This window comes from Pseudophryne corroboree, chromosome 9, assembly GCF_028390025.1.
Source record: "Pseudophryne corroboree isolate aPseCor3 chromosome 9, aPseCor3.hap2, whole genome shotgun sequence".
NCBI lineage: Eukaryota > Metazoa > Chordata > Amphibia > Anura > Myobatrachidae > Pseudophryne > Pseudophryne corroboree.
Window position 1 is genome coordinate 466,904,645 of NC_086452.1, and position 288,358 is coordinate 467,193,002.

General features: G+C 48.8%; 4 protein-coding genes across 7 annotated transcripts; 2 read left to right on the forward strand and 2 right to left on the reverse strand.

Moving 5' to 3' along the window:
* The first annotated feature begins 54,179 nt into the window (after positions 1-54,179).
* LOC134958607 (fibulin-2-like) lies at positions 54,180-129,029 on the forward strand. Of its 3 annotated transcripts, none has more exons than XM_063941314.1 (13): positions 54,180-54,270; positions 61,226-62,533; positions 86,763-86,868; positions 106,600-106,729; positions 113,855-114,041; positions 116,040-116,174; positions 118,108-118,251; positions 118,720-118,848; positions 121,283-121,408; positions 121,725-121,841; positions 122,347-122,475; positions 123,664-123,787; positions 126,761-129,029. In XM_063941314.1, the coding sequence occupies exons 2-13, from the start codon at positions 61,285-61,287 to the stop codon at positions 127,119-127,121; spliced, it is 2,937 nt and encodes a 978-aa protein (XP_063797384.1). In that variant the 5' UTR covers positions 54,180-54,270; positions 61,226-61,284; the 3' UTR covers positions 127,122-129,029. The 3 variants fall into 3 exon arrangements, with proteins under 3 accessions (XP_063797384.1, XP_063797386.1, XP_063797385.1); XM_063941315.1 differs by lacking the exon at positions 54,180-54,270 and adding an exon at positions 54,328-54,436; XM_063941316.1 differs by lacking the exon at positions 121,283-121,408.
* Positions 129,030-132,368: 3,339 nt separating this feature from the next.
* BORCS6 (BLOC-1 related complex subunit 6) lies at positions 132,369-160,094 on the forward strand. Its single transcript, XM_063941317.1, has 4 exons — positions 132,369-132,547; positions 148,271-148,425; positions 149,155-149,238; positions 159,916-160,094. Exons 1-4 carry the CDS (start codon positions 132,514-132,516, stop codon positions 160,039-160,041), a joined length of 399 nt encoding a protein of 132 aa, XP_063797387.1. The 5' UTR covers positions 132,369-132,513; the 3' UTR covers positions 160,042-160,094.
* A 701-nt stretch (positions 160,095-160,795) lies between these two features.
* BRK1 (BRICK1 subunit of SCAR/WAVE actin nucleating complex) lies at positions 160,796-169,638 on the reverse strand. Its single transcript, XM_063941318.1, has 3 exons — positions 169,381-169,638; positions 167,519-167,601; positions 160,796-161,118 (listed from the first exon to the last, which is right to left on the reverse strand). The coding sequence occupies exons 1-3, from the start codon at positions 169,496-169,498 to the stop codon at positions 161,092-161,094; spliced, it is 228 nt and encodes a 75-aa protein (XP_063797388.1). The 5' UTR covers positions 169,499-169,638; the 3' UTR covers positions 160,796-161,091.
* Positions 169,639-222,560: 52,922 nt separating this feature from the next.
* Positions 222,561-244,238, reverse strand: ALAS1 (5'-aminolevulinate synthase 1). Of its 2 annotated transcripts, none has more exons than XM_063941320.1 (11): positions 244,113-244,238; positions 243,607-243,802; positions 236,846-237,052; positions 235,390-235,524; positions 234,449-234,668; positions 231,178-231,362; positions 228,361-228,540; positions 227,531-227,695; positions 225,000-225,268; positions 223,870-224,032; positions 222,561-222,857 (listed from the first exon to the last, which is right to left on the reverse strand). In XM_063941320.1, exons 2-11 carry the CDS (start codon positions 243,785-243,787, stop codon positions 222,697-222,699), a joined length of 1,866 nt encoding a protein of 621 aa, XP_063797390.1. In that variant the 5' UTR covers positions 243,788-243,802; positions 244,113-244,238; the 3' UTR covers positions 222,561-222,696. The 2 variants fall into 2 exon arrangements, with proteins under 2 accessions (XP_063797390.1, XP_063797389.1); XM_063941319.1 differs by having other exon boundaries at positions 234,449-234,671; positions 244,113-244,237.
* Positions 244,239-288,358: the final 44,120 nt, after the last annotated feature.

Here is a 288,358-nt window from a genome sequence, read left to right on the forward strand (position 1 = left end):
ATATGCACATCAGGATAACAGATGGGATCCGGTCCTGGAGCGCTGAGCCAGCCTTAGGAGGCATCTGATGGGTAAGAAATGGCGTCCAGATACCCGGATCGTGACAGCACCCCCCCCCCCCCTTTAGGAGTGGCCCCAGGACAATTCTTTGGCTTTTGAGGAAACTTGGAATGGAATCTCCGGACCAAGGCAGGAGCATGGACATCAGAAGCATTGGTCCATGAACGTTCCTCAGGGCCATAACCCTTCCAGTCAATAAGATACTGAAGTCGACCGTAACGGTGACGTGAGTCCAGGATCTTGGCCACTTCATACTCAACGCTTCGTTGAGTTTGGACTTTCGGAGTTGGAGGAAGTGAGGAATGAAACCGATTCAAGATTAACGGTTTCAACAGGGAAACATGGAATGTCCTGGGTATTTTTAAGAAAGGAGGTAACTGGAGTCTGTAAGCAACAGGATTGATGACTTGATCAATTTTAAAAGGACCGATGAAGCGAGGTGCAAACTTCATACTGGGAACTCTCAACCTCAAATTCTTCGTGGATAACCATACCCGATCACCCACCTTGAGAGCAGGAACTGCTCGACGCTTCTTATCCGCAAACTTCTTGTACCTGAACGATGCCTTGAGCAGAGCTGATCGTACGCTCTTCCAGATATTGGCAAACTGATGCAAGGTGATATCCACTGCGGGAACAGAAGTTGCTGGAAGCGGTTGGAACTCAGGGACTTTAGGGTGGAATCCAAAGTTGGTGAAGAATGGTGTTGAAGAAGATGAAAAATGATACTGGTTGTTATGACAGAACTCGGCCCAGGGAAGTAATTGAACCCAGTCATCTTGAGAGGAGAACACATAGATGCGGAGGAAGGACTCCAAGTCCTGATTCACCCTCTCAGTCTGACCATTGGTCTGAGGATGGTAAGCCGTGGAAAACTTTAGCTTGACTTGGAGGACTTGACATAAACTTCGCCAGAATTTGGCTGTGAATTGAACTCCTCGATCTGAGATAATTTCTTCTGGAAGACCGTGGAGTCGGAAGATCTCTTGTATGAATACTTGAGCCAACTTAGAAGCTGACGGAAGACCGGTGAGAGGAATGAAGTGTGCCATCTTGGTGAACCGGTCAACTACCACCCAGATGGTATTGAACTTGTTGCACATGGGCAAATCTGTAATAAAATCCATCGACAAATGGGTCCGTGGTCGACGGGGAACAGATAGTGGAACCAGTTGCCCCGCAGGCGACTGGCGGGATACTTTATGTTGAGCACACTTTGGGCAAGATGCAATAAACTCCAAAACGTCCTTTTTCAGAGTTGGCCACCAATAGGACCTAGAGATAAACTCCAGGGTTTTTTGGATACCTGTATGTCCGGCAAAGCGGGAAGCATGGGCCCAATGCATGAGCTTCTTCCTTAGTGTCGGCTTCACAAAACTTTTCCCTGATGGGGGCGTAGAGTCCATCCCTACCGTGGAGAATGCCAACGGATTTATAATAGGATGCTTGTCTGAAGACTCTGACTCATTTTCTTGCTCCCATGAGCGGGAAAGGGCATCGGCCTTGCGATTCTGAGAGCCCGGACAGAACTGGAGTTTAAAGTCGAACCTGGAAAAGAAAAGTGCCCATCTGGCCTGACGAGGATTGAGACATTGTGCGCCTTTCAGATATAGAAGGTTCTTGTGGTCTGTAAGGATGGTGATTGAATGAGAAGCTCCCTCCAACAGATATCTCCACTCCTCTAGAGCGAGCTTGATGGCTAGCAACTCCTGGTTGCCAATGGCATAGTTGCGTTCCGCTGGGGAGAACTTCCGTGAGAAGAAACTGCAAGGATGTAAATGGCCATCTTTAGCCCTCTGAGATAACACCGCTCCTACTCCAACGGAGGAGGCATCCACCTCTAAGATGAAAGGAGAGTCGATGTCAGGCTGTTTCAGGACAGGCGCAGAGATGAACCTCTGTTTTAAAAGATGAAAAGCTTGCATGGCTTCTTCAGACCACTTGGACGGGTTAGCACCTTTCTTGGTGAAAGCAGTAATAGGCGCCACAATGGTGGAAAAGTCTCGTATAAACTTTCGGTAATAATTGGCGAACCCTAAGAACCTCTGGACCCCTTTGAGGGTTAAGGGTACCGGCCAATTCTGGATTGCTTGTAGTTTCTCAGGATCCATCTCTAGTCCGGAACCGGACACAATGTACCCTAGAAACGGAATGGACTTGACTTCAAAGACGCATTTCTCTAATTTGCAATAGAGATGATTGACACGGAGACGGGACAGAACCTCCTTTACCCAAAAACGATGTTCCTCTAAATTGTTGGCAAAAATGAGGATATCATCTAGATAGACCACGACATGACGGTATAGAATGTCTCTGAAGATCTCATTGACGAAATGCTGGAAGACAGCTGGAGCATTGCTCAATCCGAAGGGCATGACGAGGTACTCATAATGTCCGTCACGGGTGTTAAATGCGGTCTTCCACTCGTCACCCTCACGGATCCGGATGAGATTGTATGCACCTCTCAAGTCCAGCTTTGTAAAGATGGTAGCTCCGCTAACTCTGTCAAAGAGCTCAGTAATCAGGGGTAAAGGATAGCGGTTCTTGATGGTAATGTCGTTCAAACCTCTGTAGTCGATGCACGGCCGCAGACCACCATCTTTCTTTTTTACAAAAAAGAAGCCTGCGCCGGCTGGAGAAGAAGAAGGTCGAATGAACCCCTTTGCTAGGTTCTCTTTAATGTATTCCTCCATAGAATGCGTCTCGGGCAGAGACAACGGATAAGTTCGGCCTCGAGGTGGAACCTTCCCTGGAACGAGATCAATCGGGCAGTCCCATTCTCTATGAGGAGGAAGGATATCAGCAGAAGCCTTACTGAACACATCCGTGAAATCTTGATATGGAGGAGGTGGAACATCAGACGACCTGGGGGAGGAAGAACAGACAGGCAACACTTTAAACAAACATGTCTCAGCACAGGAGGGACCCCATGCCAGGATTTGCGTAGTCGTCCAATCAATTGTAGGATTGTGAAGACGGAGCCATGGAAGGCCCAGGACCACAGGATGTGTGGCTCTTGGAATCACTAAAAGTGAAATAAGTTCGGATTGAAGAACTCCCACTCTCAGACGAACTGGTAGAGTCCTTAGAGCAATAACTGTATCAAAAATTTTACTGCCATCCACGGCAGTTAAGGAAAAGGAGGAAGGAAGTCTCTCGGTGGGTAGGGACCACCGTTTAACATAGGCTTCGGTAATAAAGTTCCCAGCTGCTCCGGAATCAAGGAGGGCAATGACGTTCTGATAACGTTGAGCAACTTGAAGCGAGACTGGGAGATTACAATCTTGAGGGGATGGAGAGGAGATCATTACTCCTAGCCGGCCCTCTCCTTGGCGAGCTAGGGTTTGGAGTCCCGGACGTTTGGGACAAGCATTAATGGTGTGAGACGGAGCTGCACAATAAAGACAGAGAGACTCGGAGAGACGTCTTCGGCGCTCAGCAGGAGTTAAACGAGAACAGCCAATTTGCATGGGCTCATCTTTAGTTGGTGACAGTTGGCGAGGAGGAGGAGCAGAAGATTTTGGAGCAGATGATCTTCCACGCTCAGTTGCTCTCTCTCTGAAACGTAAGTCAACTTTTGTACAAAGTGAGATTAGCTCATCTAACTTGGAGGGTAAGTCTCTGGTAGCTAACTCGTCTTTAATACACTCAGATAAACCATGCCAGAATACAGCATACAGGGCCTCGTCGTTCCATGCCAGTTCGGATGCCAGGATCTGGAACTGTATAAGATATTGTCCTACAGTATGTGATCCCTGGCGTAAACGGAGAATCTCAGACGAAGCTGAAGTTACCCGGCCTGGCTCGTCGAAGATGCGCCTGAATGTTGACACGAATGCAGTGTAAGAAGATAGCAGGGTGTCGGACCTCTCCCATAACGGTGATGCCCAGTCAAGGGCTGAGCCACTGAGAAGAGAGATGATGTAGGCAATTTTTGTACGGTCACTGGGAAAATTGCCAGGTTGTAGCTCAAACTGAATCTCACACTGGTTGAGAAATCCCCTGCAGAATCTTGGAGATCCGTCAAATTTTGCTGGCGTTGGAAGATGAAGACGTGGAGCAGAAACGGGTAAGGTGGGTGGGGTTATAGTTGGAGTCACTGTGGTTGACGCCCCAGATGCGCCTGATCCATGGAGAGTTGTCTGAATCCCATCCAGCCGAGTAGAGAGATCCTGGAGACAGCGGATGATGTGGCCCTGTGCAGCCTCCTGATGTTCAAGTCGGGCTGCCAGTTCTTGCATCGGCCTGGCCGCTTGATCCTGGTCTCCGGCTGGATTCATTTGGTCGGTGCTTACTGTCACAACTGAGGGCCTGAGCTGACGGAAGGCAGCCTCAGTTGTAGGGGCTGAGATGTACCGGAACCTGGGAGGTTGTATCAGACCCCTGGACATGTAAGTAACATGAAGAGAAACCGCCCGAAGGCGTGACCACGACAACTTGAGTAAAAGTCAATGATATTTATTTATGACAAACTCCATGCATCACAGTAGCAGTAAAAGTAACATAAAAATCAGCAGAGAAATAATAATACAGTTCCTGGGTACTACAGGGTGGCAGGGGCCACAGAGCTCTGGTGGTATGAGACAGTTCTTATTATCTGCAAGTTGGAAAGTCCTTACCAGGCTCAACTGTAGCAATGAGGAAAGCCCAGGGTCGTACCAGCTGGTGTTCCAGGGAAAGCTGGACTGCTGTAGATAAAATGCTGCTGTGGGTACTGGTTAGAACCAGACAGGTGTTGGCACAGAGTGGATACTGGCTGGAACCAGTTAAATAATAAATAAAGCTTGAGAGCGATGCAATGTAGATGAAATGTAGAATTTGAGAGCGGAGAAATAATAATACCGGTGGAGAGTGGTAAACTGCAGAAAGGACACCGGCCCTTTAAGAGAAGCTGTACACTGCTGGAAGCTGAGCTGGAAGCAGGTGATGTTGTAGCTGGAAACAGGTGAGTCCAGTATGGATCGGAGTGTCAGGCTACACTGCAGATGGAATGCTGGTGCGGGTCTCTATAGCAGAAGTCTGGAGACAGGAGCTGGAACCTGGAAGACATTCACAGAAGAGAGACAAACTGGAACTAGGTTTGACAACCAAAGCACTGACGCCTTCCTTGCTCAGGCACAACCTATTTATACCTGCAGCAAGGAAGGCATTGGCTAGGCAATTATGCAAATTAATAATACAGACAGCAGATTGGTGAATATGATCAGATGACAGAATCCAAGATGGCTGCGCCCATGCAGACACTTGGAGGGAAGTTTGGTTTGTAATCCATGTGGTCTGGAAAACAGTAATGGCGGCGCCGGCCACCGGAGACAGGAGACGCCAGGCTGACAGGTGCACATCCAACCACGCGGACACAGCGGAGGCCGCGGCTGACGTAATCGCCACTCTGAATGCAGAAGCTCAGGAACGGCGGCGGAGGCCGCGGGAGACGCCATGCCAGATGTATAAGGCGTTACTGTGACAGCGTCCAGAGAGACAGGAGAGGATGCGGGAATATGCACATCAGGATAACAGATGGGATCCGGTCCTGGAGCGCTGAGCCAGCCTTAGGAGGCATCTGATGGGTAAGAAATGGCGTCCAGATACCCGGATCGTGACACACGTTATGAGCCGAAATTCACATTATAGCACCCAGAATAGCCAAAATTCACATTATAGCACACAGAATGAGCCAAAATTCACATTATAGCACACAGAATAGCCAAAATTCACATTATAGCACACAGAATGAGCCGAAATTCACATTATACCACAGAGAGACTGACAGAGGGACAGGTAGAGTGACAGCAGGGACATAGGGACAGGGAGAATGACAGAGGGACAGGGAAAGTGACAGCAGGGACATAGGGACAGGGAGAGCGACAGAGGGAACTGGGGGGGAGTGGGGCTCCTGGGTAAGTTAGCTCTCTGTCTGGATGTGTTTTAGCAGTAGCCTTTACTGTGACAAATTACATGGCCCTATGTGGGCACTGCTATTATGTAGTGTTAGGACAGCTGATATCGGAGAAGCCGTGAAGTGGCTCAGCAGCTAAACATGCATTTGCAAGCATCTGTGACTAATTCTCTGAATTTCTATTACCAGATAGTTCAGGTATGGTTACAGGTAATTTTTAGTGTGCTGGGAGAAATTTAGGGTGGGGATTTGCACCCCCCCCCCCTTTCTGTCTGTTGTTTGTTTGTGACTCCTCCCCCTTTCCAGCACCTGATACATAATTATATCCAGGAATGACCGAGCAACTGCCATTGTTTGTCTGCAATAGTGACAGAGGGACAGGCAAAGTGACAGCAGGGACATAGGGACAGACAACAGAGAGAGGGACAGCAAGGGCATACAGTAGGGACTAGGGAGAGAAAAAGGCAGCAGGGTAAGATTACCTGGTGTATAAGATGAGTGTTTAATACACCTTTGTGAATTGCTTCAAAATCTGTGCCACCTTGTCTCTTTTCAATTGTTACTGCCAATTTGAAGGGCATCGGAGCATGTGTTTTACATACAGGGGAGTGCTGACCAGCCTTTCCAGTATGTATTTATATATATACTAGGTGCTTCATCGCGCCCTATGGGCGCTCTTCACACCGTCGCAAGGGGCTACGCACCCTTAACCCTTACATGCCTATCTGAGGTTCAATATTTGTATTATATGGAGTCTTACCTGCATTCCTTTGTTAGTGGTTAAATATTGCACAATGAAAGGGCGTGTGATGGTGAAGGAGGCGCAGCCCCTTGCGACGGCGTGAACAGCACCTGCAGGGCACGATGTACAGAATGTAGCGGGTGCGGGGGGTACTGCGGATGGGGGAGGGTGTCTGTAGATGCTGCGGGTGGAGGAGGGGGCCCGGATGGGGAAGGGTCGGGAGGTTCTGCGGGTGGGGGAGGGGCAGAGGAGTGGGGGCTGCAGATGGGGGAGGGGTCCGGAGGCACTGCAGGTGGTGAAGGGGCAGGGGTGCCACGGGTGGGGAAAGAGCAGGTGCAGGGATGTTGCGGATGGGTGAAGGGTTCCGGAGGTGCTGTGGGATAGGAAGGGGCGGGGGTGCCGGGGGTGGGGTAGGGGGTCAGGAGGTGCCGCGGGTGGGGGAGGGGCAGGTGCGGGTGGTGCGGCGGATGGGGAAGGGGGTCCGGAGGCGCTGCAGGTGGTGGAGGGGTAGGTGCGGGGGTGCCGTGGGTGGGGGAAGGGTGGGTGAGGGGGGGACCGCGGATGGAGGAGGGTGTCTGCAGATGCTGCGGGTGGAGGGGGGGCAGGTGTGGGAGGAAACATATATAAGGGGTGGATGGTGGAGGGGGTCTGGAGGTGCTGTGGGTGGTGGAGGGGCGGGGGAGTGGGAGCCGCGGGTAGTGTAGGGGGTCTGGAGGCACAGCGGGTGGGGGAGGGGTGGAGTGCCGCATGTGGTGGAGGGGAAGGTGCAGAGGTGTGGTGCATTGGGGAGGGGTCTGGAGGCGCTGCGGGTACTGTACCTGCCAAAAGAGGTAGTTGGAGGGGATGCAGTAACAGGGCCAGGACAGGGGTGACAGTGTCAGAACAGGGGTGACGGGGCCAGGACAGGGGTGACAGGGTCAGAACAGGGGTGACGAGGCCAGGACAGGGGTGACGGTGCCAGGACAGGGGTGATGATGCCAGGACAGGGGCGATGGGGCCAGGACAGAAATGACAGGGACAGGATAGGGGTGACAGGGCCAGGGTAGGGGCGGCAGGACCAGGACAGAGGTAACAGGGCCAGGTTAGGGTTGACAGGGCAAGCACAGGGGTGACAGGGCCAGGATAGGGGTAACAGGGCCAGGGTAGGGGTAACAGGGCCAGGATAAGGGTGACAGGGCCAGGATAAGGGTGACAGGGCCAGGATAAGGGTGACAGGGCAAGGCCAGGGGTGACAGGGACATAACAAAACACAGGGCACGGGAGAGATTGGTATTAGGGACAGAACACTAGTGACAGACAGATGTGTCTTACCGGAGTCACTGCTGCTGGCTGCTGCTGTTCCACTCCAACCTGTTGGGATCTGCTGCTGGTGGAGACTTGGCATGGCTGACTCTCTCAGGCTGGAGTCCTGCTTCCTCTGCCCATCCGCATCCCTCCCCCTCCCCCCCAAACTCCTCAGTCACACACCGCGGACCTCGCGCGGCTGCTGGGCACTGTGGTAAGGGGAGACTGGGAGTGACTGGTTAGCCCCCAGGAGATGCTGCGGCTGGAGGGAGGAGGGGGTCATAGCGTGCACGCGGCGCGGACCTCGCGCGGCTGCCAGGCACTGTTGTAAGGGGAGACTGTGAGTGACTGGTTAGCCCCCAGGAGACGCTGTGGCTAGAGGGAAGAGGGGGCGGAGCCTGCAAGCAGCGCGGACTTCTGCAGCGCTGCCCACTGGTTAAAGTGTGTGAAGGAGCTGGGCGCACCTCACTGCGGGTGGCAGCGCTGCAGCTAGCGGTGGGGTTGCCGGGGCTGGAGATAACAGAGGCAGTACGGAACCTGCACAGCGGCAGGTGCCCCACAAAACTGCAGCTAAGAAGCGTGGAGTGTGCCAGAAAGTGACGCTCCTCCGTGCCAGAGAGACCCTGCTGAGTATGCTGATGTGGGGGGTCAAGCACACAGTGAGCCGGTGCCCATCTGTCTGTACGGCATACCCCTCACACACCCACATACCTCCCAACTGTCCCGATTTTCGCGGGACAGTCCCGTTTTGTTGGGTCTGTCCCGCTGTCCCACCCGCGGGTCGCAGTGTCCCGCGGTGGGGGGGTGGGGGGGGGGCAGTTGGGAAGCCCCTGAACTCGCTGTTCTGCTTAGGAGAGCAGCGGTGAATAGACTATTTAGTGGAGGGAGAGGGAGAAGGGGCATCAGGGGGTACGGATTAAGGGGGGGTGGCGACAGCAGAACCGGATTAAGGGGGCCCAGGGGGTACGTACCCCGGGCCCCACAGTTTTAAGGGGGCCCCCCAGCTGAAGAAGCTCTGTCCCAGCTCTTAAGCTCCCCCGTCCTGCCAGCAACAGCATTGTGCTACAGTCAGCACACGCTGCTGCGTGTTGGCGGGTCTGTGGTCTTCTGCCTGTGCCGATGTGTAGGGAGGAGCGACCACCCCCTCTGGATTTATCCCTAGCTGAGGGGTTAAAATCCCATTTTAAAAAAAACAGCAATTTCCGGAATTTGCATAAGTGGGCGTGGCCACGTGTCCCACGGTTAGGCCACGCCCCCAACCCCACAGCATGCACAGCAATGAGATAGGCCCCCCTGTCTCAAGTGCCCTGGGCCCCCCGGACTCATAATCCGCCCCTGGGGGCATGCCAGCAGCTCACAGAGCACTGGACATGGCCCCTCACTGCCGAAAATGGGGCGTGGGTCGCGGGTGCTCCTGTGATGCCACGCCCCTTTTCGTTGGCCACGCCCCCTTTTCGCCGCGCATGTGTCCCTCCTTCTGCCTGTAGAAAGCTAGGAGATATGCACCCCTGTCTGCCTGAAGAAAGCTGGGAGGTATGCACCCCTGTCTGCCTGAAGAAAGCTGGGAGGTATGCACCCCTGTCTGCCTGAAGAAAGCTGGGAGGTATGCACCCCTGTCTGCCTGAAGAAAGCTGGGAGGTATGCACCCCTGTCTGCCTGAAGAAAGCTGGGAGGTATGCACCCCTGTCTGCCTGAAGAAAGCTGGGAGGTATGCACCTGTCTGCCTGGGGGGCCCAGGGCACTTGAGACAGGGGGGCCTATCTCATTGCTGTGCCTGCTGTGGGTTTGGGGGTGTGGCCTAATCGTGGCCTGCGTGGCCACGCCCCCTTATGCAAATTCCGGGAATTGCTGGGGGGAGGGGTTAAATGGGATTTTAGCCCCTCAGCTAGGGGTAAATCCAGAGGGGGTGCTCGCTTCTCCCTACACACCCACACAGGCAGAAGAAAGCAGGGAGGCTGATGCCTTCCTGCAACACCACAGACCTGCCAACACGCAGAAGCGTGTGCTGACTGTAGCACAATGCTGTTGCTGTTGCTGGCAGGACGGGGGAGCTTCAGAGCTGGGACAGAGCTACTCCAGCTGGGCGGCCCCATAAAACTGTGGGGCCCGGGGTACGTACCCCCTGGGCCCCCATTAATCCGGCTCTGCTGCCGCCCCCCCCCCCCTTAATTCGTACCCCCTGATGCCCCCTCTCCCTCCACTAAATAGTCTATTCACCGCTGCTCTACTAAGCAGAACAGCGAGTTCAGGAGCTTCCCAACTGCCCTCCCCCCACCCCCCCACCGCGGGACACTGCGGCCCGTGGGTGGGACAGCGGGACAGACCCCAAAAAACGGGACTGTCCCGCGAAAATCGGGACAGTTGGGAGGTATGGGGGTGTGTGAGGGGTATGTCATACAGACAGACGGGCACCGGCTCACTGTGTGCTTGACCCCCCACATCGGCATACTCAGCAGGGTCTCTCTGGCGCGGAGGAGCGTCACTTTCTGGCACACTCCTCGCTTCTTAGCTGCAGATTAGTGGAGCACCTGCCGCTGTGCAGGTTCCATACTGCCTCTGTTATCTCCAGCCCCGGCAACCCCACCGCTAGCTGCAGCGCTGCCACCCGCAGTGGAGTGCGCCCAGCTCATTCACACACTTTAGCTGGCGGGTAGCGCTGCAGAAATCCGAGCTGCTTGCAGGCTCTGACCCACTCCTCCCTCCAGTCGCAGCATCTCCTGGGGGCTTACCAGTCTCTCCCAGTCTCCCCTTACAACAGTGCCTGGCAGCCGCAAGGTCCGCGCCGCGTGAATGCTTTGACCCCCTCCTCCCTCCAGCCGCATCATCTCCTGGGGGCTAACCAGTCACTCCCAGTCTCCCCTTACCACAGTGCCCGGCAGCCACGCGAGGTCCGCGGTGTGTGACTGAGGAGTGGGGGGGGGTGCGGACGGGCAGAGGAAGCAGGACTCCAGCCTGAGAGAGTCAACCATGCCAAGTCTCCACCAGCAGCAGATCCCAACAGGTTGGAGTGGAACAGCAGCAGCCAGCAGCAGTGACTCCGGTAAGACACATCTGTCTGTCACCACTGTTCTGTCCCTAATACCAATCTCTCCCGTGCCCTGTGTTCTGTCATGTCCCTGTCACCCCTGGCCTTGCCCTTTCACCCTTATCCTGGCCCTGTCACCCTTATCCTGGCCCTGTCACCCCTATCCTGGCCCTGTCACCCCTGTGCTTGCCCTGTCAACCCTATCCTGGCCCTGTCACCTCTGTCCTGGTCCTGCCGCCCCTACCCTGGCCTTGTCACCCCTATCCTGTCCCTGTCATTTCGGTCCTGGCCCGATCGCCCCTGCCCTGGCCCCATCACCCCTGTCCTGGCCCCGTCACCCCTGTCCTGGCCCCGTCACCCCTGTTCTGACCCCATCACCCCTGTTCTGACCCTGTCACCCCTGTCCTGGCCCCATCACCCCTGTTCTGATCCTGTCACCCCTGTCCTGGCCCTGTTACTGCATAACCTCCAACTACCTCTTTTGGCAGGTACAGTACCCGCAGCGCCTCCAGACCCCTCCTCAATGCACCACGCCTCTGCACCTTCCCCTCCACCACATGCGGCACTCCACCCCTCCCCCACACGCTGTGCCTCCAGACCCCCTACACCACCCGCGGCTCCCACTCCCCCGCCCCTCCACCACCCACAGCACCTCCAGACCCCCTCCACCATCCACCCCTTATATATGTCTCCCCCCACACCTGCCGCCCCCTCCACCCGCAGCATCTGCAGACACCCCTCACCCACCCCTCCCCCACCCACGGCTCCCCCGCACCTGCCCCTCCACCACCTGCAGCGCCTCCGGACCCCCTTCCCCATCTGCCGCACAACCCGCACCTGCCTCTCCCCCACCCGTGGCACCTCCTGACCCCCTACCCCACCCCCGGCACCCCCACCCCTTCCTATCCCACAGCACCTCCGGAACCCTTCACCCATCCGCAACATCCCGGCACCTGCCCCTCGCCCACCCGTGGCATCCCTGCCCCTTCCCCACCTGCAGTGCCTCCGGACCCCTCCCCCATCTGCAGCCCCCACTCCTCTGCCCCTCCCCCACCCGCAGCACCTCCCGACCCTTCCCCATCCGGGCCCCCCCCCTCCACCCGCAGCATCTACAGACACCCTCCCCCATCCGCAGTACCCCCCGCACCCGCTACATTCTGTACATCGTGCCCTGCAGGTGCTGTTCATGCCGTCGCAAGGGGCTGCGCCTCCTTCACCATCACACGCCCTTTCATTGTGCAATATTTAACCACTAACAAAGGAATGCAGGTAATACTCCATATAATACAAATATTGAACCCCAGAAAGGCATGCAAGGGTTAAGGGGGCGTAGCCCCTTGCGACGGTGTGAAGAGCGCCTGTAGGGCGCGATGAAGCACCTAGTATGTATATATATATATATTTATATATATATACACATATATATAGCAATGTAGGCACTGCGCTCGTTCAACTTTACTTGCCTAATTAAAACAATCAAATACACATATGTTGCCACATGATTCACAATAAAAAGTCACTAAAATCCACTTGTAGTTTTCCGGACTGCTGCTCCCCTCGTTAGGTGACCCCGGAGTTCCTCAGGTTGAAGAATCTAGCAAAAAAGTATGAAGAGGGGGCGCTTCATAGTGTAAAACGTTTCATTATAAAGACATGACATTCATGAGCAGACAGCACAATTGATACGTTAATGCTCGTACCGCACAGTGGGGGTAATTCTGAGTTGATCGCAGCAGCAAGTTTGTTAGAAATTGGGCAAAACCATGTGCACTGCAGGGGAGGCAGATATAACATGTGCAGAGAGAGTTAGATTTGGGTGGGTTATTTTGTTTCTGTGCAGGGTAAATACTGGCTGCTTTATTTTTACACTGCAAATTAGATTGCAGATTGAACACACCCCACCCAAATCTAACTCTCTTTGCACATGTTATATCTGCCTCCCCTGCAGTGCACATGGTTTTGCCCAACTGCTAACAAAATTCCTGCTGCGATCAACTCAGAATTACCCCCAGTAACCAGTGTGGGCTGGTTACCTCATGGTTTTAGTAAGATCCTCCCGCCATATACACGAACCCCGTCTCGTAGGACCTCGGACTCCTGACTCCTGTGACTGGCCGTTATCAACGGTCGCCACGGGTCGGATCACTGGACCACTCGACTCGGGACGGAGAACACCGAAGGCAGATGGCGTCAAACGGCTCCAGTGTTCTCCGTCCCGGATAACCCAGAACCTAATACAGCTAGCCTTATTTTTTTTTTACTCTGATGTTGGTAGGTGTAATGTATAGGGGTGCTGGCTAGGCGCAGGCTGGCTCCACACACCATTCTCCATGTTCCTTGCAGCCTGCGCACCCAGCCAATGGCTGAGCCACAGGCTGCAGCTTCACAGATTATTGGACAGCTGAGCCGTCACTCAGCTGTCTTTCCTGTACACAGTACACACTCCCTGCATGTGGCGCAGCACCCCAGATGGGACCAGAAATGCGATCTGTGGTGGTAGGGGGCCTTTTAAAAAGGGGGGCCCGGGGTACTTACCCTCGGGGGCCCCCTCTTAATCCGGCTCTGATGACACCCTAAAATTAAAAATAAAACAGTGTTGACCTTTTTGTGTCGACCATTTACATGTCCACCTTTTTACTGTGTCAACCTCTTCAACCTGTCGACCTTTTCAGGTGTCCACCTTTTCACTGTCGACCTATTGACCCTGTGGACCATATAGGGTCGACCTACGGTAATGATCCACACTCACACGAATATACGTTATAAAACTAAATACTTTCTGTTCTTAAAAAAGGCAAATAAGTTTCGCTAATACACATAAAGTAGTTACTGTGCTGAACCTGATGGTGTAAATACCCTGGGTTATAAGGGGTTAAGGGCAACTGTGAACAGTGATCACACTAGACTGCCCCATGACCTCAGCATATCTGTGTTATGTAGAACTCTGTACAACTGACACAATGTATCTGGACAAAGGGGCTCATTCAGACCTGATCACTCGCTAGCTACTTTTTGCAGCGCAGCGATCAGATAGTCGCCGCCAATAGGGGAGTGTATTTTTGCTTTGCAAGTGTGCGATCACATGTGCAGCCGAGCGGTACAAAAAAGTTTTGTGCAGTTTCTGAGTAGTCCAGAACTTACTCAGCCGCTGCGATAACTTCAGCCTGTCCGGGACCGGAATTGACGTCAGACATCCGCCCTGCAAACGCTTGGACACGCCTGCGTTTTTCCAAACACTCCCAGAAAACGGTCAGTTGACACCCACAAACGCCTTCTTCCTGTCAATCTCCTTGCGATCGGCTGTGCGAATGGATTCTTCGTAAAACCCATCGCACAGCAACGATCCACTTTGTACCTGTACGACGCGCCTGCGCATTGAGTTGCAAAAAAACCTAGCATATGATCAGGTCTGAATGACCCCCAATGACTCCTGTCCTCACCTTATGTAACAGCAGAATGTAATCAGCCAATCACAGTCGCACTTATTGCCTCATCCTGGCAGACCTCCTTACGCTGCGCAGACACGTATGAGCTGTGCTGGATCTCACAGGGATCAGTGTTCCCTGGGGCACAAGTATCTCTCCGTCATATAACAGGAGAACAGTCTTGCAGAGTTTCTGATACTTTTAAGCTGCACTAATTGTGGAGAGATCTCACCCGCCGGTCATTCCGCAGCTTCATAGACTGTACTACTGTAAAGGCCTCTGAGTAGTAACACGTCTGGGTGTGAGCAGAATAAAACAATCAGGACCTGGTCCAGCATCAATAATTTCCAGCTCACTCGTCTTGTGCAGATTGCCGGATATTTCCTATGAGCCAACACAATATTAATGCAGAGATTTCCTCACTCTTCGGGGACATCACATCATCGCAGCTGTCCCTGTGTCTGCACATGTTCCGCATCATGGCTTCTATAACAGGAATTCACCATCATCATCATCATCATCATCATAAAAGTTTATTTATAAGGCGCCATAAATTCCGCAGGACCGTACGGAGTGTTACAGATGTGACGGAAACGGTGACTGCAAAATAAAAGGTGCAGTGATGCAATTAATGACCAGATCACAAGGAATACAGACGAGATCTGCACAGTGACGTATATGAATATAACATGAGATGTTGTCAGTCACTGCGCGTTTTGCACCTATTTCTGCAGTCTAGGATGTAGTTTGTTCTCTGCGCATTTCGCACCTATCTCTGCAGTCTAGGATGCAGTTTGTTCTCAGCACGTTTCACACCTATTTCTGCAGTCTAGGATGTAGTTTGTCCTCAGCGCATTTCGCACCTATCTCTGCAGTCTAGAATGTAGTTTGTCCTCAGCGCATTTCGTACCTATCTCCGCAGTCTAGGATGTAATTTGTCCTCAGCGCGTTTCACACCTATCTCTGCAGTCTAGGATGTAGTTTGTCCTCAGCGCATTTCGTACCTATCTCCGCAGTCTAGGATATAGTTTGTTCTCAGCACGTTTCGCACCTATCTCTGCAGTCTAGGATGTAGTTTGTCCTCAGCGCATTTCGCACCTATTTCTGCAGTCTAGGATGTAGTTTGTTCTCAGCGTGTTTCACACCTATCCCTGCAGTCTGGGATGCAGTTTGTTCTCAGCATGTTTCGCACCTATCTCTGCAGTCTAGGATGCAGTTTGTTCTCAGCACGTTTCGCACCTATCTCTGCAGTCTAGGATGTAGTTTGTTCTCAGCGTGTTTCGCACCTATCTCTGCAGTCTAGGATGCAGTTTGTTCTCAGCACGTTCGCACCTATCTCTGCAGTCTAGGATGTAGTTTGTTCTCAGCGCGTTTCGCATCTATCTCTGCAGTCTAGGATGTAGTTTGTTCTCAGCATGTTTCACACCTATCCCTGCAGTCTGGGATGCAGTTTGTTCTCAGCATGTTTCGCACCTATCGCTGCAGTCTAGGATGCAGTTTGTTCTCAGCGCGTTTCACACCTATTTCTGCAGTCTAGGATGGAGTTTGTTCTCAGTGCATTTCGCACCTATCTCTGCAGTCTAGGATGTAGTTTGTTCTCAGCGCGTTTCGCATCTATCTCTGCAGTCTAGGATGTAGTTTGTCCTCAGCGCATTTCGCACCTATCTCTGCAGTCTAGAATGTAGTTTGTCCTCAGCGCATTTCGTACCTATCTCCGCAGTCTAGGATGTAATTTGTCCTCAGCGCGTTTCACACCTATCTCTGCAGTCTAGGATGTAGTTTGTCCTCAGCACATTTCGTACCTATCTCCGCAGTCTAGGATATAGTTTGTTCTCAGCACGTTTCGCACCTATCTCTGCAGTCTAGGATGTAGTTTGTCCTCAGCGCATTTCGCACCTATTTCTGCAGTCTAGGATGTAGTTTGTTCTCAGCGTGTTTCACACCTATCCCTGCAGTCTGGGATGCAGTTTGTTCTCAGCATGTTTCGCACCTATCTCTGCAGTCTAGGATGCAGTTTGTTCTCAGCACGTTTCGCACCTATCTCTGCAGTCTAGGATGTAGTTTGTTCTCAGCGTGTTTCGCACCTATCTCTGCAGTCTAGGATGCAGTTTGTTCTCAGCACGTTCGCACCTATCTCTGCAGTCTAGGATGTAGTTTGTTCTCAGCGCGTTTCGCATCTATCTCTGCAGTCTAGGATGTAGTTTGTTCTCAGCATGTTTCACACCTATCCCTGCAGTCTGGGATGCAGTTTGTTCTCAGCATGTTTCGCACCTATCGCTGCAGTCTAGGATGCAGTTTGTTCTCAGCGCGTTTCACACCTATTTCTGCAGTCTAGGATGGAGTTTGTTCTCAGTGCATTTCGCACCTATCTCTGCAGTCTAGGATGTAGTTTGTTCTCAGCGCGTTTCGCATCTATCTCTGCAGTCTAGGATGTAGTTTGTTCTCAGCGTGTTTCGCACCTATCTCTGCAGTCTAGGATGTAATTTGTTCTCGGCACGTTTCGCAATTATCTCTGCAGTCTAGGATGTAGTTTGATCTCAACGCGTTTCACACCTATCTCTGCAGTCTAGGATGTAGTTTGTTTTTTGCACCTATCTCTGCAGTCTGAGCTACAACTAGGACGTAGTTTGTTTTTGGTTCATTCCTATGAATGTCAAAGCTTTCTCAAAGACTGCATAGCTGGGAAATTGCTGGTTAATTAGACCAATTCACTTCACAGTCAGAGACGTTTTTACTACTGTATGTCCCATCAAGGATATTTATGGAAAATGGTTTAGAAACTATGTAGCATTGGTTACACAAGTACAGGTTCATTTATGATGTATAGACCAAGGAAAATACAGTATGTCCAACCTGTCAATGAAAACAGCGGGACCAATTTAATTGTTGCGCCCAACTCCCACTGGGCAGCTAAATAAATGGGCATCTATTGGAGCTATTCAATTGTTGCTCTGGTCAGATGCCCATTAGCAGTGATCGGCAACCCGTTGCTCGCAAGCTGCCGGTAGCTCGTCGTAGTATTTTTGGTAGCTTGCAGAGCACACGGGCTTGAAGAGTCACTGGCACTCCTCCTCCCTTCATTTTTAATATGGTGTCGGGCGTCAGCTTGATTGGCTGCCGGACTGTGAACTTTGATTGGCTCACTTACTGGTGCCATATTTCAAATGCCAGCCAGAGACTCTGTCACCCTCACCACAGCCACTCTCCGGACTTCCCAGGAGAGGTGCTCTTCTCCCCTTCCATCCCTCATACAGGAGGAGCAGCACCGGCGGCGGTAGAAGAAGCCAGCAGCGGTGAGCACTGTGTGGGGCACTGTATCTGACACTGCAGGGGGCATTGTATCTTACACTGTGGAAGGCATTGTATCTGACACTGCGGCGGGCATTGTACCTGACACTGCTGGGGGCATTGTATCTGGCACTGCAGGGGGCATTGGATCTGACACTGCGGGGGACAATGTATCTGGCACTGCAGGGGGCATTGGATCTGACACTGCGGGGGACAATGTATCTGGCACTGCAGGGGGCATTGTATCTGACACTGCGGGGGGCATTGTATCTGGCACTGTGGGGGGCATTGTATCTGGCACTGCGGGGGGCTTTGTATCTGGTACTGTGGTGAGCATTGTATCTGACACTGTGGGGGGGCATTGTATCTGGCACTGCGGGGGCATTGTATCTGACACTGCGGGGGCATTGTATCTGGCACAGGTGGGTGCATTGTATCTGCCACTGCATGGGAAATTGTATCTGACACAGGTGGGTGCATTGTATCTGGCACTGCGGGGGGCATTGTATATGGCACTGCAGGGGGGAATTGTATCTGGCACTGCGGGGGGCATTGTATCTGACACTGCGGGAGGCATTGTATCTGGCACAGGTGGGTGCATTGTATCTGCCACTGCATGGGAAATTGTATCTGACACAGGTGGGTGCATTGTATCTGGCACTGCGGGGGGCATTGTATATGGCACTGCAGGGGGGAATTGTATCTGGCACTGCAGGGGGCATTGTATCTGACACTGCGGGAGGCATTGTATCTGGCACAGGTGGGTGCATTGTATCTGGCACTGCAGGGGGCATTGTATATGGCACTGCAGGGGGGAATTGTATCTGGCACTGCGGGGGGCATTGTATCTGGCACTGCGGGGGGCAGTGTATCTGACACTGCGGGGAGGCATTGTATCTGGTACTGGTGGGGGGCATTGTATCTGACACTGCTGGGGGGCATTGTATCTGACACTGCGGAGGGGCATTGTATCTGACACTGCGGGGGGCAGTGTATCTGACACTGCAGGGAGGCATTGTATCTGGTACTGGTGGGGGGAATTGTATCTGACACTGCTGGGGGGCATTGTATCTGGTACTGGTGGGGGCATTGTAAATGACACTGCGGGGGGCATTGTATCTGACACTGCGGAGGACATTGTATCTGACACTGGTGGGGGCATTTTATCTGGCACTGCGGAGGGCACTGTATCTAGCACTGCAGGGAGCATTGTATCTGGCACTGTGGGGGGCCCTGTATCTGGCACTGCGGGGGGCATTGTTTCTGGCACTGGTGGGGGCACTGTATCTGGCACTGGTGGAGGCATTTTACTGTATCTGGCACTGGTGGGGGGCATTGTTTCTGGCACTGCTGGAGGAATTACGTGTATCTGGCACTATACTGGGGGCATTACTTGTACGGAGCACTACTGTGGGCATTATGTGTAACTAATATATAGATGCGAGGCCACACTCACTTTCACTGGAGCGCACATTGGGGGGTAGGGTGGGCACTAGAGATGAGCGCCTGAAATTTTTCGGGTTTTGTGTTTTGGTTTTGGGTTCGGTTCCGCGGCCGTGTTTTGGGTTCGAACGCGTTTTGGCAAAACCTCACCGAATTTTTTTTGTCGGATTCGGGTGTGTTTTGGATTCGGGTGTTTTTTTCAAAAAACACTAAAAAACAGCTTAAATCATAGAATTTGGGGGTCATTTTGATCCCAAAGTATTATTAACCTCAAAAACCATAATTTACACTCATTTTCAGTCTATTCTGAATACCTCACACCTCACAATATTATTTTTAGTCCTAAAATTTGCACCGAGGTCGCTGTGTGAGTAAGATAAGCAACCCTAGTGGCCGACACAAACACCGGGCCCATCTAGGAGTGGCACTGCAGTGTCACGCAGGATGTCCCTTCCAAAAAACCCTCCCCAAACAGCACATGACGCAAAGAAAAAAAGAGGCGCAATGAGGTAGCTGTGTGAGTAAGATTAGCGACCCTAGTGGCCGACACAAACACCGGGCCCATCTAGGAGTGGCACTGCAGTGTCACGCAGGATGGCCCTTCCAAAAAACCCTCCCCAAACAGCACATGACGCAAAGAAAAACAGAGGCGCAATGAGGTAGCTGTGTGAGTAAGATTAGCGACCCTAGTGGCCGACACAAACACCGGGCCCATCTAGGAGTGGCACTGCAGTGTCACGCAGGATGTCCCTTCCAAAAAACCCTCCCCAAACAGCACATGACGCAAAGAAAAAAAGAGGCGCAATGAGGTAGCTGTGTGAGTAAGATTAGCGACCCTAGTGGCCGACACAAACACCGGGCCCATCTAGGAGTGGCACTGCAGTGTCACGCAGGATGTCCCTTCCAAAAAACCCTCCCCAAACAGCACATGACGCAAAGAAAAAAAGAGGCGCAATGAGGTAGCTGACTGTGTGAGTAAGATTAGCGACCCTAGTGGCCGACACAAACACTGGGCCCATTTAGGAGTGGCACTGCAGTGTCACGCAGGATGTCCCTTCCAAAAAACCCTCCCCAATCAGCACATGATGCAAAGAAAAAGAAAAGAAAAAAGAGGTGCAAGATGGAATTGTCCTTGGGCCCTCCCACCCACCCTTATGTTGTATAAACAAAACAGGACATGCACACTTTAACCAACCCATCATTTCAGTGACAGGGTCTGCCACACGACTGTGACTGATATGACGGGTTGGTTTGGACCCCCCCCAAAAAAGAAGCAATTAATCTCTCCTTGCACAAACTGGCTCTACAGAGGCAAGATGTCCACCTCATCATCACCCTCCGATATATCACCGTGTACATCCCCCTCCTCACAGATTATCAATTCGTCCCCACTGGAATCCACCATCTCAGCTCCCTGTGTACTTTGTGGAGGCAATTGCTGCTGGTCAATGTCTCCGCGGAGGAATTGATTATAATTCATTTTAATGAACATCATCTTCTCCACATTTTCTGGATGTAACCTCGTACGCCGATTGCTGACAAGGTGAGCGGCGGCACTAAACACTCTTTCGGAGTACACACTTGTGGGAGGGCAACTTAGGTAGAATAAAGCCAGTTTCTGCAAGGGCCTCCAAATTGCCTCTTTTTCCTGCCAGTATAAGTACGGACTGTGTGACGTGCCTACTTGGATGCGGTCACTCATATAATCCTCCACCATTCTATCAATGTTGAGAGAATCATATGCAGTGACAGTAGACGACATGTCCGTAATCGTTGTCAGGTCCTTCAGTCCGGACCAGATGTCAGCATCAGCAGTCGCTCCAGACTGCCCTGCATCACCGCCAGCGGGTGGGCTCGGAATTCTGAGCCTTTTCCTCGCACCCCCAGTTGCGGGAGAATGTGAAGGAGGAGATGTTGACAGGTCGCGTTCCGCTTGACTTGACAATTTTGTCACCAGCAGGTCTTTCAACCCCAGCAGACTTGTGTCTGCCGGAAAGAGAGATCCAAGGTAGGCTTTAAATCTAGGATCGAGCACGGTGGCCAAAATGTAGTGCTCTGATTTCAACAGATTGACCACCCGTGAATCCTTGTTAAGCGAATTAAGGGCTCCATCCACAAGTCCCACATGCCTAGCGAAATCGCTCCGTGTTAGCTCCTCCTTCAATGTCTCCAGCTTCTTCTGCAAAAGCCTGATGAGGGGAATGACCTGACTCAGGCTGGCAGTGTCTGAACTGACTTCACGTGTGGCAAGTTCAAAGGGCATCAGAACCTTGCACAACGTTGAAATCATTCTCCACTGCGCTTGAGACAGGTGCATTCCACCTACTATATCGTGCTCAATTGTATAGGCTTGAATGGCCTTTTGCTGCTCCTCCAACCTCTGAAGCATATAGAGGGTTGAATTCCACCTCGTTACCACTTCTTGCTTCAGATGATGGCAGGGCAGGTTCAGTAGTTTTTGGTGGTGCTCCAGTCTTCTGTACGTGGTGCCTGTACGCCGAAAGTGTCCCGCAATTCTTCTGGCCACCGACAGCATCTCTTGCACGCCCCTGTCGTTTTTTAAAAAATTCTGCACCACCAAATTCAAGGTATGTGCAAAACATGGGACGTGCTGGAATTTGCCCATATTTAATGCACACACAATATTGCTGGCGTTGTCCGATGCCACAAATCCACAGGAGAGTCCAATTGGGGTAAGCCATTCCGCGATGATCTTCCTCAGTTGCCGTAAGAGGTTTTCAGCTGTGTGCGTATTCTGGAAAGCGGTGATACAAAGCGTAGCCTGCCTAGGAAAGAGTTGGCGTTTGCGAGATGCTGCTACTGGTGCCGCCGCTGCTGTTCTTGCGGCGGGAGTCCATACATCTACCCAGTGGGCTGTCACAGTCATATAGTCCTGACCCTGCCCTGCTCCACTTGTCCACATGTCCGTGGTTAAGTGGACATTGGGTACAACTGCATTTTTTAGGACACTGGTGAGTCTTTTTCTGACGTCCGTGTACATTCTCGGTATCGCCTGCCTAGAGAAGTGGAACCTAGATGGTATTTGGTAACAGGGGCACACTGCCTCAATAAATTGTCTAGTTCCCTGTGAACTAACGGCGGATACCGGACGCACGTCTAACACCAACATAGTTGTCAAGGCCTCAGTTATCCGCTTTGCAGCAGGATGACTGCTGTGATATTTCATCTTCCTCGCAAAGGACTGTTGAACAGTCAATTGCTTACTGGAAGTAGTACAAGTGGGCTTACGACTTCCCCTCTGGGATGACCATCGACTCCCAGCAGCAACAACAGCAGCGCCAGCAGCAGTAGGCGTTACACGCAAGGATGCATCGGAGGAATCCCAGGCAGGAGAGGAATCGTCAGAATTGCCAGTGACATGGCCTGCAGGACTATTGGCATTCCTGGGGAAGGAGGAAATTGACACTGAGGGAGTTGGTGGGGTGGTTTGCGTGAGCTTGGTTACAAGAGGAAGGGATTTACTGGTCAGTGGACTGCTTCCGCTGTCACCCAAAGTTTTTGAACTTGTCACTGACTTATTATGAATGCGCTGCAGGTGACGTATAAGGGAGGATGTTCCGAGGTGGTTAACGTCCTTACCCCTACTTATTACAGCTTGACAAAGGGAACACACGGCTTGACACCTGTTGTCCGCATTTCTGGTGAAATACCTCCACACCGAAGAGCTGATTTTTTTGGTATTTTCACCTGGCATGTCAACGGCCATATTCCTCCCACGGACAACAGGTGTCTCCCCGGGTGCCTGACTTAAACAAACCACCTCACCATCAGAATCCTCCTGGTCAATTTCCTCCCCAGCGCCAGCAACACCCATATCCTCCTCATCCTGGTGTACTTCAACACTGACATCTTCAATCTGACTATCAGGAACTGGACTGCGGGTGCTCCTTCCAGCACTTGCAGGGGGCGTGCAAATGGTGGAAGGCGCATGCTCTTCACGTCCAGTGTTGGGAAGGTCAGGCATCGCAACCGACACAATTGGACTCTCCTTGTGGATTTGGGATTTCGAAGAATGCACAGTTCTTTGCTGTGCTGCTTTTGCCAGCTTGAGTCTTTTCATTTTTCTAGCGAGAGGCTGAGTGCTTCCATCCTCATGTGAAGCTGAACCACTAGCCATGAACATAGGCCAGGGCCTCAGCCGTTCCTTGCCACTCCGTGTCGTAAATGGCATATTGGCAAGTTTACGCTTCTCCTCCGACAATTTTATTTTAGGTTTTGGAGTCCTTTTTTTTCTGATATTTGGTGTTTTGGATTTGACATGCTCTGTACTATGACATTGGGCATCGGCCTTGGCAGACGACGTTGCTGGCATTTCATCGTTTCGGCCATGACTAGTGGCAGCAGCTTCAGCACGAGGTGGAAGTGGATCTTGATCTTTCCCTAATTTTGGAACCTCAACATTTTTGTTCTCCATATTTTAATAGGCACAACTAAAAGGCACCTCAGGTAAACAATGGAGATGGATACTAGTATACAATTATGGACTGCCTGCCGAGTGCAGACACAGAGGTAGCCACAGCCGTGAACTACCGTACTGTACTGTGTCTGCTGCTAATATAGACTGGTTGATAAAGAGATGTCTATGTAACTATGTATGTATAAAGAAGAAAGAAAAAAAAACCACGGTTAGGTGGTATACAATTATGGACGGACTGCCTGCCGAGTGCAGACACAGAGGTAGCCACAGCCGTGAACTACCGTACTGTACTGTGTCTGCTGCTAATAATATAGACTGGTTGATAAAGAGATGTCGTAGTAGTATGTATGTATAAAGAAGAAAGAAAAAAAAACCACGGTTAGGTGGTATACAATTATGGACGGACTGCCTGCCGAGTGCAGACACAGAGGTAGCCACAGCCGTGAACTACCGTACTGTACTGTGTCTGCTGCTAATATAGACTGGTTGATAAAGAGATGTCTATGTAACTATGTATGTATAAAGAAGAAAGAAAAAAAAACCACGGTTAGGTGGTATACAATTATGGACGGACTGCCTGCCGAGTGCAGACACAGAGGTAGCCACAGCCGTGAACTACCGTACTGTACTGTGTCTGCTGCTAATATAGACTGGTTGATAAAGAGATGTCTATGTAACTATGTATGTATAAAGAAGAAAGAAAAAAAAACCACGGTTAGGTGGTATACAATTATGGACGGACTGCCTGCCGAGTGCAGACACAGAGGTAGCCACAGCCGTGAACTACCGTACTGTACTGTGTCTGCTGCTAATATAGACTGGTTGATAAAGAGATGTCTATGTAACTATGTATGTATAAAGAAGAAAGAAAAAAAAAACACGGTTAGGTGGTATACAATTATGGACGGACTGCCTGCCGAGTGCAGACACAGAGGTAGCCACAGCCGTGAACTACCGTACTGTACTGTGTCTGCTGCTAATATAGACTGGTTGATAAAGAGATGTCTATGTAACTATGTATGTATAAAGAAGAAAGAAAAAAAAACCACGGTTAGGTGGTATACAATTATGGACGGACTGCCTGCCGAGTGCAGACACAGAGGTAGCCACAGCCGTGAACTACCGTACTGTACTGTGTCTGCTGCTAATATAGACTGGTTGATAAAGAGATGTCGTAGTAGTATGTATGTATAAAGAAGAAAAAAAAACCACGGTTAGGTGGTATACAATTATGGACGGACTGCCTGCCGAGTGCAGACACAGAGGTAGCCACAGCCGTGAACTACCGTACTGTGTCTGCTGCGACTGGATGATAAATGATATAAAAAAAATATATATATCACTACTGCAGCCGGACAGGTATATATTATATATTATATAATGACGGACCTGCTGGACACTGTCTGTCAGCAGAATGAGTTTTATTTTTATAGAATAAAAAAAAAAACAACACACAAGTGAAGTCACACGACGAGTGTTTAACTTTTTCAGGCAATCACAATATAAGTATACTACTAACTATACTGGTGGTCAGTGTGGTCAGGTCACTGGTCAGTCACACTGGCAGTGGCACTCCTGCAGCAAAAGTGTGCACTGTTTAATTTTAATATAATATTATGTACTCCTGGCTCCTGCTATAACCTATAACTGGCACTGCAGTGCTCCCCAGTCTCCCCCACAATTATAAGCTGTGTGAGCTGAGCAGTCAGACAGATATATAATATATATAGATGATGCAGCACACTGGGCTGAGCCTGAGCAGTGCACACAGATATGGTATGTGACTGAGTCACTGTGTGTATCGCTTTTTTCAGGCAGAGAACGGATATATTAAATAAACTGCACTGTCTGGTGGTCACTCACTATATAATATTATGTACTCCTGGCTCCTGCTATAACCTATAACTGGCACTGCAGTGCTCCCCAGTCTCCCCCACAATTATAAGCTGTGTGAGCTGAGCAGTCAGACAGATATATAATATATATAGATGATGCAGCACACTGGGCTGAGCCTGAGCAGTGCACACAGATATGGTATGTGACTGAGTCACTGTGTGTATCGCTTTTTTCAGGCAGAGAACGGATATATTAAATAAACTGCACTGTCTGGTGGTCACTCACTAGTAAACTCTCTGCACTCTCTACACTTCTACAGTACTCCTCCTAGTCCTAAGCTCCAGTAAATCTCTCTCTCTTATAATCTAAATGGAGAGGACGCCAGCCACGTCCTCTCACTATCAATCTCAATGCACGTGTGAAAATGGCGGCGACGCGCGGCTCCTTATATAGAATCCGAGTCTCGCGAGAATCCGACAGCGTCATGATGACGTTCGGGCGCGCTCGGGTTAACCGAGCAAGGCGGGAGGATCCGAGTCTGCTCGGACCCGTGAAAAAAACCATGAAGTTCGGGCGGGTTCGGATTCAGAGAAACCGAACCCGCTCATCTCTAGTGGGCACGTCATGAAATCTCAATCAGGGTACAAGTAGGCTTGGAGTCGGCCCTGGGCATTATGTGTGGCACTACTGTGGGCATTATGTACTACTGTAGCCGTTCTATACACACCTTCCACACATAGGGATTACCTGCCCTATGCAACAAGCAAGCAGCAGAAGGAACAATTATGTTATTATCCTGTTTTTATTTTTCAAAAATGTTAGTAGCTCTTTCAGAGGTTTCATTTTTCTCAAGTAGCTCACACCCCAATTAAGGTTGGAGACCACTGCGCATTAGCATTTTATGCGGCTGACCGCTCCGGGTTTTGCCGTGCAAAGCGGCTAAATCCATCTAAAATTGCCATTGGGGCATCTGAAAGTCTGGGTTTGAGGATTTTGGGAGCCCAAACTACGGCCTTTAAATACATCCCCCCCCTCCCCGGAGGCTGCAAGTAAAAACGTGTGTGCAGCGGGTAACGGGCGTCTATTCGAGAAACAATTGTATAGCTTCAATAGACGCCTGTTCCTTTAGATGGCCAGCAATTGAATTGGCCCCAGTGTGGAGGGGGAGAAGGGTTCTATAGCACCAAAAAATCTGGACTTTCAGATGCCGAAATGTCATCATTAGACAGGTTTAGCTGATTTGCCAATGGCCATCTGATTAGAGCAACAATTGAACAGCTCCGACAGATTAGTATAGATGCCCAGTGGGAGGGGGGGAGGGGGGCGCAACAATTGAATCTGCCCCAATGCAAGGGGATTTGCTGCACTCAATAACCCCCCCCCCCCCCTCTCCCCCCTCCTACCCTGGCATTCTAATTCCCGGGATACCCACGTCGGTATAGTGACCGGCTGGATCCCAAGTGCCGGTCACCCATACCCAACCCTAAAAATGTATAATCTACTCACCAGCTGCAGGGGAGGTTTCAGCTTTTAAGAGGCTACTTTCTGGTATCTCTCCTCCATCTTTGCGCAGTTTAGATGTTGCTATCAAATTCCCCCACTTCAGACGCAGCTCGGGATTCTTTCGACAGCGCTCGTAAACATTAGGGATGTGCACTTGAAATTTTTCGGGTTTTGTGTTTTGGTTTTGGGTTTGGTTCCGCGGCCGTGTTTTGGGTTCGACCGCGTTTTGGCAAAACCTCACCGAATTTTTTTTGTCGGATTCGGGTGTGTTTTGGATTCGGGTGTTTTTTTCAAAAAACCCTAAAAAACAGCTTAAATCATAGAATTTGGGGGTCATTTTGATCCCAAAGTATTATTAACCTCAAAAACCATAATTTCCACTAATTTTCAGTCTATTCTGAATACCTCACACCTCACAATATTATTTTTAGTCCTAAAATTTGCACCGAGGTCGCTGGATGACTAAGCTAAGCGACCCTAGTGGCCGACACAAACACCTGGCCCATCTAGGAGTGGCACTGCAGTGTCACGCAGGATGGCCCTTCCAAAAAACACTCCCCAAACAGCACATGACGCAAAGAAGAAAAAAAGAGGCGCAATGAGGTAGCTGTGTGAGTAAGCTAAGCGACCCTAGTGGCCGACACAAACACCTGGCCCATCTAGGAGTGGCACTGCAGTGTCACGCAGGATGGCCCTTCCAAAAAACACTCCCCAAACAGCACATGACGCAAAGAAGAAAAAAAGAGGCGCAATGAGGTAGCTGTGTGAGTAAGCTAAGCGACCCTAGTGGCCGACACAAACACCTGGCCCATCTAGGAGTGGCACTGCACTGTCACGCAGGATGGCCCTTCCAAAAAACACTCCCCAAACAGCACATGACGCAAAGAAGAAAAAAAGAGGCGCAATGAGGTAGCTGTGTGAGTAAGCTAAGCGACCCTAGTGGCCGACACAAACACCTGGCCCATCTAGGAGTGGCACTGCAGTGTCACGCAGGATGGCCCTTCCAAAAAACATGTAATGACTGATGACGGACCTGCTGGACACTGTCAGCTCAGCAGCACCGCAGACTGCTACAGTAAGCTACTATAGTAGTATGTATAAAGAAGAAAGAAAAAAAAAAACCACGGGTAGGTGGTATACAATTATGGATGGACGAGCGACTGCCGACACAGAGGTAGCTACAGCCGCGGACTACCGTACTGTGTCTGCTGCTAATATAGACTGGATGATAAGGAGATGAAATTAATATATATATATATATATATATATAATATCACTAGTACTGCAGCCGGACAGGTATATATATTTATTATGTAATGACTGATGACGGACCTGCTGGACACTGTCAGCTCAGCAGCACCGCAGACTGCTACAGTAAGCTACTATAGTAGTATGTATAAAGAAGAAAGAAAAAAAAAAAAACACGGGTAGGTGGTATACAATTATGGATGGACGAGCGACTGCCGACACAGAGGTAGCTACAGCCGTGGACTACCGTACTGTGTCTGCTGCTAATATAGACTGGATGATAATGAGATGAAATCAATATATATATATATAATATCACTAGTACTGCAGCCGGACAGGTATATATATTTATTATGTAATGACTGATGACGGACCTGCTGGACACAGTCAGCTCAGCAGCACCGCAGACTGCTACAGTAAGCTACTATAGTAGTATGTATAAAGAAGAAAGAAAAAAAAAAAACCACGGGTAGGTGGTATACAATTATGGATGGACGAGCGACTGCCGACACAGAGGTAGCTACAGCCGTGGACTACCGTACTGTGTCTGCTGCTAATATAGACTGGATGATAAGGAGATGAAATTAATATATATATATATATATATATATATATATAATATCACTAGTACTGCAGCCGGACAGGTATATATATTTATTATGTAATGACTGATGACGGACCTGCTGGACACTGTCAGCTCAGCAGCACCGCAGACTGCTACAGTAAGCTACTATAGTAGTATGTATAAAGAAGAAAGAAAAAAAAAAAACCACGGGTAGGTGGTATACAATTATGGATGGACGAGCGACTGCCGACACAGAGGTAGCTACAGCCGTGGACTACCGTACTGTGTCTGCTGCTAATATAGACTGGATGATAATGAGATGAAATCAATAATAAGAATTTACTTACCGATAATTCTATTTCTCGTAGTCCGTAGTGGATGCTGGGGACTCCGTCAGGACCATGGGGAATAGCGGCTCCGCAGGAGACAGGGCACAAAATTAAAAGTTTGACCACTAGGTGGTGTGCACTGGCTCCTCCCCCTATGACCCTCCTCCAAGCCTCAGTTAGGATACTGTGCCCGGACGAGCGTACACAATAAGGAAGGATTTTGAATCCCGGGTAAGACTCATACCAGCCACACCAATCACACTGTACAACTTGAGATCTGAACCCAGTTAACAGCATGATAACAGAGGAGCCTCTGAAAAGATGGCTTCCAACAATAATAACCCGATTTTTGTAACAATAACTATGTACAAGTATTGCAGACAATCCGCACTTGGGATGGGCGCCCAGCATCCACTACGGACTACGAGAAATAGAATTATCGGTAAGTAAATTCTTATTTTCTCTGACGTCCTAAGTGGATGCTGGGGACTCCGTCAGGACCATGGGGATTATACCAAAGCTCCCAAACGGGCGGGAGAGTGCGGATGACTCTGCAGCACCGAATGAGAGAACTCCAGGTCCTCCTTAGCCAGGGTATCAAATTTGTAGAATTTTACAAACGTGTTCTCCCCTGACCACGTAACTGCTCGGCAGTGTTGTAATGTAGATTTTGGCTGTGGCAGGCCCTGCCACAGAATGCGCAAGTTGAATTGTGCTACAAATCCAACGAGCAATCATCTGCTTAGACGCAGGAACACCCAGCTTGTTGGGTGCATACAGTATAAACAGCGAGTCAGACTTTCTGACTCCAGCCGTCCTTGAAATATATATATATATATATATATATATATTTAAGGCTCTGACAACGTCGAACAACTTGGAGTCCTCCAAGTCGCTAGAAGCCGCAGGCACTACAATAGGTTGGTTCAGGTGAAACGCTGATACCACCTTAGGGAGAAACTGAGGACGCGTCCGCAGTTCTGCCCTGTCCCAATGGAAAATCAGATATGGCTTTTGTACGAAAAAGCCGCCAATTCTGACACTCTCCTGGCCGAAGCCAGGGCCAGTAGCATGGTCACTTTCCATGTAAGATATTTCAAATCCACCGATTTGAGTGGCTCAACCAATGGGATTTGAGGAATCCCAAAACTACATTGAGATCCCACGGTGCCACTGGAGGCACAACCGGGGCTGTATATGTAGTACTCCTTTGACAAAAGCTTGGACTTCAGGAACTGAAGCCAATTCTTTCTGGAAGAAAATCGACAGGGCCGAAATTTGAACCTTAATGGACCCCAATTTGAGGCCCATAGACAATCCTGTTTGCAGGAAATGTAGGAATCGACCCAGTTGAAATTCCTCCGTCGGAGCCCTCTCCTTCAGGATCCGGCGTTCAACCGCCATGCCGTCAAACGCAGCCGCGGTAAGTCTAGAGGTAGAGTGCACGGATCCTCCGTGCGCATCTCTTGAAGTTCCGGGTACCAAGTCTTTCTTGGCATATCCGGAACCACGAGTATCGTTCTTACTCCCCTTCGTCTTATAATTCTCAGTACCTTGGGTATGAGAGGCAGAGGGAGGAACACATACATTGACTGGTACACCCATGGTGTTACCAACGCGTCCACAGCTATTGCCTGAGGGTCTCTTGACCTGGCGCAATACCTGTCCAGTTTTTTGTTGAGGCGGGACGCCATCCTGTCCACCTTTGGTTTTTCCCAACGGTTCACAATCATGTGGAAGACTTCTGGATGAAGTCCCCACTCTCCCGGGTGGTGATCGTGTCTGCTGAGGAAGTCTGCTTCCCAGTTGTCCACTCCCGGAATGAACACTGCAGACAGTGTTATCACATGATTTTCTGCCCAGTGAAAAATCCTTGCAGCTTCTGCCATTGCCCTCCTGCTTCTTGTGTCGCCCTGTCTGTTTACGTGGGCGACTGCCGTGGTGTTGCCCTACTGGTTCAACACCGGCTGACCCTGAAGCAGAGGTCTTGCCAGGCTTAGAGCATTGTAAATTGCCCTTAGCTCCAGTATATTTATGTGAAGTGAAGTCTCCAGGCTTGACCACACTCCCTGGAAATTTCTTCCCTGTGTGACTGCTCCCCAGCCTCTCAGGCTGGCATTCGTGGTCACCAGGACCCAGTCCTGAATGCCGAATCTGCGGCCCTCCAAAAAGGTGAGCACTCTGCAACCACCACAGAAGAGACCCCCTTGTCCTTGGAGACGGGGCTATCCGCTGATGCATCTGAAGATGCGATCCGGACCATTCGTCCAGCAGATTCCACTGAAAGGTTCTTGCGTGGAATCTGCCGAATGGAATCGCTTCGTAAGAAGCCATCATTTACCCAGGACTCTTGTGCATTGATGCACTGACACTTTTCCTGGTTTTAGGAGGTTCCTGACTAGCTCGGATAACTCCCTGGCTTTCTCCTCCGGGAGAAAAACCTTTTTCTGAACTGTGTCCAGAATCATCCCTAGGAACAGCAGACGTGTCGTCGGGCTCAGCTGGGATTTTGGAAAATTTAGAATCCACCCGTGCTGTTGCAGCACTACTTGGGTTAGTGCTACACCGGCCTCTAACTGTTCTCTGGATCTTGCCCTTATCAGGAGATCGTCCAAGTAAGGGATAATTAATACGCCTTTTCTTCGAAGAAGAATCATCATTTCGGCCATTACCTTGGTAAAGACCCGGGGTGCCGTGGACAATCCAAACGGCAACGTCTGAAACTGATAGTGACAGTTTTGTACCACGAACCTGAGGTACCCTTGTTTGAAGGGCAAATTGGGACATGGAGGTAAGCATCCTTGATGTCCAAGGACACCATAAAGTCCCCTTCTTCCAGATTCGCTATCACTGCTCTGAGTGATTTCATCTTGAACTTGAACCTTTGTATGTAAGTGTTCAAAAGATTTCAGACTTAGAATAGGTCTCACCGAGCCGTCCGGCTTCGGTACCACAAACAGCGTGGAATAATACCCCTTTCCTTGTTGTATTAGGGGTACCTTGACTATTACTTGCTGGGAATACAGCTTGTGAATATCTTCCAACACCGTCTCCCTGTCGGAGGGAGATGTTGGTAAAGCAGACTTCAGGAATCTGCGAGGAAGAGACGTCTCGAATTCCAATCTGTACCCCTGTGATACTACCTGCAGGATCCAGGGGTCGACTTGCGAGTGAGCCCACTGCGCGATGAAATTCTTGAGACGACCCCCCCACCGGACCTGAGTCCGCTTGTAAGACCCCAGCGACATGCTGAGGACTTTTCAGAAGCGGGGGAGTGCTTCTGCTCCTGGGAAGGAGCTGCTTGCTGCAGTCTCTTACCCTTTCCTTTGCCTCGGGCAGATATGAATGGCCTTTTGCCCGCTTGTTCTTATGAGAACGAAAGGACTGAGGCTGAAAAGACGGTGTCTTTTTCTGTTGGGAGGTGACCTGAGGTAAAAAAGGTGGATTTTCCGGCTGTTGCCGTGGCCACCAAGTCCGATAGACCGACCCCAAATAATTCCTCCCCTTTATACGGCAAACTTCCATATGCCGCTTGGAATCCGCATCACCTGACCACTGTCGCGTCCATAAAACTTCTTCTGGCAGAAATGGACAGCGCACTTACCCTTGATGCCAGAGTGCAAATATCCCTCTGTGCATCTCGCATATAAAGAAAATGCATCCTTTAAATGCTCTATAGTCAATAAAATATTGTCGCTATTCAGGGTATCAATATTTCCAGTCAGAGATTCCGACCAAACCCCCCCAGCACTGCACATCCATGCTGGGGCGATGGCTGGTCGCAGTATAACACCAGTATGTGTGTATATACTTTTTAGAGTATTTTCCAGCCTCCTATCAGCTGGATTTTGAGGGCGGCCGTATCAGGAGACGGTAACGCCACTTGTTTTGATAAGCGTGTGAGCGCCTTATCTATCCTAGAGGGTGTTTCCCAGCGCGCCCTAACCTCTGGCGGGAAAGGGTATAATGCCAATAACTTCTCTGAAATTAGCAACTTCCTATCGGGGGTAACCCACGCTTCATCACACACTTCAATCAATTCATCTGATTTCAGGAAAAACTACAGGTAGTTTTTTCACACCCCACATAATACCCATTTTTGTGGTACTTGTAGTATCAGAAATATGTAACGCCTCCTTCATTGCCGTGATTATGTAATGTGTGGCCCTACTGGAAAATACGTTTGTTTCTTCACCGTCGACACTGGAGTCAGTGTCCGTGTCTGTGTCTGTCGACCGACTGAGGTAATGGGCGTTTTAAAGCCCCTGACGGTGTTTGAGACGCCTGGACAGGTACTAATTGGTTTGCCGGCCGTCTCATATCGTCAACCGACCTTGTAGCGTGTTGACAGTTGACACTATCACGTAATTCCATAAATAAAGCCATCCATTCCGGTGTTGACTCCCTAGGGGGTGACATCCCATTACAGGCAATTGCTCCGCCTCCACACCAACATCGTCCTCATACCTGTCGACACACACGTACCGACACACAGCACACACACAGGGAATGCTCTGATAGAGGACAGGACCCCACTAGCCCTTTGGGGAGACAGAGGGAGAGTTTGCCAGCACACACCAAAGCGCTATAATTATACAGGGACCACCTTATAGTAAGTGTTTTCCCTTATAGCAGCTTAATATATAATAATCTCGCCAAAAAATGCCCCCCCTCTCTGTTTTAACCCTGTTTCTGTAGTGCAGTGCAGGGGAGAGCCTGGGAGCCTTCCCACCAGCGGATCTGTGTGGGAAAAATGGCGCTGTGTGCTGAGGAGATAGGCCCCGCCCCCTTCACGGCGGGCTCTTCTCCCGGTTTTTTCTGTAATCCTGGCAGGGGTTAAATACATCCATATAGCCCAGGGGCTATATGTGATGTATTTTTAGCCAGTAAAGGTAATTACATTGATGCCCAGGGCGCCCCCCCCCCAGCGCCCTGCACCCTCAGTGACCGCGGTGTGAAGTGTGCTGAGAGCAATGGCGCACAGCTGCAGTGCTGTGCGCTACCTTAAGAAGACTGGGAAGTCTTCAGCCGACGATTTCTGGACCTCTTCTCTCTTCAGCATCAGTAAGGGGGCCGGCGGCGCGGCTCCGGTGACCCATCCAGGCTGTACCTGCGATCGTCCCTCTGGAGCTAGTGTCCAGTAGCCTAAGAAGCCAATCCATCCTGCACGCAGGTGAGTTCGCTTCTTCTCCCCTAAGTCCCTCGTTGCAGTGAGCCTGTTGCCAGCAGGACTCACTGAAAATAAAAAACCTAACAAACTTTTATTCTAAGCAGCTCTTTAGGAGAGCCACCTAGATTGCACCCTTCTCGGCCGGGCACAAAAACCTAACTGAGGCTTGGAGGAGGGTCATAGGGGGAGGAGCCAGTGCACACCACCTAGTGGTCAAACTTTTAATTTTGTGCCCTGTCTCCTGCGGAGCCGCTATTCCCCATGGTCCTGACGGAGTCCCCAGCATCCACTTAGGACGTCAGAGAAATATATATATATATAATATCACTAGTACTGCAGCCGGACAGGTATATATATTTATTATGTAATGACTGATGACGGACCTGCTGGACACAGTCAGCTCAGCAGCACCGCAGACTGCTACAGTAAGCTACTATAGTAGTATGTATAAAGAAGAAAGAAAGAAAAAAAAACCACGGGTAGGTGGTATACAATATTATATATATATTATATACAATTATATATATATATATATATATATATATTAAACTGGTGGTGACTGGTGGTCAGGTCACTGGTCACACTATCAGCAACTTGCAAGTAGTACTCCTAAGCAGACAATCACAATATATATTATACTGGTGGTCAGTGTGGTCACGGGTTCACTACGGCTGGCCGGCGGTCGGGCTCCCGGCGACCAGCATCCCGGCGCCGGGAGCCCGACCGCCGGCTTACCGACAGCTTGGCGAGCGCAAATGAGCCCCTTGCGGGCTCGCTGCGCTCGCCACGCTACGGGCACGATGGCGCGCTACACACTATTTTATTCTCCCTCTATGGGGGTCGTGGACCCCCACGAGGGAAAATAATTGTCGGTATTCCGGCTGTCGGGCTCCCGGCGCCGGTATACTGAGCGCCGGGAGCCCGACCGCCGGCAAACAGAAGACCACCCGTGGTCACAATGGCAGTGTGGCACTCTGGCAGCAAAAGTGTGCACTGTACGTTATATGTACTCCTGAGTCCTGCTCTCAGACTCTAACTGCTCCCCACTGTCAGTGTCTCCCCCACAAGTCAGATAATATACAGTCACACTATCTATCACTTCAGCAAGTAACTAGTACTCCTCCTAATGCTCCCCAAAATTACTACTGTGTCTCTCTCTACTGTCTCACTCTCTTCTCTATAAACGGAGAGGACGCCAGCCACGTCCTCTCCCTATGAATCTCAATGCACGTGTGAAAATGGCGGCGACGCGCGGCTCCTTATATAGAATCCGAGTCTCGCGATAGAATCCGAGCCTCGCGAGAATCCGACAGCGGGATGATGACGTTCGGGCGCGCTCGGGTTAACCGAGCAAGGCGGGAAGATCCGAGTCGCTCGGCCCCGTGTAAAAAAACATGAAGTTCGGGCGGGTTCGGATTCCGAGGAACCGAACCCGCTCATCCCTAGTAAACATACGCATAAAAAACGATCTGTATCTGGTGAAGTACGTTATTTGGCATTAAACTGTTACAAACTGTTCTGTTCACAAAGCAATAAAAGAAGAGAGTATTGACTGCATAGGAGAGGAAAGGGTTAAACATCTGGGGAGGGGTGGACATAGCTGTAAGGAAAGTACAGCCTTCTTTAAGGGGGAGGGCTTGATATATATAGGGAAGGTGAAGCCATTTTAAGTCTCTTGGTGACTCGGTTTGGTGAGTGCTGCAGTGCCAGCAAAAAATCTATTTGTTTTATTTGCCTGCTGATATCGGTGACACTCCTGCCTCTTTAGTTGCTCCTATACAATAGCCCAGGGTGTCCCTTGCTTATATCAAGGGTTACAAAATGTCCTCTCGCCCCCAGCGCTTGTTAAGGGCCCCGGCTCGGTTCCAACGAGCGGGCCCTGACGCTGCAGTGAGTGGTGGGGGGGACGGGGCTCCGTCCCCTAGGGCATCATCAAATACCCCCCCTGGCATTGATGGCGGGGCCCGGGCGGACTCGTCGCCGGGTGCTGAGACGGTCACCCCAGCCAGACGAGGGCGGCGTGGGGGACCAGGGGTCCCTACAGGCCGCTCGAGCGTTGGCGGGCGGCGGCCTTCCCCGCCGGGAGCCGCCGAGACCGGCGGCATGGCGGGCGCCCGCGGGCGCGCGCGGGCGCGCGGGGGGGGGCACCAGGGTGCAGTGGCGGTTGTCTCTCCTTCCCCGCCCCGGACGGCTGTTCAGGTCGGGCGGGAGGTGGAGAGGCCACTGGGAGCTGGCGGTCGCCGCGCGGGGTCTAGTCAAGCACCTCGCGCGGCGGGCAGACAGGACGAGCAGGCCGGGAGGCAGCTGGCGGTTGTGCGTGGGGCGCGCGCTCGTGGCGCGCGCGCACCCACGCTCGCTCCGGGCGCCGCTAGCCGCGCACGTGTGCGCGCAGCGGCGCCAGCTGAGAACACAGCAGCCTCTTCTTCTCCCCGGCTGATGGACGTCGGCAGGGGGAGAGATAGGTTGAGGGGGGTGCAGCGCGTGCCTCGAGGAGGCAGCGCTGGGGGCACTGTCAGTTCAAATAATAAAGGGGACACAGCAGGACCGGCAGGGGGTGGCCGTCAACAACAGGCGGGTCCACCCTCTGCTGGTCTGACGACGCGCAGGAGAGCACGCGCGGAGGGGCTGCAGGTCCCTGCCACTGTCGCCGGACGCGGCGGGGCCCGCGGCGGCAGGGGTGACAGGGAATGGGTCAGCGGCCGCAGGGCCGCGGCCCAGGCAGCTGTACCAGTCAGCGGGTCCTCCTCCGGATCAGGAGATTCCTCTCTTTCCCTGGATAGGGACGAGGAGGGATCGGAGAGGGAGAGCCTCGGGGCCGGCAGGGGGGCTCTTGCCTTTGGGTCAGAGCAGGAGGAGTGGGGCCCCCGGGACGTATCAGGCGGTCAAAGGGCGCGGGCTCGCGCCCAAGCAAGGACCGGTCGCCCTTCGGGCGGCGTGTTCGGGGGGCGTGCCGCACGGGATTCCCCTGGGGCCATAGCGTCGGCACTGGCCACGGTGGCGCAGGCGCTTATGCCATTAGCGAGAGTGGCCTCCCCCAGGAAAACGGCGGACCCCGGCCGAGCTGCAGGGCGCAAGAGGTCGGACAAGGTCAAGTCATCTGCGGTGCAGCGAGTGGCAAGAGCCTGCCGAGAGCTGGGGGCGGCGGCAGCGGAGCTGGAGCTAGGGCCAGACTGCGAGCGACAGGGAGGCTCGCGCCCTGCGCATTCCACACGGGGTGCCCGGCGTGCGCCACACGCGCGGGCCGGTCCCTCTTTTGTTTTGTCTTCCACAGAGGACCAAGGTGAAGGGGACTCGGCAGACTTCGCAGTGGACGAAGATTGGAATGAAGACGACGAGCAATCCGAGTCGGAGAGGTCGACGGCATCCGGTGAGTTGGTGCAGTCTGTTTCAAATTCCACCGCAAGCTCGAGTTCGCGTAGTTCTTCATCCTCCTCCTCATCCTCCTCTTTGGCGTCGCAAGCGTCCGACGCGGATAGTACCGCTAGGGCAAGGAGGGAGGCCGAGAAACTTGCCAAAAGGGCGGCGAAGCAGCAGAAGAGGCGCAAGCGACGCAGGCGAATGAGTGTAGAGGAGCGTAGGGCAAAGAAGCGGCGCGATCTGCCGGGGGTAGTGCGCTGCGAGTACACCGCAGTTATGAGAGGGCTGCGTGATAGCTGCCGCAAGAAGATACGTAGGGGTGACCTCGTAGACCTGTTCGTCTTGACTAGGGCCATGAAAAGGGACTACAAAGCGGCGGCCGCTAAGACGGGCATGGGGACAGAAGCTTTCCGGTCTTTTGATAATTGGCTGGCCGGTTTTTGGGTGTTTGCGGCATGCTATTTGGAGGATAGACCGGAAGAACACATGAATATCATCCGGTACCTGCATCTAGTGCATGACATGCAGCGCACGTCCGCGGGCTCGGAATGGCGGCAGTATGACCAAGAGTTTCGGGAGAAACAGGACGGGCTGCGGGTCATGGATTTTGGTTTCAAAGATGTGGAGGTCTGGCTCAAAGTGACCCGGGCATCACAACAAGAAGTGGAGCCCCAGAAACAGGGAACAGGTATGCGTCGCGCGGGGTCATCAGCCCAGGGGGCGGCAACGGACGTAGGAATGGCCAGGACAGGCGGATCGGCCGCTCGCGGGGGCGGGCGGTCTGCTACTCGGGGAAAATGCTTCGCGTTTAATAGCGGAGCATGTTCCTATGGCAAGCAATGTCGGTTTCGTCACTCCTGCCATCATTGTGGGGGAGCCCACCCAGCCTCCTCTTGTTTTAAAGGGGGCGACAGGGAAGCAAGGGAAAACAGGCGTACTCGAAGCAGGCCGCGAGCGGGACCGCTCAGCAGAGCCCCAACGCCAGTTAAGTTGCAAACGATGGGAAAGTGGTTGTATATGTATCCAAATAGGGCGGATGCAAAGTTTTTGTTAGACGGTTTTAAGTTTGGTTTCCGCTTGCCTGTTGCAAGCGAGGTATCAGTGCGGGCGCAGAGAAACCTCCAGTCTGCACGGGCATTGCCGACCGTCCTGCGGGAGAAAGTAGATAAGGAGGTCAGGTTGGGCAGGATGGGGGGGCCTTTTAGATCACCCCCGGTGGATGACTTAGTCATCTCCCCGGTCGGGGTGGTTCCAAAGAAGACCCCGGGCGCTTTTCGGCTTATACAGCATCTGTCTTACCCGCCGGGGGCTTCGGTCAACGACGCAATCCCACCGGCTTTTTGCTCGGTGGTGTATCAGTCATTTGACGAGGCGCTAGAGATGGTCCGCAGCTACGGGAGCGGGGCCCTCATGGCTAAGATCGATGTTGAGTCAGCCTTTAGATTATTGCCATTGCATCCTGACTCATTCCGTTTCATGGGTTTCCGGATTGGGACGGAGTATTTCATCGACAAATGTTTGCCGATGGGATGTTCCGTTTCATGCTCATTTTTCGAGCGCTTTAGCACTTTTCTTCATTGGTGTGTGGAGTCGACGTCAGGCGGCCACGGGGTTGCACATTACCTCGACGATTTCCTATGCGCGGGTCCGGCGAACGACGCGAGGTGCGCCGATTTGTTGTTTAGCACCCAGGCTCTCTTTCACCACTTCGGTGTTCCTGTAGCCGAGGACAAAACGGAAGGCCCTGACTCCTGTTTATCGTTCTTGGGGATTGAAATCGACACAGTGGCGGGGGAGTGTCGCTTGCCTCAGGACAAAGTGTCGAGGCTCCGCGAAACCATTTGCCGGTTCAAAGGCTCGCGTAAGGTCACGCTGCGGCAGGCGCAGTCCTTACTAGGCATGCTTAACTTTGCTTGTCGGGTAATCCCGATGGGCAGGGTTTTCTGCCGGAAGCTCGAAAGGGCAACGGCGGGGTGTGCCAGGCCTCATCATTTCGTTCGTTTGTCCTCTGAATTAAAAAGGGATCTGGCCGTATGGGCTTCGTTCCTGGAGGATTTCAACGGTGTGAGCATATGGCAAGCGCCAGCCGTAGACAGCGACCGGTTGCAGCTGTTTACCGATGCCGTAGGTGCCTATGGATTTGGTTGTTTTTTGGAGGGATCGTGGTGTGTGGCATCTTGGCCGGAAAGCTGGCATAGCGAGGGTCTTACAAGGGATCTGTTGCTACTGGAGCTTTTTCCCATTATGGTAGCCCTGGAAGTTTGGGGAGACCGGTTGGCTAATCGCAGCATAGTGTTTAGATGCGACAATCTGGGCGTAGTGCATGCGATTAATAACCAGAGGGCGAAATCGCTAGTGGTTCTGAGGGTGCTCGGGCACTTGCTTTTGACATGCTTGCGTAGGAATCTATGGTTCCGGGCGCAGCATGTTCCCGGCTTGGAAAACGAAATCGCAGACGCATTGTCGTGGGGACAGTGGGAGAGGTTTTGGGTTTTGGCACCCGAGGCCGAAAAGCGGGGTTTTCACTGTCCTGATTATGTTTGGCAGGTGATCGGGCCGGATTGGAAGGTCTAGCGTTGCGGTCGGTAGCGCCAGCCACGCTCAAGGCGTACGGACAAGCGTGGAGCGAGTGGGAGGCATTTGTTCAGAGTCGTCAACATCAAGGTAAGAGCAAGCATCGGCTGATGCTCTCTTTTATGTGGCAGCTCTACGTTTCTGGTAGGTCGCGAGCGGTGGTGGCCCGGTACTTGGCTGGCGTCTCATTCTTCTGCAAGCTGCGAGGCGTCCCGGATGTAACAAAAAGCGAGGTTCTACGGAAGGCTATGAAAGGGTGGGCGCGAGTTGCGCCGACGCCGCCGGATAGGAGGCGGCCCATCGATGCGGCTTTGTTGCCGGCCGTCATCGAGGCGGTGGGGCGAGTAGCGTCGTCCAGGTTTGAGGCGCTTTTGTTCCGTTTAGCCTTCTCGATGGCTTACCACGGGGCTTTTCGAGTTTCTGAGTTGGTAGCGCCTTCCAAGAGGTCGGAATCGCGCATGCTGGTCGGGGACGTAGTAGTGGGTGAGAGGTCCTTGCTGTGCAGATTGCGGCGATCCAAGACGGATCAAGTGGGGAGAGGGCGCTGGGTTACGATGGTTCCAGCGCTTGAAGTAAGCGTTTGCCCAGTGGGTCTGGCAATGCAATATCTGGGAGTACGACCCGCTAAGGAGGGGTCATGGCTATTGCACTATGACGGGCTGCCAGTCACAAAATACCAGTTCCGATGGATGCTAGGTCGCTGTCTGACGGGCTTGGGCCTCTCGCCTGCTGCTTTCGGTACCCATTCCTTTCGGATAGGCGCAGCGACGTCGGCAGCTGCGGCGGGTTTCTCCAGAACTGAGATCCAGGCGGTGGGGCGATGGAAGTCGTCCAGTTATAAGCGATATATTCGCCCTGTCACTTGAGAGGGCGCCCGGCGCTGGGGGCATTGTTAATTGCTATTCGTTATGCTGTTTCAGTTCTGTGTTTTCATGAAGTTGTGCGTTTGTTAATGTTTGTTCCCCCGTTTTTTATCCTACTCAGGGATTAGCTACTCGCCGTTGCCGGCATGAGTCGGCAGCGGGGGTCTGGAGTTATTTGCGATTTTTTGCCTGACTTGACGGACTGAATTCTAATCTCTAATTCGGCTAATTTGGTCTAATCAGAGTCCCTCAGCAGGTCTTTACGTTCACCTCCAGCTGAGTTATTACATGTGTTTCCCATTTTATACCCCCCCTCCCCTCTCCCCCCCCCCCCCTTTTTATTTCGTTTGTTTTACTTGATTTTCCCCTTTGTGTCTTTAATTGCGTTTTTAAATTGGCAACGAAACATGGTGCAGTCGGCTAGGCCGGGACTGCTGCAATGGCGAGATCTAAAGTTTTTCTTTTTTGGCAGATCCTTCAGTATAAACATTAAATAAGCCTCTTAGTAATCAATTCTACCCCTCTTTTTCCCTTCAGGATGGTTCGAAGACTGTTTGCCCATTTGGGTGGTTGGCCACTCTTACATTTACTGGGCGGCCAGGTTTGTGGCCTCGGAAGGGTCTCAGGCATTGTTTGGAACTCAGGGTGTCAGATGGCTCGGCTGGCGAGGAATGATGTGGGGTGAGCTGAGGAGTAGGTTAGTGAGTCAGGCCAGAGAGCATGGAGTCCCTAGGGTTTTGGTTGTCCATCTAGGTGGCAACGACTTGGGGAAGAGGACATCCTTGGAGCTGCGGTGGGCCATGATACAGGATCTGGCAAGTGTGACCGCGCAATGGACCAATTGTGTGTTGGTTTTTTCCATGATGGTGCCGAGATTGTGTTGGAGGGGTGTGGCGGATGGTCGCCGGATTGATGAGGCCCGGAAAAAGGTGAACGGAGCTGTGGCAAAGTGGGTGCTGTCCCACGGTGGGAGGGTGGTTCGCCACCCGAGGATACGGTTCAGAGACAGCCACCTTTTCCGGCGCGATGGAGTACATCTATCCGATGAGGGGATGATGTTTTTTCTGGAGGATCTAGGTTTCGCTTTGCAGGAGTTAGGGTAGGTTTTATGGTGGCGGTGCGAAAGACTTTGGGGAGGAGTCTTTCGCTGTTGGCGGAAAAGAACGGCAGTTTCGTATGGTAGAGAAAACTGTAGTGTTTTACAGTTGGTTGTGGTTTAGGTGCACTCACCTCCATCGACTTATGGCCGCTTGACCACCCGTCCGGGAAGGCAGCGGCAGGGCACCCAGGAGCGGTGGGTAGTCACTGTGGGGGTTGAGTTGTCACCTATTACCGGTTTATGGTAAGCTTTTAGTAAATTTATAGGATATAGTTATTTAAGTTAATTTAGACTAAGGAGCCGTTCTTTTGGGCCGCCACCATATGCCAGCTGGAGCGGCATATTAAATTAATCTCTTTTATTACAGGTTTCCCAATGGTTAGGGACAAATAAATAGCTAGCAATTTTCTGCCAAATTCAAGTCTCAGTGTCATTATTTCTGGTTATGGTTATGAATGCTTTACTTTCAAAGAAAGGGGTCCACCAATTATCACTAAGATGTTTAGAAGAGAGTATTGACTGCATAGGAGAGGAAAGGGTTAAACATCTGGGGAGGGGTGGACATAGCTGTAAGGAAAGTACAGCCTTCTTTAAGGGGGAGGGCTTGATATATATAGGGAAGGTGAAGCCATTTTAAGTCTCTTGGTGACTCGGTTTCCCACCCACCCGCCCTGGTAGTTGGAAATAGTGGCACGTGGTGCTGTGGCTCTAAGTTGTTGGCTGTTTTATCGTTGGCTATTTATTGGCGGAAAAGAACGGCAGTTTCGTATGGTAGAGAAAACTGTAGTGTTTTACAGTTGGTTGTGGTTTAGGTGCACTCACCTCCATCGACTTATGGCCGCTTGACCACCCGTCCGGGAAGGCAGCGGCAGGGCACCCAGGAGCGGTGGGTAGTCACTGTGGGGGTTGAGTTGTCACCTATTACCGGTTTATGGTAAGCTTTTAGTAAATTTATAGGATATAGTTATTTAAGTTAATTTAGACTAAGGAGCCGTTCTTTTGGGCCGCCACCATATGCCAGCTGGAGCGGCATATTAAATTAATCTCTTTTATTACAGGTTTCCCAATGGTTAGGGACAAATAAATAGCTAGCAATTTTCTGCCAAATTCAAGTCTCAGTGTCATTATTTCTGGTTATGGTTATGAATGCTTTACTTTCAAAGAAAGGGGTCCACCAATTATCACTAAGATGTTTAAGGATTACTGTGAAGATTCAACACTCAGGCAAGTCATTAAAACATACAACGAGCAGTATATACACCCGCGCTGGAAGGATGTGTAGAAGCGGGGAATGTAATGGCAGAAAAGAACCACTTGGCCCATCTAGGGGGTCACTCCGAGTTGATCGCTCGCTAGCAGTTTTTAGCAGTCGTGCAAACGCTATGCCGCCTCCCACTGGGAGTGTATTTTAGCTTAGCAGAAGTGCGAACGAAAGGATCGCAGAGCGGCGGCATATTTTTTTTGTGCAGTTTTAGAGTAGCTCAATACCTACTCAGCGCTTGCGATGACTTCAGACTGTACAGTTCCTGTTTTGACATCACAAACACGCCCTGCGTTCGCCCAGCCACGCCTGCGTTTTTCCTGGCATGTCTGCATTTTTCCGAACACTCCCTGAAAACGGTCAGTTGACACCCAGAAACGCCCCCTTCCTGTCAATCACTCTGCGGCCAGCAGTGCGACTGAAAAGCTTCACTAGACCTTGTGTGAAACTACATCGTCCGTTGTAATAGTACGACGCGCGGGAGCAATGCGCCGCATACGCATGCGCAGAAGTGCCATTTTTTTGCATCATCGCTGCACAGCGAACGAATGCAGCTAGCGATGAACTCGGAATGACCACCCATGTGCACTGCAGGGGGGGGGGGGGGGGGCAGATGTAACATTTGCAGAGACAGTTAGATTTGGGTGGGTTATATTGTTTCTGTGCAGGGTAAATACTGGCTGCTTTATTTTTACACTGCAATTTAGATTTCAGTTTGAACACACCCCACCCAAATCTAACTCTCTCTGCACATGATATATCTGTCCCACCTGCAGTGCTCATGGGGGGTAATTCTGAGTTGATCGCAGCAGGAATTTTGTTAGCAGTTGGGCAAAACCATGGGGGTCATTCCGATTTGTTCGCTCGTTAGTTTTTTTCGCTACGGAGCGATTCGTCGCAAACTGCGTATGCGCAATGTTCACAGTGCGCCTGCGCCAAGTAAATTAGCACAAAAGTTTGGTATTTTACTCACGGCCTAATGAAGATTTTTCATTGTTCTGGTGATCGTAGTGTGATTGACAGGAAGTGGGTGTTTCTGGGCGGAAACTGGACGTTTTATGGGAGTGTGCGGGAAAACGTTGACGTTTCTGGGAAAAACGCGGGAGTGGCTGGAGAAATGGGGGAGTGGCTGGGCGAACGCTGGGTGTGTTTGTGACGTCAAACCAAGAACGAAACTGACTGAACTGATCGCAGTGTAGGAGTAAGTCTCGAGATAGTCAGAAACTGCTAAGAAATTTCTATTCGCAATTCTGCTAATCTTTCGTTCGCAATTCTGCTAAGCTAAGATTCACTCCCAGTAGGCGGCGGCTTAGCGTGTGCAATGCTGCTAAAAGCAGCTAGCGAGCGAACAACTCGGAATGAGGGCCCATATGCACTGCAGGAAGGGCAGATATAACATGTGCAGAGAGAGTTAGATTTGTGTGTGGTGTGTTCAATCTGCAATCTAAATTAAAAATAAAGCAGCCAGTATTTACCCTGCACAGAAACAAAATAACCCACCCAAATCTAACTCTCTATGCACATGTTATATCTGACTCCTCTGCAGTGCACATGGTTTTGCCCAACTGCTAACAAATTTGCTGCTACGATCAGGGTCTGAATTACCCCCCATGTATACACACACTTACACAATTTTTTGCCAGGAGCCTATTAACCTACCAGTATATTTTTGGATTGTGGTTGGAAACGGGAGCACCTGGAGGAAACCCAGGTAGGAACGGGGAGAATATACAAACTCCACACAGGTTCCAGGTAGCTTATTGAATGGATGTGTCAAATCCGGTTGGCAAGACAGCGTAGGGAGTGGTTTGGGGGCAAAGCAGAAAAGGCCAACCTATTAATTGCTCTACAAAATGAGTGGGCACACATTCCCACTCCAGAATCTTGTGCAAAGCATTCCAGGAAGAGTGGAAGCTTTTATTACTGCAAAAGGGGGACCAGCTCCATCTCCTATATAATAGCCCTATTCTGTGACCTTGTGATTCATTTGCTAACGCTGGGCGGAGTCACAACAGTGGGCGGAGTTATTCAAATGAGTCACAGAGATCTGGCCAAATCTACAGGAGACAAGGAGCAGAAGCAGATAGCATGGGCATTGGGCATGTCACAGGCAGGGGTGCATACCTCCCAGCTTTCTGCAGGAGCTTTCTCCAGGCAGAAGGAGGGAAACACACTCGGCGAAAAGGGGGCGTGGCTTCACGGGAGGGCCCCCGTTTTCGTCAGTGAGGGGGCTTGCCCAGCGCTCTGTGAGCTGCTGGCATGCCCCCAGGGGCTGATTATGAGTCCGGGGGGCACAGGGCACTTGAGACAGGGGAGCCCTATCTCATTGCTGTGCCTGCTGTGGGTTGGGGGCGTGGACTAATCGCGGCCCGCGCGGCCACGCCCCCTTATGCAAATTCCGATTTTTATTTTTATTTTTTTTATGGGATTTTGGCCCCTCAGCTAGGGCTAAATCCAGAGGAGGTGGTCGCTCCCCCTACACACCCGCACAGGGAGAAGAAAGCAGGGAGACTGCTGCCTCCCTGCAACACCACAGACCTGCCAATATGCAGCAGCGTGTGCTGACTGTAGCACAATGCTGCCGCTGTTGCTGGCAGGACGGGGGGAGCTTCTGAGCTGGGACAGAGCTACTCCAGCCGGGGGGCCCCCTAAAAGTGTGGGGCCAACGGTACGTATCCCCTGGCCCCCCCCCCTTAATCCGGCTCTGCTGCTGGAACCCCCCCCCCCGTAATCCGTACCCCCTGATGCCCCCTCTCCCTCTGTCTCCACTATTCACCGCTGCTCTGCTAAGCAGAACAGCGAGTACAGGAGCTTTCCAACTGCCCCCCCCACCGCCGGACACTGCGACCCGCGGGTGGGACAGCGGGACAGACCCCAAAAAATGGGACTGTCCCGCGAAAATCGGGACATTTGGGAGGTATGGGGGTGTGTGAGGGGTATGTCATACAGACAGACGGGCACCGGCTCACTGTGTGACTCAGCAGGGTCTCTCTGGTGCGGAGGAGCGTCACTTTCTGACACACTCCACGCTTCTTAGCTGCAGTTTAGTGGGGCACCTGCCGCTGTGCAGGTTCCATACTGCCTCTGTTATCTCCAGCCCCGGCAACCCCACCGCTAGCTGCAGCGCTGCCACCCGCAGTGGAGTGCGCCCAGCTCATTCACACACTTTAGCTGGCGGGTAGCGCTGCAGAAATCCGAGTTGCTTGCAGGCTCTGACCCACTCCTCCCTCCAGCCGCAGCGTCTCCTGGGAGCTAACCAGTCACTCCCAGTCTCCCCTTACCACAGTGCCCGGAAGCCGTGAGGTCCGCGCCACGTGCATGCTATGACCCCCTCCTCCCTCCAGCCGCAGCATCTCCTGGGGGCTAACCAGTCATTTCCAGTCTCACCTTACCACAGTGCCCGGCAGCTGCGCGAGGTCTGCGGTGTGTGACTGAGGAGGGGGGGAGGGATGCGGACTGGCAGAGAAAGCAGGACTCCAGCCTGAGAGAGTCAGCTATGCCAAGTCTCCAGCAGCAGCAGATCCCAACAGGTTGGAATGGAACAGCAGCAGCCAGCAGCAGTGACTCCGGTAAGACACATCTGTCTGTCACCACTGTTTTGTCCCTAATACCAATCTCTCCCGTGCCCTGTGTTCTGTCATGTCCCTGTCACCCCTGGCCTTGCCCTGCCACCCTTATCCTGGCCCTTTCACCCTTATCCTGGCCCTGTCACCCCTATCCTGGCCCTGTCACCCCTATCCTGGCCCTGTCACCCCTGTGCTTGCCCTGTCAACCCTATACTGGCCCCGTCACCCCTATCCTGGTCCTGCCGCCCCTACCCTGGCCCTGTCACCCCTATCCTGTCCCTATCATTTCTGTCCTGGCCCTGTCACCCCTGTCCTGGCCCCGTCACCCCTGTCCTGGCCCCGTCACCCCTGTCCTGGCCCCGTCACCCCTGTCCTGGCACCGTCACCCCTGTCCTGGCCCCGTCAACCCTGTACTGACCCTGTCACCCCTGTCCTGGCCCTGTTACTGCATACCCTCCAACTACCTTTTATGGCATGTACAGTACCCGCAGCGCCTCCAGACCTCTCCCCAATGCACTACACCTCCGCACCTTCCCCTCCACCACATGCGGCACTCCACCCCTCCCCCACATGCTGTGCCTCCAGACCCCCTACACCACCCGTGGCTCCCACTCCTCCACCCCTTCACCACCCACAGCACCTCCAGGCCCCTTCCACCATTCACCCCCCTTATACGTCTCCCCCCACACCTGCCCCCCTCCACCCGCAGCATCTGCAGACACCCTCCTCCATCAGCGGTCCCCCCCTCCCCCACCCCTCCCCCACCAATGGCAGCCCCGCACCTGCCCCTCCACCACCTGCAGCACCTCCGGACCTCCTTTCCCATCCGCCGCAACACCCGTACCTGCCCCTACCCTACCCATGGTGCCTGCGGTCCCCTACCCAACCCCCGGCACACCCATCCCACAGCACCTCCGGAACCCTTCACCCATCCACAACATCCCCACACCTGCCCCTCTCCCACCCGTGGCACCCCTGCCCCTCCCCCATCTGCATCCCCCACTCCTCTGCCCCTCCCCCACGCGCAGCACCTCCCGAACCTTCCCCATCCGGGCCCCACCCCCACTTCTGCCTCCCCTCCACCCGCAGCATCTACAGACACCATCCGCAGTCCCCCCCGCACCCGCTACATTCTGTACATTGTGCCCTGCAGGTGCTGTTCACGCCGCCGCAAGGGGCTGCGCCTCCTTCACCATCGCACGCCCTTTCATTGTGCAATATTTAACCACTAACAAAGGAATGCAGGTAATACTCCATATAATACAAATATTAAACCCCAGAAAGGCATGCAAGGGTTAAGGGGGCGTAGCCCCTTGCGACGGTGTGAAGAGCGCCCGTAGGGCGCGATGAAGCACCTAGTATTATAGTATATGTATTTTTGAATACAATGTCATTACATTCCGTGTTGGTGTAACGGGCAGGCGTCCCAATACTTTTGTCCATATAGTGTATCTATCTTTCTATATCATATTCCGCATAGAGGAATGATTGGGTCAGTATATAATATCTATGGAGAGCTAAATAGAAAATTCATTGTAAGCGGAGCAGTTGATAATGTATTTTGCAGTTGTATCCCTTAGGTTGGTATCGCAGTTATTTTTCGGAGCAGGATGTCAGTAGCTGACAGTGCACAGGCACAGCTGTACTTTGAGGTTTCCTGCACCAACTTCCCAAATGCATGTGAAAAACATCACTGAGCCACAGGCTCTCCGAGCTAAATGTGAATTCCTCGCTTGGCGAGCATTACTAGGCTGCGATGCAGAAGTATGCAGATTAGAGGCAAGATATTCATATCGGGTCCTGGCGGCTTCTCACGGGACAGCGGAAGTTGGCAGCTGGTGGAAGTGTTACTTTAACATGACATATCAGTGATTACATCTCACCGCTGCATCAGCGTCTTTGTGTCAAGGGTTTGGGGGGTTATTCAGAGTTGTTAGCATACCAAAAAAGTTAGCAATTGGGCAAAAACATGTGCACTGCAGGTGGGGCAGATGTAACACGTGCAGAGAGAGTTAGATTTGGGTGGGTTATATTGTTTCTGTGCAGGGTAAATACTGGCTGCTTTATTTTTACACTGCAATTTAGATGTCAGGGCCTAATTCAGATCTGTTCGCTCGCTAGCTATTTTTTGCAGTGCTGCAAGCAGATAGTCACCGCCTATAGGGAAGTGTATTTTAGCTTTGCAAGTGGGCGAACGCATGTGCAGCCGCCCTGTACAAAAACAGTTTGTGCAGTTTCTGAGTAGCTCTGACCTTACTCAGCCGCTGCGATCACTTCAACCTGTTCGAGCCTGTAATTGATATCAGACACCCGCCCTGCAAACACTTTGACACGCCTGCATTTTTCCAAACACTCCCAGAAAACGGTCAGTTGCCACCCACAAACGCCCTCTTCCTGTCAATCTCCTTGCGAACAGCTGTGCGAATGGTTTCTTCACTAGAACCAGTGCACAACAACGATCTGCTTTGTAACCGTACGGCGCGCCTGCGCATTGTGGTGCATACGCATGTGCAGTAGTTACCTGATTGCTGTGCAGCGAAAAACACTAGATCTGAATTAGGCCCTCAGTTTGGACACACCCCACACAAATCTAAAGGGCCCTACACATTGGCCGATCCGCCGCCGAGCTGCCCGACGGCGGATACGGCCGACGGGCGACCTGGCGGCGGGGGGGCAGTGATGGGGGGAGTGAAGTTTCTTCACTCCCCCCGTCACCCGGCTGCATTGAAGTGCAGGCAAATATGGACGAGATCGTCCATATTGGCCTGCATGTACAGCCGACGGGGGACCAGCTATGAACGAGCACGGGGCTGCGCATCGTTCATCGCTAGAGCTCCACACTGCACGATATGAACGGTATCTCGTTCATTAATGAACGAGATCGTTCATATTGTGCAGTCATGTCGGCCAGTGTGTAGGGCCCTTAACTCTCTCTGCACATGTTACATCTGCCCCACCCGCAGTGCAGTGTGGTTTTGCCCAACTGCTAACTTTTTGAGTTTGCCAGTAACTCTGAATAACCCCCTTGTTGCAGTGTTTATTTGCATACTCACATTTTGAAACATTATGAATGTAACACAAATACAATTTTGAAACAAATGGACAAATTACTGTAAACAAATAATGACAAAGCCAAATACATCTCAGAGTTGCTGTAAGTCGCTCACTAGACATTGCGCTACGTTCAGAATAAACTGCGCCATATTGGTAGACGTGGGGAAATGCAGAGATGGCGCACATTTGGTTAGTTTGGGGTAGATGTGAGTGCTGCTGTTATTACTGGTGGTTGCAGCTTATCGGAGGATGCAGCGATACAGGCGACGCCATACGGATACTCCCATTAGCATAATGCAGTAGATGTATCCGCTGCCGCCATCCACATCTAACTCACAATCAGGCCCCGTAACCATTTCATTCAAGAAATAGTGCAGATTTTATTATGGAAATCTCTGTGTGGAATCTGTGCCATGGCGCAGTTTTCTTTCTGTGTTGTGTCTTTGCCGTGTCAGGACGCGCAGGCCAACTAATGGTATTTTCTGAGGATGAAAGTTCTTCTGAAACAATACTGAGTATAATGTGTGTGATTACTGCATAAACATATGACTGACATTGATGTTGGAATGTGACCGGCTCATGAAGGGCGTGATACGGAGGTGCATGCAGATCATGCGCCGCTGCGATTTCTCATGGATTCACAAGTGCAAAAATATGCAAATGACAGTGTAAGCCCCTCCCTTTGTGCAAATCCTGCAAATCCCACTTTGTGTATATGAGCAATGCTCAAGTGCGCTGGGGAATCCGATTACTCCGCTATCGATGCACCATCGGTTGCATATCAATTCCTCGGGAGGCTATTGCCTGGTACAGAGTCTCCCAGATAATTGGACATCATGGGACACAGCACCAGAGAATAAATAGAATACTTCAATGACAGCTATGAAACACTGTATGTAATTGCACTTTGGGGGTCATTCAGACTCGATCGCACGCTAGCTGATTTGTTGTGCGATCGGGTCTGAACTGCACATGCGTATGCACCGCAATGCGCAGACGCGTCGCCCACCGGCGTCAGGGATCGCTGGACAGTGACGGATTTCATGAACAAAGCGATCGCACCGGCGACCACAAGAAGATTGACAGGAAGAGGCCGTTTGCGGGTGGCAACTGACCATTTTCAGGGAGTGTCCGGAACAGGCGTACCCAGGCACTCGGAAAGGGAAGGAGGGTTTCTGATGTCAGCACCGGCTCGGATCACCGCAGAGGCTTAGTAAGTCCTGGGCTGTGCAGAGACTGCACATCCGTTCGCACCCCTGCACACCGATTACCCCCTCCCCCTGTAGGCGGCGATTACCTGGTCACAGCAGTGGAAAAAAATCGCCTGCGTGCGACCAGGTCTGAATTAGGCCCATAGTTCCACTAGGTGGTAAGCTCATGTTATAATTGTGAAAGGCAAGTGGATGAGTACTCAAATACCAGAGGACACCAGCAATGATATACTGTCCAGCATTAAAGACCCAAGATTGGGGTAAGAACTGTAGCCAGCGACATGAAACATGGAAAACTGACCACAGAATGTTTGGCTGCCAAATTTGGAAGGTTAGCGTGAAGCAGATGAGAAAGCTAAATATTCTGCAGAAAGCCAAAAGTGCTATGAAATGGGATGGCAAAGCTTCAGGTATGTAACAGCAGTGCATGGATATTAGCAAAGCATAAAGTATTGACTCTGGATCCTCACGCCATGATACTAACTATAAGATATTTCTCTGATAAAGAACATAAATGTTTTCAAGACAACCATACAGCCATTCATACAACCCCTTATAGGGCCTAATTCAGATCTGATTGCTGCAGTGCCCCGGCGCATGCTAGTCAGCAGACGGACATCTCAGCCCTGCGATCGCTTCTGCCTGATTGACAGACAGAGGCGGTCGCTGGGCAGGAAGGGGCGGGCTGGTGGTGTTTGGCCGCCATTTTAGGGGCACGCTCCGGGCGACGCAGGCGTGCCCAGACCGCATTGGGGTGGGCCGCAGCGGCTGCGTGACGTCACATGCAGCCACTGCGACCCGGATTGCGACGAGTTGCTCCCTGCCAGTGCGCAGGAGCTGCGCTGGCAGAGAGCTACTAGTCAAGTACAAAAGCATCGCCGCTGTGTGATGCTTTTGTACTTGTGTGGCGGGGGGGGAGGGCTAGACATGCGGGGCGGACTAGCCCTGTGCTGGGCGTCCACCCGCATGTCAGGGTTACTGATTGTAGATGTGCTAAATTTGGCACATCTACAGTCAGGTCAGAATTGAATTAGGCCCATAGCTTGGTACAATAGAGACAAAAAAACATACTTTGTGAATGGAGGAGAACATTGCTCTTTGACATAGATATGACATATTGGGGTCAAGTAATCATGATGGCCTGCTATCCAGCAAAACTGTTTACCCAGTAAGACAACATAATCCTCCAAATGAACAAAGTAATAGAAAAAAATCTGTGCTGCAGCATATTAGGAAATTCAGAAGCAAGGCCTATGTACATGTTCCAAAAGTAAAGCATACAAAGTGGGGGGATCATGCATGGCTGGAATTCTGGTAGGCTAAAGAGAAGCTAAAAAATATACAGATATTTTTACATAAGACACCAGCAGGATAACAAGCAGCAGAAGCATGCAGACATTTCACGAGTGGCTCAGGCTAAACTACAACTACACACGTGGACAGGGAGAAAAGAGAAAATGAAATAACATTTTCCAATCTATCTGGCAAGGAGGAGCCTGAGCAATATCACTATACTTTCACCTAGAAAATCCACAAGATGGAACAAGCAAAATTCCAAACCCAAACGCAAAAATAGGTAAAAAAAATCTTTAGTGATGGATACAACACATGTAATTATTATTTATAAGTTCTGAAATAATAATTACTTCTAATTAATGGCTGATTCTGTCAAAACCCAAAAATTTTGTCAAAAAGTAATTACGATATAAAATGGTTATTAAAATAGTTCCTCTGGGAACTTCTCATTGCATTGTGGGGAAGATTCACACAGTCATGGGGTTTCAACAAACCTAGTGAGGGAACCTGCTCAAGAAGGAGAGACTATACCAGGGCTGGACCATGACATCCATCAGGAAGGTTAAGAGCTGGACTATCATAGTCAACGGGGAGGTCAAGAGCATGACTAATACAACCATCAGCGATGTCAACAGATGGACTATTACAGCCAACAGGGAGGTCAAGAACTGGACTATCACAACCAATGGGGAGGTCAAGAACTGGACTATCACAGCCAATGGGGAGGTCAAGAACTGGACTATCACAGCCAATGGGGAGGTCAAGAACTGGACTATCATAGCCAACAGGGAGGTCAAGAACTGGACTATCACAGCTAACAGGGAGGTCAAGAGCTGGACCATCACAGCCAACCGGGAGGTCAAAAGCTGAACCATCACAGCCATCAGGGAGGTCAAGACCTAGACTATCACAACTATCAATGAGGTCCCTAATTGGAGAATCACAGCCATATTGGAGTCCAGGTGTTTGACCATTACAGGCATCAAGGAGGTCCAGAGCTGGACCTTTACAGCCATTGGGGACATTGCAAATTAGAGGATTAGAGTAGATAATATATATAGAGCTGGACTTTTATAGTCATTAAAGACCTAGCATATCCAGTTGTAGGAGCACAGGTAAGTACTGCTTTGTACTTTAATGCATCACATGTAATTGTATCTTCAAACTAAAGAGTAACTATCCATTAAATAGAGTTACCGTAGCCTTTAATTCACTATAACAGTAAAAGTAACTCAGCTTTCAGCATTTGTCTGGAATGAGTGTTCCAAGTCACATTACTCGCAGACAAATTGCTTCGCCTGTAGCTCAGCAGTTCTGATATTTTCTTAGGAACCCCAGAGAGCAGCTGTATAATACACAGGGCAGGAATTGCATTACAGCCTCCTCTCTGCATAACAGTTATTTTCTGGAGTAAAAAAAGTGGAAAAACCAGCAACATCCGCTATTTGCACATAATGTCATAATTTTGAATATTAGTCCTAAAATCCCCTCTTCAAGCCCTGAATATCACAAAAATGTCTGAAAATCTCAGCTATTTACTTTCAGATCCTGGGGTAAGGGGGGGGGGGGGGGGGGTAACATAAATTGGCTTTATCATACACATATGGTCCTGTTGGTCTCATGTTACAGCTCAGTCCCCTCTTTCCTCTGGAATAGAAAAGACTCAATGCTCTGACTGCACACAGACCTAGAGGAGTCGCCTTTGAGGAGGAGAGTTTGGGCTGAAGAGGACTTTAGGTTAGTGAGAACTCACATGGACACAAATCACTTTACAATGTTTGTAGTTGTGTAATAGTATTGTTCTCTGTGGCTGGAGGACAGCAGGTATATGTTACCTTTCTGTATCCCTTCACAATGTATCACTGCACTGGATGAGAATTGCAGGGCTGTGTGGCAGTAGGAGGTACAGAATTGTTTGCTTTATTATTTCATACTGTATTGGCATTACAATGTGTTTTTGTAGCATGCGGAATATGCCCTATAGGCAGCAGGGAGGTTCATTAGATGTGCTATATGCTGTATTATTATTATATGAGGACTTGTGATGGAATGTACTATACAGCAACTATTACACAGACTTTTACTTATATTATCCTATGTGCTGCCTTTGTGCTGGGAAACTGTTCTGTTGGGTCTCTGTCTTGCAGTAACAGAGGGCTGATGGCTGGGGAATAGGATGTCTGTTACACTGCAGATACGCTGAAGTGTCATTGTAGTCTGTCTGGGTTGTTGGCCTTTTGTGAAGTAGATTCACGTGTTGCAGAATTGCAGGGCGCTCCGTTACTGAGAGATTGTTATACTGTATGTATTTATTACTTTTATTTTATTACACACGGTCGAGTCACATTATTATGACCACCTCCTGCATTTGACGTCGGCAGCGCGTAGCCCATGAAGTACGTCACGTGCCGTGCGCTGGCTTGGTGGGTATATAAGGTGTGCGCTGGCTTGGTGGGTATATAAGGTGGGTGATAGGCCGTCTGCAGACACATCACGCGTTGCTGTCATGGGTAAAAGGGGCGATTTATCCGAGTTGCAGAAAGGGATGATTATCGGCTTTCGGGACAAGGGCGGCGGTATTTCTGACACAGCGCAGTGTGTGAACTGTTCGCGTGCTGCTGCGGTGAAGGTGTATCGTGACTGGACAAATGGCACCATTGTGAATAACTGATGTGGAAACTATGGCGCACCACGTGCCACTGATGTGAGAGGTGAACGTCAGCTACGAAGGTGCGTGAGGGCCGACCGACACGCTATAGTGGAGCAGCTCACCATCACAATGATCCTGTGGACTGCCAGATGTGTCGCTATAATGACAGTTCAGCCCGTCTCACTGCTGTCCGTGCCGCACACGGGGGTTACTCTGGCTATAATACTGTGACTCAGCCATGTACATACCTCCCAACATTTGTATCGTTCAAGTCGGAACACCTTGGCACAGCGAAGCCGCGCAGCACTGAAAAGCGTGCATGGCCTGCTGAAAAGGGGTGTGGTCTCACGTGAATGACGCAATCGCGGACCACGCCTCCAATTCCCATCACAATGGGGGCAGAGCTGCGAGTGCTAGGGAGCCTCCCAACTGCCCCCCCACATACACACACACACACACTGCTGCCCGTGGGAGGGACAGTGGGACAGACCCAAAAAAACGGGACTGTCCCGTGAAAATCGGGACAGTTGGGAGGTATGCGTGTATGACCAACTTAAATGACTTTATATGTCTACACTTTAAAAAAGAATAGTATAGCTCCTTTTTGCGGGGCTTACACCCAAGTACGCTTTGTGGGCAGATCTGGCGATTTTTAGCACTTTTTGCATGTGTCGGAGCTGAACGCACGCATCTACGAGCAAGCTATACGCGTCTCAGTCCAATCCCACTTGCGGCTTATTGGGTGTAACTGGGCGGCAGCAAGGCATTCGTGTGTAGGGTAAGTGTTCTGAGGGTGACGTGGGCGTGTTGGCAGAATTGGGGGCTATTCAGAGGTGAGCGTACGCAGAGATCTTACACTTAGGATAGGGCTGGTGCAAGTCTGCGCTGACAGCAATGGCAGCTACTTCTACAAGCGGATGGGTGGGGGAGGTGTAGAGGCTGCAGAGATGCAGCTGTCTCTGGATACATGCAAGGATCCATATATATCTCTGAGCGCGCAATGCAGCCGCGCCTGAGAATGACTTGTGTGCATCTCTGAATCAGCTCCATAGTCGGTGCCTGGGGTGGACAAAGCCGTCAGGTCTAGGAGACGGCAGGGTCTGTGAAGCAGCGAGCCGGTATGTGCAGTAGAGTTGCTAGTAAACACTGATCAGGACTATGGCTGCCTGACTCCTGGGAATTGTCCACCTCTGGCTTATGTATGTAGGCATCTATAAATATACATGTGCAGTGTTTAGGAGCTTCACAGACAGCACGGAACTCATGCAGACTACTTATGGCAATGGTGGTCATTCCGAGTTGATTGCTAGCTGCTTTCGTTCGCTGTGCAGCGATGAGGCTAAAAAATGGCACTTCTGCGCATGTGAATGCGGCTCAATGTGCACATGCGAAGTAATATTACAACGAACAATGCAGTTTCACGCATGGTCTAGCGAAGCTTTTCTGTCGCACTGCTGGCCGCAGAGTGATTGACAGGAAATGGGCGTTTCTGGGTGTCAACTGACCGTTTTCAGGGTGTGTTCGTAAAAACGCAGGCGTGCCAGGAAAAATGCAGGCGTGGCTGGGAGAACGCTGGACGTGTTTGTGACGTCAAAACAGGAAATGAACAGTGTGAAGTCATCGCAAGCGCTGAGTAGGTTTCGAGCTACTCTAAAACTGCACAAAAAAATGATGCCGCCGCTCTGCGATCCTTTTGTTTGCCTTCTGCTAAGCTAAAATACACTCCCAGTGGGCGGCGGCATAGCTGCTAAAAACTGCTAGCGAGCGAACAACTCGGAATGACCACCAATGTGTATAAGAGTGGCAGCACACATATGCCTGGATGGGACGGGCAGGACAGGGAAAAACGGTGGAGCTCTGACATAGGCTAGATACGCTAAGGGTGTGTTTGTGCAATTGTCTGAACTCTACGTCAACACCAATAGCCGCAATGAGGCCGTCACACACACGGGGTGCAGGTGCACAACGCAGATATTGTGTAAGGGTTTGGTATATTTTGTTGATGGTTAATACTTTTCATGAGGGTCAATGACTGATGAAATGGTGACATGAGAACGACGTTGGCAATCGGCGGTGGGGCAACTTGGCTGTAACGACGGTAAGTATCCTAAGTCTGAGCCTCGCCCGGTGGCTGCGGGTAATGTTACGGCAGTTGTGGTGTTAGGTTGCTACTAAAGTCTGTCGCTAACCATAATCCTAACACTACAGCCTGGATGTATCAAACCTTCTAAAGCAGACAGGTGGAGAAGTTGCAGATATCGCCCAATCAGCATCTGCCTAACATTTCATAGAAATCACTTGATACATACATGATAGCTGAAAGCTGATTAGTTGCTATGGCCAACTTCTCCGCTCTAAAAGATTTGATTCACCTCCTCCTTAAATTCATTGGGACCATCCCATTTATTAATGAGAACTTTTAATCTCCGGCAACTAATTCGTGTACACAGCCTGATATTTTATTATTTATTTATTAACAGTTATATATATATAGCGCACACATATTCTGCAGCGCAGAACCACTGCAGTCCCTGCCCCACTGGAGCTTACAATCTATGGGGGGGTCATTCCGAGTTGATCTCTAACTGCATTTGTTCGCAGCGCAGCGATCAGGCATGCGTATGCGGCGCAATGCGCACGTGCGACGTACGAGTACAACGAACGATGCAGTTTTGCACAGGGTCTAACGATGCATTTCAGTCGCACTGCTTGCTGCAGAGTGATTGACATGAAGTGGGCGTTTCTGGGTAGCAACTGACCGTTTTCAGGGAGAGTGTGGAAAAACGCAGGCGTGGCTGGGCGATTGCTGGGCGGGTTTGTGACATCAAATACGGAACTGGATACTCTGAAGTGATCGCAAGCGCTGAGTAGGTTTTGAGCTACTCTGAAACTACACAAAAAAAATTTGTAGCCGCTGTGCGATACAACCATTCGCACTTCTGCTAAGCTAAAATACACTCCCCAGTGGGCGGCGGCATAGCGTTTGCACAGCTGCTAAAAACTGCTAGTGAGCGATCAACTCGGCATGACCCCTTATGTTCCCTGCCACATGTACATACACACAAACATATAAACTAAGTTAAAAAATTTTAAACGTGTACCAGAAAACAATTCCTGCCATGCAAACACACACACACACGTAAACTAGACACAAATTGTTCCTTGATGGGAATTGAACTTAAGACCTCAGTGCTGTGAGGCAGGAAGCTGATTATTGCACCACTTTGCTGTCCATCCAGCAAGTGGCATTCCTAATCTGGCAGTAAGGCAGCGTTAATTTTGTCAGAGAAAATTTGAACTAAAAGTATTCGAGTTTAATTCAGGACTAAAATTAGACTAAAATAAAAATTGAGATTCACTGACTAAATATTAACTAAAACAAGCGACTAAGGGGGTAATTCAGACTGCATCGCTGCAGCGGCAGCGATCGCAGTCTGAATCACTTTGTGGAGTGCGCTTGCGCACCCCGGGAGTCCAGTGAGATGCTAACAGCGGGAGGGGGCATGCCAACGTCGTGGTCCAGACAACGGAGGCATGTCCAGACTGTTGGGGGGGGGGGCAGGCGGCGGCGGCGGCTGCTTGACGTCACACGCTGCGACCCAGGACGCGGCAAATAGCGGCCTGCCAGCGCGCAGGAGTTGCGCTGGCAGGGAGCTACTCACCAGGTACAAAAGCATTGCCGCCGTGCGATGCTTTTGTACCTGTGCGGGAGGGGAGGTAGGGCCTGACATGCGGGGCGGACTAGCCCCGTGCTGGGCGCCCCCCCGCATATCAGAGTAAATGATCGTAGATGTGCTAAATTTAGCACATCTAGGATCAGTTCTGAATGACCCCCTAAAACTAATACGAAATTTAAAATCCTTGTCAAAATTAACACTGGAGGTGGGGTTTTCATTTTTAAAAGAACAATTACAGTATGTGTACCAGATATTTGCATAAAATAAATATGACCTGCTGTGAAGGAAATAGGATTGTGTACTGCACTTGTTTGTACTAACAAACTTAAGGCATTCATTTGTATTTGATATATGGGAGTACTATGGTAAGTCAGACTCAGTATGTCACACACTCTCAGCCTACTGAGCCTAGATTACTAATGATATATGGGAGCACTACTGTAAGTCAGACTCAGTATGTAACACATTCTCAGCCTTCTGAGCCTAGATTACTAATGATATATGGGAGTACTATGGTAAATCAGACTCAGTATGTAACACACTCTCAGCTTCCTGAGCCTAGATTACTAATGATATATGGGAGCACTACTGTAAGTCAGACTCAGTATGTAACACATTCTCAGCCTTCTGAGCCTAGATTACTAATGATATATGGGAGAACTACTGTAAGTCAGACTCAGTATGTAACACATTCTCAGCCTACTGAGCCTAGATTACTAATGATATATGGGAGCACTACGGTAAATCAGACTCAGTATGTAACACACTCTCAGCTTCCTGAGCCTAGATTACTAATGATATATGGGAGCACTACGGTAAATCAGACTCAGTATGTAACACATTCTCAGCCTACTGAGCCTAGATAACTAATGATATATGGGAGCACTACGGTAAGTCAGACTCAGTATGTAACACATTCTCAGCCTACTGAGCCTAGATTACTAATGATATATGGGAGCACTACGGTAAGTCAGACTTAGTATGTAACACACTCTCAGATTCCTGAGCCTAGAACACTAATGATATTTTGGAGCACTACGGTAAATCAGACTCAGTATGTAACACATTCTCAGCCTACTGAGCCTAGATAACTAATGATATATGGGAGCACTACGGTAAATCAGACTCAGTATGTAACACACTCTCAGATTCCTGAGCCTAGAACACTAATGATATATGGGAGCACTACAGTAAGTCAGACTCAGTATGTAACACACTCTCAGCTTCCTGAGCCTAGATTACTAATGATATTTTGGAGCACTACGGTAAATCAGACTCAGTATGTAACACATTCTCAGCCTACTGAGCCTAGATAACTAATGATATATGGGAGCACTACGGTAAATCAGACTCATTATGTAACACATTCTCAGCCTACTGAGCCTAGATTACTAATGATATATGGGAGTACTATGGTAAGTCAGACTCAGTATGTAACACGTTCTCAGCCTACTGAGCCTAGATTACTAATGATATATGGGAGTACTATGGTAAGTCAGACTCAGTATGTAACATAATCTCAGCTTTCTGAGCCTAGATTACTAATGATATATGGGAGCACTACGGTAAGTCAGATTCAGTATGTAACACACTCTTTGCCTATTGAGCCTAGATTACTAATGATATATGGGAGTACTACAGTAAGTCAGACTCAGTATGTAAAACATTCTCAGCCTACTGAGCCTAGATTACTAATGATATATGGGAGCACTACGGTAACTCAGATTCAGTATGTAACACATTCTCAGCCTACTGAGCCTAGATTACTAATGATATATGGGAGTACAATGGTAAATCAGACTCAGTATGTAACACACTCTCAGATTTCTGAGCCTAGAACACTAATGATATATGGGAGCACTACGGTAAGTCAGACTCAGTATGTAACACATTCTCAGCCTACTGAGCCTAGATTACTAAACATATAGTTAGAGGTATGCAAATTTCTCAAGGGAATTTTAGAGAAATGTTTTTCAGAAAATCCATTACAGTATTATTAAACTGTTTGCAAAAGTTATGACTAAAACATTGTCTAAAATTACTTAAATTAGACTAAATTGAAAACTGAGATCCACTGACTAAATCGTGACTTAAACAAAGTAAAAGAAAAAAGATGAAAATGTGACTTTAGTTTAAACCAACTACAATTTTAAGTAAGCGACAAAGACTAAAACTAAATTGAAAATCCTTGTCAAAAATAACACTGCAGTAAAGTGATAGCGGAGTTGGCGACATGTACTTGAGATTAAAGCAAAATAAGTTATGTTTAGAATGCATTACCCTTTAGATGGGTTATTGCACATTTGTCTATTACAGCTTACTGGAAGGTTGTCTCATACAAGCCATTATTTTTGTTTCCCCGCAGGCACCTCCCAGTTCAATCCATCAATAATCTGATGCTCGTGTCTGACTACGGCCCCTGAGATGCTGGGATTTCCGATCTATGTTGTCCTACTTCTGTCCTACATGAAACCGTCCTTCTGTCAGACCGACTGCTCCGACGTTGTGTGCGAGCCGACGGTGAACTGTATTGATGAGGTGTTGGAGGAGGGCTCCTGTTGCCCGGTGTGCGCCCAGCTCGGATGCACCTGCGAAGGGTACCAGTACTACGACTGCGTGAATGTTGGATTTAAAGACGGGAAAGTTCCCGAAGGCGAATCCTACTTTGTCGACTTCGGTAGTACAGAGTGCTCATGTGCTATGGGGGGAGGAAGGATCAGCTGCGACTTTATCCCATGTCCCGAATTACCGCCCAACTGCATTGACGTCATCCAGCCCGCGGACGCCTGCATCCAGTGCGGGAGGATCGGCTGCGTCCATGGGAGTGAGAAGTACGAAGCGGGGCACACCTTTCACATGTCACAATGCAAGTTCTGCCACTGCCCCAATACCGGGGGTGACTTAATGTGCTACGCTGTACCTCAATGCGACACGGATGCCAACAGTACCACTCATCTTATGGACACGACCGAGAGTGACCCAGAGAGACAATATGACTATCCCTATAGCCACGAGCAGGACCCCCTGGACTCCACAAGCCATGAAGTTTATGAAAAAAATAACAATTTCAAAAGGAACGCCATGCAGGACCATTCCATGTTGGATTATAATGATAAGGTAGATGATGACTCTTTGTCTACAACCATGCACCCAACCAAGTTGGTTCAATCGACAAATTCCCATTCTACAATGCCCTTCACCTCCCAACCACCTACACTTGGGGTATCTACAGATAATACCTACATCACCGAGAACAGTAGCACTATGTCACTAGCAACATCCAAGAAAGCTCATGCTGATGACTTCATGGAGACCACAACACAACCAACTCAACAAGACCTTGTCGAGCAGAACAGTCCAACTCCACCAACACCGTCAAAGCCAACTGATCCAAACAAGGTCTCAACTATGGGAAAGGGCCTTGAGAAGGAAGAGACTCCAAAATTTGGTCTACAAGTAGCTAACGCTGAGTACACCTTTCCAACAGTCCATAGAGCTGGTCTCCCAGAAGAGGAAAAGGAAGCAAGTACCTTCTCACAGGCAGTAAAGGCGACCACAGCAGCTGGTCATTTCAGCCCGAGTCCCTCCGCAGAGCCTCAAGTTCTGTTCCCTGTTCTGCTGGCAGAGGGCAGAGTTCCACAGAACAATTTAAATCATTCAAGGTCACATGATGGTAAGAGAAGTTTTGTTTTTGTTTTTTGAGCTACACAGAGGCTACGGACACATTTAGTTGCTTATATAGGCCCTGTAGTGGGCAACAGGGCCATCTTAACACATAGGCAAACTGGGCAGTTGCCCAGGACCAATTCTAGGGGCCTTTGAGCAGGGGCGGGTGGTGGCAGACAGTGTATGGCTGTCAGCTTGCTGATTGGTGGATGGATGGAGCTATACACCAATCAGAGTGCAGCACTCTCTACCTGCCTCCCAGCCTGCAGTCAGACAGTGAATGGCTGTCAGCATGCTGATTGGTGGATGCCTGGAGCTATACACCAATCAGAGTACAGCACTCTCTACCTGCCTCCCAGCCTGCAGTCAGACAGTGAATGGCTGTCAGCATGCTGATTGGTGGATGCCTGGAGCTATCCACCAATCAGAGTGCTGACAGCTTTTCACTGTATGGAAGCATGTAGAGAGATGATGCAGAACTGCAGGAGGAACTTATTATGGATTTTTTTAATTGGTTCCCATGAATGGGTGTGTAGGGGCACCAGAGCATTGCTTTGACCGGGGCCTACTATGCTGTTTAAGTGGTCCTGGTGGGCACCTGTGCTCTTTATACTGCAGGACAAACAAACCTGATAGGCTTCACTGTGGGTTTGGTTGGTACCCCTCTCCTTGTAATGTTATGTATCATCGCACCCATGCCTAGCTCTGTCAGCCCTGAGAATGATACCAGTGCGTAGTCATAACAGTATATTCATGGGCTTTCAGGCAATGTTGTCTTATGTGACTCTAAAAGAATTCTACTAATTTACAAATCACAGCGTCGGATCTCACCCCGGGGTAAACATTCATGCAAAGGGCTTTTGTTCCTGTGTAAATGGTGTGGAAGGCGCTCACAGCCATATCTATCACAATACACGTTATCTGCCTATGTAGATAAGCATTTCTCCTGGGTGTAGAAGTGTCTGTGCTGGTTGGATGATGTTATCTGTGGGAACGGGGAGGAAGAGGGGCCACCGGCGGAATGTCAGCTCATTTCCACAGAGAAACTGTCGGAAGACTTGTATTGTGTATCCATTCTCTCCATGCAGTGTGTGTAAGATACTGGTTCCTATTTCTGACATATAACGCCTGTCCTACTGTGAGATCTGTGCGTGGAGACAAGTCATCATTATTTCCCAATGTACAGTACTGTCATAGAGTAACAAGGCCTCATCTCTATATAATGACCCAATTGGGGAGATAGAAATAAGTCACATTCCAACAAGAGATGGTCAGTAAAGCTACGTACATATTGCTGGGCAGGAAACGAGAGCCCCATTTGGTTTTTAAAGGTGAAACAAATATTGTATTAACTATAGCATTGTTACTAGTCACACTGCCCCGCTGGATTGCTGCGCTCCTGCAGGTATAACAGACACTTGTTCCCTCTGATGTACTTCTGGCTCCTGGATGCTTGAGATGCGTTGCACTAAACATAAGCAGGTAGATGTGTTTTTATTTGCGCCTTAGGTATGTGCAGAGCACAAATGTATCCTACTCTGGGCCTAATTCACACCTGATCGCTGCTAGGTAGAGGGCAGGTACAGCTGCGGGGAGGGCAGGTACAGCTGCAGGGAGGGCTGTTAGAGCTGCAGGGAGGGCAGATAGAGTTGCAGGGAGGGCAGGTACAGCTTAGAGATGTGCACCGGAAATTTTTCGGGTTTTGTGTTTTGGTTTTGGGTTCGGTTCCGTGGCAGTGTTTTGGGTTCGAACGCGTTTTGGCAAAACCTCACCGAATTTTTTTTGTCAGATTCGGGTGTGTTTTGGATTTGGGTGTTTTTTTTCAAAAAACCCTAAAAAACAGCTTAAATCATAGAATTTGGGGGTCATTTTGATCCCAAAGTATTATTAACCTCAATAACCATAATTTCCACTCATTTTCAGTCTATTCTGAACACCTCACACCTCACAATATTATTTTTAGTCCTAAAATTTGCACCGAGGTCGCTGGATGACTAAGCTCAGCGACCCAAGTGGCCGACACAAACACCTGGCCCATCTAGGAGTGGCACTGCAGTGTCACGCAGGATGGCCCTTCCAAAAAACACTCCCCAAACAGCACATGACGCAAAGAAAAAAAGAGGCGCAATGAGGTAGCTGTGTGACTAAGCTCAGCGACCCTAGTGGCCGACACAAACACCTGGCCCATCTAGGAGTGGCACTGCAGTGTCACGCAGGATGTCCCTTCCAAAGAACACTCCCCAAACAGCACATGACGCAAAGAAAAAAAGAGGCGCAATGAGGTAGCTGTGTGAGTAAGCTAAGCGACCCTAGTGGCCGACACAAACACCTGGCCCATCTAGGAGTGGCACTGCAGTGTCAGGCCGGATGGCCCTTCCAAAAAATACTCCCCAAACAGCACATGACGCAAAGAAGAAAAAAAAGAGGCGCAATGAGGTAGCTGTGTGACTAAGATAAGTGACCCTAGTGGCCGACACAAACACCTGGCCCATCTAGGAGTGGCACTGCAGTGTCACGCAGGATGGCCCTTCCAAAAAACACTCCCCAAACAGCACATGACGCAAAGAAAAAAAGAGGCGCAATGAGGTAGCTGTGTGAGTAAGCTAAGCGACCCTAGTGGCCGACACAAACACCTGGCCCATCTAGGAGTGGCACTGCAGTGTCAGGCCGGATGGCCCTTCCAAAAAATACTCCCCAAACAGCACATGACGCAAAGAAGAAAAAAATGAGGCGCAATGAGGTAGCTGTGTGACTAAGATAAGTGACCCTAGTGGCCGACACAAACACCTGGCCCATCTAGGAGTGGCACTGCAGTGTCACGCAGGATGGCCCTTCCAAAAAATACTCCCCAAACAGCACATGACGCAAAGAATAAAAAAAAGAGGCGCAATGAGGTAGCTGTGTGACTAAGATAAGCGACCCTAGTGGCCGACACAAACACCTGGCCCATCTAGGAGTGGCACTGCAGTGTCACGCAGGATGGCCCTTCCAAAAAACACTCCCCAAACAGCACATGACGCAAAGAAAAATGAAAGAAAAAAGAGGTGCAAGATGGAATTGTCCTTGGGCCCTCCCACCCACCCTTATGTTGTATAAACAGGACATGCACACTTTAACCAACCCATCATTTCAGTGACAGGGTCTGCCACACGACTGTGACTGAAATGACGGGTTGGTTTGGACCCCCACCAAAAAAGAAGCAATTAATCTCTCCTTGCACAAACTGGCTCTACAGAGGCAAGATGTCCACCTCATTATCATCCTCCAATTCATCACCGTGTACATCCCCCTCCTCACAGATTATCAATTCGTCCCCACTGGAATCCACCATCACAGCTCCCTGTGTACTTTGTGGAGGCAATTGCTGCTGGTGAATGTCTCCATGGAGGAATTGATTATAATTCATTTTAATGAACATCATCTTCTCCACATTTTCTGGAAGTAACCTCGTACGCCGATTGCTGACAAGGTGAGCGGCGGCACTAAACACTCTTTCGGAGTACACACTTGTGGGAGGGCAACTTAGGTAGAATAAAGCCAGTTTGTGCAAGGGCCTCCAAATTGCCTCTTTTTCCTGCCAGTATACGTACGGACTGTCTGACGTACCTACTTGGATGCGGTCACTCATATAATCCTCCACCATTCTTTCAATGGTGAGAGAATCATATGCAGTGACAGTAGACGACATGTCCGTAATCGTTGTCAGGTCCTTCAGTCCGGACCAGATGTCAGCATCAGCAGTCGCTCCAGACTGCCCTGCATCACCGCCAGCGGGTGGGCTCGGAATTCTGAGCCTTTTCCTCGCACCCCCAGTTGCGGGAGAATGTGAAGGAGGAGATGTTGACAGGTCGCGTTCCGCTTGACTTGACAATTTTCTCACCAGCAGTTCTTTGAACCCCTGCAGACTTGTGTCTGCCGGAAAGAGAGATACAACGTAGGTTTTAAATCTGGGATCGAGCACGGTGGCAAAAATGTAGTGCTCTGATTTTAACAGATTGACCACCCGTGAATCCTTGTTAAGCGAATTAAGGGCTCCATCCACAAGTCCCACATGCCTAGCGGAATCGCTCAGTGTTAGCTCCTCCTTCAATGTCTCCAGCTTCTTCTGCAAAAGCCTGATGAGGGGAATGACCTGACTCAGGCTGGCAGTGTCTGAACTGACTTCACGTGTGGCAAGTTCAAAAGGTTGCAGAACCTTGCACAACGTTGAAATCATTCTCCACTGCGCTTGAGACAGGTGCATTCCACCTCCTATATCGTGGTCAGTTGTATAGGCTTGAATGGCCTTTTGCTGCTCCTCCAACCTCTGAAGCATATAGAGGGTTGAATTCCACCTCGTTACCACTTCTTGCTTCAGATGATGGCAGGGCAGGTTCAGGCGTTTTTGGTGTTGCTCCAGTCTTCTGTACGTGGTGCCTGTACGCCGAAAGTGTCCCGCAATTCTTCTGGCCACCGACAGCATCTCTTGCACGCCCCTCTCGTTTTTTAAATAATTCTGCACCACCAAATTCAAGGTATGTGCAAAACATGGGACGTGCTGGAATTTGCCCATATTTAATGCACACACAATATTGCTGGCGTTGTCCGATGCCACAAATCCACAGGAGAGTCCAATTGGGGTAAGCCATTCTGCGATGATCTTCCTCAGTTGCCGTAAGAGGTTTTTAGCTGTGTGCGTATTCTGGAAAGCGGTGATACAAAGCGTAGCCTGCCTAGGAAAGAGTTGGCGTTTGCGAGATGCTGTTACTGGTGCCTCCGCTGCTGTTCTTGCGGCGGGAGTCAATACATCTACCCAGTGGGCTGTCACAGTCATATAGTCCTGAGTCTGCCCTGCTCCACTTGTCCACATGTCCGTGGTTAAGTGGACATTGGGTACAACTGCATTTTTTAGGACACTGGTGAGTCTTTTTCTGAGGTCTGTGTACATTTTCGGTATCGCCTGCCTAGAGAAATGGAACCTAGATGGTATTTGGTACCGGGGACACAGTACCTCAATCAAGTCTATAGTTGGCTCTGCAGTAATGATGGATACCGGAACCACGTTTCTCACCGCCCAGGATGCCAAGGCCTCAGTTATCCGCTTTGCAGCAGGATGACTGCTGTGATATTTCATCTTCCTCGCAAAGGACTGTTGGACAGTCAATTGCTTGGTGGAAGTAGTAAAAGTGGTCTTACGACTTCCCCTCTGGGATGACCATCGACTCCCAGCAGCAACAACAGCAGCGCCAGCAGCAGTAGGCGTTACACTCAAGGATGCATCGGAGGAATCCCAGGCAGGAGAGGACTTGTCAGAATTGCCAGTGACATGGCCTGCAGGACTATTGGCATTCCTGGGGAAGGAGGAAATTGACACTGAGGGAGTTGGTGGGGTGGTTTGCGTGAGCTTGGTTACAAGAGGAAGGGATTTACTGGTCAGTGGACTGCTTCCGCTGTCGCCCAAAGTTTTTGAACTTGTCACTGACTTATGATGAATGCGCTGCAGGTGACGTATAAGGGAGGATGTTCCGAGGTGGTTAACGTCCTTACCCCTACTTATTACAGCTTGACAAAGGCAACACACGGCTTTACACCTGTTGTCCGCATTTCTGTTGAAATACTTCCACACCGAAGAGCTGATTTTTTTGGTATTTTCACCAGGCATGTCAATGGCCATATTCCTCCCATGGACAACAGGTGTCTCCCCGGGTGCCTGACTTAAACAAACCACCTCACCATCAGAATCCTCCTTGTCAATTTCCTCCCCAGCGCCAGCAACACCCATATCCTCCTCATCCTGGTGTACTTCAACACTGACATCTTCAATCTGACTATCAGGAACTGGACTGCGGTTGCTCCTTCCAGCACTTGCAGGGGGCGTGTAAATGGTGGAAGGCGCATGCTCTTCACGTCCAGTGTTGGGAAGGTCAGGCATCGCAACCGACACAATTGGACTCTCCTTGTGGATTTGTGATTTCGAAGAACGCACAGTTCTTTGCTGTGCTTTTGCCAGCTTAAGTCTTTTCATTTTTCTAGCGAGAGGCTGAGTGCTTCCATCCTCATGTGAAGCTGAACCACTAGCCATGAACATAGGCCAGGGCCTCAGCCGTTCCTTGCCACTCCGTGTGGTAAATGGCATATTGGCAAGTTTACGCTTCTCCTCCGACGATTTTATTTTAGATTTTTGAGTCCTTTTTTTACTGATATTTTGTGTTTTGGATTTTACACGCTCTGTACTATGACATTGGGCATCGGCCTTGGCAGACGACGTTGATGGAATTTCATCGTCTCGGCCATGACTGGTGGCAGCATCTTCAGCACGAGGTGGAAGTGGATCTTGATCTTTCCCTATTTTTGGAACCTCAACATTTTTGTTCTCCATATTTTAATAGGCACAACTAAAAGGCACCTCAGGTAAACAATGGAGATGGATGGATACTAGTATACTTATGGATGACGAGTGACTGACGACACAGAGGTAGCTACAGCCGTGGACTACCGTACTGCGTCTGCTAGTATAGAGACGATAATGATATAAAAAATATATATATATCACTACTGCAGGTATATATAATATAATGACGGACCTGCTGGACACTGTCAGCAGACTCCTAAACTACTAGTATGAAGAAGATAGAAAAAAAAACCCCACCACAGGTAGGTATACAATTATGGACGAGCACTGACGACACAGAGGTAGCCACAGCCGTGGACTACCGTACTGCGTCTGCTAGTATAGAGATGATAATGATATAAAAAATATATATATATCACTACTGCAGGTATATATAATATAATGACGGACCTGCTGGACACTGTCAGCAGACTCCTAAACTACTAGTATGAAGAAGATAGAAAAAAAAACCCCACCACAGGTAGGTATACAATTATGGACGAGCACTGACGACACAGAGGTAGCCACAGCCGTGGACTACCGTACTGCGTCTGCTAGTATAGAGATGATAATGATATAAAATATATATATATATCACTACTGCAGGTATATATAATATAATGACGGACCTGCTGGACACTGTCAGCAGACTCCTAAACTACTAGTATGAAGAAGATAGAAAAAAAAAAACCACCACAGGTAGGTATACAATTATGGACGAGCACTGACGACACAGAGGTAGCCACAGCCGTGGACTACCGTACTGCGTCTGCTAATATAGAGATGATAATGATATAAAAATATATATATATATCACTACTGCAGGTATATATAATATAATGACGGACCTGCTGGACACTGTCAGCAGACTCCTAAACTACTAGTATGAAGAAGATAGAAAAAAAAAACCCACCACAGGTAGGTATACAATTATGGACGAGCACTGACGACACAGAGGTAGCTACAGCCGTGGACTACCGTACTGCGTCTGCTAATATAGAGATGATAATGATATAAAAAATATATATATATCACTACTGCAGGTATATATAATATAATGACGGACCTGCTGGACACTGTCAGCAGACTCCTAAACTACTAGTATGAAGAAGATAGAAAAAAAAACCCCACCACAGGTTGGTATACAATTATGGACGAGCACTGATGACACAGAGGTAGCCACAGCCGTGGACTACCGTACTGCGTCTGCTAATATAGAGATGATAAAGATGATAGAGATGAACAAAAAAAATATAACACTACTGCAGGTAAATATTTATATAATATAATGAATGACGGACCTGCTGGACACTGTCAGCAGAATGCGTTTATAGAATTTAAAAAAAAAACACCACAGGAGTGTTTAACTTTTTCAGGCAGACAATATACTGGTGGTCACTGGTCAGTCACACTGGCAGCAAAAGTGTGCACTGTACTCCTGCTATAACTGCACCCCAGTCTCCCCCACAATTCAGCTGTGTGAGCAGTGAGCACTCAGCACAGTCAGATATACATAGATGATATTATCATGCAGCACACTGAGGCTGAGCACAGATATGGTATGTGACTGTGTATCATTTTTTTTCAGGCAGAAAACGGATTATATTAAATAATAAATAAAACTGGTGGTGGTCAGTCACTAGTAACTATCAGCAAAACTCTGCACTCTGAGTACTCCTAATGCTCCCCAAAATTACTAAGTAATCAACTCAAGTGTCTCTATCTATTCTAACGGAGAGGACGCCAGCCACGTCCTCTCCCTATCAATCTCAATGCACGTGTGAAAATGGCGGCGACGCGCGGCTCCTTATATAGAATCCGAGTCTCGCGATAGAATACGAGCCTCGCGAGAATCCGACAGCGGGATGATGACGTTCGGGCGCGCTCGGGTTAGCCGAGCAAGGCGGGAAGATCCGAGTCTGCCTCGGACCCGTGTAAAAAGGCTGAAGTTCGGGGGGGTTCGGATTCCGAGGAACCGAACCCGCTCATCTCTAGTACAGCTGCAGGGAGGGCAGGTACAGCTGTAGGGAGAGCAGGTACAGCTGCGGGGAGGGCAGGTACAGCTGCAGGGAGGGCAGGTACAGCGGCAGGGAGGACCGGTACAGCTGCAGAGAGGGCCGGCACAGCTGCAGGGAGGGCAGTTACAGCTGCAGGGAGGGCAGATACAGCTGCAGGGAGGGCAGATAGAGTTGCAGGGAGTGCAGGTACAGCTGCAGGGAGGGCAGTTACAGCTGCAGGGAGGGCCGGTACAGCTGCAGGGAGGGCAGGTACAGCTGCAGGGAGAGCAGGTACAGCTGCAGGAAAGACAGGTACAGCTGCAGGAAGGGCAGTTACAGCTGCAGGGTTGGCAGGTAGAGCTGCAGGGAGGGCAGGTACAGCTGCAGGGAGGGCCGGTACAGCTGCACCTGCCCTCCCTGCAGCTGTAACTGCCCTCCCTGCAGCTGTACCTGTCTTTCCTGCAGCTGTACCTGCCCTCCCTGCAGCTGTACCTGCCCTCCCTGCAGCTGTACCTGCCCTCCCTGAAGCTGTAACTGCCCTCCCTGCAGCTGTACCGGCCCTCCCTACAGCTGTACCTGCCCTCCCTGCAGCTGTACCTGCTCTCCTTGCAGCTGTACCTGCCAAACCTGCAGCTCTAACTGCCCTCCCTGCTTCTGTAACTGCCCTCCCTGCAGCTGTACCTGCCTTTCCTGCAGCTGTACCTGCCCTCCCTGCAGCTGAACCTGCTCTCCCTGCAGCTGTACAGGGAGGGCAGGTACAGCTGCAGGGAGGGCAGGTACAGCTGCAGGGAGGGCAGGTACAGGGAGTGCAGGTACAGCTGCGGGGAGGGCAGGTACAGCTGCAGGGAGGGCAGGTACAGCTGTGGGGAGGGCAGGTACAGCTGCAGGGAGGGCAGGTACAGCTGCAGGGAGAGCAGGTACAGCTGCAGGGAGGGCAGGTACAGGGAGTGCAGGTACAAACCATTTAATTAAATGTATCTGAAGGTTGATGAAAACATACAGTGGAAAGAACACTGATCGGCTGGCACCCATAGTAACCAATCAAACATCAGCTTTTAGCAGCCTTATACAGTCAGGTTAGTGGCAGAGAGCATCTGATTGGCCGATTCCCTGCAGCTGCAGGGAGGGCAGGTACAGCTGCAGGGAGGGCCGGTACAGCTGCAGGGAGGGCAGTTACAGCTTCAGGGAGGGCAGTTACAGCTGCAGGGAGGGCAGGTACAGTTGCAGGGAGGGCAGTTACAGCTGCAGGGAGGGCAGGTACAGTTGCAGGGAGGGCAGGTACAGTTGCAGGGAGGGCAGTTACAGCTTCAGGGAGGGCAGTTACAGCTGCAGGGAGGGCAGGTACATTTGCAGGGAGGGCAGTTATAGTTGCGGAGAGGGCAGTTATAGTTGCGGCGAGGGCAGGTACAGCTGCAGGGAGAGCAGGTACAGCTGCAGGGAGGGCAGGTACAGCTGCAGGGAGGGCAGGTACAGTTGCAGGGAGGGCAGTTATAGTTGCGGAGAGGGCAGTTATAGTTGCAGCGAGGGCAGGTACAGCTGCAGGGAGAGCAGTTACAGCTGCAGGGAAGGCAGGTACAGCTGCAGGGAGGGCATGTACAGTTGTAGGGAGGGCAGTTATAGTTGCGGGGAGGGCAGTTACAGCTGCGGGGAGGGCAGGTACAGTTGCGCGGAGGGCAGGTACAGCTGCGGTGAGGGCAGGTACAGCTGCGGTGAGGGCAGGTACAGTTGCGCGGAGGGCAGGTACAGCTGCGGTGAGGGCGGGTACAGCTGCGCGGAGGGCAGGTACAGCTGCGGTGAGGGCAGGTACAGCTGCGGGGAGGGCAGGTACAGTTGCAGGGAGGGCCGGTACAGCTGCAGGGAGAGCAGGTACAGCTGCAGGGAGGGCAGTTACAGCTGCAGGGAGGGCAGGTACAGCTGCAGGAAAGACAGGTACAGCTGCAGGGAGGGCAGTTACAGAAGCAGGGAGGGCAGTTACAGCTGCAGGGTTGGCAGGTACAGCTGCAGGGAGGGCCGGTACAGCTGCAGGGAGGGCCGGTACAGCTGCAGGGAGAGCAGGTACAGCTGCAAGGAGGGCAGGTACAGCTGCAAGGAGGGCAGGTACAGCTGCAGGAAAGGCAGGTACAGCTGCAGGGAGGGCAGTTACAGAAGCAGGGAGGGCAGTTAGAGCTGCAGGTTTGGCAGGTACAGCTGCAAGGAGAGCAGGTACAGCTGCAGGGAGGGCAGGTACAGCTGCAGGGAGGGCCGGTACAGCTGCAGGGAGGGCAGTTACAGCTTCAGGGAGGGCAGTTACAGCTGCAGGGAGGGCAGGTACAGTTGCAGGGAGGGCAGTTATAGTTGCGGAGAGGGCAGTTATAGTTGCGGCGAGGGCAGGTACAGCTGCAGGGAGAGCAGTTACAGCTGCAGGGAGGGCAGGTACAGCTGCAGGGAGGGCATGTACAGTTGTAGGGAGGGCAGTTATAGTTGCGGGGAGGGCAGTTACAGCTGCGGGGAGGGCAGGTACAGTTGCGCGGAGGGCAGGTACAGCTGCAGTGAGGGCAGGTACAGCTGCGGGGTGGGCAGGTACAGTTGCAGGGAGGGCAGGTACAGCTGCAGGGAGAGTAGGTACAGCTGCAGGGAGGGCAGGTACAGTTGCAGGGAGGGCAGGTACAGCTGCAGGGAGAGTAGTTACAGCTGCAGGGAGGGCAGATACAGCTGCGGGGAGGGCAGGTACAGCTGCGGGGAGGGCAGGTACAGTTGCGGGGAGGGCCTGTACAGCTGCAGGGAGGGCAGTTACAGCTGCAGGGAGGGCCGGTACAGCTGCAGGGAGGGCCGGTACAGCTGCAGGGAGAGCAGGTACATCTGCAGGGAGGACAGGTACAGCTGCAGGGAGGGCAGGTACAGCTGCAGGGAGGGCAAGTACAGTTGCAGGGAGGGTAGCTGCGGGGAGGGCAGGTACAGCTGCAGGGAGGGCAGGTACAGCTGCAGGGAGGGCCGGTACAGCTGCAGGGAGGGCCGGTACAGCTGCAGGGAGAGCAGGTACATCTGCAGGAAGGACAGGTACAGCTGCAGGGAGGGCAGGTACAGCTGCAGGGAGGGCAAGTACAGTTGCAGGGAGGGTAGTTGCGGGGAGGGCAGGTACAGCTGCGGGAAGGCAGGTACAGTTGCGGGGTTGGCAGCTACAGCTGCAGGGAGGTCAGGTACAGTTGCAGGGAGGGCAGGTACAGCTGCAGGGAGGGCAGGTACAGTTGCAGGGAAGGCAGATACAGGGAGGGCAGGTACAGCTGCAGGGAGGGCAGGTACAGGGAGTGCAGGTACAGCTGCGGGGAGGGCAGGTACAGCTGCAGGGAGGGCAGGTACAGCTGCAGGGAGAGCAGGTACAGCTGCAGGGAGGGCAGTTACAGCTGTGGGGAGGGCAGGTACAGCTGCAGGGAGGGCAGGTACAGCTGCAGGGAGAGCAGGTACAGCTGCAGGGAGGGCAGGTACAGGGAGTGCAGGTACAAACCATTTAATTAAATGTATCTGAAGGTTGATGAAAACATACAGTGGAAAGAACACTGATCGGCTGGCACCCATAGTAACCAATCAAACATCAGCTTTTAGCAGCCTTATACAGTCAGGTTAGTGGCAGAGAGCATCTGATTGGCCGATTCCCTGCAGCTGCAGGGAGGGCAGGTACAGCTGCAGGGAGGGCCGGTACAGCTGCAGGGAGGGCAGTTACAGCTTCAGGGAGGGCAGTTACAGCTGCAGGGAGGGCAGGTACAGTTGCAGGGAGGGCAGTTACAGCTGCAGGGAGGGCAGGTACAGTTGCAGGGAGGGCAGGTACAGTTGCAGGGAGGGCAGTTACAGCTTCAGGGAGGGCAGTTACAGCTGCAGGGAGGGCAGGTACATTTGCAGGGAGGGCAGTTATAGTTGCGGAGAGGGCAGTTATAGTTGCAGCGAGGGCAGGTACAGCTGCAGGGAGAGCAGGTACAGCTGCAGGGAGGGCAGGTACAGCTGCAGGGAGGGCAGGTACAGCTGCAGGGAGGGCAGGTACAGTTGCAGGGAGGGCAGTTATAGTTGCGGAGAGGGCAGTTATAGTTGCAGCGAGGGCAGGTACAGCTGCAGGGAGAGCAGTTACAGCTGCAGGGAAGGCAGGTACAGCTGCAGGGAGGGCATGTACAGTTGTAGGGAGGGCAGTTATAGTTGCGGGGAGGGCAGTTACAGCTGCGGGGAGGGCAGGTACAGTTGCGCGGAGGGCAGGTACAGCTGCGGTGAGGGCAGGTACAGCTGCGGTGAGGGCAGGTACAGTTGCGCGGAGGGCAGGTACAGCTGCGGTGAGGGCGGGTACAGCTGCGCGGAGGGCAGGTACAGCTGCGGTGAGGGCAGGTACAGCTGCGGGGAGGGCAGGTACAGTTGCAGGGAGGGCAGGTACAGCTGCAGGGAGAGTAGTTACAGCTGCAGGGAGGGCAGGTACAGCTGCAGGGAGGGCCGGTACAGCTGCAGGGAGAGCAGGTACAGCTGCAGGGAGGGCAGTTACAGCTGCAGGGAGGGCAGGTACAGCTGCAGGAAAGACAGGTACAGCTGCAGGGAGGGCAGTTACAGAAGCAGGGAGGGCAGTTACAGCTGCAGGGTTGGCAGGTACAGCTGCAGGGAGGGCCGGTACAGCTGCAGGGAGGGCCGGTACAGCTGCAGGGAGGGCCGGTACAGCTGCAGGGAGAGCAGGTACAGCTGCAAGGAGGGCAGGTACAGCTGCAAGGAGGGCAGGTACAGCTGCAGGAAAGGCAGGTACAGCTGCAGGGAGGGCAGTTACAGAAGCAGGGAGGGCAGTTAGAGCTGCAGGTTTGGCAGGTACAGCTGCAAGGAGAGCAGGTACAGCTGCAGGGAGGGCAGGTACAGCTGCAGGGAGGGCCGGTACAGCTGCAGGGAGGGCAGTTACAGCTTCAGGGAGGGCAGTTACAGCTGCAGGGAGGGCAGGTACAGTTGCAGGGAGGGCAGTTATAGTTGCGGAGAGGGCAGTTATAGTTGCGGCGAGGGCAGGTACAGCTGCAGGGAGAGCAGTTACAGCTGCAGGGAGGGCAGGTACAGCTGCAGGGAGGGCATGTACAGTTGTAGGGAGGGCAGTTATAGTTGCGGGGAGGGCAGTTACAGCTGCGGGGAGGGCAGGTACAGTTGCGCGGAGGGCAGGTACAGCTGCAGTGAGGGCAGGTACAGCTGCGGGGTGGGCAGGTACAGTTGCAGGGAGGGCAGGTACAGCTGCAGGGAGAGTAGGTACAGCTGCAGGGAGGGCAGGTACAGTTGCAGGGAGGGCAGGTACAGCTGCAGGGAGAGTAGTTACAGCTGCAGGGAGGGCAGATACAGCTGCGGGGAGGGCAGGTACAGCTGCGGGGAGGGCAGGTACAGTTGCGGGGAGGGCCTGTACAGCTGCAGGGAGGGCAGTTACAGCTGCAGGGAGGGCCGGTACAGCTGCAGGGAGGGCCGGTACAGCTGCAGGGAGAGCAGGTACATCTGCAGGGAGGACAGGTACAGCTGCAGGGAGGGCAGGTACAGCTGCAGGGAGGGCAAGTACAGTTGCAGGGAGGGTAGCTGCGGGGAGGGCAGGTACAGCTGCAGGGAGGGCAGGTACAGCTGCAGGGAGGGCCGGTACAGCTGCAGGGAGAGCAGGTACATCTGCAGGAAGGACAGGTACAGCTGCAGGGAGGGCAGGTACAGCTGCAGGGAGGGCAAGTACAGTTGCAGGGAGGGTAGTTGCGGGGAGGGCAGGTACAGCTGCGGGAAGGCAGGTACAGTTGCGGGGTTGGCAGCTACAGCTGCAGGGAGGTCAGGTACAGTTGCAGGGAGGGCAGGTACAGCTGCAGGGAGGGCAGGTACAGTTGCAGGGAAGGCAGATACAGGGAGGGCAGGTACAGCTGCAGGGAGGGCAGGTACAGGGAGTGCAGGTACAGCTGCGGGGAGGGCAGGTACAGCTGCAGGGAGGGCAGGTACAGCTGCAGGGAGAGCAGGTACAGCTGCAGGGAGGGCAGGTACAGCTGCAGGGAGAGCAGGTACAGCTGCAGGGAGGGCAGGTACAGCTGCAGGGAGGGCAGGTACAGCTGCAGGGAGGGCAGGTTCAGGGAGTGCAGGTACAAACCATTTAATTAAATGTATCTGAAGGTTGATGAAAACATACAGTGGAAAGAACACTGATCGGCTGGCACCCATAGTAACCAATCAAACATCAGCTTTTAGCAGTCTTATACAGTCAGGTTAGTGGCAGAGAGCATCTTATTGGCCGCTACCTCCCAGCACGTGTTACGCAGCCCCCATATGTAGTGGTATATATGATACAGCTATACACAATGCAGAGGAGGTAGAGGGTTTCTCCCATGTGAGAATACAACAGGCCAACAACAAGTTCTTCCCTCACTTGGATAACAAAGCAGATCCTTCATGAATGTTCCAAAACATTCAGTGGAAATAGCGGGATAATGACAGGGATAATGACTTCCATCCGTAAATCATTATTCATTTGCTCCGCGACCAAGTGTGAGACACGAATAGTCTCCTAAATACAATATTGTGTGCGCTGCGGAGATATCTGACCCGGCGGGAATGAGTCAGATCCCCCAACCACTGTCTAAGCTGCTCCAGGTCCCTCCAGTCCATGCGATACTCCGGCACATTTAGCAGGATAGATGGCATGGCGCCATAACTGTGTGTGCTTGGGCAGAGTTTGCGCACTTGTTTTGTGTTGCTGGGTTCTGTATTATGGGCCTAATTCAGACCTGATCGCTGCTCTGTGAATTTGCAGAGGTCTGCAATCAGATAGTCGCCACCCAGACAGAGTGAAGACCCGCGCCGTGCAAATCTGCGTACGCCATGTGAAAAGCTTTGCAAACGCCGGTCAGCTGCAAATCCGTTCACAACTCACTCACCATCTAATGATTTTTCCAGTCTGTGCGTATCCCAGGACCTACTCCTACAGTGCGATACAAACAGCCTGATCGAGCCAGAGCTGACGTCACACACCCACCCTGAAAACGCTTTGGAATGCCTGCGGTCAGTTTCCACCCCCCAAACGCCCAATTCCTATCAATTAACTTGCATACGCCTAGCGATCAAAAAAAGACGCTGGATTTTTTCGCAGTTTGGTCTCGCCCCAACGCATTACGATCCGTACCACAGTCGATTGATAATCGTCCGCCTTGCGAAACCGCACAACAGCGACCAGGTCTGAATCGGGCCCTATGTCATGAGATCTTATAGCAGTAGGTGCTTTGTGTCCATCCTTTGGGGCTGACGGTCTGTGTTTTGGATTCTGTTGGTAATATGCTGCCCCCACCACAGCGCAGAGCACACCTGCACTCCTGTATTTTATAAGTGTGGAATACGTCTTCTGTAGAGGTATTTCCAGGTAATTTCTCTGAAGCACACGTGAAAGAGGAGCTGGCTAGTTGCGGCAGCCGTGCTCCGGCCTAAGTGCCGGCGGAGGGTGTGTGTGCGAGGTGACTGAGTACCTGCTTCTTACATCACACTCCCAGTCACAGCCAATTCCATCCTCTAATAGAAATCACAGACTTTTATTTTCCTCGTCTTCTGACTCATTCTTTCCCAACTTGTAGGTCTTATTATTACTCACATCTAAGTGCCTATGTTGGCACGGCTATACGTGTATTCCAGCCGTCTGATGCCAGGTTTACATATTAAACAGGTCATGCTGGATTCAGCAAAGTAATAAGTGAGACTGTATTCGGTGATATTTCAGTAAATCACATTTATTCTGAGTATTTTATGCCCTAGACCTCAGTGGAACCAGTCTGGCTGCAAGTCGCTGTGCATTATTACACTTACTGTGCTGCTAGGATAAGCAATGGTTTACTACTGGGATCCGGTCTGAAGATCGACAGTGTCTAGGTCGACAATATTTAGGTCAACCACTATAGGTTGACAGTCACTAGGTCGACATGGATGGAAGGTCGACAGGGTTTCTAGGTCGACATGTGCTAGGTCAACAGGTCTAAAGGTCGACATGAGTTTTTCACATTTTTTTCTTTTTTTGAATTTTTTCATATTTAACGATCCACGTGGACTACGATTGGAACGGTAAAGTGTGCCGAGCAAAGCGGTAGCGGAGCGAAGGCACCATGCCCGAAGCATGGCGAGCGAAGCGAGCCATGCGAGGGGACACGGTGCACTAATTTGGGATCCCGGTCACTCTACGAAGAAAACGACACCAAAAAAAAAAAAAATCCTCATGTCGACCTTTAGACCTGTCGACCTAGCACATGACCTAGAAACCCTGTCGACCTTCCATCCATGTCGACCTAGTGACTGTCGACCTATAGTGGTCGACCTAAACATTGTCGACCTAGACACTGTCGATTTGATGAATCACACCCTTACTACTAGAGTAAATGAAGTAAAGATGAGAACTTGAACAGTGAGATAATGTCCCGGACGCACTACTCGAGGCAAAGGACTTTATTCAGCTAATTTAGCAAAACTGCAACTGGCTAGAATCGCAAACTGGGAGCCGCCTGCGATGTGATCAATTGCGATTGCATCGCAGACCCCGCAAAATAAGGGTAGCCCCCTGCCTGCGCAGCCTGGCGCAGCGCTGGCATATTTTGCTTTGCAGCGCCGGCGTGTGACGTCACGTGGCTGCCCTGAAAATAGCCCGGGCCCGCACGCGTTTGCGACGCCACACCCCCACAACGCCGCGTCGCCACCCCTGACCACGCCATGAACACCTCCGTCTGTCAATCAGGCAGAGGCATTCTCATAAATGCGATTGCATTTTCAGTCACGCACAGCCGCAGAATGTGCACTGCTCGTGCACAGTGGCACAAAACTTGGGAGGATGCGATCGCATCAATGATGCTTACCGAATGAGGCCTAAAGTCAGCAATTCAGTATGTCTGTGATATGGGAATGTCCCTTCATACAGCACCTGCTACATAATCGTTTACAGTCTTTTCATATCATTAGACACCAACCAATCACAAGCGTTTTGCTATGCAGATTGGTTGTGATTGGCTGAGTGAAGCGGTCACACTTGGTCACAGTCATTTAACGACAAGGCTCAGGACCTGTGAGGATTAATCTGAGATAACTGCGCCCTCTGCGGGTTAACGCTTGTTAGTTGCGGGTTTACTGTGTGGAGAAATTGGCAAGTAATTAAACAGCTCTCTTGGCATTAAATCCGGAGCTACAGCCGCGCAGTGTGGGATATAAATGGTGTCAGTGGCATAACTGTGTGTGGCATAATATGTAATAGGCATTACGGTGTGTGGCATAATGTGTAATGGACATTACGGTGTGTGGCATAATGTGTAATGGGTGTTATGGTGTGTGGCATAATGTGTAAGGGGCATTACGGTGTGTGGCATAATGTGTAATGGGTATTATGGTGTGTGGCATAATGTGTAAGGGGCATTACGGTGTGTGGCATAATGTGTAATGGGCATTATGGTGTGTGGCATAATGTGTAATGGGCATTATGGTGTGTGGCATAATGTGTAATGGGCATTACGGTGTGTGGCATAATGTGTAATGGGCATTACGGTGTGTGGCATAATGTGTAAGGGGCATTACGGTGTGTGGCATAATGTGTAAGGGACATTACAGTGTGTGGCATAATGCGTAATGGGCATTACGGTGTGTGGCATAATGTGTAAGGGTCATTACGGTGTGTGGCATAATGTGTAAGGGGCATTATGGTGTGTGGCATAATGTGTAAGGGTCATTACGGTGTGTGGCATAATGTGTAATGGGTGTTATAGTGTGTGGCATAATGTGTAATGGTCATTACGGTGTGTGGCATAATGTGTAATGGGTGTTATGGTGTGTGGCATAATGTGGCCATGCCCCTATTTTCATGTAGCCACTCCTCTAGTTTCATGTGACCACGCCTGCTCATGACACATGACCAAGTCCATTTTTACTATCAGTACCACTAAGAAAAAATGTCTACTTGCACCCCTGCTCTAGATTCTCCTACAGAACTAACATAATCTTTATATACGTGTATTATATCCCCCGCCTGAGACATTCCCATTTTCCCATTTTCCATTCGGCACCAATTGTCTCATATAAAAAAATGAAACATATTGTTTTAAACATTTGTTGTACCTTGGATGCTTCGACGCTCGGCGCAGTGTTGACATTGGCTTATTCGTCTCATTTCATTTTTTTTTACTATTTACATACCACGATAACTCGGTTGGTTTGGCGCTCCGTGCTCTCGCCTTCATGCACACGGGTTCTTGACTTCCATCAAATTACCGTTTTGTTCCTCCAGCTAAATTTCTCCTCAATAGAACATTTATTTTGTAGCAGCTCTATATAAACAATAGCAAAACCCACAGCTGGAGTTTAAAATACCCCTTCAGGTAACATAAGATGCTAAAACGGTTCCAGAAGTCTCAGCTTGGCGTAGAGAAAGAGAGAAAGATGAGGAGGAGGAGGAAATGTAACTGACTGGAAAAGTTACAAAATAAAACAAGTGAAGTGGAAGGAAAGCTGAAAATGAGTGACTTGAGGGAGACGCACTTTCTTAAAGGAGAACGCCGCCTCAACTTCTCCACCAGCGTAATATGGGCTGTGTTCACTATGTGAAAGTCAAATATATTTCTAATAAATATTTATATTGCCAGCGATAATATATGTTGCAAACGCAAGGCGCATCTTATTACCATATACGATAAAAGTGCGCTGTACGTCGCAAACACTACATCTCGTAAGAGAAAACAAGTACACGCACATATTGTCTGAGTTCCAACGCTCATTGATATATATATATATATATATGTATATATGTGATATTAAAAGGATATGTATACAATATGTCACATGTACAGTATATATCATTCAGTTATAATGTTACAATTACACAAGAAGCAGATAGTTACAAAAGAATCCATTACAGCTACAACCAGCATACAATTACCATTTACCTCGATGCACACTTTTCTCCATCTTTGGATGCCTCAACAGCAGCTACACAGAACAGCAAAAAAAAGCATCTTGAACAGCAACCAGCAAACAGAACTTCTTGTGTCTGGGATCAGCTATACACTGTGTATATTGGGGGAGTACAGGTCTGGGACTGAGTCTTCTGTTATTTGTCCAGGGGAGGGAACTCTCTCATTCATGATGTGTTATTGGTCAGTTCATATGCAAGCAACGTCCAATTTGATGGTGTAATTACAGGGGTTAGCCACTGGATCCTTTCTGCACGCATGCTGTCTTCCAGGAAGTTCTTTGTTGTCACTAGAATTGTGGCTTCATATTCCTACATTCAATCATAACTACTCATTGCAATGTGCTACAATCTAATCACAGGTATCAAACCAACACACTCATTTCTCTGATTATTTTGACACCGAGCATGACATGTTTATCTTGTTCTATTCCATTGATACCTATACATGATGTTATACTCCATTATATAATTTAAAACATTATAATGTCTGGTGTTTGACATGTTTAATTTATGTGTGGTATGAAATATGTGTTGAAAATATCTTTGTGGCTTGTCTGTGTGAATGCGTGTGTTAACATATATCGCTGTGCACGCTGCATGTATTTGCACGCACAGCGACTCATCCGTGTGGAGTTTGTATGTTTTCTGTATGTAATTATTATTTTTTTGACTTTGACAACTAATATCACTGGATGCCCTCGGCGCAATGCGTTTGCCATGTACCAGTGCATCCAAATTGGTCCATCCAGCGCACGTCAAGGTCTCCATTCTTGGAAGTGATCTGAATAGTACATAAAGATGCAAAGTTCATAGATGAAAGCCCAACCTCCGCTCGCTTTGTTAGCGTTCCTTTCTTTATATAAGACTTTTCCTAAAACACTGCATTAATTGCGGCTTAAATGAATCACACGAGTGAAGGAACATGTTCTATTTTTTCTCCTTATTACAGGAAGATGCGCACCTCTGCCGAAATACAGCATAAAGGTGCACATTGGGCCTGATTGTTGCACATATCCGATCTGAGAGCACGCAATTGACGGCGATGCAGATTTATACTATAGGCATTTCACTGGTTACCCACCTGAGACTGAAGTGGCGGAACAAGGCTGTAAATATGATGCATGGGGCTGTAGCATTGGCAAAACTCAGTGAGGGTGCGTCGATGGAACTGCGGCTGTGCAAAGTTGGACATACAGAAGGGTCCATGTTTATCTTGACCTTTAATAGGACTAACTGAGACTGGGCAGTCGGACTTAATCCCCTGCTGTAATGACTTAATCCCCTGCTGTATTGTTCTCTGTATTGTATTGCAGCTGAGAACAATAGATGAAGGGTTTATGTTAATAAGTCATGTTGTGCCTAGGCGCAGCAAACTAGCCAAGATAACTGTGGACCCATCTGTAGGCATCAATATGCCAGTTTCCAGGCTGGGTATTATTTGCCCACAGGATAGGGCTGGTGGAAGGGGTGTGGTATGGAAGGTCGACAGTGTCTAGGTCGACCACTATTGGTCGACAGTAACTAGGTCGACATGGTCTAGGTCGACAGGTCGAAAGGTTGACATGGTGTTTATATATTCTTTTGGTGCCGGTTTCTCCGTACAGTGACCGGGAACCCCAATTAGTGCACCGTGTCCCCTCGCATGGCTCAGCTTCAGGCAAGATGACTTGCTACGCTACCACTGTGCATATATAGGTATTTATTTCTGCACGTAATCTGGGCACATCTTTGATGACTGGCGTCCGTCTCTGCACCAGGCCATTCTACTCTGCAACAGGTCCAATACGGCTGCTTTGCCAGACATGCTGGGCCCTTATCCAGTGATGACAAAGATGTTTGCGGTTGGCACTCTGGTATTTATCACTGCACCCACCATGAAGTGGATGATTGTGTCTGCACAGGAAGCGCTGTGACTTGTTGTACTTGGGATCTTATACCGGTTGAGGGATCCGTTATAGCTATTATCAGTAGGTGACCCACTTGAGAATTCCAATCTTCCTGCTGATTAAGAGGCAGCTGACGTGAGATCCGGCAACACAGTGTGATTCCAGCTTCCCCTCAGGGACCACATCTCAGGGAGGACAGCGGATTGGGAGTCTATGCAGCATGGGTGGAATGAAGTAGCAGACGGGCTGCCGGGAATACCGGTGTAGAGGATAAAAGGACCACAGTAAAGAAAGTGCGTCAGAGAGACGAAGGCCGTAATAAAACATGGTTCTCATCTTGAAGAACCTCCAGAATGGTAAAGTCCTCCTGCTGATAGTATCAACCAACAAGGGATGGGACGTGATGTGACTGGTGCTGGGATCTCCACAAGAGGATCCTTTAATCCATAAACACCGGTATTTGTTCCGCAGTCCCAGGGTGGCCTAAGTAATCAGGAAGGCCAGAGCTTTCATACCCCAGATCATCATCCAGGCTCACAGTCACCGATATATAGCAGGAATTAGTTCAGGGGGCCGAGTTCCAAAGATGGCTGGGGATCAGGAGGCGGGGGCATGTTTTATTTATTTATTGTGTTACTTATTTTATTTTAAAGAGTATGCGGAGAGAGATAAGGTACCAGCCAACCAGCTCCTACCTGCATTATATATATATATATATATATATATATATATATATATATACGTATATAAAATATACACTGCTCAAAAAAATAAAGGGAACACTAAAATAACACATCCTAGATCTGAATGAATGAAATATTCTTGTTAAATACTTTGTTCTTTACATAGGTGAATGTGCTGACAACAAAATCACACAAAAATTATCAATGGAAAGGGAGGTCATACAGGCACGTGGAGGCCACACACACTACTGAGCCTCATTTTGACTTGTTTTAAGGACATTACATCAAAGGTGGATCAGCCTGTAGTGTGTTTTTCCACTTTAATTTTGAGGGTGACTCCAAATCCAGACCTCCATGGGTTAATAAATTTGATTTCCATTGATAATTTTTGTGTGATTTTGTTGTCAGCACATTCAACTATGTAAAGAACAAAGTATTTAATAAGAATATTTCATTCATTCAGATCTAGGATGTGTTATTTTAGTGTTCCCTTTATTTTTTTGAGCAGTGTATATATATATATATATATATATATATATATTAAAACTGAGGGGGCCCCAGAGATATCACTGTATGGGGCACCAAGATTTCTGTTGCCGGCCCTGACAATCTATGACATGACAGATTCTGATCGGTTGCTAAGGGCAATTTCCTCATTTTATCTCTCTTCTAGGCTTGATACATCTCCCCCTAAATGAGAAGGGCCAGGTGAAATGTGTACCCTCTACATACATCATTGTTTCGTGTTAGGGTGAATACAATTGTACATTTGGAGGCACAGGCTTAGTCTCCCATATCCAAATTCTGAATGATTAAAAAGTGTGTTCTAGCTGCGGGCAGAGGTGTCCATTATAGTCTGTATAATCTATGGGGAGTATATGGGGTGTATCAGTTTTGGGGAGTATATGGGGTGTATCACCTTTGGGGAGTATATGGGGTGTATCACCTTTGGGGAGTATATGGGTTGTATCCTCTTTGGGGAGTATATGGGGTGTATCACCTTTGGGGAGTATATGGGGTGTATCACCTTTGGGGAGTACATGGAGTGTATCCTCTTTGGGGAGTATATGGGGTATATCCTCTTTGGGGAGTATATGGGGTATATCCTCTTTGGGGAGTACATGGGGTGTATCCTCTTTGGGGAGTATATGGGGTGTATCCTCTTTGGGGAGTATATGGGGTGTAATACCTTTGGGGAGTATATGGGGTGTATCACCTTTGGGGAGTATATGGGATGTATCCTCTTTGGGGAATATATGGGGTGTATCACCTTTGGGGAGTACATGGGGTGTATTCTCTCTGGGGAGTATATGGGGTGTATCCTCTTTGGGGAGTATATGGGGTGTATCTTCTTTGGGTAGGATATGGGGTGTATCCTCTTTGGGGAGTATATGGGGTGTATCACCTTTGGGGAGTATATGGGGTGTATCCTCTTTGGGGAGTATATGGGGAGTATATGGGGTGTATCACCTTTGGGGAGTATATGGGGTGTATCTTCTTTGGGTAGGATATTGGGTGTATCCTCTTTGGGGAGTATATGGGGTGTATCCTCTTTGGGGAGTATATGGGGTGTATCACCTTTGGGGAGTATATGGGGTGTATCCTCTTTAGGAAGTATATGGGGTGTATCCTCTTTGGGGAGTATATGGGGTGTATCACCTTTGGGGAGTATATGGGGTGTATTACCTTTAGGGTGGGCCATGGCTGGAGTTATGAATAGAAACAAATGTGTTTTCACAGATAGGAGGCGAGCTGTGATAGTGTCCGAGTTTTCCGGAGGTGCGAGGTGCCACCCAAACTGACGTTTTTTTGAAAGTGGCAATCATTTAAGTATGGTTTTGTCTTGTAAGTGATTGCCCCTTTAAAAAACGTCTGAATTTGTCCGGCAACCCGCACCGCCGGAAAACTTGGACGCTATTACATATGGCCCATGAAGTGAGGGCAAAGGTTGGATAATGGTAGCAGGAGAGGGTGATATGGTGTCCTTGGATGGGGGCGCCCACCTCCTCTGTCAGAGCCTTAGCGTATGTATGTATGTTTTCATCAGACCATATTATAACCTACACTGTGTTCTAAGTGGTGTATTTATATCTCTGTAAGTGGCCAGTTCCACCTTCAGATAACTTTACTACTTGTACACCACCTCTTCAGCTGTATCCAGAGTGCAGGTCTGTGTCATATCCAAGGACACGGAAAAATAAAAGTATATTTAATGGACGGTGTGTTCAAACTGGTCAAAGTCATCTGACGGTGGATAAGACCTGTACCTCACTGCATGAATATATATAGTAAATGCACAATGCTGGGTAAACTCAGGCATGTAGAAATGTGTTATTGTGAATCTGTTCTCCGTCTTATGACTGTAATGATTTTTGTGCCCAGGGTCAGCTAAGGAGATGGTAGAGACCTGCTGTGCGGCCGGCCAGCAGTGGTCTATTGACCATGGAGAATGTGAGAAGATGCCGTTCAGTGCTGATGACGACTGCCGGTAGGTAACATAGTAACATAGTAACTAAGGTTGAAAAAAGACAATTGTCCATCGAGTTCAACCTATTTGTGGTCTCCTATGCAGTATTATTATAGGTCTAGTAATTTTTATGTTAGGACTAGTTATATTAACTATAATGCGTGACTACGCACCATAACCCTGAATATCTTTATGCAATAGGAATTTATCTAGCCCATTCTTAAAGGTGTTGACTGAGTCCGCAGTTACTACTCCCTCAGGCAGGGAATTCCAAACACGTATTGTCCTTACTGTGAAAAAACCTTTTCGCCTCAATGTGCGGAAACTCCTCTCCTCTAACCTAAGCGAGTGACCACGTGTCCTCTGTGCTGATCTTATAGAAAACAGGTCCCTCCCGAGCTCTGTGTATTGACCCCTTATATATTTGTAGATGTTGATCATGTCCCCTCTTAGTCTCCTCTTTTCCAATGTAAACATGCCTAGCCTTGCAAGCCTATCCTCGTATTACACCACCTTCTTACCGCTTGATCTTGATCTCAGTATTTTCAGAAGTCACTGATTTACTGATGAAGCTCAGAGATACAACCCAGCTCATACAGGCCAAACAAAACATGGCGCCATTCCCATATCCGTCTTACCGATCCCGGATCGCTATAAGGGCACCAGGAGCCTACAGAGAACCCAAAATAAAATACCGCACTCCTATATACGTCACATACAGCACGTCTACTCTAAACACTTCTGTCCTGTATCGCGTGATAAGGGTTTTGTGTCTGTGATACAACTGATAATCTCTTCTTTATATAAGGAAACCAAAACTGGCCTTCTAACCCCTTGAAGTATCATGGCATTTAAGGCCTGACTGTGAGTTGCAGGTAATGCTGACGTACACGCTGATGTGCAGTTTAGTTCTATGGCGCATGTGGCTAATTCCCTAAAAACTCGCACAGCGCATGCGTCCCACGGTGTGTAATCACAGTGGCGCAGCGGCGAATGAGGTGCACGGTCTCAGATACGTACTGGAAATGTGCTGGGCGTTCCTTGGCGGTAACCGGGAGGTGGCTCTCCAGCCGCACAGAGATGGCCCGTCTTAGGCGAGTGCAGCGTGCATGTCGCATAACTGGTTGCAAATTGCGCAGCTTTGCAACTGTAATCCATGCTGAATGAGGGCCTATATTACTGGCGTATTTATAATGATTTCTGCAGCGCTTTTGCAACACGGGACTCCAGAGGGTAAATATTGAAAAAGACGGGCGGAGGGTGTGCAGTGTGGCCCCCCCCCCCTCCCCCTGGACTCCGTTGCGGCGCACATGCAAAGTAGGAAAATCACTGGGAAAATGGCCGCCGTGCCATTTTACTGGAGACCTGCGCACTACACTCTGGGACAGCGCTAAGGTCCCACATTGACCCTAGTGACCAGAATCAAGAACGCTGCCGGTCAGAGAGGAGTGGCCCAGAAGGAGAGCGCACACGGACCTCCTCCTCTCTTAGGACGGGTGTGGATCATTGAATCGACACTATCTAAGTCGACAGTGTTTGAGTCGACCACTGAAGGTCGACGGGAACTTGGTCGACAGGGATGGAAGGTCGACATGGTTTCTAGGTCGACATGTTCTATGTCGACAGTTCAAAAGGTCGACATGAGTGTTTAACATTTTTTTTGTGTCGCTTACTCTGTACAGTGACCGGGAAGCCAAATTAGTGCACCGTGTCCCCTCGCATGGCGAACAATTCGGGAATGGTGCCTCGCTCCGCTACTGCTGAGCTCAGCACAGGTTACTATTCCCATTCGTAGTCCACGTGGATCGTTACATATGAAAATGTTAAAAAAAAAAAAATTTAAAAAAAAAACTCATGTCGACCTTGTGAACTGTCGACATAGAACATGTCGACCTAGGAACCATGTCGACCTTCCATCACTGTCGACCTTCAGTGGTCAGCTCAAACATTGTCGACCTAGGCAGCGTCAACTTTCAGACCGGATCCCCTTAGGACGCCCCTGGCCCTATATCATTATTGCATGTAGGACTGGACATTCACTGACTTGCTGTTGGAAGGTTCCAAAATCCATTTATTCATACAAGGATCTTTTGTATGCATAAGCTCCATTTTTTGAGCTGACCTTTGAGGTTCTTTTTGGTTGGAATTAGCCGACTCCATTCACCTTCTGATTTCTGAACCTCCTTAATTGATGGTTAGAAATTGGGTAGTCGACTCTAGAGGTTGGAGTGATATTACCACAATGGTGGTTATCGATTTTTCCTTATGAATATCCTTGATTGATTGTCTGGGTTCATCAAAATAGTTCTCTTTTGTCATTATTTATCAAAGATCAGAGACACACCCCTGATGAAGTCTTGGTATTAGACGAAACGCGTTGGACTATTACTCTGTTTTCTGATGTTATCTCCGAATACTCAATAAGGAAGATTAAGGACACAGGCAGAAGTTTATCTGCACCCTTCCACAAAATATAGGAGATATGCATCTTGTTAACCATGTAATATGATGGACACCATGTATGCTTCTGTATTTTTTTAATAAATTATTAAATGAACAGTATATTTTTATATTTTAATGCCAGATCTAATCATACCATGTAATTTTTTGAGGTTCTTTAAATTTTGGGGTTGACATTATCCTTGGGCGCCCTATTCCTCTATTTCTTACTCCATTTCTATGTTTAGTTCCCCCTAACAGGGAACTTAGTGGAATTAGGCAGCCAGTTGTACTAGTATCGTCTGGATACTGTTTCTCACATCCCTTATATTATAATAGAATAGCGCAGGAGGGGAGTATTGTTTTTGTATGTATATATGTGTGTGTGTGTGTGTGTGTGTGTGTGTGTGTGTGTGTGTGTGTGTGTGTGTGTGTGTGTGTGTATATATATATATATATATATATATAATATATATAAATTTTTCCCACACACCCTCTGTAAGGGCCCGGGACACCAGTCCCCCCAGTCCCCCCCAGGTGGCTGCCCTGCACACCATTAAACATCTGCATAGTGCCAGTCTTTATAAGTCAACAGACTCCCATCTGTGTGTATTCATTTGCTATATTTTTTTTTGTTGATTTTTTATTGTAGGGGGTTTTTTTTTAATGTTTTAGCCGTCACCATGTCCATCTTAGAATAAATTGTCATTATCATTTTGTCCTCCTGCATTGTGTAAAAATGTTTACGCCAGAAGTCATTACTGCCACTCTTTCCATTAGTCTATGTATAGATTGCACTTAGGTTTATGTGCACGGTTGTACCTAGAAATGCATTGCCAGGTTTGGTACAAGGTATATTGCAGCACAGAACTATGATTTGCAACTCTGGAAATTGCACCATTACGTAGAAAGAAACCAGAGTAACCTAGAAAGTATTCAAGACTTTTTTTTTAATCTGACTTTGTTTATCGTGTGCAGATATTTTTGCCCGTAAAAATGAGCAAAGTTCCGGACTCGCATCAGAACCTATAACTGTTTACAAGCATTCCCCGCGCTCCATCACACAACGGCCAGGTCACTTCATGTTGGAGTATAATCTGCAGCAGTGATGTCTCCAGCGGATTGTCTGGGACACACAGCACAGCTGCAGAATAGCTAATGGGCATACCAGTGGGGATATAACACACAGTATGTGGCTGGGCAGTGATAATGCCATGACGCAGACTGAACAAAAATAGGATATTAGGATAAATGTAGACGTAGAACGTTCATGGGGCCTAATTCAGACCTGATCGCAGCAGAAAATGTGTTCCGTAATGGTCAAAACCATGTGCACTGCAGGTGGGGCAGATGTAACATGTGCAGAGAGAGTTAGATTTGGGTGGGTTGTTTTGTTTATGTGCAGGGTAAATACTGGCTGCTTTATTGTTACACTGCAACTTAGATATCAGTTTGAACACACCCCACCCAAATCTAACTCTCTCTGCACATGTTACATCTGCCCCACCTGCAGTGGTTTTGCCCACTAGAGAACAAATTTGCTGCTGTGATCAGGTCTGAATTAGTCCCATTATTCATGCATGGACAACAGTCAGATGTTACCTAGTAGCTATCACGTTATACAGAATGTCGCTTTGCCACTTTACTCGTGTGGTGCTAGCGTCTGCTGCATTACTCGAGTGGTGCTAGTGTCTGCAGCATTACTCAGGTGGTGCTAGTGTCTGCTGTTTTACTCGTGTGGTTCTAGCGTCTGCTGCATTACTCGTGTGGTGCTAGTGTCTGCCGCATTACTCGTGTGGTGCTAGCGTCTGCTGCATTACTCGTGTGGTGCTAGTGTCTGCTGCATTACTCGGCTGGTGCTAGTGTCTGCTGCATTACCCATGTGGTGCTAGTGTCTGCTGCATTACTCGTGTGGTGCTAGCGTCTGCTGCATTACTCATGTGGTGCTAGTGTCTGCCGCATTACTCGTGTGGTGCTAGCGTATGCTGCATTACTCGTGTGGTGCTAGCGTCTGCTGCATTACACGTGTGGTGGTAGCATCTGCCGCATTAATCGTGTGGTGCTAGCATCTGCTGCATTACTCATGTGGTGCTAGTATATGCTGCATTACTCGTGTGGTGCTAGCGTCTGCTGCATTACTCGTGTGGTACTAGTGTCTGCTGCATTACTCGCATGGTGCTAGCGTCTGCTGCATTACTCGTGTGGGGCTAGCGTCTGCTGCATTACTCGTGTAGAGCTAGTGTCTGCTGCATTACTCGTGTGGTGCTAGCGTCTGCCACATTACTCGTGTGGTGCTAGCGTCTGCCACATTACTCGTCAGGTGCTAGCGTCTGCTGCATTACTCGTGTGATGCTAGCGTCTGCGCATTACCCGTGTGGTGCTAGCGTCTGCCGCATTACTCGTCTGGTGCTAGCATCTGCTGCATTACTCATGAGGTACTAGCGTCTGCTGCATTACTCTTGTGGTGCTAGCGTCTGCTGCATTACTCGTGTGGTGCTAGTGTCTGCTGCATTACTCGTGTGGTACTAGCGTCTGCTGCATTACTCTTGTGGTGTTAACATCTCCTGCATTACTCATCTGGTGCTAGCGTCTTCTGCATTACTCGTGTGGTGCTAGTGTCTGCTGTATTACTCATCTGGTGCTAGCGTCTGCTGCATTACTCGTGTGGTGCTAGTGTCTGCTGCATTACTCATCTGGTGCTAGCGTCTGCTGCATTACTGATCTGGTGCTAGCATCTGCTGTATTACTCGTGTGGTACTAGTGTCTGCTGCACTACTCATGTGGTGCTAGCATCTGCTATATTACTCATGTGGTGCTAGTGCCTGCTGCATTACTCGTGTGGTGCTAGTGTCTGCCGCATTACTCGTGTGGTGTTAACATCTCCTGCATTACTCATCTGGTGCTAGCGTCTGCTGTATTACTCGACTCGTGTGGTGCTAGTGTCCGCTGCATTACTCGTGTGGTGCTAGTGTCTGCTGAATTACTCGTGTGGTGCTAGCGTCTGCCGCATTACTCGTGTGGTGTTAACATCTCCTGCATTACTCATCTGGTGCTAGCGTCTGCTGCATTACTCATCTGGTGCTAGCGTCTGCTGCATTACTCGTGTGGTGCTAGTATCTGCTGCATTACTCATCTGGTGCTAGTGTCTGCCGCATTACTTGTGTGGTGTTAACATCTCCCGCATTAATCATCTGGTGCTAGCGTCTGCTGCATTACTCATCTGATGCTAGCGTCTGCTGTATTACTCGTGTGGTACTAGTGTCTGCTGCATTACTCATGTGGTGCTAGCGTCTGCTGCATTACTCGTGTGGTGCTAGTGTCTGCTGCATTACTCGTGTGGTGCTAGCGTCTGCTGCATTACTCGTGTTGTTCTAGTGTCTGCCGCATTACTCGTGTGGTGCTAGCGTCTGCTGCATTACTCATGTGGTGCTAGTGTCTGCTGCATTACTCGTGTGGTGCTAGTGTCTGCTGCATTACTCTTGTGGTGCTAGTGTCTGCCGCATTACTCGTGTGGGGCTAGTGTCTGCTGCATTACTCGTGTGGTGCTAGCATCTGCTGCATTACTCGTGTGGTGCTAGTGTCTGCTGCATTACTTGTGTGGTGCTAGCGTCTGCTGCATTACTCGTGTGGTACTAGTGTCTGCTGCATTACTCGTGTGGTACTAGTGTCTGCCGTTTTACTTGTGTGGTACTAGTGTTTGCCGCATTACTCGTGTGGTGCTAGCATCTGCTGCATTACTCGTGTGGTGCTAGTGTCTGCCGCATTACTCGTGTGGTGCTAGCATCTGCTGCATTACTCGTGTGTTGCTAGTGTCTGCTGCATTACTCGTGTGGTGCTAGTGTCTGCTGCATTACTCGTGTGGTGCTAGTGTCTGCTGCATTTCTTGTGTGGTGCTAGCGTCTGCTGCATTACTAGTGTGGTGCTAGTGTCTGCTGCATTACTCGTGTGGTACTAGTGTTTGCCGTTTTACTTGTGTGGTGCTAGTGTCTGCCGCATTACTCGTGTGGTGCTAGTGTCTGCCGCATTACTCGTGTGGTGCTAGTGTCTGCTGCATTACTCGTGTGGTACTAGTGTCTGCTGCATTACTCGTGTGGTACTAGTGTCTGCTGCATTACTCGTGTGGTACTAGTGTCTGCCGCATTACTCGTGTGGTACTAGCATCTGCCGCATTATTCGTGTGGGGCTAGCGTCGGCCACTTAATGCAATAGAATGTTTAATAATAGAGACTGCTGCAGCACAATATCATTATTGATGATTGTTTTTATAGAAAGTTCAGCTATAGATAAGCACGACCAGTCAGGGCATCAGATTTAGGCTTTTGACAAGGGGGCATGATCACGCCGGATTCAGAAATGCTTGGACAGTAGTCTCTTGTACTCCCCTAGAAACACCCTTGATTGCCGCACAGAGGCGCTCGCTGAACTGTCAGGCCAGCGGGACGGATCCCTGAAATGGGGACTGTCCTGCATTAATGTAACAGACTGGCAGGTGTGGGTGCAGCATGACTTATACCCAGATGAAAGACATTATTTTTGCTGATACATCCTAAGCTACACAATCGTGTCAGCGGATAATCACATTTATATTACAATAAGGGATGAAGTCATAACTTGCAATATTTCTGTTAATAAAGTCTCTTTTAAAAAAATATGTTGTGCTCGTTTCCATACTTTGCCCATTAAACTCTCAATATAAAACATCCCACTGAACATAGCAACTTGTATTATATTTGTTGTTAGACAACAGAATTCCTGTTACTCCCCGGGTGGGGTCTGATTCCCAGATGTAAGGCTGCATCTGATAGGATTAAACACAGATGTGCTCCTGCTAGATGAGCCGTGCATTATATTATACATATTATCCTGGTGTGACTGATACATAACAATGCACTAGCTTCTTATATACAGGGAGTGCCGGCTCACGGGCAGGACCGGATTCCACAAACCATCTTTGGGTCACAATAAATCCAGATTTACCATTTATTTCTAATATTTAATATGAGACTGTGCGCAGAATATGGGGGAGGTGTATCAAGCCTCCTCAAGGCTGGACAAGTTGCCCATGGCAACCAATCAGGTTCTAGCTAGCATTTGAGTACATGATATAAAATGACAGGTACAAGCTGATTGGTTTGTAAGGGCAACTTCTTCACTCTTTAGCAAGGCCGATATATCTCACCCTACTCAGTCTTCTCTGCTGTGCCTAGGTGCACCAAGGCTTATTAGCATAAACCTTTCATCTATTGTTCTCAGCTGCAATACAATACAGCGAGAACAATACAGCAGGGGATTAAGTCATTACAGCAGGGGATTAAATCCGACAGCCCTGGCTCAGTTAAATCTTATTACAGGGATAGATGAGCAGGGCTCCATCTGTATATCACTGTGTAGCCGTCTTGCTACAAATCTCCGGAGAGGTCATTCATCTAACAAACTATTAATAATTATGTGGGGTGTTCTTTATCATAACTCAGTGGGCGACTGCTGGGAAAACTGGTGAAAATGGAAAAAAAATTGAGATGTTTTAGGGTTCTAAATTGAACATGTAAAATAACAATCTCTGATAGGTTGGTGTTAGCTGCGCCGATATTAATCTTGTACGCCATACTTCATAGATGGCAGACTGTGGGCTACAGCAGCACATTGGCGGTAATTCAGACCTGATCGCTCGCTAGCAGTTTTTTGCAGCGCTGCGATCAGATAGTCGCCGCCCATAGGGGAGTGTATTTTATCTTTGCAAGTGTGCGATCGCCTGTGTAGCCAAGCGGTACAAACAAATCTTGTGCAGTCTCTGCGCAGCCCAGGACTTACTCAGCCGCTGCGATCACTGCAGCCTGTCCGGGACCGGAATTGACGTCAGGAACCCTCCCTGCAAACACCTGGACACGCCTGCGTTTTTCCAACCACTCCCTGAAAATGGTCAGTTGCCACCCACACACTCCTTCTTCCTGTCAATCTCCCTACGAACGGCCGTGCAAATGGATTCTTTGCACAAACCCATCGCTGAGCGGGGATCAGCTTTGTTCCCGTGCGACGCGCCTGTGCATTGCGGTGCATAGTTCTGACCCGATCAGGTCTGAATTACCCCCCAGTGTACCTTCTCACGTCACGGTGTAGCGCGCCTCTGAGCGCCTTATCTTATACATGCGCCTGGGCCACCTCTGCCCGCCATACAGTGAGGGTCCATCTAGCTCTAATAATGCCATGGGCAGTGCTGGGTGCACCAAAATGTATGTGCCCACTGGCTCCAGTGCTGTAAATCTGATCTACTGCCACCAAATATGTAGACCTAAATATCAGATTGTGTCTTAAAGGTGTCGCTGATTTTATCAAATAAATGGGGTTTTATTGACCTTTTATTTCATTGGAAAATAATGAATAATTTTTTTGATAGTGGAGTGCGCTTCTGTGCAGACTCCATGTTGGCTCCTGAGGAGAGGCTTCATTCCCTTACCAAGATGGCCGCCAAGGTTAGTGTTGCGCATTTGCGGTGCCATCTGGCCACTGTGTAAGAGCGACATGGTGGATAACAGTCGTCTCCTACTTAGCGCCTTAGAGACCTGACTTATTACATGCGTTCCCGCTGTTCCAGTATCCTGCAACGCAACCTGCTTATAATACTGGGCTGTCTGTAGTGACAAGGCATTCCGCTGGTGTGTGCAATACATAACTCTGCCATACCAATGTACCACACACATTTCTAGCAATTTTTACAATGTTTTCTGCCTTGTCTGTAAGTTTTGCTTTATGTCATGCAGTACTGACCTTCAGCCTGAAGGTGTCACTGTTCTACAAGTACCATCTGATTGATGGCCGAAGAGGTTCAGCCTAACCTCAAACAAGGTGTGGTGATGCCTCCTTCAGCGAGGTTCACTGTGCAAATTTATCAGCTGGGCACGAAATACACAGTGTGCCATGGTCATGCCTCTTCATAGACATGACATTTCTCGTCAGCTGAACCAAAGCTCCTGGGAATGAAGCCTAGAAACTAGTGACCTCACTGAGGTTTGAGGCACACAGTGGAGCCAGTGGAAGGAGCAGTTTTGTGGGGTGAACTAATTCATGTGACTGCAACCGTGCCTCACACCTCATTGATGTCAGTACTTCCTGGGTCATATTCCCCATTGCATACGTCTGTATTTGAGACAATGGGTTCTCTTTAGATCCAGACCACACGGGAGTCAAATAGGTTTCACACTTTCTGTGGATTTTTCTATGTATAACATAAATCAATGGATGCATTTTTGGGGACAAAGGCAAACAATGGGCCGTGTATGAGATGTAAGTAGGCTGTTTATAAAGGATTTATTTCTTCATAAAACTTGTGGAAAGGTCAACACAGATCTCAGCTAGGGAAACACGGAGCCTTTTATGCTGAGACTTTATTGTAAACACGACACTGAAAACACTTTAACTGTTCCCCCAATTCATTTATGTTTATACCGAAGGCATGAAGACCGCGTAATCCCTGGTCCGTGATACCACGACGGCTTTGGCCGCAATGCAGGAGTTACACGGAGGCCAAAGGAGTCACATTTACAAAATCTTAATTGTCTGTTTTTCTTGGTTGGGTTTCAGGAGTAATAAATCCCATCGCCAAGATCAGGCGTCTTACAGCTGCGATAGCCGCATGTTTGGCGAGTTTATCATTTTCATAGGTTGCAAAATAAATATCTGGGTCCTGAGAGTGAATCTACTGAATGGTCCATAAGAACAGCCACTGTATGGCGGCCAGAGGAAGGTCACGCTTACCCCTCTCTGGGGCATTCTGTAGAGGCTGCCTTAGGTTGTCCTGCACTCTCAGTGGTGCAGAAGATTAAAGGGGAGGCCTGGGGCTACATTTAGGACAGTGCAGTACTGCACCTGGGTGGGTGCAGGTGGCCCTTTTTTAGATGCAGGAGAACAGTCTTCTGACTAGGGGCCACCGCATCCCCCCATTACCAGCTGCTGGGTATAATCACCACTACCTCACTGCTTCACCTGCTGAGCTGCAGCTGCAGAACCTCCTGAGATGCCTTCAGTTGTTTGTCAGACACTTACCACAGTTCCAGTTATGATAAAACCAGGAGACATCGGGAGCTGCTGAGTCCTTATTCAGGACATATGATGAGGCCGATAATGAAGTGTGTGCAGGTCCCAGCAACGGGTGGTACTATAACCTGTGAAATGCAGGTGTAGGACATTTGAACATAGACGTTTAGGTTTATAGATGACATGTTATCCTCCATCTCTCTCTTTTTCTTAAAAGTAAGATTTTGCTATTTAAGAAAATGTATCGTAATAATATCATGTGAGATCAGTGTAAGAGGGGCTGGTGGTGGCATCAGTACAAGAGGCAGGCTGGTGGTGGTATATGTGTAACACGGGGACTGGTTGTGGTATATGTGTAATAGGGGGTCTGATGGTTTTAGTTATGTAAGAGGGGGGCTGGTGGTGGTATTATGTGTAACAGGGAGGCTGGTGGTTTTTGTGTAATAAGGGGGGTCGTGGTGGTATTTGTGTTATACAGGGGCTGGTGGTAGTATTTGTGTAAGAGGGGGCTGGTGGTGGTATCTATGTAAGAGGGGGGCTGGTGGTGGTATTTGTGTAAGAGGGGAGCTGGTGGTGGTATTTATATAATAGAGGACTGGTGGTGGTATCTGTGTAAGAGGGAGGCTGGTGGTGGTATTTGTGTAAGAGGGGGGCTGGTGGTGGTATTTGTGTAAGAGGGAGGCTGGTGGTGGTATTTGTGTAAGAGGGAGGCTGGTGGTGGTATTTGTGTAAGAGGGAGGCTGGTGGTGATATTTGTGTAAGAGGGAGGCTGGTGGTGGTATTTGTGTAAGAGGGAGGCTGGTGGTGGTATTTGTGAAAGAAGGAAACTGGTGGTGGTATTTGAGTAAGAAGGGAACTGGTGGTGGTATTTGTGTAATAGGGAGGCTGGTGGTGGTATTTGTGTAAGAGGGAGACCAGGTGGTGGTATTTGTGTAAGAGGGGGGATGGTGGTGGTATTTGTGTAAGAGGGGGGGGGCTGGTGGTGGTATTTGTGTAAGAGGGAGGCTGGTGGTGGTATTTGTGTAAGAGGGAGGGGCTGGTGGTGGTATTTGTGTAAGAGGGAGGCTGGTGGTGGTATTTGTGTAAGAGGGAGGCTGGTGGTGGTATTTTTGTAAGAGGGAGGCTGGTGGTGGTATTTGTGTAAGAGGGGAGCTGGTGGTGGTATTTATATAATAGAGGACTGGTGGTGGTATCTGTGTAAGAGGGAGGCTGGTGGTGGTATTTGTGTAAGAGGGGGGCTGGTGGTGGTATTTGTGTAAGAGGGAGGCTGGTGGTGGTATTTGTGTAAGAGGGAGGCTGGTGGTGGTATTTTTGTAAGAGGGAGGCTGGTGGTGGTATTTGTGTAAGAGGGGAGCTGGTGGTGGTATTTATATAATAGAGGACTGGTGGTGGTATCTGTGTAAGAGGGAGGCTGGTGGTGGTATTTGTGTAAGAGGGGGGCTGGTGGTGGTATTTGTGTAAGAGGGAGGTTGGTGGTGGTATTTGTGTAAGAGGGAGGCTGGTGGTGGTATTTGTGTAAGAGGGAGGCTGGTGGTGGTATTTGTGAAAGAAGGGAACTGGTGGTGGTATTTGTGTAAGAAGGGAACTGGTGGTGGTATTTGTGTAATAGGGAGTCTGGTGGTGGTATTTGTGTAAGAGGGAGACCAGGTGGTGGTATTTGTGTAAGAGGGGGGATGGTGGTGGTATTTGTGTAAGAAGGGAACTGGTGGTGGTATTTGTGTAAGAGGGGGGCTGGTGGTATTTGTGTAAGAGAGAGGCTGGTGGTGGTATATGTGTAAGAGGGAGGCTGGTGGTATTTGTGTAAGAGGGAGGCTGGTGGTGGTATTTGTGTAAGAGGGAGGCTGGTGGTGGTATTTGTGTAAGGGGGAGGCAGGTGGTGGTATTTGTGTAAGGGGGAGGCTGGCTGTGGTACTTGTGTAAGAAGTGGGCTGGTGGTGGTATTTGTGTAATAAGGAGGGTCGTGGGGGTATTTGTGTAAGAGGGGGCTGGTGGTGGTATTTGTGTAAGAAGGGAACTGGTGGTGGTAATTGTGAAATAGGGAGGCTGGTAGTGGTATTTGTGTAATAGGGAGGCTGGTGGTGGTATTTGTGTAAGAGGGAGGCTGGTGGTGGTATATGTGAAAGAAGGGAACTGGTGGTGGGATTTGTGTAATAGGCTGGTCGTGATATTTGTGTAAAAGGGGGGCTGGTGGTGGTATTTGTGTAAGAGGGGGGCTGGTGGTGATATTTGTGTAAGAGGGGGGCTGGTGTTGGTATTTGTGTAAGAGGGAGGCAGGTGGTGGTATTTGTGAAAGAAGGGAACTGGTGGTGGTATTTGTGTAAAAGGGAGGCTGGTGGTGGTATTTGTGTAAGAAGGGAACTGGTGGTGGTATTTGTGTAAGAAGGGAACTTGTGGTGGCATCTGTGTAAGAGGGAGGCTGGTGGTGGTATGTTGTGTAATAGGCAGGCTGGTGGTAGTATTTGTGTAAGAGGGAGGCTGATGGTGGTTTTTGTGTAAGAAGGGAACTGGTGGTGGTATTTGTGTAAGAGGGAGGCTGGTGGTGGTATTTGTGTAAGAGGGAGGCTGGTGGTGGTATTTGTGTAAGAGGGGGGCTGGTGGTGGTATTTGTGTAAGAGGGGGCTGGTGGTGGTATTTGTGTAAGAAGGGAACTGGTGGTGGTATTTGCGTAAGAGGGAGGCTGGTGGTGGTAACAGCACAGTAGGGAGCTGGTGGTGGTATATGTGTAAGAGGGGGGCTGGTGGTGGTAACAGTACAATCGGGAGCTGGTGGTGGTATATGTGTAAGAGGGAGGCTGGTGGTGGTAACAGTACAATAGGGAGCTGGTGGTGGTATATGTGTAAGAGGGAGGCTGTTGGTGGTAACATTACAATAGGGAGCTGGTGGTGGTATATGTGTAAGAGGGGTGCTGGTAATGGTAATAGAACAATAGGGAGCTGGTGGTGGTATATGTGTAAGAGGGGTTGGTAATGGTAACAGTACAATAGGGGGCTGGTGATGGTATATGTGTAAGAGGGGAGCTGTTGGTGGTATATGTGTAAGAGGGAGGCTGGTAATGGTAACAGTACAATAGGAGGCTGGTGGTGGTATATGTGTAAGAGGGGGGTTGGTAATGGTAACAGTACAATAGGGGGCTGGTGATGGTATATGTGTAAGAGGGGGGTTGGTAATGGTAACAGTACAATAGGGAGCTGGTGGTGGTATATGTGTAAGAGGGGGACTGGTAATGGTAACAGTACAATAGGAGGCTGGTGGTGGTATATGTGTAAGAGGGGGGTTGGTAATGGTAACAGTACAATAGGGGGCTGGTGATGGTATATGTGTAAGAGGGGGGCTGTTGGTGGTATGTTTACTAAGGGGGGTGTGTGGGGGTATTGGTGTAATAAGGGGGGGGTATTTGTGTATGAAGTAACAGTACAATACAGTACAGGAGGGGCCCTGGTGATGGTATATGTGTAAGAGGGGGGCTGGTGGTGGTATGTTTAATAAGGGTGGTGGTGGTTTTGGTGTAATAGGCAGAGCCGGCCTTAGGCATAGGCAAACTAGGCAATTGCCTAGGGCATTTGATATGCCTAGGGGCATCAGCAGCTTCTGCTGATTAAAATGATATGCGGCATGCCTATATTCTGTGTGAAGCATTTCATATGCAGATACAGTCACAGTCTCACACAGTATATAGGCATGCTGCATATCAGTTTAATCAGCAGAAGCTGCTTGTGCATCCTAGCCACATAGCAATGCAAATAAGATGCATTTTCATTAGAAAAAGGTGCCAGACGTTAGCATTGAGGCAAGATTTATGAGGACACATCTGCATCCAAGCAGAGGCAGAGGTCACAGTGTTAGTGGCAGTGTGATTGCTGTGTGCATGTGAGTGGGTTGGTTGTGCAGTAGTGTTCGGAATATGTGTAAGGAGCATTATGTGTGTCATGTAAAAATGCATTAATAATGTGCAACATATGTGTAAGGGGCACTATGCCTGTCATTATGTGTATAAGGGCATTAATAATGTGCGACATATGTGTAAAAGTGTACAACTGTATGTGTGTCATTATGTGTATAGGGGCACTAATAATGTGCAGCAAATGTGTAGGGGGCACTATGTGTGTCATTATGTGTATAAGGGCATTAATAATGTACGGCATATGTGTAAGGGACATTATGTGTGTCATTATGTGTATAGGGGCACTAATAATGTGCAGCAAATGTGTATGGGGCACTATGTGTAAAAGGGCATTAATAAAGGTTGTCATAATGTGTAAGGCGCATTATGTTTATAAGGACATTAATAATGTGTCTCATGTGTAAGGGGCATTACTGTGTGGAATTATGTGTATAAATGCATTACTAATGTGTGGCATTATGTGTATAAGGTGCTCTACTATGTGGTATTGCGTATAGAAAGGGCACTACTGTGTCGTCTAATGTAAATAAAGAGTAATAGAGCGTGGTGTAATGTGAATAAGGAGCAATTCAGTGTGATGTAATGTGAATAAGGGACACTACTGTGAGGAGTAACGTTTATAAGGTAAAGTGATACTACTGTGGGGGTAATATGAATTATGGACACTATCACATGATCAAATGTGAATGAAATTGCAGTACTGTGTGGCGTAATTGGAATTGGGGTTACTATTGTGTGGCCATGCCCCTTGCCAGAAAAAACACACCCCTTTTTGGGCTGTACATCAAATGTGCGAACTGTTCCTATTTAAAATATGGGGGGTACAAACACCAAAATAAGGACTGCTATGGGTGAGGGGTGATGGTGCTGGGAAAGAGGTGCAAGGTCAGAGGCGGAACCAGCGGTGCTGCTAGGGGGCACCAGCCAAAATCTTGCCTAGGGCATCATATTGGTTAGGGCCGGCTCTGATAATAGGGGTTGGTGGTGGTATGTGTAATAAGGGGGGGGGGGTATTTGTGTATGAAGTAACAGTACAATACAGTACAATAGGGAGCTGGTGGTGGTATATGTGTAAGAGGGGGGCTGGTAATGGTAACAGTACAATAGGGGGCTGGTGGTGGTATACATGTAAGAGGGGGGCTGATAATGGTAACAGAACAATAGGGGGCTGGTGGTGGTATATATGTAAGAGGGGGGCTGATAATGGTAACAGTACAATAGGGAGCTGGTGGTGGTATATGTGTAAGAGGGGGGCTGGTAATGGTAACAGTACAATAGGGAGCTGGTGGTGGTATATGAGTAAGAGGGGGCTGGTAATGGTAATAGTATAATAGGGGGCTGGTGGTGGTATATATGTAAGAGGGGGGCTGATAATGGTAACAGTACAATAGGGAGCTGGTGGCGGTATATGTGTAAGAGGGGGGCTGGTAATGGTAACAGTACAATAGGGAGCTGGTGGTGGTATATGTGTAAGAGGGGGCTGGTAATGGTAACAGTATAATAGGGGGCTGGTGGTGGTATATATGTAAGAGGGGGGCTGGTAATGGTAACAGTACAATAGGGAGCTGTTGGTGGTATATGTGTAAGAGGGGGCTGGTAATGGTAACAGTACAATAGGGAGCTGGTGGTGGTATATGTGTAAGAGGGGGCTGGTAATGGTAACAGTACAATAGGGAGCTGGTGGTGGTATATGTGTAAGAGGGGGCTGGTAATGGTAACAGTATAATAGGGGGCTGGTGGTGATATATATGTAAGAGGGGGGCTGATAATGGTAACAGTACAATAGGGAGCTGGTGGTGGTATATGTGTAAGAGGGGGGCAGGTAATGGTATCAGTACAATAGGGGGCTGGTGGTGGTATATATGTAAGAGGGGGGCTGGTGATTGTGTAATAAGGGGGGATGGTGGTATTTGTGTAATAGGGAGCTGGTGATGGTATATGTGTAAGAGGGGGGCTGTTGGTGGTATGTTTAATAAGGGTGGTGGTGGGGGTATTGGTGTAATAAGGGGGGGGGGGGTATTTGTGTATGAAGTAACAGTACAATACAGTACAGGAGGGGCCCTGGTGATGGTATATGTGTAAGAGGGGGGCTGGTGGTGGTATGTTTAATAAGGGTGGTGGTGGTTTTGGTGTAATAGGGGTTGGTGGTGGTATGTGTAATAAGGGGGTGATGGTGGTTTTGGTGTAATAGGGGTTGGTGGTGGTATGTGTAATAAGGGGGGGGGTATTTGTGTATGAAGTAACAGTACAATACAGTACAATAGGGGCCCTGGTGGTGGTGGGGGGATAGTATTGGTATTAGTGCATATAGGGGACTGGTGGTGGCATTAGTACAAAGAGGGAAGCTTATTTTGGTATTTCCGCCTCCTGGTCCTCGGCGCCTCTGTCACCTCAGCGGTGGGGAGAAAGTTTCCGCCTATGTAGGGAAAATTCTGTGCCCCCTCCCGCAAAGCAGGATGAGCCCCCAACAATGCGCCACCTTCCTCTCTCACTTTAACTAAATTAATTCCCAGGGGTAAATTTACTAAGATTCGTATTTTCCAGATTCAGGTCAAAGTTCAATCACGAATGACATCGAAAGTGTAAAACTGCAACTTTTTGAATTGATTACGACTAATTTACTAAGCTGTCGTATTCGGGTTTTTCTTTTGTTCCGATGTCGATGTCATTCGTGGTTTTTTTTCTATTTTTACGGCAGTGATTAGCAAAACACTGCCGACTTTTTTTACAATCAATCTCGGCCGGATCTGTGTGATCCGTGCTGGGGTTTATTTTTTATTTTTTTTTAATTAAACACTGTAAAATAATAAAAAAAAATGCGTGGGGTCCCCCCTCCTAAGCATAACCAGCCTCGGGCTCTTTGAGCCGATCCTGGTTGCAAAAATATGTGGAAAAAAATGACAGGGGTTCCCCCATATTTAAGCAACCAGCATCGGGCTCTGCGCCTGGTCCTGGTCCCAAAAATACGGGGGACAAAAAGAGTAGGGGTCCCCCGTATTTTTAAAACCAGCACCGGGCTCCACTAGCTGGACAGATAATGCCACAGCCGGGGGTCACTTTTATATAGTGCCCTGCGGCCGTGGCATCAAAAATCCAACTAGTCACTCCTGGCCGGGGTACCCTGGGGGAGTGGGGACCCCTTCAATCAAGGGGTCCCCCCCCCCAGCCATTGGGTGAAGCCCGAGGCTGTCCCCCCCCCATCCAATGGGCTGCGGATGGGGAGGCTGATAGCCTTTGTTGTAAAAGAAAAGATATTGTTTTTAGTAGCAGTACTACAAGGCCCAGCAAGCCTCCCCCGCATGCTGGTACTTGGAGAACCACAAGTACCAGCATGCGACGGAAAAACGGGCCCGCTGGTACCTGTAGTACTACTACTAAAAAAATACCCAAAAAAAGACAAGACATACACACCGTGAAAGTATAATTTTATTACATACATACACACATACATACATACTTACCTTAAGTTCCCACGCAGGTCGGTCCTCTTCTCCAGTAGAATCCAAGGGGTACCTGTTGAAGAAATTATACTCACGAGATCCAGGGGTCCAGGCTCCTCGGGAAATCCAGGGGTAATCCACGTACTTGCATAAAATAAGAAAACGGAAAGCCGAGCCACGAACTGAAAGGGGCCCCATGTTTTCACATGGGACTCCTTTCCACGAATGCCAGAAACCCACTCTGACTGATGTCTAAGTGGGTTTCTTCAGCCAATCAGGGAGTGCCACGTTGTAGCACTCTCCTGATCGGCTGTGTGCTCCTGTCCTCACTGACAGGCAGCACACGGCAGTGTTACAATGTAGCGCCTATGCGCTACATTGTAACCAATGATGGGAACTTTCTGCCCTGCGGTTGACCTAAAGTGACGTCACCGCTGAGCAGAAAGTTCCCAGCATTGGTTACAATGTAGCGCATAGGCGCTACATTGTAACACTGCCGTGTGCCGCCTGTCACTCAGTACAGGAGCACACAGCCGATCAGGAGAGTGCTACAACGTGGCACTCCCTGATTGGCTGAAGAAACCCACTTAGACATCAGTCAGAGTGGGTTTCTGGCATTCGTGGAAAGGAGTCCCATGTGAAAACATGGGGCCCCTTTCAGTTCGTGGCTCGGCTTTCCGTTTTCTTATTTTATGCAAGTACGTGGATTACCCCTGGATTTCCCGAGGAGCCTGGACCCCTGGATCTCGTGAGTATAATTTCTTCAACAGGTACCCCTTGGATTCTACTGGAGAAGAGGACCGACCTGCGTGGGAACTTAAGGTAAGTATGTATGTATGTGTGTATGTATGTAATAAAATTATACTTTCACGGTGTGTGTGTCTTGTCTTTTTTTGGGTATTTTTTTAGTAGTAGTACTACAGGTACCAGCGGGCCCGTTTTTCCGTCGCATGCTGGTACTTGTGGTTCTCCAAGTACCAGCATGCGGGGGAGGCTTGCTGGGCCTTGTAGTACTGCTACTAAAAACAATATCTTTTCTTTTACAACAAAGGCTATCAGCCTCCCCATCCGCAGCCCATTGGATGGGGGGGGACAGCCTCGGGCTTCACCCCTGGCCCTTGGGTGGCTGGGGGGGGGGACCCCTTGATTGAAGGGGTCCCCACTCCCCCAGGGTACCCCGGCCAGGAGTGACTAGTTGGATTTTTGATGCCACGGCCGCAGGGCACTATATAAAAGTGACCCCCGGCTGTGGCATTATCTGTCCAGCTAGTGGAGCCCGGTGCTGGTTTTAAAAATACGGGGGACCCCTACTCTTTTTGTCCCCCGTATTTTTGGGACCAGGACCAGGCGCAGAGCCCGATGCTGGTTGCTTAAATATGGGGGAACCCCTGTCATTTTTTTCCCCATATTTCTGCAACCAGGATCGGCTCAAAGAGCCCGAGGCTGGTTATGCTTAGGAGGGGGGACCCCACGCAATTTTTTTTAATAAAATAACAACTTTCCCACCCCTTCCCACTGATATACATGCACGGATCTCATGGATCCCTGCATGCATCTCAAATCACGGAAAAAAAAAGTAGGTCTGTTTTTTTTTTAGCACTTTTTTACGAGTTGTAATTTTTCACGGCAGTGTTTGTTTGTTTTTTGCTTTGCACTTCTTAGTAAATGACCGAGATTCATACTTAAACAGCCGCGTTTTGACCGATGGTGTATTCATTCGTAATTTTTTACTTGGACTTGCAAAAAATTACGAATGCCCTCATCTCTGCCGTGATTAGTGTTTAGTAAATTACCGAGATGACACTTTGATGAAAAAACGGCATCTCGGTCAAAATCGGGAGCTTAGTAAATTTCCCCCCCAGTGTGTTCACTTTCTGCGCTTTTGGGTGTGAATGAGCCCTAATTAACTATAATGATTATTTTATTGATGATGTGTTTCAGCTTGGCAGAGAAGCAATGCTGCATCTCTTACGTGCGGGAGAATACCTGTATCGCTGGGATGATTGCGGCTAAAGAGGACGGAATCTGCCTGCCGACGGAGCATGAGAACTGCGAGAGGTCGCACTTCAAGGTGAAGAGAGTTTACTTTCCAGGTTCCAGACTCTCCGCATTATACACTAACAAGAAACGATCGGTCTCTTAAGGCGCTGCTCTCCATTCGTTCAGCAGCTGTTCCTAATGATATTTTGTGAGGATTATATAAGAAAAACAAGCAACAAACTCCAGATTAAGGGGGACATTTACTAAGCAGTGATAAGAGCGGAGAAGTGAGCCAGTGGAAAAGTTGCCCCATCAACCATCAGCAGCTCTGTATCCAGGGCCGGCGCCACCATTAGGCAGCTTTAGGCAGCTGCCTACGGGCGCCAGCCACTGGAGGGCGGCACGCTCCCATTGAATCTGTTTTATTATATTTGGCTAAGCTGGTCTTGCAGCGGCCGCGGCGCGGGTCCAGCCAGCCGCAGCCGCCGCTATTTGTCACCCGTCCCTCACCACCGGCAGTGCTGACACCCATCAGTTGTGCTGCTGACTGTCCTGTGGGGTGTTGGGCACAAGGGGGCAGTGTGAGGTAGGGGAAGGAGGACAGCAGCGCAGTGGCAGCAGAGAGCCCTGCGTGCAACCCAGTACCAGCAGTAGAGGAGTAGGGGAATACTGACCAGGAGCAGTGGTGACAGGAGGAGCCCAATCTCTGGGGACGCTGGGCTGCTGCAGCACTGCTGGAGGGATACACGCAGTATTGTAAATGAGGCCACGCCCCTTTAACTTAGGTCACGCCCCCTTTCCCACCCGTGGACGGCACAAGGGAGATAACAGGGTACGGTCCGGATGTCACCAAGTCCAGGTGACGCCTCTGACCAGGAGAACACCATCATGAGAACACCTCCATCGGGGAATGGGTTTCAGAGAAGACTCCAAGGTATGGCTCATCAGCGTATACCTGAGTAAGTAATCACAGTTGACTTAGGGCTCTAGTATCAGGAAGAACCAGGTGGTGGCACCCCCTCCCTTAGGTGACAAAATCTGCAGCAATGTGTGGCACATGGATATGCCGTGGCATAACTACAGAAGGTGCAGGGGATGCAACTGCTTTGGTGCCCAGCCGGCAAGCAATCCCACTGCACCCCTTTTGGGGAAGAAAAAAAAAATTTTTTTTTTAAAATTAGTACTGCCGCGCATCGAATTTGGTGCCCAGCAGATTACTTCCTGGAAGGGAGGGTGGGTGGCAGGGTGCAGAGCTAACCTCAATGTGTGAGAGAACCCAGAAGCATACAGTATCTGCAGTAGCCACCGCACTGCGCAGCTGACAGACACATCGTGTTTAGACAGTGGCACACAGAATCACTGACAGTGAGCCCCCCTTTCCCCTACCATCCGTCCCGTCTGTCTGTCTATGCTCTGGTGTTCTGTCTATGCCACCCCACGTCCATCTATACCCCCCCCCCCACCACCACCACCGTCTGTCTATGCCCGGCCTATCATCCATCTATGCCCACATATGGTTCTTTGTCTATGTCCCCCATGTCCATCTATCCATCTATGCCAGCCCCCCGTCCGTCTGTTCATCTATCCATCTATGCCCCCATGGGGTGCTCTGTCCATCTGGGCCCACCTTTTCCATCTATCCATCTGTGCCCCTATATGGTGCTCTGTCCATCCGTTTATGCCCCCCATGTCCGTCTATGACCCATATGGTGCTCTGTCCATCCGTCTACACCCCCCATCCGTCTATCCATCTATGCCCCCATATGGTGCTCTGTCCATCCGTCTACACCCCCCATCCGTCTATCCATCTATGCCCCCATATGGTGCTCTGTCCGTCCATTCATCTGTCCGTCTATGCCTCCCCTGTCCATCCGTCTGTCTATGCCCCTGTCTGTCTGTCCATGCCCTATATGGTGCTCTGTCTGTCCGTCCATGCCCCTGTCTGTTCGTATATGCTTCACCCCCCCAGTCCTGTGCTGTAGTCAGGTAGTGTCTCCCCTGCTCACTCCTCCTCCCTCTCCCTCCCTCCCTCTCTCTCTCTCTCTCTCTCCCTCTCTTGTGCCTCTTTCTCTTTCTGACACTGTCCCTCCCTCACTTTCTTCCTGACTCTCTCTGACACTGGGGGTCATTCCGAGTTGATCGCTACCTGCCGTTGTTCGCAGCGCTGCGATCAGTCTAAAAAACGGCTTTTCTGCCCATGCGTATGCACCGCAATGCGGATGCGCGGCGTACGGGTACAAAGGCCTTTGTTGTTTTGCACAGGTTCTAGCGAAGTTTTCAGTCGCACTGACGTCCGCAAGAAGATTGACAGGAAGGGGGCGTTTCTGGGTGTCAACTGACCTTTTTCAGGGAGTGTTTGCAAAAACGCAGACGTGTCTGAAAAAACGCAGGCGTGGCTGGACGTTCGCTGGGCGGGTGTATGACATCAAATCCGGACACGAATAGGCTGAAGTGATCGCAAACGCTGAGTAGGTTCAGAGCTACTCTGAAACTGCACAAACTGTTTTTGCAGAACTTGGCTGCACATGCGTTCACACTTCTGCTAAGCTAAAATACACTCCCCAGTGTGCGGCGGCATAGCGTTTGCACGGCTGCTAAAACTAGCCAGCGAGCGATCAACTTGGAATGACCCCCCCACTGTCTCTCTCTCCCTGACACTGTCTCTCTTCCTCTCTCTCTCTCTCTCTCTCTCTCTCTCTCTCCCTCCCTGACACAGTCTCTCACCGACTCCCTGTCTCTACCTCTTTCTCTCCCTGAAACTCACTCTCTCTTACCTATTTCTCTCTCCCTCCCTCCATGATACTATCTCTCACTCCTGCTCGCACTCCCCCCTTTCTCTCTCTGTCTCTCAGATGCCATCTCTCTCTCCCCTCTCAACACTTTCTCTATTTCTCCCTGACACCCTCTCTCTCTAACTCCTCTCTCTCCTTCCCTCTTTTTTCATGAAATCCTCTCTTTCTAGCTCCTCTCTCTCCTTATCTCCCCGACACCCTCTTTGTCTCACTCCCCTCTCTCTCTCCTAAGGGGCAGTGCAGTGACAATGACGGGGAGGGAACGGGGGCTTTCAGGTTTTTGCAATGGGGCCCACTAACAGCAACATGACTCCGCTATAAAATGCACAGGAACACAATAATCCCTGCTATCATAGTCATAAGGAGTTATGCACAGTGACAGCACTGATCCCTGCCACATAGTCATAGAGATGTATGCACGGGGATAGCACTGACTCCTGACACCATAGTCCTAGATATGTATCCATAGAGACCAGGGCAGCTTTAGATAGTTGCATATGGTGCGGGGATCTGGGGGGTTCCCCACTGTTTCACCTGAAGGGCTGAAAAGAGGGTATTGGGGGGGGGGGGGGGGGGGGGGGGTGTGTGTGTGTGTGTGTGTGTGTGTGTGTGTGTGTGTGTGTGTGTGTGTGTGTGTGTGTGTGTGTGTGTGTGTGTGTGTGTGTGTGTGTGTGTGTGTGTGTGTGTGTGTGTGTGAAGGGGGGAGTAGGCTGAAGTTTTGCCTAGGGTGCCAAGAAACCTTGCACCAGCCCTGTCTGTATCATTTTATAGTATGCAAATTATAGATGTTACTTCAGTGCTGATTGGTTGCCATGGGCAACTTCTCACTGGCTCACTTCTCCGCTCTTATCACTGCTTAGTAAATGTCCCCCTAAACCTAATTATTATTATTATTATTATCATTATTATCATCATCATCATAATGTAACAGTTTGTTGGCCAAAGCCAATTCACCCCTAAACACAAGTAACTTCCAGTTCATGGGTAGGGATCATTATACCTCACGCTGGCTGTCTCTATAGATGTATATCATCCCGATGACAGCCCGGCCTATTACCAGCTCGATACTGTCACCGTACTTGGGGCCTAATTCAGACCTAACCGCAACAGCAAAATCTTTCTCTAATGGACAAAACCATGTGCACTGCAGGTGAGGCAGATGTAACATGTGCAGAGCGTTAGATTTGGGTGGGTTATATTGTTTCTGTGCAGGGTAAACACTGGCTGCTTAATTTTTACACTGCAATTTAGATTTCAGTATGGACACACCCCACCCAAATCTAACTCTCTCTCTACATGTTGTATCTGGCCCACCTGCAGTGCACATGGGGGGTCATTCAGAGTTGATCGCTCGCTAGCTACTTTTTGCAGCGCTGCGATCAGATAGTTGCTGCCCATAGGGGAGTGTATTTTCACTTTGCAAGTGTGCGATCGTATGTGCAGCCGAGCGGTACAAAAAAACTTTGCCGTTTCTGAGTTGCCCAGGACTTACTCAGCCGCTGCGATCACTTCAACCTGTCCAGGACCGGAATGGACGTCAGACACCCGCCCTGCAAACGCTTGGACACGCCTGCATTTTTCCAACACTCTCAGAAAACGGTCAGTTGACACTCACAGATGCCCTCTTCTTGTCAATCTCCTTGCGATCGGCTGTGCGAATGGATTCTTCGTTAAATCCATCGCTCAGCAACGATCCGCTTTGTACCCGTACGACGTGCCTGCGCATTGCGGTGCATACGCATGCGCAGTTTTGCCAATTTTTGACCTGATCGCAGCGCTGCGAAAAACGGCGATCAGGTCGGAATGACCCCCATGGTTTTGCTCATTAGATAAAAAGTTTACTGTTGCGATCAGGTCTGAATTAGGCCCAGTGTATGGTATTTACTTACCTTGTAAATTGTAATAACAATACAAACAGTAAATTAATTCCTACTTATCCTATATAATGTGTGCAACGGTGACACCTGCTGGCCATTTTGGATTATGCACTATCTAAGGTTTTTGAGCAAATCCACGTCTTAGCCTATTATTATTATTATTATTATTATTATTATTATTAGCATCATCATTATAATTATTTTTGTATTTTTTTTAATCTATCTTCCATACATCTTATAATTGAGAGCGTCTGTTTGTTTGTCTGATTGAGATAAGCTCTGAAACCACTGAACCAATTGCGATGCGTTTTTCACCATTGTGTAGATAGTTTTCCCAGGCAGGTTTTGGCTAAGTATCATCACGATCGGCCCTCAGAGGGCTGTGGGTGGGCCTTAAAAGGGAGGGGTCCCCTGCACTTCTCTCGGCAAGTCAGCAGCGACAGGCGTACGCATCTCAGTAGCAACCAATCAGAACATTGATTGTACCATGATAAACCAGGTAAGCGTTGTTAATTAGTATTTCTTTGGACTAACATCTATAAATGTAGATGAAAGAGCTGTAAATCATTTTTTGTAACCAACTTCTGTTATCACCGACTTCCACCTGAGCGGAGCCGGGTACAGCTGCTAGTTAGCAGTAGTTATTTATACATCACCAATAACATCAGACAATACAGCGCTCTCTAGAAAATACTGAATCCTTCACACCAGTCCCTACCCTATTGGAGCTTACAGACACATGCAAATCCATGTAAATGTGGAGAGAACATACAAACTCCACCGAGATAGGTCCCCCATCAGACTTGAATCTATAGCCAGAGCTTTGTGGGTAGTATAGCAACATTTTGAATGGTCCCCAACCTCCTTCTAGACCAGGCATTCCCAACCACGGTCCTCAAGGCACACCAACAGGGCAGGTTTTAGTGATATCCAGGCTGCAGCACAGATGGTTAAATCAAAATAACTGAGCTACTAATTAAGTCACCTGTGCTGAAGCCTGGATATCACTAAAACCTGCCCTGTTAGAGTGCCTTGAGGACCGTGGTTGGGAATGCCTGTTCTAGAGAGACACCTCTCTCCACAGCAGCTGTTCATGTTATGCCCCATAGAAGTGCCCTAGTTCACATTATACCCCAGTTTATATTATGCCATATTATGGTGCCCCAATTTAACAACATGACACATTGTACTGCTGCCAGTACACATGCCACACAGTGCCTCCAGTTCACATTATGCCACACAGTGCCCACAGATCACATAATGCCACGCAGTGCCCCCAGTTCACATGATGCCACACAGTGCCCCCAGTTCACATTATGCCACACAGTGCCCACAGATCACATAATGCCACGCAGTGCCCCCAGTTCACATTATGCCACAGAGAGCTTGTATGGCAATTCAGAGAACCTAGTAAACAACTGTATGACCTGGGTGGTTATAGACCCCAGAGGTAAAACCCCCCCACCCCCACCCCCCAAGCCTCTAGGCCCAATTGCAATGGCACTCCCTGCACCCACTTTGCAAGGGCACTCCCTGCACCCGCTATAGCTATGCTTATGGTCCCCGTACTATAATGTAGCAATTCTAACCATAAATTCTATTGATTGTCAGACAGGGTATATAACAAAGAGTCCTCTCATAGCTCTCCGTGTAATGCCCAGTGTAGATGTATTACAGTGTTCCTTCCCCAATTGCAAAGTGCTGTGGGTCTGTTGGTGTCTCACAGCACTGGGGCCATGTGTGGAGTTTGTATGTTCTCCTTACATATTCACAGGTCTTCCCAAGAGCTTAAAATCATACTGGTGGAGAAATTGGCTTCTGAGACAATTATACTGTGTGTGCGCATTCCTGCCAATTGTGTTTTCAGGGCAGGTTTAGTGGACTGAGGGCCGGACATGTCTGCAGGGAAACATAGTGCTCCTTAATATCAGGGTTAGACTGGCCCACAGGGATACAGGGGAAACCACCGGTGGGCCCTACTGCCTGGGGGCCCACCCCCTCCTCTAGGGATCAGGTTCCAGACTGTGCTGTTACTAATCTAGTACATTATCTTGCATGCACTACAGTATTTACTGTATCTATTTATCTAGGGGGCCGACACTTGCAAAATGGTTAGGCAAACCAATGTGGTGGCTGTGCACACCCCCTCTAGGGACTGGCCACACCCCTAAACATGGGCCCCTACCACTGTATTCCCTCGGTGGGCCCTACATGCCCCAGTCCGACACTGCTTAATATGATATGGCCATGGCCTGGTGTAGCGTGACCACAACCACGTCCCATCGGCATGCTCTCTGTCCTGATCCCAAATTCCTAAGAAGCTGGGAGGTGTATAAGAGAATTTAGATTGTAAGCTCCTTTGGATGGGGACTAATGAACTATTAAACATGCTATATAAACTGCTGCGTAATATGTAGGTGCTATATAAAGGTTAATAATAATCTCATGGGAGTAATCACTCTTTATAAAATGACGATAAAATGGAACATTTGTCATGTCTGTGTCATCATTGTAGAAAACGTGTGTCCACTTTATGCCCCCATCCAGCTGTGCTGCAACTGCTGCTCTCTAGGCCTGAAGATTAGGAATGAGGGTCACTCCTGTGAGTCCAACCTAAACCTGGGCTACCCCTGTAACCATATGATAATCCTGTGCTGCAACGGAGAAGAGCAACTTCTCCCGCCCGAAGTTAAAGTCTTGTCTAAGACAGAAGCGACTCCAAAGCCTGATAAAGGTATGTACTAACATTTGTCTGATTCACAGGCCTAGAAAGCTCGTCTCATCCCTGTGCACAGGGTTGGACTGGCCCACAGGGGTACCAGGGAAACCACCGGTAGGCCCCATTGCCTGAGGGCCCACTCCTTCCTCTAGGGATCAGGTTCCAGACTGTGCACTTGTATTATACATGGTAGATATGTTGCATTACACTGCACAAGACTATTGTGTATTTCAAGCCTATGTGGAGGCTGGTCACACCCCCTTTGTAGGCTGACCACACCCCTAAGTATGGGCCCCTATAATTGCATTTCCCCGGTGGGCCCTTCATGTCCCAGTCCGACACTGCCTGTGCGGGTCTATCGCCACGCACCCACACTCTAGAGAGGGATTCCCGGGTTATCATGAGATCATTTTTGGCCAAAAGCAAAAACATTTGAGCTTTCACAAATCAAAAAGTTGACTTTCAGAAGCTTTCTGCCCATTTTTTTTAAAAATGTACCCGCTTGTTACCCCTGGAAACCGCACTCTCTTTTTGCAGACTGAACTGTTAATGACATTTAAAAAAAAAATGAATTTAAGAATTTGGGTTTTGCTGTAAAAACTTGTCCCCAAAGGTTTTTGGAAGCTGGTGGATGAATAATTTAAGCGTGAACATGTTGGATCCAATATAAATGAATACATTATAATATGTAGTGAGTGAGAATAAAGGAATAACTTAATTAAATCGTAACTTAGTTTATAGAAAGCTGCATTATTTATGAATATATTGAACAATGGGGGGTCATTCCGAGTTGTTCGCTCGCAAAGCGATTTTAGCAGAGTTGCTCACGCTAAGCCGCCGCCTACTGGGAGTGAATCTTAGCATCTTAAAATTGCGAACAATGTATTCGCAATATTGCGATTACACACCTCGTAGCAGTTTCTGAGTAGCTTCAGACTTACTCGGCATCTGCGATCAGTTCAGTGCTTGTCGTTCCTGGTTTGACGTCACAAACACTCCCAGCGTTCGCCCAGACACTCCTCCGTTTCTTCGGCCACTCCTGCGTTTTTTCCGGAAACGGTAGCGTTTTTTCCCACACGCCCATAAAACAGCCTGTTTCCGCCCAGTAACACCCATTTTCTGTCAATCACATTACGATCGCCAGACCGATGAAAAAGCCGTGAGTAAAATTCCTAAGTGCATAGCAAATTTACTTGGCGCAGTCGCAGTGCGAACATTGCGCATGCGCACTAAGCGGAAAATCGCTGCGATGCGAAAAAAATTACCGAGCGAACAACTCGGAATGACCACCAATATATAGTAGAATAGTGAAAAAAAGTTAAATGGGATATAATAAATGAAACCGTGTGAAACTAGAATATATAGTAAATAATATACAATGTATTATTATATACAATATCATAATGAGAATTGGTTCGTTATATAACATTACTAGTACATGCAATGTGAAAGACCATTAATGTGAAAAATGAGAAATGAATTGACTGTTGCTCTAACTTGTTCCGTGGTTTGAATTAAAGAGTATAAGGATCATATTAAATGCGAACATAATGTATTATTTAAAGTGTATACGGAAAAGAACAATAGCTGAGACAAATGATTTAGCATATTAATGAACAGTAATTACGGGCTAACGCAGTTCGCCACAAGCACATGTCATGTTGCATTTCACTTTTGCTGATTCTGCATTTTACTAAAAATCCCAAAAGGAAACAGGATGCACTTAGTAGAGAACTATACTTAGTAACAGTGGCAGAAAGTCTATATAACTCCGTCACCTCCAGGTGATCCAGATGAGCGCCATGGACATATAAGCAGCATCTATATTATTATGGTGATGAGGTCATGTTCCATGTTATAGTCCCCGGGTAATGTGCAGAGTGTACTGGACAGAAGCCGCACAGCTTACACCCCTGGTATACAGAACATGGGCTATAAATCTCTAATGACTGTACAGATACTTAGTGTCCTGTCTCTCTCCTCTTTCCTCTGTGCATTGTGTGTGATCTGCAGATGTCGATGAATGTGCCCTAAACACACACACCTGTGTACCTGGAGAACGCTGCATTAACACTGCGCAGTCATTCGTGTGTATCCCGGAGGTCATATGTGAGACCGGCTTTCTGTTAGAGGACGGAGTTTGTCAAGGTATCTATCTATCTATCTATCTATCTATCTATCTATCTATCTCATATCTATCTATCTATATATCTATATATCTATCTATCTCATATCTATCTATCTATCTATCTATCTCATATCTATCTATCTCATATCTATTTATCTTCTCATATCTATCTATCTATCTCATATCTATTTATCTATCTATCTCATATCTATCTGTCTATCTATCTATCTATCTGTCTCATATCTATCTATCTATCTATCTATCTATCTATCTATCAATCTCATATCTATCTATCTATCTATCTATCTATCTATCTATCTATCTATCTATCATGTATCTATCTATCTATCTATCTATCATGTATGTATCTATCTATCTATCTATCTATCTATCTATCATGTTTCTATCTATCTATCATGTATCTATCTCATATCTACTGTATCTATCTATCATCTATCTATCTATCTATCTATCTATCTATCTATCTATCATGTTTCTATCTATCTCTCTCTCTCTCTATCTATCTATCATGTATCTCTCTATCTATCTATCTATCTATCTTCTCATATCTATCTACGGTATCTATCTATCTATCTACAGTATCTATCTATCTATCTATCTATCTCATATCTATCTACCTATCTATCTGTCCATCTATCTATCATGTATCTATCTAGCTATCATGTATCTATCTATCTATTTATGTATCTATCTATCTATCTATCTCATATGTACTGTATCTATCTATCTATCTATCTATCGATCATCTATCTATCTATCTATCTATCTATCTATCTATCTATCTATCTATCTTCTCATATCTATCTACGTTATCTATCTACAGTATCTATATATCTATCTATCTATCTATTTCTCATGTATCTCTCTCTCTCTCTCTCTATCTTCTCATATCTATCTACGGTATCATATCTATCTATCTATCTATCTATCTATCTATCTATCTATCTGTCTGTCCATCTATTTATCTATCATGTATCTATCTATCTATCTATCTATCTATCTATCATGTATCTCATATCTACTGTATCTATCTATCTATCTATCTGTCTATCTATCTCTCTATCATCTATCTATCTATCTATCATCTATCTATCTATCTATCTATTATGTATGTATCTATCTATCTATCTATCTATCTATCTATCTAATATCTACTCTCTCTCTCTCTCTCTCTCTCTCTCTCTCTCTATATATATATATCTTCTCATATCTATCTTCTCATATCTATGTATCTATCTATCTATCTATCTATCTATCTATCTATCTATCTATCTATCTATCTATCCCAGTGTATCAAAAATGAGGAGTGTATCTCCGGTGTGGTCTGCTGTGATACTGTACCACACTTTTGCTGATAGTAACTATTTATTGTGCTCTATAGCGATAACAGGGTGCGCACTGTGTCTTTATGCAGCGCAGAGAGGTGCAGCCGGAATAATGGGGATTGATACTGTATTTTGTTGAGATTCCACCGGTGAATACGAAAGAATTCCTTGTAAGAAATGTTTGTGTGTGGACGCTGTAACCAATGCTACAGTACAACGGAATATGCTGCACTATATAAGAAACTGATAATAAATTATAATGAAATAATAACCAGACATAGGGAGTAATTCAGAGTTGATTGTAGCAGAAAATTTGTTAGCAGTTGGGCAAAACCATGTGCAGTGCAGGGGGTGGGATGTAACATGTGCAGAGAGAGTTAGATTTGGGAGGGTTATATTGTTTCTGTGCAGGGTAAATACTGGCTGCTTTATATTTACACTGCAATTTAGATTTCAGTTTGAACACACCCCACCCAAATCTAACTCTCTCTGCACATGTACATCTGCCCCACCTGCAGTGCACATGGTTTTGCCCAACTGCTAAACAAATTTCCTGCTGCAATCAGGTCTGAATTACCCCCATAGTGCATATTGTTTCTTTCCTCAGATATAAATGAATGTGCCTCGGTTCCGGCCCCCTGCAAGCAGGGCTTCACCTGCGTAAACACCCTGGGGTCCTACGTCTGCCAGAGAAAACACTTGAATTGTAACAAAGGATATAAAGCAAACGACAACGGGACAATGTGCATTGGTGAGCGAGTTATTACAGTACACAAGATTCTGAAAAACATCATCGTTTGCTGCTTAATGTAGGATTGGTCCAAGCGGATGTTTGTCTCCCGTATCTGCTATAAATCACAGACCTCACGACCTGATGTTTGTCTCCCGCATCTGCTATAAATCACAGGCCTCTCGACCTGATGTTTGTCTCCCGCATCTGCTATAAATCACAGACCACACGACCTGATGTTTGTCTCCCGCATCTGCTATAAATCACAGACCTCTCGACCTGCTGCCCTTGTGCACACCTTTTAAATAGGACAAGTGAAGTTGCCAACCAATCAGCTTCTAGCTATCATTCATCTGATTGGTTGCTATGGGCAATTTCTCCACCTCCTACACCCCGCCCCCCCCCCCCCAAACACACACACACTTATGTCAATCAATTCCTGCACCTATGTAACAGTTGGTTTCAGTGTTGCGATCCTCCTCATTGCAGATATCGATGAATGCAGCAACACGGCGCATAACTGCTCTGCGGAACAATCCTGTTATAATCTCCCGGGGACCTACCGCTGTGACTGTAAGGCCGGGTATCGTTACGACACGTTCAGGAGGAAATGCATGGGTAAGTACAGTTCCATTGCTGCTCCATCTTCCCTAATATTCATCATCGCTAACTCCCTGCTGGTCACCTCCGATTTATACTCACATTTTATCGTCTACGTTTCTGCCTTTTACAAAGCTATGTTACGCTATACACCATTCTGTACCAGTATACACCAGTATATTATTTATTTCAGACAATCATTACTCTATTAAAACTGCAGCGCAGAAACATAAATACGCTCAAAAAGTGTTATCCATAAGACTACCCCTATAATACTGCAGCTTGGAGAGCTGTCTGGGACAGTGCGATATAGTAATGTATAAAGGGGGTCATTCTGACCCGATCGCTCACTGCAGTTTCTCGCCTGTGGCGCATGGCAGCCGTCGTTGCCTAGCGATCGCCTCTGAGGCAGAGGCGGTCGCTGGACGGGAGGGGGCTTGATGGCGGCGAGTAGCTCCCGGCCAGCACGCTAAAGCTGCGCTGGTCGGGAGCTACTCTTGAAGTGTAAAGGCATCGCCGCTGTGTGATGCTTTTGCACTTCTGCGGGGGGGGGGGGGGGGGGGCGGCACTGACATGCGGTGCGGACTAGCCCTGTGCTGGGCGTCCCCCCGCATATCAGTGTGAATGATCGTAGCTGTGCTAAATTTAGCACAGCTACGATCAGCTTGGAATGACCCCCCAAATATACACACCCGTGAGACAAAACTATGGGGGTGATTCAGATCTGATCATCACTTACTCTGACATGCGGGGGGGGACGCCCAGAACAGGGCTAGGCCGCCCCGCATGTCAGGTCCTGCCCCCCCCCCCCCCTTCCCGCATGGGTGCAAAAGCAACGCATGGTGACGATGCAATTGCATCTGGCGAGTAGCTTCCTGCCTTCCATCCCAGGTCGCAGCGGCTGCGTGTGATGTCATGCCTGCGTTGTCCGGACTGCGCCCCACCAATGGCGTTCTAACGCCGTTGGCACGCCCCCCTCCTGCCCTGCGACCGCCTCTGCTTGTCAATCAAGCAGAGGCGATCGCAGCCCTGAGATGTTTTTGCATCACACTGGGCTTCACGGGGTGTGCACGCGACTCCCCAAAGGGCATCAGACTGCGATCGCTGAATGACCCCCCATGTCCCCTCCCCTATGAAGCAAATAACGTCAACTATCTCATGTCAAGGTTATGGATACTGCATATGTCAAATTAGGTACTTATAGTTGTCGTGTTGACAATATGGGTAGGTGTAAAGATCTGAGTGACTTTGGTAAGGGCGCAATCGTTATGGCATGTCGCCTTTATGTGATGGCAAGGCTTATGGGGTGTTCAGGGTCAGTTATGGTGAGTATCTACCAAGAGTGGTCCATGGAGGGAAAACACAACCGGTCGGAGAGCCAGTCCCCTTTTGCAGCAGATGAACTTACGGCCGCCCTATGTTTAAATAAAGGCACTGTTCCCCTAATTGACCTGAGGTTTCCTATTTACTCCCTCAGTTATATATTATCAGGATAGTTATAAGGAGATATTCAGTTTCCCTTTTTGTCACTTTTACGTGGTATCTGCGCTTTATTGGCCGCAGCCTATTACGTGAGCCAGGATGGAGCATCCGCGTGTTACTTGCAGCTACACTAGAGCGATAATGCCCGATTTCAGCCCAATTCCAGCATTCGGGACGATATATTGGGTGAAATCGGGCATTTTGGCTGTGTATCCGATCCGATGCGCGATCCCGTGAGCGTCGGATCGAGATCGTTAGCGCTGCACTCCTGATATGCCGGCTCCCGCAGGCACGGCTGGGATCGCATACGATATATTGCATGCAAAATGTACCAAATAGTTTGGAATCGTATGGAACCAGTCCCGGGAATCTCCCGGGAGAGTTCAAGGGAAATCGCCTCCGACTTCAGCCTCAGACATAGCGTTCTAGTGTATGGGGCCCTTAAGTCCAGATCACCGTCACCTGGGGTGGAGGAAAGATCTGGATGGTTGGGGCCGAACCTCAAATCAGATTTCACATTTGGATGGTTTCATTTACTTATTAACATTTACTGATATAGCGCCAGCATAGTCTGTCACGCTGTCATGTGTTGCAGTATTGCAGACTGCTCACATTCCCTAAGGAACACAGGCAGAAACAATGTATCAGACACGGGATTGTATATTAGGGATCAGTACGAAATCCCGCCGGACGGGATCCCGGCGGTCGGAATACCGACACCGGAATCCCGACCGGCACAATCCCGACAGGGGGGTGAGCGCAACGCACCCACAGAGGGAGAATATGTCGGGATTGTGCCGGTTGGGATTCCGGTGTCGGTATTCTTTCCGACCGGCGGGATCTTGACTGCATCCCGTATATTATCCTGTCTCTGCGCTTGTTATTCAGTTGTGTTATAGGCGTAGTTATCGCGGGGTAACCGCGCCTGTTATTACTCATATTACATGTTCGCGGCTTGGTGTTATTTCAGACATAAATGAGTGCTGGCTGTATCCGGGACGCTTGTGCCACCACACCTGTGACAATACGGTGGGGTCATACCGGTGCGCGTGCTTTGCTGGGTTTCAGTTAGCGGAGGATGGGAAACGCTGTGAAGGTAATTACTGACGTGGCTACTTACCTGTTCTTAGGGCCAGATGTACTAAGACTCAAAAAGAGATAAAGCGGAGAGTGATAAACTAGCAGCCAACCAGCTCCTGCCATTTTTCAAACCCAATCTGTGACATGACAGTTAGGAGCTGATTGGCTGATACTTTATCTCTCTCCACTGTATCACTTTTTAAGGCTTAGTACATCTGGCCCTGTAAGGAAAGTCTTGGAAGGTTAGGAAAAGCACAGACGTTGTATCAACGTCTTACGTTCCTCTATGTAAATCAGCCGACAGTGACCGCTGACGTGTCTCCTCTCTCCAGACGTGAACGAGTGTGAGCAGAACCCGTGTAACCAGGAGTGCAGCAACATCTACGGGTCCTATCAGTGCTACTGTAAGCCGGGCTACAAGCTGGGCGATGACGGCATCACGTGTGAAGGTAACGGGCGCGTATTTGGCGGGTTCCACCTCGCCGCCCCGCAGTAACTATTCAGTGTGGGTGAAATGACTAGAACGTGTTTAAAAGACCGATAATAAGAAGTGTATTCTGTAACATAGTTATTCCCAGAATTCCGTTCACTGATTCCGAAGTACCCCCAAATATTTAGGGGGGGCATTTATCAAAGCTTGGGGAGAGATAAAACTGTGCGAGATAAAGTACCAGCCAATCAGCTTCTGCCTTTCATGTTACAGGCTGTGTTTGTAAAAAGACAGTTAGGAGCTGATTGGTTGTTATTTTATCTCTCACTATTTTATCTCTCTCCAAGCTTTGATACATACCCCCCTTATCCTGATGATGTGCAAACATGCGCAGCGCTAGTGCACTGTGCGGTGTGACCCTTAGCGAGTGGCACCACTCGGTGCAGATGAATCAGGAACGGTGTTCCAGGGTGCGGAGCCTCTCTACCATGATATATAATATATTTATTCTCATTTGATTGTAGATATTGATGAATGTATTCAGAGCATTGGAAGCATTTGTGTTTTCGCCTGCATTAACACCCCCGGGAGTTACCAGTGTGCCTGCCCGGAACACGGGTACACGATGTCAGCAAACGGCCTCACCTGCAAAGGTACGACGCGACGGAACACAAGGCAGCACAAATACAATGTAACAGACCGGCAGCGAAAAAGCACAAAGGGGGATATGTATCAAACCTTGGACAGAAATAAAGTGGAGAGAGATACAGTACCAATCAGCTCATGTCATATTACAGGCTGTGTTAGCAAAATAACGGGAGCTGATTGGTTAGTACTTTATCTCTCTCCACGGTTTGATACATCTCATCCCAAAGTGTGGCATTTTTCTAGTGCAGTTTACAATGTAATAGCAAACATCTGATTGGCTTCTATGGGCCCTAGGCCTAATAGTATCCAAATGCCAGGAGCCAGGCTGCAGAGGAATGAGGGTAACAGTACGCAGAACTATTTGTGTGACCAATGTCTAAAATCACATCCATCTTTCACATCAGCATAAAACAAACCTGTGCAGCGCCACCTAGTGGCAGACCATGCTTAGTGCAACTCTCCTGTACTGTTCCTGTAAGTTGTGTTATACTGACAGTGAATAGCCGTAATTATATTATTACCTATTTATATTGTATTACATTCCGTAATACAAGGTCTTCATTTTTTACTGTACTGTTTATAGCAGATAGAGATGAACAGAGTTAGAGTTACATGTAACCCTTTCAATAATTAATGTGTACTATGGGGGTCATTCAGACCTGGACACAGCCACGCGTTCGCACGCAGCATCCGCATCCAGGGGGTCTGCACATGCGCACCGCCGCAGTGCGCATGCTTGACCCTACACCTTGTGGCCACATCCTGGAATAACTCCCTATATCCCGTACACGGCCACATGCAGTAATGTCTTATCAGACGAAACCTGTGCTGCATCCAATTGTCAGACTGTCCCAGCAGCAAGCCTTATATATGTCTAATTTACCGGGGTCACCAGCACCGGGAGTTGTAGCTCATACCGGTAGTGATCTAAGATCAGCAAATACTGAGACATATACAGTATATACCATCTGCAGTGCAACCACATACCAATATTTTCTGCCGGAACAATTTAGCAGATTGATTAATGCGCCCATTTTCCGCTCAGTCCTTACTGCCAGATATACGCGCAGTTCCTCAATTCTGCCTCCCTACATAGCGCAAGTGAGTGAACTCTAAATAAGCCCCACAGTGACTGTGATTTCCATGTAGTATACACGCTCACTATTAATGCGTTGTGTTTGTTTCTGGGTAAGACATTGACGAATGTGAAATCGGGACACACAACTGTTCATCGTCGGAGGAGTGCTACAATATCCAGGGAAGCTACAAGTGCCTGGCCTTCGACTGCCCGGAAAATTACAGAAGAGTTTCAAACATGTAAGTTTTACGCACTATAGAACACTGGGGGTCATTCCGAGTTGTTTGCTCGTTATTTTGTTGTCACAACGGAGCGATTAGTCGCTAATGCGCATGCGCAATGTTCGCACTGCGACTGCGCCAAGTAAATTTGCTATGCAGTTAGGAATTTTACTCACGGCATTAAGAGGTTTTTTCTTCGTTCTGGTGATCGTAATGTGATAGACAGGAAGTGGGTGTTTCTGGGCGGAAACAGGCCGTTTTATGGGAGTGTGTGAAAAAACGCTACAGTTTCTGGGAAAAACGCGGGAGTGGCTGGAGAAACGGAGGAGTGTCTGGGCGAACGCTGGGTGTGTTTGTGACGTCAAACCAGGAACGACAAGCACTGAACTGATCGCACTGGAAGAGTAAGTCTCGAGCTACTCAGAAACTGCACAGAGAAGTCTTTTCGCAATTTTGCTAATCTTTCGTTCGCAATTTTGATAAGCTAAGATTCACTCCCTGTAGGCGGCGGCTTAGCGTGTGCAAATCTGCTAAAAGCAGCTTGCGAGCGAACAACTCGGAATGACCCCCAATATGTTTTTATGTCTGTACATATCCCAACCATCCTCTTATTCCCTCCCCGTGCGGCTCCAGTATTAGCACCAGGGCAGTCCCAATATTCATCACTGGAACCTAGATGCACCTGGGTTAACCTAAGTAGCGGCAATACCTGCTCCGAGAGGAGTACCGTCTTCTTCCACTTTGTATACAGACTCCGTCACACAGATGTACAAAAGTCACACATAAAGTCGATCAAAGTAATCTAGCAAAATAGTTTTGTTGCTCCCAGTTATTTCTGCAAATTAGATGCACACTATGAGCGGGAGAGACGCTCGGCGCGGCCGAAGCAGCGGGACCTGTCGCACCATGAGGGGTAATTCAGACCTGATTGTAGCAGCAAATTTGTAAGCAGTTGGGCAAAACCATGGGCCTAATTCAGACCTGGTCGCACGTAGGCTGTATTTTGTACTGCTGTGACCAGGTAATCGCCGCCTACAGGGGGAGGGGTTAAGTGCATCGCAGGGGTGCTAACGGCTGTGCAGAGAGCTGCACAAACAAAAGCTTGTGCAGTTTCTGCACAGCCCAGGACTTACTCAGCCTCTGCGGCAATCCAGCCCGCTGGTGACATCAGGAATCCTCCTCCGGAACGGGTGGAAACGCCTGCGTTTTTCTCAACACTCCCAGGAAACAGTGAGTTGCCACCCAGGAACGCCTTCTGCCTGTCAATCTTTACGCAATCGCCCCTGCGATCGCTTTTGTCGTAGAAACCATCGCTGTCCGGCGACCCCCGTCGCCGGAAAGCGACGCACCTGCGCATTGCGACCCTTGCGCATGCGCAGTACAGACCCAGCTGCAAAAAAATGCAGCGTGCGATCGGGTCTGAATGACCCCCATGTGCACTGCAGGTGGGGCAGATGTAACATGTGCAGAGAGAGTTAGATTTGGGTGGGGTGTGTTTAAACTGAAATCTAAATTGCAGTGTAAAAATAAAGCAGCCAGTATTTACCCTGCACAGAAACAATATAACCCACCCAAATCTAACTCTCTGCACATGTTACATCTGCTCCCCCTGCAGTGCACATGGTTTTGCCGGGTGGTCTTCAGTATGCCGGCTGTCGGGATCCCGGCGCACAGTATACCGGCGCCGGAATCCCGACAGCCGGCATACCGACACTTATTCTCCCTCGTGGGCGTCCACGACCCCCCTGGAAGGAGAATAAAATATGCGCGCCACTGTGCCCGCAGCATGGGGAGCGCAGCGAGCCCGCAAGGGGCTCATTTGCGCTCGCCACACTGTCGGTATGCCGGCGGTCGGGCTCCCGGCACCGGTATGCTGGTCGCCGGGAGCCCGACCGCCGGCACACCATACTACACCCGGTTTTGCCCAACTGCTAACAAATTTGCTGATGCGATCAACTCTGAATTAGGCACTATGAGGGGTTAGGTGGCGTGACTTGAGCAATAGTGTATGAGGACACTTCTGTATATCAAATGTTTTTTCTGGTTCTTTGTGTCACACTTATCCTCAAATAAGAATTATAATTATTATTATTATAATAGACTATCCCCAAAAGCTATAATGTGGTCATTGTGTAAAAGGAGGGGGCACTATTGTGTGTGTAACATGAATAAGGGACACTACTATGTGGTGTAATGTGAATATGGCTGTGCCACTGTGCAGCGTAATGCGAATTAGGGATACTATTGCATGACCATACCCCTTTCTTTTTGAGACCACGCCCCTTTTTTTGCAGCACGCGCCAGCAGCATGCGCTGTCCCATTATCTACTAGGTGACGGGGGGGGAGGGGGGGAGTTCGGAGTGAGTTCCACCACCTCTCTAGTACCACTTTAAGCAAGCAACAGTCCTAATTTTGTCCTGGACTGCACAGCATTCCATCAGCTGAAGTGGGTGTGGCCTGTTACAAAGAGGTGTGGCCTCTCCCAAAAGATTCGTGGTGTGTGAGGGTCAGGGGCGTGGCATATGTTACCCCATTCTACAGAGCTGGCACATGGGGTTGGTGTGAGTTATGTACAGGGAATGTGTTCAGAATCCCGACACAACTTAGAAGACCGGCGCCGGAACACCGACAGACGACATCCTGAAGGTGAGTATCCAGAAAGTTAGGGTAGGGTGTAAATACCCCATCCGCAGTCGGAATCTTCATTTTCGGAATGCTGGAGTCGTTCATGTGACCACCGTCATCCGGCCGCCATTATTAAATACCAAACCCATATACAGTACCTGCAGTATGGTATTAGATAAGATATATACAGGGCAATAGTAAGAATAGACTTTGCATCTATAACCGTTACCATGATGACAGAAAGCCTCAGAACACTAATAATGGCGTATGGGAATAACATTGCGCTCAGTGTAAGAATAAGCCCTGAAATAGTCCCGTAGGAAATGCCGACGCACTGATCTTATGTATCTATTTCCATTGCACAGGAAATGTGAGCGGAACACCTGCTCCAATTACCTGGACTGTCAGAACACGCCTACGCGAATCTCCTACCACCGGCTCACTTTCCCGACCGGCGTGGTGGTGCCGGCACAGATATTCCGGATCGCCCCATCTCCGGCGTATGCCGGGGATAATATCATCATGGACATCAAGAAGGGAAATGAGGAAAATTATTTCAGCGCCAGGAAATTCAACCCCTACACCGGGATCCTCTACCTGCAGAGGCCCGTGCGGAAGCCCAAAGATTTCCTGCTGGACGTGGAGATGAAACTGTTCCGTCAGGGAATGGTGACAAGTTTCCTCTCCAGAATCTACATATTTATCACTGCGGCGCCCATGTCTTAATATTTACATTGTGCTACTTAACGTATAATAAGGGGGCAGGCGGTGAATACAGGGACGCACATTTATGTACGTTATATACTAAGTATAGGTTATGTAACATCTCGCTATCTGTGTACAATATATACTAAGAATACAGGTCATATAACATCTCAGTATCTGTGTATATACAGGTTAGTCATGAGAGTAGGCGGGGGCGGTGGGGGGTGGGACGGATTCAGGTCTGAAAAACACATGGACCAAAAAATGTCTTACTCAGGTGCTAGTTTATGTTCAGGTCACATGACCGACAGCGGCCTCCCAACATCGGAGGAGGTAAGTATTGTCCAGGCGCTGTTCTCCTGAGTGGTGTCGTGTCAGGATTCTGGTGTCGGTCACATGACCGCCGGGATGCCGAACACATTCCAATTTACACTACAAAAAAAACAGCAAACAAATTCCCCCAGCACACTGCAAATAATCTAGTCTACATTAACCACTCCCTCTCATGCACCTTTGATGGAACTATAAATTGATCTGAGCAACTTCCATTCTATGTATCTTTGTCCTGTGGTGCATGGATGGGGTTAATAGTCGGAGAGTCTACTGATCCCTGTAGCGCCATGTTGGGGGTTCTTGGGGGGCCTCCAGGTGAGTTGGCTTTCAATTTAGAAAAATATAAATATACAGTATGACCCAAAGTGAGTGCTGTTATCATTTAGTGTAGGACCGCCAGAGCAGAGACGTCTTTCCATGACTGATGGCTTACCGTATGTTTTCAAATGCATGTAACTGAGATCTCTGTATTACTATTATCATGTAGGATGTAAATCTCATTATGTTGGCCTATTTGCAGTGTGCTGGGGGAATTTTTCATCCTATCAATGCTCATTTAGTGTAGAACTGCCAGAGCAGAGATGTCTTATACTCCCCCCCTTTCACACTGCCAATGCAGAATCCCACCTGGGAATTGGAAACGGGTCCTTCCCGGGTGGGATCCAGCATTGACCGCTGCAGGCTTCCCTGACCCAGCAATATGCCGGGCGGGTTGCCATAGCAGTGGGCGGCGGGGGGCGGAGGCGGCGCTGGGAGATGAGATCATCTCTGCGCCACCTCTTCCTGCTGTAGTAAATGGGTCCCGGGACGCGTCGACCCGGGAGCCCGTTTACGCAACCACTGACCCGGTATTCAACCCGGGTATAATACTGCTTTATTCCCGGGTTGAATTGCCAGGTCAGGAGACCCGGGATTTCGGCTATGCCCCTTTCAATATGCCGGGTCGATACAGGGTTATTTGTGCGGTGTGAAAGGGGTATTACCGTGACTGATGGCTTACTGTATGTTTTCAAATGTATGTAACCAAGATCTCTGTATTACTATTATCAAGTAGGATGTAAATCTCATATAGTTGGCCTATTTGCAGTGTGCTGGGGGAATTTTTCATCCTATCAATGCTCTAGGGCCAAGTGACATCACCAAAGTATGAGGTACTCTGCGTGTCAGTGATGCCACTCTCAGGAATATTGGTTCAGCCCAGGAAACACACCATACATAAATAAAGTGAAACTCAGGCTTCTTGTTATTAATTTTATATTTTTATATTAAAGTTAAATACATTTAAAAAAAAAGACCAGATATTACACATTACAAACACGCTTTTTTTTTTACTCACTCCTATGTTTGGACGTATCCCCTCCCATGTTACACTCCCATGTTATTAGGACTTGTCTCGTTTCCTGTGTTAGATCTGAAGGATCAGGTTCAATTTCATTTAGCTGGAGAAACGTTATCTTATAGTAACTCTGCTACTGTACGTGGAATAACAACTGCATGTTACACATCTGTGGTATGATTTATTTATTTTGTTTTAATTTATGTAAATGGCTGTAACATTGTTTAATCCCACAATAAAAATTTCCTAATCAAATGAAATATTGTCATGTATCTGAGAGGCCCTCATTAGTGACCCAGCTCTCTATGGGGGTAATTCAGACCTGAGCGCAGCAGCAAATTTGTAAGCACTTGGTCAAACCATGTGCACTGCAGGGGGGAGGGGGGCAGATGTAACATGTGCAGAGAGAGTTAGATTTGTGCAGATTTTCTGTGCAGGGTAAATACTGGCTGCTTTATATTTGCACTGCAATTAAAATTTCAGTTTGAATACCCCCCACCCAAATCTAACTCTCTCTGCACATGTTACATCTTCCTCCCCCCCCCCCCCCCCACACACACACACACACACACACACATGGGGGGTAATTCAGAGATGATCGCAGCATCAAATTTGTTAGCAGCTGGGCAAACCCATGGGGGGGTCATTTTAAACCGTTCGCGCGCTGCTCTTTATCGCAGCCGAGTGAACGGGTTCCCACTGCGCATGCGCCGATGCATACCAGACGGCCGAAGGCAGAGGTGGTCGCTGGGCGTTTCGTGGGCGCGGTCCGGACAACGCAGGCGCGGCCGGACCGTGCGGGGAGTGGCCCGCAGTGACTGCGAGACATCATATGCAGCTGATACGGGCTGGGGAGTGATAAGTAGCTCCCGGCCAGCACGCTAAAGCTGCACTGGTCGGGAGCTATTCTGGAAGTGCAAAGGCATCGCCGCTGTGCGATGCCTTTGCACTTCTGCAGGGGAAGGGGCGGCACTGACATACGGGGCGAATCAGCCCTTTGCTGGGCGTCCCCCCGCATGTCAGTGTGAATGATCGTAGCTGTGCTAAATTTAGCACAGCTACGATCAGCTTGGAATGAGGGCCCATGTGCACTGCAGGGGGGGCAGATGTAAGATGTGCAGAGAGAGTTAGGTTTGGGTGGGGTGTGTTCAAACTGAAATCTAATTTGCAGTGTAAAAATAAAGCAGCCAGTATTTACCCTGCACAGAAACAATATAACCCACCCAAATCTAACTCTCTCTGCACATGTTACATCTGCCTCCCCTGCAGTGCACATGGGGGTTAATTCAGAGTTGATCGCAGCAGCAAATTTGTTAGCAGTTGGGCAAAACCATGGGGGTCATTCCGAGTTGATCGCTAGCTGCTGTTGTTAGCTGCGTAGCGATCAGTGAAAAAAACGGCTAATCTGCGCATGCGTATGCACCGCAATGCACACGCACGTCGTATGGGCACAAAGTCCATTGTGGTTTTGCACTGGTTCTAGCGACGATTCCAATCGCATAGCCGGCCGCAAGGATATTGACAGAAAGTGGGCATTTCTGGGTGTCAACTGACCGTTTTCAGGGAGTGCTTAGAAAAACGCAGGCGTGGCTGGGCGTTCACTGGGCGGGTGTGTGACGTCAAAAGCCGTCCCTCCGTCGTTAGAATCAACGCACACGAAGAGTAACTACAGGGCTGGTCTTGTTTTGCACAAAAAAGATTTTGCAGGCGCTCTGCTGCACAAACGTTCGCACTTCTGCAAAGCGAAAATACACTCCCCAGTGGGCGGCGACTATGCATTTGCACGGCTGCTAAAAACTGCTAGCGAGCAATCAACTCGGAATGACCCCCCATGTGCACTGCAGGTGTGGCAGATGTAACATGTGCAGAGAGAGTTAGATTTGGGTGGGTTATATTGTTTCTGTAAATGGTAAATACTGCCTGCTTTATTTTTACACTTCAATTTAGATTTCAGTTTGAACACACCCCACCCAAATCTAACTCTCTCTGCACATGTTACATCTGCCCCCCTGCAGTGCACATGGGTTTGCCCAACTGCTAACAAATTTGCTGCTGCGATCAACTCTGAATTAGGCCCTATAGCCGCTTCCTGATTCGCAGAGATCTTACCAAAATTTTAAATGTATAGATTTGTTTAGTATTAACATTCCACAGCACTTTACAGTGAATATTTGGCCATTCGCATCTGTCCATGCCCCAGTGCACCTTGCAATCTCTATTCCCTACCACATGTACACTAGCAATAGCCAATTAACTACCAGTACGTTTTTGGAGTGTGGGAGGCAGGGTTGGCTGGAAACCACCTTGGTTTAAACCAAATTGTTGTTTTTATGGTGCAGTGACTACAGGCATGGTGCCATGACTTCTTCAAAAAAGACTATTATAAGGGAATTCCCCCGATATTATTTCACATTCTTGTTGCTTGTGGTCTTCATTTCAGTGAGCTGAACCACTGCAGTAAATTCACACACAACAGAGAAATAGGGAGGGTGCACCGGCTCACAGAGGTACTAAATCTGCCTAGCATCCAGAGCCGTAACTAGACTTTTTGGTGCCCTGTGCCAGAAAGAGAATTGGCCACCCCCTCCACCCCCATTTCTCTAATAGGGACATAAGGCACATGGGTCAGGGGGAAGAGGCATGACAAAATTGACCCCAGAAAAAGCCCATGCTAGGATGCCCCTTAGCACACACATAATAGAGCAGATCCATGCAGTGTGCAGCCACACATCCAAACCCCTGCAGCCACACACCACATAGATCTGCCCAGCTGCAACGCTGATCACCCCTTCACAAAGTATAAGGTAAGCTTCCAGCGTGGAATTCTCTAGCTTTCTATGCAAGGACAGATAGCTCAATGAATAGAGTGTCCGACTGATCCTCATACTAACCCTACGGTAACTCGCATTAATCGCACAAGGTAATCAGGCTCCCGCGCATCACGCAAACACAGTCACTGCGCATCCATCTCACAACGAGCTCCAACACACCGCACAGGTGCAGCACTAAATCCTGACTGAAAACTTCAGGATCATCAGGTGGCGTTGCTGAAGATACCCTGCCAGGCTGCCCGGTAACAGGATCAGAAATCAGTAACTCCTGCTGTGCACAGGGGTGAGCAGTGACAGGATTACACTCTCCCTGCGCATAACACAGGGACGTGGCTCCTCCCCTGGTGACGTCAGAGGTCCCTTCCCCAACTTGTTTTTAGACCTAACTATAACACAGGTAACAGGTGGTACAGGTCGCTGCAGCACGCAGCCCCGCCCCTCAGTGTTACAATGTAGTAATACACAGCCCCGCCCCCTCCAACCTCTCAGCGTCACACAGTAGCAGAAGGCAGCCCCGCCCCTCTGAGTAGCAATGTATCCCCGCCCCCTCTCTCAGTGTCACACTGTTGCGCACGTAGCCACGCCCCCTCATCCATTCCCCGCCCCATCACCTCTCGCTGTTGTGCAACGCCATAATTTAGCCCCACCCTTCTCAGTGTATCAATCAATGTAGCCCCGCCCTCTCTCCTGTTCACCGCCCCCGGTGACGTCCAGCCAATGACTGACACCCGGCAGGGAGGCGCCTGTGACTCGGGCTGAGGCGGCTCTGTGAGCGGGCGTGGCGTGAGTGACAGGAGGCTGGCTCCGCCCCCCGGGCCCCATTAAGCAGCAGCGGCACCGGTTCGGGAAGAAGCGGCCGGGATGTGAGCTCGGCGCCCGGTCTCCTGGTCACCGCGGCCCCAGCACTGTGAGGATGAGCTCCGGCCGGCACAGCTCGGAGAGGGAGTGTGAGTGTGGGCGGGGAGCGGGCGCTGGCTGCTTCTGCACAGTCATAGCATGCTGCCCCCAGGGGTGCTTCCTGCCTGCTTGCCCCCCCAGGGGTGCTTCCTGCCTGCCCCCAGCAGCTGCCCCCCCCAGAAGTGCTTCCTGCCTGCCCCCCCTCCCTCCCAGGGGGTGCTTCCTTCCTGCCTGCCCCCCAGCAGCTGCTCCCCCAGGGGTGCTTCCTGCCTGCCTGCCCGCACCCCAGCAGCTGCCCCCCCAGGGGTGCTTCCTGCCTGCCCGCCCCCCCCCCCCCCCCAGCAGCTGCCCCCCAGGGGTGGTTCCTGCCTGCCCCCAGCAGCTGCCCCCCAGGGGTGCTTCCTGCCTGCCCCCCCCTCCCTCCCAGGGGGTGCTTCCTTCCTGCCTGCCCCCCAGCAGCTGCTCTCCCAGGGGTGCTTCCTGCCTGCCCCCCAGGGGTGCTTTCTTCCTGCCCGCCCCCCCCAGCAGCTGCCCCCCCAGGGGTGGTTCCTGCCTGCCCCCCAGCAGCTGCTCCCCCAGGGGTGCTTCCTTCCTGCCCCCCCTCCCTCCCAGGGGGTGCTTCCTTCCTGCCTGCCCCCCAGCAGCTGCTCTCCCAGGGGTGCTTCCTGCCTGCCCCCCAGGGGTGCTTTCTTCCTGCCCGCCCCCCCCAGCAGCTGCCCCCCCAGGGGTGGTTCCTGCCTGCCCCCCAGCAGCTGCTCCCCCAGGGGTGCTTCCTTCCTGCCTGCCCCCCAGCAGCTGCTCTCCCAGGGGTGCTTCCTGCCTGCCCCCCAGGGGTGCTTTCTTCCTGCCTGCCTGCCCGCACCCCAGCAGCTGCTCCCCCAGGTGTGCTTCCTGCCTGCCTGCCCGCACCCCAGCAGCTGCCCCCCAGGGGTGCTTTCTACCTGTCCGCCCCCCCAGCAGCTGCCCCCCCCAGGGGTGCTTCCTGCCTGCCCGCACCCCAGCAGCTGCCCCCCCCCCAGGGGTGCTTCCTGCCTGCCCCCGGGGTGATTGGGGAGAGGTCCTGCGGCTGCTGTATTATACTCTGTACTGCACAGGGGGCAATTACTACTGTGGGGGCAGTTACTGTGGACCCCTATATCTAACATCACTGTGACACATGTATCTTATTGCTGGGCATTTGTTACTGTGTCTGAGTGATATCTGGGGTGTCCGGGCTGTGTGTCGGTGGTGTCCCGGCCCGGGCTGTGTGTCGGTGGTGTCTCTCCCCCACGGCCCGGGCTGTGTGTCGGTGGTGTCTCTCCCCCCGGCCCGGGCTGTGTGTCGGTGGTGTCTCTCCCCCCGGCCCGGGCTGTGTGTCGGTGGTGTTCCGGCCCGGGCTGTGTGTCGGTGGTGTCCCGGCCCGGGCTGTGTGCCGGTGGTGTCCCGGCCCGGGCTGTGTGTCGGTGGTGTCTCTCCCCCCGGCCCGGGCTGTGTGTCGGTGGTGTCTCTCCCCCCGGCCCGGGCTGTGTGTCGGTGGTGTCTCTCCCCCCGGCCCGGGCTGTGTGTCGGTGGTGTCTCTCCCCCCGGCCCGGGCTGTGTGTCGGTGGTGTCTCTCCCCCCGGCCCGGGCTGTGTGTCGGTGGTGTCTCTCCCCCCAGCTCTTCTCTCCAGCACCCGGCACGGTGCGTATTCCTGCGGAAACATTTGCTCATTCCTAGTATATACCCGTGGCCGTTCTCTGAGCACGAACCAATGAGCAGCCTCCATGGAAGCACTGCATACATGTTGCGCTGCATGTTACATGATAGCGTGACGCGGCCCTGTTGCTGATGTGTAGCCGGTCCCATAGGAAAGCCTTGTTCCCAGATTGTAAGATTTGCCTGAAAGTTCCACGTATAGTCCTGATATAACAGTGTAGCAAAATTGTGCCGTTCAAACATTCGTTGCAGCTGCCAGCCGTCTGCCGTTACAGTGGGGGGCGGCACTATAGCAGGGGTTGTGCCCGCTAAGGGATCCAGGGGTGATGCCAGGCCAGCCACTACTCTTTTTGTGCCAGCTCCCTTCTCAAAATGTTAGTGTGAGCGCCTACAGGGGAATTTCTATCTGTTGTTGCCCCCTTACGACTCCCCCCCGCCCTGCAATTCTTGCTACGGTAGCCATTTACGCCGCGGAATGTAGTGAAATGGAAAGAAGGGGACTGAGAGGGTTCAGACTACCATCCGTACAAATTCATTTAAAATCCGCTCACAAGTAGATAGGTTAGAGGCAGTTTTTACAACAGTTATTTCTCTAACGTCCTAGAGGATGCTGGGGACTCCGTAAGGACCATGGGGAATAGACGGGCTCTGCAGGAGATAGGGCACTTTAAGAAAGCTTTGGATTCTGGGTGTGCACTGGCTCCTCCCTCTATGTCCCTCCTCCAGACCTCAGTTTTAGACTGTGCCCAGAGGATGAAGGGTGCACTGCAGGGAGCTCTCTTGAGTTCTTTGCTACAGAAAGCATTTTTGTTTGGATTTTTACTTTTTCACAGGGAGCACTGCTGGCAACAGGCTCCCTGCATCGAGGGACTGAGGAGAGAGGGGCAGACCTACTTAACTGATAGGATCTGCTTCCTCGGCTACTGGACACCATTAGCTTCAGAGGGGGTGAACACAGGTTCGTCCTGGGCGTCCACCCCCGGAGCCACGCCGCCGTTCTCCTCACAGAGCCAGAAGAACAGAAGCAAGAAGACGTCTCAGGCGGCAGAAGCCTTCAGCTTCACTGAGGTAACGCACAGCACCGCAGCTGTGCGTCATTGCTCCACATCACCTCACACACTCCGGTCACTGTATGGGTGCAGGGCACAGGGGGGGGGCGCCCTGGGCAGCAATATTAATACCTCTTAGATGGCAAATAGGTATATACATGTACAGCTGGGCACTGTACATGTATATAATTGAGCCCCCGCCATTTTACACGATTTTGAGCGGGACAGAAGCCCGCCGCCGAGGGGGCGGGGCTTCTCCCTCAGCACTCACCAGCGCCATTTCTCTCTCCACAGAACGCTGAGAGGAAGCTCCCCGGACTCTCCCCTGCTTACACACGGTGAAGGGAGTTTAAAAAGAGAGGGGGGGGGGGGCACATAATTGGCGGAATAAAGTATAATACAGCGCTGCTGGGGAAAAGCATTCTGTGTTGGTCTCCAGGTTGTTGCGCTGGGTGTGTGCTGGCATACTCTCTCTCTGTACTTCCAAAGGGCCTTTCAGGGAATACTGTCTTCAGAAAAAGTTTCCCTGGGTGTGTGCAGTGTGTCGGTACGTGTGTGTCGACATGTTTGATGAGGAAGGCTCTCTTAATGTGGAGGGGGAGTGCTTGAATGTCAGGTCGCCATTGGCAACGCCGACACCGGACTGGGTGGATATGCTGAATGTCTTGAATGCAAATGTAAATCTTCTGCATAAAAGGTTAGACAAGGCAGAAGCTAGGGATCAGTCAGGTAGCCAGTCCGTGCCTGTCCCTGTGGTGCCAGGACCTTCAGGGTCTCAAAAGCGCCCCATATCCCAGGTCGCTGACACAGATACCGACACAGATACTGACTAGTGTCGACTATGAGGATGCAAAATTACAGCCGAAGGTGGCAAAAGGTATTAGGTACATGATTATTGCCATAAAAGAGGTTTTGCATATTACTGAGGAACCCCCTGTCCCTGACACGAGGGTTCACATGTATAAAGGGAAAAAGCCTGAGGTCACGTTTCCGTCCTCATTTGAGTTAAGCAAATTATGCGAAAAGGCTTGGGAATCTCCGGGTAGGAGACTCCATGTTCCCAAAAGGATTCTCATGGCGTATCCTTTTCCACAGAAGGATCGGATACGATGGGAATCTGCGCCTAAAGTAGATAAGGCGCTGACACGCTTATCCAAGAAGGTGGCACTGCCTTCTCCGGATACTGCTTCCCTCAAGGATCCTGCTGATCGCAAGCAGGAAATTACCATGAAGCACATTTACACACATTCAGGAACTATAGTTAGGCTGGCCATGGCGTCGGCCTGGGTTTGTAGTGCTGTCGTGTCATGGGCAGACTCCTTATCTACGGAGATGGACACCTTAGATAGGGATACCATTCAAATGACCATGGAGCATATCAGAGATGCTGCCTTGTATATGAGAGATGCTCAGGGAGACATTTGTTTACTAAGCTCTAGAATAAACGCTATGGGGTATATTTACTAACATTCGTAATTTTCGGAAAAAGGTCAAAGTTCAATCACGAATGACATCGAAAGTGTAAAACTGCAACTTTTTGAATTTATTACGCCTAATTTACTAAGCTGTCGTATTCGGATTTTTCATTTGTTCCGATGTCATTCGTGTTTTTTTCCCGTTTTTTACGGCAGTGATTAGCAAAACACTGCCGACTTTATCACAATGAATCTCGGCCGGATCTGTGTGATCCGTGCTGGGGTTCATTATTTTTTTTTTTTTTTAAATAAACACTGTAAAACTTTAAAAAAAATTGCGTGGGGTCCCCCCTCCTAAGCATAACCAGCCTCGGGCTCTTTGAGCCGATCCTGGTTGCAGAAATATGGGGGAAAAAATGACATGGGTTCCCCCATATTTAAGCAACCAGCATCGGGCTCTGCGCCTGGTCCTGGTTCCAAAAAAACGGGGGACAAAAAGAGTAGGGGTCCCCCGTATTTTTAAAACCAGCACCGGGCTCCACTAGCTGGACAGATAATGCCACAGCCGGGGGTCACTTTTATATAGTGCCCTGCGGCCGTGGCATCAAAAATCCAACTAGTCACCCCTGGCCGGGGTACCCTGGGGGAGTGGGGACCCCTTCAATCAAGGGGTCCCCCCCCAGCCACCCAAGGGCCAGGGGTGAAGCCCGAAGCTGTCCCCCCCATCCAATTGGCTGCGGATGGGGGGCTGATAGCCTTTTGTGAAAATGAAAAGATATTGTTTTTAGTAGCAGTACTACAAGGCCCAGCAAGCCTCCCCCGCATGCTGGTACTTGGAGAACCACAAGTACCAGCATGCGGCGGAAAAACGGGCCCGCTGGTACCTGTAGTAGTAGTAGTAGTACTACTACTAAAAAAATACCCAAAAAAAGACAATACACACACACCTTGAAAGTAAAGTTTTATTACATACATCCACACAAACATACATACATACTTACCTTATGTTCACACGAGGATCGGTCCTCTTCAGTAGAATCCAAGGGGTACCTGTTGAATAAATTCTACTCACCAGATCCAGGGTACCAGGCTCCTCGTAGCATCCATTTGTAATCCACGTACTTGAATAAAATAAAAAAACGGACAACCGAGCCCGCACTGAAAGGGGACCCATGTTTGCACATGGGTCCCCTTTCCCCGAATGCCAGAAACCCACTCTGACTGATGTCTAAGTGGGTTTCTTCAGCCAATCAGGGAGCGCCAAGTTGTAGCACCCTCCTGATCGGCTGTGTGCTCCTGTACTGTCTGACAGGCGGCACACGGCAGTGTTACAATGTAGCGCCTATGCGCTCCATTGTAACCAATGGTGGGAACTTTGTGGTCAGCGGTGAGGTCACTTTCGGTCAACCGCTGACTACAAAGTTCCAATAAAATAAAAAACCTCGTTGCCAGAGGTAAAGGCAAGGGAAAAAAGCTGCACTCAGCTAGTTCCCAGGAGCAGATGTCATCCCCTACTTCCGCAAAGTCCACAGCATGACGCTGGGGCTTTCCGGGGGGGAAGGGGGGGGGTCAGATCAAGTGGGGGCACGTCTTCGTCTTTTCAGCCACGTCTGGGTTCAATCACAGGTGGATCCCTGGGCAATAGAGATTGTTTCCCAGGGATACAGACTGGAATTCGAAGACATGCCCCCTCGACGGTTTTTCAAATCGGCTCTGCCGGCTTCCCGTCAGAGAGGGCGCTAGTGTTAGCGGCAATTCACAAATTGTACATTCAACAGGTGATAATCAAGGTTCCTCATCTCCAGCAAGGAGAGGGTTATTATTCATCCCTGTTTGTGGTACCGAAACCGGACGGTTCGGTCAGACCCATTTTAAATCTAAAATCCCTGAACCTGTATTTGAAGAGGTTCAAGTTCAAAATGGAATCGCTCAGAATGGTCATCGCCAGCCTGGACGGAGGGGATTGGATGGTGTCCCTGGACATAAAGGATGCGTACCTTCATGTTCCGATTTTTCCCCCTCACCAGGCGTTTCTGAGATTTGCAGTACAGGATTGTCACTACCAATTTCAGACGTTGCCGTTTGGGCTTTCCACGGCCCCGAGAATTTTCACCAAGGTAATGGCGGAAATGATGGTGCTCCTGCGCAAGCAGGGAGTCACAATTATCCCGTACTTGGACGATCTCCTTATAAAGGCGAGATCTAGGGAGAAGTTGCTGGACAGCGTGTCTCTGTCCGTGAAGACGTTGCAGATGCACGGCTGGATTCTCAATTTACCGAAATCCCAGCTAGTACCTGCAACGCGTCTGACCTTTTTGGGCCTGATTCTAGACACAGACCAAAAAAGAGTTTTTCTTCCGGTGGAGAAGGCTCAGGAGCTCATAGCCCTGATCAGGAACCTTTCTCTAACGTCCTAGTGGATGCTGGGGACTCCGAAAGGACCATGGGGAATAGCGGCTCCGCAGGAGACTGGGCACAAAGTAAAAGCTTTAGGACTAGCTGGTGTGCACTGGCTCCTCCCCCTATGACCCTCCTCCAAGCCTCAGTTAAGATTTTGTGCCCGAACGAGAAGGGTGCAATCTAGGTGGCTCTCCTGAGCTGCTTAGAGTAAAAGTTTAAATAGGTTTTTTATTTTCAGTGAGACCTGCTGGCAACAGGCTCACTGCATTGAGGGACTAAGGGGAGAAGAAGCGAACTCACCTGCGTGCAGAGTGGATTGGGCTTCTTAGGCTACTGGACATTAGCTCCAGAGGGACGATCACAGGCCCAGCCATGGATGGGTCCCGGGGCCGCGCCGCCGGCCCCCTTACAGATGCTGAAGCAAGAAGAGGTCCATAAATCGGCGGCAGAAGACTTTCCTGTCTTCATAAGGTAGCGCACAGCACTGCAGCTGTGCGCCATTGCTCTCAGCACACTTCACACTTCGGTCACTGAGGGTGCAGGACGCTGGGGGGGGGCGCCCTGGGAAGCAATGAATTTACCTTATTTGGCAAAAAATACATCACATATAGCTCCTGGGCTATATGGATGTATTTAACCCGTGCCAGTTTTCCAGAAAAAAGCGGGAGAAGAGCCCGCCGTGAAGGGGGCGGGGCCTATCTCCTCAGCACACAGCGCCATTTTTCCCACACAGCTCCGCTGGTAGGATGGCTCCCAGAATCTCCCCTGCATCCTGCAACTACAGAAACAGGGTAAAAAAGAGAGGGGGGCACTTATTTGGCAAAATAACAGATATAAGCTGCTATAAGGGATAGACACTTATTGTAAGGTTGTCCCTATACATATATAGCGCTCTGGTGTGTGCTGGCAAACTCTCCCTCTGTCTCCCCAAGGGGCTAAGTGGGTCCTGTCCTCTATCAGAGCATTCCCTGTGTGTGTGCTGGGTGTCGGTACGTGTGTGTCGACATGTATGAGGAGGAAAATGATGTGGAGGCGGAGCAATTGCCTATAATGGTGATGTAACCCCCTAGGGAGTCGACACCTGAATGGATGGCCGTAATTAAGGAATTACGTGACAGTGTCGGCACGTTACAGAAAACTGTTGACGACATGAGACAGCCGGCAGCTCAGTTAGTGCCTGTCCAGGCGTCTCAAACACCGTCAGGGGCTATTAAACGCCCGTTACCTCAGTGGGTCGACACGGACCCAGACACAGACACTGACTCCAGTGTCGACGGTGAAGAAACAAACTTATTTTCCAGTAGGGCCACACGTTACATGATCACGGCAATATAGGAGGTTTTGCACATCTCTGATACTGCAAGTACCACAAAAAGGGGTATTATGTGGGGTGTGAAAAAACTACCCGTAGTTTTTCCTGAATCAGATGAATTGAATGAAGTGTGTGATGAAGCGTGGGTTACTCCCGACAAAAAACTGCTAATTTCTAAAAAATTATTGGCACTATATCCCTTCCCACCAGAGGTTAGGGCTCGTTGGGAAACACCCCCTAGGGTGGATAAGGCGCTCACACGCTTATCAAAACAAGTGGCGTTACCGTCTCCAGAAACGGCCGCCCTTAAGGAGCCAGCAGATAGGAGGCTGGAAAATATCCTTAAAAGTATACACACATACTGGTGTTATACTGCGACCAGCAATCGCCTCAGCCTGGATGTGCAGTGCTGGGGTGGCTTGGTCGGATTCCCTGACTGAAAATATTGATACCCTGGACAGGGACAATATATTATTGACTATAGAGCATTTAAAGGATGCATTTCTATATATGCGAGATGCACAGAGGGATATTTGCACTCTGGCATCAAGAGTAAGTGCGATGTCCATTTCTGCCAGAAGAGGGTTATGGACGCGACAGTGGTCAGGTGATGCGGATTCCAAACGGCATATGGAAGTATTGCCGTATAAAGGGGAGGAGTTATTTGGGGGCGGTCTATCGTACCTGGTGGCCACGGCAACGGCTGGGAAATCCACCTTTTTACCCCAAGTCACCTCGCAGCAGAAAAAGATACCGCCTTTTCAGGCTCAGTCCTTTCGTCCCCATAAGGGCAAGCGGGCAAAAGGCCACTCATATCTGCCCCGGGGCAGAGGAAGGGGAAAAAGACTGCAACAGACAGCTTCTTCCCACGACCAGAAGCCCTCCCCCGCTTCTGCCAAGTCCTCAGCATGACGCTGGGGCCTTACAAGCGGACTCAGGCACGGTGGGGGCCCGTCTCAAGAATTTCAGCGCGCAGTGGGCTCACTCGCAAGTGGACCCCTGGATCCTGCAGGTAGTATCTCAGGGGTACAAATTGGAATTCGAGACGTCTCCCCCTCGCCGGTTCCTGAAGTCTGCTTTACCAACGTCTACCCCCGACAGGGAGGCGGTATTGGAAGCCATTCACAAGCTGTATTCCCAGCAAGTGATAATCAAGGTACCCCTCCTACAACAGGGAAAGGGGTATTACTCCACGCTGTTTGTGGTACCGAAGCCGGACGGCTCGGTGAGACCCATTTTAAATCTGAAAGCCTTGAACACTTACATAAAAAGGTTCAAGTTCAAGATGGAGTCACTCAGAGCAGTGATAGCGAACCTGGAAGAAGGGGACTACATGGTGTCTCTGGACATCAAGGATGCTTACCTCCATGTCCCAATTTGCCCTTCTCACCAAGGGTACCTCAGGTTTGTGGTACAGAACTGTCACTATCCGTTTCAGACGCTGCCGTTTGGATTGTCCACGGCACCCCGGGTCTTTACCAAGGTAATGGCCGAAATGATGATTCTTCTTCGAAGAAAAGGCGTCTTAATTATCCCTTACTTGGACGATCTCCTGATAAGGGCACGGTCCAGAGAACAGTTAGAGGTCGGAGTAGCACTATCTCAAATAGTACTACGACAGCACGGATGGATTCTAAATATTCCAAAATCACAGCTGATTCCGACGACACGTCTGCTGTTCCTAGGGATGATTCTGGACACAGTACAGAAAAAGGTGTTTCTCCCGAAAGAGAAAGCCAGGGAGTTATCCGACCTAGTCAGGAAACTCCTAAGACCAGGCCAGGTGTCAGTGCATCAGTGCACAAGGGTCCTGGGAAAGATGGTGGCTTCTTACGAAGCGATTCCATTCGGCAGATTCCACGCAAGAACTTTTCAGTTGGATCTGCTAGACAAATGGTCCGGATCGCATCTTCAAATGCATCAGCGGATAACCCTGTCTCCAAGGACAAGGGTGTCTCTCCTGTGGTGGTTACAGAGTGCTCATCTCCTAGAGGGCCGCAGATTCGGCATTCAGGATTGGGTCCTGGTGACCACGGATGCCAGCCTGAGAGGCTGGGGAGCAGTCACACAGGGAAAAAATTTCCAGGGCTTGTGGTCAAGCATGGAAACGTCACTTCACATAAATATCCTGGAACTAAGGGCCATTTACAATGCCCTAAGTCAGGCAAGGCCTCTGCTTCAGGGTCAGCCAGTATTGATCCAGTCGGACAACATCACGGCAGTCGCCCACGTAAACAGACAGGGCGGCACAAGAAGCAAGAGGGCAATGACGGAAGTGACAAGGATTCTTCGCTGGGCGGAAAATCATGTGATAGCACTGTCAGCAGTGTTCATTCCGGGAGTGGACAACTGGGAAGCAGACTTCCTCAGCAGGCACGATCTTCACCCGGGGGAGTGGGGACTTCACCCAGAAGTCTTCCACATGAAAAACCAAAGGTGGACATGATGGCGTCTCGCCTCAACAAAAAACTGGACAGATATTGCTCCAGGTCAAGGGACCCACAGGCAATAGCTGTGGACGCTCTGGTAACACCGTGGGTGTACCGGTCAGTGTATGTGTTCCCTCCTCTTCCTCTCATACCAAAAGTACTGAGAATCATAAGAAGGAGAGGAGTAAAGACTATACTCGTGGCTCCGGATTGGCCAAGAAGGACTTGGTACCCGGAAATTCAAGAGATGCTCACGGAAGACCCGTGGCCTCTACCTCTAAGACAGGACCTGCTCCAGCAGGGACCATGTCTGTTCCAAGACTTACCGCGGCTGCGTTTGACGGCATGGCGGTTGAACGCCGGATCCTGAAGGAAAAAGGCATTCCGGATGAAGTCATCCCTACCCTGATCAAAGCCAGGAAGGATGTAACCGTACAACATTATCACCGTATTTGGCGTAAATATGTTGCGTGGTGCGAGGCCAGGAAGGCCCCTACGGAGGAATTTCAACTGGGTCGATTCCTGCATTTCCTGCAAACAGGACTGTCTATGGGCCTCAAATTAGGGTCCATTAAGGTTCAAATTTCGGCCCTGTCGATATTCTTCCAAAAAGAACTAGCTTCTGTTCCTGAAGTTCAGACGTTTGTCAAGGGAGTACTGCATATACAGCCTCCTTTTGTGCCTCCAGTGGCACCTTGGGATCTCAATGTAGTGTTGGGATTCCTAAAATCACATTGGTTTGAACCACTCACCACTGTGGACTTGAAATATCTCACATGGAAAGTGGTAATGCTGTTAGCCCTGGCTTCAGCCAGGCGTGTATCAGAATTGGCGGCTTTATCCTATAAAAGCCCTTACCTAATTTTTCATACGGACAGGGCAGAATTGAGGACTCGTCCTCAATTTCTCCCTAAGGTGGTTTCAGCATTTCACTTAAACCAACCTATTGTGGTGCCTGCGGCTACTAGGGACTTGGAGGATTCCAAGTTGCTGGACGTAGTCAGGGCCCTGAAAATATGTTTCCAGGACGGCTGGAGTCAGAAAATCTGACTCGCTGTTTATCCTGTATGCACCCAACAAACTGGGTGCTCCTGCTTCTAAGCAGACGATTGCTCGTTGGATTTGTAGTACAATTCAGCTTGCACATTCTGTGGCAGGCCTGCCACAGCCAAAATCTGTAAAAGCCCATTCCACACGGAAAGTGGGCTCATCTTGGGCGGCTGCCCGAGGGGTCTCGGCTTTACAACTTTGCCGAGCTGCTACTTGGTCAGGGGCAAACACGTTTGCTAAATTCTACAAATTTGATACCCTGGCTGAGGAGGACCTGGAGTTCTCTCATTCGGTGCTGCAGAGTCATCCGCACTCTCCCGCCCGTTTGGGAGCTTTGGTATAATCCCCATGGTCCTTTCGGAGTCCCCAGCATCCACTAGGACGTTAGAGAAAATAAGAATTTACTTACCGATAATTCTATTTCTCATAGTCCGTAGTGGATGCTGGGCGCCCATCCCAAGTGCGGATTGTCTGCAATACTTGTACATAGTTACAAAAATCGGGTTATTATTGTTGTGAGCCATCTTTTCAGAGGCTCCTTCTGTTATCATACTGTTAACTGGGTTCAGATCACAAGTTGTACGGTGTGATTGGTGTGGCTGGTATGAGTCTTACCCGGGATTCAAAATCCTTCCTTATTGTGTACGCTCGTCCGGGCACAGTATCCTAACTGAGGCTTGGAGGAGGGTCATAGGGGGAGGAGCCAGTGCACACCAGCTAGTCCTAAAGCTTTTACTTTGTGCCCAGTCTCCTGCGGAGCCGCTATTCCCCATGGTCCTTTCGGAGTCCCCAGCATCCACTACGGACTATGAGAAATAGAATTATCGGTAAGTAAATTCTTATTTTTAAAGCCAAAAAAGGTTTCGGTGCATCATTGCACAAAGGTTCTGGGGAAGATGGTGGCTTCATACGAGGCCATCCCCTTCGGCAGGTTCCATGCGAGGACTTTCCAATGGGACCTATTGGACAAATGGTCCGGGTCCCATCTACATATGCAGAAACGGATCACCCTGTCTCCCAGGGCCAGGGTATCTCTCCTGTGGTGGCTGTACAGTGCTCACCTTCTAGAGGGTCGCAGGTTCGGCATTCAGGACTGGATCCTGGTGACCACGGACGCGAGCCTCCGAGGTTGGGGGGCTGTCGCACTTGGAAGAAATTTCCAAGGTCTCTGGTCAAGCCTAGAGACTTGTCTCCACATCAATGTCCTGGAGTTAAGGGCCATTTACAACGCCCTACGCCAGGCGGAGGAGTGGCTTCAGAACAAACCGGTTCTGATTCAGTCGGACAATATCACGGCAGTGGCTCATGTAAACCGCCAAGGCGGCACAAGGAGCAGAGTGGCCATGGCAGAGGCGACCAGGATTCTGCGCTGGGCGGAAGGCCATGTAAGCGCACTATCAGCAGTGTTCATCCCGGGGGTGGACAACTGGGAGGCGGACTTCCTCAGCAGGCACGACCTGCATCCGGGAGAGTGGGGACTTCATCAAGAAGTCTTCACACAGATCGTGGATCGGTGGGGACTGCCTCAAATAGACATGATGGTGTCCCATCTCAACAAAAAGCTAAAGAGGTATTGCGCCAGGTCAAGAGACCCTCAGGCGGTAGCGGTAGATGCTCTGGTGACACCATGGGTGTTCAGATCGGTCTATGTGTTTCCTCCTCTGCCTCTCATACCCAAGGTGTTGAGATTAATAAGACTAAGAAGGGTCAGAACAATTCTCATTGTTCCAGATTGGCCAAGGAAGACTTGGTATCCGGATCTGCAAGAGTTGCTCACAGAAGATCCGTGGCCTCTTCCTCTAAGGCAGGACCTGCTGCAGCAGGGGCCCTGTCTGTTCCAAGACTTACCGCGGCTGCGTTTGACGGCATGGCGGTTGAATGTCGGATCCTAGCTGAAAAAGGGATTCCGGAGGAGGTCATTCCTACCCTGATCAAGGCTAGGAAGGATATGACATCGAAACATTATCACCGTATATGGCGGAAATATGTTTCTTGGTGTGAGGCCAGAGCTGCTCCTACGGAGGAGTTCCATTTGGGCCGTCTGCTTCACTTCCTTCAAACGGGAGTGAATTTGGGCCTAAAATTAGGGTCCATAAAGGTCCGAATTTCGGCCTTATCCATTTTCTTTCAAAGAGAATTGGCTTCTCTTCCTGAAGTACAGACTTTTGTGAAGGGAGTGCTGCATATTCAGCCTCCCTGTGTACCTCCGGTGGCGCCTTGGGATCTTAACGTGGTATTAAGTTTCCTCAAGTCACCTTGGTTTGAACCACTCAAAACAGTGGAGTTGAAATACCTCACTTGGAAAGTGGTCATGTTGTTGGCCTTAGCTTCTGCAAGGCGTGTTTCGGAATTAGCGGCTTTATCATATAAAAGCCCATACCTGATTTTTCACGTGGATAGGGCAGAGTTGAGGACTCGTCCTCAATTTCTGCCCAAGGTGGTCTTATCTTTTCATATGAACAGACCTATTGTCGTGCCTGTGGCTACACAGGACTTGGAGGACTCCGAGTCCCTGGTTGTGGTCAGGGCTTTGAAGATTTACGTGACCAGTACAGCTAGGATCAGGAAGACTTAAGCTCTGTTTGTTCTGTATGCGGCCAACAAGGTTGGCGCTCCTGCTTCAAAGCCGACAATTGCTCGCTGGATCTGTAACACGATTCAGCAGGCGCATTCTACGGCAGGATTGCCATTGCCTAAATCGGTTAAGGCCCATTCCATTAGGAAGGTGGGCTCTTCTTGGGCGGCTGCCCGAGGTGTCTCGGCACTACAACTGTGCCGAGCTGCTACTTGGTCGGGGTCAAACACCTTTGCAAAGTTCTATAAGTTTGATACCCTGGCTGAGGAGGACCTCCTGTTTGTTCAATCGGTGCTGCAGAGTCATCCGCACTCTCCCGCCCGTTTGGGAGCTTTGGTATAATCCCCATGGTCCTTACGGAGTCCCCAGCATCCTCTAGGACGTTAGAGAAAATAGGATTTTACTTACCGGTAAATCTATTTCTCGTAGTCCGTAGAGGATGCTGGGCGCCCGTCCCAAGTGCGGACTTCTTCTGCAAGACTTGTATATAGTTATTGCTTACATAAGGGTTATGTTATAGTTGGTCGGTCTTGAACCGAGGCTATGTTACTTGTTCATACTGTTAACTGGGTAGTTTATCACAGGTTATATGGTGTGATTGGTGTGGCTGGTATGAATCTCGCCCTTAGGTTACATAAATCCTTTCCTCGTACTGTTGATATCCTCTGGGCACAGTTTCTCTAACTGAGGTCTGGAGGAGGGACATAGAGGGAGGAGCCAGTGCACACCCAGAATCCAAAGCTTTCTTAAAGTACCCTATCTCCTGCGGAGCCCGTCTATTCCCCATGGTCCTTACGGAGTCCCCAGCATCCTCTACGGACTACGAGAAATAGATTTACCGGTAAGTAAAATCCTATTTTTTCCGCCACAAGGCAAAATATAATATAACAATAACAAAGGAATTTCCCACTTCCTTTTTTACTCTTTTTGCCGGTTGACAAGACGCATTCTTACAAAGACGCTGATTGGACACTTTTTGATAATAGAGGCACACTTATAGGGGTATGTTCATTTGAAGTCGAAAGCTGCCGTCTGTCGAAAAGACAGCAGTTTTTGACTTTTTAAGGTCGAATCGTGATTCGACCTATTCAATATAACCCAAAATTTTTCGACAAGTCGATGAATTCGACTAGTCGAAAAGCACGTGGATCGGCGGAATAGCTGCCGATCCACGTGCCTGTGTCGGTTTTGGCCCCCTTTTCAACCATCTCAGTCTGACATAAAAAAATATCGGACTGAGATGTGGGACCCAGAGAAGGAGGGGGGGGGGAGAGCCGCAGGGAGACGGGAGACAGCCGCGGGCAGCCAGGGGAGATGAGCGCTACAGCAGGATGTCACACAGCCGCACCACTCACGGCAGCTTCCACCCGGCTCCAGCAAGTGAGGTCACGCTTGCTGGAGCCGGGTGGACACTGCCGTGAGGTCGGGCGGCTGTGTGACATCCTCCTGCAGCGCTACTGTAGCGCTGATCTCCTGCGTCTGCCGGCGCCTGTCCCCACTGGCTTCCCCCCTCCCCCTCCTCTGGGTCCCTCATCTCAATTTGACTTGAGAAAGTCGAATTGAGATGAGATTTGAATAGGGGTTGTAGAATCCATTCCGACAAATGCATGTCGGAATGGATCCGACGCTAATTGAATATACCCCTAAGCACGTTACTTCCGTGAGTTGGAGCCAGGGTCTAGAGATGTTTTCCATTCCGCAGTATTCCATCTTGTACACTCATGAATGATTTAATAGTGTACGGAAATAAAGAGAGGATTGGCGCTGCGCCAGGGCGGGCTCTGCCTCCTCAGCGCACACAGACTGACCGAGTGGGCGTGACAGCTACTGGCTATAATACCTAATGCTAATATTTCTTTGCTTCTCAGCCGACGCCGGTGTCCGCCATCATGCGCTGCAGCGAAGTAAGGCCGACATCCCGCCCATCGACCTGGAGGTGCTGAAAGATTTGGAAATCCTCACGCAAGACGTCGCCCTGAAGGTCGACCAAATGATGAAGAGTCTGAACGGCACAATACAGAACGTAAGATATTTGTCGCCCCCGTATAAATCGCGCTCGGCTGCTGGGTTCTCGGGGTGAATCGCAGGCAGGAAGCAGCATTATTCTGGGAGTAACAACGCGCCGTCCTTATTGCCTCCTCGTTTCCATTACGTTTGGTGCCACCGGTGTGTGATGGGGGCCTGGCAGTGCCGCGTTATCTTGGGTGATTTAGCATTGCACAAAGTGGGCGCTGTCCTTTTATAAACCAGCAAAGTGTTCACATAAATGGTATCCGGACTCTGGGTCGACACTCATTGGTCAACAGTGGCTAGGTCGACACGGCCATTAGGTCGACATGAAAAACGGTCGACACGAGTTTTTAACTTTTCTTACTTTACGATCCACGTGGACTACAATTGGGAATGGTAACCTGTGCCGAGCGCACGCGAGCCATGCAAGGGGACGCGGTGCACTAATTGGGGTTCCTGGTCACTTGACGGAGAAAAAGACAACAAAAAACATATTCATGTTGACTTAATGGCTGTGTCGACCTAGCCACTGTTGACCAATGGGTGTCGACCCTGAGTCCCATACCCATTTATATAGCTCCTAGTGACGGAAAATGACTGGAATACACAATATTGTGCTTTAGTTGCGTGTTGTAGTTTTAATGCACAATTAGCGCGACAGCGATCGCACTGGAAAGGTGCGGCGCTCTCACTGCGCTAGTTACGCACGTGTGAAGTCTTGTATCCCTTGTGTATTTGTCAGATGACGGCGCTCAGCGTGGGATACATCCAGACGTACAGGGATTCAGTGGACAGTCTGGGAGAGTCTGTGGATATGAGCATTAAGGTAATTACAGGCGGCGACATCACCAGGATATTGCATGGAAATATTTAAACCTATGTACTGTACCCTGCTTTACATCGGGGGGCATAGGCTACAGCTTATACGCAGGTTTGTCCTTGTGATCCCTGTTCTATAGTTATATTTCCTCCGCCTCTTAGGATGATGAGTAAAGAGGGTGTGGCAGAACAACACGTTAACGCGACTTTCTTATAGAACATGTGGTTTAGTTGGGGCTTTTTAATGTGCTTTTCCAATGCAAGTGCACTCTCTCTAAATATTAAACACTGCCAATCAGAATAATTATAATAAACTCAGCAATGTAACAGTACATTTGAGGTGTTTAGCAGAATATGGGCCTACCAACCGTGAACAGGTCACCTACTTGCAGTTGGTGAGCCCGTATGTTTGGCCAAAATTATGCTAAGCACCTCACATAAATCAGTATATTGCTAAATGGACACACCCTGGAAAATGTGTACATTAGGGGATCTCATTCATTAAGTGAAAATGTATATATTTATTGCACTTTTCTACATTAACAAGATGCCTAATTCACAATTCTCCAAATTAATTATACATATTAATATTTTTCCTACAGTCTATCAATCAAGTGCAAAGTCCCGTCGTAGCCCTTGCCTAATATGCCTTTGCACCCACATTTCAGCCAATTATGCTACATAACACATTGCCATAAGCGTGCTGCAGCAGGGCTTCACACTACACAAGGGCTGCCCTTTTATATGGACACACCTCTTACCATCAAAGGGGTGGAGCCTATTAGAAGGTATTGGATGAGCTATGATAAGTCCTGCCTTCTGTCATACGCACCACCCCTACAGCTAAAGTGTAATGTACAGCCATGGCCAAAAGTTTTGAGAATGACACAAGTATTGGTTTTCACAAAGTTTGCTGCTTCAGTGTTTTTAGACCTTTTTGTCAGATGTTACTATGGTATACTGAACTAACGTTACAAGCATTTCATAAGTGTCAAAGGCTTTTATTAACAATTACGTTGTTTATGCAGAGAGTCAATAATTGCAGTGTTGACCCTTCTTTTTGAAGACCTCAACAATTCACCCTGGCATGCTCTCAATCTACTTCTGGGCCACATACTGACTGATGGCCGCCCATTCTTGCCTAATCAATGCTTGGAGTTTGTCAGAATTTGTGGGTTTTTGTTTGTCCACCCGCCTCTTGAGGATTGACCACAAGTTCTCAATGGGATTCTTGAAATTGTAATTTCTTGTGTGACTATTTAAACCAGGGGTTGTGCGGCCCTCCAGCTGTTACTGAACTACACATCTCAGCATGCCCTGCAACTGTTTTAATATTGCCAAATAGCAAAACTAGCAGGGCATGCTGTCATGTGTAGTTCAACAACAGCTGGAGGCCCAAAGGTTCCCCACCCCTGATTTAAACTATTATATATGTAACCTTTCTTATTCTATAACTAAAAGCTTTGAAGTTTTGACTTGGATTAAAAATCTTAATTCTGGAATTAGTGTTTTCACAGCCAAGCCCAAGAGGCTCATGTTACCTAATTTTTACATATTAATAATTGTGTTTGGGGGTGAGAGCAGGAGCTCACCCCTGGGCTTGACCCAAAAGGTTCTTCTGCTGGTGGCAATGACCTTGTTGATTTACCACACGCGCTAAGGTAATCAGTAAAGTGTCATGGGCCGCATTCTCAGATTGGGGTATCTGGAGAATCGCCACTTTTGGAATCGGGACAGAAGCGCTCACCTTTACTTCTCTGGACAAGCATTTTTCCAGATGCCCCAATCTGAAAGGGGATTCATCAGAAAAAAGATTTTAAACCTACCGGTAAATCTTTTTCTCCTAGTCCGTAGAGGATGCTGGGGTCTCCGTAAGGACCATGGGGTATAGACGGGCTCCGCAGGAGACATGGGCACTCTAAAGACTTTAGATGGGTGTGCACTGGCACCTCCCTCTATGCGCCTCCTCCAGACCTCAATTAAAGAACTGTGCCCAGAGGAGACGGACAGTACGAGGAAAGGATTTTTGTTAATCTAAGGGCAAGATACATACCAGCCCACACCATCCACACCGTACAACATGGAATATACGAACCAGTTAACAGTATGAAACAAAACGGCATCAGCCAGAGACTGATCAAAACTGTAACATAACCCTTATGTAATCAATAACTATATACAAGCCTTGCAGAATTTAGTCCGCACTGGGACGGGCGCCCAGCATCCTCTACGGACTACGAGAAAAAGATTTACCGGTAGGTTTAAAATCTTATTTTCTCTTACGTCCTAGAGGATACTGGGGACTCCGTAAGGACCATGGGGATTATACCAAAGCTCCGGACCGTGCGGGAGAGTGCGGATGACTCTGCAGCACCGATTGAGCAAACATGAGGTCCTCATCAGCCAAGGTATCAAACTTATAGAATTTAGCAAAAGTGTTTGAACCCGACCAAGTAGCTGCTCGTCAAAGTTGTAATGCCGAGACACCTCGGGCAGCCGCCCAAGAAGAACCCACCTTCCTAGTGGAATGGGCCTTTACAGAATTTGGTAATGGCAATCCAGCCGTAGAATGTGCCTGCTGAATCGTGTTACAGATCCAGCGGGCAATAGTCTGCTTAGAAGCAGGAGCGCCAACCTTGTTGGCTGCATGCAGGACAAACAGTGCCTCTGTTTTCCTAACCCGAGCCGTCCTGGCTACATAAACTTTTAAGGCCCTGACCACATCAAGGGACTTGGAATCCTCCAAGTCACCCGTAGCCACAGGCACCACAATAGGTTGGGTTCATATGAAACCACCTTAGGCAGAAATTAAGGACGAGTCCTCAACTCTGCTCTATCCACATGGAAAATCAGATAGGGGCTTTTGTGAGACAAAGCCGCCAATTCGGACACCTGCCTCGCAGATGCCAAGGCCAACAACATGACCACTTTCCAAGTGAGAAATTTTAACTCAACTGTTTGAAGAGGTTCAAACCAGTGTGACTTAAGGAACTGTAACATTACGTTGAGGTCCCATGGCGCCACTGGGGGCACAAAAGGAGGCTGGATGTGCAGCACTCCCTTTACAAAAGTCTGGACTTCTGGGAGAGAAGCCAGTTCCTTCTGAAAGAATATTGACAGGGCCGAAATCTGCACCTTAATGGAGCCTAACTTTAGGCCCATATCCACTCCTGTCTGCAGAAAATGGAGAAAACGGCCCAGGTGGAAATCTTCAGTAGGAGCATTCTTGGCTTCACACCAAGATACATATTACCTCCAGATACAGTGATAATGTCTCGCCGTCACCTCCTTCCTAGCTTTTATTAGAGTAGGGATGACTTCCCCCAGAATACCTTTCCTAGCTAGGATTTGGCGTTCAACCGCCATGCCGTCAAACGTAACCACGGTAAGTCTTGGAACACGCAGGGCCCCTGCTGCAACAGGTCCTCCCTGGGAGGAAGAGGCCACGGATCTTCTGTGAGCATTTTCTGAAGATCTGAATACCAGGCCCTTCGAGGCCAATCCGGAACAATGAGTATTGTCTGGACTCTTTTTAGTCTTATGATTCCCAGTATTTTTGAGATGAGTGGAAGAGGAGGGAAGACATAGACCGACGGAAACACCCAGGGTGTCACCAGGGCGTCTACCGCTACAGCCTGAGGGTCCCTCGACCTGGAACAATACCTCCGAAGTTTCTTGTTGAGGCGTGACTCCATCATGTCTATTTGAGGAAGCCCCCAACGACTTGTTATCTCTGCAAAAACTTCTTGATGAAGACCCCACTCTCCTGGATGGAGATCGTGTCTGCTGAGGAAGTCTGCTTCCCAGTTGTCCACTCCCGGAATGAAGACTGCTGACAGCGCGCTTACGTGATTTCCTGCCCAGCGAAGAATCCTGGTGGCTTCCGCCATTGCCACTCTGCTCCTTGTCCCGCCTTGGCGGTTTACATGAGCCACTGCTGTGACGTTTTCCGATTGAATCAGAACAGGTAGGTCGCGAAGAAGAGTCTCCGCTTGTCGTAGGCCGTTGTATATGGCCCTTAATTCCAGCACGTTGATGTGTAGACAAGCCTCCTGGCTTGACCACAGTCCCTGAAAATTTCATCCTTGTGTGATTGCTCCCCATCCTCGGAGGCTCGCGTCCGTGGTTACCAGAACCCAGTCTTGAATGCCGAACCTGCGACCCTCTAGAAGGTGAGCACTCTGCAGCCACCACAGGAGAGACACCCTAGCCCTGGGGGACAGGCTTATTTTCTGATGTATTTGTAGATGGGACCCCGACCACTTGTCCAGAAGGTCCCACTGAAATGTCCTCGCATGGAACCTGCCGAAGGGGATGGCCTCTTAGGCCGCCACCATCTTTCCCAGTACTCGAGTGCATTGATGAACTGACACTCTTTTTGGCTTTAACAGGTCTCTGACCATGCTCTGGAGTTCCTGGGCTTTTTCCGTTGGGAGAAAAACACTCTTCTTTTCCGTGTCCAGAATCATGCCTAAAAATGATAGCCGTGTCATTGGAATCAACTGCGACATTGGCAGATTTAGGATCCAGCCGTGTTGCTGCAGCACTCTCAGGGAGAGTGACACGCTTTTCAGCAACTGATCTCTCGATCTCGCCTTTATCAGGAGATCGTCCAAGTATGGGATAATTGTGACTCCTTGCCTGCGTAGGAGCACCATCATTTCCGCCATTACCTTGGTGAAAATCCTCGGGGCTGTGGACAGCCCACACGGCAATGTCTGAAACTGGTAATGACAGTCCTGTACAGCGAATCTCAGGTACGCCTGATGAGGAGGATAAATGGGGACATGAAGGTATGCATCCTTTATGTCTAGTGATACCATAAAATCCCCCCCCCCCCTTCCAGGCTTGAGATCACTGCCCGGAGAGATTCCATCTTGAATTTGAACCTTTTTAGATACAGGTTTAGGGATTTTAGATTCAGAATGGGTTTGACCGAGCCATCCGGTTTTGGGACCACAAATAGGGTTGAATAGTACCCTTTCCCCTGTTGTATTAGGGGAACCTTGATAATCACCTGCTGTTGACACAGCTTTTGTATTGCAGCTAAAACTATTTCGTCCTCTGGGGGAGAAGCTGGCAAAGCCGACTTGAAAAATCGTCGAGGAGGCACTTCTTCGAAATCCAGTTTGTAGCCTTGGGATACAATTTCTATCGCCCAAGGATCCAAATCTGACAGAACCCAGACCTGGCTGAAGAGTCGAAGACGTGCCCCCACCGACGCAGACTCCCGCAGTGGAGCCCCAGCGTCATGCGGTGGATTTTGTAGAAGTCGGGGATGACTTCTCTTCCTGGGAACTAGCCGTAGCAGGCATACTTTTCCCTCTACCCTTACCTCTGGCGAGGAAGGAAGAGCCCCGACCTCTTCTGGACTTATGCGACTTAAAGGACTGCATCTGATATTGAGGTGTTTTCTTTTGCTGTGGGGAACATAAGGCAAAAAAGATTTACCCGCGGTAGCTGTGGAAACCAGGTCCGCGAGACCCTCCCCAAATAAAACCTCACCCTTGTAAGGCAAAGTTTCCATATGTCTCTTTGAATCGGCATCACCCGTCCATTGGCGGGTCCACAGGGCTCGCCTAGCAGAAATTGCCATGGCATTGGCTCTTGAACCCAACAGCCCAACGTCTCTCGCAGCGTCTCTCATATATAACGCTGAGTCTTTAATATGACCCAAGCTTAATAAAATGGTATCCTTATCTAGGGTGCCAATGTCAGATGACAAGTTATCTGCCCATGTAGCAATTGCTCTACCCACCCATGCCGACGCTATTGCTGGTCTGAGCAAGGCACCCGTATGTGTATAAATTGATTTTAAGGTAGTCTCCTGTCTGCGATCAGCAGGATCCTTGAGGGCTGCCGTGTCTGGCGACGGTAGCGCCACCTTTTTGGACAAGCGCGTTAAAGCCTTGTCCACCCTGGGCGAGGATTCCCACCGTAACCTGTCCTGTGCGGGGAAAGGATACGCCATAATAATTCTCTTGGGAATCTGCAGTTTCTTGTCCGGAGTTTCCCAAGTTTTTCAAATAAAGCGTTCAGCTCATGAGATGGGGGAAACGTTACCTCAGGTTTCTTTTCCTTAAACATGCGCACCCTCGTGGCAGGGACAGAGGGGTCATCAGTGATATGCAAAACATCTTTTATTGCAATAATCATATAATGAATACTCTTGGCCACCCTTGGGTGTAACCTTGCATCATCGTAGTCGACACTGGAGTCAGAATCCGTGTCGGTGTCAGTGTCTGCTACCTGGGACAGGGGACGTTTATGAGAGCCCGAAGGGCCTTGTGACACAGTCAAAGCCATGGATTGACTCCCTGCTTTTTCTCTGGACTCTGCTTTGTCCAATCTTTTATGTAATAAAGACACATTTGCATTTAAAACATTCCACATATCCATCCAATCAGGTGTCGCCGACTGAGACACCACAATCATCTGCTCCACCTCCTCCTTAGACGAGCCTTCCGCTTCAGACATGCCGACACACACACTGGGATATACAATTATGGGGACAGCCCCCCAATAAGGCCCTTTGGAGAGACAGAGAGAGAGTATGCCAGCGCCACTGGAATAAAATCCCAGACTGTACGGCGCTCTTTTATAGAATAAATAATACATTCACTGCGCCAATTAAATGTGCCCCCCCCTCTTTTTTGCCCTCTGTACTTGCTCAGCAGGGGAGAGTCCGGGGAGCAGCTTCTCTGCAGCTTGCTGTGGAGAAAAATGGCGCTGGTTAGTGCTGAGGAATCAAGCTCTTCCCCCTCAACGGCAGGCCTCGGTCCCGCTCAAATTCTTTATACTGGCGGGGGTTTTTCAATATACTGCCTCCGCAGTATCTAATATATTTAGCCAGTGTCCCTTGAGGTTAATATTGCTGCCTAGGGCGCCCCTCCCTGCACCCGTACAGTGCCTTCTGCGTGTGTATGTGTGGGAGCAATGGTGCGTAGCGTTACCTCAGTGAAGATCTGAAGTCTTCTGCCGCCTGTGAAGTCTTTTCTTCTTATACTCACCCGGTTTCTATCTTCCGGCTCTGTGAGGACGGCGACGGGACGAACAGCGAGGGCGAGACCTGTGTTCCGACCCTCTGGAGCTAATGGTGTCCAGTAGCCTAAGAAGCAGAGCCTATCACTGAAGTAGGTCTGCTTCTCTCTCCTCAGTCCCACGATGCAGGGAGCCTGTTGCCAGCAGTGCTCCCTGAAAATAATAAACCTAACAAAATGTCTTTTTCAGAGAAACTCAGGGAGAGCTCCTCTGCAGTGCATCCAGTCGCCTCTGGGCACAGGATCTAACTGAGGTCTGGAGGAGGGGCATAGAGGGAGGAGCCAGTGCACACCCATTCTAAAGTCTTTAGAGTGCCCATGTCTCCTGCGGAGCCCGTCTATACCCCATGGTCCTTACGGAGTCCCCAGCATCCTCTAGGACGTAAGAGAAAATGACTTTACCCCAGTCCTCAGCAGTCCGATCTCTGTCCCTTTTGCAGAATATCAGTCTGTCCCTATGTTTTTCCTGGAGAGAAGTGGCTTCTTTGCCCTTCTTAACACCAGGATAACCTCCAAAGGTCTTTGCATCACTGTGACTGCAGATACACTCACACCTGCCTGCTGCCATTCCTGAGCAAGCTCTGCACTGGTGGGCGCCCTGAAGCCTTCTTCACAACTATTGCACCTCTCTCCTTGAAAATTCTTGATGATCCGATAAATGATTGATTTAGGTGCAATCTTACTAGCAGCAATATCCTTGCCCGTGAAGCCCTTTTCGTGCAAAGCAATGACTGCAGGTGTTTCAGGTAACCATGATTAACAGAGGAAGAACAATAATTTTGAACACCGCCCTCCATTTAAAGCTTCCAGTCTGTTACTCTAACTCACAGGTTCTCAAACTCGGTCCTCAGGACCCCACACACTGCATGTTTTGCAGGTCTCCTCACAGAATCACAAGTGAAACAATAAGCTCCGCCTGTGGACCTTTTAAAATGTGTCGGTGAGTAATTAATACACCTGTGCACCTGCTGGGTGACCTGCAAAACATGCACTGTGTGGGGTCCTGAGGACAGAGTTTGAGAACTTGTGCTCTAACTCAATCAGCATGACAGTGATCTTCAGCCTTGTCCTCGTCACACTCACCTGCGTTAGCGAGAGAATCTCTGACATGTCAGCTTGTCCTTTTGTGGCAGGGCTGAAATGCAGTGGAAATGTTTTTGGGATTAAGTTCATTGTCATTGCAAAGAGGGACTTTGCCATTAATTGCAATTCATCAGATCTTCATGACATTCTGGAGTATGTGCAAATTACCATAAAAACTGAGGCAGCAGACTTCCTAAATAACTGAAAATTAATATAGGTTTCATTCTCAAAACTTTTGGCCATGCTGTACACCCTAACCACCTTCTATATACACTAACCTCCTTATACCGCCACCTTCTATATGCACTAACCTCCTTATACCGCCACCTTCTATATGCACTAACCTCCTTATACCGCCACCTTCTATATGCACTAACCTCCTTATACCGCCACCTTCTATATGCACTAACCTCCTTATACCGCCACCTTCTATATGCACTAACCTCCTTATACCGCCACCTTCTATACGCACTAACCTCCTTATACTGGAGCCTGCGCTTCTATATACACTAACCTTATACCGCAGCATTCTACTGTATACACACACTAACCTCCTTATACCGCAGCCTTCTATACACACTAACCTCCTTATACCGCAGCATTCTACTGTATACACACTAACCTCCTTATACCGCAGCATTCTACTGTATACACACTAACCTCCTTATACCGCAGCATTCTACTGTATACACACTAACCTCCTTATACTGCAGCCTGCGCTTCTATATACACTAACCTCCTCATACCGCAGCATTCTACTGTATACACACTAACCTCATACCACAGCCTTCTATACACACTAACCTCCTCATATCCCAGCATTCTACTGTATACACACTAACCTCATACCACAGCCTTCTATACACACTAACCTCCTCATACCGCAGCATTCTACTGTATACACACTAACCTCCTTATACCGCAGCCTTCTACACACACTAACCTCCTTGTAGCACAGCATTCTACTGTATACACACTAACCTCCTTGTACCGCAGCATTCTATACACACTAACCTCCTTATACCAGCCTTCTATACAAACACTAACCTTAAACCGCAGCCTTCTATACACACTAACCTCCATATACCGCAGCATTCTACTGTATACACACTAACCTCTTTATACCACAGCCTTCTATACACACTAACCTCCTCATACCGCAGCATTCTACTGTATACACACTAACCTCCTTATACCACAGCCTTCTACACACACTAACCTCCTTGTAGCACAGCATTCTACTGTATACACACCAACCTTATACTGCAGCATTCTATACACACTAACCACCTTGTAGCGCAGCATTCTACTGTATACACACTAACCTCCTTGTACCGCAGCATTCTATACACACTAACCTTGTAGCACAGCATTCTACTGTATACACACTAACCTTATACTGCAGCATTCTATACACACTAACCTTGTGCCGTAGCATTCTACTGTATACACACTAACCTCCTTGTGCCGTAGCATACTGTATACACACTAACCTCCTTGTACCGCAGCATTCTATACACACTAACCTCCTTGTGCCGAAGCATTCTACTGTATGCACACTAACCTCCTTATACCGCAACAATCTACTGTATACACACTAACCTTGTACCGCAGCATTCTATACACACTAACCTCCTTGTGCCGTAGCATTCTACTGTATACACACTAACCTCCTTATACCGCAACAATCTACTGTATACACACTAACCTCCTCGTACCACAACAATCTACTGTATACACACTAACCTCCTTATACCGCAGCCTTCTATACACGCTAACCTCCTTGTACCGCAGCATTCTATACACACTAACCTCCTTATGCCGCAGCCTCCTATACAAACACTAACCTTAAACCGCAGCCTTCTATACACACTAACCTCCATATACCGCAGCATTCTACTGTATACACACTAACCTCTTTATACCACAGCCTTCTATACACACTAACCTCCTCATACCGCAGCATTCTACTGTATACACACTAACCTCCTTATACCGCAGCCTTCTATACACGCTAACCTCCTTGTACCGCAGCATTCTATACACACTAACCTCCTTATGCCGCAGCCTTCTATACAAACACCAACCTTAAACCGCAGCCTTCTATACACACTAACCTCCATATACCGCAGCATTCTACTGTATACACACTAACCTCCTTATACCGCAGCCTTCTACACACACTAACCTCCTCATACCGCAGCATTCTACTGTATACACACTAACCTCCTTATACCGCAGCCTTCTATACACGCTAACCTCCTTGTACCGCAGCATTCTATACACACTAACCTCCTTATGCCGCAGCCTTCTATACAAACACCAACCTTAAACCGCAGCCTTCTATACACACTAACCTCCATATACCGCAGCATTCTACTGTATACACACTAACCTCCTTATACCGCAGCCTTCTACACACACTAACCTTCGTATGCGCTTTAATCCATATATCGCCTGTCTCGCTGTTACATCAGTTATAGGCCCGTGTCAGGCTGGCGGTATGTAGAGGGAGCGCAGCTTGTGCATGTGTCATACGTGTAACTGTCTTCTCCCCGCAGGGCATGTACACGTTGATGGCTCGCTGTGAGGAACTGGACAGGACCATGCATCCGATTCATGCTCTGGCCAAACAAATCAGGGAAATTAAACGCACCCTGGACATGTTTGAAGCGCTATGTAAATAAGTCATTGATAAGGCACTCGGATTATATTTTTAAATAAATACATTAATGCAGCACTGGGAGTGTCTCTTCTGTTCAGTACGTGTTCCAACGTGGAAGAGTGTCTCTAATTCTTACACCATTATTACACCCTATTAGTAGATACGTCTCTGCTTTAGTCCATTAACTGACCAGCAACCCCCCGGCTCTGCTCATTGTACTGGGAATGTGGTGTCGTGACCTAATGTTACACCACAGTGCTGCAACCTGACTGCGGAAACGCTACGGTTTCAGGTGTTCTCAAACACCATCTTAGCGCCATATAGTGCGAGACGCTTGGCGTGGCAGACGCTCCAAAGACTGGTAGCGATTTGTACTCTTTCCTAAATTTTGCTTCTTACTGGTGTCATAGTCGCTGACCGTGTACCAGGCATGATAGATCAGTATTGTGATATAATCTGGAATTGGTATAATAAAGTCACAAAGTAAGCATATGTGGCACGAGACATGGTGCTGGTCCCTTGTATAGGATCTCTGCCTTTTACCTTTGTTTCCCAGGCCCTGTCTGATATGCCAAAGTCTCTGGCGTGACGTACGGCGCAGCTAATGCCTAAGGTCCGTGGCAAAGGTAATACAGGGGAACGCCACTTGCTCCCATCTGGGGCTGACTGGGCGTATCATAGCATCAAAATGCAGCTGTTTCCCGGCTGAAGCCATCCGACGCTGGCGTCGGACGTAATGCAGGCGCGACATGAACGCTGAAATGAGGACAGGGAAATGGTCTCACCGTTTACATTTATTTTAACACAAACTTAGACAAAAACATTGATACAAAAGAAAAACAGAAGAACAAAACCAGTTCCCATTCTGTATGAGGTGGAGAGTTAGCAGAGCCTCAGTGCCTCGTTAACCAATAATAAAGCATAATACACAGGAATGATGGCGGGACATTAAGCATTAATGCCGTAAACTCAGTGATTTACAGAAAGGAGAGATGATGATGATTATTTGGAAGTGAAGTCCATAGCGTATATCTGTATATAAAATATTTAAATGTATGTTGCAGCGATGCCTCTAAGTGAGGGTCTCTCCTTTGGTCACCTGTAAGAGAGGAGAGAGGTGCAGGTTACATTCATGTGACCGGGTCCCTGCACGGGACGTTCTGTGGCTACAATCAGAGTCAGACAAGATGAGTCTACTGAGTGATTACAGGTTCTACAAAGCAGCACAGCAAACAGAGAGTCTGACACTCGGAAGCGTGGAGCATGCACATGAATCATCCGTATGCAACAGATTTGGAAGACCCCATAGAGCCCTGACACTGTGCCAGGGTTAGGGAGAGACGTTCTACCCTGGCAGGCAGGGGGAGCCGTAAAGGGAGGTGGTTTCATGATGGAGCGGAGGGACCTGGCGTACAAAGACGGATAACGGGGGGGGGGGGGGGGGAGGCACTTTTACTGGCGAAACTACAAATCAGGGATGGCCCAGGCTACTTCCATGTGTACCCAGAGAACGAACAGGACAGTCTAATAGCAGACCTCTAATTCATAGCAAAATGCCGACTGATACACAGAGATCCGTTCCACTGCATTCATCATCCCCTTGTCTAGTGACCTAATGCTACGTAAAAAAGGAACCTAATAAATGATATATAATTATACCAACCATAAGTATTGGCTCATCGTATATCAGAGAAGGTCTCAGTGTGGCAATGTGTCCGTGATATACTGCTTCCACGCTGCAGGGTTTATTATACTGGAGGTAAACGCTTAAATTGGGGTTTTACTAATGGTAAATAAAGTCATAATATTCTTATAAAGGCCCCCGTACATTACTGACTATTGCTACAATTCTCCGACGGCTGGGTCAGGGAATTGAGAATATTAAATGTTTAAAAATCTAAATTCCAATCGCTATCAGCAAATCTGGTATTTTTAAAATGAATACTTTACCCGATTCCCTGACGGACTGCCAATCATCAATGACTGCAGATCGGATCCACAGATTGGCGGCCATCGATGATTCTGGGACAGTTGGGGAATCAAGGCAATGGGTTAGATGTATTGGGGCCTTACGGCTAAACTACCCCGAGTCTGGAGTCCACGGCTGAATATTAATGGTACAGAGGTCTGAACTGCGCAGAGTGCATCAGCAAATTACCTTTTTTTTTTCAAACAATCTTATTCAAAATATAAAAAAAGTCATATATAATTAGATAAAGCTGGAACACAGCTGCCAGAATCATCTCCGCCTCTTGGGATACCGTGAGCGAAACATCATCTCTGCCTCTTTCTTTGTACTGAAGTGACAAATTTTCTTGAAACGTTTCTTTTTTGCTTAAGAGTCAATGAGAATGTATACAATGATGTAATGTTACACTGGGGTGTAATGTACCCAATACTCCATCTTCTCTCCTCCAATAGATATCCCTCCGCCCAGCTGCGAACCCAATAGATATCCCTCCGCCCAGCTGCGAACCCAATAGATATCTCTCCGCCCAGCTGCGAACCCAATAGATATCTCTCCGCCCAGCTGCGAACCCAATATATATCCCTCCGCCCAGCTGCGAACCCAATATATATCCCTCCGCCCAGCTGCGAACCCAATATATATCCCTTTGCCCAGCTGCAAACCCGATATATATCTCTCTGTCCAGCTGCGCTCCTCATATATTCCTCCGCCCAGCTGTGAACCTGATATATATCCCTCTATCCAGCTGCGCGCCTCATATTTCTCCGCCCAGCTGTGAACCAGATCTATATCCCTCCATCCAGCTGAGCTCCTCATATATCCCTCTGCCCATCTGCAATCTCTTCATCAGTCCATACACTATATAGCATATTAAGGCTCAGACAGGCTGTATGATGGTGGGTTATATATCAGAGAGAACCTGAGCCAACACATTACACACACAGATAAATGTAGAGACTGTATTCAGCCCATATTAGGATACACAGTGGCCAACAATCTTGTGGTAATTAATATTCACATTTTAAGGGAACAAAAAAAAAAACACTTGAAGGTAAAAGGCTTTTATTGTAATTGCCTTAAAAAACAGCCAACATCACGGTAAGGAAGCATTTGCAGAAAATACATAATAAGTGCGTCACGTAGTGCATACATGTTATACAGACATACTCCCCCGATAGTGCGCGCACCTGCCATGTATATAACATCAAGGCCCGGCGCACTCTTAGGCAGCCGCCATACTGGTCACACATTGGGCTAATTCTGAGTCGGCCATTGCTGAAGTCGTGCCTGCGACTTCATGCTAACGTCAGTATCAGCCCTTTCAGTGGCGTACAGAGCGCGTGTAAGACCAAGGACTGGGACGCCCTCTGCGAGCAAACGTCGGAATCACCATCGGGACTGCACCACGCTAGGTGCGCAATCTCCGCCAGAGTCACTGATGATCGCCGCCAAGGTACGCGATTGAGCGTCCATGTCCAAAGCCGCTCCTGCGACACGCCCATAAGATCGCATATCTCTGTGCGTCTGCACAGCCACCTCCCGGGACACACAATACATTCCCAAGTCCCGTTACTCCGGGGGAAACAAGCGCTGCGCCACTTTATAGGGATTTAGCTGCAGCTAAATGACGCGGACGCCAGCGCTGCTTCCAACTCAGAATCAGGCCCATTAAATGGCACATTTTGCTTCAAAGCAGAAATACATCCTAATTAGAGACCAGCCCCATAATAATCTCTCTGCTGCGGAGTTCTATCACCCAGTGGGCACTTACATGGGAATATCCTGCCTGTATGTAGGAGGCTATCAGACACTACGTACATACAGGAGAGATTCCCGCGCCTCGATGTCACCTGCGGCGTCCTGGCTGTGCAGTGACGGAGGCCGTGAGCCGGCCAGACATTATACTACGCGAGACGGAATCTGCTCCCGTGGGACACAATCATTCCTGGCATCACACGGTGCCGCGCTGAAACAACCTGATTTCAAAGCTTTAGATATTGTACGGACAGCGTTATCCTGTAATACCGTATCCTGTAACACAACACTACATACGTCCAGTATTAACTACTAATACTGTCATACGCTCCGTCACCGGAGAGACTACCGGGGACCTGGAAACCATAAACTGAGATAATTAGGAGAATATTTAATAATATACTCAAAAAAACGGCTTACAATCTACTAGCAATACAATACATAAACAATCCTTTTATTAGATGGCCAAACTCTTACGTAACTAGATGCACTGACCCCCCCTCCCACACCTACTCCCTGTAGATAGGACCACAGGGATTCCAAAACCAATCCCTCCGCCGTTCCCCTGAATAATGCCAGTCCCCGGACGAGCCCCCACACCCTGAAACAAGTTTGGCTGCGCACAGTGCATGGTGTCGTTAATGCTAAGTGAACGCGGTCTACTCAGCTTGATTGCGGTGCGGTCATTAAGACGTTGTCAGGGTATCCGCCATGGCAAAGCGGCACAAAGAAGGAGACCCATGCTTCCGCCAAATGGACGGACTGATCTGTCCACAAATAAAGTTTATTTAATATACAGATGGAGTCATCTTCATCTTGGCCTTTAATAGGATTAACTGAGCCAGGGTAGTCGCAATTATTATCAAGGGTGAGTGAGGAGCTGCTTCTCTCTCCGTTCATGATACTACTGGCGGCAGTAAGTCTGCAGGAAGGGTATCACTATTCTACAGCTGTGTAACGGGTGGTCGGGAAAGCTCGTATGCGGTAAATAGGGATTAGCGGTGTTATCACTAGGAAATACGCCCCTTATAAAAAGGACTAAACTTCCCCATTTCCAGGATGCAGGACGGCAGGGAAAGAAAAAGGAGGCGACGGCACAGTGACTCTATAGTAAATGAGGAGACTAAGCATAGGCGGCTGGCAGGGGGCACTATTAATCCCAACACAATATAAATCAGTAGTTACAAAACATGGATTGAAAACTTGGACCAAACAGCGTCTTAAAAACAAGGAGAACACCATGCAGCCGGGTTTCATGCAGCACAACAGTTATTCTGCAAAGTCACCATTCCGGAGAGGAAGCGTAAAAATAAAAATAAGGAACAAAAACAGAAACAAAACGTGAGATTCTCAGTAATACACCAACAGTTTCTCCTCTTCATGCACAGCCAGAAGCTACAAAGCCTTCCCTATACCATCATGTAGCTGTGTACAATAATCCCAGTGACACAATGGAGCGCGCTCATTTCTAATAAAGTGGCTTGTCGCCATAGGTACCCAGGCTATGGGGGGGGGGGGGGATTCAATTACTGGTAATGTGGCAAGGGGTGTCTGGCAATACTTAGCAGTGATCTGCCGTTATGGGACAGCAAATAGCTTCCACGGCTCTGAACTGAATCACCGCCCCTACAAATGCACTAAGAACTGGTGACATCGATGAGGCACGAGGCACTCTGCGCCTCAGGGATGGCACCAGTTACTGAATGATAGTGCAGGTGACAGGTACGCTTTAACGCTATTGATAAACTTCTGTAAAATTTAAGAGATTTTACCTAATGTGATATTTCCCAAAAAACGATCCCTAAATATTTACAGAAGATCATTCACATACGGTCCCCGGCTCCTCTACCTGTCACATACGGTCCCCGGCTCCTCTACCTGTCACATACGGTCCCCGGCTCCTCTACCTGTCACATACGGTCCCCGGCTCCTCTACCTGTCACATACGGTCCCCGGCTCCTCTACCTGTCACATACGGTCCCCGGCTCCTCTACCTGTCACATAGTGTCCCCGGCTCCTCTACCTGTCACATAGTGTCCCCGGCTCCTCTACCTGTCACATACGGTCCCCGGCTCCTCTACCTGTCACATACGGTCCCCGGCTCCTCTACCTGTCACATACGGTCCCCGGCTCCTCTACCTGACACATACGGTCCCCGGCTCCTCTACCTGTCACATACGGTCCCCGGCTCCTCTACCTGTCACATACGGTCCTCGGCTCCTCTACCTGTCACATACGGTCCCCGGCTCCCCTACCTGTCACATACGGTCCCCGGCTCCTCTACCTGTCACATACGGTCCCCGGCTCCTCTACCTGTCACATACGGTCCCCAGCTCCTCTACCTGTCACATACGGTCCCCAGCTCCTCTACCTGTCACATACGGTCCCCAGCTCCTCTACCTGTCACATACGGTCCCCAGCTCCTCTACCTGTCACATACGGTCCCCAGCTCCCCTATCTGTCACATACGGTCCCCGGCTCCTCTACCTGTCACATACGGTCCCCGGCTCCTCTACCTGTCACACACGGTCCCCGGCTCCTCTACCTGTCACACACGGTCCCCGGCTCCTCTACCTGTCACACACGGTCCCCGGCTCCTCTACCTGTCACATACGGTCCCCGGCTCCCCTACCTGTCACATACAGTCCCCAGCTCCTCTACCTGTCACATACGGTCCTCGGCTCCTCTACCTGTCACATACGGTCCCCGGCTCCTCTGTCACATACGGTCCCCGGCTCATCTACCTGTCACATACGGTCCCCAGCTCCTCTACCTGTCACATACGGTCCCCGGCTCCTCTACCTGTCACATATACGGTCCCCAGCTCCTCTACCTGTCACATATACGGTCCCCAGCTCCTCTACCTGTCATACGGTCCCCGGCTCCTCTACCTGTCACATACGGTCCCCGGCTCCTCTACCTGTCACATACGGTCCCCGGCTCCTCTACCTGTCACATACGGTCCCCGGCTCCTCTACCTGTCACATACGGTCCCCGGCTCCTCTACCTGTCACATACGGTCCCCGGCTCCTCTACCTGTCACATACGGTCCCCGGCTCCTCTACCTGTCACATACGGTCCCCAGCTCCTCTACCTGTCACATACGGTCCCCAGCTCCTCTACCTGTCACATACGGTCCCCAGCTCCTCTACCTGTCACATACGGTCCCCGGCTCCTCTACCTGTCACATATACGGTCCCCAGCTCCTCTACCTGTCACATACGGTCCCCGGCTCCTCTACCTGTCACATACGGTCCCCGGCTCCTCTACCTGTCACATACGGTCCCCGGCTCCTCTACCTGTCACATACGGTCCCCGGCTCCTCTACCTGTCACATACGGTCCCCGGCTCCTCTACCTGTCACATACGGTCCCCGGCTCCTCTACCTGTCACATACGGTCCCCAGCTCCTCTACCTGTCACATACGGTCCCCAGCTCCTCTACCTGTCACATACGGTCCCCAGCTCCTCTATCTGTGGGCGATTCACATACGGTCCCCGGCTCCTATACCTGCGGGTAATAACTCTATACCACACAATGATGGCTGCATATGAAATAATGTGGCAGGCGGGTAAAGTTGCGGAATGTGGTGGCTGGCATTAACTGGTGACACTACACAAGATGGGAGTACCGCAAACATGCCAAATGGACGCTGAAAACAGCTGTGTGTTACCCCCCCCCCCCACCCCCCACCCCCCGGTCTCTTTGTACATGGCTATTGGCAGAGCAACTTAAAGGGACGGTTTATGTAAGTTTCTTATATGTAGCTACATACCCGTGCTTCTATGTATTCAATCCGCCTTTCCAACGCCGTCAGCTTCTCATTTAGTGTCGCCAGTCGGGAACGGCAGGACATATCTCGAAGGAAAATGAAAATGGAGTTTAAGATCAGTGTCACTCAGCAGGGTGCAGCTGCCGGGACGCAGGTGACGCACAATGTACGGTACACACAGCTCAGTCACACACTGAAGGATAAAGCCGCATTGTCAGTGGAACGTTTCCCTCCTATCTCCTGGTACCCCGGTCTGTGAGCTGTATGCCTGGGATTGCTGGTTAATGTCGCAGGAAATCCCTACAGAACGCGGTTATAGGTTCCGTTCCTTGGCTATTCTGCTGCCTCTAAAGCCGGGTACACACTGGTGCAATGACGGGCCGATACGCCCTTCCGTAACGACATCACTCAGTGTGTACTGGAGATTGTGCGCTCCCGTGGGCGCTAGGTTTGATGTGCTGCACATAATACCCAGCAATATCACTAGCGTCCTTGTCTATGCTAGTGAAAGACGGAACATTATCTTTCCGACCGTCATCAACATCGTGCCAGTGTGTATGGGCAATGCCCGCTGACGGGCATTTGTTGTCAGTGTCGGAACAAAAGCCTATCGTCCCAATGTGTACCCAGCTTAAGCCACAGAGAGATATATATCAAACACACACGTCCTATATACACATTGTAAACACCCGCATACATCCGGCATATCCCCCTCGCATACACCCGTATATCCCTCTCCCTATAACACCCGCATACACCCGTATATCCCCTTCCCTATAACACCCGGTATATCCCCCTCCCTATAATACCCGCATACACCCGGCATATCCCCCTCGCATACACCCGTATATCCCCCTCCCTATAACACCGGCATACACCCGTATATCCCCTTCCCTATAAAACCCGGTATATCCCCCTCCCTATAACACCCGCATACACCCTGCATATCCCCCTCCCTATAACACTCGCATACACCCGTATATCCCCCTCCCTATAACACCCGGTATATCCCCCTCCCTATAACACCCGCACACACCCGTATATCCCCTTCCCTATAACACCCGCATACACCCATATATCCCCCTCCCTATAACACCCATATATCTCCTTCCCTATAACACCCATATATCCCCCTCCCTATAACACCCGCATACACCCGTATATCCCCCTCCCTATAACACCCGCATACACCCATATATCCCCCTCCCTATAACATCCGCATACACCCATATATCTCCTTCCCTATAACACCCATATATCCCCCTCCCTATAACACCCGGTATATCCCCCTCCCTATAACACCCGGTATATCCCCCTCCCTATAACACCCGCATACACCCGTATATCCCCTTCCCTATAACACCCGCATACACCCATATATCCCCCTCCCTATAACACCCATATATCTCCTTCCCTATAACACCCATATATCCCCCTCCCTATAACACCCGCATACACCCGTATATCCCCTTCCCTATAACACCCGCATACACCCATATATCCCCCTCCCTATAACACCCGCATACACCCATATATCTCCTTCCCTATAACACCCATATATCCCCCTCCCTATAAGACCCGCATACACCCATATATCTCCTTCCCTATAACACCCATATATCCCCCTCCCTATAACACCCGCATACACCCATATATCCCCCTCCCTATAACACCCATATATCCCCCTTCCTATAACACCCGTATAAACCCGGTATATCCCCTCCCTATAACACCCGCATACACCCGGTATATCCCCTTCCCTATAACACTCGCATACACCCGGTATATCCCCCTCCCTATAAAATCCGCATACACCCATATATCCCCCTCCCTATAACACCCCCACTGTAACGCCCGGCACTCACCGAAGGAGTTGAGGAAGTCGGCGATCTTCTTGATGCTGCTGGTGATAACCTCGATGTACTCCCGGTTGGCCCAGTCCTGGTGGATCTCCCTCTGCACCGGGTCCTCCTGGTTGGACATCTTTCCGTCTCCTCCACCGTGATCCGCCTCCGCCGGGGACCCACAGCGCCGCCTGCAGGATCACTCCGTGCGTATCACCCTCCCTCAGGGCTGAGGCCCCGGCAGCCATGTCAGAGAAGGGAACGCCGGCCCCGACACACCGCACGGCGCCATCTTAGAGAAGGGCAGGCAGGTCGGACGCACAGCACCGCGCCATCTTGGAAAAAGGCACGCCGGTCTAACTCACAGCACGGCGCCATCTTAGAGAATGGCACGCCGGTCTGACGCAAAGCACGGCTCCATCTTAGAAAAGGGCACGCCGGTCGGACGCACAGCACGGCGCCATCTTAGATGTGGGCTAAACTGTTTCCCATACAGTAATATTGGGGCACAGGAGCTGTGATATACTGCCAGTTCCTCAGAGCTGTGTCCAGGGGTGATGCCATGTTCAGCTGATCTGTGCCTTGGAGTCTCGTTGCCCAATATAACTTCCACTGCCAGTGTGCTGGATAAGATAACAGTACCATGGCTTGCCTGCGGATGGCGCTCCATGCACGCCGTGTCGCCACCTTTTTCAATGTGACAGAATTTTTAATTATTTCCAGAAACTGGAAGAAATTAATGAAATAAGCGTCTGGGCGCTTCTCTGGCGTATAGGAGCTGCTGTAGCGCTCAGTGGTACAAGCGGCTTCCTCAGTGACGCGCGGCTTAACTCCCATCTGCTGGTTACCCGCTATGAGGGGCAAGAGTTAGGGATCACCACCCAACATAGAGGAATAGGAATGGTCATTGGGAAGTAGTTTTACCCGGGCACGAATACAGGGGTCAGGCGGCCCCCAGGCACAACATTACTGGTCACCAGGGCTGCCATCAGGAGTGGACAGCCGGGACTGGAGTCCTGGGCCTAGACAGAGAGAGGGCCCACCTCTGCAGCTGTGGGCAAGGGTATAACTATAGAAATCAAAATATCTCCCAACACGGCCCCTTCGCTCTTCACAAGATCTATGTCTCTCATCCACACTCATTACTTGCTCCCATGCACGATTGCAGGACTTTCTTTGGGCTGCACCCACTCTGTGAAACGCCCTACCACGTACAATAAGACTCTCCTCTGATCTCCAATCTTTCAAGCGTTCCCTGAAAACTCACCTATTCAGACAAGCGTATCAAATGCCATAACCGCTCAATCAACCTTCATAAGCTTTCCTATCCGATTTTATCCCCACTGTACAGTCCACACATGTCCCCCACATATTTAAGTATTCATTCTCTCTTCCTTCGGACCCTGGTTCATCACTGCTGTGATGTGATATCATGCAGCTGTCGAAGTCGGAAAATATTACAGTACACACATCACGTACAAACACCACACAGATGGACTCCGCGCGCGTACTTATTCTGCCGTGCGTGCACATATTCGCAAATTGCGTATGATCGCTCACGCGGTCGTGCGTGTTAGCGCGTGGTATGAGTAATTACGGAAGCATTTGTACTCGCATGGAAAAGCCACAAAGACATATCATATATTTAATCCATATAATGCATAAATCACCCACTGTCTACTCATCCTTCTAATAGCAAGAAGATGGTTCACACATAAATTATCCTCCCAGAAACTCTAAAACAATGTACCAGACGGCCTTGTTTACGCAAAGCTTTGAAATCTTATGAAGAAGGCAAATACCTTTGGTTACCCCCATTGTTCTAGGGTTGTCCAGTATCTGTCGACGACAATAAATACTGGATTGTCATTGTCTTATCTGAAGACAGGACAAACAAAAAGACAATATCCAGGAACCTAGTTTGAAGAGAAACTCAATTAGCAATAGCTAACAAATTACAAACCAGACATTTAGATATCTGAGGTAATAACATTCATAGTCTAAACTCTTGGAGATGTGTGTATGTATATATGTGTATATATGTATGTATATATATATACATATATATATATATATATATATATATATATACCAGATATTATCCAGATCCACAACAGGGTCCAGAATAGAGGGCACTCACCAATCCGACTTCATTAAAGATTTTATTGGTGCATCAAAGTCATCACATAATGTCGACGTTTCGGCTCTAGCAAGCCTTTTTCAAGACAGCCCCAGGAGACATCTGCTCAGCATGCCAGGAATAAGCATACTGACACCCTCTCACGGGCTCCCTTATATAGCACACACACTCTCAATTAATCAATTTAATTACCAGAAATGCACAAATAGATTAGCCACCATTGGCCCATGATATACCATCCGTTTATCTGTACAACAATACCTATTTTTACAAAACTAAATACCGACACACTGCATGACAGGAATGTATTTTAGGACTGGCCGTTTATTCATACAAGATAGATAATAGGCTATATGCATACTTAATTTAATAATTACCGGAGTCCCACACTATCGGCATTTTACCGGAAGCGCCTCATTTGCTCCCCACCGGTACTAAATATGCGTTCCACCGCTCATGATAACGTCATTGCCGGAAGTCAACTCACGCTCATCCGGCAATGTTCAGAGCCTTGTACTATCACTAGAGATGAGCGCCTGAAATTTTTCGGGTTTTGTGTTTTGGTTTTGGGTTCGGTTCCGCGGCCGTGTTTTGGGTTCGAACGCGTTTTGGCAAAACCTCACCGAATTATTTTTGTCGGATTCGGGTGTGTTTTGGATTCGGGTGTTTTTTTCCAAAAACACTAAAAAACAGCTTAAATCATAGAATTTGGGGGTCATTTTGATCCCAAAGTATTATTAACCTCAAAAACCATAATTTACACTCATTTTCAGTCTATTCTGAATACCTCACACCTCACAATATTATTTTTAGTCCTAAAATTTGCACCAAGGTCGCTGTGTGAGTAAGATAAGCGACCCTAGTGGCCGACACAAACACCGGGCCCATCTAGGAGTGGCACTGCAGTGTCACGCAGGATGTCCCTTCCAAAAAACCCTCCCCAAACAGCACATGACGCAAAGAAAAAAAGAGGCGCAATGAGGTAGCTGTGTGAGTAAGATTAGCGACCCTAGTGGCCGACACAAACACCGGGCCCATCTAGGAGTGGCACTGCAGTGTCACGCAGGATGGCCCTTCCAAAAAACCCTCCCCAAACAGCACATGACGCAAAGAAAAAAAGAGGCGCAATGAGGTAGCTGACTGTGTGAGTAAGATTAGCGACCCTAGTGGCCGACACAAACACCGGGCACATCTAGGAGTGGCACTGCAGTGTCACGCAGGATGTCCCTTCCAAAAAACCCTCCCCAAACAGCACATGACGCAAAGAAAAAAAGAGGCGCAATGAGGTAGCTGTGTGAGTAAGATTAGCGACCCTAGTGGCCGACACAAACACCGGGCACATCTAGGAGTGGCACTGCAGTGTCACGCAGGATGTCCCTTCCAAAAAACCCTCCCCAAACAGCACATGACGCAAAGAAAAAAAGAGGCGCAATGAGGTAGCTGTGTGAGTAAGATTAGCGACCCTAGTGGCCGACACAAACACCGGGCCCATCTAGGAGTGGCACTGCAGTGTCACGCAGGATGTCCCTTCCAAAAAACCCTCCCCAATCAGCACATGATGCAAAGAAAAAGAAAAGAAAAAAGAGGTGCAAGATGGAATTATCCTTGGGCCCTCCCACCCACCCTTATGTTGTATAAACAAAACAGGACATGCACACTTTAACCAACCCATCATTTCAGTGACAGGGTCTGCCACACGACTGTGACTGATATGACGGGTTGGTTTGGACCCCCCCCAAAAAAGAAGCAATTAATCTCTCCTTGCACAAACTGGCTCTACAGAGGCAAGATGTCCACCTCATCTTCACCCTCCAATATATCACCGTGTACATCCCCCTCCTCACAGATTATCAATTCGTCCCCACTGGAATCCACCATCTCAGCTCCCTGTGTACTTTGTGGAGGCAATTGCTGCTGGTCAATGTCTCCGCGGAGGAATTGATTATAATTCATTTTAATGAACATCATCTTCTCCACATTTTCTGGATGTAACCTCGTACGCCGATTGCTGACAAGGTGAGCGGCGGCACTAAACACTCTTTCGGAGTACACACTTGTGGGAGGGCAACTTAGGTAGAATAAAGCCAGTTTGTGCAAGGGCCTCCAAATTGCCTCTTTTTCCTGCCAGTATAAGTACGGACTGTGTGACGTGCCTACTTGGATGCGGTCACTCATATAATCCTCCACCATTCTATCAATGTTGAGAGAATCATATGCAGTGACAGTAGACGACATGTCCGTAATCGTTGTCAGGTCCTTCAGTCCGGACCAGATGTCAGCATCAGCAGTCGCTCCAGACTGCCCTGCATCACCGCCAGCGGGTGGGCTCGGAATTCTGAGCCTTTTCCTCGCACCCCCAGTTGCGGGAGAATGTGAAGGAGGAGATGTTGACAGGTCGCGTTCCGCTTGACTTGACAATTTTGTCACCAGCAGGTCTTTCAACCCCAGCAGACCTGTGTCTGCCGGAAAGAGAGATCCAAGGTAGGCTTTAAATCTAGGATCGAGCACGGTGGCCAAAATGTAGTGCTCTGATTTCAACAGATTGACCACCCGTGAATCCTTGTTAAGCGAATTAAGGGCTGCATCCACAAGTCCCACATGCCTAGCGGAATCGCTCCGTGTTAGCTCCTTCTTCAATGCCTCCAGCTTCTTCTGCAAAAGCCTGATGAGGGGAATGACCTGACTCAGGCTGGCAGTGTCTGAACTGACTTCACGTGTGGCAAGTTCAAAGGGCATCAGAACCTTGCACAACGTTGAAATCATTCTCCACTGCACTTGAGACAGGTGCATTCCATCTCCTATATCGTGCTCAATTGTATAGGCTTGAATGGCCTTTTGCTGCTCCTCCAACCTCTGAAGCATATAGAGGGTTGAATTCCACCTCGTTACCACTTCTTGCTTCAGATGATGGCAGGGCAGGTTCAGTAGTTTTTGGTGGTGCTCCAGTCTTCTGTACGTGGTGCCTGTACGCCGAAAGTGTCCCGCAATTTTTCTGGCCACCGACAGCATCTCTTGCACGCCCCTGTCGTTTTTTAAAAAATTCTGCACCACCAAATTCAAGGTATGTGCAAAACATGGGACGTGCTGGAATTTGCCCATATTTAATGCACACACAATATTGCTGGCGTTGTCCGATGCCACAAATCCACAGGAGAGTCCAATTGGGGTAAGCCATTCCGCGATGATCTTCCTCAGTTGCCGTAAGAGGTTTTCAGCTGTGTGCGTATTCTGGAAAGCGGTGATACAAAGCGTAGCCTGCCTAGGAAAGAGTTGGCGTTGCGAGATGCTGCTACTGGTGCCGCCGCTGCTGTTCTTGCGGCGGGAGTCCATACATCTACCCAGTGGGCTGTCAGAGTCATATAGTCCTGACCCTGCCCTGCTCCACTTGTCCACATGTCCGTGGTTAAGTGGACATTGGGTACAACTGCATTTTTTAGGACACTGGTGAGTCTTTTTCTGACGTCCGTGTACATTCTCGGTATCGCCTGCCTAGAGAAGTGGAACCTAGATGGTATTTGGTAACGGGGGCACACTGCCTCAATAAATTGTCTAGTTCCCTGTGAACTAACGGCGGATACCGGACGCACGTCTAACACCAACATAGTTGTCAAGGACTCAGTTATCCGCTTTGCAGTAGGATGACTGCTGTGATATTTCATCTTCCTCGCAAAGGACTGTTGAACAGTCAATTGCTTACTGGAAGTAGTACAAGTGGGCTTACGACTTCCCCTCTGGGATGACCATCGACTCCCAGCGGCAACAACAGCAGCGCCAGCAGCAGTAGGCGTTACACGCAAGGATGCATCGGAGGAATCCCAGGCAGGAGAGGACTCGTCAGACTTGCCAGTGACATGGCCTGCAGGACTATTGGCATTCCTGGGGAAGGAGGAAATTGACACTGAGGGAGTTGGTGGGGTGGTTTGCGTGAGCTTGGTTACAAGAGGAAGGGATTTACTGGTCAGTGGACTGCTTCCGCTGTCACCCAAAGTTTTTGAACTTGTCACTGACTTATTATGAATGCGCTGCAGGTGACGTATAAGGGAGGATGTTCCGAGGTGGTTAACGTCCTTACCCCTACTTATTACAGCTTGACAAAGGGAACACACGGCTTGACACCTGTTGTCCGCATTTCTGGTGAAATACCTCCACACCGAAGAGCTGATTTTTTTGGTATTTTCACCTGGCATGTCAACGGCCATATTCCTCCCACGGACAACAGGTGTCTCCCCGGGTGCCTGACTTAAACAAACCACCTCACCATCAGAATCCTCCTGGTCAATTTCCTCCCCAGCGCCAGCAACACCCATATCCTCCTCATCCTGGTGTACTTCAACACTGACATCTTCAATCTGACTATCAGGAACTGGACTGCGGGTGCTCCTTCCAGCACTTGCAGGGGGCGTGCAAATGGTGGAAGGCGCATGCTCTTCACGTCCAGTGTTGGGAAGGTCAGGCATCGCAACCGACACAATTGGACTCTCCTTGTGGATTTGGGATTTCAAAGAACGCACAGTTCTTTGCGGTGCTTTTGCCAGCTTGAGTCTTTTCAGTTTTCTAGCGAGAGGCTGAGTGCTTCCATCCTCATGTGAAGCTGAACCACTAGCCATGAACATAGGCCAGGGCCTCAGCCGTTCCTTGCCACTCCGTGTGGTAAATGGCATATTGGCAAGTTTACGCTTCTCCTCCGACAATTTTATTTTAGGTTTTGGAGTCCTTTTTTTTCTGATATTTGGTGTTTTGGATTTGACATGCTCTGTACTATGACATTGGGCATCGGCCTTGGCAGACGACGTTGCTGGCATTTCATCGTCTCGGCCATGACTAGTGGCAGCAGCTTCAGCACGAGGTGGAAGTGGATCTTGATCTTTCCCTAATTTTGGAACCTCAACTTTTTTGTTCTCCATATTTTATCGGCAGAACTAAAAGGCACCTCAGGTAAACAATGGAGATGGATGGATTGGATACTAGTATACAATTATGGACGGACTGCCACGGTTAGGTGGTATAAAAAAACCACGGTTAGGTGGTATATAATACAATTATGGATGGACGGACTGCCTGCCGAGTGCCGACACAGAGGTAGCCACAGCCGTGAACTACCGCACTGTACACTGGTTGATAAAGAGATAGTAGTATACTCGTAACAACTAGTATGACGACGGTATAAAGAATGAAAAAAAAACCACGGTTAGGTGGTATATATTATAATACAATTATGGTTGGACGGACTGCCTGCCGAGTGCCGACACAGAGGTAGCCACAGCCGTGAACTACCGCACTGTACACTGGTTGATAAAGAGATAGTAGTATACTCGTAACAACTAGTATGACGACGGTATAAAGAATGAAAAAAAAACCACGGTTAGGTGGTATATATTATAATACAATTATGGATGGACGGACTGCCTGCCGAGTGCCGACACAGAGGTAGCCACAGCCGTGAACTACCGCACTGTACACTGGTTGATAAAGAGATAGTAGTATACTCGTAACAACTAGTATGACGACGGTATAAAGAATGAAAAAAAAACCACGGTTAGGTGGTATATATTATAATACAATTATGGTTGGACGGACTGCCTGCCGAGTGCCGACACAGAGGTAGCCACAGCCGTGAACTACCGCACTGTACACTGGTTGATAAAGAGATAGTAGTATACTCGTAACAACTAGTATGACGACGGTATAAAGAATGAAAAAAAAACCACGGTTAGGTGGTATATAATACAATTATGGTTGGACGGACTGCCTGCCGAGTGCCGACACAGAGGTAGCCACAGCCGTGAACTACCGCACTGTACACTGGTTGATAAAGAGATAGTAGTATACTCGTAACAACTAGTATGACGACGGTATAAAGAATGAAAAAAAAACCACGGTTAGGTGGTATATATTATAATACAATTATGGTTGGACGGACTGCCTGCCGAGTGCCGACACAGAGGTAGCCACAGCCGTGAACTACCGCACTGTACACTGGTTGATAAAGAGATAGTAGTATACTCGTAACAACTAGTATGACGACGGTATAAAGAATGAAAAAAAAACCACGGTTAGGTGGTATATAATACAATTATGGTTGGACGGACTGCCTGCCGAGTGCCGACACAGAGGTAGCCACAGCCGTGAACTACCGCACTGTACACTGGTTGATAAAGAGATAGTAGTATACTCGTAACAACTAGTATGACGACGGTATAAAGAATGAAAAAAAAACCACGGTTAGGTGGTATATATTATAATACAATTATGGTTGGACGGACTGCCTGCCGAGTGCCGACACAGAGGTAGCCACAGCCGTGAACTACCGCACTGTACACTGGTTGATAAAGAGATAGTAGTATACTCGTAACAACTAGTATGACGACGGTATAAAGAATGAAAAAAAAAACCACGGTTAGGTGGTATATATTATAATACAATTATGGATGGACGGACTGCCTGCCGAGTGCCGACACAGAGGTAGCCACAGCCGTGAACTACCGCACTGTACACTGGTTGATAAAGAGATAGTAGTATACTCGTAACAACTAGTATGACGACGGTATAAAGAATGAAAAAAAAACCACGGTTAGGTGGTATATAATACAATTATGGTTGGACGGACTGCCTGCCGAGTGCCGACACAGAGGTAGCCACAGCCGTGAACTACCGCACTGTACACTGGTTGATAAAGAGATAGTAGTATACTCGTAACAACTAGTATGACGACGGTATAAAGAATGAAAAAAAAACCACGGTTAGGTGGTATATATTATAATACAATTATGGATGGACGGACTGCCTGCCGAGTGCCGACACAGAGGTAGCCACAGCCGTGAACTACCGCACTGTACTGTGTCTGCTGCTAATATAGACTGGTTGATAAAGAGATAGTATACAATACTACTAATATACTGGTGGTCAGGCACTGGTCACCACTAGTCACACTGGCAGTGGCACTCCTGCAGCAAAAGTGTGCACTGTTTAATTTTAATATAATATTATTTATCATGTACTCCTGGCTCCTGCTATAACAACCTGCAGTGCTCCCCAGTCTCCCCCACAATTATAAGCTTTATATACAATACATTGATGTGCAGCACACTGGGCTGAGCAGTGCACACAGACTGAGTCACTGTGTGACTGTGTATCGTTTTTTTCAGGCAGAGAACGGATATATTAAATAAAACAAACAACTGCACTGTCTCTGGTGGTCACTGGTCACTGTGGTCGTCAGTCACTAAACTCTGTCTGCACTCTCTTCTAATCTACAGTATCACAGCAATCTCTCTCTCTCTCTCTCTTCTAAATCTAATCTAAATGGAGAGGATGCCAGCCACGTCCTCTCCCTATCAATCTCAATGCACGTGTGAAAATGGCGGCGACGCGCGGCTCCTTATATAGAATCCGAGTCTCGCGAGAATCCGACAGCGTCATGATGACGTTCGGGCGCGCTCGGGTTAACCGAGCAAGGCGGGAAGATCCGAGTCGCTCGGACCCGTGAAAAAAAAAGTGAAGTTCGTGCGGGTTCGGATTCAAAGAAACCGAACCCGCTCATCTCTAACTATCACAGGAAGCGCATCATGTGCGCTCCACAACCAACACTGCCATGCGTTCCACCAATCTAACACCTAATCAAAACAAAAAGCCTATTATATACTACTATCGAACACCAATTCCACATTGTCACTGCAGTGTATATCTATGCTATAGAAAGGAGCCCGCGAGATACCAACACACATAGAAAAATAACTACCAAAACAACTAAACTGTTATGCTAATCATATCACCTCTGTCCCCGAGGAGAAAACTACTAAGGGGCAGAGGGCATAAATCAGCAAATCACTTCTATACAACAACAAAAAATTATTTTAAAATATATATATATATATATATATTTTTTATATTTTTGTTATTTTATTTTTTTATAAAAAATACTAATAAAATTGCATAGGATATAACACTAAAGTGTACTTCTCGCTAAAAATACATCAGGATCAAAATTAGATCCCCATTATGATATTCTGAGATTAGTGAATAAAGATCTTTAGAGGGTTGTTCTCATTAAGCCCACGTGGTACAACCGTATCAAGTGTATAGATCCATCGTGCTTCAAGTTTCTTCAAGGCGAGGACACGATCTCCACCTCTCACTGGTTCTGGAACTTGGTCAATGACCATACAACGCATAGATGACACCTGATGGTTATGCTGGAGAAAGTGCTTAGCCACAGGTTTATCGGTCTCCTTTGTTTCAATCGCCGATCTGATTGAATATCTGTGGTTTGCCATTCGATCCCTGAATGGCCTGCTTGTCATCCCAGTGTAGTACAAGCCACACGGGCAGATCACCACATAGATGACAAAAGCACTCATACAGGTCAGGTTATACTGAATCCTGATTTTGGTACCATTATGTGGATGTCGGACGTCTCTTCCACTTATCATTGAATTACACGTGGTGCATCCTTTACATTTAAAGCAGCCTGTCCTCCCTGATCTTAACCAGTGTAAGGGAGTCTTGATCGGCTGCATAGTTGGTCGCATTAATAATTGGCGTAAGTTTGCTACCCTTCGATAGGCTCTCATTGGAGGTTTGCTACCCTTGAGATTCAATTGTGGATCAGACGTCAACAATGGCCAATGCTGATTATAAATGTCCCCAGTGATGTGTTATGTATGGTCATATGTGCTCACATGTACCATTCAATCACTTCTCCCTGATTTCTCTGTTTCACTCAGTGGGTTTCTGAAGCGATGATATGCCTTTCTGATACATCTATTCAAGGTTATAGGTGAGTACCCTCTTTGCAAAAATCTGGTTTTCATTTCTTCTATCTGCAGTTCAGCAAGCTCACTTGACGAATTTATTCTCAGTACTCTAAGGAACTGTGATATCGGCAGACTTTCTTTTAACATAGGTGGATGTTGGCTTGTAGCCTGTAATGTGGTATTACGGTCAGTCACCTTTCGGAACAGTGTTGTACTAAGTCCAGTTCCCTCTCTCCAAACTTTCACATCAAGAAACGTGACTGTAGTCAGATCCATGTTGTAAGTGAATCTAATGGGTCCCTCAAGTCCATTGAGGGTATCTATCATATTGATCAATTCGTCCCTCGTGCCAGACCAGAGTAAAAAGATGTCATCAATAAACCTCATATATTTAATCAACTTAGATGCATAATGTGACAATATATGTCTCCATTCATATAATGCCATGTATAAATTTGCGTAAGCATGTGCAAGATTAGAGCCCATTGCTGTACCATTAATTTGGGCAAAGTAGTCACTCCCATACATAAAGTAATTCTGTTTCAAGAACAATGTAACCAGATTAGCTAGAAATTCTACAGGGATTTTTTTATGTTGGGCTTCGATCAAATGTTGTTCAATTGCCTCAATCCCTTCTTGGTGCGGAATTACAGTATACAGTGACTGTACATCAAGCGTTGCTAACCACACTTCAGACTCGGGTAGCTTAATGTCTCTAATTTTAGACAAAAAATCAGATGTATCACGTACATAACTACTGGTCTTACCCACCAGGGGTTGCAAAAACTGGTCAACATAAATAGCCAGCGGTTGGAGAAGTGACCCTTTAGCTGAAACTATCGGACGTCCCGGCGGGTCCTTCAATTGTTTGTGGACCTTCGGCAAGGTATACAATATTGGTGTAATAGGGTATTCGACCTTCAAAAATTCAACTGTGACCTCATCGATCCAACCTGCCCTAAAACCTAAATCAATGGTCTCATCTATAATTTTTTTGTACATATTAGTTGGGTTACATTTAAGCTTCACATATGTGCAATCATCAGATAACTGGCGTCTGACCTCCTTGTCATATTGACACCAATCCTGTATCACCACCGCCCCTCCTTTATTGGCAGGGCGTATGGTGATATTTTTGTTATCCTTTAAGGATTTTAGTGCAGTCCTTTGTTCAGATGACAGATTGTAATATTTAGGCGTAGTTCTAACCCTCGTCATTTTTTCAGTTTCAACAAACCGTATAAACGTTTTAATGCTGGCATTATAGGAAACTGGGTCATAGTGGCTTGGTTGTTTACATTTAATTGGATCTTTGAGGTCACTATTACTGCCAAATTGTTCCCTTAGTCTCAATTTACGTCCCAAGCGATAGTTATCAATCATCCAATTAAATGGATCATGTTTCGTTGTGGGGACGAAAGAGAGACCAAGTGACAATACTGACAACTCAACTTCGTTTAGGGCATATGAGGAAAGATTAAACACTGTGTTCAGGTCCGTGGTTTCGGACCTCTTCTTTTTACACTTCCCTCCCCTCCTCTGTTGGCCCCTCGGCCGCCTCCTCTTCGGAAGGGGGGGTACACATAATCGCCTGTCCCTAAAAAACTGCAGTGACAATGTGGAATTGGTGTTCGATAGTAGTATATAATAGACTTTTTGTTTTGATTAGGTGTTAGATTGGTGGAACGCATGGCAGTGTTGGTTGTGGAGCGCACATGATGCGCTTCCCGTGATAGTACAAGGCTCTGAACATTGCCGGATGAGCGTGAGTTGACTTCCGGCAATGACGTTATCATGAGCGGTGGAGCGCAAATGAGGCGCTTCCGGTAAAATGCCGATAGTGTGGGACTCCGGTAATTATTAAATTAAGTATGCATATAGCCTATTATCTATCTTGTATGAATAAACGGCCAGTCCTAAAATACATTCCTGTCATGCAGTGTGTCGGTATTTAGTTTTGTAAAAATAGGTATTGTTGTACAGATAAACGGATGGTATATCACGGGCCAATGGTGGCTAATCTATTTGTGCATTTCCGGTAATTAAGTTGATTAATTGAGAGTGTGTGTGCTATATAAGGGAGCCCGTGAGAGGGTGTCAGTATGCTTATTCCTGGCATGCTGAGCAGATGTCTCCTGGGGCTGTCTTGAAAAAGGCTTGCTAGAGCCAAAACGTCGACATTATGTGATGACTTTGATGTACCAATAAAATCTTTAATGAAGTCGGATTGGTGAGTGCCCTCTATTCTGGACCCTGTTGTGGATCTGGATAATATCTGGTATATGTGGATGTCCGATTTTGGACTTTCTTGAGGAGCACCCCATTGGTGATCATTTATTGCTGTGAGTGCGGACATTTCAAATCAAATATATATATATATATATATATATAAATATATATTTCCTAACAAATTGTAATAGCAGGAGTGTGTGCATGTGTGTGTATATATATATATATATATATATATAAAATCCACAATATGCCGGCAAAGAAGGAGGCACTGAGAGACAGCAAAATAAATCAAGTTGATGTATTTAAGGTCGGTCTAGTACTTTTGAGGTATGCACCTCGTCCTCAGGACCACATCACAGAAAAAATTACAGCCACAGTATAATACCACACTTACCCCACTTAAATCTCCCTCCACAGTCACGCTGGCTGGCGCCGCCGGACTCCGGGACCCGCTGGCCGGAAGTGCATCCTCGTGACCTACTTCCTGTGGTCGCGGCCAGCGTTGCCTCAGCAACCGTTGGTTTGCGTTCCACAGGGATCACTGATGCGTTCCACACTGCCTCCACCTCCCAAGCAGTAGCAACCATGGCGCCGAATCATCAGGGGGGCCCAATCGCGTGATCTGTGAATAACAAACAAAAAAGACATACATAAAAGACATATAACAGTGAAAAACATATGAATCAATGCAATATTAAAACTTCAAACAAAGATTCAATGCATATACATATAACACATACACTAAGGTATTCCAGTTAATCTTGTCATTGAGCCCTGCTGGTTTAGTAGCGCCCAGTCTCACAACTAATAACTTGCAATCACCGATTAAGTTTACATATACTTGCAGTACCAGTGAGGCGAATTTTCTTGACATTCATGTCACAGTGAGGGATGGTGTTTTTGAAACAGGAGTTTACACTAAGCCAACGGATAGAAATACCCTACTTATGGCATCTAGCCACCACCCGGAAGCACTGAAGAAAGGCCTGCCGGTAACCCAGATGATACGGGTAGCTAGAATTACCAGTGCTCCAGAAAAGGTCCCTATCGAACTGGACAGGATGGTGGACAAATTCTGTAGTAGAGGTTATGATCTGAAAACCTTGAACCTACAGAAGGAGAAAGTACTTAAAATGCCTAGGGATCAGTTATTGAATCCAGCCCGTAGGGATCCTGACACCATTTTACCATTGAGTAGAGATTACACTACTGCTAGTCCCATTATTAAAAGAGCATTAAAGGCGTTATGGCCGATTGTGCGTTCAGACAGGGATGTGCCCATGTTGCGTAATATCAGACCAGTGGCTGCGTTTAGACGTGGCACTAATTTACGGGATAGATTGGTGAAGGCAGACATCTCGGGGCGTAATGAATTACCATTACCTAATGTATATAGAAAACCGCCCGGTTGCTATAGTTGTAATGACTGCATCACCTGTAAATTTTTGTTACAATGTAAGAAGTTTAAACACCCGCATTCTGATAAGGTCTATGACATTAGGTGCGTACTGACGTGTAACACGTCTTTTGTTGTGTACGTGGTGGTCTGCCCCTGTGGTTTATACTACGTTGGGCAGACCACACGGAAATTTAAGGAGCGCATGAATGCGCATAGGTCAGCATCAAAATTGATTTTCAGTGGTAGGGACGTGGACCAACCAGTGGCACGTTACTTCCTCGAATCCAAACATCCCCAGGAATCGATCAAATATTTTATGATCGATCATGTGCCCGCTTCCCTACGGGGTGGTGATAGAGCTAAGGCTCTGTTGATAAAAGAATCCAGGTGGATTGTGAGACTGGGCACTACTAAACCAGCAGGGCTCAATGACAAGATTAACTGGAATACCTTAGTGTAAGTGTTATATGTATATGCATTGAATCTTTGTTTGAAGTTTTAATATTGCATTGATTCATATGTTTTTCACTGTTATATGTCTTTATTTATGTATGTCTTTTTTGTTTGTTATTCACAGATCACGCGATTGGGCCCCCTGATGATCCGCCGCCATGGTTGCTACTGCTTGGGAGGTGGAGGCAGTGTGGAACGCATCAATGATCCCTGTGGAACGCAAACCAACGGTTGCTGAGGCAACGCTGGCCGCGACCACAGGAAATAGGTCACGATGATGCACTTCCGGCCAGCGGGTCCCGGAGTCCGGCGGCGCCAGCCAGCGTGACTGTGGAGGGAGATTTAAGTGGGGTAAGTGTGGTATTATACTGTGGCTGTAATTTTTTCTGTGATGTGGTCCTGAGGACGAGGTGCATACCTCGAAAGTACTAGACCGACCTTGAATACATCAACTTGATTTATTTTGCTGTCTCTGAGTGCCTCCTTCCTTGCGTTGGATATGTGTATATATATATATATATATATATATATGTATATATATATATGGATATATGTATATCTTGAGGATGGAAAAAGATAATCATATCATGTGTGGGATCATATTGTTCAGGGTCACGTAAACATTAATCTGGTGGGTATAAGAATATTGTCACATATTGCAACAATAAGTTAATAATACCATATTTATGTATGATTAATGTGAGGGGTTTAACTGGTCATGGGGCGGGAACTCAGATGCAAACAACAGAAATCACATCTTAAGTCTTAGCCATCACCCACCGCTTGAGCTGACCAATGATCCCCGGTGCACAGGATATGTCCCACCCCCGAACCAATGGAAGAAGAGCACACAGTGTCTATTGTATTATGTTTTGATAAACTGTATAAAAAGCCAAGCTGCCTAGCCGGTCGGTAATCTCTCTCTCTGAAGGGTCATTATGCCTGATTGATCTGAGCACCGGGACCGCGTGGCGCTGGCGAAACCAAATGTATGTACCATTGACTGTAGCCATTTTCTTATTGTATTGTATTGTTATTATTGTAACCCCCTGCTAGTAAAGAACCATTGGTGGGTCGGACCCCAACATAGTCTTTGAAATACAAATTGGTGTTGTGTCTCTCTTTCCCTGCTAGTGTTATTTAAGTGTAATCTAGTCACACGTGTAGCTGCAAAGTGCTCACGGCGTGTCTTTGTGTGTGTACGCACCGCGTGTACCTTGTACGACTGTCCCGGCGTTTGTACGCAAAGTGCGTACACGGTACAGGGCTTTGTACGTTAACTGTGTAAAAAGTACATAGGCTAAGGATTGATTACAGCGGCCGCAGCGGCTCCATTTTAAAGAGTATTGAATGTATTTTTAAAATGTTGCTTTTAGTCCTGTAGGTAAATCAGCATTTACAATTGGGGACTCGATCCGGTTTTTCACATGCTCAAAGGCTAGCAGATCATAGCAGACTTTAATCTATCAGCAAAGGGTGGAAAGATATCTACGTTAAACATTTTTCTGGTTGCTGGATGTTTTAAAACCTTATTTGTGTGCTGATTAGATTGCGTCTGCTCTGTCTGGTCTATAGAGGTGCTGATAGAGCCCGGAGGTAAACAGGAAAAAAAGCTATTTAAAAGTCTGTGTAATTTTGGAGCCAAAAGCGTACACAAAGTGTGCCAATAGTTTGCATACTCTCCCATACATTGGGGGTAATTCCAAGTTGATCGCAGCAGGAATTTTTTTTGGGTGTGGTGAGTTCAAGCTGCAATCTAAAGCATCCAGTATTTACCCTGCACAGAAACAAAATAACCCACCCAAATCTAACTCTCTCTGCAAATGTTATATCTGCCCCCCCCTGCAGTGCACATGGTTTTGCCCAACTGCTAAAAAATTTCCTGCTGCGATCAACTTGGAATTACCCCCATTGTTGTCATAGGGTAGTAATCATTCTTAAACCTGTGTGAAATCGGATACATTTGTTTGCTATATAGATACATTTGAAGTAAATGTATTTAAGGGAGTAATTATCAAAACACAGTTCTGGCCCAGTCGTAAAGGGTTACATGGGTTGTGTTGTGACTGATTATAGTTTGTATTGCTCTCATTTATAGAGATTGTGTGATTTGTTTTATTGCGGGCGCACTTTGTACACGTGCTCCGGACAAAGACAGGTGAGCGCACGTGGTGTAAAAGACAAGCTGGTCGCATGATTACGCAAGGTTGCGTAGGAGTGCGGACGCTAAGTACAAAGCACACGATATTTGTTCAATTAAGGTGGGATAGTAGACATTTAATACAATAGCACATAACTATCCGATTTCAAAAGCAGGTTACTCTAAATTTAGTTTAAAAACTGTAAGCACCTCTGGAATAAAGCTGCTGACTTAAGGGAGTAAAACAATTTTCTGTACAGAAAAACCAGGTGTATTTGAGTGAGTGAAAGCGGAGTGAGTGGAGCTGAACCTGGGAATTCGGGATCCCGTCATGGTACACTGGGTTAGTAGAGGCTCAGTGGCGTAGGTTTTGCTACCTTACGTGATAAGAACTAGGTGTTCAAATTGAACTAAGTGTTCAAAGTGAACTATGGCCCTCATTCCGAGTTGTTCGCTCGGAGATTTTCATCGCATCGCAGTGAGAATTCTCTTAGTGCGCATGCGCAATGTTCGCACTGCGACTGCGCCAAGTAACTTTACTATGAAGAAAGTAAGTTTACTCACGGCATTTTCTTCGCTCCGACGTTCGCATTGTGATTGACAGGAAATGGGTGTTACTGGGCGGATGCACAGCGTTTCAGGGGCGTGTGGCTGAAAACGCTACCGTTTCCGGGAAAAACGCAGGAGTGGCCGGAGAAACGGTGGGACTGCCTGGGCGAACGCTGGGTGTGTTTATGACGTCAGCCAGGAACGAAAAGCACTGAACTGATCGCACAGGCAGAGTAAGTCTGAAGCTACTCAGAAACTGCTAACTCGTTTGTAATCGCAATATTGCGCGTACGTCGGTCGCAATTTTAAGAAGCTAAGATTCACTCCCAGTAGGCGGCGGCTTAGCGTGTGTAACTCTGCTACATTCGCCTTGCGAGCGAACAACTCGGAATGAGGGCCTATGTGTTCACAGTCCCAAGTGAACTAAGTGTTCAAAATGAACTAGGTGTTCAAGTGGTCTACAGCGATCGTAGGGCATATAGATAACTAGTATCTATAGGCTGTGCAATTCAATCGCACATCCATGTGTTCTACACAGCACAACGTGATACCATTGTGTCATAAGCGCTGTGGAAAAGCATACGCAGATGTGATTGTATAAAACAAAGGGGTTTTTCTTTGATAACGTCGGGAAATCTGCCTGGTGGGCTTCCACTGGAAAGGGTGAATAATAGTTATCTAATTTCTCTGCTTTTCACCCTACAAAAAATTCCAGTGGAAAGATACTGAAAAGGAATTTTTCACTGCCTCTCTCAGGAAAATATTCCAACAGAACCTCCACCGAGCGAAATCACGGTGCTGTAAGGTCTTATAGGAGCCCTAAGTTGGGTACATTGCGATCCGCTATCGACAGTGTATCGTTGTACTGGCCAGCGTGGGCGAGAGCGAGTGGAAGGCGCTCGGAGAGACTTCCACCGTCTGCTTGCATTGAGTATTTTGGTGTTTGTGGGAATTTTTTTTCTTAGTGAAAAGACCCACAAGTATGGGAGCCAGTTGCTCAAGTGAGAGACCTTTAGGCAGGGTTCAGGCTGAAGAATTGCGGCCGAGAGGGTCAGCAAGGTTTATAATGTGTGAGAAATATGGCTCACACACACAGGCTTATTGCAATGAGTGGATACGTATGACTGCGGAAGATACAACCCCATTCCCAAAAGTTGGTAGCTTTGAATCAAAGGTGTTACAGAATATAAGGATCAAAATATGTCTGATTAAATCCAGAAAACAAAGGGTTAGACATACAAATTGTTTAAACCTGTGGCAGCAAGAGGGGAAGGTGCAGAAGGAACTGGCTCCCATAGCAAGTTCCAAACCTAGCGGGAAAGCGATGGCAAGCACACCACCATTACCATATATTGATGGGGAGAAATTGGCTACAAGCAATGTTGCATCGGTAAAGGATAGGAAAATGATTGATAAATGTGTTAACACTAACCTTAACCCTTGCCAATTGTATCCCATTCTAAACTTTCCCCAGGACTGTGAGCAGGAAGATGAGCCCAGCACAATATCGGCACTCTCTCTAGCAGCCACCATACAGGACACCCAGGTGGGCACGGCCCAACCACCAAGAGCAGTAGCGGTGCCCCCCAGTGGAGGGGTAAGTGAGGTTGTGTCCACTGGTAAGTACGGTGCCACACACTATGCAGAGACAACAGCTCCCCACATTATAGAATCAAACACAAATGATATAGTTGAACTAAATTCTGTCAGGGTGATTGCGGTTCCCAATGGGAGAACTGATAGTCAGGGAGTAACTCCCATCAGGAACATTGCCATGCATTGTCCCTGGTCCCGAGCAGAGTTAAGGTCAATTATGTCAGAATTCCCCGATCCCAGAAAAGATCTAGCCGCATTCCAGAGATTCATTAAAGAGTTAGGTTACGCCCACAAATAAAGATTGGCGAACAGCGCTACGGGTGTGTTTACCCTCAAATATTGACATCACGAAATTCATAACGGATTGTAAGTTAGATGCAGAGGTACCTCTCACTGATGAATACAATCAGGAGAATGTACGGCAAATCAACCTGCAATTAGGAGTGTATTTCACTACTGTTGTTAAATGGAATAAAATCTTCTCCATAAGACAAAAGGAAGGTGAAATGGCATCCGAATATTTCCATTGAGCACTGCAGGAAATGGCTATATACACTGGGATCGAGGATATTAAAGATAATGCACACCATAGGGAGGTAGCTGTCTCTGTGTTCATGGACGGTTTAAAGGAGGCACTGAGAACAAGGGTGCAAACCTCTCTACCTAATTGGAGAGGTATCTCGGTGGCTGCGTTGAGAGAGTCCGCTATCGGGCACGACCGTAACATCAGTAAGCACAGGGAGTCACAGGGGGATAAGCTGATGACAGTAAGTATACAGGCTCTTATAGCAAAGCCCCATCAGCCAAAACCCCAGACCCCTGGTGGTACATCACGAACGAGAATATGTTACATTTGTAGAAATAAAGGACATTTTGCCAAAGATTGTAAGAGTAGTAGAACACATAGTCAATATATGCAATTGCGGTCGAATTGCCGCAAAAGTAAAAAAACGGGGCATTTTTGACAAAAAAAACATGTCGAATTGGATTCGACAATGCAATGCAGTACTTTTTGACAAAAAAACGGACGTTTCAGATTCGACTTTTTGAATTTCGACAGTTTTTAAATTCGACATGTCTGCAATGGTAAAAATCCGGCTTTTCTACAAAAGTATATTCAATTGAAGAATGTTGATTCGACAACAGTGCTTTTCGACAGTAATTTCGTCAATTTAATTCCGCCTCACTTTGCTGGCGGAATCTAATAAAAAAATTTAAAAACATGTTTTGTTTGTGTTTTTTTTTATTGCTAATAGCATATCTATTTATATTAGAAGGGATTATGTACTTGGTTTGTCTATTAGGAGACACAAGTATTATTTATATATTTTTTAAAAGAATATTTTTTTTTTAACTGACTAAAATAGAGAGCATGGTTTTCAGTGGGAAGGAGTGGGAATGGGTTAAAATCAAGAAAAAAAATGTGTGGGGTCTCCCCTCCTAAGCATAACCAGCCTCGGGCTCTTTGAGCCGGTCCTGGTTGTAATAATACGGGGGGAAAATTGACAGGGGATCCCCCGTATTTTTAGAACCAGCACCGGGCTCTGCCTCCGGTCCTGGTGCAAAAAATATGGGGGACAAAAGACCTAGGGGTCCCCCGTATTTTTGACACCAGCACCGGGCTCCACTAGCTGGAGAGATAATGCCACAGCCGGGGGACACTTTTATATCGGTCCCTGCGACCGTGGCATTAAATTCCCAACTAGTCACCCCTGGCCGGGGTACCCTGGAGGAGTGGGGACCCCTTAAATCAAGGGGTACCCCCCTCCAGCATCCCAAGGGCCAGGGGTGAAGCCCTAGGCTGTCCCCCCCATCCTTGGGCTGCGGATGGGGGACTGTTAGCCTTGTGTCAAATAAAAGAATATTGTTTTTTGCAGCAGAACTACAAGTCCCAGCATGCCTCCCCGCAAGCTGGTACATGGAGAACCACAAGTACCAGCATGCGGGGGGGAAACGGGCCGCTGGTACCTGTAGTTCTACTGCAAAAAAAATACCCAAATAAAAACAGTACACACTGTGAAAGTAAAACTTTATTACATACATGCCGACACACACATACTTACCTATGTTCACACGCCGACTCTGTCTACATCTCCAAGAAGAATCCATGGGGTATCTGAAAATAAAATTATACTCACCAAAATCAAGTGTAGCATCTCTCGTCTTCTTTTTTGTAATCCACGTACTTGGCAAAAAAACAAACCGCATTACCCGGACCACGCACTGAAAGGGGTCCCATGTTTACACATGGGACCACTTTCCCCGAATACTGAGACCCCCCGTGACTCCTGTCACAGAGGGTCCCTTCAGCCAATCAGGGAGCGCCACGTCGTGGCACTCTCCTGATTGGCTATGCGCGTCTGAGCTGTCAGACGCGCATAGCACATACCGCTCCATTATCTTCAATGGTGGGAACTTTGCGGTCAGCGGTAAGGTTACCCGCGGTCAGCCGCTGACCGCGAGTGACCGCACCGCTGACCGCAAAGTTCCCACCATTGAAGATAATGGAGCGGCTGTGCGATGTGCTGTCTGACAGCTCAGACGCGCACAGACAATCAGGAGAGTGCCACGACGTGGCGCTCCCTGATTGGCTGAAGGGACCCTCTGTGACAGGAGTCACGGGGGGGTCTCAGCTTTCGGGGAAAGGGGTCCCATGTGTAAACATGGGACCCCTTTCAGTGCGTGGTCCGGGTAATGCGGTTTGTTTTTTTGCCAAGTACGTGGATTACAAAAAAGAAGACGAGAGGTGATCCACTCTATTTTGGTGAGTATAATTTTATTTTCAGGTACCCCATGGATTCTTCTTGGAGACGTGGACAGAGTCGGCGTGTGAACATAGGTAAGTATGTGTGTGTGGGCATGAATGTAATAAAGTTTTACTTTCACCGTGTGTGTGTAGTTTTTATTTGAGTATTTTTTTTGCAGTAGAACTACAGGTACCAGCGGGCCCGTTTCCCACCCGCATGTGGTACTTGTGGTTCTCCAAGTACCAGCTTGCGGGGGAGGCTTGCTGGGACTTGTAGTTCTGCTGCAAAAAACAATATTCTTTTATTTGACACAAGGCTATCAGCCCCCCATGGATGGGGGGGACAGCCTCGGGCTTCACCCCTGGCCCTTGGGTGGCTGGAGGGGGGGACCCCTTGATTTAAGGGGTCCCCACTCCTCCAGGGTACCCCGGCCAGGGGTGACCAGTTGGGGATTTAATGCCACGGCCGCAGGGACCGATATAAAAGTGTCCCCCGGCTGTGGCATTATCTCTCCAGCTAGTGGAGCCCGGTGCTGGTGTTAAAAATACGGGGGACCCCTAGGTCTTGTGTCCCCCGTATTTTTTGCACCAGGACCGGACGCAGAGCCCGGTGCTGGTTCTAAAAATACGGGGGATCCCCTGTCAATTTTTTTCCAGTATTTTTACAACCAGGACCGGCTCAAAGAGCCCGAGGCTGGTTATGCTTAGGAGGGGGGAGCCCACGCAATTTTTTTCAGTGTTTTTTAACCATTTTTGTGCCGTCCAAAAAGTCGAATCCAGGACGCACACTATCCGTTAATTGGTCCGTTTTTCGACAGCGGGACTGTCGAATCCGTTTTTTATTGAAAGCTGTCGAATTGGGGTCCCGACGGGAGGGTAAGTGACTGTCGAATTGGGTCGAATTTAAAAACGGTCGAATTCCAGCCGGAATTCGACCGCAATTGCATATACCCCCTAGACAGAGAAAACAAGCCAAATTATTAAACACATAGACGGGATCAAGAGACATATAGTAAGGAATCACAAGCCATATAGAAAACACAAATTCGGCTAATTTGAAGAACAAAATAAATGCAACATTACCCTTTGACAAAACTTGCTGGGGTTAAGATGGGGCCTCTAAACTTTTGCTTCTTTCTGCTAGCAGAAATGGCCCCTGATTAACTTAACAGGAGCTTTGTTAGATATGGTGTACATATAATGTGCTCCCACTCAGGAAGTACAAAGTATGTTGGATACCCACGAAGACTAATGTTGCATTTCACTGTTCTAGATTCATGTCCATCACAGGTAGGGGAAATTATCTCAAAGATACCGGGTTCCCTATGAACTTAGGATGGATAGGACACTGGATTGATGGCTGGGATAGTCCCAGTAGAGACACACATAGAATTTTTTTTAAGGGGAGTAGACCAAGTAGAAAAGTCATTCCCCGTAGTGCCCAATCTAGTTGTCAAATTTTATAAAATCCTCTTTGCCTCTACAAACCACCAACTTCTTTTCTGTTTCTCCACAATTGCCTCTTCACCTTCTTCGCTCACACAGGGGGGTCCAATACATGGACCCGATTACAGTTCAAACTCCACATGCCTAGGCCCTTCAGAGTTCTGCCCAAACCCAGTATATCTCAACAGCAGAACGACACCAGTATTACTACAATGTGCCTGGTCATGCACAAAGGGTGGAGAATGAGAATACTGGTGAAAGAGAAACTGTGTACAGACATTAATATGCATGATGGTGTGATGACCTGATGGTGAACGCAAACCTGACATTTTTCTTTTTTTTTTTCATTTTCTTCTTTTTTTTTATTCCCCTCTTTTCGCTTTCCACAGATGTTCTACTTCACACAACTGATAACACACAACAGTAAATCGAGATAAAAATTTGTGTTCCCTACAGGAAAAGGAGGCCTGGAAGTCGAAGGGGTATGGTTAGGAGTCCCCAGGACACTGGAGAGGTGGACACGGTAAGCCAGTGGCCCCCAGAACATATCTCCCAAGTCTAGCTGAGGCGGCATATGGTTTGACTCACCTAGGGTAAGGAAGGTATGTGCAAGCTGGTAAGAGCCTACTGGAGTGCGCCAGGATTTTCTTCCCATGCAGGTAAGAGAGCAATGACATGTCTTTCTTGCTTGAGGAAGAATATTGGTAAGACAATACCAACAGAGCCATCCCATATCCCTCCTACAGACGGACCTTTTCAGGTAATACAAATCGACTTCATACAGTTACCACCCTGTAGGAATTTGAAATATATGTTAGTATGTATTGATGTATTTTCCAACTGGGTAGAAGCGTTCCCTGCTGCCACAAATACTGTGGTGTTCACTGCAAAGAAAATTGTGCAGGAATTTGTGTGTAGATATGGTATCCCTAGAATGATTGAAAGTGATAGGGGTACCCATTTTACAGGTGAAGTCTTTCAGGTCATGTGCAAACTGATGGGAATTAATAGCAAGCTACACACTCCGTACCGACCACAGGCGAGTGCGAAGGTAGAGAGAGCGAACAGCACTATTAAGAACAAGCTGAGCAAAGTGATGGCTGAAACTGGATTGCTGTGGCCAGAAGCTTTGCCACTAGTGTTGTACAGCATCAGAACCACTCCCAGGTCTCCGCTTAACTTATCACCCTTTGAAATTCTTTTTGGTCGACAACCCCATGTAGTGATAGACCCCCAGGATGATTTGAAATGCAATAATGAAATAACTGAAATATTTGGTTAGGATGAGCCAGCAGCTGAGAAATCAACAAGGAAATCTAAAGCTGGTGATTCCTGACCTACCGAACAGTAATTGTCATGACATTGAGCCTGGGGATTATGTGATGATACAAAATTTTCTACACTCAGGTTGCCTCATTGACAGGTGGGAAGGACTGTACCAAGTTTTGTTAACCAGCACTACAGCATTAAAGGTCGCTGAAAAAGAGAGACTTGGGTCCACTCGTCCCACTGCAAGAAGGAAAGAAAGATAACTCGTGACAAAGAGCAAGGTGAAGAGAACCTCATATCACTAGAAAGTCTATTCCGGGAAAGCTGAGAGGCAGGACTGTTGAACGGCACCTGAGCGTGGAGAGCAACAAGATCAAGGACGGTTGTCGCACCATTTTCTTTTTTCACCCCCCCCCCCCCTGCATTTTCCTTTCTTTTCTCCTTCTTATTTTCCTTCTTTGCCCTAACGAAATGGATCTATCACAAGAGACTGCTTTTCGGGTTCTGCTAGTAATATTGATTTAATATTGATTTTGATCAGGACAATTTGTTTTGGTGAGGGTCCCAGAGAGGTCGAGCAAGGATCTGGAATGGGTTCTGATGGCGAGTACGAATTTGTAGGATCTCAGGAGCAGCACATCACTCGAGTAAAGGCTGGTATCAGTAAGCGCTCTGGTAGTCATGGAGCTCGGAGGCACTGTGAAGGGTTATTGTCTGATGAATATTGTATTTGTAGAAATTGTGAGAACATAGTCAAAGATGGGTGCATCCAAAGATGTCAGTCCAACATTAATATCGACATGGACCGACATCCGTTGAGTGATTACCACTCAGTGGGTAAGGTCTTAAACCAGACAGAATGTTGGGTGTGCTCACAAGTACCTCAAGGACAGAGTAAGTCAGGATTAGTACCGTACCCTTTAGCAATAGATGAGGTACTCAAATTACGGGGTGGGAGACCGGTGGACAAGAAATTCAATATATCTAGGCCCCCTAGCTTGAAGCTCCACCAGTATCACGTAGATAGGTCCCTGTTGTGTTTTAATATTTCCAATTTCCGAAAACCAGGAAAATGGGAAGTGACGTGGAATATCCAGACAATTACCTTTTCACACAGAGCTGATGGGATACCCATAGACTCTGAACTTGTACGCAAGATAGCCAACAGTGGGAGGTATTTTTGGTACCAGTATACACGTGGAAGCAAGACCATGTGGGCTGGAAAGGTATCGCAAGGGTATTGTGCCCATATCATCCAACTGTTATGCACACCAGTGCCTGCAGGAAAGTACTGGTGTTTGAACTGTTATGCAAAACAGATGGACTCACAGACAAACTGGGGAATATGACATAATGTACACAGAAGGTTATAGGGTAACAAAATACACACAAAGTGAACAGAGAAGCCCAGAGGCTAAGGAACTGGGTATCTCCCTTGTATTAGAACTGCTCAGATGGAAAAGCAAGATGTTGTGTTTTAATACGTAGAGAACCCGAAATGCTGTTGCTAAGGGCAACAGCAAAACCCTAAAGGGTTACCAACGGGTGTGGCAGTAAACTCCTTGGTCAGAGATGGAATGATAGACACAAGGAGAATCTCCACAATCCTAATTCTCACTTGCAGTGCACAGGTTTTAGCTTACTGCCACTAAACTGACCCCTGACACCTAGCACAGTGAGACAGGATTAGACAGGCAAGTCTTAGAATACAGCCGCAAACTTGCTAAGTTCACAGAGTAGTAACAGAACCCCAGCAAGCTAAACGACTGACTCCAGTCTTACTGCTAGGTCTGGATTGGCAGAGTGTAATACCAAATCCCCAGGCCTATTTGCAGTAAGCAACAAACAAATACAAAGCTACACAGTACTGGCTAACTTTCATGAACTGACTAACCAACAAAGATTCAGCAGCATCTGCTTACCCTGAAAAGAGGCCTTATAAAGCAGGTGCTGTCCACGCCCCACTCAGACCTCACAGACTGTGAGCACAAAAACCAGCACCGGATCCCCTGCCGTGCACAGAGCCTATAACCACTGCACAGCAAAAGACCCGAACCGGAGTATCAGCTGCGCTCAGGTTACTCCACTAGCACTTGTCTCCCGGTTGCCATGACGACGTGGCAGCACAGGGCAGGAGACCCTAACAGTACCCCCCCTCTGACGAGGGGTCAAAGAACCCCTACCACCGGGTTTATCGGGGAACTGCGAGAAGAAAGAGCGTATCAGTCTGGGGGCATGAAGATCACAACTGCGCACCCACGACCGCTCCTCCGGGCCATACCCCTTCCAGTGCACCAAAAATGACAGCCGACCCCGAACCACCTTGGAGTCAAGAATCCTTTCAACAACAAACTCCCTCTGGCCACGTATCAGAAGAGGGGAAGGTCTTCCACTGGAAGAAGGATTACTAATCGCCCGTTTTAAAAGGGAACAATGGAATGTTTTATTGATACCCAAAGAACGGGGCAGATCTAACTGAAATGCCACCGGATTGATAACCCTGGTGATCTTATAAGGGCCGATGAACCGGGGCCCTAACTTATGAGATGGCTGTCTCAACTTCAAATTCTTGGTAGACAACCAGACGAAGTCTCCTAATTTGAAGCTGCAGGGTCTTTTCCGCTTATCAAAAACCCTTTTGGTCACTAATGACACAGACACAAGGGCTTTCTTCACTTTCCGCCAAATACCTCTAAGGACCGAAACCACAGAGGAACCACCAGGCGTGGAGTCCAGGGGGTCAAAAGAATTGGCCTTAGGATGATGCCCATACACACAAAGGAAGGGAGAGATCCCTGTAGCAGAGTGAGCCGCGTTGTTATAGGCAAACTCCGCCATGGACAGATGAGCAACCCAGTCAGTCTGACACTTGGAGACATAACACCTGAGGAACTGCTCCAAGGACTGGTTCACCCTTTCAGTCTGCCCATTAGACTGCGGATGGTAGCCTGACGACAAGCTGACAGAAATCTGGAGATCGGAACAAAATGCCCTCCAGAATTTGGCCACAAACTGGGATCCGCGGTCAGAGACCACATCAAGTGGCAACCCGTGGAGACGCACAACATGCAGCATAAATAATTCAGACAGGCGTCTGGCTGATGGCAGCCCAACCAGTGGAACGAAGTGCGCCATCTTCGAAAACCTGTCAACGACAACCCAGATGGCTGTCATCCCCGAGGATTTGGGCAAGTCCACCACAAAATCCATAGAAATGTGGGTCCATGGCTTAGATGGGATAGAGAGTGGATGTAATGGGCCAACAGGAACCCCTCTAGGAGTCTTATTTCGGGCACAGATGTCACATGCCCGAACCCACTGATCCACATCCTTAGCCACCGAGGGCCACCACACCGCCCTAGATAGCAACTCCCGAGTTCTGGCAATACCCGGGTGACCTGCCGACTTCTTGGCATGGAATTCCAGGAACACTCGCTGTCTTAACCTAGGAGGCACAAACAAAAGACCTACCGGAAGGTCTGGAGGAGCCTGCTCCTGTGCTCTAAGGACTAATGATAAGAGGTCCTGGGTAATGCCCACTTTAATACATGATGGGGAAACAATGGGCAACGGCTCCTCGGTGGTCTCCTGGATTGGAGCAAAACTCCGCGAGAGCGCATCAGCCTTGATGTTTTTTGACCCAGGGCGATATGTTATCAAAAAATTAAAGCGAGCAAAAAACAAAGCCCATCGTGCCTGCCTGGCATTGAGCCGCTTCGCTGACTCTAAATATGCCAGATTCTTATGGTCAGTGAGAATTGAGACCACAAACTTAGCCCCCTCAAGCCAGTGTCTCCACTCCTCGAGTGCATCCTTAATAGCCAACAATTCCCGGTTACCCACGTCATAATTCATCTCGGCAGGCGAAAATTTATGGGAAAAGTAAGCACAGGGATGAAGGCGATTATCAGACACTCCCATCTGAGAAAGCACTGCCCCAATACCCATCTCAGAGGCATCCACCTCCACCACAAAAGGACGCTCTGGATCTGGGTGTCGCAGCACCTTGGCTGAAACAAATGCCCTTTTGAGACGGGCAAAAGCCGCTTTAGCCTCACAAGACCAGTGAGCAACATCCGCCCCTTTCTTAGTGAGTGCCACCAAGGGCGCCACTATAGACGAAAATCCAGCGATAAATCGTCTATAAAAATTTGCAAAGCCCAGGAAACGCTGAAGCGCCTTCAAACTAGTGGGCTGCACCCAATCCAGGACTGCCTGTACCTTGGAACCCTCCATTTGGAAACCTTCTGGGGAGATAATATATCCTAGAAATGCGATTTGCTGAACTTCAAATTCGCACTTCTCCAGCTTCGCCCCAAGCCGGTGGTCTCTGAGTTTCTGGAGGACTAAGCGTACATGCTTCCGATGTTCCTCCAGGGAATGGGAGAAGATTAAGATGTCATCTAAGTATACAACTAAGAATCTATCCAAATATTCCCTGAGCACATCATTCATGAAATCCTGGAAGACTGCCGGGGCATTACAGAGCCCAAAAGGCATCACCAAATATTCATAATGCCCTGAGTGGGTATTAAAGGCAGTCTTCCATTCATCCCCCTCTCTTATTCGGATTAGATTGTACGCACCGCGTAGGTCAATCTTAGAAAAAATGGTGGCAGTACGAAGCTGGTCAAACAAGACCGAAATGAGAGGCAGTGGGTATGAGTTTTTAATCGTGATACGGTTCAATTCCCTGAAGTCGATGCAGGGTCGCAACGAACCGTCCTTTTTACCCACGAAGAAGAACCCCGACCCAACTGGAGACTGTGAAGGTCTGATAAATCCCTTAGCCAAGTTCTCCTGAATGTACTCTGCCATAGCCTGAGTCTCAGGACGTGACAGGGAGTACAACCTGCTCTTGGGAAGCTTAGCATTTGGCAACAAATCAATGGCACAGTCATAGGGGCGATGGGGAGGTAGTACCTCTGCAACTTTTTTGGAGAACACGTCCGCAAAATCTGCATAACACCCTGGCAATCCTGGCAAACTTAGCTGCGAGAGCCTGACTGGAAGGCTCAAGCAACTCCTGAAACAATCAGTACCCCAACTAAGAATCTCCCCAGAGACCCAGTCAAATTGAGGATTGTGGGCCCTTAACCAGGGTAACCCCAACACCAATGGGGCAAAAGTACAAACAGTCACATAAAAGGACAATTTTTCAGAGTGTGTGGCTCCAATAAACAAAGAAATCTGGCTAGTGCAAGAGGTAATTTTACCTTGGGATAATGGTTCCCCGTTTAACCCACAAATCTCAATTTCCGATGCCAAGGGTACTAAGGGAACAGAGTGTTTCAGGGCGAATTGGCGGTCCATAAAAACCCCGTCGGCCCCACTGTCCACAAAGGCCTCAGTCTTGACAGTTTGACCGAGGATCTTCAAGGTCACCGGAATGATAAAAGTCTTCTTGGGAAATTCTGACTTCTGGCCTGACAGGATATTTCCCATCACCCTCAGGCCCTGAAGTTTTCCGGCTTTTCTGGGCATGATACTGCCACATGACCTTTATTCCCACAGTACAAACACAACCCCTGCTGTCTCCTCCGCGTCTTCTCACGCGAGGAGAGGCGGGTAGCCCCAATCTGCATAGGCTCCTCAGAAAATTCCTCAGAGTCTGAGGTTCCCTTGGGAAGGAAGGAAATCTCAGTCTCCCTTTCAAGCCTACGCTCTCTCAGCCGTCTATCCACCCGGATGGATAACTGCATGAGCTGATCCAAGCTATCAGGCAAGGGATATTGTACCAGTTGGTCCTTTATCTGGTTAGAAAGACCTCTTCGGTACTGGTGTCTCAGGGCTGGGTCATTCCACTGGGTATCATGGGCCAACCTCCGAAACTCCGTACAGTAAACCTCAACTGGCCTTCGCCCTTGCTTAAGGATCGAAATCTGAGCCTCGGCTGAGGCCGTCTTGTCAGGGTCATCATACAACATGCCCAGTGCCGTAAAAAAAGCATCCACACTTTTAAGCGACGGACAGTCAGGCTGCAACCCATATGCCCAGACCTGTGGGTCTCCTTGTAGCAAGGAAATCACTATGCCCACCCGCTGAATCTCCGACCCAGAAGACTGAGACCTAAGCCGGAAGTATAGCTTGCAGCTCTCCTTGAAACAAAAGAACTGCGAGCGATCTCCAGAAAAATGATCCGGGAGATTTACTTTCGGCTCCTTAACCCCTGCAGGTGCTGCTGCTGCGGGAGCTCCGCCAGGAGCCTGGGAGGTGTGCATTTTAATGGACAAATCATTAAATTGTCGAGTCAGGACCTGCACCTGATCGACCACCTGTTGCAACGTATTTTGAGGGGTATGCTCCATATTCCCACAAAATTTCAACAGGAGTATTAGGCTGCTGAATATGTTATGCACACCAGTGCCTGCAGGAAAGTACTGGTGTTTGAACTGTTATGCAAAACAGATGGACTCACAGACAAACTGGGGAATATGACATAATGTACACAGAAGGTGATAGGGTAACAAAATACACACAAAGTGAACAGAGAAGCCCAGAGGCTAAGGAACTGGGTATCTCCCTTGTATTAGAACTGCTCAGATGGAAAAGCAAGATGTTGTGTTTTAATACGTAGAGAACCCGAAATGCTGTTGCTAAGGGCAACAGCAAAACCCTAAAGGGTTACCAACGGGTGTGGCAGTAAACTCCTTGGTCAGAGATGGAATGATAGACACAAGGAGAATCTCCACAATCCTAATTCTCACTTGCAGTGCACAGGTTTTAGCTTACTGCCACTAAACTGACCCCTGACACCTAGTACAGTGAGACAGGATTAGACAGGCAAGTCTTAGAATACAGCCGCAAACTTGCTAAGTTCACAGAGTAGTAACAGAACCCCAGCAAGCTAAACGACTGACTCCAGTCTTACTGCTAGGTCTGGATTGGCAGAGTGTAATACCAAATCCCCAGGCCTATTTGCAGTAAGCAACAAACAAATACAAAGCTACACAGTACTGGCTAACTTTCATGAACTGACTAACCAACAAAGATTCAGCAGCATCTGCTTACCCTGAAAAGAGGCCTTATAAAGCAGGTGCTGTCCACGCCCCACTCAGACCTCACAGACTGTGAGCACAAAAACCAGCACCGGATCCCCTGCCGTGCACAGAGCCTATAACCACTGCACAGCAAAAGACCCGAACCGGAGTATCAGCTGCGCTCAGGTTACTCCACTAGCACTTGTCTCCCGGTTGCCATGACGACGTGGCAGCACAGGGCAGGAGACCCTAACACCAACCTGATACTTGTACTGAGCAAATGAGAGAACTGGGGATTGGTTTCTTTACATGGAAAGTTTGCAATATGGTGATGTTACATTTTGTCGCCTATGTTCTCCCAGATGATGCCTATTTCATATGTGGGAGGAAAGCGTATAAGTGGCTTACTCCGAGCTCTGAGGGATTGTGTTATATTGGGAGAGTACTACCAGAGGTCATGACCATAACCCACGACAAAACGAAAGACGTTCACCGCGGTGCTCAGACTCCTTATACTCATACCCATTATGAACACATCATCAAGAGACACCTCATAGATAGGGCAGAGCAAGTAGCCTCTGATTTGATCCATGAATCCACCGGGATTCAAGTTCTTCTCGCATTAGATATCACCCGTACTGCCAGAGGAACTATAAATCATAGGTACATCCATGCGCTAGCAAACTTGATAGATAATATCACTGAGATGTTTGATGACACCTTCAGGTATACGGGAAGGGAGTTTACAAGCCTACAAGAAAGAATTGATCCAGCACAGGCAGGGTTAGGAGAGTGGGCTCAAAATGTCATTATGAGTGTGGGAAAGTTTCTCCTTTGTATCCTGGGAGTCATCATAATTATTGGTCTGATATTCAGGTGTGTTCGAATTCTAGCGCGGCGCAAACATGGCACAAATTTGATGAGTCTAAGGAGCGAGAGCGCTGTTACAGCAGCAGATTTAATTTATGACCCCTCTATAGAAACTGTGTTATGATAAGGATTGTAAAATGAATTTCATGGCCTGTTTCTTTCACCCGTTTTCTCTGTCTTCCCCTCTGCCCAGATACATCTAACCGGAAAAAAACTCCAACCCTACCCAAATGTTTATGTGAATGTAATTTTATATATATATATATATATATATATATATATATATATATGTCTTTTCTTCATCTCTGAAACCCTCAGGTAATGGCACACATAGTCGTCAGGTGTTATCCACATATAGCAGCACTCACATATGGTCCCCCTCCATGTATCATCAACTAAATGTGCTCCCCATTTGTTGGAATAAGAAGCCGAAAAGAGCTTAGTAGTGTTTGTTTGCCCATTTACAGACTTTTAATAGGGAATAAGAAGTATTTAATGTATACTTCATAATACCTCAAAGCTTATTTAGAACATATACGGCACAATGATACATGCCACTCAGACATTGGTTCATACATACATGCTTTTTACTATCCCACTAGGCTATACATTTCCCACCTACAACTCTCCCCGATCATCCAAGCTTTTGTATATATTGTATAGGTAATATTTTTTTCTGTTTATTGATTAGTTAGTGGCAGTTATTTATGACTGCCAAAGGGTGGCCTGTCGAAGTCGGAAAATATTACAGTACACACATCACGTACAAACACCACACAGATGGCCTCCATGCGCGGACTTATTCTGCCGTGCGTGCACATATCCACAAATTGTGTATGATCGCATACGCGGTCGTGCGTGTTAGCGCGTGGTATGAGTAATTACGGAAGCATTTGTACTCGCATGGAAAAGCCATAAAGACATATATTTAATCCATATAATGCATAAATCACCCACTGTCTACTCATCCTTCTAATAGCAAGAAGATGGTTCACACATAAATTATCCTCCCAGAAACTCTAATACAATGTACCAGACGGCCTTGTTTACGCAAAGCTTTGAAATCCTATGAAGAAGGCAAATACCTTTGGTTGCCCCTATTGTTCTAGAGTTGCCCAGTATCTGTCGAAGACAATAAATACTGGATTGTCATTGTCTTATCTGAAGACAGGACAAACAAAAAGACAATATCCAGGAACCTAGTTTGAAGAGAAACTCAATTAGCAATAGCTAACAAATTACAAACCAGACATTTAGATATCTGAGGTAATAACATTCATAGTCTAAACTCTTGTTGATGTGTGTATCAGTGGCGTAACTAGAAATTTTTCTCCCCCAAGCCAAAAAATCCTTCGGCCCGCCCCCCGCCCCCCCCCCCCCATACCCCCCGTAATTGGCACTAACAAAGGTAGAAAAATGTGCGCGCCGCAGGCGCGCGCCGACAAAAAGGGGGTGTGGTTTTGTCAAAATGGGCGTGGCTTTGCGTGGAGGGCGTGGCATTGCAGGAAAAGACTACCTTATACCCCAGTTTTGCAACCTGCACGCCCAGACGTTGGCCACCACGGGAAAGAAAAATAATCCTGATTCATGCCCCTTACATTATTTGTCATTTTTCCTCCTTATAGTAATGCCCAGTATACATTATTCCACATACTGCAATGGCCCTTAGACATTATTGCACACACAATAATGCACATGACACAATATGCATACACTGTAATGCCCCAGACACATTATGCCACACACCGTAATGCCTGTGACACATTATGACAGGAATCGCAATGCCCGTTATACATTATGCTACACACTGCAATGCCCCTGATACATTATAGCACATACAATGTCTGTGACACAGTATGACACACACCACAATGATCCTGAGACATTATACCACATACCACAATGCCCGTGATATAGTATACAACACACCGTAATGCCTGATACATTATGACACACACCGTAATGCCCATTACACATTAAGTTCTACAGTAAGGCTTCTAATTACTTTTAAATTACCTGCTCGTTGCCAGGGGTTTCATGCTCTTGGTTCCATGCACGGTGCCAGGGGTTTTCATGCTCAGGGTGTCATGCTCGTTGCCAGGGGTTTCATGCACTGGGTGTCATGCTCGTTGCTAGGGGGTAGTGCTCGTTGCTAGGGCCATGCTCCCAGTGCCACATATGCCCCCAGTGCCAGATATTCCTCCACAGTGCCAGGTATATGCCCCTAGTGCCAGATATTCCCCCACAGTGCCAGGTACATGCCCCCAGTGCCACATATACCCCCCCCCCCAGTGCCACATATGCCCCCTCAGTGCCTGCTCCCCCCAGTGCCAAATATTCCCCCACAGTGCCACATATGCCCCCTCAGTGCCTGCTCCCCCCAGTGCCGAATATTCCCCCACAGTGCCAGGTATATGCCCCCAGTGCCAGATATTCCCCCACAGTGCCAGGTATATGCCTCCAGTGCCAGATCTTCCCCCCACAGTGCCATGTATATGCCCCCAGTGCCAGATCTGCCCCCACAGTGCCAGGTATATGCCCCCAGTGCCAGATCTGCCCTCACAGTGCCAGGTATATGCCCCCAGTGCCAGATCTGCCCCCACAGTGCCAGGTATATGCCTCCAGTGCCAGATCTGCCCCCACAGTGCCATGTATATGCCCCCAGTGCCAGATCTTCCCCCCACAGTGCCAGGTATATGCCCCCAGTGCCAGATCTGCCCCCACAGTGCCAGGTATATGCCCCCAGTGCCAGATCTTCCCCCCACAGTGCCAGGTATATGCCCCCAGTGCCAGATCTGCCCCCACAGTGCCAGGTATATGCCCCCAGTGCCAGATCTGCCCCCACAGTGCCAGGTATATGCCAGATCTGCCTCCACAGTGCCAGGTATATGCCCCCAGTGCCAGATCTTCCCCGAACAGTGCCAGGTATATGCCCCCAGTGCCAGATCTGCCCCTCACAGTGCCAGGTATATGCCCCCAGTGCCAGATCTTCCCCCCCCCCAGTGCCAGGTATATGCCCCCAGTGCCAGATCTGCCCCCCCACAGTGCCAGGTATATGCCCCCAGTGCCAGATCTGCCCCCCACAGTGCCAGGTATATGCCCCCAGTGCCAGATCTTCCCCCCACAGTGCCAGGTATATGCCCCCAGTGCCAGATCTGCCCCCCACAGTGCCAGGTATATGCCCCCAGTGCCAGATCTGCCCCCCACAGTGTCAGGTATATGCCCCAAGTGCCAGATCTTCCCCCCACAGTGCCAGGTATATGCCCACAGTGCCAGGTATATGCCCACAGTGCCAGGTATATGCCCCAAGTGCCAGATCTTCCCCCCACAGTGCCAGGTATATGCCCCCAGTGCCAGGTATATGCCCACAGTGCCAGGTATATGCCCACAGTGCCTGCTCCCCCCCCCCCCCCCATGTGTTGGAGGGACACGGAGCGCATCGCGCGTCTCTCCTGCGTCCCTCCTGGCTCTCCCCCCCGGCTGGTCTAATAAAGGAAGTGCCGGTTCGTGAGCCAATCAGAGCTCACGAACGGCACTTCCTTAGACTGGCCGGGGGAGAGCCAGGGAGGGACACAGGAGAGACGCGCGATGTGCGTTCCGTGTCCCTCCAACACAGCAGGGAGGGAGAGGAGACCGCAGATTGACATGCGGACGCTCGTCCGCATGTCAATCTGTTCTAAGTCAGTTGCGCCCCCGCAGCCCCTCGCCCCCAAGCCACCGCGAGGACTGCGGGGGCAGTAGTTACGCCACTGGTGTGTATGTATATATGTGTATATATATATATATATATACACATATATATATATTTCCTAACAAATTGTAATAGCAGGAGTGTGTATGTGTATATATATATATATATATATATATATCTTGAGGATGGAAATAATCATATCATGTGTGGGATCATATTGTTCAGGGTCACGTAAACATTAATCTGGTGGGTATAAGAGTATTGTCACATATTGCAACAACAAGTTATTAAAAATACCAGATTTATGTATGATTAATGTGAGGGGTTTAACTGGTCATGTGGCGGGAACTCAGATGCAAACAACAGAAATCACATCTTAAGTCTTAGCCATCGCCCACCGCTTGAGCTGACCAATTATCCCCGGTGCACAGTATATGTCCCACCCCCGAACCAATGGAAGAAGAGCACACAGTGTCTATTATATTATGTTTTGATCAACTGTATAAAAAGCCAAGCTGCCTAGCCGGTCGGTAATCTCTCTCTCTGAAGGGTCATCATGCCTGATTGATCTGAGCACCGGGACCGCGTGGCGCTAGCGAAACCAAACGTATGTACCATTGACTGTAGCCATTTTCTTATTGTATTGTATTGTATTGTTATTATTGTAACCCCCTGCTAGTAAAGAACCGTTGGTGGGTCGGACCCCAACATAGTCTTTGAAATACAAATTGGTGTTGTGTCTCTCTTTCCCTGCTAGTGTTATATAAGTGTAATCTAGTCACATGTGTAGCTGCAAAGTGCTCACGGCGTGTCTTTGTGTGTGTATGCACCGCGTGTACTTTGTACGACCGTCGCGGTGTTTGTACGCAAAGTGCGTACACGGTACGGGGCTTTGTACGCTAACTGTGTAAAAAGTACATAGGCTAAGGATTGATTACAGCGGCCGCAGCGGCTCCATTTTAAAGAGTATTGAATGTATTTTTAAAGTGTTGCTTTTAGTCCTGTAAGTAAATCAGCATTTACACAGCCCACCAAGAACCTAGCAATCTGGTGGACAACTATACAATAGACCACAGTTTCTCAAACTCGGTCCTCAGGACCCCACACGGTCCATGTTTTGCAGGTCCCCTGTAGATTTTTAAAATGTGACAGTTGGTGATACACAGTGCAGCTGTTGGGTGACATGGAAAACGTGAACCGTGTGGGGTCCTGGGGACCCAGTTTGAGAACCACTGCAATATCCTATCCTTGTGTATCAATGCCTATTTCCCCATAGATTGTAAGCTTGCAAGCAGGGCCCTCCTACCTCCATTACTGTTTGTTATTACCCAGTTTTGTCATATAATTGTGTCCAGTTGTGAAGCACAATGGAATTTGCTGCGCTATATAAGAAACTGTTAATAAATAAATAAAATGTCCTCAACAAAATGGCCACCACCATGGAGGAGACAAAACTTCTGACAATATGGCCTAACAAACATATAGGAACACAAGAAAGTATCACTTTTAACAGTAGTCAGAGAAAAGCGACATTATGTCTGCAGGATCGCGGGCCTGATGGTAGCCCTGCTTGTCACGCCCCATCACGTGACTTCCACCTTAATTTCGGGCCGGTCCCAATGCCTCCAGATTCAACCTAATCTCCTGCTCAACAATTTGCATGGCTGTCTTAACATTATTGTAGGCCCTGGGTAAAGCAAAGCACTGGGGCCCCTACAGACCCATATACGGGACTCTCTCCATCTGCTATCCACCAATCAGCACGCTGACAGCCATTCACTGTCTACCTGCAGGCAGGGAGGCATGTAGAGAATGTTGCCTCACACTCTGATTGTGTGACCACCACCCAGTGACGTAGCAACAGATCCCGCAGTGGCTTGGAGGCACTGGGAGTACTGTGGGGACAACTGTCATGGGCCACCATGCCGCTGTCAGTGCAGCAGAAAGGAGCCGCCGGCCTGAGGAACAGCACCGTGGGAGAGATGTCCCTCCCAAAATGACCACTGCCTCAGAGAAGACAATTATGAAGAATGCTAGAGGAGGTGATAGCCATTTTGGTTAAGACAATTTCAATACTAAAAAGGGGGTAGGTGCAAACAGCAAACCCCCCGCTCCACCACCCCACCACCAGTATTGCAGACTCACGGTGGTGGCCGGGGGAGGGGGATCCCCTGTCAACGAGCAGGGACCATGGGAGTGTGTGTGGGGGGGGGAAGGGGGAGCGGGGTTTGCCAGAAACTATTTTGGCAGGGGGGCGCAAAATTTGTAGTTACACCACTGCCAACCCCCGCCCTGGATCTGTGGGCCCCTGGGCAACTGCCCAGAGTGCCTATATGTTAAGCTGGTCTTGGGGTTGAGCGGGTATCAATGTTGACATGGGCCCAGCCATGACCACAGTATGTAAAATTAAATGTCTTATTTTCACTCACCCACAACAAAAGACTTTTACATGTTATAATAACCAGTAACATTTCCCACTGATTAGGAACAAGTAACAATCCAATAGTAACAGTACTGAGTTCTAAAATGTGTTTGCAGATACTCTTTTTCCACCAGAGGGCACCCTACTAGTATCTCTACAACAGGGGTTTATTAGCTTGTAGCAGATATCAAAGTTTGTGTTAATCATCTAAATAAAGCCATTGCTGTGTGTTTTGTTTGCTTTTATTACTAATTATTTTAATGTGTTGGATGTGGAGATGGCCATCAGCCATTGATCTCCAGCAACCATCAATGGTAAATAGTTTTCTCTAACGTCCTAGTGGATGCTGGGGACTCCGTAAGGACCATGGGGAATAGACGGGCTCCGCAGGAGACAGGGCACTTTAAGAAAGAATTTGGATACTGGTGTGCTCTGGCTCCTCCCTCTGTCCCTACTCCAGACCTCAGTTTGAATCTGTGCCCGGACGAGCTGGGTGCAACTTAATGAGCTCTCCTGAGCTTGCTAAAAAGAAAGTATTTTGTTAGGTTTTTTTATTTTCAGAGAGATCTGCTGGCAACAGACTCTCTGCTACGTGACACTGAGGGGAGAGAAGCAGCCCTACTCACTGAAGATAGGTCCTGCTTCTTAGGCTACTGGACACCATTAGCTCCAGAGGGATCGTACACGGGATCGCACCCTTTGTCGTCCGATCCCGGAGCAGCGCCGCCGTCCCCCTTGCAGAGCCGGAAGACAGAAGCCGGTGACAGAAGCAAGAAGACTTCGAAATCGGCGGCAGAAGACTCCAGTCTTCATATGAGGTAGCGCACAGCACTGCAGCTGCGCGCCATTGCTCCCACACTAAACCCACATACTCCGGTCACTGTAGGGTGCAGGGCGCAGGGGGGGGGGGGGGGGCGCCCTGGGCAGCAATTAGGAACCTCTTGGCAAAAAGTGAGCATATATACAGTTGGGCACTGTATATATGCATGAGCCCCCGCCATTATTTTACACAGAAACGCGGGACAGAAGCCCGCCGCTGAGGGGGCGGGGCTTCTTCCTCAGCACTCACCAGCGCCATGTTTCTCTGACGTCCTAGTGGATGCTGGGAACTCCGTAAGGACCATGGGGAATAGACGGGCTCCGCAGGAGACTGGGCACTCTAAAGAAAAGATTAGGTACTATCTGGTGTGCACTGGCTCCTCCCTCTATGCCCCTCCTCCAGACCTCAGTTAGAATCTGTGCCCGGCCAGAGCTGGGTGCTCCTAGTGGGCTCTCCTGAGCTTGCTAGTAAAGAAAGTATTTGTTAGGTTTTTTATTTTCAGTGAGCTTCTGCTGGCAACAGACTCACTGCTACGTGGGACTAAGGGGAGAGAAGCAAACCTACCTGCTTGCAGCTAGCTTGTGCTTCTTAGGCTACTGGACACCATTAGCTCCAGAGGGTTCAAACACAGGCACCTGTCCTCGATCGTCTGTTCCCGGAGCTGCGCCACCGTCCCCCTCGCAGAGCCAGAAGAACAGAAGCTTGAAGACGACGAAATCAGCGGCTGAAGACTCCTGTCCTCATTAAGGTAGCGCACAGCACCGCAGCTGTGCGCCATTGCTCCCAGCACACTTACACACTCCGGTCACTGTAGGGTGCAGGGCGCTGGGGGGGGGGGCTGGGCTGCAATTGTGGTACCTTTTGGCATAAATATACATATATACAGTCTGGCACTGTATATATGTAAGAAACCCCGCCATTTTTTTACACAGAAAGCGGGACAGAAGCCCGCCACTGAGGGGGCGGGGCCTTCTTCCTCAGCACACCAGCGCCATTTTCTCTTCATAGCTCCGCTGGAAGCAGCTCCCCAGGCTCTCCCCTGCAGTATCCAGGTACAAGACGGGTTAAAAAGAGAGGGGGGGGGGGGGGGGGGCACATAAATTTAGGCGCAAATAAGACTTATAAAGCAGCTATTGGGTAAATCACTTATTGTCAGTGAAAATCCCTGTGTTATATAGCGCTGTGGTGTGTGCTGGCATACTCTCTCTCTGTCTCCCCAAAGGACTTTGTGGGGTCCTGTCCTCAGTCTGAGCATTCCCGGTGTGTGTGCGGTGTGTCGGTACGGCTGTGTCGACATGTTTGATGAGGAAGGTTACGTGGAGGCGGAGCAAGGGCAGATAAGTGTGGTGTCGCCCCCGTCGGGGCCGACACCTGATTGGATGGATATGTGGAAGGTCTTAAATGACAATGTAAACTCCTTACATAAAAGGTTTGATGACGCTGCAGCCTTGGGACAGCCGGGGTCTCAGCCCACGCCTGCCCAGGCGACTCAGAAACCGTCAGGGGCTCATAAACGCCCTCTATCTCAGATGGTTGACACAGATGTCGACACGGAGTCCGACTCCAGTGTCGACGATGATGAGGCACATTTACAGTCTAAAATGACCAAGGCCATCCGATACATGATTGTTGCAATGAAAGATGTATTACACATTTCTGAGATTAACCCTGTTAATACCAAGAGGGTTTATATGTTTGGGGAGAAAAAGCAGCCAGTGACTTTTCCCCCATCTGATGAATTAAATGAATTGTGTGAAGAAGCGTGGAGTTCCCCTGATAAGAAATTAGTGATTTCTAAGAGGTTACTGATGGCGTACCCTTTCCCGCCAACGGACAGGTTACGTTGGGAAACATCCCCTAGGGTGGACAAGGCGCTGACACGCTTATCTAAAAAAGTGGCCCTGCCGTCTCAGGATACGGCCGCCCTAAAGGAGCCTGCGGATAGAAAGCAGGAAGCTATCCTGAAGTCAGTGTATACACACTCTGGTACTCTACTGAGACCTGCTATTGCTTCAGCCTGGATGTGTAGTGCTGTAGCAGCGTGGACAGATACTCTGTTAGACGACATAGATTTCCTCGACAGAGATACTGTTTTGCTAACCCTGGGCCATATAAAAGACGTCGTCTTATATATGCGAGATGCTCAGAGGGACATTTGCCTGCTGGGATCTAGAGTTAATGCTATGTCCATTTCTGCCAGGAGGGTCTTATGGACTCGGCGATGGACAGGAGATGCTGATTCTAAAAAACACATGGAGGTTTTGCCTTATAAGGGTGAGGAATTGTTTGGGGACGGTCTGTCGGACCTCGTGTCTACAGCGACAGCTGGGAAGTCGACTTTCTTGCCTCAGGTTTCCTCACAGCCTAAGAAAGTACCGTATTATCAAATGCAGTCCTTTCGTTCCCAGAAAGGCAAGAGAGTCAGGGGCGCATCCTTTCTTGCCAGAGGCAGGGGTAGAGGTAAGAAGCTGCACCATGCAGCCAGTTCCCAGGAACAAAAGTCCTCCCCAGCTTCCACTAAGTCCACCGCATGACGTTGGGGCTCCACAGGCGGAGCCAGGTGCGGTGGGGGCGCGTCTCCGAAACTTCAGCAGCCAGTGGGTTCGCTCACAGGTGGATCTCTGGGCTATACAAATTGTATCTCAGGGATACAAGCTGGAATTCGAAGCGACTCCCCCCCGCCGTTACCTCAAATCAGCCTTGCCAGCTTCCCCCATGGAAAGGGAGGTAGTGCTGGCGGCAATTCACAAGCTGTACCTCCAGCAAGTGATTGTCAGGGTCCCCCTCCTTCAACAGGGAAGGGGTTACTATTCCACAATGTTTGTGGTACCGAAACCGGACGGTTCGGTGAGACCCATTCAGAATTTAAAATCCTTGAACACTTATATAAAGAAATTCAAGTTCAAAATGGAATCGCTCAGGGCGGTTATTGCAAGCCTGGAAGAGGGGGATTTTATGGTGTCGCTGGACATCAAAGATGCTTACTTGCATGTCCCCATTTACCCACCTCACCAGGAGTACCTCAGATTTGTGGTACAGGACTGTCATTACCAATTCCAGACGTTGCCGTTTGGCCTGTCCACGGCACCGAGAATATTTACCAAGGTAATGGCCGAAATGATGATACTCCTTCGGCAGAAGGGAGTTATAATTATCCCGTACTTGGACGATCTCCTCATAAAGGCGAGGTCCAGGGAGCAGTTGTTGATCAGCGTAGCACTCTCTCAGGAAGTATTGCAACAGCACGGCTGGATTCTGAATGTTCCAAAGTCGCAGCTAATTCCTACGACGCGTCTGCTTTTCCTGGGCATGATTCTGGACACAGAACAGAAGAAGGTGTTTCTCCCGGTGGAGAAGGCCCAGGAATTAGCATCTCTGGTCAGGGACCTCCTGAAACCAAAACAGGTATCGGTGCATCACTGCACGCGAGTCCTGGGAAAGATGGTGGCTTCATACGAAGCCATTCCCTTCGGCAGGTTCCATGCGAGGATCTTTCAGTGGGATCTGTTGGACAAGTGGTCCGGATCGCATCTTCAGATGCATCGGCTGATCACCCTGTCCCCGAGGGTCAGGGTGGCTCTTCTGTGGTGGCTGCAGAGTGCTCACCTTCTCGAGGGCCGCAGGTTCGGCATACAGGACTGGGTCCTGGTGACCACGGATGCAAGCCTCCGAGGATGGGGGGCAGTCACTCAGGGAAGAAACTTCCAAGGGCTGTGGTCAAGTCTGGAGACTTCTCTACACATAAATACAAAGTTACAGCCTAAATGGCAGAAAAGTATTCAATATATGATTATTGTAATAAAAGATGATTTGCATATCAAGTGGTCATGTTGTTGGCCTTAGCTTCGGCTAGGCGTGTGTCGGAATTGGCGGCTTTGTCATGTAAAAGCCCATATCTGATCTTCCATATGGACAGGGCAGAATTGAGGACTCGTCCACAATTTCTCCCAAAGGTGGTATCATCGTTTCATTTGAACCAACCTATTGTGGTGCCTGCGGCTACTCGGGACTTGGAGGACTCCAAGTTACTGGACGTAATCAGGGCTTTGAAAATATATGTTTCCAGAACGGCTGGAGTCAGGAAGACTGACTCGCTGTTTATCCTGCATGCACCCAACAAGCTGGGTGCTCCTGCTTCAAAGCAAACTATTGCGCGCTGGATCTGTAGCACGATTCAGCTAGCTCATTCTGCGGCTGCATTGCTGCATCCAAAATCAGTAAAAGCCCATTCCACAAGGAAGGTGGGCTCTTCTTGGGCGGCTGCCCGAGGGGTCTCGGCTTTACAGCTTTGCCGAGCGGCTACTTGGTCGGGTTCAAACACATTTGCAAAGTTCTACAAGTTTGATACCCTGGCTGAGGAGGACCTTGTGTTTGCTCATTCGGTGCTGCAGAATCATCCGCACTCTCCCGCCCGTTTGGGAGCTTTGGTATAATCCCCATGGTTCTTACGGAGTTCCCAGCATCCACTAGGACGTCAGAAAAAATAAGAATTTACTCACCGGTAATTCTATTTCTCATAGTCCGTAGTGGATGCTGGGCGCCCATCCCAAGTGCGGACTTTCTGCAATACGTGTATATAGTTATTGCTTAAATAAGGGTTATTGTTATGAGCCATCCGTTGAGTGAGGCTCAGTTGTTGTTCATACTGTTAACTGGGTAAGGTTATCACGAGTTGTACGGTGTGATTGGTGTGGCTGGTATGAGTCTTACCCTGGATTCAAAATATCCTTTCCTTGTAATGTCGGCTCTTCCGGGCACAGTTTCCCTAACTGAGGTCTGGAGGAGGGGCATAGAGGGAGGAGCCAGTGCACACCAGATAGTACCTAATCGTTTCTTTAGAGTGCCCAGTCTCCTGCGGAGCCCGTCTATTCCCCATGGTCCTTACGGAGTTCCCAGCATCCACTAGGACGTCAGAGAAAGAGCGGGAATCTCCAGACAAGAGACTGCAGTTTCCCACAAAGAATTCTCAGGCAGTATCCTTTCCCCACTAGGGCCAGGATACGATGGGAATCTTCCCCTAGGGTGTCACGTTTGCCCAAAAGGTAGCCCTGACGTAACAGCTATTCTCAGGGATCCTGCAGATAGCGTGCACATTCTGGGCGCTGTGGCAGCGTGGACAGGTACCTTATCAGCAGGGATTGAGACCCTAGTATGTAGATATATATATATATATATGTATATATAGAGATATATATATATATATATATATATATATATATAAAAGATGCTGTCTTAAGAGATATATATATATATATATATATATATATAAAACATTCCCAAAGAGACATGAGTATACTGCGTCCTAGAGTCAAAGCTATGTCGATTTCTGCTTGACGTGTCCTGTAGAATATGCAATGGACAGGTGATGCCGACTTAAGAGGCATATGTAAGGCTGAGGATTGTGTGGAGAAGGGTTCTCGGACCTGGTCTCCACAGCTATAGCTTGTAATTCTGATATTTTGCCTTATATTCCTGCACAGCCTAGGAAAGCACAACATTATCAAATGCAGCCTTTCGAACAAAGAAACAAGAAAGTCCGAGGTGCGTCCTTTCTTGCCAGAGGCGGGGGCAGAGGAAAGAAGCTGCACAACACAGCTAGGTCCCAGGAACAGAAGTCCTCCCCAGCCTCTACAAAAATCCACCGCATGTCGCTGGGGCTCCACAGGCGGAGCTAGGCCCGGTGGGGGCACGCCTGCGTAAGTTCAGCCACAAGTGGGTTCACTTCCTGTTAGATCCCTGGGCAATAGATATTGTGTCTCAGGGATGCAAGCTGGACTTTGAGAAGATGCCCCCTCACCGACGGCCCTGCCGGCTTCCCCCCACGAGAGGGAAACAGTGTTAACTGCAATTCACAAATTGTATCTTCAGCAGGTGGTGGTCAAGGTTACCCTCCTTCAACAAGGAAAGGGTTATTATTAGACCATGTTTGTGGTACCGAAACCGGACGGTTCGGTCAGACCCATATTGAATTTAAAATCCCTGAACATATACCTGAAAAGGTTCAAGTTCAAGTTCAAGATGGAATCACTCAGAGCGGTCATCGTAAGCCTGGAAGGGGGGGATTTTATGGTGTCTCTGGACATAAAGGATGCATACCTTCACGTCCCCATTTATCCACCTCATCAGGCGTACCTCAGATTTGTGGTACAGGATTGTCATTACCCATTCCAGACGTTGCCGTTTGGTCTCTCCACGGCACCAAGAATATTTACCAAGGTAATGGCGGAAATGATGGTGCTCCTGCGAAAGCAGGGGGTCACAATTATCCCATACTTGGACGATCTCCTCATGAAGGCGAGGTCCAGAGAGCAGTTGCTGATCAGCGTAGCACACTCTCGGGAAGTGTTACAACAGCACGGCTGGATTCTAAATATTCCAAAGTCGCAGCTGATTCCTACGACGCGTCTGCCCTTCCTGGGCATGATTCTGGACACAGACCAGAAGAAGGTTTTTCTCCCGACGGAGAAGGCGCAGGAACTCAGGACACTGGTCAGAGACCGCTTAAAACCAAAACAGGTGTCGGTGCGTCACGGCACGCGAGTCCTGGGGAAGATGGTGGCATCGTACGAGGCCATTCCCTGCGGCAGGTTCCATGCGAGGACCTTTCAATGGGATCTGTTGGACAAGTGGTCCGGATCACATCTACAGATGCATCGGCTGATCACCCTATCCCCCAGGGCCAGGGTGTCTCTTCTGTGGTGGCTGCAGAGTGCTCACCTTCTCGAGGGCCGCAGGTTCGGCATTAAGGACTGGGTCCTGGTGACCACGGATGCAAGCCTCCGAGGGTGGGGGGCAGTCACACAGGGAAGAAATTTCCAGGGTCTGTGGTCAAGTCAGGAGACTTGCCTTCACATCAATATCCTGGAACTAAGGGCCATATACAACGCCCTAAGTCAAGCAGAGACCCTGCCTCGCGACCAATCGGTGCTGATTCAGTCAGACAACATCACTGCAGTGGCTCATGTAAACCACCAAGGCGGCACAAGGAGCAGGGTGGCGATGGCGGAAGCCACCAGAATTCTTCGCTGGGCGGAGAATCACGTAAGAGCACTGTCAGCAGTGTTCATTCCGGGAGTGGACAACTGGGAAGCAGACTTCCTCAGCAGGCACGACCTCCACCCCGGGAGAGTGGGGACTTCATCAAGAAGTCTTCACGCAGATTGCAAGGCGGTGGGAACTGCCACAGGTGGACATGATGGCATCCCGCCTCAACAAAAAGCTACAGACATATTGCGCCAGGTCAAGAGACCCTTAGGCGATAGCTGTAGACGCACTAGTGACACCGTGGGTGTTCCAGTCAGTTTATGTATTTCCTCCTCTTCCTCTCATACCAAAGGTGCTGAGAATCATAAGAAAAAGAGGAGTGAGAACAATACTCTTTGTTCCGGATTGGCCAAGAAGGACTTGGTATCTGGATCTGCAAGAAATGCTCACAGAGGACCCATGGCCTCTGCCTCTAAGACAGGACTTGTTGCAACAGGGGCCCTGTCTGTTCCAAGACTTACCGCGGCTGCGTTTGACGGCATGGCGGTTGAACGCCGGATCCTAGCAGAAAAAGGCATTCCGGATGAGGTCATTCCTACGCTGATAAAGGCTAGGAAGGACGTGATAATCACCGTATATGGCGAAAATATGTTGCTTGGTGTGAGGCAAGGAATGCCCCTACGGAGGAATTCCAGCTGGGCCATTTCTTCACTTCCTACAGTCGGGAGTGACTTTGGGCCTGAAATTGGGTTCCATTAAGGTCCAGATTTCGGCTCTATCCATTTTCTTTCAAAAAGAACTGGCTTCTCTTCCTGAAGTCCAGACGTTTGTAAAGGGAATGCTGCATATGCAGCCCCCTTTTGTGCCTCCAGTGGCACCTTGGGATCTTAACGTGGTGTTGAGTTTCCTGAAGTCACACTGGTTTGAGCCACTCAAAACCGTGGAGTTAAAATTTCTCACGTGGAAGGTGGTCATGCTATTAGCCTTGGCTTCAGCTAGGCGTGTGTCAGAATTAGCGGCTTTGTCACATAAAAGCACCTATCTGGTTTTCCATATGGACAGGGCAGAATTGCGGACCCGTCCACAATTTCTGCCAAAAGTGGTGTCATCCTTTCATATGAACCAACCTATTGTGGTGCCTGTGGCTACTCGTGACTTGGAGGATTCCGAGTTACTAGATGTGGTCAGGGCTTTGAAGGTTTATGTAGCCAGAACGGCTAGAGTCAGGAAAACTGAGTTGCTGTTTATCCTGTATGCATCCAACAAGCTGGGTGATCCTGCTTCAAAGCAAACTATTGCTCGCTGGATCTGTAACACGATTCAGCAGGCTCATTCTGCGGCTGGATTGCCGCTTCCAAAATCAGTAAAAGCCCACTCCACAAGGAAGGTGGGCGCTTCTTGGGCGGCTGCCCGAGGGGTCTCGGCATTACAACTTTGCCGAGCGGCTACTTAGTCAGGTTCAAACACTTTTGCAAAGTTCTACAAGTTTGATACCCTGGCTGAGGAGGACCTTGTGTTTGCTCATTCAGTGCTGCAGAGTAATCCGCACTCTCCCGCCCGTTTGGGAGCTTTGGTATAATCCCCATGGTCCTTACGGAGTCCCCAGCATCCACTAGGACGTTAGAGAAAATAAGATTTTACTTACCGGTAAATCTATTTCTCATAGTCCGTAGTGGATGCTGGGCGCCCGTCCCAAGTGCGGACTTCTTCTGCAATACTTGTATATAGTTATTGCTTAAATAAGGGTTATGTTTGGTTGCATCAGGGTTGATCTGATGCTCCGTTGTTGTTCATACTGTTAACTGGGTAAGTTTATCACAAGTTATACGGTGTGATTGGTGTGACTGGTATGAGTCTTGCCCTGGATTCCAAAATCCTTTCCTTGTACTGTCAGCTCTTCCGGGCACAGTTTCTCTAACTGAGGTCTGGAGGAGGGACATAGAGGGAGGAGCCAGAGCACACCAGTATCCAAATTATTTCTTAAAGTGCCCTGTCTCCTGCGGAACCCGTCTATTCCCCATGGTCCTTACGGAGTCCCCAGCATCCACTACAGACTACGAGAAATAGATTTACCGGTAAGTAAAATCTTATTTTACCATCGAAGGCTGTTTATGGATGAAGACATAACACAATGATGATGAGGATTCAGCAGTTGCTGCTAATAGTGGGCTGATTGCGTATCGACGCCTCCAAAGTACTGAAATCATTAACGTCACTACCAGGGGCATAGCCAGAACTTTGTGGGCCCCATAGCAACATTTTGAAGGGGCCCCTATCCCAAAGCTTAATGCTTCTAGAGAGACTCCTCTCCACAACATTTGTTAATTTTTGTTCCCCAGTACACATTATACAACACAGTACCCCCAACTCACATTATGCCATACAGTGTACTGGGTTCGTGTTATACCACATTACAGTGCCCCAGTTCATTTTGTGTAGCATTATAATATCCTCCAGTTCATTTTATACCACATTACAATGAGCAGGTCCAAAGGCATAACTAGATTTTTGTAGGACCCAAGGCAAAAGTTTGTAGGGATGTAAGGCCCCATGCATCACCCAATGGTGTAAAATATACATAACACATGTAACTGTGACAGAGAAGGTGGCCCCTCTCAGCTCTGGGCCCCATAGCAGCTGCACTCCCTGCACCTATGGTACCTACACCCTGTATATAATACATGTAACTGTGACAGGGAAGGTGGCCCCTCTCAGCTCTGGGACCCATAGCAGCTGCACTCCCTGCACCTATGGTAGCTACACCCTGTATATAACACATGTAACTGTGACAGGGAAGGTGGCCCCTCTCAGCTCTGGCCCCATAGCAGCTGCACTCCCTGCACCTATGGTAGCTACACCCTGTATATAATACATGTAACTGTGACAGGGAAGGTGGCCCCTCTCAGCTCTGGCCCCATATCAGCTGCACTCCCTGCACCTATGGTAGCTACACCCTGTATATAATACATGTAACTGTGACAGGGAAGGTGGCCCCTCTTAGCTCTGGCCCCATAGCAGCTGCACTCCCTGCACCTATGGTAGCTACGCTCTGTATATAACACATGTAACTGTGACAGGGAAGGTGGCCCCTCTCAGCTCTGGGCCCCATAGCAGCTGCACTCCCTGCACCTCTGGTAGCTACGCTCTGTATATAACACATGTAACTGTGACAGGGAAGGTGGCTCCTCTCAGCTCTGGGCCCCATAGCAGCTGCACTCCCTGCACCTATGGTAGCTACACCCTGTATATAACACATGTAACTGTGACAGGGAAGGTGGCCCCTCTCAGCTCTGGGCCCCATAGCAGCTGCACTCCCTGCACCTATGGTAGCTACACCCTGTATATAACATATGTAACTGTGACAGGGAAGGGGGCCCCTCTCCGCTCTGGGCCCCATAGCAGCTGCACTCCCTGCACCTATGGTAGCTACACCCTGTATATAACACATGTAACTGTGACAGGGAAGGTGGCCCCTCTCAGCTCTGGCCCCATAGCAGCTGCACTCCCTGCACCTATGGTAGCTACACCCTGTATATAACACATGTAACTGTGACAGGGAAGGTGGCCTCTCAGCTCTGGGCCCCATAGCAGCTGCACTCCCTGCACCTATGGTAGCTACACCCTGTATATAACACATGTAACTGTGACAGGGAAGGTGGCCCCTCTCAGCTCTGGTCCCATAGCAGCTGCACTCCCTGCACCTATGGTAGCTACACCCTGTATATAACACATGTAACTGTGACAGGGAAGCTGGCCCCTCTCAGCTCTGGGCCCCATAGCAGCTGCACTCCCTGCACCTATGGTAGCTACACCCTGTATATAACATATGTAACTGTGACAGGGAAGGGGGGCCCCTCTCCGCTCTGGGCCCCATAGCAGCTGCACTCCCTGCACCTATGGTAGCTACACCTTGTATATAACACATGTAACTGTGACAGGGAAGGTGGACCCTCTCAGCTCTGGCCCCATAGCAGCTGCACTCCCTGCACCTATGGCAGCTACACCCTGTATATAACACGTGTAACTGTGACAGGGAAGGTGGCCCCTCTCAGCTCTGGGCCCCATAGCAGCTGCACTCCCTGCACCTATGGTAGCTACTCCCTTGGTCACTACTTATATGAAGTAACAGCCATCTATCTCTATTACTAGACTGACATTTAATTTTGTGTCTCTGCAGGAAGCTTCTCAATTGATTACTAAATGGGGAAAACAGACGTCTGCTTTTAAACGTAATTTATGGATTTGTAATTATACTTATCACATTGATGAGGAACATGCGACTTTCACGTTCATTCGTAGCTGCATATATGAGATTTCACCACAGATAATGTGATGGAGGCGAACAGCGCCCATCAGCATCTCAGTCAATTTGGTGCAGATGTGTACACACTTGTTCTGCCTGACGCAGGAGCTGTGGAGGTCATGTCCCTGCCCTGTGAGTGTTGCGATGACACAGGCGACAGAGGCTGGGCAGTGAGTCAGTGAGGGCTGCTGCATGGGACTGCCGGAGCCTTTGTCAGAACCTGTTTCCTTTCCTGTATTAACTTCAGAACGACAACAGCAGATGGGCGACTGGGAGAAAGACACAGAGTTGTCTCTGTGCCCTAATGCTGGGTACACACTACCCAATCCTCAGCAGATCAGACTGACTGTACAATCCTACTGCCGCAGATTCTGCATCCAACCCATGCCTACACACCTGCAGGCCTCTCATTCTGCATCCACTGATACACTCTGCCTACACACCTGCAGGCCTCTCATTCTGCATCCACTGAAACACTCTGCCTACACACCTGCAGACCTCTCATTCTGCATCCACTGAAACACTCTGCCTACACACCTGCAGACCTCTCATTCTGCATCCACTGAAACACTCTGCCTACACACCTGCAGACCTCTCATTCTGCATCCACTGTAACACTGCCTACACACCTGCAGACCTCTCATTCTGCATCCACTGAAACACTCTGCCTACACACCTGCAGACCTCTCATTCTGCATCCACTGAAACACTCTGCCTACACACCTGCAGACCTCTCATTCTGCATCCACTGAAACACTCTGCCTACACACCTGCAGACCTCTCATTCTGCATCCACTGAAACACTCTGCCTACACACCTGCAGACCTCTCATTCTGCATCCACTGAAACACTCTGCCTACACACCTGCAGACCTCTCATTCTGCATCCACTGAAACACTCTGCCTACACACCTGCAGACCTCTCATTCTGCATCCACTGAAACACTCTGCCTACACACCTGCAGACCTCTCATTCTGCATCCACTGAAACACTCTGCCTACACACCTGCAGACCTCTCATTCTGCATCCACTGAAACACTCTGCCTACACACCTGCAGACCTCTCATTCTGCATCCACTGAAACACTCTGCCTACACACCTGCAGACCTCTCATTCTGCATCCACTGAAACACTCTGCCTACACACCTGCAGACCTCTCATTCTGCATCCACTGAAACACTCTGCCTACACACCTGCAGACCTCTCATTCTGCATCCACTGAAACACTCTGCCTACACACCTGCAGACCTCTCATTCTGCATCCACTGAAACACTCTGCCTACACACCTGCAGACCTCTCATTCTGCATCCACTGAAACACTCTGCCTACACACCTGCAGACCTCTCATTCTGCATCCACTGAAACACTCTGCCTACACACCTGCAGACCTCTCATTCTGCATCCACTGAAACACTCTGCCTACACACCTGCAGACCTCTCATTCTGCATCCACTGAAACACTCTGCCTACACACCTGCAGACCTCTCATTCTGCATCCACTGAAACACTCTGCTGAAAGGAGCAGCGGCCCGGGGGAAGGGGGGCTAGGGGTGGGTGGATTTACGAATTATAATACAGTGGGGGAAGGGGAGGAATATATTATTAACAATGTGGCTAGGAGATTGGGACAGGGAATTTTAATAATTAAGGGTTGTTTCCCATAAAATAAAAAAAGTGGGGTTCCCCCCCCCCCCCCCCTCACAAACCAATAACCACCCTTGGACCTCCGAGACGGATTTGGAATTCCTCAGAAAGCAGGGATCCCAAAAAGAAAATGGGGTCTCTCCTTCCAAGAAACACCCAGCCCAGGTAGAGGTGGGTGCAGCGTTAACAGTATGTGAATATTGGTCTTTACGGCGGACCACACGTCCCAGCAAGCCGGCACTTGTGGGGTAACAAGTTCCAGCATGGCCGGAGGGGCCCACTCATAGCCGTTGTCAGTCTGTAAAGAAAATATTACAATAAAGACAGGACAACGGATGTTGCAGTCATTCATTGATCGGAACCTTCACCGGGAGGGCAACAGCCTTTAAGCTCTCTTGCACGGCTGCATCCCCCTCCGAGGGCTTCCAGGGTCTTCTATGCATATCATAACCAGGAGGGCTTCAGCCTTTAAGCTCTCTTGAAAGCCCACCGCTTCATCACATAACCCAATATTGGGATTACATTTATATAACAAAATCTTTTCCCAATCTTGTGCTGGGGCCAGGCCCCCTTTTCCCTCTGGTCGTCATTGTACTCTGATTAAAATTTTATTTATTTAACAGTTTGCTGCCCGGTCCTTTCACCATCACCTACACCCCCATGGTATTCCCTGTGGACTCCCTATGGATCCCACAGAAGAGATGTTGTCCTGTTTCTATTTGCAGATCTCCAGGACACGTCCTTAGTAAAACAGGGACAGACATTTACCATATGAAAGACATTTTAATAACATCCATTGGCAATAACAATACTTATAATCTGTGGACATACTACACTGTTCTGGTACATGACATATAAATCTTTTACTATAGACTCTGGCGCCACATGAGCCCTTGGCGTTAGGCACTGGCGGAAACCATCTTGCTGAGGCCGGAGAAGTAGGATTTCTCCCTCTCGCTCATCACCTGGAAGTGCAGCGGCTGCCGGCAGAAGTTACACTCTGCGGTGGAATGGGGGCGGAGCTCCAGGCCCACGTCCTGCCAGGTCTTCAGCAGTTTTTCTGTGGAGAGAGCAGACACCTGGTGAAGCGCAGAACGACATAAACTGGTGAGAGGTCTGGCCTCCAGTTCCCAGCATGCCTTGTGACTTCCTACCACAAACACACGAGCATTCTAACCCATCCACCGATGAGTTTTACGGATGTTTGGATCAGAGATGATTTTTATGGCAGGCGTGGTCAGTTTGTTTTTGTTAGCTTATAATATGTGTCTGTATAATGTTCTGGTAAAGTCCGTCCCGCCTCCTACGTGCACAATGGGAGACTGGTGCCGTTACGGACTAGGGATGGTCATCGGTGTGTTCAGCATGGATGGCGAAACTGAGTGGCGATCAATGGTCACCAACTATGCTATGGGAGACCATCGATGGTCATCCCTGTTATTTCACTGAATGACCCGAAGGCCAATCACAGCCTGGGGGCGGGGCTTCACGGTTGCCTGAGGCGGAGCTATGTTCCAAGTCCCACCGCCTCGTAAAATAATGAATAAATAAAATATTTGTTTATACTGTGGCATCTGGTTCTCTCCCACTGATGCATTCGACATTGGCCATAAACCATCGATGATTAGGAATCATCAGTGATCGATGGTCATCTCTAATACGGGCAGACCTCAGCCGTATGACCTTGCTGCTATGTGCAGGGAAGGGTAAGTATTCAGTACAGGAAGGGGGAAGGGGAAGTATACAGTGCAGGGAGGGGGAAGGGCAGTGTGGGGGATCGGAGTGATATGCCGGGTCCCAGGTACAACAATATGGGGGGAATTCAATTTTTGAGAAGTGGGTTGGGTGTCTGTTTTTTTCCTATCTAATAGACAGGAAAAAAACAGACACCCAACTGACTTTTCAAACAATTGAATACCCCCCTATGAGTTTATAAACCACAAGAACAGCATTTCCTTATGCTTTCAACAAAATTAGGATCAGTGTTTATATATCGCAGCCCACTAGGAACAGATAGGCTCGGTATGGCGGGACCACAGCCTACCCACGTACTGTAAGGGTTTCCCACCTACCCAAGAAATAGTTCATCATCTGAGGATTGTGGTGCGGGGTTGGGGCGATCCGCAGCATTTCCTCCCCCCGCGGGACTGTGGGGTAATTGATGGCTTGGACGTAGATGTCATAATGGCTCATCAGTTTGTCACAGATGGCCGTGTTCTTTGCAGCATCTGAAACCTGAAATAAACAAAATGAATGGACGGACATCTTTCCCGGCGCTCATGCAAAGATAGGATTATTAAATAAAATAAATAAATATATTTTCAACCAAATAGACTGGTTGCTTTATGGGTTTAAACAACATTAACGTGTAGCCCTAGAACACAGGTTCTCAAACTCTGGTCCTCAGGACCCCACACGGTGCATGTTTTGCAGGTCTCCTCACAGAAATCACAAGTGAAATAATTAGCTCCACCTGCGGACCTTTTAAAATATGTCAGTGAGTAATGAGTACACCTGTGCACCTGCTGGGTGACCTGCAAAACATGCACTGTGTGGTGTCCTGAGGACCGAGTTTGAGAACCACTGAACTAGAAGTATAAACACCTGTTTCAGGTAGAGCACTTTGCTCCGTAACACCTGGAGACGGACAGGTTAATGTTGAGCGGTTTGTTTGCAGACTTCTCCATTCCTACAGAAGTTGTTCTACCTGCTTGTGCCGAGACTGCTCCAGTCTGTCCTCACAGAGGTGAGTAACTAAGGGCTTATGCCAAGTCACCAACATGCTGGAATCCGCAGCTTAGTAAGAGGTCGGGATTCCGCCCAGTTTTATTTAGGATTCCTTCTCCGTTTACACGTCCCTTCCAAACTAGAGAACAGGTCACCCGAGTTAAACGTGAGATTAAAGCCTGACTAATTGGAATGCCTGCCTATACGTTTACACAAGCCGAGGCCTTCAGGCTCCGACACTCCCAGTACCAAAGGATTAAGGCGTTTCCAGGGCAGCAAATGTGCCCGTAGACGGGAACGCTGCCCGGACTCGTACTATGAAATGCAGAAATACTGCGTAATACGATCGTGCACACGTTACATATTGCTCTATTGCCAGAATTGTGAAACACGTGGATGTCTCTGTACATCTTGTACACACACACGCACGCCCAGGGTGGAGAATATAATGGATACTTTAATGTGAAACACTTACTCTGATGGGGATGATGTGGCTAGGGCAATGCACCACCGGGAGGCCGGCGTCCATCAGCATTTGCCGCAGAAGCTTGACGTTGCGCTGGTGCTGGCGGCGGAGGGCTTGGCCTTCTTCGCTCTTCAGCAGCCTGACGGAGGCCATCGCTCCGGAGAGCAGCATTGGGGGGAGAGAGGTCGTGAAAATGAAACCAGCGGCGTAGGAGCGGACGGTGTCTATCAGATCGCTGGTGCTGGCGACGTATCCTCCGACGCAGCCGAACGCTTTCCCTGCAGAAGACACAGCGGGAAGGCTCAGTACAATGACAACCTACCTTATTGGATTCTATGGGGGGGAGATGCATCAAGCAGTGAAGAGTGGAGAAGTTGCCCATAGCTACCAAGGTAGCATTTATCAAGTCCATTCTACAAAGTGATAGGCCGGAGCTGCTTTGTTGCTATGGACAACTTGACCAATCCTCCATACATCTCCCACTAGGAGAGGCGACAGACATTTAAAGCAGAAACAAAATGATCAGTTTAGTTGTACAATCTCGGGGTGGCTCAGTGGTTACCATTACATACACACATAGGGTGGCACAGTGGTTACCATTACATACACACACACACACACAGGGTGGCACAGTGGTCACCATTACATACACACATAGGGTGGCTCAGTGGTCACCATTACATACACACATAGGGTGGCTCAGTGGTCACCATTACATACACACATAGGGTGGCTCAGTGGTTACCATTACATACACACATAGGGTGGCACAGTGGTTACCATTACATACACACACACACAGGGTGGCACAGTGGTCACCATTACATACACACATAGGGTGGCACAGTGGTCACCATTACATACACACATAGGGTGGCACAGTGGTCACCATTACATATACACATAGGGAGGTACAGTGGTCACCATTACATACACACATAGGGTGGCTCAGTGGTTACCATTACATATACACATAGGGTGGCTCAGTGGTTACCATTACTTATACACATAGGGTGGTACAGTGGTCACCATTACATACACACATAGGGTGGCTCAGTGGTCACCATTACATACACACATAGGGTGGCTCAGTGGTCACCATTACATATACACATAGGGTGGCTCAGTGGTCACCATTACATACACACATAGGGTGGTACAGTGGTTACCATTACATATACACATAGGGTGGCTCAGTGGTCACCATTACTTATACACATAGGGTGGTACAGTGGTCACCATTACATATACACATAGGGTGGCTCAGTGGTCACCATTACATACACACATAGGGTGGCTCAGTGGTTACCATTACATATACACATAGGGTGGCTCAGTGGTTACCATTACTTATACACATAGGGTGGTACAGTGGTCACCATTACATACACACATAGGGTGGCTCAGTGGTCACCATTACATACACACACAGGGTGGCACAGTGGTCACCATTACATATACACATAGGGTGGCTCAGTGGTCACCATTACATACACACATAGGGTGGCTCAGTGGTCACCATTACATATACACATAGGGTGGCTCAGTGGTCACCATAACATACACACATAGGGTGGCACAGTGGTCACCATTACATATACACACAGGGTGGCTCAGTGGTCACCATTACATACACACACAGGGTGGCTCAGTGGTCACCATTACATACACACACAGGGTGGCTCAGTGGTCACCATTACATACACACATAGGGAGGCTCAGTGGTCACCATTACATACACACATAGGGTGGCTCAGTGGTCACCATTACATATACACATAGGGTGGCTCAGTGGTCACCATTACATATACACATAGGGTGGTACAGTGGTCACCATTACATACACACACATAGGGTGGCTCAGTGGTTACTGTTGCTGGTCCCACAGCACTAGGGACGTGAGTTCTAGATTGATCAGAACCCTATATGTGTGGAGTTTGTATGTTCTTCTCGGCTATGTGGTAGAATTCTTATTTGCTTTTCCACAAAACCCAGTAGGAAGACACATGACTATCCCTGTGTGCTGGCTGTTTTATACCATTTATGTTAATTTTTCCACAGTTCAAAAACATATTGCTAGTTTAATGTATTACTAGTTACAAATCTATATTCCCTACTAGATGTATACACACACTTGGGCAAATATATATGTCTTCAGCCAGCTAACTTACATGTATGTGTAGGATGAACCCAGAGCAGCTGGAGGAAACCCATGCAAACATAGGGAGAACATACAAGCTCCACACATATACTGATTTGGTCAGGAATTGAACTCATTTCCTCTGTGTTGTGAAGCATGAATGCTAACCACTGCACCACCATGTTGGCATAATGGACCTTAACATGTGTGGAAGGGAATCTAGGCTAAGCTTCAATGGGGCAGGGACTGAGGGGGGGTTAGCATCCTGTTCTCTGTGCAGCGCTGCGTAATATGCAGGAGTTAAACACTTCTCTCCAACGCTGACCGCTATATGGCAGCACATCAGGCGTTAGTACATCAAATACAGTTAATGTAAGCTGACCAGTGTACTCGAACATACCAAGTGTGCCAGAGATAATATCCATTTTATTCATGACCCCATCACGGTCTCCTATCCCGCCTCCCCGCGAGCCGTACAACCCGACCGCGTGCACTTCATCCACAAATGTTATGGCTCCGTACTCGTGTGCCACGTCACACATCTCCTCCAGGGGACAGACGGCACCTGTAACAGATTCATCACACGGAACATTAATGAAGGAGAAGGTCAGTGTTAAACCAGCGCACAATACCAGTGACTAACCCCAGTAACAGCCTCGCTACGGCGATGATACAACTCATTGTGTTCCGCAAATAGCTCTGAGACAGTGACTGACGGATGGGATTCTTTTGTATAGTTTAAGGAAATGCTTCAGGTTATTGGTTTCCCGCCACCACAAGGAAATAATACAGGTTACTGGTTTTTCCCCATCATACAAAAACAATATATGTTATTGGTTTCCACCCACCATAAGGAAATAATACACGTTACTGGTTTTTCCCCCATCATACGGAAATATAGGTTATTGGTTTTCCCCATCATAAGGAAACGACTACTCACTCAGTGCAGTCACGTCTGCAGCGTGTGTACTACAGTGACCAGCATGCCCAATGCGGAAGATCAGATCTTTAGCAGATATGTTGGAAAATGTAGTCCTTAGTTAACAAGTACATAGCAGGCGCCATATTAAGGCTAGAATGGGTTTGTCCAAATTTTTTAATGATTCGTTATTTATATCCCGTTCAGCAATAAGCAGGGAAGCGTAGCTATGATCAGTGCTAGGCAACCATGACGCCCTTACAGGCACACAGGCTACATAACGTTATGGCGTCCTCCGCCCACACACTCACCATCCATGGAATGGACAGTCTCAAAGGCAACAATCTTAGGGATTGATGGGTCGGAGTTCTTTAGCAGCTCCCGGAGATGACCAACGTCATTGTGGCGGAAGATGTGCTTCGCCGCCCCGCTGTTCCGGATACCCTGAATCATGGAGGCATGGTTTCCAGCGTCAGAGTAGATTTCACAGCCTGCATTTCATAAGAAAAAAAATCATATCAAATATTACATATACACACACACACATACAGGTTGAGTATCCCTTATCCATAATGCTTGGGACCAGAAGTACTTTGGTTATCGGATTTTTCCATATTTTGGAATAATTGCAAACCATAATGAGATATCATGGCGATGGGACCCAAGTCTAAGCACAAAATACATTTATGTTACATATACACCTTATACACACAGCCTGAAGGTCATTTTAGCCAATATTATAATATACTTTGTGCATTAAACAAAGTTTGTGTACATACACACATTTCATTTATGTTTCATATACACCTTATACACACAGCCCGAAGGTCATTTAATACAATATTTTCTAATGACTGTGTATTAAACAAAATATGTGTATATTGAGCCATCAGAAAACAAAGGTTTCACTATCTCAGTCTCACTCAAAGAATTCGGAATATTTGGATATGGGATACATTATATATATATATATATATATATATATATATAATATTATACATATATAAAATTATACATATATATACACATATATATATATACACATATATATATACACACAAATATTCCGAAATACGGAATATTCCGAAATACAGACTTTTTTGAGTGAGAGTGATATAGTGAAACCTTTGTTTTTTGATGACTCAATGTACACAAACTTTGTTTATTACACAAAGTTCTTAAAAATATTGTATTAAATGACCTTCAGGCTGTGTGCATAAGGTGTATATGAAACTTAAATGAATTGTGTGAATGTAGACACACTTTGTTTAATGCACAAAGTTATATAAAATATTGTCTAAAATTACCTTCAGGCTGTGTGTATATAAAACATAAATGCATTCTGTGTTTAGATTTAGATCCCATCAACATGATATCTCATTATGGTATGCAATTATTCCAAAATACGGAAAAATCTGGTCCCAAGCATTTTGGATAAGGGATACTCAACCTGTAAAATTATATATATATATATATATATATATATATATATATATATATATATATATATATATATATATATATATATATATATATATATATATATATAGAAAATCTCAATTACAAAATAAGACTTTTGTTAAAGACCAAGTGACATGTAAAAAGTAACATTGCTACAGGACATATAGTAAAATAGAAGTGCTTGGCAAATGGTAAAGAGGTTCAGCCAAGAGACATTTAATCAACACAAACAGAACACGGACCTAATGTAACATACACTGACAGATGCTGGCCACACACCCACAGATAGTAATCATATAAAAAGTTATAGGCAATATTGCATAACCGTGTAATTATACAATTTGCTGCTAGAACACTTCTGTCTCCCGGGTCTGCAAATGTTGCCAAACAACGTAATATCACGTGACGTTACATTATAACTACTCTCATTATAAGGGTGGAGGGTGTGCAAGGGAAAGTTCCTCACCCCCAAGTGATCCGCAGGTATGGGCTCCAAAACCCGAGTCCCAGCTGAGACGATGGGTGACAGTCTATGTCCGGGATACTGGCCTTGTGTGGGTTTTATATCCTGGACACAGTTGTGATATCTCTCTGTTATATTATATACAGGGTGATTCAAAAGTCGCAGTACACCCTTTTGTTTCAAAAACTGTGCAGAAAATGGGAAAACTGAATACTCCAGTACGGTATGGGTGAGGTGGGCTATCTTTTAGGGTATGTACCGAACATGGATGCCATCTTGAAATCGGCCATCTTGAATCTAAGTCAGTTTTTTCAATTGGAAAGGGGGTTGTATAACATGTCAAATAACACAGGAATTTGCTGAAAAGTTTATTGCTGCAAACAGATTTGGAATAGCCATTATGGTTCAAAAGTTACAACACTTTTTGTTGCAGGTAACAGAAGATTGCTTTCACAAAAGAGGAGAGAACGGAGGTCATTTTGATGTCTGGAGAACAAAGTTTCCGTGTCATAGCTGCAAATTATAACAACCGGCACCCAGAAAGACCTCCAGTTTCACATGACACTGTCAGGTGCCTAATTTCCAAATTCCGAGAAACCATTAAGTGCTATTTCAAATCAGTTTGCAGCAATAAACTTTTCAGCAAATTCTGATGTTGTTTGACATGTTACATGACACCCTTTCCATTTGAAAAAAATGGACTTAGATTCAAGATGGCGCCCATGTTCGGTACATACCCTAAAAGATAACCCACCTCACCCATACCTTACTGGAGTGTTCAGTTTTCCCATTTCCTGCACAGTTTTCGAAACAAAAGGGTATACTGCGACTTCTGAATCACCCTGTAGTATTAGTTACACCCTGTATGGCACCACACGTTTAACGCCTCACATACAGAATAACGGTATGGTGACATTTGGTACGGACACCTGTGTGGGTTTAGGTACAACCAGTAATAAATAGTTATACTTCTGCGACGCGTCATCTTTTATTACCGCAAAACCTTTAAATGTCACAAAATGACATTAGACACCCCATGGTACTAATGTGGACCCCAGCATCCTCTAGGACGTAAGAGAAAATAAAAATGTCTCACGCAATACCAGACAGGTCGCACTACCGGCCCCCTCCCCAATAATCACAGCTACCATCATCCAGACGGGAGGCGATGCAGTCACAGTAGGCCCATCAGAGCGTCTCTTACCGGGTAACATCTTGGCCAGCGTGAAGAGCGTGGAATCATTCGCCACGAAGCACGAGGAGAAGAGCAGCGCGGCGTCCTTTCCGTGGAGGTCGGCCAATTCATGCTCCAAATCCACATGGAACTTACTGGTTCCCGAGATGTTCCTGGTGCCACCTGCGCCGGCTCCGTGGTGTTTTAGCGTTTCCCTACCAAAAAAGAAAGAAGAGGATTTATTTACACACACATTGCGATTGTATGTACCAAGCCGGACACGTTATTTACAGGGAAGTCAGAACACAAAGTGGGATTTGGTAACCGGCCGCAAACCCTTACATAACCTGACCCCACATGTAACACAGGACGCGGCCACCTGCCGTGTCTGAGGTAACGTTACTTCTGCACTGCCGTCTTCCTCTTTCCAATACAATCGCTACCAGATAACACTGTGTGCAACACTAACAGCTATTTCCCTGCTCACACACAACGTTACACAACACTGAGGGTGTAGTCACAAAGAAATAACGTTTAGTTTGTTGGTTAATATAAAGATATTTAAGAACCCCTAACACTGCAGAGAACACGCAGAAGACGGGAAATAATATTAATCCCACTATACAAAGGGTTTTCTGTTCACATGGCTTGATGAGGCCGTTTCTAGCTAAAATAATTAGTAACTTTCCCAGATTAGGGGTCTTTGTTTAACTATATTAAGAGGCTGAAACATTCCACAGGGACAGAGACACACGTCCGCGCTCCGTCTTACAGGACCAGGGTCCGCTCGTGTGGTTACGGTAAACCCCACCACGTACTAGGGAGCAGCTAACGTATACGGCAACAGACCACTCACCGATCCGGCCGCAATGGATGAAATATAAATCAAATATTACCCCACACCACAAGCCGCCCGTATCGCTTCAATGGGCAGGATTACACCTCGCTCTATAGCGGTACTATGGGGGTGATTCAGACCTGATCGTAGTTGTGCTAAATTTAGCACATCTATGATCAGCTTCACCGACATGTGGGGGGACGCCCAGCACAGGGCTAGTCCGCCCCGCGTGTCAGGCCCTACTCGCCCGCACAAGTACAAAAGCATTGCACAGCGGCGATGCTTTTGTACTGTAGGAGTAGCTCCCGGCCAGCGCAGTTCCTGCGCGCTGGCAGGGAGCTACTCGTCGCTGCCCGGTCACAGCGGCTGGATGTGACATCACACAGCCGCCGCGGCCGGCCACCCCAATGGTCCGGGCACGCCTGCGTTTTGCCTGGACCGCGCCCCCTAAACGACGGCCAAGCGCTGCTGGCCCACCCCATCCCGCCCAGCGACCGCCTCTGCCTGTCAATCAGGCAGAGGCGATCGCAGAGCTAAGACCGCCGTCTGCCATGGCCGGAGCATGCGCACTTTAGACCTGATCAGGTCTGAATTAGCCCCTACGGACCTCAAGGGGGAGATTGTATCAACGCCTGGAGAGAGAGATAAAGTGCCAATCAGCTCCTAACTGCCATGTTACAGGCTGTGTTTGAAATAAGACAGTTAGGAGCTGATTGGTTGCTACATTCTCTCTCGCTACTTTATCACTCTCCAAAGGCTTTAGTACATCTGCCCCAAAGTGCCAACCATTCAGCTCCTGTCATTTTTCAAACACAGCCTGTAACATGGCATTTAGACTGGTTTAATCTCTCTACTTTATCTCTCTCCAAGCCTTGATAAATCTCCTACTAAGAGCCCCAGCAAGGACCTCCGGGCGCCAGGGCAGGGGTGGGGCAAAGACTTCAGCCCCTGTGAGGGCAAACAGATTAGACAGAACACAAGAGACTGGGAGCGGCGTGATAACAGACACCTGGACTCACGCCCCCGGTAACGCGCTGCGGCATATCACTTATCGTAACACCCCATTACGCAACCGATGCTTTGTTTGAGAAAAATCTGAAGACGACAAAGGCTTGGTGCAGAACAAGAGCCTGGATGCAATCTCTCTCACGTACTGTACAGCTTGACCCAGCTCGAGGCAGATTTAGGTCACGATACAATGGCATCGTTTTCCCTCAATCCCTCTTAGCGCCTACAGAACGCATAACAACTCATAATCAGGTTCCTTATCAGGTTTCCAGGCTTAGGTGATGGACATAATGCCGGCACGTAGGGGGGTCACAGCTCCAGTTACACAGGATGCATATGGGTCACAGGCCCATAGTGCTACGTGACCCAATTACTGCTCACCAAGGGTGTTAAAAGCTTTAACTAGAATTCGAAGGTCGGATCACAGATTAAATCACAGACGTGAGGGTCATATTCAGGCCTTGGGTCCCGGAGACCTTGAGCAAGACAATCTGTATCGCAGAGCTTCAAACAGCAGTATATACAGTACTCCGATAAGAAGTGAACAACTAGCGCAGGACACAGAATTCAAAATAGCTAAAGCTTCGTCAAATTCTCCTCGTCTAATAACTTGAACCGAATGTTACTAAAGAAGACATGGAAAATGGGGGGGATTTACTAAACCAATAGCACTTTCTGGAAGACCTAAATACTGTGTTATTGGTATCTACGCTCATCTTTAACTGAGAGAGGTTGTTATGTGCCGATATCTATATAATGAATGGGGGTCAATCAGATCTGATCGCTGCACAGCGGGCGATCAAGTACTAACTGCACATGAGTATGCACCGTAATGCGCACGTGCGTCAGACAGCAACAAAGGGCATCGCCGGTCAGCGCTGGGATGGTGCGAAAAAATCAGTTCGCACGGGCGTTCGCAAGGTGACTGACACGAGGATGCCAATTGTGGGTGGTAAGTGACCGTTTATTGGGAGTGTCTGGAAAAATGCAGGCGTACCCAAGCATTCTCAGGGCGGGTGTCGGACGTCAGCTCCGGCCCCTACGAGCCGGATGTGATCGCACTGAGTAAGTCCTGGGCTGCGCACACAGTGGATTTTTGCAGCTCTGCGTACACATGGGATCGCACACTTGCACGGCCAGTTTACACTCCCCTGGAGGTGGCGACTATCTGAACGCAGGACAGCAAAATTAAACAACCAGTGATCAGATCTGAAACACCCCCATAGTTACGTAAGCGTGATGTACTTAGGTCTGTTTGTTTTTAATGTGTTACTTATTATCGGTGATATTTTTAGATAAGCACAACAGAATTTATTGGTGGTTTTTCCGTTTCTCAGTGCTCAGATAAGGCTGATATTGGATAAGATAAGAATATTCATCTTTATGGTTGATGCAGACATAACAAACAGACTCTGAGCTGTGAATGTTTCCTGTATGCGTTATGCACCAACTCACATGACGGCACCCACCACCTTCGGGTGGCGGCTCATTCCCAGGTAGTCGTTGCTGCACCAGACGGAGACGGTCTTTTTACTGATCAGCGAGTCGGAATAGTCATCCGCCATCGGGAAGACCTGCGCCCGCCGGTTGACCGTTTTGAAGACGCGGTAGGTGTGGTCATTTTTCTTTTCTTCAATCTTCTTCTCGAAAAACTGGTCGTACTTGAAGGTGCGCACTGCTGCGAAAACGAGAGAGACAGACACGTTACGTAAGACGCAGTATTCGTGAGGTCCAGTAAACTAAACATTGCCCAGCGGTCATGAAATCACCCTGCGCATGGCCAGCGATCAAAGGGACACTATCTGTTTATCAGAAGGCAAATACGGCCTTGGGTCGCACGCAAACACCAATGACGATCGTGGCCGGCACTGTGCGTGTGGATTATAAATAAATTATTCCTAAATTTTACATTTCGTAATTCAAGCAATGACCTTAAACCAACCCCAGTGCATTGTGCTATACTCGGACTAATACTGAACTAATTGAGGAGATAGATCAACATAGTCTATTTCTAATATTCTGTGCCAGAAAAGGCCGCTGTGGTAAGCGTGTCCCTTACTAATTCTGGCAACACAACGGCCGGTTCGCCCACAGCGCCTACGCCCCCAGTTTCCACATACAGCCACGCACTTGTGTGACTTACCGGTCAGATTAGGCCAGACTGCTAGGACATACCCTGTAAAGGTTCAAGTGGGAAACTCATATCTGTCTGCTTATTGGACGTTCTTTCCAGAACATTCAGGAGGGAAGGTCCAAGGGGCAACTGTGCAACAGATGAAGAGGTAGGAAGGGGTGGGCCGGTGGGGTGTGTGTGTCAATGCAATATACATTATAATGCACACCCCACAGCGAGAGTAGTGCAACTTCATAGCAATGGACAGCAGTAAAATAATTACATTTTGGCATGTTATCCTGCAGGAGGTGAGAGACCAGCTCCGGCTTCTGATGAAGAACCCGCTCCTGAAATGTCTCCAACACCCCGATCTTCTTCTGTGGGCTGGATCTAGTGGCCGCTGGCTCACTCGCAGGATCTGGAAGACAATGTGCATGGACACCTGTCAGACAATAGATTCTCCACCAGCAATGAATATAAAAAGGGTATTTATTCTACAGTAACTGGAGAAGGTGTATAATAAAACGATGTCCGCTTTCTCACTACTGTAATAGGAGAATCCCGCATAGCTTACATAACCCAACCGCTTAGGTTACACCTTCCTTATTGCCACTGAAGAAAGCAAACACTGCACCAGCTCCCCCTCTATAACACTTATCCTGTGTATTCCGATCAGGGACTGGCTGCAGCCAGTGACGCACAATTACACACGATGTGCACACAACTCACAGCTGGGAACTGTATCCAGACCAAGTTATTTTTATATCATTCATCTATATATGGGCCGGATGTAGCCGTTCCTAGAGGATGTCACGCAATGAGAACACAGACGCCTGTTCACTTTATATACTAGTAAAATATTGGACCCGGAAATGTGCCAGGTCACCGTCCTGTTACACTTACCCCCGATCCCGGCCTTCTCCTGTCCTGACGCTGCGCCACACACGCGCAGTGGGAACTAGGGCATAAATGTTATGACCTAACTTTTATCAAGTTCTGATTTATTCTCTGACAATAATAGTTTCTTCCATTGACTCAAACCCCACCAACTCTCATCTTCCCTCCAGTTATACAGATTGGGGTGGCGGTCTTTTGGGTTCTATTTATAAGCAGACATAAAGAGCAGTTACATAAAGCCTTATCCTGTATTTCTGTGCACTCTGTATTAGATCATATTATGTGTCCCAGAACTGCAGTCATCCTAAGCGGGCCCGTACACGGGCTGCAAGCCCACGTCCGCACCTCATCGGAACTGAACAGAGGGCCTAATTCAGACCTGATCGCAGCAGCAAATTTGTTAGTTAATGGGTAAAACCATGTGCACTGCAGGTGGGGCAGATGTAACATGTGCAGAGAGTTAGATTTGGGTGGGGTGTATTTAAACTGAAATCTAAATTGCAGTGTAAAAATAAAGCAGCCAGTGTTTACCCTGCACAGAAACAATATAACCCACCCAAATCTAACTCTCTCTGCACATGTTACATCTGCCCCACCTGCAGTGCACATGGTTTTGCCCATTAGCTAGCAAATTTGCTGCTGGGATCAGATCTGAATGACCCCCATAGTACGGTGTAAATATGTGACACATAACAGTCTCCATATGAGATCTGCGCAGGTTTCATTTACTTACAAAACCCATTCTCTAAGTTGCTGCAACAAACTGTACTGCACCAGTATGACAAAAAGTAGCACAAGTTTCTTTTTGGTAACATAGTGCGCGGTAGAGACACGGAACGCACCTTTCCTCATGCTCTGCATCTCATGGACATCCTCCTGCAGGGCGAGGCTGGCCTTCCGGAACACGCTGCTGCTTTCGTGGGTCATCTCTGCGGCCAGGAAGGGACATTTGGAAGCAGCCTGGCCGCTGGCGGCAGCCACGTGATCTGCTGGCATTTGGGGCGTAGCAGCGGCGGCTCCCGGGGCTGCACTCGTAGTCATCTGAGCTTCTAGAGAAGAAAAGAAAGAAATATAATGACGACTATAGAGTATGCCAGTGCTACACACAAGTGGCCGTCCCGGAAATAAGGTAGCCGTGATCGGGCAACTAAAGTCAGCCTAATGAAAGCAAGACTCTGGTTGCTCATGGTTACTCACGAAATATGGACACCATTGCATTAATGAAGCCTGATGGTATAATTATATGTACACTACACGCGTTATACACCACTCAATAGCAGGTTATGACCATCAAAGCTTAAAAACAGAACAGTAGTATAGAGTTTATAGAATAAAGAGTGGTCAGGATTACCTATAACTAGTGATGAGCGGATTCGGTTTTACTCGGTTTTACTCGGTTCTCAAAACCGAATCTTATTGGCTATCCAAAACACGTGACATCAGTGAGCCAATAAGATTCGGTTTTGAGAACCGAGTAAAACCGAATCCGCTCATCACTACCTATAACAGGCCTGATTATAAGACATATGTACTGCCAACGCAATGCTGGTACTGCCAACGCAACGCCCGCTGTGAGCGCAATGTGACTTACACACTCTCCTGTACTCGCGGACATACGCCATTATCACCCCTTACACCAACCCCGTGCCGGCTGCAAGAGGTGTGACAGAATGTGGCGTCCACAAGGCATAAGCACGACACAGAGCGACAAGTAACGCCGGCTACACGCCGTCAAAACGGTTCTCTCGCCTGGCTCCTGCCGCCCAGTTAAGACTCCGAATTGTGCGTACGTTCGCAAGCCGTTCACGAAGCCCCCACACCACAACATAAAAAGTGCTAGATGCAGTCACATTGAGAGTTGTGCGAGAAGCAACATCAGGCCCAATGTGTGGATAATATTAACATTAGCCACTGTTTAGTAATAAAACATTATGGAAGTTTATTTGCACTGTAGATCAAACAGGCGGGATTTAGTTATGGATCTCTGTAGAACTAGTACTATGGATTAATTGGACGTTAAGTGTTATAAATATAATTCCTTTCACGCTGTTCTAGGTTCGGTGCAGTTTCCCGGTCAATGACCTGGGCCGAAAAATGCCAAATAGCCAGTGACGTGAGCTCAGGGCAGGCTGGTGTAGGCACTGCCTCACCCGTCATACTCCAGTACACTCCAGAGTTTTGACTACAAAAATGATTAGAATAATACAAAAAAAGATATTTAGAACTTAGGGGGACATTTACTAAGCAGTGATAAGAACGGAGAAGTGAGCCAGTGGAGAAGTTGCCCCATCAACCAATCGGCAGCTCTGTATCATTTTATAGTATGCAAATTATAGATGTTACTAAAGTGCTGATTGGTTGCCATGGGCAACTTCTCCACTGGCTCACTTCTCCGCTCTTATCACTGCTTAGTAAATGTCCCCTTCAGAATATCATCTTTGTATTACTCTAATCACTTTTAGGTGTGTACATCTGGCTGCGATACTAGCCAGCGCCTCCCCAGCCACTGGCCTCAATGCAAACTGCAAGGACTTAGATAGGCGGTGAGTATAGGCCGAACACAGAGGCAGAAAAGTCTAATCAAATATTAACTAAAAGTTTCTTGGAACAGAAGCAAGAAAACTGGTTTCACCCCCAGGATAAACTCTCTTCCCCCCCGCTGACACTGCAACATGCAAGAGTCCAGTCACTTTCATGGATAAAGATTTGGCTCACACAATGCCAGGCAGGGTCATCCCAGTTTATAGATGGAGCGGATAACAAAAGACAGGCTGAGCCCTTTCCCCAGTCCAAGCGTTCATGAAGATCTGGGCACAGAAACCAGTCAGGTGATCCGAGCGCAGAACTCATTTCACCTTACGTGGGGCGCAGCGATGAAGAGGAGATCAAGCAGCAAAACTGGATAACCTACCGATAACCTATTACAGGCATTCTCAACCTCTGTCCTCAAGGCACACTAATACCCCTTGCACACTGCCATAAATATCCCGGGTTATTGCACATGAAAGCGCAGGAACCCGGGATACTGCGCAGTGTGAAAGCACCAGGTGAAGAGACCCGGAATATCAAGCGGGAAGGGTTGAATACAACCAGGGTTGCGACCCCGCATAGAACAGCTGGTGCCTGGAGATCATCTCATCGCCAAGTGCCGTCTCGAGATGCGTCGGCGGTGAGGTCAGGCTGCCAGTCTGAAAGGGGTGTATGTCAGGTCGCAGCGGGGAAGGACCCGTGTACCAAAAACCCGGATGCGACCAGGCATTTCGCTCTGAAGGGGGTATAACAGTGAGGATTTTGGTGATATCCAGGCTTCAGTACAGACGGTTAAATCCAAATAAGTGAGCTACTGAGTAAGGCACCTGTGCTCAAGCACGGATAGCGCTAAAACCTGGACTGTGCCTTGAGTTTGGGAATGCCTGCACTATTGTACGAGTTATACCAAACACGTCTTTATGCAGAAATACCTTTCACCTGTCTACACGCAGCCTGAGGTACTTTGCGTTAAACAGTAACTTAGCATAACAGACAAGGAATCTGAACAGGATATAGCTATATGGAATACGCTTTAAGGGGCTCCCCTGGGACTGCAGCCCGTCACATACTTCTGCATGCACAGGAACAACGGCTGGTGCCCAATTGTGGGCAGAGGCGGACGGAGTCTCCCCACGGGCACCATAGTATGTGTTAATAGAGACGACCTTTCTATGAAACTGCTACGAGAATTTCAGGTTCAACTATCTACATAGAGATAGAACAGAGAATAAAAATGAATATTTGTCAGCACTGTCATTTATATAATCAGGGCAAACATGAAATCAGTATTTGTACCTCTGAAATATACCCCTCCCCCCCCCCCCTGCCTCCGTGCTACCCGTACCCTTTGTACTAATTGCAGGTGATACCCAGGCTAATCAGATTTACAGGTCCTGGGCTAAAGATCAGAAATTGTGTTATGATCACGCAGGCATGAATAATTCTAGAACACTCCTTGGGAGCACGGGAACGGCGGGTGTTTGGAGAGTAGTTCAGGGTCAAAGAGCAAGTTATTACACTCAGACGCACGATTAAGGACAGAAACACAAACACTGCACTCTGCATTAGTAACATTACATGACGGAATAAATCGCCCACGCTCCTTCAGTTTACACTATACAACAAGTTCTTATTAATGCAACAGACTTAGGGACTAATTCGGACATGATCGCTTGCTATTTTTTGCAGCGCTGCGATCAGATAGTCGCCGCTTACAGGGGGGAGTGTATTTTTGCTTTGCAAGTGTGCGATCGCATGTGCAGCCGAGCAGTACAAAAATGTTTTGTGCAGTCTCTGAGTAGCCCAGAACTTACTCAGCCGCTGCGATCACTTCAGCATGTCCAGGACCAGAATTGACGTCAGGAACCCTCCCTGCAAACGCTTGGACACGTCTGCATTTTTCCAAACACTCCCAGAACGCCCTCTTCCTGTCAATCTCCTTGCGATCGGCCGTGCGAACGGATTCTTCGTACAATCCATCGCACAGCAACGATCCGCTTTGTACCCGTACGACGCACCTGCGCATTGCCGTGCATGCGCAGTTCTGACCTGATCGCAGCGAAAAATCCTAGCGTGCGATCAGGTCTGAGTGACCCCCTTAGGCTGTAAGCTCTTCTGGCAAGCCCCACATTCCTAGAGGTAAAATTACTTGTCAGAGTGGTTGGTGGATTTAAAGGGGAAACAAAATCAAATACAAAACATGTTTGGTTTTGTATTTAATATTATCGCTTCTTTAAATCCAGTCCCTGAAGACGCCGCATCTTTGCCAAGTGCCGCATAGTAAGTTTACTCACCGGGTTTTCCCTATTGGTGTTTGTTACATATCATTATATCCCGGTACATACTGTCTGGCTCCCAGCACATGATCTGTGCACATATGACTATAGTCAAATATACCCAGTTATATATTTACAGCCCTGCGGAACTTCTTGGTATGGTATTAAATAATATTAAAGAATTTAAAGTTCACACACATGAATGTAAATATTGTTCCCAGTGTGAGAAAACCATGTGTTCCTGAGGGATATAGAGGGAAAGATTCATTACTGTACTCCGCAAACACTATTAATGCAACATGGAAACTTCCCCGTCTACAAATGAAAAGTCATTTTCTCTCCTCTCCCCGGAACAGGAATAGTTAATGCAACGGGTCTGAACCCAAACCACGAGACTGCATGAGGACAGCGCGACCCAACCGTGTAACTAATACAGTTATTCTCAGTCATCGTCTATGGGTTACTCTGCTCACATCACTATACAGGAATTATTTCAGCAAAAATAAACCTAATATACATCATCATTAGCATTTATAAAGTGACCTGTGCATTCGGATAAGTAGCCAAAATGTGAGTCCTGGACATTAATTACAGGGGGGAGGTTAATAGTCCCCACCCTGTAATTAACCAGCGCCGGCGACCTCCGGACAAAGATCTGAAGACTCTACCTGAAGGAGATCATTGCGTCCAGTGAGGCAGAAACAGAATCGCATGGTGAAGCCTACGGCGGCCACTTTACCTGGGGCACAGTATGCAGGAGGAGGAGGAGGAGGGGGGGGGGGGGGGGGGGGGGGGGGGAGACAGGTATCAGAAAGAGGTGCAGGGGCAGCAGACATGCTGGAGGGGGGGACACAGGTATCAGATAGACAGCAGGGATACTGGAGGGGGTGATGTATGAGAAGTGTATGGATTGGGGATACAGGTATCAGACAGAGGTGCAGGGGCAGTACAGATGCTGGAGGGGGGGGGGTGTATGGGGGGGGGGATACAGGTATCAGACAGAGGTGCAGGGGCAGTAGAGATGCTGGAGGGGGGGGGGGTGTATGGGGGGGGATACAGGTATCAGACAGAGGTGCAGGGGCAGTAGGGATGCTGGAGGGGAGGCTGTATGGGGGGAATACAGGTATCAGACAGAGGTGCAGGGGCAGTAGGAATGCTGGAGGGGAGGCTGTATGGGGGGAATACAGGTATCAGACAGAGGTGCAGGGGCAGTAGGAATGCTGGAGGGGAGGCTGTATGGGGGGAATACAGGTATCAGACAGAGGTGCAGGGGCAATAGAGATGCTGGAGGGGAGGCTGTATGGGGGGGATACAGGTATCAGACAGAGGTTAGGGGCAATAGAGATGCTGGAGGGGAGGCTGTATGGGGGGGATACAGGTATCAGACAGAGGTTAGGGGCAATAGAGATGCTGGAGGGGAGGCTGTATGGGGGGGATACAGGTATCAGACAGAGGTTAGGAGCAATAGAGATGCTGGAGGGGAGGCTGTATGGGGGGGATACAGGTATCAGACAGAGGTGCAGGGGCAGTACAGATGCTGGAGGGGAGGCTGTATGGGGGGGATACAGGTATCAGACAGAGGTGCAGGGGCAGTAGGAATGCTGGAGGGGAGGCTGTATGGGGGGAATACAGGTATCAGACAGAGGTGCAGGGGCAGTAGGAATGCTGGAGGGGAGGCTGTATGGGGGGAATACAGGTATCAGACAGAGGTGCAGGGGCAGTAGGAATGCTGGAGGGTAGGCTGTATGGGGGGAATACAGGTATCAGACAGAGGTGCAGGGGCAGCAGAGACACTGTATGCTGGAGGGGAGGATGTAAGGTAGGTGTATGGATGAATGTGGGGGGGGGAGTATACAGGTATCAGACAGAGGTGCAGGGGCAATAGAGATGCTGGAGGGGAGGCTGTATGGGGGGGATACAGGTATCAGACAGAGGTTAGGGGCAATAGAGATGCTGGAGGGGAGGCTGTATGGGGGGGATACAGGTATCAGACAGAGGTTAGGGGCAATAGAGATGCTGGAGGGGAGGCTGTATGGGGGGGATACAGGTATCAGACAGAGGTTAGGGGCAATAGAGATGCTGGAGGGGAGGCTGTATGGGGGGGATACAGGTATCAGACAGAGGTTAGGGGCAATAGAGATGCTGGAGGGGAGGCTGTATGGGGGGGATACAGGTATCAGACAGAGGTTAGGGGCAATAGAGATGCTGGAGGGGAGGCTGTATGGGGGGGATACAGGTATCAGACAGAGGTGCAGGGGCAGTAGGGATGCTGGAGGGGAGGCTGTATGGGGGGAATACAGGTATCAGACAGAGGTTAGGGGCAATAGAGATGCTGGAGGGGAGGCTGTATGGGGGGGATACAGGTATCAGACAGAGGTTAGGGGCAATAGAGATGCTGGAGGGGAGGCTGTATGGGGGGGATACAGGTATCAGACAGAGGTTAGGAGCAATAGAGATGCTGGAGGGGAGGCTGTATGGGGGGGGGATACAGGTATCAGACAGAGGTGAAGGGGCAATAGAGATGCTGGAGGGGAGGCTGTATGGGGGGGGGGGGATACAGGTATCAGACAGAGGTGCAGGGGCAATAGAGATGCTGGAGGGGAGGCTGTATGGGGGGGATACAGGTATCAGACAGAGGTGCAGGGGCAATAGAGATGCTGGAGGGGAGGCTGTATGGGGGGGATACAGGTATCAGACAGAGGTGCAGGGGCAATAGAGATGCTGGAGGGGAGGCTGTAAGGGGGGGGATACAGGTATCAGACAGAGGTGCAGGGGCAATAGAGATGCTGGAGGCTTACTCTGCTCCCGGGACGGGGTATCCTTCGCCTCCTTATGGTGCGCGGTGGAGGTGGACAGGGATCTGGGGCTCATCATCACCGGGCAGTTCTGGGCGTAGGAGATCAGCGACTTGCCTGCCTTCTGCAGGAAGGTCTGCGAGACCCGGGAGAGGAAGGGGCAACGGCGGACAATGGTCTCCATCCTGCTCTGTGCTGTCTGTGGAAGGGGGGAGAGAGAGCACAGCGATATGATCCCTGTACAGACAGCCGGGCGCACATAGCACTGCAATATTACATTATTATTATTATATTACTAGATCAAAACTCATTAGTGGGACTGGATGTCTCTAAAACAAGTCATCAAAGCAGCCTCTGGAAAAAAAAAAAAATATATATATATATATATATATATATATATATATATATATATAATGTAATACATATATAAAACTAATTATATACACACACACATATGATACTAGCACATATATACTTATAGGTAAGAAAGCAGGCACCCCGGGTCTCACCAGCTGCGGTAGAACTACAAGTCTCAGCACGTCCTCCTGCCTGGCTGCTCTGCTCTCAGCTGCCGGATCGCCCCAATGTCACCGGGTAATAACTGAGAGATGGATGTTCCGGCTGGCAGCTAGCCACGCCCCCTCCAGTAACACCCTACTCCGCCATTGGCCAACCCCTCAGTCCCGCCTCCCCTCGACTCGCAGCCTGTCGCTCGGCTGGCTGACTGACGTTCCCCTGTAGCCAATCACAGGGCTCTGCTCTCCAGCAGCTCCGTGTGAAGCAACGCATCGACGTCACGACTTCCGCCACACACTACACTCCCCCCTGGCAGTGACGTCAGGGCTGAAACAGGTCAGGAAGGGTACAGCAGGGAGCTGGTGGGGGGGGGGGGGTCTGAGGCGTGGGGCAGCCTGAGAGTGAGACGATCCTCGGTCACCAGCAGCTCCCAGTGCTGACTATTATCTCTTCACCGGCCCTGGGGGCATTACTGCTCTCTGTGGGGTCTATTCATGAAGCAGTGGGAAGTGTGGAGAAGTTGCCCATGGCAACCAATCAGTGCTGAGGTAACATTTATAAAGTGCAGTCCATAAAATTATACGTAGCGGCTGATTGGTTGCCATGGGCAACTTCCCTACAGGCTCAGCTTCGTTAATAGACCCCAATATAATAATCCTGTATGGCCGGTCCTGTCTCCGCCATGCGGGGTTATGTGCCACGGCGACAGCAGGAGAGGAGAACCCTGCGGCACGGGGTAAGTACAGCGTGGCGGTCTATATAATAATCCTGTATGGCCGGTCCTGTCTCCGCCATGTGGGGTTACGTACCACGGCGACAGCAGGAGAGGAGAACCCTGCGGCACGGGGTAAGTACAGCGTGGCGGTCTATATAATAATCCTGTATGGCCGGTCCTGTCTCCGCCATGTGGGGTTAAGTGCCACGGCAACACAAGGAGAGGAGAACCCTGCGGCACGGGGTAAGTACAGCGTGGCGGTCTATATAATAATCCTGTATGGCTGGTCCTGAATCCGCCATGCGGGGTTATGTGCCACGGCGACAGCAGGAGAGGAGAACCCTGCGGCACGGGGTAAGTACAGCGTGGCGGTCTATATAATAATCCTGTATGGCCGGTCCTGTCTCCGCCATGTGGGGTTAAGTGCCACGGCAACACAAGGAGAGGAGAACCCTGCGGCACGGGGTAAGTACAGCGTGGCGGTCTATATAATAATCCTGTATGGCCGGTCCTGTCTCCGCCATGTGGGGTTAAGTGCCACGGCAACACAAGGAGAGGAGAACCCTGCGGCACGGGGTAAGTAGCAGCGTGGCGGTCTATATAATAATCCTGTATGGCTGGTCCTGAATCCGCCATGCGGGGTTATGTGCCACGGCGACAGCAGGAGAGGAGAACCCTGCGGCACGGGGTAAGTACAGCGTGGCGGTCTATATAATAATCCTGTATGGCCGGTCCTGTCTCCGCCATGCGGGGTTATGTGCCACGGCGACAGCAGGAGAGGAGAACCCTGCGGCACAGGGTAAGTACAGCGTGGCGGTCTATATAATAATCCTGTATGGCCGGTCCTGTCTCCGCCATGCGGGGTTATGTGCCACGGCGACAGCAGGAGAGGAGAACCCTGCGGCACGGGGTAAGTACAGCGTGGCGGTCTATATAATAATCCTGTATGGCCGGTCCTGTCTCCACCATGCGGGGTTATGTGCCACGGCGACAGCAGGACAGGAGAACCCTGCGGCACGGGGTAAGTACAGCGTGGCGGTCTATATAATCCTGTATGGCCAGTCCTGTCTCCGCCATGCGGGGTTATGTGCCACGGCGACAGCAGGAGAGGAGAACCCTGCGGCACAGGGTAGGTACAGCCGGTTTAATTTCATTCCTTAAAGCCGCCAATCCTCAGCAGCTTTGAAAACCAGACAGTCCAGGACAAGGATTTATTTACCATGCTTTTGTCCAGCATTGTCTCGTACTCTAGTACTGCTCATACGTTCGTGTACTTTGTTAGGCGCTGCAGAACCCTTGTGGCGCAATATAAAGAAACAATAATAATATGCTTGCGCACAGATGACTTACCTAAGTAAATTTGATTTAACCATCTGGCCTGAAGCATGAATATCCTTAAAACCTAGACTGTAGTGACAAAGGGGGTCATTCCGAGTTGATCGCTAGCTGCCGTTGTTCGCAGCGCAGCAATCAGGCTAAAAATCGGCACTGCGCATGCGTATGGTGCGCACGCGCAACGTACTTTCACAAAAGCCGATGCAGTTTTACACAAGCTCGAGCGACGCTTTTCAGTTGCACTGCCGATCGTTGAGTGAGTGACAGGAAGTGGGTGTTTCTGGGAGGTAACTGACCGTTTTCAGGGAGTGTGCTGAAAAACGCAGGCGTACCAGATAAAAACGCAGGAGTGGCTGGAGAAACGGGGGAGTGGCTGGCCGAACGCAGGGCATGTTTGTGACGTCAAAACGGGAACTAAATAGTCTGAAGTGATCGCAAGGTAGGAGTAGGTCTGCAGCTACTCTGAAACTGCACAATTTGTTTTTGTAGCAGCGCTGCGATCCTTTCGTTTGCACTTCTGCTAAACTAAGATACACTCCCTGAGGGCGGCGGCTTAGCGTGTGCACTGCTGCTAAAAGCAGCTAGCGAGCGAACAACTCGGAATGAGGGCCAAAGTTTGAGAAACTCTGACTATATAAGGGTAGTGGATACTTGGAATAGCCTCCCGTCAGAGGTGGTAGAGGCTGTCAGAGCAAATTAAACATGCTTGGGATGGTATCCGTTTGGATGGTCGACCATGTTAAGGTCCATAGTCATTAGGTCGACCACTATTGGTCGACACGGGACAGGTCGACGCATGGAAATGCCGACATGGCTTTTTAAAAATATAGATTTTTAACTTTTTTTATACTTTACCATCCACGTGGTCTACGATTGGGAATGGTAACCTGTGCAGAGCGCAGCACCTTGCCCGACGCGGTACACTAATTGGGGTTCCTGGTCATGTTACGGAAAAAAATGACACCAAAAACAGTTTAAAAAACATGTCGACCTTTTCATGTGTCGACCAGTCTCGTGTCGACTATTAGTTTATGGCGACCATGTTTATGTCAACCATTCATCCCAGAACCGCTTGGGATAGGCATATGAATATCCTTACAAAGAACTAAGGATCAAATAGGGTGGAGGTTACCTAAACTATAATAAAAAGGGTCAGACTAGAGGTAAGATGTCACCTAGAGCACCTGATCTGTATTACCCAGTCACTTCAGGTACAGCGTCGCATCAAGCATATTGAGGAGTCACCCGTAAGAAGTCTGAATTCCTGTCCAGTGAGATAATGACGGTAAACAACAGCCAAGCTCAGCTTCTGCCTCTGGCAGAGGGTTCCGGTATGAATGGTCGACCATGTTATGGTCGACAGTCATTAGGTCGGCCACTATTGGTCGACATTGACATAGTCGACAGGGACACATGGTCGACACATGAAAATGGTCGACACATGAAATGTCGACACATGAAAAGGTCGACATGAGTTTTTTAACTTTTTTTTGTGTCGTTTTTTGCGTAAAGTGACTGGGAACCCCAATTAGTGCACCGCGTCCCGTCGCATGGTGCCTTCGCTCCGCTACCGCTTCGCTCGGCACAGATTACCGTTCCAATCGTAGTCCACGTGGATCGTAAAGTATGGAAAAGTTCCCCAAAAGAAAAAAAGTTAAAAAAACTCATGTCGACCTTTTCATGTGTCGACCTTTCATGACGACCATTTTCATGTGTCGACCATGTGTCCATGTCGACCATGTCAATGTCGACCAATAGTGGTCGACCTAACGACTGTCGACCATGTGAACGGATACCCTGGCAGAGATACACAGCAAACCAGAATGTCTACGCCCTGATGCAGCCCTCTCCCAGTCAAGATGATTAAAGTATCTGCAGTCTCCATTGCTGATCAAGTACTCTCCTTCTGGGCTGGAAGCCCAACTATGCAGTCCAATGAGTGCCAGCGGTTCCATGTAAACTAGTTGTAGCTTTGACCCCCTGAATGTAGAAGGCTTTGCTGAAACTACCCAAAGGTTGTGTTCTGCCAGCTGCGATCCAGACCCTGTGAGCTCCTAATAGGGTGCTGTAACGTACTTGGATCCATATTTGCCAAAACAGTACAATACTCTTTGCAGACAGGCATTTTTCCTGACCCGCCACGGGAAGCAATTGTTAGACCTCCTCTGACTAGGTTTGGTACTTTGGGCCTAATTCAGACCTGATCGCTCGCTAGCGGTTTTTGCACCACTGCGATCAGGTCAGAACTGCGCATGCGTATACACCGCAATGCGCAGGCGTGTCGCACGGATTCAAAGCGGTTCACTGCTGGGTTTGTGCAAAGAATCCTTTTGCACGGGCGATCGCAAGGAGATTGACAGGAAGAAGGCGTTTGTGGGTGGCAACTGACCGTTTTCAGGGAGTGTCTGGAAAAACGCAGGCGTGCCCAAGTGTTTGCAGGGCGGGTGTCTGACGTCAATTCCGGCCCCGGACAGGCTGAAGTGATCGCAGCGGCTGAGTAAGTCCTGGGCTACTCAGAAACTGCACAAGATCTTTTTGTATCGCTCGGCTGCACAGGCGTTCGCACACTTGCACAGCTAAAATACACTCCCCGGTGGGCGGCGACTATGCGAACGCAGGACTGCAAAAAAACCCTAGCGAGCGATCAGATCTGAATTAGGCCCTGTGTTCCAAGTCTTGGGTCAGACCTGGGATTTAGGTGGAAAAGAGGAAACCGTTCAAACACCCCAGTAGTTGCAGGGTAGTCCCAAACAGATGCACACTGAGGCCTGAGACATGAAGCAGGTCAGGTACAATCCAAGATCGGATAATACAGGTAAGTTTCCAAATAATAAAGGATAAAGTCAGAGGCAGGTCAGATATAGGGGGTAATTCTGAGCTGATCGCAGCAGGAACTTTGTTAGCAGTTGGGCAAAACCATGTGCACTGCAGGGGGGGCAGATGTAACATGTGCAGAGAGAGTTAGATTTGGGTGGGTTATTTTGTTTCTGTGCAGGGTAAATACTGGCTGCTTTATTTTTACACTGCATTTTAGATTGCAGATTGAACTCACCACACCCAAATCTAACTCTCTCTGCACATGTTACATCTGCCTCCCCTGCAGTGCACATGGTTTTGCCCAACTGCTAAAAAATTTCCTGCTGCGATCAATTTGGAATTACCCCCATAATCCATTGTCAGGTATACAGGTGTTAGCAGCGCTGACAGGCACGGAATTAGGAGACAAATGACTGAGAAGAATAATCCCCTAATAATAACGGTTAGGTGAGGCGCCCAGCCCTCTCGTACTGATCTACGCTGACTTCACTGCGCAGGCGCCAGAGCTTCCGGCCCCTGCGCACCAGTAGTCAGAAACAATTGCGCCTCTTTGCAGGTCCCCAACCTCCGGACATCATTGCGCCTCTTTGCAGGTCCCCAACCTCCGGACATCAGAGCCGCTCTGCAGGAGCCAGGAACAGCAGCCTGCTCGGATAGTCCACACTGCTGATGCTGACAATGGGATTCTTATAGAGAGTCTGTGGACTGGATGGCACAGTCCTCGGCTGGTTCAAATATTTCTCACCAGCAGGTCACATAGAGTTACTTCTGGAGAATACTCATCTCCAGTACTACTGCCAAGCGGCATTCCTCAGGGCTCTATACAATCTCTCACGCTTCCTGCAGTATACACGCTACCACTGGATGACATCAGATGTCACGGCCTGGTCTACCATTGCTATGCCGATGATGCACAACTGTGCTACTGAGCATCCAATACCAACCCTAGCTGGCAGTCTAGCTGAGCTCCAGGAGCGGAAGAGTGCCAGTTGGCTGCGGCTGAATCCTGATAAGAGGTCCTCATGATAAGAGCTATGTGTGGAATTAAAAAACATTTACCATGTGTGGAATCCTGGTGTTGTGCCAGACTGAGGATTGACACTTAAGGGCCTGATTTTTGCACACAAATTGGCTGCAGTTTTGAGTACCTGCGGGAGCCTGATTATGTACCTTGTGCTAATGAGGGGTTTGTGTGCCTGCAAGTGGATGGCTGTGCTGCCCGTTGATTTTATGCCAGCTGCTGCAAACATCTATAGCATCTGCACTTGCACCAGCCCTGTACCCGGTGTAAGAGATCAGTCAGAAATAGGGTGGCCAGTCTCGGGATCGGCGGGATAATGGGATTTAGCTCCAATCCCAGGGATTTCGGGATCAGACGGCCCATTGTTTTGGTTTTTTTTTAATGCTGGGCAGCGTTGAGCATCCTCCGGGTGCTCAGACGCTGCCTGGCTCCCTCCTCCCGTCTCCCTGTGCAGTGTGACGTAAAGTCAGAGGCCACGCTGAGCAGCCAGCCGCACGGACCTCACCGAAGGAAGTGACCCACCCACTCTCCATCCCAGGTATCATGGTGAGTTATGTGTGTGGGGTGGGGGGACTGCACAGGAAACAAACCAATCCTGGGATTGACCATTTTACAATCCCGATACCCGGGATTGAGAAAATGACCCGGGATTGGCCTTCCTAGTCAGAAACAGGCTTCCCTTCTCTGTATGCATGACTCAGAATAGAATAGCAAGGAGCTTCTAACACAGGCCCACAAGTCAGGGCAGTTTATGTGCTCACATTGGGGGTCATTCCGAGTTGATCGCTCGCTAGCAGTTTTTAGCAGCCGTGCAAACGCTATGCCGCCGCCCACTGGGAGTGTATTTTATCTTAGCAGAAGTGCAAACGAAAGGATCGCAGAGCGGCTATAAAATAATTTCTCTAACGTCCTAGTGGATGCTGGGAACTCCGAAAGGACCATGGGGAATAGCGGGCTCCGAAGGAGGCTGGGCACTCTAGAAAGATTTAGGACTACCTGGTGTGCACTGGCTCCTCCCACTATGACCCTCCTCCAAGCCTCAGTTAGATCTTGTGCCCGGCCGAGGTTGGATGCACACTAGGGGCTCTCCTGAGCCCTTAGAAAGAAAGTATAGATTTAGGTTTTTTATTTTCAGTGAGACCTGCTGGCAACAGGCTCACTGCAGCGAGGGACTAAGGGGAGAAGAAGCGAACTCGCCTGCTTGCAGCCGGATTGGGCTTCTTAGGCTACTGGACACCATTAGCTCCAGAGGGATCGACCGCAGGCCCAGTCCTTGGTGTTCGGTCCCGGAGCCGCGCCGCCGTCCCCCTTACAGAGCCAGAAGCAAGAAGAGGTCCGGAAAAACGGCGGCAGAAGACATCAGTCTTCACCAAGGTAGCGCACAGCACTGCAGCTGTGCGCCATTGTTACTCAGGCACACTTCACACTCCGGTCACTGAGGGTGCAGGGCGCTTGGGGGGGGGGCCCTGAGCAGCAATAAAAACACCTTGGCTGGCAAAAATACCACAATATATAGCCCCAGAGGCTATATATGTGGTAAATACCCCTGCCAGAATCCAGAAAAAAGCGGGAGAATAGGCCGCGGAAAAGGGGCGGAGCTATCTCCCTCAGACACACTGGCGCCATTTTCTCTTCACAGTGCAGCTGGAAGAAAGCTCCCCAGGCTCTCCCCTGTAGTTTTCAGGCTCAAAGGGTTAAAAAGAGAGGGGGGGCACTAAATTTAGGCGCAATATTGTATATACAAGCAGCTATAGGGGAAAATTCACTCAGTTATAGTGTTAATCCCCACATTATATAGCGCTCTGGTGTGTGCTGGCATACTCTCTCTCTGTCTCCCCAAAGGGCTTTGTGGGTCCTGTCCTCAGTCAGAGCATTCCCTGTGTGTGTGCGGTGTGTCGGTACAGCTGTGTCCACATGTTTGAGGAGGAGGCTTATATAGTGACGGAGCAGATGCCGATAAATGTGATGTCGCCCCCTGTGGGGCCGACACCAGAGTGGATGGTTAGGTAAAAGGTATTAACCGACAGTGTCAACTCCTTACATAAAAGGGTGGATGACGTAACAGCTGTGGGACAGCCGGCTTCTCAGCCCGTGCCTGCCCAGGCGTCTCAAAGGCCATCAGGGGCTCAAAAACGCCCGCTCGTTCAGATGGCAGACACAGATGTCGACACGGAGTCTGACTCCAGTGTCGACAAGGTTGAGACATATACACAATCCACTAGGAACATCCGTGACTTGATCCCGGCAATAAAAAATGTGTTACACATTTCTAACATTAACCTCTAAAAATGGGTTTTTATGTTTGGGGAGAAAAAGCAGGCAATGTTTTGTTCCCCCATCAGATGAATGAATGAAGTGTGTGAAAAGCGTGGGTTCCCCATGATAAAAAACTGGTAATTTCTAAAAAGTTACTGATGGCGTACCTTTTCCCGCCAGAGGATAAGTTACGCTGGGAGATATCCCCTAGGGTGGATAATGCGCTCACACGGTTGTCAAAAATAGGTGGCACTACCGTTTTAGGAACGGCCACTTTGAAGGTACCTGTTGATAAAAAGCAGGAGGCTATCCTGAAGTCTGTTTTTACACACTCAGGTACTAGACTGAAACCTGCAGAGCGTGCTGCTGCAGCGTGGTCGGTGACCCTGTCAAACATACTAGTTTGCTAACATGAGAACATATTAAAGACGTCGTCTTATATATGAGGGATGCACAGAGGGATATTTTGCCGGCTGGCATCCAAAAATAAATGTAATGTCCATTCTGTCAGGAGGGTATTAGAGACCTGTCACTGGACAGGTGATGCTGACCTTAAAAGGCGCATAGAGATTCTGCTTTATAAGGGTGAGAAATTATTTGGGGATGGTCTCTGGGACCTCGTATCCGCAGCAACAGCTGGGAAGAAATATTTTTACCTCAGTTTTCCTCACAGACTAAGAAAGCACTGTATTATCAGGTACAGTCCTTTCGGCTTCAGAAAAGCAAGCGGGTCAAAGGCGCTTCCTTTCTGTACAGAGACAAGGGAAGAGGGAAAAAGCTGCACCAGTCAGCCTGTTCCCAGAATCATAATTCTTCTCTCGCTTCCTCTGAGTCCACAGCATGACGCTGGGGCCCAACAGGCGGAGCCAGGTACGGTGGGGGCCCGTCTCAAAAACTTCAGCAATCAGTGGGCTCGCTCACAAGTAGATCCCTGGATCCTTCAAGTGGTATCTCAGGGGTACAGGCTGGAATTCGAGACATCCCCCCCCGCCGTTTCCTCAAATCTGCCTTACCAACGACTCCCTCAGAAAGGGAGGCTGTGCTAGAGGCAATTAATAAGATGTATTCCCAGCAGGTAATACTTAAGGTGCCCCTACTTCAACAAGGACGGGGTTACTATTCCACACGGTTGGGGTACCGAAACCGCATGGTTCGGTGTGACCCTTTTTTATATTTAAAATCCTTGAACACATACATAAAAAATTCAAGTTCAAGATGGAATCGCTCAGGGCGGTTATTGCAAACCTGGACGAGGGGGATTACATGGTATCCCGGGACATCAAAGATGCTTACCTGCATGTCCCTATTTACTATCCTCACCAGGAGTACCTCAGATTTGTGGTACAGGATTACCATTACCAAGTCCAGACTCTGCCGTTTGGACTGTACATGGCACCGAGGGTGTTACCAAGGTAATGGCCGGAATGATGATACTCCTTCGAAAAAGGGGAGTTTTAATTATCCCGTACTTGGACAATCTCCTTATAAGGGCGAGGTCCAAGGAGCAGTTGCTAGTCGGGGTAGCACTATTTTGGAAAGTGCTACAACAGCACGGTTGGATTCTAAACAGTCCAGAGTCACAGCTGGTTCCTACGACACGTCTACTGTTCCTGGGGATGGTTCTGGACACAGACCAGAAATAAGTGTTTCTCCCGGAGGAGAAAGCCAAGGAGCTGTCATCTCTAGTCAGAGACCTCCTGAAGCCAAAACAGGTATCGGTGCATCATTGCACGCGAGTCCTGGGAAAAATGGTAGCTTCCTACGAAGCAATCCCATTCGGCAGGTTCCATGCAAGAATTTTTCAGGGGGACCTGTTAGACAAGTGGTCCGGGTCGCATCTTCAGATGCATTAGGCTGATAACCCTGTCTCCAAGGACCAGGGTATCTCTACTGTAGTAGCTGCAGAGTGCCCATCTTCAAGAGGGCCGCAGGTTCGACATACAGGACTAGGTCCTAGTGACCATGGTTGCCAGCCTTTGAGGCTGGGGGGCAGTCACACAGGGAAGAAACTTCCAGGGACTTTGGTCAAGTCAGGTGACTTCCCTACATAAATATTCTGGAACAGAGGGCCATTTACAATGCCCTGAGTCAGGCAAGACCTCTGCTTCAAAACCAGCCGGTCCTGATCCAATCAGGCAACATCACGGCAGTCGCCCATGTAAACCAACAGGGCGGCACAAGAAGCAGGATGGCGATGGCAGAAGCCACAAGGATTCTCCGATGGGTGGAAAATCATGTGTTAGCACTGTCAGCAGTGTTCATTCCTGGAGTGGACAACTGGGAAGCAGATCTTCTCAGCAGACACGACTTCCACCCGAGAGTGTAGGGACTTCATCCAGAAGTCTTCCAAAGGATTGTACACCATTGGGAAAGGCCACAGGTGGACATGAAGGCGTCCCGCCTCAACAAAAAGCTATAAAAGATATTGCGCCAGGTCAAGGGACCTTCAGGCGATAGCTGTGGACGCTCTGGTAACACCGTGGGTGTACCAGTCGGTTTATGTGTTCCCCCCTCTGCCTCTCATACCAAAGGTACTGAGAATAATAAAAAGGCGAGGTGTAAGAACGATACTCGTGGTTCCGGATTGGCCAAGAAGAGCCTGGTACCCAGAACTTCAAGAAAATATATCAGAGGACCCATGGCCTCTGCCGCTCAGACAGGACCTGCTGCAGCAGGGGCCCTGTCTGGTCCAAGACTTACCGCGGCTACGTTTTGATGGCATGGCGGTTGAACGCCGGATCCTAAAGGAAAAGGGCATTCCGGAGGAAGTCTTTCCTACGCTGATTCAAGCCAGGAAAGATGTAACTGCAAAACATTATCACCGCATATGGCGGAAATATGTTGCTTGGTGTGAGGCCAAAAAATGGCCCCAACAGAGGAATTTCAACTAGGTCGATTTCTGCATTTCCTACAAGCAGGAGTGTCTATGGGCCTAAAATTAGGCTCCATTAAGATACAGATCTCGGCTCTGTCGATTTTCTTCCAGAAAGAATTAGCTTCAGTACCTGAAGTTCAGACATTGTAAAAGGAGTGCTGCATATTCAGCCCCCGGTGGTGCCTCCAGTGGCACCTTGGGATCTCAACGTGGTGTTGAGTTTCTTAAAAATCACATTGGTTTGAACCACTAAAAACCGTGGATCTAAAATATCTCACGTTGAAAGTGGTCATGTTATTGGCCTTGGTTTCGGCCAGGCGTGTATCAGAATTGGCGGCTTTGTCATATAAAAGTCCTTATCTGATTTTCCATATGGATAGGGCAGAATTGAGGACTCGTCCCCAGTTTCTCCCTAAGGTGGTATCAGCTTTTCACTTGAACCAACCTATTGTGGTGCCTGCGGCTACTAGGGACTTGGAGGATTCCAAGTTACTGGACGTAGTCAGGGCCTTGAAAAATTATGTTTCCAGGACGGCTAGAGTCAGGAAAATTGACTCGCTATTTGTCCTGTATGCACCCAACAAGTTGGGTGCTCCTGCTTCTAAGCAGACTATCGCTCGCTGGATCTGTGACACGATTCAGCAGGCGCATTCTGCGGCTGGACTGCCGCATCCTTAATCAGTGAAAGCCCATTCCACAGGGAAGGTGGGCTCATCTTGGGCGGCTGCCCGAGGGGTCTCGGCTTTACAACTTTGCCGAGCTGTTACTTGGTCAGGGGCAAACACGTTTGCAAAATTCTACAAAATTGATACCCTGGCTGAGGAGGACCTTGAGTTCTCTCATTCGGTGCTGCAGAGTCATCTGCACTCTCCCGCCCGTTTGGGAGCTTTGGTATAATCCCCATGGTCCTTTCGGAGTTCCCAGCATCCACTAGGACGTTAGAGAAAATAAGATTTTACTCACCGGTAAATCTATTTCTCGTAGTCCGTAGTGGATGCTGGGCGCCCATCCCAAGTGCGGATTGTCTGCAATACTTGTAAATAGTTATTGCTAACTAAAGGGTTATTGTTGAGCCATCTGTTGAGAGGCTCAGTTGTTTTCATACTGTCAAACTGGATATAGTATCACGAGTTGTACGGTGTGATTGGTGTGGCTGGTATGAGTCTTACCCGGGATTCAAAATCCTTCCTTATTATGTCAGCTCGTCCGGGCACAGTGTCCTAACTGAGGCTTGGAGGAGGGTCATAGTGGGAGGAGCCAGTGCACACCAGGTAGTCATAAATCTTTCTAGAGTGCCCAGCCTCCTTCGGAGCCCGCTATTCCCCATGGTCCTTTCGGAGTTCCCAGCATCCACTACGGACTACGAGAAATAGATTTACCGGTGAGTAAAATCTTATTTTTGTGTAGTTTCTGAATAGATTCAGACCTACTCAGCGCTTGCGATCACTTCAGACTGTTCAGTTCCTGTTTTGACGTCACAAACACGCCCTGCATTCGCCCAGCCACGCCTGCGTTTTTCCGAACACTCCCTGAAATCGGTCAGTTGACACCCAGAAACGCCCACTTCATGTCAATCACTCTGCGGCCAGCAGTGCGACTAAAAAGCTTCTCTAGACCCTGTGTGATACTACATCGTTCGCTGTAATAGTACGTCGCACGTGCGCATTGCGACACATGCGCAGAATTGCAGTTTTCTCTAACGTCCTAGAGGATGCTGGGGACTCCGTAAGGACCATGGGGATAGACGGGCTCCGCAGGAGACATGGGCACTTTAAGAAAGACTTTGACTCTGGGTGTGCACTGGCTCCTCCATCTATGCCCCTCCTCCAGACCTCAGTTTGATACTGTGCCCAGTGGAGACTGGGTGCATTTCAGGAGCTCTCCTGAGTTTCCTGTAAAGAAAGCATTTTAGTTAGGTTTTTTATTTTCAGGGAGCACTGCTGGCAACAGACTCCCTGCATCGAGGGACTGAGGGGAGAGAAGCAGACCTGTTTCTCTGAGTTTCAGGGCTCTGTTTCTTAGGCTACTGGACACCATTAGCTCCAGAGGGATCGGTACGCAGGTCTCACCCTCGCCGTCCGTCCCAGAGCCGCGCCGCCGTCCTCCTCGCAGAGCCGGAAGAAAGAAGCCGGGTGAGTATGTGAGGAAAAGACATCACAGGCGGCAGAAGACTTCAGGATCTTCACTGAGGTAACGCACAGCACTGCAGCTGTGCGCCATTGCTCCCATTCACCTCACACACCTCGGTCACTGTAAGGGCGCAGGGGGGGGTGCCCTGGGCAGCAATATAAACCTCTCCTGTGGCATATATGTATATATACATGTACAGCTGGGCACTGTACATGTATATAAAGAGCCCCCGCCATGTTATTGGAAATTTAGAGCGGGACAGAAGCCCGCCGCTGAGGGGGCGGGGCTTCTCCCTCAGCACTCACCAGCGCCATTTTTCTCCAAAGCACCGCTGAGAGGAAGCACCCCAGACTCTCCCCTGCTTGACACACGGTGAAAGAAGGGTTTTAAAGTAGAGGGGGGCACATAATTGACGCATATACATTACAAAAGCGCTACTGGGTAAACATACTGTGTTTTTTCCTGGGTCATATAGCGCTTGGGTGTGTGCTGGCATACTCTCTCTCTGTCTCTCCAAAGGGCCTGGTGGGGAACCTGTCTTCAGAAAAGAGCTTCCCTGTGTGTGTGGGGTGTGTCCTTACGCGTGTGTCGACATGTCTGAGATTGAAGGCTCACCTAAGGAGGAGGGGGAGTGTATGAATGTTAGGTCTCCGTCGGCAGTGCCGACGCCTGACTGGATGGATATGTGGAATGTTTTAAGTGCTAATGTTAATTTCTCTGACGTCCTAGTGGATGCTGGGGACTCCGTAAGGACCATGGGGAATAGCGGCTCCGCAGGAGACTGGGCACAACTAAAAGAAAGCTTTAGACTACTGGTGTGCACTGGCTCCTCCCACTATGACCCTCCTCCAGACCTCAGTTAGAATCTTGTGCCCGGCTGAGCTGGATGCACACTAGGGGCTCTCCTGAGCTCCTAGAGAGAAAGTATATTTTAGGTTTTTTATTTTACAGTGAGATCTGCTGGCAACAGACTCACTGCAGCGAGGGACTAAGGGGAGAAGAAGCGAACCTACCTAACTGGTGGTAGCTTGGGCTTCTTAGGCTACTGGACACCATTAGCTCCAGAGGGATCGACCGCATGGAACCGGCCATTGATGTTCGGTCCCGGAGCCGCGCCGCCGGCCCCCTTACAGAGCCAGAAGCAAGAAGAATCCGGAAAATCGGCGGCAGAAGACATCAGTCTTCACCAAGGTAGCGCACAGCACTGCAGCTGTGCGCCATTGCTCCTCATACACACTTCACACTTCGGTCACTGAGGGTGCAGGGCGCTGGGGGGGGGCGCCCTGAGAAGCAATAAAAACACCTTGGCTGGCAAATATATCACAATATATAGCCCCAGAGGCTATATATGTGATAAATACCCCTGCCAGAATCCATAAAAAAGCGGGAGAAAAGTCCGCCGAAAAAGGGGCGGAGCTATCTCCCTCAGCACACTGGCGCCATTTCTCCCTCACAGCTCCGCTGGAAGGAAGCTCCCTGGCTCTCCCCTGCAGTCTACACTACAGAAAGGGTAAAAAAAGAGAGGGGGGGGCACTAAATTTAGGCGCAATATACATATAGCAGCTATAAGGGGATATAATTTAGTTAATCCCTGTATTATATAGCGCTCTGGTGTGTGCTGGCATACTCTCTCTCTGTCTCCCCAAAGGGCTTTGTGGGGTCCTGTCTTCTGTCAGAGCATTCCCTGTGTGTGTGCGGTGTGTCGGTACAGCTGTGTCGACATGTTTGATGAGGAGACTTATGTGGAGGAGGAGCAGGTGCCTATAAATGTGTTGTCACCCCCTGCGGGGCAGACACCGGAGTGGATGGACTTGTGGAAGGAATTACGCGAAAGTGTCGACTCCTTACATAAAAAATTTGACGACATGCCAAATGCGGGGCAGCCGGCTTCTCGGCCCGTGCCTGGCCAGACGTCTCAAAGGTCATCAGGGGCTCTAAAACGCCCGCTACCTCAGATGGCAGACACAGATGTCGACACGGATACTGATACTAGTGTCGACGACGAAGAGACAAATGTAATGTCCAATAGGGCCACTCGTTATATGATTGAGGCAATGAAAAATGTTTTACACATTTCTGAGGTGACCCCAGGTACCACAAAAAAGGGTATTATGTTTGGGGAGAAAAAACTACCAGTAGTTTTTCCCCCTTCTGAAGAATTAAATGAAGTGTGTGAAGTAGCGTGGGCTTCCCCCGATTAAAAATTGGTCATTTCAAAAAAATTACTAATGGCGTACCCTTTCCCGCCAGAGGATAGGTCACGTTGGGAAACACCCCCTAGGGTAGATAAAGCACTTACGCGCTTATCAAAAAAGGTGGCACTGCCGTCCCAGGATACGGCCGCCTTAAAGGAACCTGCTGACAGAAAGCAGGAGGCTCTCCTGAAAGCTATATATACACACACTGGTATTATACTGAGACCATCTATTGCCTCAGCATGGATGTGCAGTGCTGCAGCTGCATGGTCAGACTCCCTGTCAGAAAACATTGACACCCTAGACAGGGACACTATATTGCTAAACGTAGAGCATATTAAAGACGCAGTCTTCTACATAAGAGATGCACAGAGGGATATTTGCCGGCTGGCATCTAAAATAAGTACACTGTCCATTTCTGCCAGGAGATGGTTATGGACCCGGCAGTGGACAGGTGATGCAGATTCTAAAAGGCACATGGAAGTTTTGCCTTATAAGGGTGAGGAGTTGTTCGGGGATGGTCTTTCGGACCTAGTGTCCACAGCAATGGCTGGGAAGTCAGCATTTTTGCCACATGTCCCCTCACAACCAAAGAGAGCACCGTATTATCAGGTACAGTCCTTTCGCCCCCAAAAGAGCAGACGGGGTAGAGGCGCGTCCTTTCTGCCCAGAGGCAGAGGTAGGGGAAAAAAGCTGCAGCATACAGCCACTTCCCAGGAACAAAAGTCCTCCCCCGCTTCTTCTGCTAAGTCCGCCGCATGACGCTGGGGCCCAACAGGCGGAGCCAGGTACGGTGGGGGCCCGGCTCAAAAACTTCAGCAATCAGTGGGCTCGCTCACAAGTAGATCCCTGGATCCTTCAAGTGGTATCTCAGGGGTACAGGCTGGAATTCGAGACATCCCCCCCCCCCCCCGCCGTTTCCTCAAATCTGCCTTACCAACGACTCCCTCAGAAAGGGAGGCTGTGTTAGAGGCAATTCACAAGCTGTATTCCCAGCAGGTGATAGTCAAGGTGCCCCTACTTCAACAAGGATGGGGTTACTATTCCACAATGTTTGTGGTACCGAAACCGGACGGTTCGGTGAGACCCATTTTAAATTTGAAATCCTTGAACACATATTTAAGAAAATTCAAGTTCAAGATGGAATCGCTCAGGGCGGTTATTGCAAGCCTGGAAGAGGGGGATTACATGGTATCTCTGGACATCAAGGATGCTTACCTGCATGTTCCCATTTACCATCCTCACCAGGAGTACCTCATATTTGTGGTACAGGATTGTCATTACCAATTCCAGACGTTGCCGTTCGGCCTGTCCACGGCACCGAGGGTATTTACCAAGGTAATGGCCGAAATGATGATACTCCTTCGGAAAAAGGGAGTTTTAATTATCCCATACTTGGACGATCTCCTGATAAGGGCGAGGTCCAGAGAGCAGTTGTTGGTCGGCGTAGCATTATCTCAGGAGGTGCTACACCAGCACGGTTGGATTCTGAATATTCCAAAGTCTCAGCTGGTTCCGGCGACACGTCTATTGTTCCTGGGGATGATTCTGGATACAGTCCAGAAAAAAGTGTTTCTCCCAGAGGAGAGAGCCAAGGAGCTGTCATCTCTAGTCAGAGGCCTCCTGAAACCAAAACAGGTGTCGGTGCATCACTGCACGCGAGTCCTGGGAAAGATGGTAGCTTCATACGAAGCAGTTCCATTCGGCAGGTTCCATGCCAGAACCTTTCAGTGGGACCTGTTGGACCAATGGTCCGGATCGCATCTTCAAATGCATCGGTTGATAACCCTGTCTCCAAGGACCAGGGTGTCTCTGCTGTGGTGGCTGCAGAGTGCTCATCTCAGAGAGGGCCGCAGATTCGGAATACAGGACTGGGTCCTGGTGACCACGGATGCCAGCCTTCGGGGCTGGGGAGCAGTCACACGGGGAAGAAACTTCCAAGGACTTTGGTCAAGTCAGGAGACTTCCCTACACATAAATGTTCTGGAACTGAGGGCCATTTACAATGCCCTAAGTCAGGCAAAGCCCCTGCTTCAAAACCAGCCGGTTTTGATCCAGTCAGACAACATCACGGCAGTCGCCCATGTAAATCGACAGGGCGGCACAAGAAGCAGGACGGCGATGGCAGAAGCCACAAGGATTCTCCGATGGGCGGAAAATCACGTGTTAGCACTGTCTGCAGTGTTCATTCCGGGAGTGGACAACTGGGAAGCAGACTTCCTCAGCAGGCACGACCTCCACCCGGGAGAGTGGGGACTTCATCCAGAAGTCTTCCAACTGATTGTAAACCGTTGGGAAAGGCCACAGGTGGACATGATGGCGTCCCGCTTAAACAAAAAGCTAGAAAAATATTGCGCCAGGTCAAGAGACCCTCAGGCGATAGCTGTGGACGCTCTAGTGACACTGTGGGTGTACCGGTCGGTTTATGTGTTCCCTCCTCTTCCTCTCATACCCAAGGTACTGAGGATAATAAGGAAAAGAGGAGTAAGAACTATTCTCATTGTTCCAGATTGGCCAAGAAGGTCTTGGTACCCGGAACTTCAAGAATTAATCTCAGAGGACCCATGGCCTCTGGCGCTCAGACAGGACCTGCTGCTGCAGGGGCCCTGTCTGTTCCAAGACTTACCGCGGCTGCGTTTGACGGCATGGCGGTTGAACACCGGATCCTAAAAGAAAAGGGTATTCCGGAGGAAGTCATTCCTACGCTCATTAAAGCTAGAAAAGATGTAATCGTACAACATTATCACCGCATATGGCGAAAATATGTTGCGTGGTGTGAGGCCAGGAAGGCCCCAACGGAGGAATTCCAGCTAGGTCGATTTCTGCACTTCCTACAGTCAGGGGTGACTATGGGCCTAAAACTGGGTTCCATTAAGGTCCAGATTTCGGCTCTGTCGATTTTCTTCCAAAAAGAACTGGCTTTACTGCCTGAAGTTCAGACATTTGTCAAGGGAGTGCTGCATATTCAGCCTCCTTTTGTGCCTCCAGTGGCACCGTGGGACCTCCCTCAACGTGGTGTTGGGTTTCCTAAAGTCACATTGGTTTGAGCCACTCAAAACCGTGGATTTAAAATATCTCACGTGGAAAGTGGTCATGCTTTTGGCCTTGGCTTCGGCAAGGCGTGTGTCAGAATTGGCGGCTTTGTCATGTAAAAGCCACTATTTGATTTTCCATATGGATAGGGCAGAATTGAGGACTCGTCCCCAGTTTCTTCCTAAGGTGGTATCAGCTTTTCACTTGAACCAACCTATCGTGGTGCCTGCGGCTACTAGGGACTTGGAGGACTCCAAGTTACTGGACGTAGTCAGGGCCTTGAAAATGTATGTTTCCAGGACTGCTGGAGTCAGGAAGACTGACTCGCTATTTATCCTATTATTTATGCAAAAGCAGACTATTGCTCGCTGGATTTGTAGCACAATTCAGCTTGCGCATTCTGTGGCTGCCGCAGCCTAAATCTGTAAAAGCCCATTCCACGAGGAAAGTGGCCTCTTCTTGGGCGGCTGCCCGAGGGGTCTCGGCTTTACAACTTTGCCGAGCTGCTACTTGGTCAGGGGCAAACACGTTTGCAAAATTCTACAAATTTGATACCCTGGCTGAGGAGGACCTTGAGTTCTCTCATTCAGTGCTGCAGAGTCATCCGCACTCTCCCGCCCGTTTGGGAGCTTTGATATAATCCCCATGGTCCTTACGGAGTCCCCAGCATCCACTAGGACGTCAGAGAAAATAAGATTTTACTCACCGGTAAATCTATTTCTCGTAGTCCGTAGTGGATGCTGGGCGCCCGTCCCAAGTGCGGACTGTCTGCAATACTTGTATATAGTTATTGTTAACTAAAAGGGTTATTGTTGAGCCATCTTTTGAGCGGCTCTGTTATGTTCATACTGTTAACTGGGTATATTATCACGAGTTATACGGTGTGATTGGTGTGGCTGGTATGAGTCTTACCCGGGATTCAAAATCCTTCCTTATTGTGTCGGCTCTTCCGGGCACAGTATCCTTACTGAAGTCTGGAGGAGGGTCATAGTGGGAGGAGCCAGTGCACACCAGGTAGTCCTAAATCTTTCTTAGCTGTGCCCAGTCTCCTGCGGAGCCGCTATTCCCCATGGTCCTTACGGAGTCCCCAGCATCCACTACGGACTACGAGAAATAGATTTACCGGTGAGTAAAATCTTATTTTATTGCACAAAAGATTAGACAAAGCTGAAGCTGGGGTACAGTCAGGGAGTCAACCCATGCCTGTCCCAATGTCGCCTGGACCTTCGGGGTATCAGAAGCGCCCACTATCCCAAATAGCTGACACAGATACCGACACGGATTCAGACTCCAGTGTCGACTACGATGATGCAAAATTACAGCCAAGGGTGGCTAAATGTATTCAATATATGATTATCGCTATAAAAGATGTTTTGCATATCACTGAGGAACCCTCTGTCCCTGACACGAGGGTACACATGTATAAGGGAAAGAAACCTGAGGTCACCTTTCCCTCCTCACATGAGCTGAACGAATTATGCGAAAAAGTGTGGGAAACTCCAGACAAAAACTGCAGATTCCCAAAAGGATTCTAATAGCGTATCCTTTCCCGTCACAGGACAGCATACGGTGGGAATCCTCCCCTAGGGTAGACAAAGCTTTGACACGCTTATCAAAAAAGATAGCGCTTCCATCCCAAGATACGGCTACCCTCAAGGATCCTGCTGACCGCAAGCAGGAGGTTACCTTGAAGTCCATTTACACACATTCTGGTACGTTACTCAGACCGGCTATTGCGTCGGCCTGGGTTTGTAGTGCTGTAGCAGCATGGACAGATTCCGTATCAGCGGATATTGAGACCCTTGATAAGGATACCATTTTCTCTGACGTCCTAGTGGATGCTGGGAACTCCGTAAGGACCATGGGGAATAGACGGGCTCCGCAGGAGACTGGGCACTCTAAAAGAAAGATTAGGTACTATCTGGTGTGCACTGGCTCCTCCCTCTATGCCCCTCCTCCAGACCTCAGTTAGAATCTGTGCCCGGCCAGAGCTGGGTGCTCCTAGTGGGCTCTCCTGAGCTTGCTAGAAAGAAAGTATTTGTTAGGTTTTTTATTTTCAGTGAGATCTGCTGGCAACAGACTCACTGCTACGTGGGACTGAGGGGAGAGAAGCAAACCTACCTGCTTGCAGCTAGCTTGTTCTTCTTAGGCTACTGGACACCATTAGCTCCAGAGGGTTCGAACACAGGGCCTGACCTCGATCGTCCGTTCCCGGAGCCGCGCCGCCGTCCCCCTTGCAGAGCCAGAAGACAGAAGAGAAGCGATGAAATCGTCGGCAGAAGACTCCTGTCTTCATTAAGGTAGCGCACAGCACCGCAGCTGTGCGCCATTGCTCCCACAGCACACCACACACTCCGGTCACTGTAGGGTGCAGGGCGCTGGGGGGGGGGGGGCGCCCTGGGCAGCAATAAAAATACCTTTGGCATAAAAATACACATAATACAGTCTGTGACTGTATATGTGTAAAACCCCCGTCATTTTTAGTCAGAAACAGGACAGAAGCCCGCCGCTGAGGGGGCGGGGCCTTCTTCCTCAGCACACCAGCGCCATTTTCTCTGCGCTGGAAGGAAGCTCCCCAGGCTCTCCCCTGCAGTATCCTGGTACACAAAGGGTGAAAAGAGAGGGGGGGGGCACATAAATTTAGGCGCAAAAATTGTATATACAGCAGCTACTGGGTAAACACTGAGTTGTAGTGTAATCCCTGGGTTATATAGCGCTGGGGTGTGTGCTGGCATACTCTCTCTCTGTCTCTCCAAAGGGCCTTGTGGGGGAACTGTCCTCAAATAGAGCATCCCCTGTGTGTGTGGTGTGTAGGTACGCGTGTGTCGACATGTCTGAGGTAAAAGGCTCCTCTAAGGAGGTGATAGAGCGGATATGTGTGTGAGAGAGTGTCTCCGTCGACAACGCCGACACCTGTATGGATATGTGTAAGTGCTAAGGTGAATTTATTGCACAAATGGTTAGGTAACAGACAGGGAATCTACCCATGTCTGTCCCTATGTCACAGAGACCTTCAGAGTCTCACAATGCTCACTATCCAAAATAACAAACACTGGTATCGACACGGAGTTTAACTCCACTGTCGACTACGATAATGCAAAGTTACAGCCAAGATGGCTAGAAGGTATTCAATATATGATTATTGAAATAAAAGATGATTTGCATATCACTGATGACTCATCTGTCCCTGACACGAGAGTACACATGTTTAAGGGGAAGAATGCTGAGGTAAATTTCCCTCCTCTCATGAGGAAAAAGAGCGGGAATCTCCAGACAAGAGACGGCAGCTTCCCACAAGAGAATTCTCAGGCTGTATCCTTTCCCCACTAGGGCCAGGATGTGTTGAGAATCTTCCCCTAGGGTGTCCTGTTTGCACAGATGGTAGCACTTGCTATTCTCAGGGATCCTGCAGATAGCGGGCACATTCTAGTATACTACACAGACCGGCTATTGTGTCGGCATGGGTTTATAGCGCTGTGGCAGCGTGGACAGGTACCTTATCAGCAGAGATTGAGACCCTAGTAAATATATTAAAGATGCTGTCTTAAGTGATAGATATATAGTTATAAAGCATGCCCAAAGAGACATGAGTATACTGGGTCCTAGAGTCAAAGCTATGTCGATCTCTGCTTGACGTGTCCTGTAGAATATGCATTGGACAGATGATGCCGACTTAAGAGGCATATGGAAGGCTGAGGATTGTGTGGAGAAGGGTTCTCGGGCCTGGTCTCCACAGCTATAGCTGGTAATTCTGCTAGTTTGCCTTATATTCCTGCACAGCCTAAGAAAGCACAACATTATTAAATGCAGCCTTTCGAATAAAGAAACAAGAAAGTCTGAGGTGCGTCCTTTCTTGTCAGAGCCGGGATCAACACAGCTAGTTCCCAGGAACAGAAGTCCTCCCCGGCCCCTACAAAAATCCACCTATGCCGCTGGGGCTCCACAGGCAGAGCTAGGCCCGGTGGGGACACGCCTTCGTAAGTTCAGCCGCAAGTGGGTTCACTCCCTGTTAGGTCCCTGGGCAATAGATATTGTGTCTCAGGGATACAAGCTGGACTGTGAGAAGATGCCCCCTCACCGACGGCCCTGCCGGCTTCCCCCCAAGAGAGGGAGCCAGTGTTAACTGCAATTCACAAATTGTATCTTTAACAGGTGGTGGTCAAGGGTCCCCTCCTTCAACAAGAGGGTGTTATTATTCGACCATGTTGTAATCCCGAAACCAGACGGTTCGGTCAGACCCATATTGAATTAAAAATCCCTGAACATATACCTGAGAAGGTTCAAGTTCAAGATGGAATCGCTAAGAGCGGTCAGGGCAAGCCTAAAAAGAGGGAGACTTTATCGTGAATCGGGTCATAAGGGATGCATACCTTCATGTCCCCATTTATCCACCTCATTAGGCGTACCTCAGAATTGCGGTACAGGATTGTCATAACCAAGGTAATGGCGGATATGATTGTGCTCCTGCAGAAGCAAGGTGTCACTATTATCACGTACTTGGACGATCTCCTCATACAAGCGAGATCAAGAGAGCAGTTGCTGAACAGCGTATCACTTTCTCTGGAAGTGTAACGGCAACACGGCTGGATTCTATATATTCCAAAGTCGCAGTTGGTTCCTACAGCTCATCTGCCTCTCCTAGGCACGATCCTAGACACAGAACAGAAAAGGGTTTATCTCCCGATAGAGAGAGCTCAGGAGCTCATGACACTGGTCAGGAATCTATTAAAACCAAAACAGGTGTCTGTGCATCACTGCACTCGAGTCCTGGGAAGGATGGTGGCATCATACGAGGCCATCCCCTTAGGCAGGTTCCATGCGAGGACCTTCCAATGGGACTTACTGGACAAGTGGTCTGGATCACCTCTTCAGATGCATCGGTTAATCACCCTATCCCCCAGGGCCAGGGTGTCTCTCCTGTGGTGGCTGCAGAGTGCTCACCTTCTCGAGGGCCGCAGATTCGGCATTCAGGACTGGATCCTGGTGACCACGGATGCAAGCCCCTGAGGGTGGGGGGCAGTTACACAGGGAAGAAATTTCCAAGGTCTGTGGTCAAGACAACAGACTTGCCTCCACATCAATATCCTGGAACTAAGGGCCATATACAACGCCCTAAGTCAAGCGGAGATCCTGCTTCGCGACCAACCGGTTCTGATCCAGTCAGACCACAGGGGTTCATGTAAACCGCCAAGGCGGCACAAGGAGCAGGGTGGCGAGGGTAGAAGCCACCAGAATTCTTCGCTGGGCGGAGAATCAAGTAAGCGCACTGTCAGCAGTGTTCATTCCGGGAGTGGACAACTGGGAAGCAGACTTCCTCAGCAGGCACGACCTCCACCCGGGAAAGTGGGGACTTCATCAGGAAGTCTTCACGCAGTTTGCAAATTGATGGGAACTGCCTCAGGTGGACTAGATGGCGTCCCACCTCAATAAAAAGCTAAAAAAGGTTTTACGCCGGGTCAAGGGACCCTCAGGTGATAGCTGTGGTCGCACTAGTAACACCGTGGGTGTTCCAGTCGGTCTATGTATTCCCTCCTCTTCCTCTCATACCCAAGGGCTGAGAATTGTAATAAAAGGAGGCGTGAGAACAATATTCTTTGCTCCGAATTGGCCAAGAAGGACTCGGTACCCGGAGCTGCAAGAAATGCTCTCAGAGGACTCAGGGCTTCTGCCTCTCAGACAGGACATGTTGCAACAGGGGCCCTGTCTGTTCCAAGACTTACCGCGGCTGCATTTGACGGCATGGCGGTTGAATGCCGGATCATAGCGGAAAAGGGCATTCCGGATGCAGTTATTCCTACGCTGATAAAGGCTAGGAAAGACGTGACAGCAAGACTTTTTCACTGTATATAGCGAAAATAGGTTGCTTGGTGTGAGGCCGGGAAGGCCCTACAGAGAAATTCCAGCGGGGTCGATTCCTGCACTTCCTACAGTCAGGAGTGACTATGGGCCTAAAATTAGGATCCATAAAAGATTTGGGCCCTATCCATTTTCTCTCAAAAAGAACTGGCTTCACTGCCTGAAGTTCAGACGTTGTTCCGGGGGTGCTGCATATTCAGCCTCCTTTTGGGCCACCGGTGGCACCTTGGGATCTTAACGTTGTGTTGGATTTCCTGAAATCCCACTGGTTTGAGCCACTTAAGACCCGGTAAATCTATTTCTCGTAGTCCGTAGTGGATGCTGGGGACTCCGTAAGGACCATGGGGAATAGACGGGCTCCGCAGGAGACTGGGCACTCTAAGAAAGATTTAGTACTTCTGGTGTGCACTGGCTCCTCCCTCTATGCCCCTCCTCCAGACCTCAGTTAAGGAAACTGTGCCCGGAAGAGCTGACATTACAAGGAAAGGATTTTGGAATCCAGGGTAAGACTCATACCAGCCACACCAATCACACCGTATAACTTGTGATAGCATACCCAGTCAACAGTATGAACAACAACAGAGCATCAGACAAACCTGATGCAACCATAACATAACCCTTATTTAAGCAATAACTATATACAAGTATTGCAGAAGAAGTCCGCACTTGGGACGGGCGCCCAGCATCCACTACGGACTACGAGAAATAGATTTACCGGTGAGAAAAATCTTATTTTCTCTAACGTCCTAGTGGATGCTGGGGACTCCGTAAGGACCATGGGGATTATACCAAAGCACCCAAACGGGCGGGAGAGTGCGGATGACTCTGCAGCACCGAATGAGCAAACACAAGGTCCTCCTCAGCCAGGGTATCAAACTTGTAGAACTTTGCAAAAGTGTTTGAACCCGACCAAGTAGCTGCTCGGCAAAGCTGTAATGCCGAGACCCCTCGGGCAGCCGCCCAAGAAGAGCCCACCTTCCTTGTGGAATGGGCTTTTACTGATTTTGGAGGCGGCAAGCCAGCCGCAGAATGAGCCTGCTGAATCGTGTTACAGATCCAGCGAGCAATAGTTTGCTTTGAAGCAGGAGCACCCAGCTTGTTGGATGCATACAGGATAAACAGCGAGTCAGTTTTCCTGACCAGCCGTTCTGGCTACATAAATCTTCAAAGCCCTGACTACATCTAGTAACTTGGAATCCTCTAAGTCACGAGTAGCCGCAGGCACCACATTAGGTTGGTTCAAATGAAAAGATGACACCACCTTTGGCAGAAATTGCGGACGAGTCCGTAATTCTGCCCTGTCCATATGGAAAACCAGATAGGGGCTTTTACATGACAAAGCCGCCAATTCTGACACACGCCTAGCCGAAGCTAAGGCCAATAGCATGACCACTTTCCACGTGAGATATTTTAACTCCACGGTCTTAAGCGGCTCAAACCAGTGAGATTTCAGGAAACTCAACACCACGTTAAGATCCCAAGGTGCCACTGGTGGCACAAAAGGGGGCTGAATATGCAGCACTCCCTTTACAAACGTCTGAACTTCAGGTAGAGAAGCTAGTTTTTTTATGAAAGAAAATGGATAGGGCCGAAATCTGGACCTTAATGGACCCCAATTCTAGGCCCAAAGTCACTCCAGACTGTAGGAAGTGCAGGAACCGGCTCAGCTGGAATTCCTCTGTAGAGGCATTCCTGGCCTCACACCCAGCAACATATTTTCGCCGTATACGGTGATAATGTTTAGCCGTCACGTCCTTCCTAGCCTTTATCCGCGTAGGAATAACCTCATCCGGAATCCCTTTTTTTCCACTAGGATCCGGCGTTCAACCGCCATGCCGTCAACGCAGCTGCGGTAAGTCTTGGAACATACAAGGTCCCTGCTGCAACAGATCCTGCCCTAGAGGCAGAGGCCATGGGTCCTCTGTGAGCATTTCTTGCAGCTCTGGATACCAAGTCCTTCTTGGCCAATCCGGAACAATGAGTATTGTTCTCACTCCTCTATTCCTTATGATTCTCAGCACCTTGGGTAAGAGAGGAAGAGGAGGAAACACATAAACCGACTGGAACATCCACGGTGTCACTAGTGCGTCTACAGCTATCGCCTGAGGGTCTCCTGACCTGGCGCAATACCTCTGTAGTTTTTTGTTGAGGCGGGATGCCATCATGTCCACCTGTGGCAGTTCCCACCGACCTACAATCTGCGCGAAGACTTCTTGATGAAGTCCCCCCTCTCCCGGGTGGAGGTCGTGCCTGCTGAGGAAGTCTGCTTCTCAGTTGTCCACTCCCGGAATGAACACTGCTGACAGTGCTCGTACGTGGCTCTCCGCCCATCGAAGAATTCTGGTGGCTAACGCCATCGCCACCCTGCTCCTTGTGCCGCCTTTGCGGTTTACATGAGCCACTGCGGTGATGTTGTCTGATTGGATCAGCACCGATTGGTTGCGAAGCAGGGTCTCCGCTTGACTTAGGGCGTTGTATATGGCCCTTAGTCCCAGGATATTGATGTGAAGGCAAATCTCCTGACTTGACCCCAGCCCTTGGAAACTTCTTCCCTGAGTGACTGCCCCCCACCCTCGGAGGCTTGCATCCGTGGTCACTAGGACCCAGTACTGAATGCCGAACCTGCGGCCCTCGAGAAGGTGAGTACTCTGCAGTCACCACCGGAGAGACACCCTGGCCCCGGGGGATAGGGTGATTAACCGATGCATCTAAAGATGTGATCCGGACCACTTTGTCCAGTAAGTCCCATTAGAAGGTCCTCTCATGGAACCTGCCGAAAGGAATGGCCTCGTATGATGCCACCATCCTTCCCAGGACTCGAGTGCAGTGATGCACTGACACCTGTTTTGGTTTTAATAGATTCCTGACCAGTGTCACGAGCTCCTGAGCTCTCTCTATCGGGAGGTAAACCCTTTTCTGGTCTGTGTCAAGGATCATGCCTAGGAGAGGCAGATGAGCTGTAAGAACCAACTGCGACTTTGGAATAAATAGAATCCAGCCGTGTTGCCGTTACACTTCCAGAGAAAGTGATACGCTGTTCAGCCAATGCTCTCGATCTCGCTTTTATGAGGAGATCGTCCAAGTACGTGATAATAGTGACACCTTGCTTCCGCAGGAGCACCATCATTTCTGCCATTACCTTGGTGAATATTCTCGGGGCCGTGGAGAGACCAAACGGCAACGTCTGAAATTGGTAATGACAATCCCGTACCGCAATTCTGAGGTACGCCTGATGAGGTGGATAAATGGGGACATGAAGGTATGCCTCCTTTATGTCCCGAGTCACGATAAAATCTCCCCCTTTCAGGCTTGTAACGACCGCTCTTAGCGATTCCATCTTGAACTTGATCCTTTTCAGGTATATGTTCAGGGATTTTAAATTCAATATGGGTCTGACCGAACCGTCTGGTTTCGGGACTACCACATGGTCGAATAATAACCCCCTCCTTGTCGAAGGAGGGGAACATTGACCACCACCTGTTGAAGATACAATTTGTGAATTGCAGTTAACCCTGTTTCCCCCTCGTGGGGGGAAGCCGGCAGGGCCGTCAGTGAGGAGGCATCTTCTCAAGGTCCAGCTTGTATCCCTGAGACACAATATCTATTGCCCAGGGATCTAACAGGGAGTGAACCCACTACTGTTGCAGAACTTACGAAAGCGTGCCCCCACCGGGCCTAGCTCCGTCTGTGGAGCCCCAGCGACATGCGGTGGATTTTCATAGAGGCCGGGGAGGACTTCTGTTCCTGGGAACTAGCTGTGTTGTGCAGCTTCTTTCCTCTGGCCCCGCCTCTGGCAAGAAAGGACGCATCTCAGACTTTCTTGTTTCTTTGTTCGAAAAGCTGCATTTGATAATGACGTGCTTTCCTAGGCTGTGCAGGAATATAAGGCAAAATATCCGAATTACCAGCTATAGCTGTGGAGACCAGGTCCGAGAACCCTTCTCCACACAATCCTCAGCCTTCCATATGCCACTTAAGTTGGCATCATCTGTCCATTGTATATTCTACAGGACACGTCAAGCAGAAATCGACATAGCTTTTGACTCTAGGACCCAATATACTCATGTCTCTCTGGGCATGTTTGATTATATATATCTCTTAAGACAGCATCTTTAATATATATACATATCTCTCTATATACATATACACATATATATATATATATATATATATATATATATATATATATATATATATATACATACTAGGGTCTCAATTTCTGCTGATAAGGTACCTGTCCACGCCGCCCCAGCGCTATAAACCCATGCCGACACAATCGCCGGTCTGAGTAGTGTACCAGAATGTGCACGCTATCTGCAGGATCCCTGAGAATAGCTAGGGCTACCTTCTGGGCAAACGTGACACCCTAGGGGAAGATTCCCATCACATCCTGGCCCTAGTGGGGAAAGGATACTGCCTGAGAATTCTATGTGGGAAGCTGCAGTCTCTTGTCTGGAGATTCCCGCTATTTTTCCTCATGAGAGGAGGGAAATTTACCTCGGCTTTCTTCCCCTTAAACATGTGTACCCTTGTGTCAGGGACAAATGAGTCATCAGTGATATGCAAATCATCTTTTATTACAATAATCATATATTGAATACTTTTCTGCCATTTTGGCTGTAACTTTGCATTATCGTAGTCGACACTGGAGTCAAACTCCGTGTCGATATCAGTGTTTATTATTTCTCTGACGTCCTAGTGGATGCTGGGACTCCGTAAGGACCATGGGGAATAGCGGCTCCGCAGGAGACAGGGCACAAAATAAAAGCTTAAGGATCAGGTGGTGTGCACTGGCTCCTCCCCCTATGACCCTCCTCCAAGCCTCAGTTAGATTTTTGTGCCCGGCCGAGAAGGGTGCAATCTAGGTGGCTCTCCTGAGCTGCTTAGAATAAAAGTTTAGTTTAGGTTTTTTTATTTTCAGTGAGTCCTGCTGGCAACAGGCTCACTGCATCGTGGGACTAAGGGGAGAAGAAACGGACTCACCTGAGTGCAGAGTGGATCGGGTTTCTTAGGCTACTGGACATTAGCTCCAGAGGGACGATCACAGGTTCAGCCTGGATGGGTCACCGGAGCCGCGCCGCCGTCCCCCTTACAGAGCCAGAAGAGACGAAGAGGTCCGGTGAAATCGGCGGCAGAAGACATCCTGTCTTCAGACTAAGGTAGCGCACAGCACCGCAGCTGTGCGCCATTGCTCTCAGCACACTTCACACTCCGGTCACTGAGGGTGCAGGGCGCTGGGGGGGAGCGCCCTGAGACGCAATATAACAGTATATACCTTAGGTGGCAAAAAGAATACATCACATATAGCTCCTGGGCTATATGGATGTATTTTAACCCCTGCCATTTTTACACAAAAAAGCGGGAGATAAGGACGTCGTGAAGGGGCGGAGCCTATCTCCTCAGCACACAAGCGCCATTTTCCCTCACAGCTCCGCTGGAAGGACGGCTCCCTGACTCTCCCCTGCAGTCCTGCTTCAGAATCAGGGTAAAAAAGAGAAGGGGGGGCATTTTTGGCAGCAAATAACGATAATAACAGCAGCTATACGGGAATAACACTTATATAAGGTTATCCCTGTATATATATATATAGCGCTGGGTGTGTGCTGGCAGACTCTCCCTCTGTCTCTCCAAAGGGCTAAGTGGGGTCCTGTCCTCTATCAGAGCATTCCCGGTGTGTGTGCTGTGTGTCGGTACGCGTGTGTCGACATGTATGAGGAGGAAAATGATGTGGAGGCGGAGCAGTTGCCTGTGTTGGTGATGTCACCCCCTAGGGAGTCGACACCTGACTGGATGATTGTATTTAAACAATTAAGTGATAATGTCAGCAATTTGCAAAAAACGGTTGACGACATGAGACAGCCGGCAAATCAATTAGTGCCTGTCCAGGCGTCTCAGACACCGTCAGGGGCGCTAAAACGCCCGTTACCTCAGTGGGTCGATGAAAGGATCCCTACCTCTCTTTGATTACCTCGATGTGATGGCCACTGACGTCAGTGAGAGCAATCCTTAACGTTACAGATAATACACGACACCATGTAGTTAAGAATCACTCTGCGTTTATTGTTCATAACAATGGTATATAAGGCATCATTGTCTAGGGAGGGATTGGAATGTCCAGGGAGGGGTAGGCAAAAGTAAATACTTTATTGGTTTAACTTTACTGCATAGGAGGGATAAAACAGGCTACATGGGGGGGATGTAGGATACAGCCTAGTACTTCATCTAGGGGTGGTGATTTCACACAGTTCCCAACAAACTATGGGTGGAGCTATATTTATTTTATGCAATGCAAGCTAAATCCAAGGCAAAAGAAAAAGAAACAATATTTACACAATGCACAATGACAGAGGAGATTTAACCCTTCAATCCCCTCTTAGAATCATGATTGTTATACGACATGATTCTTCTGTAGAGCCCCCTTTTTGTTTCTCCAATTTTTTAGATATTGAACATAATCATCGGGGCCTTTGCTATCAGAGGAGGTGATGGGGCTAGTGGTAACATCATAGTACATCAGGGCCTTATCAATGCCTTTGGAGGTAAGTTTCTTTCCACAGGGAATTACACAATAAACTATAATGCCTAAAAGAATTAAAGTTACAAGTATGAATATGCTTATTTGCACAAGAGCCTGTTTCCAATTTTCAAACCACCCAAAATATTGGCTCCATGGGTTATCAATACCTGAATTTTTCTTGAGTTCTATGGATAAGGTTTCTAACTTGTTTATGGCTAAAGTAACCTTACCATTAGGACCAGTGTTGTCAGGAATATATGTACAACAGCCTTCCACCTTACTAATGTAAACACATGTACCGCCTTTTTCTGCTAGAATCATGTCAAGAGCCATTCTATTTTGGAAGGTCATTTGGGAAGTGGCTTCTAGCTGTTCAGCTATACCTTTAAGAGCATCTTTGGTATCATTAACAAATCTTTGTTGATTATAATATATATAATTAATCCAGGCTACGTTTTTATTTACAGTTACTATAGGGAACAATGATTCAAAACCCGCAGCCACCTCATCTCTAGCTTTGAACTCATTTGGAACACCTCTTGGGACCCCTATAGCATCAATGTATACGTGGGGGTCAAAGCTACCTCCTGGGAGTGCTCTTTTCTTTCGATTAGCAGGAGTATTAGAGGGAGGAGTGGGGTCATCGGTGATCATTAGGAGTGGCATTATGACTTTGGCCAGGGCACACTCACCATACCATGGTGTGTCTAATTTAGTTCTAAGCTTCATATCCCCACATATATAATAAATGTCACCTAGTGATCTAGTTTGGTTAACTAAAACAGTTGTTCTTTTATTTGCACAATACCCTGGTGGGAAGGTTTTTAAATTTCTACCTGTGGTAGTGTTAGATGTATAACAGGTATAGTTTCCAGGATATATGGTTATGGTGCTTCCTGGGTTGGGATTTTTTGACAATATGGGATATTCCCTTTTCCACATTTCGCACTGACTGTCATTTGTTTTGGTGTCATTAAAAAGGCTGAAAAAACAATTTTCCTGTTCTAGGGGTATATTAAGGGGCACTGTACCTAGGTGGGGCCTAGATTTGCCACAGACATAACAGTTACTTTTATTATGTTTGCTAGCACTATACTTCATCCATTCTAACCAGAAATTGATGTCAGAGAAACCAGTTTCAATAGCTAGGGTGTCTTTAAAGGTGGGATTGTTAACGGCCATCATATCCTTGAAGGTGGTTATATGAGGTTTCAAGAGGTTGGGGCGTGGTTTAGGGGGCTTGAGCTGGGCATACTTTTCATTGTTAAACATATCCTGTAACAAGAATGGTGTAAGGGATGGGTTTAAAAAAAAGGATTCACCTAGGACATAGGTGCCTGCATCAGTAGACTGGGGATGTTTTATGCTTAATATGAATTTACTATCACATCTGTTTTGTCTATGAAGGGTAAGACGGGTAAGCAGGGACTCACCATATTTGTCTTTTCTTGAGAGAGCCTCTTTGGGCTGGTATCCATAACTATGGCCAGAATTCCATCCCACTGATCCCCAATACGCACATTTATTTCCCCAATATTTACTAGTAACACAAATATAGGCTTCAGTGGGGGTATTACGTGTACCATACTGATCACACTGCCAGGCATAATGTTTGTTAAGACAGGGAGCAATGGTACAGAAATCTATTTTATAGGCGGCAACCTCAGTATTGGAGGAGTTATACCAAAATGTGTAGGTGCCGGATTTTTGTGTAATGTCTACTTCAGCTGTAGCTTGGCAAGTGAGGACCATTAGGATTATCAACATAGTCCCCAGGATAGAGGTAGGGGACAGGTTCCTCATCCTCCTCTGTTCTTCTGTCTTCGCTAGGTGGGAGGTCAGGGCTGTCTGCCCCCGTTTGTACCTCGCTGGAATCACTTGCTTCCCTCTCTAGGTCTGGTCTAGGAATCTTTTTCACTCGGGATGCATGGATCCAGGTGGGGCTTTCCTCTGTCAGGACTGCTGTTCTGGTTACTGCTACAACCTCTGTCTCTGGACCGTAGGTAAAGTCTCCTGGGCTCTTGTTCCTGGGGAGCACCTTCACCACGACTCTGTCTCCGACTTTAAAGGGGTGTGTAGGTTCCTGTGGATTCAAAGGGTTTTTACAAACAACCTCATGTTCAATTTCATTCAGTTTTGTTATCAGGGACCTGACATACTCTTCTCTGATAAGTTCTAGATCTCCCTCCTGTATTACTAATGGTTTCTTAGCCCAAGGTGTAGGGAAGGGCCTACCCATTAATATTTCAAAGGGGGAGTAACCCAAAGTCTTTTGTGGTGTCATTCTAATTTCTGCCAAGATAATAGGAAGGACCTTCTTCCATTTATGGAAGGTACCCCCTGTGGCCTTCCTAAGCTTGTCTTTGAGGGTCCTATTCATGCGTTCTACGACCCCTGAACTTTGCGGGTGATACGGGATGTGGAACTTCCATTCCACCTGCAGGGCCTTTACCAAGGCCTGTGTAATTTTTGCTGTAAAGGCGGAGCCTTTATCACTATTGATTTGCAATGGGCACCCCCATCTGGGGATGATTTCCTGAGTTAGGATCCTAGCAACTGTCTTTGCATCCTCAGATTTAGTGGGGAATACCTCTGGCCATCGAGAGAACATGTCTACAATGACCAGGGCATACTCCTGTTTACCAGTACCTGGGATATGGGTGAAGTCAATTTGCAGGTGTGTAAAGGGTGTGGTGGGGTATTCAAGATGCTGATGTTTTGCCTTGTCAGGGTTGTTGGGGTTGTTTCGCAGACAAGTGATGCATCTACTGACATACTGATCTACTAATGACTTGGCATCCGTGACATAGAAATCATTACGTAAGAGTAAGGTAGTTGTTGCCTTACTGTGGTGTCCTATGCCATGGTAGTGGGCAATAAACAAGGGTGCACTGGACTGGGGTATACAAGGTTTCCCCTCTTTGCAGATTAATCCTGTTTTAGGATTCTTCTGCAAAACTGGGTAAGTCCAGTCAGCTAGGTCGGCATTGGAGGCTGAGGCCTGTAACTGGGTGATCAGGTAATGGTTGTCGAGAGCTGGGGGGGTCATGATGGTCATGTGGGCCTGAGTGATGGGCTGTGAGGCTGCATGTTTGGCAGCAGAGTCAGCAAGGGCATTTCCAAGGGAGACTGCATCCTTCCCCCCGGTGTGTGCCCTGCAATGGAGGATTGCAATGTCAGAGGGCAGGGTTATGGCATGCAGAAGGTCAGAGATGAGTTGGGCATGTGATATGCCTTTTCCATCAGCTCCAAGGAAACCACGGCGTTGCCAAATGACCCCATGGTCATGCACGACGCCGTACCCGTATTTGGAGTCAGTGTAGATGGTGACTGGTTTATTCTGGTAAAGGTGACAAGCCCTTGTGAGAGCAATGAGCTCTGCAGCCTGTGCTGACTGGTAAGGAATGGGCTGTGCTTCCAGAATAATGTCAGGGAGAGTGACAATAGCATAACCCGCTTGGTACGTGGTGTCATTGGGTCTGCTACAGGAACCATCTACAAAAATGACATCCGCGTCGGGGACAGGGACAGGGGACATGTCCAGTCTGGGGGATGTTTCTGACTCAATGGAAGCTGAGCAGTCATGGGGTTCAGGAGGGTGGTCTTCAGGACCTTTGAGCCCCAGGAGAGCGTTGAGAATGGGTGCAGGACCTGAAGAGTTGGTGGCATACTTAATGGTGAGTGAGGGGTTGTTCAAAAGGAGAACCTCATATCCACTAAGGCGCTGAGCTGACATGTGTTGTGTGTGTAACCCTTTTAAAATGGTTAGAACATCATGAGTGGTGTGAAGTATTGTTGTGTGGCCTAGGGTGAGTGTGGTGGCCATTTCAGTTACCATTGCACAGGCTGCAAGTGCCCTGAGGCAAGCAGGCATACCTTGCACAGTGACAGGCATTACTTTGGAAAAAAATGCCACTGGGCGCAACTTTCCTCCATGAAACTGTGTGAGCACCCCCGCCATGGTTTTACAATTGTCCCTTGCAAACAAATGAAAAGGTAGTACATAGTTGGGGAGGCCAAGTGCCGGACTTTTCATTAACATACACTTTAAGCTTTCATATGCAGTTAACATTTCTTGTGACCATTGTACAATATTAGGTTTGTCTTTCAGTGTGGCTTGTCTCAAAATGTTATCATAATAGGAACAATCAGATATCCACTGTCTGCAGTAATTTACCATACCCAGAAAAGACAGCAGTTCTCTCTGGGTAGTTGGGGTGACCAGGCCCAATACAGACTGAATGCGCTGTGGACTGACTTTCCTTTCCCCCTGAGTGAGCACAAAACCTAAGTAATCCACATGCTTCTTACACCATTGCATTTTTGTTTTGGACACCTTGTGTCCACATTCACAGAGCCAGTTTAACAGTGATATACCATCCTCCCGGCAGGCCTCCTCAGTTTGACTACAGAGCAGCAGATCATCTGCATACTGTAGCAGGACTGAACCATGGTGAGGTTGCCAGGGCCCCAATGTGGCCTGGAGTACAATGCTATACACAACAGGTGCGTCAATGTAGCCCTGGGGTAAACGACACCAGGTGAGTTGCTTGCCCTCAAAAGAAAATGCAAAAAGTAACTGTGTATGTGCATCCACTGGAATGCTAAAAAATGCATTTTTTTAAATCAATCACAGAAAAAATTGCAGCATCTGCAGGGATAGCTGAAATGAGTGAGTTAATGTCAGGTACAATGGGTGCTATAGGCACAATGAGTTGGTTAATTGCCCTGAGGTCTTGTACAAACCTTACACTACCATCTGACTTAGCAACAGGGTTGACTGGTGTGCAGTAAGGTGAGATTATGTGTCTGAGAATGCCTTGTTGGAGAAACTGTTGTATCATTGGTCTAAGACCTTCAACCTTCTCTTGTGACAAGGGGTATTGCTTTTGATAGACAGGTTGTGTGTCAGGTTTCAGGGTTGCTCTATATGGTGTGCAAGGAATGAGGCCAGTGTCATAGGGACCCTCCGACCATAGAGCAGGGTTTACTTTGTCAAAATCAGGTGTAATGTCTGTTGCTTCCCACACCGGTAGGTGTGGGGACTCGACCTCCAGGCCACTGCTAGTGGGTGAAGGGAGAATGGAGATTTCGAGTTTGCTAAGAAGATCCCTTCCCAGAAGATTAATTGGACATTCAGGTATTACAGTGAAATTGTGTTTACCCATATATGTGCCTCCCGTGGTTCTGACACTAAGGGCATCTGTCAGGTAAGCATCTGTGGGTATCCCATTGATTCCCATTGAAGGAGCAGTCTTTTCCAAATGACCATCGTACAGGTCGACACACAAAACACTAGTAGTTGCCCCGCTATCCACCAGGAAAGGGATTGCTCTCTTTCCTATAATCAAGGTTAGTAGCGGTGGGTCCTTCCAGTGTCTGGTGAGTTGGGCAAAGGCTGGGATACCCTCCTCCGGGCCCCGTCAGTGGGAGGGATCCTGCCAGTCAACCCGGAATCGGACATGATCCTGAAAGGGGTTGTTGTGTGACTGTCGGGGATGATCCCGGGAGGGAGCCGGAGCTTGGGGCTGTCGGTGGTTTTGTGGGGGACAAGGGCAATCCCTTGCCCAGTGATCGTCCCTTCCACAGTTGAAGCAGGAGGTTTGTTTCCTGCTGGCAGAGTCAGGGGGGTGGGGTGGCCTGGCTTGTGGGTTTTGATATCGGGCTGGATTACGGGGTGGGCCAGTGGAGTGCTGCTGGCGTCTATCTCCCCGACCTCTCTGATTTTGGTAATTATGAGTTGGGGCATTCTGCAAGGGTTTTTTTAACATCAAAGCATCCTGCAGCTTCCTTTTCATATAAGTGCTTTTCAAATTCCTTAATATTATCAGAGGTCCAGGAAGAAACACCTTGCTTAACAGGGACCATAACAGATGGCAACAAGTTATTTACAAAGGTAGAAATTAGTAAATGGTCTGTATCTACAAGAGTGAGACCTGCATCTTCAGACCAACACTTTTTAAACCTCTTCCAGAACTCAGTGACAGTTTCAGTGGGCTTTTGTTTACATGCTACGGCAATGGGAAGAGAAGCTCGGGTTTTAAAAATCTCTTTCATATGGGTCTCAATTTCCTTCCACATCGCCTTTACACCATCCCCAGTATTGAGAGGGTAGCGAACGGCATCGTTAAGGATGGTAGGAGTGTTTATGGTGGGAATCTTTTTCCAATCCCACCCGTTGTAATGGTCTATAACCCCATCTATGATCAGCTTCATATCTTCTTGAGTATAGCTGCGTCCTGTGCAAGCCTTTTTCAAGTAAGCTATGCAGCCGTCAGGTGCAACAGTGGGTTTGGGACAGTTCTTAACAATTCTGTCTAAATCCTCTATTTCAATGGGTTTCTTTAACAACTGATCCCCTACTGTCATAAAGGGCAGGTGTGTAGCGACACCGCTGGCACCAGCACTGTTTTCAAGGAAACCAGTGCCGGATCGCGTTATGGAGGGGGTAAGAGGGTGGTTAATGACAACAGTTGAGTCAGCATTACGGCGGGAGGTGATTTGTTTGCTAGGAGTCTGGACTGTAGTTTCAAGCTGGGTTACATATATTTGATCATGGCCTGAGCGGCCACCACCTTCAGTAGGAATGTCAGGGTCGCTACCCACAACAGCTGCGTCAGGGGCACTAGGGGCGGGGGTGGTTACGTCTATGTGGAGGGTACTGTCAGGGGGGGCTATTCCTCCTGAGCCTCCTGCTCCTTCCCCTTCCCCTCCTCCCCCTCCCCTTTGCATCGGAATTCGTGACAAAGCAACTGCAGCTAAAAGATCTGTGTCTTTTAAGGAGGGGTATAGGGGACTGTAGGGCGGAGGAGAAGAGTTTTTCAGAAACTTGTTGCTTCTAAATTCCTCAGCTTTGTGTAGTCGGGAAGTTACAGATTTTATTCTACGCTGTTTCTGCTTGATATTTTTGTCATACCAATGAGGTGCTATCGTGAGCCATTGCTCTCCTCCAGCACGCATATATGTCATGTCCCATTGTGGGTCATGATCATACCATGGCCAGGCTTCCTTGTCTCCCAGACAAAGCCCTTTGATCATGTCCATATAAAATGGATAATTAATACCATCACGGGGGAATGGGCTGGGGCTGCCAACTTTCTCTGTCCACCCCGCTAAGTTATCTACCCAAGGGTTAACTAGATAATAATCTGTGGTGGAGTTACGGGCTACATACTCCTTACATGTCTCTCCTAGTAAAGGTGGAGGATAAATGACTGTCTTACTCTGACCCCCTCCCATAGTAAAGAATACAATCTACACCAGCTTTCTACGCAATTTCTACAACAACTTATAACAACTGTCTATGCAATATCACAACAAAAATGCAGTTTAAAAAAAAACCTTCTATACAATTTCACAACAAAAAGACTTTCTATGCAATTTCACAACAACAAAAAAAAATGCAATTTACAAAAACTTTCTATGCATGCATTAGCTAACACCAGTTAATTAGTCATTGACAATATCACAATATTATCTGTATAATGAGAACATGAAATCTTTTGACGGGTACGCTTACCATTCGTACAAGATGTCAGAAAAATACAGCGTTTTAAACAGGAAGCAAGAAAAGAGTTTTGAGTAAAGATATCTGGCAGACGAAAACTTACCAGCCGTCTGAACCAAATATAAGAACTTATCTCACTACAACATACAAGAATATATATATAGACGATCAGATCGAGGTATAGTCTACGTTATGTATAGACCCCAGGTCTATATATATTTTTTTTTTTTTTTAAGTATCCCAGATACTAACGTCTTTGGAGAATTGCGCTTGGACTCCTGGTCCTTTCTCAGACGTATCTTTAAGTCCCAGACATTAAAGATTCTATGGTATCCCTGATACCTGTTTTATGTTTTTTACATAAAACTTCGTAATATTAAGTCCCGGACTTAAATATTACCTTGTCACGTGTTCCCGGAACACTGACACGGATTCAGCTTCAGTGTATGACCGCAATCCTGTATGGCAAAGATAGACAATAAATTCTCTATTTTTTACCATTCAGGGACGATCACTGAATCCCGGACATAGAGCTCCCAGCTGAAAGGATCCCTACCTCTCTTTGATTACCTCGATGTGATGGCCACTGACGTCAGTGAGAGCAATCCTTAACGTTACAGATAATACACGACACCATGTAGTTAAGAATCACTCTGCGTTTATTGTTCATAACAATGGTATATAAGGCATCATTGTCTAGGGAGGGATTGGAATGTCCAGGGAGGGGTAGGCAAAAGTAAATACTTTATTGGTTTAACTTTACTGCATAGGAGGGATAAAACAGGCTACATGGGGGGGATGTAGGATACAGCCTAGTACTTCATCTAGGGGTGGTGATTTCACACAGTTCCCAACAAACTATGGGTGGAGCTATATTTATTTTATGCAATGCAAGCTAAATCCAAGGCAAAAGAAAAAGAAACAATATTTACACAATGCACAATGACAGAGGAGATTTAACCCTTCAGTCGACACAGACCCTGACACAGATACTGAGTCTAGTGTCGACGGTGACGAGACAAACGTAATGTCCAGTAGGGCCACACGTTACATGATCACGGCAATGAAAGAGGCATTGAACCTTTCTGACACTACAAGTACCACAAAGAAGGGTATTATGTGGGGTGTGAAAAAACTACCAATAGTTTTTCCTGAGTCAGAGGAAATAAATGAGGTGTGTGATAAAGCGTGGGTTTCCCCCGATAAAAAACAGCTAATTTCTAAAAAATTATTAGCATTATATCCCTTCCCGCCAGAGGTTAGGGCGCGTTGGGAAACACCTCCTAGGGTAGATAAGGCGCTCACACGTTTATCTAAACAAGTAGCGTTACCGTCTCCTGATACGGCCACCCTCAAAGAACCAGCTGATAGAAGGCTGGAAAATATCCTAAAAAGTATATACACACATACTGGTGTTATACTGCGACCAGCAATCGCCTCAGCCTGGATGTGCAGTGCTGGAGTCGCATGGTCGGATTCCCTGACTGAGAATATTGATACCCTGGATAGGGACAATATTTTGTTAACTATAGAACATTTAAAGGATGCATTACTATATATGCGTGATGCACAGAGGGATATTTGCACCCTGGCATCAAGAGTAAGTGCTATGTCCATCTCTGCCAGAAGAGCGTTATGGACGCGACAGTGGTCAGGGGATGCGGATTCCAAACGGCACATGGAAGTATTGCCGTATAAAGGGGAGGAGTTATTTGGGGCTGGTCTATCGGACCTGGTGGCCACGGCAATGGCTGGAAAATCCACCTTTTTACCCCAGGTCACTTCACATCAGCAGAAAAAGACACCGTCTTTTCAAACTCAGTCCTTTCGTTCCCATAAGTACAAGCGAGCAAAAGGCCACTCCTTTCTGCCCCGGGGCAGAGGAAGAGGAAAAAGACTGCACCATGCAGCCGCTTCCCAGGAGCAGAAGCCCTCCCCTGCTTCTGCCAAGTCTTCAGCATGACGCTGGGGCTTTACAAGCAGACTCAGATATGGTGGGGGCCCGTCTCAAGAATTTCAACGCGCAGTGGGCTCACTCGCAAGTGGATCCCTGGATTCTACAGGTAGTATCGCAGGGGTACAAACTGGAATTCGAGGCGTTTCCCCCTCGTCGGTTCCTGAAGTCTGCTTTACCAAAGTCTCCCTCCGACAGGGAGGCAGTTTTGGAAGCCATTCACAAGCTGTATTCCCAGCAGGTGATAATCAAGGTACCCCTCCTGCAACAAGGAAAGGGGTATTATTCCACGCTGTTTGTGGTACCGAAGCCGGACGGCTCGGTGAGACCAATTTTAAATCTGAAATCCTTGAACACTTACATAAAAAGGTTCAAATTCAAGATGGAGTCACTCAGAGCAGTGATAGCGAACCTGGAAGAAGGGGACTATATGGTGTCTCTGGACATCAAAGATGCTTATCTCCACGTTCCAATATACCCTTCTCACCAAGGGTACCTCAGGTTTGTAGTACAAAACTGTCATTATCAGTTTCAGACGCTGCCGTTTAGATTGTCCACGGCACCTCGGGTCTTTACCAAGGTAATGGCCGAAATGATGATTCTTCTACGAAGAAAAGGCATTTTAATTATCCCTTACTTGGACGATCTCCTGATAAGGGCAAGATCCAGGGAACAGTTAGAAGTCGGAGTAGCACTATCTCAGGTAGTGTTACGTCAGCACGGGTGGATTCTAAATATTCCAAAATCGCAGCTGATTCCAACGACACGTCTACTGTTCCTAGGAATGATTCTGGACACAGTCCAGAAGAAGGTGTTTCTCCCGGAGGAGAAGGCCAGGGAGTTATCCGAGCTAGTCAGGAACCTCCTAAAACCAGGCCAGGTCTCAGTGCATCAGTGCACGAGGGTCCTGGGAAAAATGGTGGCTTCTTACGAAGCGATTCCATTCGGAAGATTCCATGCAAGAACGTTTCAGTGGGATCTACTGGACAAATGGTCCGGATCGCATCTGCAGATGCATCAGCGGATAACCCTGTCGCCAAGGACAAGGGTGTCTCTCCTGTGGTGGCTGCAGAGTGCTCATCTACTAGAGGGCCGCAGATTTGGCATTCAGGATTGGATCCTGGTAACCACGGATGCCAGCCTGAGAGGCTGGGGAGCAGTCACACAGGGAAGGAATTTCCAGGGCTTGTGGTCAAGCATGGAAACATCTCTTCATATAAACATTCTGGAACTAAGGGCCATTTACAATGCCCTAAGTCAAGCAAAACCTCTGCTTCAGGGTCAGGCGGTGTTGATCCAATCGGACAACATCACGTCAGTCGCCCACGTAAACAGACAGGGCGGCACGAGAAGCAGGAGGGCAATGGCAGAAGCTGCAAGGATTCTTCGCTGGGCGGAAAATCATGTGATAGCACTGTCAGCAGTGTTCATTCCGGGAGTGGACAACTGGGAAGCAGACTTCCTCAGCAGACACGACCTTCACCCGGGAGAGTGGGGACTTCACCCAGAAGTCTTCCACCTGATTGTAAACCGTTGGGAAAAACCAAAGGTGGACATGATGGCGTCACGTCTAAACAAAAAACTGGACAGATATTGCGCCAGGTCAAGGGACCCTCAGGCAATAGCAGTGGACGCTCTGGTAACGCCGTGGGTGTACCAGTCAGTGTATGTGTTCCCTCCTCTGCCTCTCATACCAAAAGTACTGAGAATCATAAGAAGGAGAGGAGTAAGAACTATACTCGTGGTTCCGGATTGGCCAAGAAGGACTTGGTACCCGGAACTTCAAGAGATGCTCACGGACGAACCGTGGCCTCTACCTCTAAGAAAGGACCTGCTACTGCAGGGGCCTTGTCTGTTCCAAGACTTACCGCGGCTGCGTTTGACGGCATGGCGGTTGAACGCCGGATCCTGAGGGAAAAAGGCATTCCAGAAGAAGTCATCCCTACTCTCGTCAAAGCCAGGAAGGACGTAACCGCAAAACATTATCACCGCATTTGGCGTAAATATGTTGCGTGGTGTGAGGCCAAGAAGGCCCCTACAGAGGAATTTCAACTGGGTCGTTTCCTTCATTTCCTGCAAACAGGACTGTCTATGGGCCTAGAATTAGGGTCCATTAAGGTTCAAATTTCGGCCCTGTCGATTTTCTTCCAGAAAGAACTGGCTTCAGTACCTGAAGTTCAGACATTTGTAAAAGGGGTGCTGCACATACAGCCTCCTTTTGTGCCTCCAGTGGCACCTTGGGATCTCAATGTGGTGTTGAGTTTTCTAAAGTCACATTGGTTTGAACCACTTTCCACTGTGGACTTAAAATATCTCACATGGAAGGTGTCGATGCTGTTAGCCTTGGCTTCAGCCAGGCGTGTGTCAGAATTGGCGGCTTTATCATATAAAAGCCCTTACTTAATTTTTCATTCTGACAGGGCGGAATTGAGGACTCGTCCTCAATTTCTACCTAAGGTGGTTTCTGCATTTCACATGAACCAACCTATTGTGGTACCTGCGGCTACCAGGGACTTAGAGGACTCTAAGTTGCTTGACGTTGTCAGGGCCTTGAAAATATATGTTTCCAGGACGGCTGGAGTCAGAAAATCTGACTCGCTGTTTATCCTCTATGCACCCAACAAGCTGGGTGCTCCTGCTTCTAAGCAGACGATTGCTCGTTGGATTTGTAGTACAATTCAGCTTGCATATTCTGTGGCAGGATTGCCATAGCCAAAATCAGTAAAAGCCCATTCCACAAGGAAAGTGGGCTCATCTTGGGCGGCTGCCCGAGGGGTCTCGGCTTTACAACTTTGCCGAGCAGCTACTTGGTCAGGGGCAAACACGTTTGCTAAATTCTACAAATTTGATACCCTGGCTGAGGAGGACCTGGAGTTCTCTCATTCGGTGCTGCAGAGTCATCCGCACTCTCCCGCCCGTTTGGGAGCTTTGGTATAATCCCCATGGTCCTTACGGAGTCCCAGCATCCACTAGGACGTCAGAGAAAATAAGATTTTACTTACCGATAAATCTATTTCTCGTAGTCCGTAGTGGATGCTGGGCGCCCATCCCTAGTGCGGATTGTCTGCAATACTTGTATATAGTTATTGTTACAAAAATTCGGGTTATTATTGTTGTGAGCCATCTTTTCAGAGGCTCCTTTGCGTTTATCATACTGTTAACTGGGTTCAGATCACAAGTTGTACGGTGTGGCTGGTATGAGTCTTACCCGGGATTCAATATCCTTCCTTATTATGTACGCTCGTCCGGGCACAGTATCCTAACTGAGGCTTGGAGGAGGGTCATAGGGGGAGGAGCCAGTGCACACCACCTGATCCTTAAGCTTTTATTTTGTGCCCTGTCTCCTGCGGAGCCGCTATTCCCCATGGTCCTTACGGAGTCCCAGCATCCACTACGGACTACGAGAAATAGATTTATCGGTAAGTAAAATCTTATTTTTGGATAGTGAGCATTGTGAGACTCTGAAGGTCTCTGCGCCATAGGGACAGACATGGGTAGATTTCCTGTCTGTTCTCTAATCTTTTGTGCAATAAATTCACCTTAGCACTTACACATATCCAAACAGGTGTCGGCGTTGTCGACGGAGACACCCTCTCACACATATTTGCTCTTTCTCCTACTTAGGGGAGCCTTTTACCTCAGACATGTCGACACACAAGTACCGACACACCACACACACAGGGGATGCTCTATTTGAAGACCGTTCCCCCACAAGGCCCTTTGGAGAGACAGAGAGAGTATGCCAGCACACACCCCAGCGCTATATGACCCAGGAATCACACAGTAACTTAGTGTTAACCCAGTAGCTGCTGTATATATTGTTTTTACGCCAAATTTATGTGCCCCCCCTCTCTTTTTCACCCTCTTCTATCGTGCTTCTGCAGAGGAGAGCCTGGGGAGCTTCCTCTCAGCAGAGCTGTGGAGAGAAAATGGCGCTGGTGAGTGCTGAGGAAGAAGCCCCGCCCCCTCAGCGGCGGGCTTCTGTTCCGCTATTTTGTGTAAAAATAATGGCGGGGGGGGAGAAATCT

Coding starts and splice junctions, on each gene's coding strand:
- LOC134958607 (XM_063941314.1), top strand. CDS start 61,285: ATGCTGGGATTTCCGATCTATGTTGTCCTACTTCTGTCCTACATGAAA. Junction 62,534..86,762: donor TCATTCAAGGTCACATGATG/GTAAGAGAAGTT, acceptor TTTTGTGCCCAG/GGTCAGCTAAGGAGATGGTA. Junction 114,042..116,039: donor GACTCCAAAGCCTGATAAAG/GTATGTACTAAC, acceptor TGTGATCTGCAG/ATGTCGATGAATGTGCCCTA.
- BORCS6 (XM_063941317.1), top strand. CDS start 132,514: ATGAGCTCCGGCCGGCACAGCTCGGAGAGGGAGT. Junction 148,426..149,154: donor TGAACGGCACAATACAGAAC/GTAAGATATTTG, acceptor TGTATTTGTCAG/ATGACGGCGCTCAGCGTGGG. Junction 149,239..159,915: donor CTGTGGATATGAGCATTAAG/GTAATTACAGGC, acceptor TTCTCCCCGCAG/GGCATGTACACGTTGATGGC.
- BRK1 (XM_063941318.1), bottom strand. CDS start 169,498: ATGTCCAACCAGGAGGACCCGGTGCAGAGGGAGATCCACCAGGACTGG. Junction 167,602..169,380: donor CGACTTCCTCAACTCCTTCG/GTGAGTGCCGGG, acceptor TTTTCCTTCGAG/ATATGTCCTGCCGTTCCCGA. Junction 161,119..167,518: donor TTGAATACATAGAAGCACGG/GTATGTAGCTAC, acceptor CCTCTCTTACAG/GTGACCAAAGGAGAGACCCT.
- ALAS1 (XM_063941319.1), bottom strand. CDS start 243,787: ATGGAGACCATTGTCCGCCGTTGCCCCTTCCTCTCCCGGGTCTCGCAG. Junction 235,525..236,845: donor GATGCAGAGCATGAGGAAAG/GTGCGTTCCGTG, acceptor ATTGTCTTCCAG/ATCCTGCGAGTGAGCCAGCG. Junction 228,541..231,177: donor GCTGGCCAAGATGTTACCCG/GTAAGAGACGCT, acceptor TATGAAATGCAG/GCTGTGAAATCTACTCTGAC.